General features: G+C 42.2%; 1 protein-coding gene across 2 annotated transcripts; it reads left to right on the forward strand.

Moving 5' to 3' along the window:
- The first annotated feature begins 21495 nt into the window (after window positions 1–21495).
- Window positions 21496–128537, forward strand: LOC124545329 (gastrula zinc finger protein XlCGF7.1-like). 2 transcript variants are annotated; one of them, XM_047124230.1, is made up of 5 exons: window positions 21496–21647; window positions 43835–43914; window positions 107072–107145; window positions 120135–120500; window positions 127871–128537. In XM_047124230.1, the coding sequence occupies exons 1-5, from the start codon at window positions 21603–21605 to the stop codon at window positions 128233–128235; spliced, it is 930 nt and encodes a 309-aa protein (XP_046980186.1). In that variant the 5' UTR covers window positions 21496–21602; the 3' UTR covers window positions 128236–128537. The 2 variants fall into 2 exon arrangements, 1 of the variants encoding a protein (XP_046980186.1); XR_006967604.1 differs by lacking the exons at window positions 120135–120500; window positions 127871–128537 and adding an exon at window positions 109032–109411.
- The last annotated feature ends 159821 nt before the right edge of the window (window positions 128538–288358 follow it).

The following is a 288358-nucleotide window of genomic DNA, read 5'->3' on the forward strand; positions in this document are numbered from 1 at the left end:
AGTTGGTGCCGATACTATTTCTCTGAATTCAAGCCACATCTGGTCAACACTTATACCATTAATTTGGAAGGACTGGAGATTGTCCATCAGGAAGGCGTCAAGTGAATTTTTATCTGCTTTTTTGAATAGATCAATTTTTCGTTTATTTTTGGAAGATTTGGGGATTACGATATTCAATCTCGCTACGACAACCCTGCATTCACTAATCCCTGTATACGTTTTGATGCTCGTTATTAACTCAAGATTATTTGTTGCCAAGAGGTCAAGTGTGTTTTCACAACTGTTTACTATACATGTGGGCTCATGAACTAACTGCTCGAAATAATTTTCAGAGAATGCGTTTAGCACAGTTTTGGATGATGTTTTATGCATACCTCCAGAATTAAACATGTATTTTCCCAACATCAGGGTGTATATGAGCCGGGACAACCGGGAAATCCGTGAAAAACCCGGGAATTTTTTCATCCGGTAGATAACCGGGAAAAACCCGGGAATTCTTCGGAATTGCGGGAATTTTTCATTGTTTTAGCTTTCAGTTAAATTTTTGTAATTTTGACTGGTAATAATTGACTCTCTAGCAAAGAATGTTACTATATCCTGCTACTGGAGAATGATACTGCAGCTATAAAATATAAACAAGGGAAAAAAAATAAAATTTTAGTGGCAAAGGAAATACGCAATTTACACCAACAAAACACCATGCACGCACAAGCATCTTAAAATAGCAAAACTATGCCAAAGGCCATAAGGCGAAGACTATGTAATTCTTCGTAACAATAAACTGCTTGCTATAAGCATGACGTTACAACTGTTCACATTAGGTTCGTTTGACCAGTCGCCAGTGGGCTGATGCCCAATGCGCAGTTGACCTACGTATGAACAGTACCTTCTCCGCTTCCCACTACTTGAAGTGTGGCTGTTCGCTGTATAGGCATTAGCAGCAAGCAGCCAGATGCTAACGAAAAATTCTTTTCTTGTGCACCCTAGCTGCCAGGTTCGCCCATGCGCAGAGTTGTCTGAGTTGTACTGTGGAGGGGATTAGTCTCCACATGACCTGTGTTCACGTTAAGTGATTTCGCTCACATGTCAAACGAAAACAAAACGGATTTCTATCAAGTAAATTAAAATACGTTCACATAATTACAGAGGACAAAAATATATTTTTAGTTTCAGTTTACTGATATTATTTTATTTTAAAGTTATTAGCAGTCAAGCATTAATCGCCTTGCAGAACAATGAAGTTATTTTTGCAAGTTTGCTAAATAAATTTGGCTTTATTAATCTTTCGCCTGAGGCAATCATTTTATTTGAATTGAAGTGTTTCATTCTACGGTATTGGTTAGTTCCATCTGTTCGCTGAATTTCAAGTGCACATTATCTGCTGCCATGTGTGGAATTATGCTGTAATACAGAAATAAAAATGAGATAGTAGAGTACTGGTACTCCAAGAAAATTTACATCCCAAAAACCACACTGAAAAACTTAATATCAGATGGGACCTATTTCATTGTGAATCTGGAAAAAACCAATGTGAACATCAAGCCGAATTATGCATTTTAGCATGGTTTACGAAATTCCGATGCTCTTGGGAGTATCTCTGATGCCCTGTTTCTTTTATATTGTAATGTAAGCTCTCTTATTGCTTTATACATATTTACATGTGGGCTTCCTTCACCTCTGCAGCTGCTAACGCGCGAGAATGCCTGTTTTCTGGCGCTCTCTGGCAACTGGTAAATCGAACCTATTTCTAACAGTCTCCAGGTAGTATTGCGAACGGTGGTCCAAAAAGCGTAACTTTCAAAGTAAATTTCTTTTTACGCAAGATGAATTGTGTTATGTGTGAGAAAATGGGATGGATTTCTAAATCACAAAGCGTTTAAAATTGAGGAGTTTGAGGACCAGCCACTTTTTACGCAAGATGAATTGTGTTATGTGTGAGAAAATGGGATGGATTTCTAAATCACAAAGCGTTTAAAATTGAGCAGTTTGAGGACCAGCCACTTACAAGAATTTCGAGCCAAGACATTTATGTCACAATTTTTAAAATTTACTGGCACATTTGTGCGATGTATGTTAAAGTATAGCACACGCAAAAAAGATCAATATTACATGTGAAAGCTTAGCTTTTCTTGTAGCTATCCTATGTACATTAACATAAACCATTAACTTTTTCTCTTTGTGTGTTAGCGCTATGTAACCAGTGATCTTTCTATTGGCTGACTATAACACATGTCTTATACTCTGAATATCTGCTGTCATCGGCTGACGAGATCACGTGGCATAAGATACTGTTTGATTTGCTTACAAAAGGACATCGCAATCCCGGTTTCAATGCTCGGGAAACTAACGCGCTGTGTTTGGTGCAATTCGAATTTATACTTTCGTAATCCCAAAATATGCAGCGTATGTTGCTGCAAATCAAAGGTCTTTCCAAAACTTTTCTTTTTTTTTCATTAAGTCTCCAAAATTTCTCTCCCCTGTCTTTTTATTCTGGGAACTTCTACGCGAGTGTACAAATGTTAATCATTCAAAGAATTGATACGTTTTACAGGTCCGAGGGAAAATTTACGGAAAATATACTGTCACCTAGCACGGAAAAATTTGATTTTCGCCTGAGAAAAAGCATATTTTTAAAATGCGATATTCGGGAAAAATCAGGGAATAATACGGGAATTTTTTTCATTGTCCCCGTATACACCCTGAACATATCGAGAGTAAATTAAAGTCACCACCAACTATTATCATATGAGCCGGGTAAGTGTTTGAAATCAAACTCCAGTTTTCTTTGAACCTTTCAGCAACTGTATCATCTGAATTGGGAAGTCGGTAAGAGTATCGAATAATTATTTTATTCCAGGTGCCAATAATGACCTCCACCCATACTAACTCACAGGAACTATCTACTTCAATTTCGCGACAAGATAAACTACTTCTAACTGCAACAAACACGCCACCTCCAACCGTGTTTAGCCTATCCTTTCGGAACACTTTTAGGTTCAAATGGTTCAAATGGCTCTGAGCACCATGGGACTTAACATCTGTGGTCATCAGTCCCCTATAACTTAGAACTACTTAAACCTAACTAACCTAAGGACATCACACACATCCATGCCCGAGGCAGGATTCGACCTGCGACCTGAGCGGTCACACGGTTCCAGACTGAAGCGCCTTTAACCGCACGGCCACGCCGGCCGGCATTTTTAGGTTCTTCCCAAAAATTCCAGCTGAGCTTATCTCCGGATTTAGCCAGCTTTCAGTTCCTATAACGATTTGAGCATCAGTGCTTTCTATTAGCGCTTGGAGCTCTGGTACTTTCCCAACACATCTACGACAATGTACAACTGTTGTACCGATTGTTCCTGTATCTACGTTCTTCCTGTGTTCGGCCTGCACACTTTGTGGCTGAAGCCCTTCAGGTGTTTTTCCGAGACCCTCTAACCTAAAAAACCGCCCAGTCCACGCCACACAGCCCCTGCTCCCCTTGTAGCCGCCTCCTGCGTATAGTAGACACCTGATCTATTCAGCAGAACAAGAAACCCAACCACCCTTTGGCGCAAGTCAAGGAATCTGCAACCTACACGGTCGCAGAACCGTCTGAGTCTGTGATTCAGACCCTTCTCTCGGCTCTATACGAGAGGTCCGCAATCGCTCCTGTCGACTATGCTACAAATGGTCCGCTCTGCTTTCATCTTGCAAGCAAGATTGGAACTCTTATCACTTCTGTTAGCCGCTCGAAACCAGAGACAATCTTACAAATTATAGAGTGCAGCAATCAGTCGTCCTTTTTTAGATTTTATTACGCAGACCCAGATTTTGGCAAGTGGCTAGCCATTCTAAATGCGCTATTTCTCGATGCATGTAAGTCCCTATTGTTTGGGCGTCAGTCACATTGTATTGTCATTGTATTGTATACAAGTACTCAATGAAATGTGACTGATGCCCAAACAACAAGTTCTTACATGCATTGAGGATAGAAGGTAGTGCATTGAGAATGGCTAGCCACTAGCCGAAATCTGAATCTGCGTAATAAAATCTAAAAAAGGACGACTGATTGCTGGACTCTACAATTTATAAACGACATAACAGTCACTGAATGCACCCACTTTCTGAATGGAAGGTAACCTGCTGAGGGAATCTCTTCTGATCCAAAACGACACACATCATTGGTAACGACGTGAGCAACCACCTGCAGTTCTGCACCCTATGCTCTTCATGCCATCCGGGAGGACCCATTCCACATCTGGAATGACTCCACATGGTATGCACATGGAATGCACATTGGTTTTCTTTCTCTTCTTGGCAGTCATGTCCCTAAGGGGCCCCATAATGCGCCTAACGTTGGAGCTCCAACTATCAATAATCTCACCCTCTGTGATTGTCAAGATCTTGCGGGCTGAGAGGTTTCCTCTGAAACAGGACAGGCGACAGCCTCTGGCTCAGCGACAGCGTCAGCCGCAGACAGCGCCTGGAACCTGTTTGTCAGACAAACCGGGGAGGCCTTACGTTCGGCTGCCTGAGAGGTATTTCGCAACCTGCTATGCCCGGGGGCGACCTCCCTCTCGAACATAGGTGAGGGCTCAACCTCAGTGCGAGCAGTGACTGGGCTGTCCACCGGTGAAGACCGATCAGAGGACTCGGCCGTACTGGACGTCCATTGGATCCCCACGGCTGGCCCACAACCGTGGTGTCCATTCACTGCAGCCTCAAGCTGTATAACCAAAGCCATCACAGGCTGAAGCTGACAGCGAAGTATCACCAACTCGGCTCGCATCCGCACACAACAATCGCAGTCCCTGTCCACACTAAAGCTTGTGGAAAATTAAACTATGCAGATAGATGGACTATCAGCATGTGCTGCAAAACTCTACTGTAGACCCCGACGACAACGCAAGAACTGTGTCTAATAAATTAGATTAACACGCAGAGATCCAAGTCCTAACTACTGAAGCATTCAGGTGAAACTAAATAATTCGCTCCTGATTAGGAACATGTAACATGTCGCAGAATCGATTTACTTTCCGATGCAAACGAAAACGCGAGAACTGTCGCTTTTAGATATTAAATAAACACGCAGAAACACATGAAAGTAAACTATTAAAGTGCACAGATGATATTATAAAATTCACTCCTGGTTAGGAACTCGTAAAAGTCACAAAATCGGTTACATCTCTGTTGCTACTTGTGTCGTGACTGGCTACTGCTGCCTCAAATATTTAACCATCAGGATTGGAATTGATGGAAGCTGTTCCTGCGACTAGATAGACCAGTCCAAGAAGTGGAAAAAGAAGTTGGATCAGATCAAGGTCAAATCCTTGTCTGGGGCTCAGAAGAGAAATATTCACAGAGAACAAAAAGAAAAGAAGGCAATGTATTACCATCTAAACATAAATGGAAGATCTGTCTCAGAGAGGATGAGGTATACAGAACTCTTCCACGTACAAGGCAGGGAACAAAGTAGTTAGATACATAAAAAGCAGAGACATGAAATAGGGAAACAGACCTATAGCACTGCAGTCTTGGCTTCTAGGATGGTGATTATCCAACAGGGGTATCAATTGGTCAGTATCACCTCACAACAGGAGAACCTAGTTCATATGGCAGTCTTTTGGACTGTGGGGGAAACGCAAGTCTACGTCCTTAATTCAGGAGGGTCGGTCTCGACACAGCTGCTCTAATCTTTGTTTCTCAGTGGCTAGGAATAGGGGATTGGCTTAAGAAGATGGTGCCCAAGATACATCCATGGGAGAAGCCGAAGCAGATGAACTATTGAAGATGGCAAAGATTACAATTTGAGCACTAAAACTTCTTTAGGTTGCTCCTTCACACACTCAGTTTGAGAAAGTATAGGTGCAGAACCAGAGTCTTGACAGAGGGCTGGAGAGTAATCAACCACAAGTTTGTATCTGGTGACCAAATCCTTGAGGTGGAAGATGGTGAAGTATCCCTGAGTGCACTGTGAGAATTGTACCTAAAGCTGTATTTATATTTTTGTAGGTTACTGTCAGGATAATCAAGGATATTGGAAGCTACCATGGCATGCTGGTGACTGAACTGTTGCATATAAACCTGCAACACAGTAAGGGGCCACCGTCGCCTTGGGTTTCGTTCAAGAAAGGAACTGGAACTGATGGTAGGTGATTTATACTAGAAACATAACAAAATCCCAAAACATGCATTATCTCATTAGTGGGATTTATGGCATGGCAGACTTTAGTTCCAAGGACTTAGTGGCCATCAGTGTGAAATAGTGTCAGAAAGGAACCACACGTCAGTCTGCATTAGTCTGAGCTTACCTTCCTTACAAGGACAGTCCTCCTGCTTCCCAAAAAGTAAGGAGACTGAACATCATCTACTCACAGCTGATTGATTGTGATGCTGAAACTTACAACCTGGTGTGGGGAAGCAGTGACACCAACAGCAGAGGTGAAGACCTACTTCAGTATCTGTTCCAGAGCAATTTAGAGATCCTAAATAGGGGTAGAGAACCTACCTTCAGGAATAGAAGAAGAGAAGAAATAACTGACACAACTTTTGATTCCACCTTAATGGGTGTTTATGCCAAAATTACATTATAGCCATCCTTACATGACCACATGTACATTAACTCTGAGGTTGAAATGCGTGCTAAACAGACCATGCCCTGTAATAATCCTAGCAAAATGTACTAGAACTCATGTTTGAAAGCCGTAGACTCATATTTTTCTGAAGTCAAAACTTCAATGAGAAATCCAAGGTATCTTGAGGAAATGGGAGATAAGTGACGTCTGTCGTTATGGTACCATACTCAGAAAACTGTCCGATCACCAACAAATGCATGAACGGGAACAATAATCTGGAATTGCAGTGGAAGAAAATAAGAAAAATGTTCAACTTTGCAAGCGAGAAAGAAAAGTAAAAAATATCAGGAATCACTCACCAAGTATAACCTTGCGATTAAACAATCGAAAATATTATGCTGGAAGACATTCAATGAGGAGGTGGAAGAAACAGCTGCTTGCGCTAGGCTTCATAAAATCCTCACAAGATAACCAACTAATACAGAAGGCACTCTATGGAAGTAGGATGGTGGGTGTAAAAAGGCAGTGCGTGAGATGCTTGGTGTGCTCCTCAACAGTCACTTTCCTCAGTGCACTCTGACAGATAACAGAAACCAAAATTCAGTCACTGGGAGATAGTGGTTTATGGTTATCCAAAGGGAAAATTAGGAATTTGCCACAAAATTTGTTTATTTAAAAAAGAATCCAGCAGGTACTGGGAATTTTCCTACCATTCAAGTCACTAAGCCCAGGTAGAATCTTTCTGGCTCTAGTCCAACAATTCTTCCATTTCCTGAGACTGTCAAGTGGTCTAAATAGTGTAATAAACTAGAATCCAAGGTTTTGTTAAGGAAAGTTCCTGTGATAAGAGCTGGGAGATGAAACTGTGTTCCATCTATGTCACACTATGTTCTGTTGACCAGTAATCCCCTTTTTTGCAGTTTTAAATTTGTCATCGCTGTTGATTTTACATTTGTGTAACAGTTGACAATCATTGTTTCTGGTGAAACTATGGAGAAAATCCTGTGGTCTCCAGTTTTCTGGAAATATGACTGCTGGGCTTTACAATGTATTGCTGGGCTTTACAGTGTATTGCTTCCATTCTTCCAAGAAATAGTTGTATTTCAGATGCCTGTTCAATAGTCAGAACTATCTTGGTAGGCCAAATATAACACCCTCTGACAGAGTTGTTTAGATCTGCTATGTCCATAAATACATCAGCATATTTCCGTTCTGAGTCCAATAAAACTTCTTGAGCCTTTATTTCCACTCATATGTTGATTGTGTACCACTTAGAAGGATATGGATGGATTGTAAAACATCGATGTCGTGTGTTTATGCCTACCACCAGAAACTGTATGGTGAAGTGTAAACTAGCTCGTCAGTACTTACTTCAACAGTAAGTATGTGTTTAAACAAGGCTACATATTTTTCTGTTATAAATATAGTGTGCTGCAATCCTGCAGGAAAGTCCAAATGTAGTATTTAGTAATATTATGCCCATGATAATCCTTTTGCAAATAAAAATAAATGACCATCAATCCCCTCCCTTGTTCGGACCAGAGTACTGTATATCTACAAAATCAAGGACAAGCAGATGAAAAATAATGTTAATGTAATTACCCTAACATACATCCAACATAAACCATGTATACCTGTTTTCCCTTAGCACTAATTTCATATGGTACATTACATGTATGTTTTACTTTCAAAGGTAACTTCTATTTTTCTGGTAATGAACTCATTTAACGGGCGTAACTCTACTGTACTGACATGAAGTACAGATGTCTTTATCGGTATCTGCAGTTTTACATTTATCTGTGAACTCATTTCGACGACCTGACACAGTCCTTGACACTTTGTTAGGAATTATTTTGTTTCACCCTTTGGATTATAAGAGACTGCTGGCGATAACCACTATTCTATACCATACTGCAGTAATTTACTTGCATGTTGCCCAATACATTCCTGATTTTCCAAAGCGCTAGTGTTAAAATGGTTTACTCTCTGTCAAACTTCTCTTAACCATTTTGCAATTTGTTTTGCTGGTTCATATTGCGTCCCTAATTTTGGTTAATCACGTTAAAAGATGACAGCATCTTCCATCCATAGAGCTACGTATGTTGAAAGACCTTTTCCTGTGCAAACTTTTGAATTATATGTGCTCAGTACAAAACATCAATAAGTGTCCCACTCAACATACTAATCATCCACATAACTTTTGATACCATCTGGTGAACTCTTTTCGTTCGTCCATTCACTGGTGGAACAGACTGGTACTTTTCTTCTTGATTTGCAATAAATGGCATAACTGTTTCATCAGATCGAACACAAAGTGTGATGTCTCCTGCCAAGACATTTATAAAATCTGTGTAATACATGTAAAAAACATTTATCTGTGTTCTTATACTTCATTTATGTATGAAATGTTATTAGTTACGTTGATTCTGCATAAAAGAAGTACTCATTTTGCATTTTTATATTTGTATAATATTATTATATTATTTGCAAATAACATCTGATGATAATTAAAAATATAACAAAGATATATATCTAATTGCTTATAAATAGCGAAGGCATAGACATTACTCTCTCTGTCTTCTCGTAGCCATGAATGTTGTAAGAGGCTGTGATGCTCTCTCAAACACTAGTTTTTTGATCGAGAAAGACGCCATTGGACACTGATGTATAAAAAAGGTGTGTACTTTGAATTTTATGTTAATTCTGAATATAGAAATTGTTAAAAATACTTGTAATAGTTTGTAGCTCGCTTGCCCAGTATTTCATCCCACATTTTTAGCCCTTTTCAGCGAATTTAGCACTTGTAGTGACGTAGTGCTGCGCCACGATCGCCGGAGCCGCTACCACGGCAAATTCAGACTATAATTGAATCAAAGCAGTTTTCCCGCAACTAAGTGGTCAGGTAATTGAACATTAAAATTATTTCTTTCAGCTTCTGGGAGACCACAGAGGAGAACTGCAGATTTTCTTATGTCATTTACAGATGGACATGGGCAACTGCTAGTACCGTATTAGTGATATAAATAATTTATGTAAAATAGAGAGTTAAAACTATACTTGTGTGAGATCAAGGACTGCTGCCTTGAAATCTGGTCTGGCTAATAATATTAAAATAATTTTCATTTTTAGTTTCATGCTCTTGTGTTAGCTGTGGCAATCAATAGTGATCAAATATTAAAAAATCCACTGCAGCTTTTATGGTTGGCAAACATTGTATACTGTAACTTCTGTGCGTGTAATAAGAGTAATTTTCAGTACATTTCAGAGACTGAAATGGAGAAAGACATGTTTAGTTTCGCAATCAGTTACAGTAATGATACAGTGTTTCATTTCTAACAAGCCAGATCAGAGTTATGAGAACATAGTTTTACAAATTAACGATCATACATTCGCAGCAGGAAATATTTTAGTGTTGTGCATATCCCCACATAATAGGTCAGAGTTAAAATTTCAACTACAGAAACCAGTAGTGAGAACTGTGTTTTATCTTTTGTGTTTGCAACAATCATGGAGGTTACCTCCATGGCAACGATAACCAACATTTGGTTTCCTTAAAGTGCTATTCAATATAAACTGTATTATAGCCAAAGATCATAAAAGTTCAATCCATGATTTTATTACTACCAATCTAATGAATAACATTCTGTTACATTCAATCAAACTGTATATAAAATCAAAGTGCACAGGGATACGAAACAAAAGGTAATTCCTTGGTCTGTGATTATGCTCTCTGGTATACCAAGTTTTAATAATCAGTTGTTTATCATTGTCTCTGCAACAGTATTAGCTTACTAACTCAGAATTGCGACCATTACTACATATCCCGAAAAATGATCAGGTCATACCATTTGAAATGGTTTTTAGCTTCTCATAATTTCTGCAATTGTATTTCTTGCTGACTTAAATCTGTTCTCTGCACAAAGGGGATGGGGTTTTTGACATATTGCTCTGTAGCACTACATCGTCTTTCCTTGTGTTTGTCAGTTGTCCTCCTACCTTCATCACTTGATAATATATGGCCATGCACTTGTTGTAATAGTTCGCTTCTGATAGTTGTGGGAACCAAGATGTGTGGGAAGTGCTTTGTGGACCTACCCATTAAACCCTTATGGATTACAAACTGAAGTTACATTTTAAACAGTTGACATTCACTGTCACCTACCTGTACCTTTTACCTGATGTCTGTAATCCCACAACTTTTATACTTAGGATGTCTGCATTGGTATGCCTTATTCCTGGCTTGTCAGTCACTTCATAATCAGACTCACTGAGTTTGAGAAGCCATCTTGTTAACCGACTTTCATGTATTTTACGCCTAACAACCACTTCAAGGATGCATGAACTGTTATCACTTTAAATTCCTGATCTTACAAATAACATTGAAAATAAGAAATCCATATATTACTGCCAACATCTCTTTTTTGATTGTTTCATAATTTCGTGCAGCGTTGTTTAGCTGCCTAGATGCCACTAGGTGTTGCTTTCCATTCTAATTCTGACTCAGAATACAACCTAATGCACTGTTACTAGCATCACAGGAAAATATTAATTCCTTCTCTAAATCAGGGAATACTAATACAATTTCCTCTAATTTCTTAAAAGCTTCTTGTCACTCTGCTGTCCATAATAACTTAATTCCCTTGGAAGTAACCAAGTTGTGCAATTTCAGCAAAATCCCTTTACACATTTACAATAATAGTTACATAAACCAAGAAATGATTGCAACTGTTTTGTTATCTGTGGTGTTGCAAAATCACACACAGATGATGTGAAGCAAGGATCTGTCCTCACTCCCTCTTGACTGATAATATGCTTACGTTATTAACTGTTGTTTGAGCAAAATGACACTTCTCTATGCAAAATGTAACCTGAGCTGTTCTCAGTCTGCTGGACACTTCACCCAAACATTTATCATGGTCTTCTAAATTTCTTGAATGAACTAGTATGTCGTTATCTAACAAGCACAAGCGTATGGCAGAAGCATTTTTTATCCAAATGGAATCCTGTGGTACTGACAATGACCTGAAAGTGTTGTCAATGTTGTTTTAGGCCTACCTTCTGGATATACTTCAGTTTGACAATAACCATTTGTAAGATCCAGTGTCAAAAAATAGTTACACTGTTCCAAGTTACATAACATTTCCATGATGTTTGGGATTGGATACGCATCTTTTATACTCCATGCATTTTGGTAATAGTAGTCACAACAGAATCTGAAGTTCTTCATTCCATTGGATGACATTTTTGGTACAGTGACAATAATGGCTGACCAGGGACTATCACAATGTTCGATAATGCTTTCAGTTATCTGTTGAGCTATGAATTCAGTGGCTATGGTAATTTTTGTATTATGTATATCACTTGTACACCTGGACTGCGCCGTTTTGTTATAAGTTTTGCTAGTAACAATCCATCTGAGCTAAACAAGTTTAAGTATTGTAACAATGTTTTGATAACTTCCCGTTCACTGTCTTTGAAGTGACCAACACTGGTGCATAGTGCAGATGCAGTGATGGTTTGCGTGAGACTGTGATCATATGTTGATCTATCAATATCATATTCATTGAGTATCTCTAAAGTTGCTACTATTAATCCCTTTGGGAGACTCATGTCATCTATCCCAAAAATATCCAAGCTTACTGCAACCATAAATTTGCCATTTACACGTCACTTGTAAATTTTCAATATCTGACAATTCATTACGATACACATGAGTATCAACATAATCAATGAAAGATGATGTAAAATCAATGCAAACAATAAAATATTAGCACCTATTATTTCGCATCAGCACACGAATCTTGCACATGCAGACTCATGCAAAGGAAAATTCGAACGTCGTCTAATATACGTAAATAAACATGTAAATTGCGAAAATTGTGGAGCACCAACAAAGCATGCCTTCTGTTTGGAACAGCTAGATATATACATATAAAGTTGTACACTGTGTGTGAAGCAAATATGCAAAACAAGAAGAAAATCAAGTTATTTCAGCAGCCAAACAGTCGCCTCAAGCAGCGAAATATTCACTTGAATCCTGTGATAATGGCCTTGCAGAAGAAGAACTACATAGATAAAGAGACTATTTCAGTGCTTAACATTGTATCTGGTGTAAACAGAGAACAGTCACGTCAGTTTTTCAAGACAATATGTTCTGTCATTCTTACAAAACGTGACACAGCTTTGAAGTCTTTTGCAACAACATTTAAATTTTATTCTGCAAGAACATATCATTGTGTGAAGGTTACATTTGATACTTCATTGCTACATCCCCCAAAATAAATGGTAGTGAAGTGGGGAATACTTTCACAAGTGATGTAGTATGTATGTCCACAGAATGGCACTCATTTAATGGTTAGTGAAGGTAATGAGTAAGCATTTCAAAAATATTTTGTTGCAGTTTTGTGGCAGATTAAAACATCCTGCTGGACCAAGACTCAAAACTGGGAGCTCGAGTCTCAATCTGGCACACAATTTTAATCTGTCAGGAAGTTTCATATCAGTACATACTCTGCTGCAGAGTGAAAATTTCATTTTTCCAGATTTTGTTTCTCAACTTGGTTACTCACATGAGAGACTGATGGTCACTCAATAATCACTTGGTATTACAGTCTCATGCTGTGAGAGTGTCGGAAGTCTTCTTTTCACAGAAATAAAAGTGAATGCAAATATGGTAATCAAATAAACTTTGAAGAATAGCGAACTAGATTTGTGATGAAGTATGCTGGTTAATTAGTTGCAAGTTTTTATTTTTGTGGATGTGAAATAAAGATTTTATTTCACAAAGCACAGGAGAATTGTTTTGTTGCATGCAGTGCTGGCTTGAGACAGGTCAGTTCAATAGAGTAGAGAAGGGATTGATCAACCCTTAGCCCATGAGAGTGAGCGATTCGAACAAGGGACGCTGGGTCTGGCCAGGAACCCTCTGGAGTGCTACTGTTAGCTGGAGCGCACTGGAGAGGGTACAAGCTGTGGAGGTGTTGCGTCTGCAGTATGTTAAAATATAGTAAAAAACGCCATATTCTAATTGATACGTTTCTAGGCATTGTAGTTAGCTCCAGTTTAGGGGTAGAGGTACTGATGGGGCAATAATTGCTCTCATTTTGGCAAACTGAGTGCTTTTCTAGCCCATAGTCAAAACAGCTTTGTACTAGTATGAACAAATACCTCTTGGGGCTTTAAGATGGACAGCAGATAGCAGTATGGTTGTTTTTTGCTATAGTGGAAATGATTTCAATGCATAGGATAAATTTAGTGGTGAGAAATTAATATTTTATGGTCTTTCTTTGTGGTGTGTATTAGGGCACATTTTGGAGCCTTTCACATATGGCACCTTTAGTTCCCATAGGAATTCAGTTTGTGGGAAAATAAGGATAGGAAGTGCTGTAGATTAAGGATAGGAGTTGTGTTGGTGTACATTTTACATAATTATTATGGCGTGTTTCTTCATGTGTTGTGTTCACGCCACATGTCATGCAGTCAGAGTGAGCATGACAGTAGTAACAATATTTTGCTTTTATGATGTTCTTTCGTGTTAAAACATTAAGATAAATTGTCTGAAATGTGTTTTCTGCAAGTTTTTTTAAAATTTCTATGTTGTTTTCTTTGTACAATCACTGATGGCTAGTGCTCACACTTCATGCCATGTGAGTGTGGCTCCTGGCTTATTACATATATGGGATCTATACTTAACCACTCCTCGATCTCATTAGTGCAATTCTTAATGTAACCATTTTATTTTCTCTCGTAAATTTGGCAAATTTTGTGTCCGAGACCGCTATGTTTACGATACTGGACGGTCTGACCACATGTTCAGTCTGTGCTTAGTTTGGATAAATACTCAGTACTTAATTATTTCGATTGATCATGGCCTTCAGCTATGTCTGTCGTGTTAAAACCAGAGGTTTTGCTATAATACTCGTATTTCCGATGAAAGAAACGTCTTTGGATGCTTGCGCTAACTTGCCGAGCTGCAACGGCACAGATCACAGCAGTTGCTGTGGAAATGGACTTTAATTCGGTTTATGAACTAATCAGTTGGACAACGTGTAATTCTTTTGGTCCAGTCCTTGATTTTGATCATAGAAGTCTCAACTTGCAGCCTATTGCGTAGCCTATCTAGTTTCTCGCATTTGTGCTTTGCATAACCAATAGAATAGCGTCTCCTAGAGTAAATTTTATATGCTGAGTCTGATTACATATAAACTTGTTTAAAGGTGAATAAATAACCTGTTCTTTTCTATTTCACTCAAATTAACGAAATTTATTTGATTTGGTGTCAGATAGCATAGTGCTTTAGATGTGAACATACTGCAGTTGCATGTGTGAACTACCAGATTTTAATGTTGTTACTTCAGAGACGCAACTTTCGTCATGACACAAAAACTTCAGCTTGGTTGTACTTCATAGTGCCCATAGAGGTAAAAAAAAGAAGGAGATGACTCTACAGACTTACACTGTAAATTGTTTTGAAGCTGCCAGAGTGCACAGACTCTGCCGCCATCTTAAATAACCCAAAACATTAGCAGACTACTGTTTATGATTGCTTCTTATTCATTATCTCTGTCATGCAACAGTAGTTTTAAACACTATAAATCACAATACTTACATGAATAACAGAGTGTCAGGAAGGCAATTTGGAACGTTTTTCTGATCTTGAATTCGTATTTGCTCTAGTATAATAGTAAGCTAAAGAGAGAGATGGGTAAATACGGTATGTAGAAGAGTCAAGAGGAAGTAATAAGAGTGGGCGATCAAGAACGAAGTGCTCGGATTAAAAAGGGTGTAAGAGAGGGATGTAGTCTTTCCTCCCTACTGTTCAGTCTGTACATAGAAGAAGCAATGACGGAAACAAACAAAAAAAAAAAAAAAAGAAAAAGGCTCGGGATTGGAATTAAAATTCAAAGTGAAAGGATATCAATGATACGATTCGCTGATGACTTTGCTATTCTGAGTGAAAGTGAAGAAGAATCACATGATCTGCTAAGTGGAATGAACAGTCTAATGAGTACAGAATATGGATTGAGAGTAAATCAAAGAAAGACAAAAGTAATGAGAAGTATCAGAAATGAACCAGAGAGAAACTTAATTGACGACAAAGAAGTAAATGAAGTTAAGGAATTCTGCTACCTAGGCAGTAAAATAACCAATGACGGACGGAATAAGGGCATCAAAAGCAGGCTAGCAATCTCAAAAAGGGCTTTCCTGGTCAAGAGAAGACTACTATTATCAAACATTGACCTTAATTTGAGGAACAAATTTCTGAGCATGTATGTCTGGAGTACAGCATTGTATGATAGTGAAACATGGACTGTGGAAAACCGGAACTGAAGAGAAACGAAGCATTTGAGATGTGCTAGAGGCGAATGTCGAAAATTAGCTGGAGTGAGAAGGTAAGGAATGAGGAGGTTCTGTGCAGAATCGGAGAGGAAAGAAACACGTGTAAAACACTGATAAGAAGATGGGACAGAATGATAGGACAACTGTTAAGACATGAGAGAATTACTTCAGTGTACTAGGAGGAGCTGTAGAGGGCAAAACTGTAGAGGAAGACAGAGGTTGGAATACATGCAGCAAATAATTGAGGACATAGTCTGCAAGTGTTATTCTGAGTTGAAGAGATTGGCACGGGAGAGGAATTCTTGGCGGGCTGCATCAAACTAGTCAGAAGGCTGATGACAAAATAAATAAATAAATAAATAAATAAATAAAATAAAAAGGTACATGACACTTGAGGCCTCATTAATGAACCTTGATTTTTTTTTGATACATGCGAAAAGCATGGTTTCATAATCCATTTAATTCCACTTTCTTTGTGTTTGTACCAATGGCAAATGAAATTGGCACCGCGAAAGCAGTGCTTGTTTGCTTAGTAGTACTGCTTCTTGTTGGTTACATTTCCAGCTTTCAGTTCATATGCACAACATTTTTAATGTTCACATTTGCAAAAAGAAAAAAAATAATGCTCTTTGCTAATGCACATGTAAAATGAGAAAAGAAGCAGGGCATGCTGTTGTATCTTGTGCATGTCAGCAAAGTTAACGATTACTGAAATGTCAAAGAAACAGACGTGCATATATGTTTACCTCCATGCAGAATATAGCTCTTGTTTTATTAGATTGCCAGTGCATAAGTTTCACCGTAGTTTACGCATCTCCTCACTCTGATGCCTCTTTCAGTGAGTGACAAATAATAACATTTTACAGGGCAAAAAAACATAATTTTTTAGATGTGTTTCAGCACTGAGCAATACTATAAATGAGATTAAGGGATTGATCTCAAATGGTTAGACCCCTTAAAATGAATATTTTGATTTAACATATATGTAACTCATTTTTACAAACGATAGCCTAACTGGTGTAATGTATAGGCCTACCTTTCCAACGGTAGCCTATTTTCTTCTTTTTCCAGAACATTTCTCGCCTGTGACAGTCAATTTTTCAGGAATAAAAAACATATCACAACTGGAATGTTGAAGGAATAACTATACTGTGAAATGGATAGATTGCTACTCACACACCGAACAGCAGGCAGGCATGACGAAAAGAGTGTTCACATGTGTTTTTGGCCAAAGCCTTCATCACAAAGGACGCAAAGCATTGCACACATTGATACAATCATATGCACATAACTCACACACACAAGACAGCTGTCTCTGGCTATTAAAGCCAGAATCTTTTTTATTTAAAGAGGGAGGAAATATGAACAATGGATAATTACTGGCTCAAGGAATTTAAGGCATGCCATGCAGCATGAACAATCAACACAATGACTTAGCCGTGCATTGTGTGGGGACGAGACAGTGTGGTTAGGATGTCAGTGAGTTTGAGGTCTGGAAGGCAATGAAAAACAGGAAAGAATAAAAGCAAAAAGCGCAACCATGACTCATGTAAACAAAAGATAATATTGCTTGAAGGACTCCACTAATGAATGAAATATGATTCGTTTAAACTTTAGATTACGATCAGATAGATCAGTACAGCTGTAAACGATGCAAGCTGACATTTTGATAAAACAACTACGTATCCACACAATAAAAGCACCAGAAGCTGTTTAGGATATTACCACAAAAACTGAAAGATATTCCCAACAGTCTAAACTGGGCACATGCAAGTCAGAGTTACATTACAGGGAAGTATCACCATGGTGAGCCATGTAAGTATGAATGCGGTGAACATAAAGTTTCCGGTTATATAATGTGGTGGGCGTCGGCTTCAAGTTTTGGCATAATGTCAACTCCCTTCTAATTTTTACCTCCATGGTTGCCCCACATCCCATTCACCACTGTGCCATTCTGAACAGGAGCATTCTGTCACAGTTATCGTGGAGTGATTGCTACTGTGCATCATTTTATTTTAGTGTGTTTTCATTTTATCACTGAAAAAAACGGTCGGTAGGTACACTTTCACAGGCTTGTGGAACAACAAGGACAGCAACCTATATTAGATTTTCTGCAGCAGTGTGTGTGTGTGTGTGTGTGTGTGTGTGTGTGTGTGTGTGTGTTGGTGTGTATGTGTGTGTGTGTGTGTGTGTGTGTGTGTGTGTGTGTGTGTGTGTGTGTGTGTTTGGCGTGGGGAGAAGAAATATTTGCAGACCAGTGACGTATCTTACAAGAATTTTGGCTGAATAAATAAATAAACTTGTTATTTGTAACCGAAAAAGCTACAGGGTGTTTCGCTAAATGCGTTTGCCTCTGTAAGTTACGAAGTAATAGGCGACAGAAATACTTTTTGCGGTAGGTCACCATAAGAACGTTACACTGTCTGCGGAGCTATGAATATAGTTTATTGTGTTATTATCCAAAGAGTTACAGCAAAAGATACAATTTTTAAATGGAACAATAGTCGAACCTATCACGCCCTGGAATCAGTAACACCAGCTGTGTTTACATAAATTTAAATTACATTCCTATCACTTTAAGTTTGAAGCTGCAACCCTTCAAAGTTTCGGGGGCAAATACCACACACACTGTGCATAATGCAATGCGCCTTCTAAATGTGGTGCAGCCGAGTTGTAACGTCACCGGTGTCACGGAGCGAGAAGCTTCGTGGATGCGCTGTTAGACTGCCGACTGTTGCCGCACACGGCCGTATATCCGACAGTTCGAGCCACACAAGCAAACGGGACAATATACCACAGTTACTGACATGGGATGGAGATGGCATATACAAACAACGAGTACGTTTACATGTTGCTGATGCTCGGCGACTGCCGACACGATGCCACTGAAGCAGCCATCATGTACGCCGTGAGATATCCTAGGCGAAGAGCTCCGGCAGCCATTACGTTCTTATATGCCTTTGGGCAACAGGCAGCTTGCTAATGCGCCACAGTAACAGACGATGAACAACAAGAAGTGAGGAGACGGAGGTGCTTGTTTTAGCTGCAGTGCACCACGATCCTCATGTCAGCTCGCGAGCCGTTGCTGGTGTCAGTCTCACATATGTGTGGCTATAGTACACGGCCACAGGTTTCACCCGTACCACCTGTCACTCACCCAGGAGTTGCATGGGAACGATTTCCGTGCGAGAGCTACATTCTGTGAATGGACCATGCTTAATTTCACGCTGGAGTCTTTACAAGGTGTTACGTTCTCTGATGAGTTCACGTTCACAAATTATGGTGCAGTGAATCACCATAATGTGCACTACTGGGCCACAGACAATCCTCGGTGGGTACGACCTGTCGACCGTGAACATAGGTGGTTTATAAATGTATGATGTGGAATCCTTGGGGATGAAATCATCAGTCCACACTACTTCCCAGGTACACTGACAGGTGAGTTATATCGCGCGATTATAGTCGACAGTTTGGGTGGTCTCCTTGAACATGAGCCGGCCGGAGCGGCCGTGCGGTTCTAGGCGCTACAGTCTGGAGCCGAGCGACCGCTCCGGTCGCAGGTTCGAATCCTGCCTCGGGCATGGATGTGTGTGCTGTCCTTAGGTTAGTTAGGTTTAATTAGTTCTAAGTTCTAGGCGACTGATGACCTTAGAAGTTAAGTCGCATAGTGCTCAGAGCCATTTGAACCATCCTTGAGCATGTGTGTTTACACACGAGAAACCATATGTGGATGGAGCATGATGGTCACCCAGCCCATTCTGCATGTGCTGTTGTGGAAGAACTAAACAACAGGTTTGCAGGAAAGTGGTTGGGGCGTTATGGTCCTCATTCATGGTCCTCAAGGTCGCCCAATTTAACACCATTAGATTTCTTTTTGTGGGGATACCTGAAGGATCATGTTTATGTCACTGAGCCCACATCCCCAGATGATCTAAAACGGCTCATCGTGACACTGGCGATGTTACATCTCGTCTGCAGATCCTTTAGAAGGAGCATTGCATTGTGCATTCAACTTCCCTCCGCCAGAACATCCATCACCCATCACACAGCCATCTATTAAGTACAGCGTGTGGTATCTGCCCATGAAACTTTGAAGGGTTGTGGCTCACAAACTAAAAGTGACAAGAACGTAATTTAAATTGATGTATACGGAGTTGGTGTTACTGATTCCAGTGCACGATAGAAACAACTATTGTACCATTTAAAAAATTGTATCTTTTTGCTGTAACTCTTTGGATAAAAACACAATAAACTGTGGTCATAGCTCCACAGACAGTGTAACGTTTCGTATAGTGACCTACCACAATAACTATTTCCGTCGCCTATTACTTCGTAGCTTACACAGGCAAACACATTTAGTGAAACACGCTGTCTACAGGAAATAGCTCGTGAATATGATGTGGCACCTTTTAAAATAAAAATAAATTATTCATAATGCATGTATCAACGAGTACAACAAGATTCTAAAATCTTGAAAGTGTGACGTATTTGCAGATGATATTGCAGATGATACATGCCAGCTGTTGATTAGTTTGGCACTGAGAGGTTAACATAAACATTCTAACTCCATTGGTTTGCCATTATAGATAGCATTTTCGTCCCTGAGTGTTATTTCCTTTATAAATGTGTTCGTGGCACTTAATTTACCCCTTTGCGAAATCTATTTTCAGATCCGACAATTGAGTTTCTTCTTCCTTGTATTTGTCTCTCATCGCAGCTCTGATGCGATAACAACTACTATAACATTCATACCCACCCTTTTAATATCAACTGACACAATGCTGAAAGCTGTGCAGTTACGCAGAATTTGTGGCGTCCTGTGTGAACGATAGCTCACAGTGCAATTACAGTAAGCCACAAGCTACGGCGCATTATTTGCGTCTGAGAACCCGGGTTTAGACTGTGCTATTCATGTTCTCCACGTGTATAGGGTGGTCAGAAACGGTATGAAAAACTCGAAAGTGTGTTGCAGAGAAGGTTATGTTAAGAAATAAATGTTAAGGAACAAATTCGATACGTCGCACCATTTCGACTTAATTAGCATTGAAGTTAGCCAATCAGGCCTTTGCGTGCGCAAAGTCAAACAGCCCGCCAGAGACAGTGTTGCCAAAAGTGTTCTTCGTTTGGTTTTCTACAACCGAATAAGAGACCGATACAAAAATTGGACATGGGACAGTAGTAAGAATAAAACCCCATTCGAAGGCTGAGCAGACTCGTGCGCTATCAGCTACGCTATGAGAACAGCTGACACTAACTGTATCTGGTGCGCCCCTTGAATTTGTGCACACAACGGTCTGACTGACCAACTTCAATGCCAATTAACTTGGAAAGGGCGCAATGTATCGAATTTTTTCTTAACAATTATTTCTCTGCATAACCTACCAACAACACCGTTACAAGTGTTTGAGACCGTTTCTGACCACTCTGTACAACTGCATCTCCCTTTACTCTATCTTCCTTGATTCGCATTTGAATATTTGTGCAAATATATCTGCACAAATTTTCGTTAGACAGGGTACGATTTCCCTGCGCAGACATTTGCTAAAGATGGTGACTGCCGAAGATGATCTAGGAAAACAAATGACGGTAGACAACTCGTGAAACTGATTGGTGAATTTTGCTAAACGTCAACAGAAGTTTTGCTTGTCTGCTGTGACAGCGGCATCACAACAAACGGTTGTGTGCTTGACAGTTAGGAGCAAGAAGATGCCGAATGAGGCCGAGGAAGATATATTTGCAAATTCAGCCAAGGTATCATAGACTTGGTATTTCAGATAAGTGTGTAGCTTTGTGCATGCACGAATGGTTGCGTTCATGACGAAAAAATAATACAAACTCCTAAAACGTTTGTAAAGAAATGTTAGCCGAAAGAAATCTATGGAAGTTATATTTATTTTAGCTGGCATGTTCTGCCTCTTTTTTTTTCTTCTATTTTTCCAATCAACTGATTATGTAGCCGTAACTTTTTCAAATAAACACGCACACCTTACAGAAACTGGACGTGCGTTTTACGGAAAGCTCCACTTATAAGAAAAAACTATTAAAGTTTTCTCAGTTTTATGTGTAACAGGTAATTTTATAGTTCAAAGCAAGTCTCGTGATACCTGTTGAGCAGCTTATAGTTGATGCCGTTCACTTATCGCTCGCTTTGATAATTATTTCCATTACTTGGTTATTGACATTGTACATACATCATTCGGATTTTTTTTCAGTGCGTCAGTTGTACGGAGTTTTGTTTGTATATTCATGCATTTCACCCTCAAGTAATAATCTTCTTGGACAAAGCAACTTGTTGCTTGGCATAAGGGATAGACCAACCTTTTTTAGCTACTATTTTAATTATATTGTGATTTACGAGAATAGTACCTTGCAATAAATGGGATTGTTGTAGAACAGTCATGTGGTTAATTCCAGCCATTTAAGACAGAGATTATATTCTATGTTCAATAATTGCACAATTGAAAATTTTCTGAACGGTGTTTCCATGTTTCCCAGAAACTGAGTGATGACATTGGCTGTAGTTTTTTACTGATTATGGAACATCACTTCTATTCATGATTCCCAAAGATAAAGATGTATAATAAAGTTATAAATTAGTTTTGGCAAATTCACAGGACTTTATCAGGTGTTGACCAGTATATTTATGTGTTATCAGAATTTTTTTATTGCTGTCTTACTATGTTCACTCAAAGCTATCCCTCTTTTCACTTTGCCCTCATTTTTCATTCCTGTAAACAAATAAGATTGAAGCTGAATGGGTAACGTAGAGGGATGAAATAATGAAAGCTCAATATAACACAAGACAATGTATCAAGGTGCATTAGAAATTCTTGGATACCATGTGAGGTATTCAATTTAACTGATGAAATGAGAAAAAAAGCAAAGAAATAGAAATAACCAGAGGAGGAGGCCAACAGGAATATGAGCGCCCTATATCAATAAATTGACAGGTTGACAGAATGTGCAAGATAACAAAACAGGGATGTCTAGAGGAGGAATAGAAAGCTATAGATTCATGCATGGCTGGGAAAGATAAATGCAGTGTATAGGAAAACCAAAGAAACATTAAGAGAGAGATAAGCTGATGTGTAGGTATCAGGAGCAGTTGGCATGCCAGTACTAAACAGAGTGGATCACTGAGAGATGGAAGGAGTATATAAAAGCACTGTACAAATGTGAGGGACTGGAAGACAGTGGTACAAGAAGGGAAGAGGAAATAGATGAAAAGAGATGCAGTGCTCAAGATGGGTGTTGAATTCACAGTACTGCCAGAAACTTTTTCCTTGGTCAAGGGAGTGAAACCTGGTGCAGTCAGCCTTGTTGAGGCCATTGTAGGAGCTGCTTGTATCAGTAGCAGCAGCTCACAGGTGTGGAAAGCTAACAGTGGGAGAGTGGTGTACTGCCCCATATCCGTTCATACTGCAGCTTAATGATGCCATACGGCAGAAGATGACACAGCAGTAAGCCAGTTTCATGGGATTCTTAGGGTATGATCGCAGAGCTACATGTTTTTTTACTGAAAGTATACCATAAACGAGGTATCTGGCATTGATGAAATTGCCTCAGAATTATTCAGATCTTTGGGAGAAATAGGCATGACCAAACTGTTCCTCAGATATGTGGGATATATGACAAAGGAAAAATGCCCTGAGGTTTCGAGAAAAGTATAAGCCCATTCCCAAAAAAGGCAGGTGCTGTCACAATAAATATTAGCAATCCATCAGTTTAATAATTCATAGTTGCAAAATACTAGTACAAATAAATTACAGAAGATAGGAGAGACTCGTGGAAGCTGACCCCTGGGAGATCGTTTTGAGTTCAAGATAAATGTAGGAAGACATGAGCCAATATTACCTCTACAACTTACATCTTAGAAGACATTTTGAAAAATAAAATTATGTTTTTGAAAATTTTGAATGGAATACATTATTTGCAGTTCCAAAGTTATCAGAGATAAAATACAGGGAGCAAAAAGGCTTGTAGAGAAACCAGGCCACAGCTGTAAGAGTTGAATGAAATGAAAGTGAGTTACACACCCTTAACAGAGAGAGAGAGAGAGAGAGAGAGAGAGTGAGAGAGAGAGAGAGAGAGAGAGAGAGAGAGAGTGAGAGAGTGAGAGAGTGTGAGTGTGTGTGTGTGTGTGTGTGTGTGTGTGTGTGTGTGTGTGTGTGAGAGTGTGTGAGAGAGTGTGTGTGTGAGAGTGTGTGTGAGAGTGTGTGTGTGAGAGTGTGTGTGTGTGTGTGTGTGAGAGTGTGTGTGTGTGTGTGTGAGAGTGTGTGAGAGTGTGTGTGTGTGTGTGAGAGTGTGTGTGTGTGTGAGAGTGTGTGTGTGAGAGTGTGTGAGAGTGTGTGTGTGTGTGAGAGTGTGTGTGTGTGTGTGTGAGAGTGTGTGTGTGTGTGAGAGTGTGTGTGTGTGTGTGAGAGTGTGTGTGTGTGTGTGAGAGTGTGTGAGAGTGTGAGAGTGAGTGTGTGAGTGTGTGAGTGTGAGTAGCATGGTGAGCTGCATCAAACCCTTATTCAGACTAAGGACAACAGCATAGTCTTGAATGGTTGTAGGTAGATGTTAAGAAGGCAATATTAGTAAGAACTAATGTGGAAAGATGCTGGCAGTAGGTGGTGTCTTGTATTTTTTTGAAACAAACGTACATGACATGACAGACACAAAAAATGCACGCATTTGATCCTTAATTAATACTGATATTATTGTGCCTGTCTTTTAGGGTAAGAACCATAAATTGTACTTTATCTTTGCAATTCAGATTCTCAACAAATCACTTGTCACCTGTATCCTGTGCTCATGTTCTTATCACTAATCAATATATACATTTGTGTCAGTAGTAGCCTTTTGTCTGTTGATATCGAAATTGGTATAAAATATATGATTATAAAAGATTAGAAACTCAACAGATATGAATATACAACTTAACAAAGATAAGACTTACTAGTAGTTAAGGGTAGAAAAGTCACACCAAACAGAGGAATAGAAAAGAGATCAATTGCAGCTGAAAATGTGGACTGGAAACATACAAATTTTGGATTTTATTTATTTATTTCATAAAACCATTATAGTGTTTTAACAATATCATGGAATATGATTTAGTGCAATGAGTAATCATGACAGGGACAGTGCTGCAGGAGACATTAAATTAAAATTACTTATATCTGGCCGTGATTGTGGAAGGTGGTGGTTGTGACGTATTGTTAGGCAACATCCAGGCATTTGCCTTTAATGTTTTGGGAAAAGAACCAGAAGGCCAGATAATGATTAATGGCCCATAAACAATTCTGAGTCCTTATTGCACAGTAATACATTGTAAATGAAATTAATTTTAGTAATAGCAAACACCAGTTGTTAGATCAGGTCTCAAACTTGATGAACAAACAATGTAAAAATTAAAATAACAGGATACAAGGAAAAAAAGGAAGTAGTAGATTTAGAGGAGATGAGGAGAATGTGTTATGAACTAACCAAATAACAGAAAATACAGCAGTAAAAATTATAAAATGAACATGTGTAAAGATACACTGAAGAAACCACATATTTCTAGCGATCATTGATAGAGGGCCGGAAAGACAGATTTAGAGTGGTACACTTAGGATAGGATGGCAATCACATAAGAGTAATTTGTTTACAACATTTTCCTGGGGTAGCCAGTGTGGTAGGTAGGTCAGGATTATGTCAATAAACTCCTCCTCCTCTTCTTCAGTTAAGTGTATTTTGGCGTGAGTAAAATATGAGCTTTTAACTAATTGGATAGTATCTCCAGATAATAGTTCAGTGTATCAGAAATGTGATGTGTAATGTGATGTGATGTTTAATGAGTTGGTTTTGAGTTTGAAGTTAAATCTTCTACACTCTTTACTCCACTGTCAGTCCTTTCTGAGCCATGCTTAGGCTGAATGGTGGGTAGTGTAAGTCATTTATGCTTCTAGTGTTATATTTTATGAATGATACTTTTGTGTTTTTAAATTGCGAGTTAATTTTTAACACTGTTTTGGCATTCTGTGTTTTTATTGATTTGGGTACTCATTAATAGATCTGAAGGGGCAGATACTTATATTTTTGTGTGTGTGTGGCGCGGGGGTGGGGGGGGGGGGGGGGAGAAGAAGAAGGAAGTTCCAGCATTTGCCTTACAGCCAGTGTAAATCCCACTTAATGTGTGGCTGGGATTGATTTTGGATTTTGTGCTTTAGCGCATTTTTGCCTTCTCTATTACAGCATAAACTACCATGTTTATCCCAACTAGGAGCTCTGTTCTGATCTGATCATCAGCTTCCTCACTAACATTTTGACAAGGGCTTTGATCTGAACTTCAGACTCTTCTGTTCTCGCACTGCCTACTGCCTCTTCAAAAACTTTGGTCTGTTTTCATTTCAGTGCTGACTGGCTTCCTTCCTAGCTGTAGGATTGTCCTTCTCTCCACTCTGTGTTTGGGAGTTCTGGGTGGCCACAGTGAGGGGAGGCCTCTGCCAGCTCACTGCTGGTCTGAACTCAAGGGGGTGCCACACATTCCTAGTGTTACCTCCTCTGTCTTTTGTTCCTGGTGATTTATTTTGAGTCTGCTTGATGTTTTACCTTCTCTTGCGTCTTATTTCCAACATTGTTCTGACCCGAGAAGGCCTTGCAGCCACACCATGTTATGACGTGGATAGCTCTACATTTTTGTGCTTACATTTGTGGATGTCATGATTCTCAGCTCATTTCACACATGTTGTCCGATGGTAGCAGTATTTTTGCCACTGTCCTTCTTGTTGACACTTAAAGCAATGTGATTTCATGTTGAATCCTGCTGGGAGAGGTTCCATCTTAATGTAAAAGCCTACTACACTATCCGGCTTTAAGATTTTTTTGGTAATATACTCTGAATCCATGAACTTTCCATTTTCATCTGAAGTACCTACTTTCAGGATAAACAATGAAGGTCTCTTCTTGTTAGATCAATTTTGGAACTTGTTGTCATGGCTGGTGCCACGAAATGTATTAGGATGACCAAATGTAGCAGGAAGACACCATTGCAGTGGGTGGTTGCCAGGAGGTGCCGTATTAAAACTCAGTGAGAACTTTCCAAATGATTTATTTGTTTCCAATACAGCGCCCCATTCCCCTCGGTGCGCATCACAGGGTCCTGCAATGTTGAGGCCACAGCCCCAGCGACCCAGTGCAATGTGCTGTGTGTCAGCCTTGTACGCGAGTGGAGTGTGTTGTTGTCAGGATGGCAGGAGTTGGCTCAGTGGTCTGTGTCCCTGCCAGCTCAGTGCTGTTCGATGTGAGCCACAGGCAGCACGCTGCGTCCTTCTTCTCACCAGCATGGCTGAAATCGTGGCAACGAACAAGTGCCCGTGATTTGGGGTCCGAATGTGCGGCCCTCGCCTTGGGATGTCTCCAGCATGTGTCGGGAGCCGAGATGACTGCCTGCGGTTGCGAGCCATGGAGTGGCCCGCCGCTGGCGGGCTGGCTACTGACCCCACGTTGACCTCAGGGGCGTCAAACCCACGACCCACTGGGGATGGAACGCTGATGCCCCATCTGCTGATGTGTGTAGCCGGTGGTGTGACACACACTGCCGTCCAGGAGAGCTGCCACACTTGAATAAATGTTGTTAGAAAACAGCACCTATTTATACTCGGCTGTGCGCCTCTGTTTTGCTAACACGCCGCTCGGATCACGTACTCACCACGCCCCAGTTGTGCCAGTGGGCCCCTTCTGCCTGTAGCTTGCGCCATGCGAACTGTTGCGTTTACACTTTTCAGTGGTTCAGTGGCCTATGTGGCTTCCATTCTACTTTGCAACCATTGGTATGTGTAACTCACTGCAATTCGGCCTGCATCTGGCTGTAACTTGTGCTCAGAATATCGCCCAAAACTAACTTTCCCTATCCTAAACTGTGGTGTCGCTACATTATTTCTCTCTTTGGAAAGATGTGGTCCTCGGGTTGACCTTTAACTAGCTCGTAACTTGTTTGGGTTGGCACCTATGGCATATTTCCTTACTACTAGGAAACTTAAATGTGGTCTAGTGCCCTCTTAAAACCATGGCTTGAAACAAAATGTAAAAATTCCTTACTGGACGGCTACTGCCCGATCAACCCCTTACTACTCGTCTCATGCCCTCGGTATCAAATCCACTGGGACTTGGACCACCCTTGGTTCCCTCTTGGAATTAGCTCTCCGCCTGATCAGAAAGAAAACAACACATAACAAAGTTAAGGCTGTGATGACACTTGACACAGAGGTGCTCAAAATGAAAGTTATTTGCCGTTGCCTTTCCCTATACTGATCGACATGTTGTACAAGCTGTTCGTCTGATATGCCCCCCTTTTGCTCTGAAATGAACTTGTTTACGAATCTCAGTAGGCCTGGCTCCAGAGTTTGACTTAATGAGGTCAGATTCTGCCTTGGCAAAAACTCTAAAGTGGCTTCTGGCCAGTACAGCTGTGGCTGCGTAACAATCAACTGTGTGACTCATGAAATTGACCCTGGCAGGTGGAAGGTTGGTCCTATTATGTTACACTTAGATCCATTGGTTAAAATTCCGCTTCCTTCGAGCTCTGCTAGTTTTTCTTCTGCAAATATTCCTCGCTCAAAACAACTTGCTTCTACTACCAAATTCTTGTAGGTGGAGAAGATCCAATGCATCCCGACCTGTTGCAAGCTCAAGTTTGGCTCCATGATGTCCCTTGGACAGTCGATTCCTTTCCCCCTAGCTAAAAATAACTTCATGGTGCACTTGTCCCATATTTGTAGCTTCACAGATTTTCCTCCAACATTCACTATTTTTTATTCAAACTCAACACTGATTGTGTGACTACTTTCATCCTTAGATTTACATTATATGAACTGGTGCAATAAACCCAACTTTCCTGACCCAGCACTATCGATAGCAAAAAATTTAAACAGAAAATTGTACGACTCTGACATCATTCAACTCATATTTATTACGGCTTTGCCGCAAAATTCACTCTGATGAATTTATTTCTCCAGTACTGCGTTGGATTTCTCCTCCAACAACACTCCACTTACGTCAGACGCCACACTTCCCTTTTCAGTGACCTGAGGACAGGGATCACCATCACCCTTCCTCCCTCTGAAGACTGCTGTCCCTAGCAGGCTCACAATACTCGAAAACACGTATAAAATACAATGCCTAGTTACCCTACACAAACCCAATGATACAAGACACGAAAACAAAAAAAAAACTACAAATACTCTACTACTTTCTGTATCGCAAAGGATATGGTATTTCATGCTGTACTCTATCTTCCTGGTTTTCTCTGTGCTTAGCACCTCTCTTCACTCTCTCTCTCTTCCTCTTTCCTTCCTGTGACATGCCTGGAATCACATCTGGGCAACCCTTAAATGGCCGTAACTGCCCAATGTGTACTATCGTCGTTCTAGTTGGCAGCTGAAGATTAACATTAAAGGGTATGGCCCTTGATACCTCATGAGGAATTTCTTCGTTTTCCCTTTTTGCGTGTAGGGGCTGGACAGCATTGCCCATTGCCCCACTCTATACTGTGGTAAACTTCCTTTCCACTTTACTGCATCTTCCTCTCTTTCCAAAGCATTTGTATTCGCCTTTTGTACCTGTTTCCAAATGTTCCAAATTGTCCTTGCAAATTGACATACAGATTCACCGGTCTTTCCTTTCTGTAGCTTCACTAAATCAAACGGTGACTGCATTTTTCACCCGTACACTACCTCATATGGAGACAAACTGGTATTTGTATGGACTTTTGCATTGTATGCGCATACAACATGCTTCAAATACTCGTCCCACTGATGGTGATGAGAATCCACATAAAGTTCAACAATTTACACAGTTCCTTCATTAAATCCGACATGAAGTTGGTCCCTTGGTCAGTAATTATTGACTCCGGTACACCAAACTTCAAAATCCAGTTGTTTAGTAACGCTTGTGCGACCTCTGCTGCCTGTTGATTTGGCATAGCCACCATCTCCATGTACCTGGAAAAATGATCTGTTATTGTGAGAACGAATCTGTTCTCCGATGGTGATTGCCTAAAAGGTCCTAAGACATCAATCCCCAGCAAAGAAAATGGACATGTTGCTTCCGGTAATCGTTGTAGCTGTATCTGTTCCCGACTCAAATCTTCTCTCTGCGCACATGGTATACAATTCTTGTTGTACTGTTCCACATCTACTTTCCTACCTCTCCACCGATATCTCTCTGCCACTCTGCCACCCTCCATGACTGGATGACACGTGATCATGTGCTTCCTTTAAAACCTCATCCCTCAGCTTTGCTGGCACTACTACCCTTGATCCTAACTTCGTTTCCCTGCATAGAAGACCATCATACATATTAAATTGTGGCTGTGTACAATTCAATTTACAATTGTTGTCTGCATCCTGTAATTCTTGCCATACCATTGGGTCATAACCTATGACTTCTACTTTTGCCATCTTCTTTCTTAGTGCATCTACATTACAGTGTTTCTTCCCAGGCTTGTGCACCACCTTGTAGTTCAACCACCACTTCAACGCAGCATGATCCATCACTACCTGAAATCTTTTCCTATATAAATAACATTTAAAATATGTGATTCCATAGATTATGCTAAGCATCTCCCTCTCAGTTGTTGAGTAATTCCTCTCTGCTGCATTCAACTGCCTAGATGCATAGACTACAGGATGTTCTTTCCCATCACTTTCCTGACTAAGAACACACCCCAATGCTTGATTTGATGCATTGCATGCTAGTATAAACTCCTTTTCAAAATCTGGAAACACAAGAACCGGACTTGATGTTAACACTTCAGTTTGTCAAACGCTTTTGTGACAATCTTCTGTCCACTCAGATTTCACACCCTTCCACAACAATTGCGCCAATGGCTGTGCTAAATCTGCAAAATCCTTCATGAACTTTTGTTAGAAACTGCAGCTTCCGATGAATGACTGCACTTCCTTAACTATTTTCAGTTCCTGAAAATCCCTTACATCCTGTACCAACCACAAATCTGTTTGCACTCTGTCCTTATTGATAATATGACCCAAATATTTTACTTCTCCTAATGCAAAATGACACTTCTCCAGGCTCAATGTCAAATGAACTGCTCTTAACCTCACAAAGACTTCAATGTTGCTTCATATTACTTGAAAACACCATAATGTTATCCAAACTGACCAGACACTGCCGTGGTTTCAAACCCCTCAAGACACTGTCTAGCAACCTCTAAAATGATGCTGGAGCGTTTTTCAAACAGAATGGCATTCTAATGTACTGGTAATGGCCTCCAGGAGTAGAGGAAGCAGTTTTTGGATGATCTTCTGGAGTCAACTCCAACTCATGATAACCATTTGTCCATCGTAGAAAAGTACTGGCACTGCCCTAAGTGATCCAAAGTCTCCAATATGTTTGGAATGGGGTATGCGTCCATTACTGTCTTATTATTGAGGTATCAGGAGTCACAACAGAACCTGTATTTCTTAGTTCCGTCTGTAGATTTTTTAGGTACAATGACAATGCCCACTACCCAGCAACTATTACTGTCGGTTGCAAATGCCTCAGTATTCTGTATGGTTTATGGTAAACAGGTGCTTCATTCCCTGTTGGTATCCTATGTTGAAATAATAGAGTTGCTGGTAACGGCCCTTGTGGAAAAAACAAATCCTTAAATCCCCACAATAATACTTCCATATGCTCTCTTTCTCCTCTTTTCAAATGCTTAATTTTGTCATGCAATGCAGTTTTATCAGCAGTTAGTGGTTGATCGCTTTGCCTACCTCTCGAACACCAGTCTTCCTCATCTGGCAAATCCAAATTTGCTACTAAAACTCCTTTTCTCAAATTCACGTCTACAGTGCTAAAATTATCCACATTCAGGGGAACTACTTGGCCATCGTTCCCATCGTGTACGTGTAAAACACTACGTTTCACAAAACAGCCCAGTGAAACCAAAACTTCATTATCCTCCAATGGTTCAATAACGTGTACTGTACCCACAGGTAGATTTGACTCCACCCTTACCCAAATGACTTCCCGGTGCCACTAGACACACACTCATGTGAATTAAGCCTTAATGCTAATGAACGCGGTTCAGTTGGTTTGTCCATTACATTGAGTGCCCCTCATGACAGCTCTGCATTGACAACAGTTTTCCCTAGCTGAAATAACATTCCACCAAGTTCCACATTTCATTGTCCAAGGACAATTTTGGCATGATGTTGATGCAAGAAATCTACTCCTAGGATCATGTCATAGCCCTCGTTTACCCATGGTACTACCTTCATATGCATCAAATCGGACTTTCCCTATGCGAAAGTAAACTGTCATCGACCCGAAAGGCGTGACCTCCTTATCCCCCACTCCATGCAACCTATAACATGGTGGGTCTAACTTCCTTTGTCCCATTATATTCTTAGTAGCCACTGACACTTGCACCCCTCTGTCCAACAAAATCTTAAACTTTTTAATTCCTGTGGATCTTACCACTGTACATTCCACCTCTGCATATGTATTCGTAGTATTGAAATTAAACAGGAGCTCCCTTAGGTGGGTCTTATGCCCCGTCTGCTGTTTAACTATTGTTCACTTCCCCTATCTCCACTTCTCCATCCTCCACGTTGCTGATTTCCACCCCTTCCTTTATTCCACGGTGACAGGGTACATTGCCTCTGCACATGTCCCATACAACCACACTTAAAACATTTTGCACCTGCTGTAAACACTGTTTGCCTCTCACATACCCCTGTTGCCATGTCTATTTCCTCACATTGAATTAACAGCTGAATGGCTGAATACAAATCTTTTGGAGTCCCTTCACGCACTTTCCGTGACATGTGTGCCGGTAACCCTCTCAAAAATACACAAAGTGCCCTTTTCTCAGCCTCCTGCAACAGAACACAATTCGCTTCATTACTCTGACGCAACTCATAAATATACTCATTAATTTCCATTATCTTGTCCGCAAATTTCTCCATCGTCTCCCCTTGTCTCTTTGTCATTGTGCTTAACCTCTCTGTAAAGTACCGAGTGCTATTCTGTTTTTGTACCATTGTAAAAGCCCTTCCTTTAACTGCTTAAACTGTCCTGCCTTCCTTAAGGCCTCAGAACATCTTACATATGTCTTCGCTTCACCCGTCAATCTAATCTTGGCTACATGTAACAATTGTTCATCAGACCAACCATTCATCACAGCTGAAATTTTCAAGTCCTCCACAAATGAATGCACATGCCCAGATACCTTGCCAGGAAATGGAATAATCAAACTTGCGGCAGCTGGGTCAATCTCCAGCACTCTAGGCAACAATGACTGATCTGATGCAGTTTCCCGCTCTCTTCTAGATGCCAAATCACTCCTCAACTGTGTATTGTCCGCTATCAGTTGTGCTACTTTTTCCATCAAAATCCGCACCGCTTCTGGTTCTGACACACCTCACATCTGACTCAGCCATTATGTTGCTGTCATTCCCAGTTAGTCCCGAAACAAAACATTTAAGTACAAGAACAACCTGACTTCCTACAGCTCCACATCATCACACTCAGTATCATCATAAACAAATACAAAACTAATTAAACGCCACGAAAACAATGTTACTTCCTAAACATACTAACACGTACTCTGACAACAAAAAATACTATACCCACGCAAAACATCTACAATGTGGCTTGCCAGGAGCCATACTAAAAAGAAACAAAAAAAAAAAAAGCAAGAAAAGTCTAAGACTCAAAAGAAAACTGGGCAAAACTCACCACATGTTGTGACCGTAATGTAGGCAGTGGGCTCAAACGTTGTACTGGACAAACAACGTCTGCTATTCTGACACCAAATGTCGTGGCTGGTGCCACCAAATGTATCAGGATGACCAAATGTAGTGGGATGACACCAAATGTAGTGGGTGGTTGCCAGCGTGGCTGAGATCACGGCAACGAACAAGTGCCCATGATCTGGGGTCCAAATCTGTGGCCCTCGTGTCGGGATGTCTCCAACGTGTGTCAGGAGCCAAGACGACTGCCTGCTGTAGTGAGCTGTGGAGTGGCCTGCTGGCTGGCTGGGTGGCTGGCTGGCCGGCTGGCTGGCCACGGACACCATGTCGGCCTCAGTGGGTCGAACCAACAACTCGCCGTATTAAAACTTGGCGAGAACTTTCCAAATGATTTATTTGTTTCCACTACAGCGCCCCATTCCCGTCGGTCCACGTCACAGGGTTCCGCAATGCTGAGGCCACCGCCCCAGCGACCCAGTGCAACGTGGTGTGCGTAGGCCTTGTACATCAGCGGAGTGCGTCGTCGTCAGGATGCCAGGAGCTGGCTCAGCAGTCTGCATCCCTGCCGACTAAGCACTGCTCGGTGTGAGCCACAGGCAGCCAGCTGTGTCCTTCTCGCCAGCGTGGCTGAGATCACGGCAACGAACAAGTGCCCATGATCTGGGGTCCAAATCTGTGGCCCTCGTGTCGGGATGTCTCCAACGTGTGTCAGGAGCCAAGACGACTGCCTGCTGTAGTGAGCTGTGGAGTGGCCTGCTGGCTGGCTGGGTGGCTGGCTGGCCGGCTGGCCATGGACACCATGTCGGCCTCAGTGGGTCGAACCAACAACTCGCCATGGTCTGGAATGCTGGCGCCCCATCTACTGTTGTGTGTAGCCGTCGAGGAGAGCTGCCACACTTGAATGAACCTCGTTAGAAAATGGCACCTATTTACACTCGGCTGTGCGCCTCTTGTTTTGCTAATGCGCCACTCCGAGTCACATACTCGCCACACCCCGGTTGCGTCAGTGGGCCCCTTCTGCCTGTAGCTTGCGCCATGTGAACCGCTGCATTTACGCTTTTCAGTGGTTAAACGGCCCTGTGGCCTCCGTTCTCTTCACAACCATTGGTATGCATAACTCACTGCAATCTGGCCCACAACTGGCTGTAACTTGTGCTCAGAATATTGCACAAAACTAACTTTCCCTATCCTAAACTGTGGTGCCACTACATTGTGTTGAATTCGTGGTTGAGCAGTGCTTGCTGAACTGCATTAATACTGAACATTAATATTCTCTCTCGTAAAAGTGCCATCACATTTGGCGTCATCTTGTGTAGTTCTCTCGTGATTGGTACTTCAATCTGGTAGTCCTTCATCAGCTTTTTGTGAATTATAGGTGAATGTATGTAGCTCCAGTACGACTTCATTATGTCGAAGTGGCTTTGAAGCTGTGTATTTCTATCTAGCTGCCCCCCCTCCCCATATATTGAATGTATACTGGTGAGATATCAGTAAAGTATCTGACACAGAATCATCACCTCCCCCAGCGGGCTTGCTGCTCTTTGGCAGGTTCATGCTTGGCTACCATGGGGCCCCAGCCTTTGCAGTAGCTTTTCCCTTTCATGCTGCATGCCTATCCTCTGGCTGTTCCTTTTCCCCTCCTTTGGGGAACACGTCTGAATCCTTTTTGGAAATGATTTCTGCATTTTTGGTAGTCAATATCAGAATACTCTCCACTGTTTTTCATTGCTTTTTTTTGTTCATCATTCACCTTCTCCTACTCTTCCTTTACTTTGGTGTTTCAGCTTCCTCTTATTCTTCTTCCTTCCTGTGTGCTCCTGAATGCCGGCTCATGCCTCTGACAAGTAACAGGTGACTGGGTAACACACAATTCCCAGCCCCGCATTGACAGGTAGGGTTCGCATGTAACTTCTGCTAGAGGCCAGGCCGAGGGAGGGGTGATTAACTGAGCTGCTACCATCCCAAATTGCCAATTGGTTCCTTGTCAGGTGTTCAGGAGATATGATATGAGGTGCTAACAATCACGTAAGGCGGGTGAGACTCCTCTGATGGGAGCCCCCAGTTGTAACGAGTGTGCCATCAGAGATGCTGGCAACTATGGGGGATTTTCTCACAATGTGCCAGTCATTTTGCAGTCAGTGGCTACGAAACATAAACAGAACAAGGCTAACGATTCAAAGATCATCCCAGCTGCACCAAGGTACCCCGCAGTTTCACGTACTGAAGATGGTCAGTCCTTCACTATGGTAAATCCGTTTATTTTTCATAAAGGTTTTGATGCAATTGCTGGCACTGTGAAATCCTGCTCTTGTTTATGCAATGGCACTTTGCTTTTGGAGACTACTTCTGATTCTCGAGCACAACAACTGCTTGCAGCTTCACTTCTCTATGGCTATCCTGTTTGTGCTGAGGCCCATCGAACACTGAATTCTTCCCATGGTGTTATTTACACTAGGCTGCTCGATGATCTGACCGAGGCAGAAATCCAAACGTACCTCTCTGATCGGAGTGTCATGGCTGTCAATTGAGTGATGAAAAAAGTAGATGCCACCTTAGTGACTACATGCACTCTCTTGCTCACTTTGGATAGAATGGTTCTTCCATCAAAGATAAAAGCAGGTTATGAAGTTACCACAGTCCAACCATACATTCCGAACCCGATGCACTGCTACCAGTGTTATCGTTTCAACCATACTAGAACATCTTGTCAACACCCAGCCAAATGTGTAACCAGTGGTAAGGATGGTCATGAGGGTGGTGGTCCACCTCCTTCTCCCTGCTGCATCAGCTGCAGTGATGACCATGCCGCCTCCTCCCACGATTGTCCTATGTATCTCGATGAGTGGGCTGTCAAGGAGATCCGGATGAAGGAAAAAGTGCCTTACCCAGTCGCTCACACATTGGCTAGTTGTAAACCCTTCGCTGTATTATCTGGAACCTGCAGTACTGTTCGTGCTATATCTCAATTCACGAAAGTCCACACAGCACTGTGGTTGTGAAATCACCCAGTCTCATGGTAGTGTCCTTGTCTCCTGCTCCAGCTGTGCAACATGCCTCATGGGGTGAAGTCACCAGCTACACAACTGGTAAGTCAGAAAGGGCAGAAGGAATACTCCTGTGAAGACTTCGTATATCCCTCCAGCCAACCAACACCTGAATCTTCCTCTGCTCATCGGAAAGGCTCGAAGAAGTCAAACAAAGGCAGAAGGTCTTCTCCATCACCGACTCGAAGATCCTCCTCAATGGAGTTGCCACGTGATAGCCCTGCCTGGCTGACATCAGTATCACCAGTACAAAGGACTAACCATTTTTCTGTCCTCCACAGGCTGACAGCAGAAGATTGCCGACACATCTGTAGACCTCATGGAGCAGTATCCTCCACCCTCTGTGCCCTGTAGCAGTGAGTCTTTCAAAGCTGACACTCGGCATTTTTTCTTAGTCATGACTCTCCTCCAATGGATCATTTGTGGCTTTCGATCCAACAAAGAGGATTTACTGCTGCTCTTAGAATCACAGCGCCCACTTGTTCTCTGCCTTTGGGAAACAAAATTGCATCCTCATGACTGCTTTGAGCTCTTGCATTTCTTCCTGGTCCATTTTGACCTTCTTCCTGAGGTTGGTATTCCATCTCATGCAGGAGTCATGCTGCTCTTAGTCAACCCATACCCCTGACTACATGCCTTCCAGCTGTTACAGTTCTCCTTTTCCTTCCTCACTTGGCCTTTTCCCTTTGTACTGTTTGCATCCCTGTCTCATACTATGTCACCAGGGCAGACTTCTTCCAGCTTATTGGGCAGCTGACTCATCCCTTTCCGCTGCTCGGAGACTTTAATGTGCACCATCCCCTTTGGGGTTCTGCCACAACCTGTCTGAGAGGCACCCTCTTGTCGGAACATCTTAATCAACTTAACCTCTTCTGCCTTAACACAGGAGCACCCATGTTCCTTTCAGACTCCATGCACACTTATTCCCATTTGGACCTATCCCTCTGCACTGCCCAGCTTGCCCGTTTAGTGGTCTGTTCTCTCTGACACATACTCGAGTGACCATTTCCCATGTGCTATCCATTTGTTGACTCCTACCCCACCTCTGTGCACAACCAAATGGCAACTTACTAAGGCCGACTGGAGGCTTTATTCCTCCCTGGCAACCTTCAACTAACAACAATTTCAGGGGAATATCTTACAAACATTATCCTTACCACCGCAGAACGCTCCATTCCTCACCCTTCCTCTTTACTGCGCCGTGTCCCGGTCCCTTGGGGGACTGAGATGTGCCATGACACAATTAACGCACAGAGATGTGCTCTCCACTTTTTTAGCTGTTGTCTTATGATGGCAAACTGCATTCATTATAAACAGATGTGTACACAGTGTGTTGTGTTCTTCAGGATAGCAAAAAAGGTCACTGGGTTTCATCTGTTAGTTCTTTTAACAGTTCCACTCCCTCTCCTGCTGTGTGGCCGACCTCCGATGGGTCACTGAGACCAAGATCCATTCCACAGTTTCTGGCCAGACAGTAGCAGATGAAGTCATTGTGGAGTTAGATTTCTCTCTCACTTCATCCCGATCCTCCGCCCCAGGGCCAGACGCCATTCACATTCAGATGTTGGCACTTTCCTCTTGCGGGCAATCACTTTCTGCTTAATACATACAACCAAATCTGGGCAGAGATCACGTTTTCCAGATGCTGGCACGAAGCCACTGTTATATACCTAATCCTTTAAGGACAAACAACTTCAATCTAGCTACCATCCCGTCTCTCACAAGCTGTGTTTTCAATGTGAAGGACCATATGATTCATGCCAGGCTGGTATGGGGGCTCGAGTCTCATACAGTGTGGATATCGAGTGCGGTGTGCTGCAGTTGACCATTTTGTTACTTTGTACACCCATGTCATGAATGGTTTTCTGCGGAAATCCCAGACTGTGGCCATATTTTTCGATTTGGAGAAAGCCTAAGACACATGTTCGAGAACTGGTATCCTCTGTAATCTCTACACGTGGGGCTTCCATGGCCCCCCTGCCCCATTTCCATTAGCAATTTTTAAAAGACAGAGTTTTCAAGGTACGTGTGGGTTTTGCCTTGTGGGACACCTTTATCCTGGAAAATGGTGTCTCTCAGGGTTCCGTCCTAAGTGTTGTCCTATTTGCTGTTGCCATTAAACTCTATAATGGCCTGCCTCCCACCGGGCATCTCTGGCTCTGGCTCCCTTTTCATTGACGATTTTGCCATCTATTACAGTTCTTCATGGACTTGCCTCATTGAACAACACCTTCAGCGATGTCTTGATCATCTTTATTCATGGAGCATTGACAGTGACTTTTGTGTTTTCACCGACAAAACAGTGTGTATAGATTTCTTGTTGTGCAATTGGTTTCTTCCACCGTCTTTACATCTTGGGCATGTTGCTCTTCTGTTAGTTGAAACTACAAAGTTCCTGGGGCTCAAGCTCTATAGAAAACTCTCTTGGCCCTCCCACATGTCTTACCTGGCAGCCCACTGCATGCGGTCCTTCAATTCCTGTGTGTTTTTAATGACACTTCCTGGGGTGCAGATCGAACCACCCTCCTCCATTTGGACCAGTCCCTTTTCCATTAAAAACTAGACTACGGCTGTTTTGTTTATGCACGTGCATGTCCTCTTATGCCATCTCACCATCGTGGCATCCTTTTGGTCACTGGCACATTTTACACTAGCCCAGTTGAGAGTCTGTATGTGGAAGCTTCCAAACTACCACTGTCCTACCACTGTGACTTTCTCCTCACACAATGCATGCCATTTGTCCACCATGCCTGGCCACCCATCCTGTGCCTTCTTCTTAGATGACTCTTTTGATCACCAGTATGTAGTTTGGTTCCGTATGGCTTTTGGTTCTTGCTCTGGCAGCTTAACGTCATGCTACCTGCAACTTTCCTGGTGGGCGTGAACCCTTCACTACCACGGCTTCGTGCAGCAGCCCGTGTTCACTCTGGCCTTCATTCGCTTTCTATGGACACTAATCCAGCCTCGCTCTTATTCTTTTCATTTCATTACATTTGCATGGAATTTTGCATAGTACCTATGTGTACACCAGTGGCTCTTGGACTGACTGTGGTGTCAGGTGTGGCTTCATCATTGGCGCCAACATTTTTTTCGTATTGGCTTCCGGGGCACTGCTCAGTATTTGCAGCAGAGTTCTTCGCTCTGTATCAGGCCATGCAGTACTTCCGGCGACAGAGGCTTTTCAGTTGCGTCATCTGCTCAGACTCTCTGTGCCCTTCAAAGCCTGTGTGTGCTGCACACTGTCCATCCCTTCTCTTAGTGCAACAGATCCAGGAAAGCTGTCACTTGCTTACTTTGATGGAGCCACTGAGATTTTTATGTCAGTTCCTGATCACATCAGTCTGACAGCCGGAAACAAGGTCACTGATGCCACTGTCAAGGCTGCAGTCCTCTTACCTCAGCCTGCTAGTTCTTATATTCCCTATGATGATTTCTATTATGCTGTCTGTCAGCAGGTGGTGTCATTTTGTCATCACCACTGGTCCTCCCTTCATGGGAGCAGACTCCGGGCTATTAAGCCTCTCCCAGTGGCTTGGACGACCTCCTCTCAGCCCTCTCATCATGAGGAGGTCATTCTATGTGAGTTGTGTATTGGACACTGTCTCTTTGGCCATTGCCATTTGTTAAGTGGTGCTGCTCCCGTACCACTTTGTGCACGAGTTGTTGGCCATTTTAGCGAATGACACATGGGCTGTCAATGATGTTTTACTTTTTATCCATCGTAGCAATATGGCTAAGGCCATTTAATTTTTAGTTCTGGACCTCCGTTCCTCTATGGCGGATTTAAAGGCGTTTCTCCTTGTCCTTGTTTTTAGCTGTCTTCTCTTTCATTGATTGGATTTGAGGTGTAGTTGTTTTTAACTCCTCTCTTTGTCTTTGTGTTCTACAATTTTGACATGGACATGTATGGCCGTAGTTGTTTTTGCACCCTAAAACAAAACAAAACAGAATCATACTTGTAAATATTGTGAATTGGGATGTAACCCTCTTCTTGATATGGGAGTTCTTACCTATGCTGTGTGCTTGCTATAACAATTTTCAGCTGCTGTGAAAATGGCAAATACAACATATTTTGTTGACAACATGCCAGACTGGTTCTCAGAAGCACATGAAGATTGCTATCAACAAACTTTTTAGGGCAGTAAATGTACTGTGAGACTGTTATCAGTATGCCCAACCAGTTAAATGGTTGTTTGTAAAAGTTGAGTGGACATGACATATTGTTTGTACTGAATGCATCTGTGAAACACAGTTTTCCTTGGTGTTGAGTAACACAGGATGTGATATCGTAAAAGATTAGTGAATCAAAATAGGAATATTGATCTGCATTTTGACTTTTTCACCAATAAAATAAGAAATTATCCATAATCCAAAAGCTGGAGAACTTTAATTTTTATGAAAATTCATAACATGTGGCTTAAAGTTCAGGTTCTTACACAGGGATATTCAAACAGATGGACCCAGTTTAATTTAATTTTTATTTGTATTAAATACTGCACTAAATCCTAACTGAGGTAGCTACAATTCATGGTTTGTCTTTTAATTCTGTAAGGAGAGACGCTCATTTTGATATGCTTTCACAACAGATAGTTTTGATATTTTTTATAGATATCAGGGACTTGGTTGTTGGATGCTCTATTAATAATTGAGCCACCCATACTTCGGATTATTCAGCAAAGCAAATCCAAATTAGTTTTTGGTCTAATGTCACATCATCTGTTGATGCCCTGCTGATGTACCTGAGTGAGGGTTTTGATTCTGTGTGTCATTGTACAATACTTTAACAGCTAAACTGATGTGCTGGGACATTAGAGTTAAAAACTCGCTCTTATAAAACCGTATCTTGACAACATGAAGCAGAAGGTGCACTTTAATGGTATGAGTTCTGCATTCCTAGACATTTCAGGTGGTATGCCTCAAGCTTCCATGCTGGCGTTCTCACAGTTTATAATGTAAAATTAATAACCTACTTAGTATCATGCCATGTAAATCAGTTCTGTATGCTGATGATACAACTTTCATTGCAACTGGGAATGGCATAGAGGGCCTAAAGGAACAAAGCAAAACTGACCTAAGAATTTCTAGGATCTGGTCTAAAGATAATGAATTAACTGTAAATCGGAATAAAATTGAAAATGTAATTTTTAGTTTATGCAATACAGACAATGATTATGTTTAATACAAAATTGTTGAGGCTTTCGTGGCCACTTGTTGACAAACTGCCTACTGGCTTCTGTCTCGGGTTCTTCGGCCGACATTCATCTAATGATTTTTCTGATGTTTCGCCAGCACGAGTGGCTGGCATTGTCAAAGCTTCACCCTCCATTGCCGGTGGTGAACTGGAGCCGAGCTCGCGGGCGCAGACTATATGTACCTGGCGCGCCAACGTCTGAGGGCTTCTCCGCGGTCATTTCCGGAGTGGTTCTCCTATTGCTACCTGCGACGGTCGTTCGCTGCAGTACGGGAAGCCAGGATCCGTTTACCTTAAGGCTTTCTTCTTTCTTGTTCAAACTGTTCGCGTGTTTTTGTATTTCCACAGCTTCTCTGAACAAGCGCGTGTGATAGTGCTCACGTAATAAAATTCGCCGACACGGAAGTTCTGGCTGTAGCGAACGACCGTAACATGTAACATGGCAACTGACCCTTAACATAGACAAATGTAATGTATTGCGAATACATAGAAAGAAGGATCCTTTATTGTGTGATTATATGATAGCGGAACAAACACTGGTAGCAGTTACTTCTGTAAAATATCTGGGAGTATGCGTACGGAACGATTTGAAGTGGAATGATCATATAAAACTAATTGTTGGTAAGGCGGGTACCAGGTTGAGATTCATTGGGAGAGTGCTTAGAAAATGTAGTCCATCAACAAAGGAGGTGGCTTACAAAACACTCGTTCGACCTATACTTGAGTATTGCTCATCAGTGTGGGATCCGTACCAGGTCGGGTTGACGGAGGAGATAGAGAAGATCCAAAGAAGAGCGGCGCGTTTCGTCACTGGGTTATTTGGTAACCGTGATAGCGTTACGGAGATGTTTAATAAACTAAAGTGGCAGACTCTGCAAGAGAGGCGCTCTGCATCGCGGTGTAGCTTGCTCGCCAGGTTTCGAGAGGGTGCGTTTCTGGATGAGGTATCGAATATATTGCTTCCCCCTACTTATACTTCCCGAGGAGATCACGAATGTAAAATTAGAGAGATTAGAGCGCGCACGGAGGCTTTCAGACAGTCGTTCTTCCCGCGAACCATACGCGACTGGAACAGGAAAGGGAGGTAATGACAGTGGCACGTAAAGTGCCCTCCGCCACACACCGTTGGGTGGCTTGCGGAGTATCAATGTAGATGTAGATGTAGATGTAGATGTAGAACTTAGAGCAGATGTGAGTGAAAACATGATGCTTAACTCTTGTTGTGTATTTTTTCATAGCCAGATAACATACTGCATACTGCTTTGTAGCATTTCCAGTGAGGCAAAAATAGTTTTTGTGTGTTTGTATGTGTAGCCAGAGTTTTCAAAAACAATGTATCCTGTAGGTCACTTTCCAAGAAATTGGGTTTCATGACAGTCTTGTCATTATTTATACTTAGCTGCCTAGTGTGCATTAAAGAAAACCAAGACAGTTAAAAGTTAAGGAAATTATTTCATTGTCACAATACATGTCACAAATAAAAGATTAACCATTCCTTTACAAGACTAAGCATGACTTATTACAGCTATACATACCTTGAAGTACAACTATTCAGTGAATTGTCACCAGAAACACACCTTATTAAAAACCTTCAGAAAAGTTCTACAAACCTGGCTTAAAAAGAAGGCTTTCTATGCCGTAGAGGAAAATTTTGACTACATGAAAGAAGTTCTAAAATTTTAACTTACACTAATTGTATATTTGTATGGAAATCAACTTATTTAACTGTTTTTATTATTATGTGTATGATTATATATTGTTTGATTTGTACAAATTATTAACATCAATAGCATGAAAAATATCCGAAGATAAAAGTAAATAGATAAAATAAAAGATTGAAGGGAAGAGAGAGGATCCATTCACACAGTGATAGATTTCATTTCCATTACCTTGCCTCTCTTTTGAGCATTGAAAACAGTCCATCATATTATGGCATCACTGTAGTGTTCATCCTTTAACTCAGGATATCTTTTTCAGAATGTGTTCGGTGATGACACATCCTGTTGCTACGATCTGCCTCCAGATCTGGAAGACTTGTTGCTTTTTGGCAACAATGTGTAAGTTTAGTTTCTTGTGCCTCTTAATTTTGTAATATATTCATGCATTAATTAAATTATAGAGTTGTTCTGGTTCCCAATTGTTTTTGCTTCTTCTCAGACATTTTTTATATTTGCTACACAATTTCTGTAATTAGCATGTTACTATGTACTTGTTTGTTTTTTACTGCCCATCTTGAATTTTTTGTTTGTCTGGCCATATTGCCTGTTGTTTATATATAATTAGTATTTTGGATCCATCTATGCAGCTACTAAAAATGTGTTTATTTTGTCATATGTGTTTTGTTTCATTGAATTAAAATATCACGATCCACATGAAAACAAATATATAACAATTTTTGTTTCATTGTAACTCTAAAAGCAGATTATTTAATGAGCTGTTGAAGTGTGATTGTTTGACTGCAGTTTTGTCACTATCCTTCTTACAATCACAAATGTCATATGTGTGCAAATCCATAAAATGTCTCTGTTTCGGCACCTCTCTTTGGCTTATTTTCACTTTCACTTGTAGCACTATCTTCACTTCCACATGTTGCCCTTCCCATTTCCTGATTTGATATACTGCTAAATATTATACCATACGGCACATATGTATTGCCCATTGTCGCATTGGTAAAGGGTAAGACTGCTGATTGAAAGGTGTAGAGATTCTATGTACTGTCAGTCCTAGAATTTTTATCTGTCTCTTGTCACTTCTTTCACCTCTGGCAATATTTTTCCATGTAATGAAATTTTCATTCTGCAGCGGAGTGCATGCTGATATGAAACTTCCTGACAGATTGAAACTGTGTGGTGGACTGAGACTCGAACTCGGGACCTTTGCCTTTCATGAGCAAGTGCTCTGTTGACTAAGCTACCCAGTCTTGACTCACAACCTGTCCTCACAGCTTCACTTCCGTTGGTACCTCATCTCCTACCTTCCAAACTTTACAGAAGTTCTCCTGTGAAACTTGCAAGACTAGCACTCTTAGAACAAAGGGTATTGTGGAAACCATGTTTTTAGTAATTTATTTTTTGGTCTCAGATTTTACTTTATACAGTCCTTTGTGTTTTAATTAAGAGTCTGAAATGGGCGATAAAAAAACTGTAGTGAGCGTGGATCAGAAACTGCTTGTTGTAATACAGCTGGATTTTGGGGTAGCGTCCAAAACTGTTGCTTTGGATGTAGGGATTGGAAAAAGTACTGTTTGAGAGTGGAAGAAAAATCAAGCAGAAATTGAAAAGTGATGTGCTTTCCAAGTTAGTTGGAGTGGAATAAAAGTAGGGAAGTCAATGTTGAAAGGTAAGGATAAAGATGTTGAGGAAACTTTACTTTTGTGGCCTGAACATTTAAGAGGAAAAGGCAGTGTAGTTGCAGTGGCAGATAAATGGTCTTTCATTAAGAGCAATACTTTTGTTTCGTTGGCACCCACCTGCAGAAATGGAACTGTAGAGAAATAGCTTGAAGGTTATTTTATGAACCCTTTGCAAGGCATTTAATTGTGAATTGAAGAGTAATCATGTAGATAGAGAGATGTAGATAACAGTTTTCTGAGGAAGGCTCTGTGCCTTCGCATCCTGCCAGTGACAAAGTCACAGATGGAAATATCAAGATATTATTTTTGCCACTAAATGTGATTTCTGTTTGTCAGCTGATGGATTAGGTCATCATTGAAATGCCAAAGAACTATTGCCATTGCCTTCTCAGTTTGTTGATATCAGCAACTGATAGTAATGAAGACTTTGTAGCTGTTCTGAAGAGGATGGACTTGGAAAATTCTTTTAGGCCATGAAGGTGGACATTTTAATTTTGTATCTGCATGTGCAACCAAAGTTGAAGATGGAAATGGAGATATTGTTTTGTTGCTGATTTGGGAGGATGTTGATGCAGTGGATGTTGATGACAGGAGTAATCTCATCCCACATTTGGAAGGGTTCAAGATGATTGAGACAGTGCTGGAGTACATTAGTGAGTAGGAGAAAGCAATGCCAACTGATATCATCTGCTGCATAAGTGTAGGGATATTGCAGCATGGAAGATGGTTAGAGGAGGGAAACAGTAATCTATCAAAGACTTTTTTTAGAACCTCAAACTTGTAAGTTTCATATTTTTTGTGTTAGATCTGGCTTTTCACGTATGTGTTGTCCTATATTCATACTGTACAACACAGATCATTTTGTTTCTTGTAGTAATTTTTGAAAGGTGCAGTATACCTATAAAAACACTTATAACTAGTGTGTATTATGTAAGAAGTTAGAAAAAGTTAATAAAATTGGGTTTTGGTATAAAAAAAAGGGTGTTTTGAATGGTATGGATGGGGTCGGTTGACAGAATAGAACTCTGGCCTAACTGGTTCTTTTGTTGTATGACTTGGTCTTCCACCACAGTAAGTCAGGTAGTAGCGAGTTTACTGTACCTCTGTTACTAAACCTTAGGGACCTGGAAGCATGATCCCTAAAAGCGCTAAATATTTTAAAATGTGTTAGTCACAGTTTGTAGGTGGTAGACTAAAGCTGTCTGCTTTAGTTTTACAGATTCTGTGTATGATCCATAGCTTGATTATGGGGAATGTTGGAAATGAAGCACCTATAGGGAATTTGACTGGACACTGGTGCCTTTAAGATCAGTCTGTCCTATTGATAGCCCCTGTGCTGACTGTGGGGTTGCATCACAGATCATCAGGCTGTCTCCTGATGGTGTGACAAGCCTGTAAAATCATTCCCATATCTTGAATGCCTGCATACCATACTGTTGCTCATCCACCAGCAGAACAATTTTGCAGTAATAGACTGTGGGCAATGAGGCCTTTTGAAATGTGGCTGCTTGTTCTTCAAGGTAAAACAGATCTCCACCTTCTCTTGTAAAGAAGCTCAAAATTATTTTACACTTGGAAAATTTTAAGAAACAGTGCACACGAGATGTATCATTTAAATCATTAATCTATAAAATTTTAGACTGGCATTAAAATTTAAATACAGTATACACTGATTACCTGAAGCAAGTGGCTACTTTCTGCTGATCAAATAAATCTGTTTCTTGGATCATATCTTCAGGATTCACATTCCCAATGAATGCTTTGCTGTTAGTGGAGAACTGAAGGCAGTCATGAAGCCACTGGAGTAGATGAGGTGTCATCACACCAAATAGCTTCTCATCTACTCCAGTCCACCAAGTGCAAGACAAGCATTACAGGCAATGTACCCACCAAAGAAAATGAATCAGCCAATACAAAACACACTACCTCTCCTCCAGCAGCAGAGGAAACATTTGTAATTTTGTTGGTTGCCACACACATGTCTGTATGCATGTTCTGTATCTATATGCAGATGCATGTGTGGGTTCTAGATTGTGCTCATGCACACTTGCTAAATACTCCACTGTTGTGTGATCAGTTTCTACATATAATCATCTGTTATCTTGTTATAGGGATGCATGTGAGGGTGGCAGAATTTGGGGAATCATAATTTGTGTTTACTAACACAATAAGATTTTTTAGTGGATTACATTCTGGTCAAATGAAGAATGTAGCTTAAGTCTGTTTAACTTAGGGCATTGTGGTGTGAAATGTGGTTCCTATCATGGTTCAGATGAATTAGTGCCAAACATACAACAATCACTTATAGTACACCACATTTTTGCATGTTCTGTTTGATAATCGTACAGAAACAGAACACTAAGAAACTGCCATCAGAATTTAGGGCTGCAGAAGTAATGGCTGGCACATGCCCAACTGTCAGTGGTTGCTCAGGGAGTGGAAGGACCGGGCCATGGGAAATTGATCATCATTCATAGTGATTACACAGTTTATTAGACTTCCCAGTGCTGTGGTAAATTGACAAACAGGTTAACAGTTTTAACTATGCAATAACAAAGACCAGCTGCTTCAGCAGAACACTGTTAGTCTGCTTCCCAGTGACACATCAGGAGATAGAGTTCAAACCTGAGCATCGCCCACTTGTCTGGGTGTACTGCAGCTCGGGTAACAAAAGTGCCAGGCACTCCCAGAACACGAATACAAAGATAACTTAAACCATTTTTAACAGGTGTAGATACATGGACCATCTCACATTGTAAAGAAACCAGACAATTTAGTTGCATATTGACGGTTCTTTCATCCTGGGAATAGAGAATCTTAATGAGTTTTGCCTGGTATTGATATCGATACTGGCATGATATTGGTCCCAGGAATTCCAACTCCATCCGAACAGGCCTTGGAAGGCCCAATGATGCTGACCAACCTTCATGTCATCCTAAGCATACAGGCATCACTGGATGAGGATATTGATTGTCATGTGGTGAACTGGTCAGCGCAACGCTCTCTCAGCCGTTGTCCATTTATGAGTCTGGAATCACTACTTGTCAATCAAGTAGCTCCTCAATTTGCCTCGGAAGGGCTCAGTGCACCCCACTTGTGAGCAGTGTTTGGTAGTCCAGTCGGTCACCCATCTAAGTGCTAGCCAAGTCTGACAGTGCTTAACTTCGGTGATATGATGGGAACCTGTGTTACCACAGTGGCAAGGCCATTGGCACAGAATTCAAGGACTGTATCAAAATCCCTGCAATAGTGCTCAGACTGGCCTGAACATACAAAAAGTACACACACACACACACACACACACACACACACACACACACACACACTCACTAACACATGAATACTGCTTACATTTTATGTTTGTATGCAGTAATGTTCATCTGTTACACTTTTGATGGATGATTAATGTAGTGCATGTTCAAATGGCAAAAAGATATTTTGTATATGATATAATTACAGTTTAATTATTTTAGGATTTTATCCTTTACCTATGCTGTGAAACATTGCTTCTTGCAGAATTTCATGATTCTAGGTCAACAGGAAGCACCCTATATGTTTTGATGAGTGAGATTTCGAGTTTCAAAATACGCGACATAAATGGCTGCCTTTTGATTGCATTGACTTACAAGCTTAAAATTTTTACATCACCAATATATGTGACATAAATTTGAACCTAATACATCTACTTCCTGTGAAAAGGGCTTGTACACTCAGACGGATGGACAAAAGACAACAAACCCCCCAGGGGGTCCACAACTCTTTTGTGGACACGTGCGTAGCGAGCACGGGACCCCGAGCTAATGTGGCCCTCCTTCCTTTCCGGGCTGCATACCTTCCCTTTCCGCATCCTTCCCCGTCCCCCATCTTCGCCCCACCCCCCTCACCTCTGGCTCTTTCCTTCCCTTTCTCCCCCTCTGGGAGTATGGTTTGTGCCTACGTCCGGAGACGGACGCTCGAAACTGCTACAAATTCCTTGCTTTCTACACTTGCAAGTCTTCGTCCTTCCTCTGTCCTTCTCTTTTCCTTCCCTCTTCTCTTTGCCCTTTTCTCCGCTGCGGCATTTGAGACCCCTCTTCTTTCCTTTCCCTTTCTCTTTTTTCCTCCCTGTGCGTGTCTGAAGGCCGACCCACGCACTTCCATGCGTAGCCGGTGACGGGGTAACGCGTAATTCCCCGCCCCGGGTAGACAGGTAGGACACGTACGTACCCCCTGGTAACGGCCAAGCCCAGGGAGGGGTGACTACCCGAGCTGATACCTTCCGAAAGTGCCGATTGGTCCCTCCGTCCGTTTGTTGGGAGGTGTGACCTGAGGTGTGAACAATCACCTAAGGCGGGAGTGCCCTCAGTGAGGGCCCCCACAAGGAAGGAGCGCACCATCAGAGACGCCGGTAATCATGGGGGATTCTTCCGCAATGGGTTCCTCACCTTCCACTATGTCTGCTCACAAACGTAAGTTCACTGAGTCTCAGCCACAGACAGTTCTACCATCGTTGCCACAGTTCCTTGTTGTTTCTCGGTCTGACGAAGGTCACGACTTCTCCACGGTCAACCCTTTCATTATTCAGAAAGGTGTCGACGCAATTGCAGGTCCTGTAAAGTCTTGTTCCAGATTACGGAATGGCACCCTGTTGTTAGAAACAGTCAGTGCCCTCCAGGCACAAAAATTGCTGCGTACTTCTCTGCTCCACACCTTCCCTGTCCGGGTGGAACCGCACCGTACCTTAAATTCCTCGCGTGGAGTCGTTTATACACGCTCCCTCGATGGATTGTCTGATGAAGAAATTCAGCACTACCTGTCTGACCAGGGCGTAACGGCTGTTCATAGAGTTATGAAAAGGGTTGACACGAACATCATTCCAACCCGCACTGTCTTCTTGACATTTGATGAAGTTCAACTCCCATCGAAAATCAAAGCAGGCTATGAGATAATTTCCGTTCGCCCTTACGTCCCAAACCCTATGCGTTGCTATCGATGTCAGCGGTTCAGTCACACCAGCCAGTCCTGTTCCAATCCGGCCAAATGTGTTACGTGTGGCAAGGATGCCCATGAGGGTGCTTGTCAACCTCCATCCCCTCGCTGCATCAACTGTATGGATGACCACGCTGCTTCCTCTCGAGATTGCCCCGTTTTTAAGGACGAAAAGCTCATCCAGGAAATAAGAGTGAAGGAAAAGGTGTCGACCTTTGCTGCTCGAAAATTATTCGCCAGTCGTCAGCCCACCGTGCCTCAGACAGGAAAATACAGCACTGTCCTTGCTTCTCCTCGGCCAACAAAGGAGGCGGCCACGCAGACTTGCGACCTCACCTTTAGTGCCACGGTCGTCAGATCGGCCAGCCCGAAGATCGCCCGTTCAACCTCACCACTTTCGCCTGCCCACTCTATGGCTCACCCTTCGTCGGGTTCTGCTAAATCTCGAGCCTAAAAGTCAGACACCAAGACTTCGAAAAAAGAGCATACTTGTGAAGAGTTTTTACGTACCGCAACTTCACAACCATCGGTTCCTCCCTTCATCTAAACATTATACTTCCAAGAAGGGTACAAAGAAACCCAGTTCCTCTCCTTCTGTGCCAAGGCGTGTCCCATCTACAGCACCACCTGGCGGAAATCGCCCTCGGCCATCTTCTGTGTCGCCGAGGCGCACTGCTGGTGGCCGGTCAACTGGCCGATCGCTGGTGGCAGGAGCTGCTCCTGACCAACCTATGGATCAGGATCTTCTGCCTTCGGCTGAATGCCATTCCATGCTGTCGGTCGCAAGCTCTGAGCAGTCGTTGAGTTGACAGCACCCTTGGTCACATTCCTCCATTTTGTGTTCACCCTATGTCCATTATCCACTGGAATATCTGCGGTATTCGAGCCAATCGGGATGAATTGTCGATCCTCCTACGATCCTACTCGCCGGTCATCTTCTGTCCTCAGGAAACAAAGCTGCGTCCCCATGACCGCTTTGTTCTCCCTCATTTTCAGTCCGTCCGATATGATCTCCCCTCTGTTGAAGGCACTCCAGCACATGGAGGACTCATGATTCTTCTCCATGAAACTTTCCATTATTACCCAATCCATTTAAACACTTCCTTCCAAGCTGTCGCTGTCCATCTTTCCCTTTCCGGATACGCGTTCTCTCTTTGTACTGTATACATTCCATCGTCCACATCAATGGCACGAGCTGATCTCCTTCATCTTCTTGGTCAGCTTCCACACCCCTATTTGCTGGTTGGGGACTTCAATGCCCACCACCCGCTTTGGGGATCTCCACATCCTTGTCCACGTGGCTCACTATTGCTAGATGTCTTCCACCAAGCGGATCTAGTTTGCCTCAACACTGGTGTCCCTACATTTTTATCTGCCTCCACGACAAATTTATCTCATTTGGACCTTGCGGTCGGTACTGTTCCGCTAGCTCGGCGCTTCGAATGGTTCGCCCTTGATGATACACACTCGAGTGACCACTTTCCATGTGTCCTTCGACTGCAGCCTCAACTGCCGTACATGCGCCCGCGATGCTGGAAGTTTGCCCAAGCTGATTGGACACTTTTTTCGTCTCTAGCGACATTCGATGACCGTCACTTTCCCAGCGTCGACGATGAGGTCACCCATATTACCGACGTTATTCTTACAGCTGCGGAACATTCAATACCACGCACCTCCGAATTGCCCTGGCGCCCCCCAGTTCCTTGGTGGAACGAGGCATGCCGTGATGCAATATGTGAGCGGCGACGTGCTCTCCGCGTTTTCCGCCACCATCCTACTTTGGCCAACTGTATCCGCTATAAGCAGTTCCGTGCGCGATGCCGTCGTGTCATCCGCGATAGCAAGAAGGCAAGCTGGAAATTCTTTATTAGCTCATTTAACACCTTCACTCCCTCCTCGGAAGTTTGGAGTCGGCTTCGACGGTTCTCAGGTGCGCCTAGTTTCTCCCCGGTCTCTGGGCTCACTGTCGCGCATGATACATTCGTGGACCCCGTCGAAATTTCTAACTCGTTGGGTCAGCACTTTGCTGAGATTTCGAGCTCTTCCAATTACCCGCCAGCGTTTCTCCCGAAGAAATGTGCAGCGGAAGTGCGACCTCTTGCTTTCTCCTCTCAAAATCGCGAAAGCTATAATACAGTTTTCTCCTTGCGGGAACTCCAACATGCACTCTCTTCTTCTCGCTCCTCTGCCCCAGGACCGGATGGTATCCACGTCCAAATGTTGCTGCATTTATCAACCCATAGTCTGCGTTACCTCCTTCACCTTTATAATCGAATTTGGACCGACAGTACTTTTCCCAGACGATGGCGGGAAGCTATCGTCGTTCCTGTTCCGAAACCTGGAAAGGACAAACATCTCCCCTCTAGCTATCGCCCCATTTCTCTCACGAGTAGTGTCTGTAAGGTTTTGGAGCGTATGGTGAGTTACCGTTTAGCGTGGTGGCTGGAATCCCGCAGTCTTTTAACACCTGCCCAATGCGGATTCCGAAAGCATCGTTCTGCAGTTGACCATCTTGTTGCTCTCTCCACTTATATCATGAACAATTTTCTCCGGAAACGCTAAACAGTAGCAATATTTTTTGATCTGGAGAGAGCATACGATACCTGTTGGAGGACAGGCATCCTCCGCACACTGTTCTCTTGGGGCTTTCGAGGTCGGCTACCCCTTTTTCTTCGCGAATTTATGGCAGAGCGCACATTTAGGGTGCGGCTGAACACTACTCTCGCCCGTACTTTCTCCCAAGAAAACGGGGTACCCCAGGGCTCCGTGTTGAGTGTTGTACTGTTTGCCATTGCCATCAATCCAATTATGGATTGTCTCCTTCCTGATGTCTCGGGCTCCCTCTTTGTGGACGATTTTGCGATCTACTACAGCTCTCAATGGACCAGCCTTCTTGAACGACGTCTTCAAGGATGTCTCGATCGCCTCCACTCTTGGAGCATTGAAACCGGCTTCCGTTTCTCTCCCAGTAAGACCGTTTGTGTTAATTTTTGGCGACGTAAGTAGTTTCTTCCGCCCTCCTTACATCTAGGTGCTGTCAACCTTCCATTTTCAGACGTCGCTAAATTCTTGGGTCTTATGTTTGACAGAAAACTGTGCTGGTCCTCCCACGTTTCCTATCTTTCGGCTCTCTGTCTGCGATCCCTTAACACCCTCCGTGTCCTGAATGGTACCTCCTGGGGAGTGGACCGAGTGGTCCTTCTCCGCCTCTATCGCGCCTTAGTGCGCTCGAAATTGGATTATGGAAGCATAGTCTACTCCTCTGCTCGGCCGTCTATTCTTCGGCGTCTCGACTCTATCCACCACCGTGGATTACGTTTAGTGTCTGGAGCATTTTACACTAGCCCTGTGGAAAGCCTTTATGCTGAGACTGCTGAACCTCTGCTGTCCAATCGGCGAGCTGTCCTTCTGAGTCGTTATGCTAGCCATCTGTCTTCCATGCCTGCTAATCCAGCCGACCGCGTTCTCCAGTTTATTAGTACCAGTGAAATGATGTCAGTCATTTGAAGCTTTTTTTTTGGGGACTACCAACCCCTTTCTGTAGTGGATTTTTAAGCTTTCCTTCTGCTTTTAGTTTCTCCAATTTTATGACTTTGTTCCCATTGCTGCTGGTTTTCAATTTCGGTTTTTTACTGTTTCCTAAGTCACGGGCTGGGCGCTAATGACAATAGCAGTTTTGCGCCCTAAAACCAAAACAAAAAAAAAAAAAAGACAACAAAGCCATCCTATAATGGTTCCATTTTTACAGACTAAAGCACAGAACACTAAAAGTAAGCGTGTGTGTGTGTTGTGTGTGTTGTGTGTGTTGTGTGTGCCATGGAGTTAGAACCACTTATCAGGAGATATGACGTTACAAACAATGAAATGCTTGAGAAACTGCTGCATCATGCAAATTACGTTTAAATTTATTACTTCTTTGTTATTAACGCTATTCACAACACATTTTGCTGATAGTATCCACATATGTCACTGAATGTACCTACACAAATATCATTGTACTATACATAGTTCAAGAAAAATGAGGTCATAAACACTAATATACTTTAAAAAATGCCACATTATGCATGAAGTTTAAATACATTTATTCTTTACTACTATGGAACTCCCACAGTCAACTGAAGGAAACACCTGACACCAGGCAGCGCTTTTGACTGCTTTAAAGTGCGAAGCACAAATAGCTGTCGGTGAAAATGGCAGCCATCTATAGAGCTATGAAGAGGTGTTGCCATAGAGACAGTGAAAAAATCACATTGTAGACACTTGCAGCAGCTATGCACAGCATACAGAAACTGTATGGGGTCATGTCTCTTAGTTTGGATACTGTACTTCTAAATTTCTACATTATGCATATTTCTTTGTACAAGGTAATGGTGCAAGACTGCCCGGCAGTCAGTGAACTCCTGACGACGATGGCGGAGGTGGCCATTGAAAGCTCGAGCATTTTATTTGAATTGACGCGGCTGGAAAACCGAGAACGTTTTATTCATGTATGCCGTCGCGAAAGACTCGGAGGACACAACTTAAACATGGCTGACAATAATACTCTGTTCTGAATGTACTAGGTGTCAGTCACACAACATCCCACTTAAACTAGATACCAAGTTCTAACCATTTCTTTCCAGTCCACACACTGCAGCTGATCAACCACATTTTTAATTCGTTCAAAAAACGTGTTCATCGGGTATAGTCTCTTGGCAGGAGCCTTGCCAGTGATAGCTGGCAAGACTTGCATAGAATGTGTGGCTCTTCTCCCATGGCCAGTGATCCCTTCTCTGTCAGCTGCTTCTTACACGACATTCTGTCCACTTGTTGGCTGATGGGGCAGTGCTTATCTGATGTATTTCAGGTGTCTGTGTAATCGGCTGTGCTTCAACACAAATTCAGACTGTTTGTTCATTCCCTAGACAGAAAACCTCTTGCCTTGCCTACTAAAGGTGGACTGCTGGTTCTGACTAATTGGCCCAGTACTGTTCCACTCTGTTGGTTGCATTCTGCCCTTTTGGTCCACATGCCCAGTGTGCTTGCAGAATGTGGGCAGCGAGTGCCAGACTCAGCCGATCACAGTGGTCTCAGAAGATGGCAGACTGTCCTCATCAAGCGAGCATGTCCTGCGGCAAGCTGACTCCCTCCTTGATCACCTGGCACACTAAGAAATCTCTGCACACACTATGTGCACGTTCTAGCAGTAGATGCTCTCGGGTATAGAATCTGTGGAACCCAGGGGAATGCTGTGACATATTGATTCTCACAGCACATTCAGTATCCTCCGCCGTCCCCAAACCCCCGAGATGAGGTTCGCAATTTGCAATGGAGACCACTTCTAATCAGAACCACCGGTTTCAACCTGACACACTTGGTGGTTCTGTCCAGTCTATGCATTCTTGACGAGGAGTGTGACATGGCCTGGTACCTCAAGCATGTGACACATGACCCACCAACTTGAGCACATGGCATGGCATGGCATGGCATGGCACAGCACTATAAAATGGAGTGACAATTTCCCAGACAGCATTTTACCAATTTATATTCATATATGCCTGCTGTATCACACATATTATATTACGTTGTGAGAATGAAGATGCTGCTGTGTTTGTTTATGTTGTTTGTTTCTATGGGCCTATTTTGGTGTGATTGCCATCTTCATGTTACAGCAGGCAGTCTTGTACCAATATACCAATATGACATTGATGCTTCAGTTGACGTTGCACTATTTTATAAGTTTACTCCTGTGATGGTGGAGCTACAGTAGGTGTTAAATTTTTTGTTGGAATGGTTGTCTATGTAATTAAGTCTAATTATAAAATTTTATTTGATAATAATATTTCAACCCACCCCCATGAACCATGGACCTTGCCGTTGGTGGGGAGGCTTGCGTGCCTCAACGATACAGATAGCTGTACCGTAGGTGCAACCACAATGGAGAGGCATCTGTTGAGAGGCCAGACAAACGTGTGGTTCCTGAAGAGAGGCAGCAGCCTTTTCAGTAGTTCCAGGGGCAACAGTCTGGATGACTGACTGACCTGGCCTTGTAACGCTAACCAAAATGGCCTTGCTGTTGTGGTACTGCAAATGGCTGAAAGCAAGGGGAAACTACAGCCGTAATTTTTGCCAAGGGCATGCAGCTTTACTGTATGATTAAATGATGATGACATCCTCTTGGGTAAAATATTCCGTAGGTAAAATAGTCCTCCATTCGGATCTCCAGGCGGGGACTACTCAGGATGTCATTATGAGGAGAAAGAAAACTGGCGTTCCACGGATCGGAGCGTGGAATGTCAGATCCCTTAATCGGGCAGGTAGGTTAGAAAATTTAAAAAGGGAAATGGATAGGTTAAAATTAGATATAGTGGGAATTAGTGAAGTTCGGTGGCAGGAGGAACAAGACTTTTGGGTAGGTGAATACAGGGTTATAAATACAAAATCAAATAGTGGTAATGCAGGAGCAGGTTTAATAATGAATAAAAAAACAGGAGTGCGAGTAAGCTACTACAAACAGCATAGTGAACGCATTATTGTGGCCGAGATAGATACGAAGCCCACACCTACTACAGTAGTAAAAGTTTATATGCCAACTAGCTCTGCAGATAATGAAGATATTGATGAAATGTATGATGTGATAAAAGAAATTATTCAGGTAGTGAAGGGAGATGAAAATTTAAGTCATGGGTGACTGGAACTCAACAGTAGGAAAAGGGAGAGAAGGAAATGTAGTAGGTGAATATGGATTAGGGCTAAGAAACGAAAGAGGAAGCTGCCTGGTAGAATTTTGCACAGAAAATAACTTAATCATAGCTAACACTTGGTTCAAGAATCATGAAAGAAGGTTGTATACATGGAAGAACCCTGGAGATACTAAAAGGTTTCAAACAGATTATATCATGGTAAGACAGAGATTTAGGAACCAGGTTTTAAATTGTAAGACATTTCCAGGGGCAGACGTGGACCCTGACTACAATCTATTGGTTATGAACTGTAGATTAAAACAGAAGAAACTGCAAAAAGGTGGGATTTTAAGGAGATGGGACCTGGACAAACTGAATGAACCAGAGGTTGTACAGTTTCAGGGAGAGCATAAGGGAACAATTGACAGGAATGGGGGAAAGGAATACAGTAGAAGAAGAATGGGTAGCTTTGAGGGATGAAATAGTGAAGGCAGCAGAGGATCAAGTAGGTAAAAAGACGAGGGCTAGTAGAAATCCTTGGGTAACAGAAGAGATAATGCATTTAATTGATGAAAGGAGAAAATACAAAAATGCAGTAAATCAATCAGGCAAAAAGGAATACAAACGTCTCAAAAATGAGATCAACAGGAAGTGCAAAATGGCTAAGCAGGGATGGCTAGAGGACAATTGTAAGGATGTAGAGGCTTATCTCACGAGGGGTAAGATAGATGCTGCCTACAGGAAAATTAAAGAGACCTTTGGAAAAAAGAGAACCACTTGCATGAATATCAAGAGCTCAGATGGAAACCCAGTTCTAAGCAAAGAAGGGAAGCAGAAAGGTGGAAGGAGTATACAGAGGGTCTACACAGGGGCGATGTTCTTGAGGACAATATTATGGAAATGGAAGAGGATGTAGATGAAGATGAAATGGGAGATATGATACTGCGTGAAGAGTTGGACAGAGCACTGAAAGACCTAAGTCGAAACAAGGCCCTGGGAGTAGACAACATTCCATTAGAACTACTGATAGCCTTGGGAGAGCCAGTCCTGACAAAACTCTACCATCTGGTGAGCCCCCCCTGCGGGTCCGGGGTAAGAATAGGCCCGAGGTATTCCTGCCTGTCGTAAGAGGCGACTAAAAGGAGTTTCAACCGTTTCGGCCTTCTATGTGATGGTCCCCCTTGGGGTTTGACCTCCATTTTTCAAAATTCTACAGAAGTACGAGCCTTTTGGGGAAGGACACCTTACATGGTGTACCACTGGTCGTAAGTGCACTAAGACCTTGGCACTCAGCATTGCACCGGCGTTGTAACCATACCCACTATTCCTCAAATTGGGCCTAAACGCCTGATGGGTTGTTCAAGTTACGCCCATAGTGCATCTTCATCTGCACCAGCGATCATGATGGACTTTCCATGGCACCAGAAATCCAGCACGGTAGCCAGCCCGTTGTGGTGGGGTCGTCATGTACCCTCTAGGTTGTAGCCCCCTGACAACACAGGGATCGTACTGCCGATACCTGAGCTGCACCCTCCCCACGTTGGCCAAGGAGTAGATGCCCGTCTCCTTGGGGCATCAGGACTCCCGGCAATGGTCATCCTGCCAGGTGGCCCTTGCTGCGGCTGGGTGGCGCCCGTGGGGAGAGCCCCTGGTCGGAGTGGGTGGTATCGGGGCGGACGTTTCGCAGATGAAACGTCAACACGTATCAGGTCGCTCTGCGGCCGAGTCTTTCAAAAGAAAAGGTACCGTTTCTAGTTCTTGTTCTCCTGCCCTTTCCCCCTTGGCCACTCCATGGGAGGAGGGACAGGCCCGCCGGCTTGGGGCGAAGTACTTCCCCCGCTATTTGGTCTGTTCTCGAACCGATGGGGGGACGTTCGCAACCTCCAAGCCCATGTTCTTTGTTCAGCACATTGAGGACGTCTTCGGGGAAATCGAGGCTCTCAGCAAGATGCGATCAGGGTCCGTTCTTATAAAGACCACCTCCGCCACACAGTCGGCAGCGCTCCATGCGTGCGACCGCCTAGGGTACATCCCAGTATTCATTGTCCCACATCTGGCACTAAATAGGACGCAGGGGGTTATTTTTCATCATGACCTCCTGCTACAATCTGAGGAGGAGCTCAGGGCCAACCTGGAGCGCCGCGGCGTGCATTTCGTCCGGCGAGTCCAGCGCGGCCCCAAAGACCGTCGCATCAACACCGGGGCCTTTATCCTAGCCTTCGAGGGAGACGTTCTCCCGGAGAAGGTAAAGGTGATGTGCTACCGGTGTGACTATGCGCTGTTTTAGGTGTCTGCGCTTTGGGCACATGTCGTCACGGTGTGAGGCTGAGCCCCTTTGTGGCGATTGTGGACGTCCTCTTCGTGAGGAACATACATGCACCCCACCACCTCGGTGCATTAATTGTCCTGGCGTCCACTCACCTAGATCCTCAGAATGCCCCGCCTATCAGAAGGAGAAGAAGATACAAGAAATCAAAACTTTGGATCGGCTCTCTTACTCTGAGGCCAGGAAGAAATATGACCGCCTTCATCCCGTGCCATTGACCACCTCGTTTGCCTCAGTTGTGTCCACTCCTTCTGCGGTATCCTCACCCCTATCCTGTCCCCCCTGCGCCTCCTCCGCCCATCAGGGGGCTCTGCCTCCGCCTCCCAAATCCCTCCCTTCCAAATCCTCCTCCCCCGTGGCCCCCGCCCCCTCTGCCCCAGGGGCCACCCTTCCTCCTCCTCCTCCCCCCTCGCCACCTGAGAAGCGATCCTCTTCTCAGGCGTCCCTTGGGGAAACGTTCCGGACCCCAGCTTCCGAGGTCCGGCGTTCCAAAACGGAGGCCGTACGTGAGGACCTTCTTCGGGTCCAGCCCACCATCCCTGTGCCTCCTCGGCCTTCCAAGAAGGCCTCCAAGAAGAAGTCTCTATCCCCCTCTCCACCCCGGCGCGTTTCGTCTGACGCTTCATCTGTGAGTCGCTGCTCCCGGCCGTCCTCAGTTTCGCCGTGACGCTCTGCTGCCAGGCGCTCCGCCGGCCTTTCGTCGGCAAATGATGCGGCCCCTCCTACACAATCAGGGACAGCGGCCACAGCTGGCGACGAGTCGATGGAACCGGATCCGCCTTCCGTCGGTTGTAGCGTTGTTCCCTCGCAACCTGGCCCTCCGCGGCCGTCGAGGTGACCAGCTCTTCCCCCGTCTCGTTCCCCCAACCTTTTGATTAGCGATGGCGTTGTTTCATTGGAACATAAGAGGTATTCGATCTAATCGGGAGGAATTACAACTGCTCCTCCGCCTGCACTGTCCGCTCGTCCTTGGTCTCCAGGAAACCAAGTTGCGCCCGACTGACCGTATTGCCTTTACCCACTATACCTCGGAGCGGTATGACCTCACCCCTGTGGACGGTATCCCAGCTCATGGTGGGGTCATGTTGCTCGTTCGGGACGATGTCTATTACCATCCCATCCCATTGACCACCCCACTCCAAGCAATAGCTGTCCGCATTACTCTTTCTGCTTTTACCTTTTCAGTTTGTACCATCTACACTCCACCGTCATCTGCCGTTAGTCGGGCTGACATGATGCACCTGATCGTTCAGCTTCCCCCGCCGTTCTTATTGTTCGGCGACTTCAATGCCCATCATCCCCTTTGGGGCTCTCCTGCATCCTGTCAAAGATTCTCACTCTTGGCAGATGTCTTCAACCATCTCAATCTTGTCTGCCTCAATACCGGCACCCCGACTTTCCTCTCGGACTCTACTCATACCTACTCCCACTTGGACCTCTCGATCTGTTCTACCACTCTTGCCCGTCGGTTCGAGTGGTATGTCCTTTCTGACACCTATTCGAGCGACCACTTCCCCTGTGTCGTTCGTCTCCTGCACCACACCCCATCCCCACGTCCTTCGAGCTGGAACTTACTGAAAGCTGACTGGGGACTTTACTCCTCCCTGGCGACCTTTCCGGACCACGATTTTCCCAGTTGTGACAGTCAGGTCGAATACCTCACGGCTGTTATTATCAATGCTGCCGAACGTTCCATTCCTCGTACTACTTCTTCTTCACGTCGCGTTTCCGTCCCCTGGTGGAACGAGGCTTGTAGGGACGCTATCCGTGCTCGACGACGTGCTTTACGCACCTTTCGCCGCCATCCTACGTTGGCGAATTGTATTGAATACAAACGTCTCCGAGCGCAATGCCGTAGAATCATCAAAGACAGCAAAAAAGCTTGTTGGGCCTCTTTCACCGGCTCCTTTAATAGTTTTACTCCCTCTTCCGTTGTTTGGGGTCGCCTGCGCTGGCTGTCGGGCATTAAGGCCCACTCCTCGGTACCTGGCCTGACCTCAGGTAATGAGGTCCTTGTTGATCCTGTGGCTGTCTCCAACGCCTTTGGCCGCTTTTTCGCGGAGGTTTCAAGCTCCGCCCATTACCACCCTGCCTTCCTTCCCAGGAAAGAGGCAGAAGAGGCTCGGCGACCTTCCTTCCAGTCGCTGAATCTGGAAACTTATAATGCCCCCTTTACTATGCGGGAACTCGAACGTGCGCTTGCACTGTCCCGATCCTCTGCTCCGGGGCCAGATGCCATTCACGTTCAGATGCTGGCACACCTTTCTCCGGCGGGCAAAAGCTTCCTTCTTCGTACCTACAATCGCGTCTGGACCGAAGGTCAAGTCCCCAGGCGTTGGCGTGACGCCGTTGTTGTTCCTATACCCAAACCCGGGAAGGATAGACACCTTCCGTCTAGTTACCGCCCCATTTCTCTTACCAGCTGTGTCTGTAAGGTGATGGAGCGCATGGTTAATGCTCGGTTAGTTTGGATTCTGGAATCTCGACGACTATTTACTAATGTCCAATACGGCTTTCGTCGCCGCCGCTCCGCTGTTGACCACCTTGTGACCTTGTCGACATTCATCATGAACAACTTTTTGCGAAGGCGCCAAACGGTAGCCGTGTTCTTCGACTTGGAGAAGGCTTATGATACCTGTTGGAGAGGAGGTATCCTCCGCACTATGCACAGGTGGGGCCTACGCGGTCGCGTGCCCCTTTTTATTGATTCCTTTTTAACGGATCGGAAGTTTAGGGTACGTGTGGGTTCCGTATTGTCCGACGTCTTCCTCCAGGAGAACGGAGTGCCTCAGGGCTCCGTCTTGAGCGTAGCCCTTTTTGCCATCGCGATCAATCCAATTATGGATTGCATTCCACCTAATGTCTCAGGCTCTCTCTTTGTCGATGACTTCGCGATCTGATGACTTCGCGATCTACTGCAGTGCCCAGAGAACATGCCTCCTGGAGCGCTGCCTTCAGCGTTGTCTAGACAGCCTCTACTCATGGAGCGTGGCAAATGGCTTCCGGTTCTCTGAAGAGAAGACAGTTTGTATCAACTTTTGGCGATATAAAGCGTTCCTTCCGCCATCCTTACATCTCGGTCCCGTTGTTCTCCCATTCGTGGACACAACTAAGTTTCTAGGGCTCATGTTGGACAGGAAACTGTGTTGGTCTCCACATGTCTCTTATTTGGCGGCCCGTTGTACACGTTCCCTTAATGTCCTAAGAGTTCTTAGCGGTTCATCTTGGGGAGCGGATCGCACTGTCCTGCTTCGCTTGTATCGGTCCATAGTCCGGTCGAAGCTGGATTATGGGAGCTTCGTCTACTCGTCCGCTCGGCCATCCCTCTTACGCCGGCTCAACTCCATCCACCATCGGGGGATACGTCTTGCGACCGGAGCCTTCTACACTAGTCCTGTCGAGAGTCTTTATGCTGAAGCTGCCGAATTACCATTGACCTACCGGCGCGACGTACTGCTGTGTCGGTATGCCTGCCGGCTGTTGTCTATGCCTGACCACCCCTCTTACAAGTCCTTCTTCGCCGATTCTCTCGACCGTCAGTACGGGTTGTATGTGTCTGCCCTGCTGCCCCACGGAGTCCGCTTCCGTCGCCTGCTTCGACAATTGGTTTTTGCCCTCCCTACCACGTTCAGAGAGGGTGAGAACCCGACACCGCCTTGGCTCGAGGCTCCGGTTCATGTTTCTCTCGACCTCAGCTCACTCCCGAAGGAGGGTACTCCGGCTGCAGTGTATTGCTCACGGTTTGTCGAACTTCGTGCTCGCCTTGCTGGTCACACCTTTATTTACACCGATGGCTCCAAAACTGACGATGGTGTCGGCTGTGCCTTTGTCATCGGGGCCGCCACCTTTAAATACCGGCTCCTCGACCAATGTTCGAGCTTTACGGCCGAGCTTTTTGCTCTCCATCAGGCCGTTCAGTATGCCCGCCGCCACCGCCATTCATCGTACGTACTCTGCTCTGACTCACTCAGTGCTCTTCAGGGCCTTGGAGCTCCCTATCCGGTCCATCCCTTGATTCAACGGATACAGCAGTCCCTCCATTCTTTCGCTGATAATGGTGGTTCTGTCAGCTTTCTGTGGGTTCCCGGACATGTAGGAGTGCCTGGGAATGAGGCTGCGGATGCTGCAGCCAAGACTGCAGTCCTCCTGCCTCGGCCAGCCTCCCACTGTGTCCCGTCATCTGACGTTCGTGGGGATGTATGTAAGAGGCTTGTGTCGTTGTGGTGGGATGCTTGGTCATCCCTCCAAGGAAACAAGCTCCGGGCAGTAAAACCGCTCCCAACTGCTTGGACAACATCCTCCCGACCATCTCGGCGCGAGGAGGTCCTTCTGACCAGGTTGCGGATTGGGCATTGCCGGTTTAGCAACCGCTACCTGCTCTCCGGTGACCCAGCCCCGCAGTGCCCTTGTGGTCAGGCATTAACAGTGCGCCATGTTTTATTGTCGTGTCCCCGTTTTAGTCAATTTCGTGTTGTCCTGTCCCTGCCATCTACTTTACCGGATGTTTTAGCTGATGACGCTCGAGCAGCTGCTCGTATTCTGCGTTTTATAACTTTAACTGGCTTGTCCAAAGACATTTAACCTTTTTACTTATTTTATCTGCATCTCTGTCAGGTCCTTCTGGTGTCCCCCCATCCCCTTGAGTTTTAGCAGATTCCATGTGCTCTAACAGTGACTGGGTGCTAATGACCTCAGTAGTTGAGCGCCCTTAAACCCTACCCAAAAAAAAAAAAAAAAAATCTGGTGAGCAATATGTATGAGACAGGCGAAATTCCCTCAGACTTCAAGAAGAATATAATAATTCCAATCCCAAAGAAAGCAGGTGTTGACAGATGTGAAAATTACCGAACCATCAGTGTAATAAGTCACAGCTGCAAAATACTAATGCGAATTCTTTACAAACAAATGGAAAAACTGGTAGAAGCAGACCTCGGGGAAGATCAGTGTGGATTCCTTAGAAACGTTGGAACATGTGAGGCAATACTGACCCTATGACTTATCTTAGAAGAAAGGCAAACCCACGTTTCTAGCATTTGTAGACTTAGGGAAAGCTTTTGACAATGTTGACTGGAATACTCTCTTTCAAATTCTGAAGGTGGCAGGGGTAAAATACAGGGAGCGAAAAGCTATTTACAATTTGTACAGAAACCAGATGGCAGTTATAAGAGTTGAGGGGCATGAAAGGGAAGCAGTGGTTGGGAAGGGAGTGTGACAGGGTTGTAGCCTCTCCCCGATGTTATTCAATCTCTATATTGAGCAAGCAGTGAAGGAATCAAAAGAAAAATTTGGAGTCGGTATTAAAATCCATGGAGAAGAAATAAAAACTTTGAGGTTCGCCGATGACATAGTAATTCTGTCAGAGACAGCAAAGGACTTGGAAGAGCAGTTGAATGGAATGGATAGTGTCTTGAAAGGAGGATATATAAGATGAACATCAACAAAAGCAAAACGAGGATAATGGAATGTAGTCGAATTAAGTCAGGCGATGCTGAGGGAATTAGATTAAGAAATGAGACACTTAAAGTAGTAAATGAGTTTTGCTATTTGGGGAGCGAAATAACTGATGATGGTCGAAGTAGAGAGGATATAAAATGTAGACTGGCAATGGCAAGGAAAGCATTTCTGAAGAAGAGAAATTTGTTAACATTGAGTATAGATTTAAGTGTCAGGAAGTCGTTTCTGAAAGTATTTGTATGGAGTGTGGCCACATATGGAAGTGAAACATGGACGATAAATAGTTTAGACAAGAAGTGAATAGAAGCTTTTGAAATGTGGTGCTACATAAGAATGCTGAAGATTAAATGGGTAGATCACATAACTAATGAGGAGGTATTGAATAGAATTGAAGAGAAGAGGAGTTTGTGGCACAACTTGACTAGAAGAAGGAATCGGTTGGTAGGACATGTTCTGAGAGATAAAGGGATCCCCAATTTAGTATTGGAGGGCAGCGTGGAGTATAAAAATCGTAGAGGGAGACCAAGAGATGAATACACTAAGCAGGTTCAGAAGGATGTAGGCTGCAGTAGGTACTGGGAGATGAAGAAACTTGCACAGGATAGAGTAGCATGGAGAGTGGCATCAAACCAGTCTCAGGACTGAAGACCACAACAACATTATTTCAACCCCCAGGGGCTGCCCACACAGTACTTCTTCCTTTTCCATGCTTCATGTCCCTCCTGCTACTGTTGTTTCTCCCCTCCCTTGGTAACCACTGAAACTTGTGAAAGTATTGGAAAATTTAGGTGGTTTTAATTTTTGTCTCTCTCTCTCTCTCTCCTTAATTGTTCTGACTGCTCCTGTCATTCCTCTGCTTCAATGTTTGAAGTATTTCTAATTTTCCCTGTGTGTGCCTGAAGGCCGGTTCACATGTTCAATGCATAAAGAGAGACAGGACAATGCATATGTCGTGGCACCAGGGTCGACAGGTGGGGCTCGCACATACCCCCTGGTAAAGACCAGGCACAAGGAGGGGTGATTGCCTTAGCTGTTACTTTCCCAGCTGCTGATTGGTCCCTCTGTCTGGAGTTCAGGAGGTGTGACCTGATGTGTGAACAATCACCTAATGCATGTGTTCTCCCTTCTGTGGAGGACCCCAGAACAAAAGAGTGCACCATCAGAGATGCTGGCAATCATGGGTGATTCACCGATGATAAGTACATCAACACAACTTCTACCTTCTAAACAGAAATAAAATGAGGCCATAGACATGATGAATCTTCCAGTTGTGTCCCACTACCTTGTTGTATCAAACACAGAGGAAGTTCAGAACTTTTCTACAGTGAACACATTCAGCACTCAGAAAGGTGTGGATACATTGCACTCACTTAAGCAATTTTGATTCTCAAGTCAGTTAGTGTCTTAGAAACCCAAAAACTACTAAAAACTATGTTCCTCTATGGGTACCCTATTCATGTACAGACTCATTCAAAACTGAATTCTCCATATGGGGTCACATACGCTCGGTTGCTTCATGGTATGACTGAGTGATATATACAAAATTATCTTTCTGATCAGGGTGTAATCACAGTCCATCAGATTATGAAGAGGGTTGATGCAGAATTTGTGTGTACTCACATCCTTTTCATAAGGTTTCATTGAGTGGAGCTCCCATTGAAGATCAGGGTGAGCTGTCAAGTCGTCATTGTGAGAATATACATACTAAATCCAATGCTTTGCTACCACTGTCAGTGTTATAACCATACTCGCATGTCCTGTAAAAACACAGCCAAATGTGTTACTTACGGAAGGATGTTCACGAGAGAGATTGCCCACCTCCTTCTCTCTGTTATATCAACTGCAATGGCAACCAGGCCACTTTGTCCTGTGAATGCCCTATGTACATTAATGGGGAATCCATTCAGGAGATCTGGGTGAAGGGAAAGGTACATCTCAATGTTGCTCACAAAATATTGGCTAGCCAAGATACCATTATCCGGTGGTTATAGTACCATTGTTGCTATGTCACAACCCATGAAAGCTATGGCCATGAAGACTTGCGACCTCCAGTTCAGTGCTATTGTTGTGAAATTGCCTAGTGCTAATGTGATGTCCTCACATCCATCCACTACAGTTGATCAACACACCAAAAAAACCTTCACCCACTCTGATGAAATCACTTGTGATGCAACCAGAAGAGCAGAAATTTAGAAAGGGAATGTCTGAGTTTACATAAGACAAACACAAAGGTACCAAGAAGTTGAACGAAGACAAACATGGTTCCCCTTCTCCAACTCGAAGGTGCCTACAACAGTGGCAGTGTGCAACACCTCTGTTTGGCCGATTTCCATTTCACTGGTGCAAATCACCAACTGTTTCTCCTCCCTGGAGTCAGCTGATAAACACAGGGAGGTTAGTCATACCTCTGAAGAAATAATGGAACAAGATCCACCAGCTTCAGAACATGGTAGCAGTATGAAGCTGAAATCTGGAACTTGGCAGCCACCAAAGTAATTGCCCCTTATAATAAAAATGTTTCCTCTCATCTGAAATGACTGTTCTCCAAATGAACATTTATGGTATAAAATCCCACAGGACAGACTCACAACTGCTATTGTGATCTCAGTGCCCAGTTGTTTTATACCTCCAAGAAATGAAGATATGACCTCAAGACCGCGTTGACCTCTTACACTTCATTCCATTACATTTTGACCTTCCTTCTCAGACAGGAACTCCAGCTCATGGGATAGTCATGACATCATTTGGGACAACATCCATAGCCAAACCATTTCATTCAACACCCAGCTACAAGCTGTTGCTGTCCTTCTTTCTCCCCCCAGCTACATCTCTTCTCTTTGTAATATCTATATACCTCCATCATCTGATTTCACTAGGGCAGACATAATGCAGCTTACTGCTCAGCTACCTCAACTATTTTTGCTACTCAGTGACTTCAGTGCCCACCATCCCACTTGGAGCTCTGTGTGAACCTGACGGAGAGGCTCTCTCCTGGCAGATATTCTCAGAACCAGATTACTCTCATTTCTCTCAACTCTGGTGAACCCACATTTCTTTCAGATTCCACACATACTTTCTCGTACATAGATGTCTCATTCTGTAATGCACAACTTGTTCACTGTCTAGAGTGGACTTTCCTCTCAGACACTGAACAACCATGTCCTGTGTGTAATTCATCTGCCAACTATTGTCACATCTGTGTGCAAACCCCACTAGCAGCTTTCTTAAGCTGATTGGAGGCTCTGTTCATCGCTGACAACCTTCAACAAACATCATTTCCTCAGCAGTAATGATCAGGTAGAGTACCTTACGAATGTTATCCTTATCACCTCGGAATGTTCCATTGCTTGACCCTCTTCCCTACCATGAAGTGTCCCAGACTGCTGGTGGACTTGAGGAATGCCAAGACACGGTTTGTGTGTGGAGACATGCTCTCAGTGTCTTTGAATGCCATCCCACAAACAATTGTGTACAAAGCATTGTCACATTATCAGAGATAGCAAAAAACTAGTTGGATCTCTTTTACTAATTCTTTTAAGTGCTTTAATTAGTCTTCTGTGTTGTCCGAGGTAACCTATGTCGGATTTCTGCAAGCAAGGTACATCTCCAGATTTCTGGCCTGACAGCAAACGATGTCCTTGTGGACCCTATCAATATTTACAATACCTTGGTCCATACTTTGCAGAGATCTCGAGCTTCACCTATTACTTTCTTACCATCCTACCTCAGAAATGAGTGGAGGCGGCTTGAGAAATATCCTTCTACTTTCAGTATCGTGATTGCTACAATGCCGTTTTTACTATGAGGGACAGGCTCTCACATTATTATGATCCTCCACTCCAGGACTGGATGATATTCACATTCAGATGTTGCAGCAATTGTCTCTTGATGGCAAACATTTTTCTCATTTGTACGTATAATCATGTCTGGATAGTTGGCACCTTTTCCCTAACTGTCACATGAAACCACTGTAATCCCTATACCCATGCTTCATAAGGACAACATTTTCCATCCAGAAATCACCCTGTTTCCCTCACCAACAGTGTCTGAAAGATGATAGAATGCGTGATTGGTGGTTAGCTGGTACGGTGGCCTGAGTTTTGCCATTTGCTAACAAATGCACAGCGTGGATTTCGTAAGCACCGCTTTGCAGTTCATCATCCTGTCAACCCATATTATGAACAATTTTATGTGGAAATGCCAGACCTTAGCTGTGTTTCTTTTATTTGGCTAAGGTTTAAGACATCTGCTGCAGTATGGGCATCCTCTGTACAATTTACACGTGGGGCTTCTGAGGCTGCATGCTCTATTTTTTTTTTTAAAAAAAGACTGGGTTTTTGAGGTACATGTGGGTTCAGTCTTGTCAAATGCTTTTATTCAGGAGAGTGGGTTGTCTCGGGGCTCTGTGCTGTGCACAGCCCTGTTTGCCATAGCAATTATCCCTGTCATGAAATGTCTCCCACCAGGCATCTCAGGCTCTTTCCGTTGATGGCTGTGCAATCTACTGCAGCTCTCACTGATCCTGTTTACTTGAGCAATGACTTAAGCAGTGTCTCAGCCATCTTTACTCATGGAGCATCAACAAAGGCTTCCACTTTTTCACTCAGTAAACTGTCTGTCTGAACTTCTGTCATCGTAAGGAGTTACTTCCGCAGTCCTTAAGCCTCGGTCCCATTTCTCGTCCATTTGTCAAGATCACAAAATTCTTGGGGCTCATGCACGATAGGAAGCTCTGTTGGTCCTTCCACATATCTTACCTGGCAGCACACTGTACCTAATCTCTAAATATCCTACATGTTTAAAACAGTACTTCATGGGGAGTGGATTGGAAAATCTTCTTCTGCTTATACTACCAATCCCTTGGTTGATTAAAAGTGGACTTTGGGTGTCTAGTTTAGTCATTTGCATGACCATCTATTTTACGCCGTCTCAACACAATCCACCATTGAGGCATATGTTTGGCCACTGGAACTTTCTACACCAGTCCAGTTAGTTTCTGTGCAGATGCTACTGTATTACCTCTGTCACATCAATGTGATGTTCTCTTCAGCAGCTACATGTGCCCTCTGTTCTCTATGCCCAACCATCCGTCCTTTGTGTCCTGTTTTGATGACTCCCTTGACTGCCAATGCTGGTAAGCACAATTTCTTTGTTGCTTCCTGGAGTTCGCTTTCATATACTGCCTTGGGAGCTGAACTTCATGTTACCTGCCATGTTCCCAATGTCTGAGAATCCTTCACCACCTTGGCTTCATGCCTAGACTGGTGGCTCTAAGACCAGCTGTGGTGTCGAATGCATCTGTTGTCATTGGCAACAAACATTTTTGAACCGGCTTCTGAAACAGTGCACGATTTTTACTACAGAGCTTTCTGCCCTCTTTCAGGCCATGCAGTACATCCGATGACACAGGCTTCTCAATTGTGTTTTATGTTCAGATTCACTAGTGGTGTTCAGATTCACTAGTGGCGTCCAGAGCCTCTGTGTGCTATACACATTTCACCCCATAGTGCAATGAATCCAAGAATGCCTCCACTCGCTTGCTGATGTTATGTTCGTGTGGGTCCTTGGTCACATGAGAGTTTCGGGGGATGAAGCCGCCGATGCTGCTGCCAAGGCTGCAGTCTGACTAGGTAGGCCTTTTAACTGTTCTGTCCCTTCAGATGATCCCTATGTTGCTGCACACAGGAATATCGTGTCACTTTGATATGACTGCTGGTCTTCTTCATGTGGGAACAAACTCCAGGAAATTAGAACACCTACAAATGGTGTGGATGACTTCCTCTCACCTCTCTCATTGTGAGGAGATACTTGTAGTTAGGCTGCTTATTGGGCATTGTTGTTCCAGACACCATCATTTAAGTGGAGACCCCACACCACTCTGTGCTTACTGCAACCAAGCCTGTCAGTGTGCAGTTTTCTGATGCATTGCTGGTTTTATAACTATTTACGTTTTGATATATGTTTGCAATTGTATTATCAGATATTTTAGCAGATACAGCATGAGCTGTAGCTCGTGTTTTAATTTTTTAAAATGGTGAAGGATATTTAATTTTCATCTGTTTGAGCAACCTCCTCAAAGGTCAAGTGATTATTTTCATCTATCTCTCTATTAGGTCGATTAGGTTCTGAGTATTATTGACTTCAAATCCATTCAGGAATTGACCATTTTAATATGACACAGGCACTTATGATGTCGGCTGTTTTGCACCCTAAAGAAAAAAAAAAGTTTCAAGACAGCTATACTGACAGTTGGTCTCACAACATACTGTAATAACATCCTCATATGACCTTATCAGACTGAGTGTGACCCCTGAAATCCCTAATAAAAAGAAATTCCCCAACCTTAAAAGTGCCAGGATGCTGGTCTTGATTGTACTGTGCCGTTTCTCTCTGTGGACATGTTCTGTATTTAACTTGGCCTTTCTCCATTTGTCCTAAATAGCTTCTGGAGTAACCTTTTCAGGCAATAGATCATTGACCAACCAGAGATTGGACACTGGTGAATTTAAGGAAAAAAAATTAGGGCAGCTGGAGTTGTGTCTTATAAGCTTCATGATTAGTAGTATTGAACACTGAATTCAACCAGTGCATGGAGAGATCACATTAGGTCTGGGTATTGGCATGGAAAATTATCAGCTCTGTGTTTAAGTTGCTGTTAACTCTCTAAGTGGACGGCTGAGGATGATACAGTGTGATGGTGGTATATTATGCTATGTTGGAATAGAAATTTGCAGATCTCCCTTGACACAAATGCTGGAGCATTTATCACTAACCAGTATGTCCGCAGCTCGTGGTCCAGGGGCTAGCATTGCTGTCTCTGGATGATGGGGTCCCGGGTTTGATTCCCAGACGAGTTGGGGATTTTCTCAGCCCGGAGACTGGGTGTTTGTGTTGTTCTCATCATTTCATCATCATCATCATTATCATTTGTAAGAGTGACTAGATTGGATTATGAAAAGAAAATGGACTGTGTACAAATTGGGACTTTGTACGGGTGCCGATGACCGTGCAATTGAGTGCCCCACAAACCGTATATCACCAACAGCAACTAACCAGTATTTCAGGAGGATCAAACAGAGAAAAAATTAGTGTTAAAATTGTGAATGCTGACTCGTGCAGTTGCCTTTCTGCTGGGCACTAACCAGGTAAAACGTGAAAGATGTCCGCCACTACAAATACAAACTCGAGGCCTCACTGAGTATTAATCAGTGGTCCAGCATAATCAATGAATAGCTGGTCCATGGGATGTTCAGTCCAGGTGGACTGGAGAAGCTCCCTATGACCATTAGGATTGGGTTTGGTCATATTGCAAGCCTGACACTTACCTACCAACCTTGATACACTCTTGTGTAAGGACAGCCATAGAGTAGCCTTTTTAATCTTATGGATGGTTTTGTAGAGGACCAGGTGACCCCCTACTACAACCTTCTAGTAGTTTTTGAACACCACTTGAACCAAATCAAGGGGTAGACAAATTTTTAACCTTCTGTCTTGTCATGTATTATAACAGAGCATTCCTGTTTGCAACTCATACCCTAGTACTTCCTCCCATATTGTCACCCTTTGCTTAATCGACCCTAAGTCAGAGCGTTTGTCTTATGGTCTTGAAAATCACCAAAGAGGGAGGGTCAGTTAACACTGGGAATTGACCACACATCTCCCCTGAATTCTGGAGTGGATGGGTTCTTCCCTTTTCTTCGTTAAACATCTGACTAGAGGCACTGCTGAGTCATGTTTGTGACCCCTAATGTGCATGGCAGAAATGCAGAATGCTGAGATTTGTACCACCAAGTGGGTGATCTGGCTGGTCTTGCAAGGACATGCTAAGTATCAAATAAAAGCCTGATTATTCATTTTGAGCATAAATTCCTTGTGTTTCAAGTAGAATTTAAAATTACCGGACACAAAAAGTACAGTGAGAGTCTTCAGTTCAGTGCATACACCACTGGATGATGATCACTCTTCTGCTCCTTCAGCAGTAAAGCCACAACATTGGAATTCAAAGTGTAAGTTTGAACCAGAAATGATTAATTAAAGTCCAGAACCACCAAGGCAGCAGGAATTACTCATTGCTAACTTCAAAGTGTTGAAAGTGGTTTGTTGGCTGTCAGTCCATCTAAATGGCTCAACCTTCTTATGCAGCTGGTTTCAGGGAGCAACAAGTTCTGCAAACTTAGGGATGAACTTCCTAAAGGAGTTGCCCATACTACCAAAGCAGTCTGCACATTTCTTGGTCGTGGGTGGGTGGAAGTCTTAATGACCCATGTGTTAGTGACCAATCTTAATGCCAGTGGCAGATACTAAGTAACCTAAGAAAGAAATTTCCTGGTGAGCCAAATTGACCTTAAAGTGCTTGATGGTAAATATGGTCTCCTGTAACACTGTCAGCACTTGTCACAGGTGTTCAAGGTGTTCTGAGAGCAATCTATTATAGACAACTACATGATCAAGATATTTACAAACAAATTTAAACTTGATATCGCCCAAAACAGAATCCAGGAGCCTGAATAAAACTGCAGCTCTGTTTGATAACCCAAATGGTACTCTATTAGATTCATAGAAAATCCAGTCAGCTGAAAAAGCTGTCACCACTTTGGAGTCTTCCACTAGCAGGATCTGTTAATGTGTCTGATTTAAGCAAGCATGGTAAGTTACTGTACCCCCATGAACCAGATAGAACAACTGTGCAAATTGGGCACAGGGACTGGCTACAGAATGACTTTATAGTTTAAAGCATGGCAGTCCATGATCGGCCTATAGGCTGAATCATTATCCTTAGCCATTAAGAAAATTGAAGAAGTGTACAGTGGAGTGGACAGCCTAATCACCCCATCACGCAACATATTCTTCACAAGGTGACATAGGATTTCCATCTTGGGAGGAGATAATTTGAAAGACGACTGCTGGATGGGAATCTGACCAGAAAGATAAATGCATCACTGTATGTTTATTAGTTAAAACATAGGGAAATTTCTGCAAAACATGAAGCAAACCTTGCATCTCACTGGTCGATGATTGGGCGATGTCAAACACTCTGGACTAGGTATCCACATTATATACATCCGGTAAATTAGAATCTCTGTGCAACCTAAATTTTTGCAGTAGTCAGAACTTAAAATGAAATTTCCTATTGGCATAATCCAAACCTAAGTCAATATTCTGAACAAAATCACAGCCCAATATCAGGTTAGTGCTTAAACCTTTGGCTACCATGAAATTCAAAGGCCAAAAGAAATCACCAATTTTACAAGAGATACTTAATAAACCAACAAAGGGTAGCATCTGACCATTGACTGTCATGCAAGTGTGAGTAATTGAATGAAAGTCAGAAAATTTATACAAAGACCAGTGTCTTAATCATCAATTATAACTTAATAAAGAATCACTACTCCCGGAATCTCGTAAAGCACACAGATTTGTTGTCAAGAGAGGTGCACACAAAGGGAAACTGGTTGTTTGCTGCTACTCTCACCTTATAAACTCTGGGTGAGACACGATAGATGTGACACCTTAACCTCTTATGGTGTTTCTTCCAATCACTGCAGTACTGACGAGCAAAATGTTCCAGCGAGCCGCAATGATAGCAACTCCCCTTCCCTAATGTAACTTTTCTTGCCAGAGTACTTTAAATCATCACCCTTTCAGTTAACTGACTGGAAGTGTCAGCCTGACTACGTCTAAGGTCAGTCTGCCTAACTCCCTTCAATACTGCTGAATACAGTAGGTGGTCCAGATCAGTATATGTATCCAGCCTCTCAGCAAACAAAACCTGCAGACGATCCTCTGATTTCATATCTTGCAAAATGTTGTTGTGTTGGCAACAACTTCAGATTCCAAAAGCTGAATATCGAAGCCCTTGGTCACAGTGTGTATTTCACATATATATTCAATCAAAGTCTCCCTCCTCCATAGAACACAGCAAGAAATGTTGATTGATCAGCTCACTCTTGGCCTTAGCTGACAACCTTTCTCTTAAAATTCTCTTGTGCAACTTGTGTAAGGAGCCACATTCAATCAAAACAACACTAATCATCTCACAAGCGGACCATCAGGTGTGTGAATTGGGATTTTGCTGAATCTTCAGTATATTGTAGAGAGACCTGTTGTCAGTACCTGCTAATCAGCTTCTCATACGATGGTCTCTAGTTTCCGAGAAAATCAATGTTAAAGTTTTATTTAGACCCCCTATACCTGTTATGTTTATATTACTTTGACCAAGTGAGAATAGCACAGCAGCTGAAGTTCATGGCTACCACACTGGCAGTATAGGTTGAAGTCCTGTCTGTGCGCTTTTTTTCCCCCAATCTCATGATACAGAATGTCATTAATTAGATGTCATTCCAGATACATACAAAAGTACTCATCTCTAATTTTGATCTCAAATATGTAATTAATTCTGATCAAAACATCTACCAGTACTAAACATACAGTTGTACGTTAGAGCCCCCATGAAAAAAGGAGCGATAACCATCCCTGTGCAGGAAAAAGATTTGAACAAGATTAGCCATTCCTTTACAGCACAGTGTACTGTTACTGCATCAGGTAAGATATTCCTTTGTTTTCTTGTGCATGCAATCACCACCTGGGAAATTTGACGGGAGTGTTCAAAAAAAGAGTTAATGATGTGACTCATAAATAGAAAATGTAGTTGTGACTTGTATGAATTCAGGAAAATTCATTAAAGTATTGTAAAAGAGTTTTTAAAATGTGCCACTCTTTTTGTGGGTGAGGCTAGAGAAATTTCTTTACATTCCTGATTCGTGGGGAGGGCAGATTGACTCTTTATAGATGAAAGATTATAGATGAAAGAAAAGCATGCAGCTGTTCCATAATAACTAACCCGTTCAAATGTACTCTACTTTGCCAGCCATGTGACGTTTATTTTTTCAAGCAAGTTAAAAGTTTCATGGAAAAAAATTCAGAATGCTCCTGAATTCCTAAACACTAATAGGGAAACCACTGTGAGGAAAGATTCCATCAAAACATATTCTCTAATTCTGCATCGGTTTATTGCACTTGGTTTCACAGGAATGATCAAATACTACTGGTGAGCATCTAATTTGGTCTACGGGAGAACAGTCTTTTTGAATTTAAATGAGCTGTGTTTTCTGGTAAAGCATTTGAAAAATTTGTTTGCCTGCAAGAGAGTAGCTTTCATTAAATGTGCTTGGTGCTCTACAGATCTGTGTTCTGGTTTCTTATGTGACAAGTACCATCTGGAATTCTGTTCTAGCACAGAAAGCAATGCAAGTGGTATTAAGTAAGATGATTCTGTAACATATTCTGTAACAGATAGAATACACACTTGAAGAAAGCTTGCTGTAATGATCACTTTATTAATGATATTAGTATGGCAAGAATCACTACTGTTGATAATTTCACATGATGACATGTATTATTTAATGACATTCTGTTTAATAAAAGTGAAAAAAAAGTACGTTAATAGGCACACATTGCAAATGTGGTAGCCACGAGGCTTATTCGCTATGCTATGCTCACTTAGTTGAAACATGACTTAACATTTCAGGTATAGGGAGGAAGGGGCAGGACAGGGTACGCATAAAACTCCAACAGCCACGTAAAACTTCAACATCTATGTTCCCAGCAGCTAGGGGCTGTCACATAAACAGGTGCTAGCCAGGTACTTAGGTCATATCCCTCTACAACATGCCTAAGACACCTCAGAATCCTTGATTAACAGGCCTGAAGGTCCCCTCATCATCTAAAGTGCCTCTCACAACAGTGATAAGAGGTGAAAAATTACACCTGTGGAAATCTTAAAAATGTCCACATGCCTTTCCAATGTAGCTGAGAACCACGAAAAACTTACCAGCTGTTGTATATTGCTGATGGAAATGTCTTCAGTGCCCCAGAACACAGTTCCAACAGGATTCGATAACTTAGAAAAATGACATGCCATACCAGCACCAACACTCCTGTGTCCAACACTAGGTGAGTCACCCACATTTTCTAATAAATATGAACATTCTTCCTCAAGCCATCCCAGTTTTTGACTTCTCTCTAACATACTGAGTCTCATTTGTAACATAATGACCTTACTCTCTAAACCATTAACAGTTAACTTCTGCTAAGGAACACTAAAGACAAGTCTCAAATCTGTAATGCAGTGTAACCACTGTGCAACTTCTTGTCTATATACCTATGCTTGAGTGGGATTGCTGCCGTCCAAAAATGAAATGGTCTGCTCAGCACTTGAGAGAGAAGCGACAGATTATTAGAGCAGCACTCACCTCACCCTCTTGGACTGGGGTAACCTCCAACAAACGCATAGTTGCCGCATGTAGCTGTGTGCACAGCTCTGCAATGTTTCCCTCTTCCGGCTGTCCGCATGTACGAAGCTCATATTGTAGGTGCTCCAATCCCCAGCACTTCTTTGGCCTGTATGGTACCACTGAACTCACCTGTAAACAGACTAAACAAGAACAATTTGCCAAAGAAAATTTTATCCCAAAATACCACAAAAAATTTCCTTTTTATAAATGAACACTCAAGTAATTAATCAACTAATTAGCCCTTCTCCCAAAAGCAGTCACCTTCTGATATCTTGTTGGCACATGGCCAACCATCAGCTCTTGATTGGGGAATGGAAGGATTGGGAAATGGGAAACTGAACATAATTTGTAGCAGTAACACTCTTCGTTAGACCTCCCAGTGCATCAGTAAATTGACAAACAAGATTTAAACACTACAATAAAAAAACAGCAACTGCTTCAGCAGAACATAACTAACCCACTCCCCAGTTATACATTGGGTCACAGGACTCAAACCAACAAGGTAAATGAGTTACTTGCAGATAAAATTGTACCTCTTTTAAATACCCGTTATTAAGATGATGACACAGAATAAACTAAAAACCCACTCCTTGAAATAACACTATACAAAAGAATTCAAATGATAGGTTTTCCCCCCAGGGGCATTGCTGCCTTTTGGCAGGTTCATGCTTGGCTACCACGTGGCCCCAGCCTATGATGTGTAACAGATGACTAGGTAACGCATAATTCCCAGCCCTGGGTCGACAGACAGGGTTCAACGTATCCCCTGTACCCCTCTGGTACAGGCCAGGTCCAGGGAGGGGTGATTGCCTGAGCTGCTACCGTTTGAAATTGCCGATTGGTTCCTCTGTCAGGTGTTAAGGAGGTGTGACCTGAGGTGGAACAATCACCTAAGGGCCCCCCAGTTGGTAGGAGTGAGCCATCAGAGATGCTGGCAATCATTGGAGATTTTCTCACGATGAGCCAATCGTCTTCATGGTGAATGGCTAGAAAATGTAAATGGAATGAGGCTAACAATTCAAAGGCCCTCCCAGCTGCACCAAGGTTTCTTGCGGTTTCACATATTGGAGACGGTCAGTCCTTCGCTACGGTAAATCTGTTTATTATTCAGAAAGGTTTTGAGGCAATTGCTGGCCTTATGAAATCACGGTCTCGTTTACGCACTGGCACTTTGCTCTTGGAGACTACTTCTGATTCTCAAGCACACTACTACTTGCAGCTTTGCTCCTCCATGGCTACCCTGTTTGTGTTGAGGCCCTTTGAATGCTGAATTTTTCCCATGGTGTTATTTGCACTAGGCTGCTTGATGGTCTGACCGACACAGAAATCCAAACATACCTCTCAGAGCAGGGTGTCATTGCCTTCCATCGGGTGACAAAAAAAGTAGATGCCTCCATAGGCCCGAGGTATTCCTGCCTGTCTTACGGGGTGACTAAAAGGAGATTCACACATTTTCGCCTTTATGTGACGGTCCCCTTTAGGGTTTGACCTCCAGAGCAAGCCAATTGGGGAAGGGGGCCTTACAAGGTGCATCATGTCCATCATGCATTGAGATATTTAGCCCATTTTCTCATTGTCACATTGCAGTCCTGCCCATTCTCCATTTCTTGGGCGAGGACACCTTCCTGGGTGCATTTTTGCGCATGCACTATGCAGTGTCGATTTCTGCGTCGACGATGACCATGGACCTCTTTGCAATGGATATCCCGTACAGAAGCCAGTCCGTTGTGGTGGAGCTGCCATGTACTCTGTTGGTTGTAGCCCCCTGACCACACAGGGATCGCTCTGCTGATGCCTGCGCCGTTAACTCCCAACGTATGCCAAGGGGTAGATGCCCATCCCCCTGGGGCATTGGGACTCCCGGCAAAGGCCATCCTGCCAGATGGCCTATGCTGCGGCTGGGTGGCATCCGTGGGGAGGGCCCCTGGTCGGAGTGGGCGGCATCGGGGGATGACGCTCGATGAAGCGTAGTCCATCATCTCTTGCTGGTGGTGAAACACCAGCAGTCTCTAAGCGATCATGAGCTCAATTGAATGCACAGAAGTATGACCCCAAATCTTTTCCCTCCTTGGCCACACCATGGGAGGAACGTCAGGCTAAGGATGGTAGCGGATCTTATTCGCCCCGGTATCTTGTATGTTCGAGGGCTGATGAGGAATTTTTCATGACGTTGCAGCTACAGTTGTATGTTGAACATTTAGAGGACAAGTTTGGCAAGGTGGAGGGCTTGTCCAAAATGAGATCTGGGTCAGTATTGATCAAAACAGCGTCCTCCGCCCAGTCACGGGAGTTACTCGCTTGTGACACGCAGGGGGTGTTTCTGTAACCATCACGCCCCATAAGAGCTTAAATATGATCCAGGGTATCGTATTTCATAGAGACCGCCTTTTGCAGTTTGACAATGAGCTGCGCCCCAATTTAGAGCGATGAGGTGTACATTTCGTCTGGTGTGTCCACCGGGGTCCGAAGGATAATCAGGTTGCCACTGGTGCCTTCATCTTGGGCTTCGAGGGTGATACGTTGCCCGAGAAGGACTAGGTGATGGTCTGCCGGTGTGATGTAAAGCCCTATATTCCTCCCCCCAATGCGGTGCTTTAAGTGCTGGAAGTTCGGCCGTATGTCTTCCTGCTGTACTTCAAGCATCACATGCCGAGATTGCGGACGCCCATCACATCCCAATACTCCATGTGCCCCGCCTCCCATCTGTGTCAACTGTGGAGAGCACCATTTGCCTTGCTCGCCTGACTGCAGGATTCTCCAGAAAGAAAGAAAAATAATGGAGTACAAGACCCTGGATGGACTGACCTACACTGAGGCTAAGAGAAAATTTGAACGTCTGCATCCTGTGCGTTTGATATCGCCTTACGCTGCTGCTCCAACAGTTGTGGCAGCATCAGCTCTGCCAACCCAGGTCACCTCTCTGAGCTGGAAGACTACACCTGCCCCCTTGATGGTGAGGGGCATTTCCCTCCCTGTTGCTCCTGCACCACCTACTTCGGTCGGGGGAGCAACACCCCCCCCCCCCCCCAACCATGGGGACATCCATCCCCACTTCTCAGTTGGAGAAGCATAAGTCTTCTTCGGCTTCTCTTGCTAGGAATGGGTCCCTTGGGTCACTCCCTTCCCAGGTTTCTTGTAGTGGGAAAGACGACACCCACCAGTGGCTGAAGAGCCCAAAAGCAGCTGGCCGTATGGCTTCACGCTCATCCATAGTCCCAGAGACTAAGCCTGTGAAGTCCTCCCAGCCAGGGAAACCCAAGGAGCAGCGAGAGAAATCCAAAAAGAAAACCCCTAAGACCAAGGAAATTGCGGTGGTACCCACACCACCGCTACCTACAAGCTTTGTGGCTGAGGATGGGGTGGAGATTTTGGTGTCCGCTGACGCCCTAGATCTCACCAGACCCTCAGACACAATGGATATAGACTGCTCAGGCAATAAATTGGTGGCAGCAGGTGACTCTGAGGTGTAAACTGCCCCATTGAATGTTCCTATCCTTCCCAGTCTCACGATGTGATCCTTCAGTGGAATTGCGGTGGTTTTTTCCACCGCCTGGCTGAGCTGCGGCAACTGTTAAGCTTTACACCTGCTATCTGCATTGCCCTCCAGAAAACCTGGTTCCCAGCAATGCGGACCCGTGCCCTCCACGGCTATAAGGTATATTACAGAAACTGTAGGGACTATAATAGTGTCAGGTGGAGTTTGTGTTTGTCCTAAACTCGGTCTGTAGTGAACATGTGCCCCTTCAAATCCCTCTTGAAGCTGTGGTTGTCAAATAAGGATGACACAGGAAATAACTGTCTGCAATGTGCATCTTCCTCCAGATGGTACAGTACCCCTGAATGTATTAGCTGCACTGATTGATCAACTCCCTAAACCTTTGCTACTTCTGGGAGATTTTAATGCCCATAACCCCTTGTGAGGTGGTACCATGCTTACTGGACGAGGCAGAGATGTCGAAACTTTACTGATGCAATTCGACCTCTGCTCCTTAAATACTGGGGCCGACACACATTTAAATGTGGCTCTTGGTAGTTACTTGGCCATTGATTTATGAATTTGCAGCCCAGGACTTCTCCCATCTATCCACTGGAGAGCACATGATGACCTGTGCAGTAGTGACCACTTCCCCATCTTCCTGTCACTGCCCCAGCGTCAGGCACACAGACATCTGCCCAGATGGGCTTTGAACAAGGCAGACTGGGAAACTTTCACCTCTGCTGTCACCGCTCAATCTCCCCTACATGGTAACATCAATGTGATGGTTGAGCAAGTGACTAGCACAGTTGTTTCTGCTGCAGAAAATACGATCCCTCTCTCTTTGGGGTGCCAGAGGCGTAAGGCAGTCCCTTGGTGGTCACTGGAAGTTGCTGAAGCAATTAAGGAGCGTCGGTGAGCTCTACAGCGGCATAAGTGACACCCTTCCCTGGAGCACCTCATAGCCTTTAAATGGCCCCGTGCCCGTGCTCATTACCTTATCAAACAATGGAAGAAGGAGTGTTGGGGGAGATACGTCTCCACCATTGGGTGTCACACGTCACCTTCCCAAGTCTGGGACAAGATCAAACGTCTTTTCGGGTACCAGGCCCCAACAGCTGTCCCTGGTGTTACCATAAATGGTGAGTTATGTACCGACACAAACGCGATTGCTAAACACTTTGCTCGAGCCTCTGTGTCGGAGAATTACCCCTCAGCCTTTTGCACACTCAAACGGTGGCTGGAACGGAATGCCCTCCCATTCACTACACGCTGCAGTGAATCCTATAATGCCCGATTTACAGAGGGGGGAGCTCCTCAGTGCCCTTGCACATTGCCCTGACACAGCTCCTGGGCCTGATTGCATCCACAGCCAGATTATTAAACATCTCTCATCTGACTACAAGTGATGTCTTCTCGTCATCTTCAGCCGGATCTAGTGTGGTGGCATCTTTCCATCGCAATGGTGGGAGAGCGCTATCATTCCGGTGCTCAAACCAGGTAAAAACCCGCTTCATGTGGATAGCTATCTGCCCATCAGCCTCACCAAAGTTCTTTGTAAGCTGCTGGAACGTATGGTATGTCAGCAGTTGCGTTGGGTCTTGAAGTCAAGTGGCTTGCTGGCTCCATGTCACGGCGGCTTCCGCCAGGGTCGCTCTACCACTGATAATCTTGTGTCCATGGAGTCTGCCATCCAAACAGCCTTTTCCAGATGGCAACACCTTATTGCCGTCTTTTTTTTACTTACGTAAAGCATACAACACGACTTGGCGACTTCATATCATTGCCACATTGTATGAGTGGGGTCTCTGGGGACCACTCCCGATTTTTATCCAAAGCTTCCTGTCACTCCGTACTTTCCGTGTCCAAGTTGGTGACCCCCATAGTTCCATCCATATCCAGGAGAATGGAGTCCCACAGGGCTCTGTACTGTGTGTCTCTCTATTTTTAGTGGCCATTAACGGTCTAGCAGCGGCAGTCAGGCCCTACGTCTCACCTTCTCTGTATACAGACGACTTCTGCATTTTGTACTGCTGCTCCAGTACTGTTGTTGCTGAGCGGCGCCTCCAGGGAGCCATCCACAAGGTGCAGTCATGGGCTCTAGCTCACGGCTTCCAGTTTTCAGCCTCGCGTGTCATGCACTTCTGTTGGCGTCACACAGTTCATCCGAAACCCACATTTTACCTTAATGATGATCCACTCTCTGTACAGGAGACACACAGATTCCTAGGACTGGTTTTCGTCACTCGACTGACTTGGCTCCGTCATCCTCGTCAGCTTAAGCGAAAGTGCTGGCAGCACCTCAGTGCCCTCCGTTACCTGAGCAACACCAATTGGGGTGCAGATCGCTGCACACTGCTGCAGCTCTACAGAGCCCTTGTCCAATCCTGAATTGACTATGGGAGTGTGGTTTATGGTTTGGCAGCGCCTTCAGCATTGCATTTACTAGACCCTGTGCACCACTGTGGGGTTTGATGGGTGACAGGAGCTTTTAGGATGAGTCCGGTGACCAGCGTACTGGTGGAGGCTGGTGTCCCTCCACTACAGATCAGATGTGCGCAATTGCTCGCCAGTTATGCAGCACACATTCATAGTTCCCCTGTGCATCCAAATAACCATCTGCTTTTCCCATCCGTGGCAGTCCATCACCTACATTGGCGGCCCAGATCTGGGCTAATGATTATGGTTCGCGTGTGGTCCCTTCTCTCCGAACTGGAGTCCTTCCCCTTACCACCTCTGCTTGCGGCATGTTCACATATGGCTCCATGGTGTGCACCTTGGTCGCAGCTTCGTCTGGATCTTTTGCATGGCCCTAAGTACTCCATTAACCCTGCCGCTCTCCGCTGTCGCTTCCTCTCGATTCTTGACATGTTCCGGGTTCTGAAGTGGTTTACACAAACAGCTCAATGGCTGATGGTCACGTAGGCTTCTCATATGTTCATGGAGGACATGTTGAGCAGCTCTCCTTGCCAGTTGGCTGCAGTGTTTTCGCTGCAGAGCTGGCAGCCATATCTTGTGCTCTTGAGTACATCCGCTCATGCCCTGGCGAGTCATTTCTCCTGTGTACTGACTCACTGAGCAGCCTACAAGCTATCAACCAGTGCTACCCTTGCCACCCTCTGGCAGCGTCCATTCAAGAGTCCATCTATGCTCTGGAACAGTCCCGCCGCTCCGTGGTGTTCGTGTGGACCCCAGGACACGTCGGAATCCCCAGCAACGAACTTGCCGACAGGCTGGCCAAACAGGCGATGCGGAAACTGCTTCTGGAGATAGGCATCTCCGAAGCTGACCTGCGTTCTGTCTTACACCACAGGGTTTTCCGGATTTAGGAGACAGAATGGCATAACAGCATGCATAACAAACTGTGTGTCATTAAGGAGACTATGAAAGTGTGGAAGTCTTCCATGCGGGCCTCTCGCAGGGAATCATTTGTCCTCTGCCGGCTCCGAATTGGCCACACGTGGCTAATGCATGGATACCTACTCAGTCGCCGGGACCCACCTCAGTGTCTCTGTGGCTCCCAAATGACAGTCGTCCACCTCTTGCTGGATTGCCCACTTTTAGCCGCTTTGCGGCAGTTTTTTTAACTTTTCTAGCACCCTGCCTTCGGTGGTGGGCAACAATGCTCCACAGCAGCTTTAGTTTTATGTTTTATCCGTGAGAGTGGGTTTTATGAGTCTATGTAAGTTTTAGCACATGTCCTTTGTCCCTCTGTCTCTCACCGTAGTGCCTTTGGGGTGGAGGTTTTAATGTGTTGCAGAGTGGCTGGCTTTCCCTTTTTTTTTCTCGTGGTTGGCCAGCCACTGTAATCTGCTTTTGTGTTTTACTCTCTTCCGTTTCTAGCATCTCTGTTTTCTTGCCCTCTTTTGTTCCTTTTAGTTTTCATTGCCTCCCCTTTGTTCTTGTGGCTTTTCCTTTCTTTCCGTTTTGTGTTATATGTTTTGTTTGTTTTATTCTCAAACTTGTGGCACTACCAGGTGTACCGGCATGAAATGAGCGATTTTTGTGAAAAGGAAACACTAATTTTGAATTGAAAAGTAAAAACATTTTATTCAGTGTACTGACCATTGCTTTCTATACATTTTGACCACCTTTCTGGCAATTTGTGGACACCACGCCAATATAAATGTTCGTCTCTTGAAGCAAACCAATCAGACACCCAATTTTTGACTTCTTCATAGGAATTGAAGTGTTCCTCGCCAATGCATGTCCCATTGATGAAAACAAATGGTAGTCGGAAGGGGCCAAGTCTGGCAAACACAGCGGTTGGGGTAGCAGCTCCCAGCCAAGTGTTTTGATTGTATCCTGAACCAGTTTTTCTTTGTGTGCAGGTGCATTGTCGTGTAAAAAAATTACTTTGCCATGTCTTCTGGCCCATTCTGGTCTTTCTTTGATCAATGCATAGTTCAGATTGATCATTTGTTGTCTGTAGTGATTCGTATTCACAGTTTCACCAGGTTTTAGAAGCTCATGATACACCACACCTTTCTGATCCCACCTAACACAGAGCATTGTCTTCTTGCTGAATCGATCTGGTCTGATGGTTGTCCCGGATTAACCCATGATTTTCCCCATTTAGGATTCTTAAAATAAATCCATTTTTCATCGCCAGTAACAATTCGGTGCAAAATTGATTTTCTTTCATGTCATTGAACCAAAATTGGTGCAAATGATGAAGGCACACCCAACACCACGGTCAGTCCAAGAGCCATCTGTCTTTTATTCAATTCATGTGGCACTTGGGATCTTTTCCATAGCTTTAAAATGGTCAGAAATTGTTTGTTGTGCAACATTTAGCGTTGCTGCCATTTGCTTCTGACTCGAGGTATCATCTGCATCCAATATGGCTTGTAATTCGGCATCTTTGAACTTTTTTGTTGGTCTTCCACTTTCTTCATTTCTTACATCAAAATCATTATTTCTGAACGGTTGAAACCATCTTTTGCATGTTGCTTCTGATAGAGCATGATCACCATATGCCTCGACAAGCATTCGATGCGACTCTGCAGCACTTTTTTTCGAATGAAAACAAAAAATTAATGCTTTCTGCAAATCACCAATTACTGGTACAAAATTTGACATTGTTAACATGATGAAAACATATGATTTTGTTTGTTCTATGACTTGATGTATACTAAATATCTTAGACAGATGTCATACCAACCAAACAACAACAAAAAAATTTTTTTTTTAAGGCTCGTTCACAACAAATGTTCCCTATCGACACATTTGTATCTTAACGCTCATTTCATACTGGTACACCTGGTATTTTATTAGGAACAAGGGGCCGATGACCTCATGGTTTGGTCCCTTCTCCCGCCTTTAAACCAACCAACCAACCAACCCTGTTCTTCTCAGAATCATGAGTGCTACAATGCTGCCTCTACTATGAGGGAGCAAGATTATGCTCACACTTCATCCTGATCCTCCACCACAAGGCCAGGTGCTGTTCACATTCAGATGTTGCAGCATGTTTCTCTTGTGGGCAAACACTTTCTGCTTAATACATACAACCACATCTGGGAAGAGGGCATGTTTGCCAGACACTGGCGTGAAGCCACTGCTGTACCCATACCTAAGCCCGGTAAGGACCAACACCTTCCTTCTAGCTACCGCCCCATTCCTCTCACCAGCTGTGCTTGCAGGGTGATGGAACATATGATTCGTGCCTGGCTGGTATGGTGGCTCGAGTCTTGCAATTTACTAACCCCTGCACAGTGAGCATTTAGAGTGTGCCGTTCTGCAGTTGACTATCTCGTCACTTTGATCACCCATGTCATGATTGGTTTTCTGCAGAAATCCCAGATTGTGGCTGTGTTTTTCGATTTGGAGAAAGCCTGTAACACCTACGGAAGGACTGGTATCCTCCATACTCTCTACATGGCTGCCTGCACTGTTTCCTTCAAGAATGTTTAAAACACAGAGTTGTCAAAGTAAGTGTGGACTTTGCTTTGTTGGACATCTTTAACCAGGAAAATGCTTTGTCTCATGATCCTGTCACCATTAACCCTATAATGGCCTATCTCCTGCCAGGCATCTCCGGTACCCTTTTTGTTGACGATTCTGCCATCTATCACAGTACTCCACAGACTTGTCTCATTGATTGGGATCCTCAGCAATGTCTCAATCATCTTTACTCGTGGAGCATCGACAATGACTTCCATTTTTCCACTGACAAAACCGTTTGTATGAATTTCTGGTGGGGCTATTGGTTTCTTCCACAAATCTTTACATCTTGGGTGTCTTGCTCTTTTGTTCATTGAAATTACAAAATTCCTGAGGCTCATGCTTGACTGGAAACACTCTTGGTCATCCCTGTGTGTCTTACATGGCAGCCCACTGTATGCAGTCCCTCAGTGTCCTACATGTCCTGAATGGTACTTTCTGGGAAGCAGATCGTACCACCCTTCTCCATTTGCACTGGACCCTTTTTCCGTTTAAAACTAGACTTTGGATGTTCAATTTATGCATATGCACATCTATACCTCTCACGCTGTCTCTATACTATCCACCATCATTGCATATGTTTGGCCACTGGCGCCTTTTACACTAGCCCAATTGAGAGTCTGTGTGCAGAAGCTGCTGAACTGCCGCTGTCCTACCACCATGACTTTCTCCTCAGCTGATTTGCGTACTGTTTGTCTGCCATACGTGGCCACTCAGCCTATGCCTCGTTCTTCGACGACTCCTTTTATCGCCAGTATGGGGTGTGACCCTCTTCTCTGTTACCTCCTGGAGCTTGCTTTGGGCTCTTGCTCTGGCAGCTTAACTTCAAACTACCTGCAACTTTCCTGGTGGTTGCAAACTGTTCACCACTTTGGCTTCGTGCAGCGGCCCGTGTTCACCTTGGCTTTCACTCACTCCTAAGGACACTACTCCAGCCTTGCTCTATCCCCTCCAGTTTCACGAACTTTGTGTGGAACTTTGTGGTAGTACCTTTGCGAACATTGATGGCTCTTGGACTGACCGTGGTGTTGGGTGTGCCTTCATCATTTGCACCAATTTTTTTTTTTTTTTTGTATTTACTTCCAGAACAGTGCTCAGTATTTACAGCAGAGCTCTTAGACCTGTATCAGACCACGCAGTACATCTGGCCCGGTGGCAGAGGCTTTTCAATTGTGCCATCTGCTCAGACTCTCTCAGCACCCTTCAAAGCCTCTGTATGCCGTACACCATCCCTCCCTTAGTGCAACGGTTCCAGGAAAGCTGCTCACTCTTGATGGAGCCATTGTGATGTGTGTGTGGGTTCTCGGTCACGTTGGTCTGACAGGAAATGAGGCGGCTGATGCTGCTGCCGAGGCTGCAGTCCTTGTACCTCAGCCTGCCAGTTCTTACATTCCCTTCCCTCTGACGATATCTGTGTTGAAACTTTCTGGCAGATTAAAACTGTGCCCCAGACCGAGACTCGAACTCGGGACCTTTGCCTTTCGCAGGCAAGTGCTCTACCAACTGAGCTACCCAAGCAAGACTCACACCCCATCCTCACAGCTTTACTTCTGCCAGTACCTCATCTCCTACCTTTCAAACTTTACAAAGCTCTCCTGTGAAGGTCCACAAGAGAGCTTCTGTAAGCTTGGGTAGCTCAGTTGGTAGAGGACTTGCCCGCGAAAGGCAAAGGTCTCGATTTCGAGTCTCGGTCTGGCACACAGTTTTAATCTGCCAGGAGGTAATATCAGCAATCACTCCGCTGCAGAATGAAAATCTCGTTCTGGATATCTGTGTTGCCATCTGTCAGCAGGTGGTGTCACTTTGGCATCACAACTGGTCCTCCTTTGACGGGAACAAGCTCCAGGTTATTAAGCCTCTCCCAGCGGCTTGGACGACCTCCTCTCAGCCCTCTTGCTGTGAGGAGATCATGTTAAGTAGGATGCATATTGGTTACTGTCTTTTTAGCCATCACCATTGATAAGTGGTGCTCTCTCACCACTTTGTGAACATAGTGCTCAGCTTTTGACTGTCCATCACTTCCTGACAGAATGTCCTTTTTTTAACCCTTTATGTCCCCATTTGTGTTTGCTGTGTGAGTTATCGGTCGTTCAGTGAACGATGCACTGGCTGTCGAGCATGTTTTACTTTTTATCTGTTGTAGGAGTATGGCGAAGGCCATTTAATTTTTAGTTCTGGACCTCTGTTACTCTGTGCCATATTTTATAGACCTTTCTCCACGTCCCTGTTTTTAGCTGTCTCCTCTTCCGTCGTTGGGATTGACATGTAGTCATCATTAAGTCCTCTCTTTATCTTCCTATTCTACAGTTTTGACATGGGTGCAAATGACCCCAGTTGTTTTTATGCCCTAAAACAAAACAAACAAATGGCAGGTGTGTTCCAAGTTTACAAGGTAACTTCGCACCTCACGATTAAATGAGTAACCAATAAAAGTTCATTAACATTTGAGACAATTCCACTAATTTCTTAATTCAGGCCAAATTTGCTCACCAACAAGTACAACATAATTAGCAGAACAAGTTATTAATGCCACACAGACTAGGCTCAACATGAGAAAGTCCAGTTAACACACGACATATAATAGCATCACAGTTTTGGTAACCATCAAAAGCTTATTATTAAACATGGAAGCAAGAATAAACTCATAAATAAGTGTTCACCATGAGAGACTGAGCTGCACTACTGATCAAGACGCTACATCTTCTGAACCTTTCAGAATAATATACTGGTTTAACCAAACAGAGCCTAGAGCCACAGCTTAAACATAGCTGACACAATGGTACTCAATTTTGAATGTTAATAGGTGTTGCTCACACAGCATGCCACCAAAACTAGAAGCAGAGTTATAACCATTTTTTCCATTTCACACAATGCAGCTGAGCAACCACAATTTAAATCAGTTCAAAAAATGTGCTCACCTGGTATAGTCTTCTTTAGCATGGACCTTGATGGTAGTAGCAGACTTGCATAGGAATTGTCGCCATACTCCCACAGCCAATGATTTCCTCCTCTGTGAGCTGCTCCCTCCACAAACCTTCTTTCCACAGCTTGGCTGCTGGGACAGTCCTATCCAATGTATTCCGGGTGTTGATGTGATGAGCTGTGGTCCAACACAAACTCAGGCTGCATATCCATTCCACAGCCAGGGAATCTCCTGCCTCTCCTGTTAAAGGCAGACCACTGGTTCTGCACGGTTGGCGTGGTACTTCTCTGGTCTGTCGACTGCACTCAGCCGTCTCATTCCACATGCCCAGTGTGCTCATAGAATGTGGGAAGTGAATCTGAGACTCAGTCGGATGAAGCAGCCTCAGATGATGGCAGACTGCTCTCTTTTAGTGGAAATGCCCTAAAATGAAGATTGAGTTCCTCATTGGTCTCCTGGAACTCTAAGAGACCTCAGCACATACCATGTGCACTTCCTAGTGGTGGACACACATGGAATCTGTTGAAGTCAGGAGTATGCTGTGACATATTGATTTTCATGGTATGCCTGAAGAGTGACCAAAAACATCTAGTAAAGATTGGAACAAAGTTTAAAATGTGCACCTGGAACATAACCCATACAGAAGGTGGTGGGTCATTTTTTTCTGAGCCCTACTTTTAAGAACAATTTTGTAGTAAACCACACATAACTAAACACCTACCACTACTGCTGTGGTGTGCATCTCATTCAAGCACTGCACTGTTCAACAGCTCCAGGCATTTCTACAAGAGGCCACTGACTGTGAGTGGTGCCTCAGATGCCTGTGACAGGAAGCCAGTGGCCCCTAGCAGATGAATACCCTTTATGTTGTTGTGCACTGGCTCTGTCCCATCTCTATTGTATGAATCACTAAATGGTTGTATAGTTTGTTACACTGTCATGCTGTGACTCAAATAAAAAGGTTGTCGATATCTGTTAACCGAGTTTCTTATTGCCTCAGAGTTAAAACAAAAGTGACAACAAGAAGAACTTTTGTGTGCTCAACTTTAGTGACTGTGTTCATGTAACTTCTATATGGAGGCAGTCCTTCAGTCTGTTTTTCATTAGCAGCCACTTTGGAAAAACTCTGTGCAGACTCCACCATCTCCATTGGATCTGCCGCCATTTCTGCCATTGACAGTTGTGCTGAAGATTAGGAAACTTAAGAAAAACAGCTCCACCAGCACTTATTTGCATTTTGGGTGCAAGACCAGAACATTTGTAAGGCTTTGTTTTTGTGGATTTTTCTTTGCATGTGTCAGTTGTCAGCTGACCACCTTGTAGGAACTGACCTCATTTTCCTTTGATGAAATGTGTAGTTTTTTGTCACCAGAAGTGCACTCAAGTTACTGCTGCTCATGCAGAGTTTTACCAGTGCTGCAAGCAACTATTTCAATCATATCAGGCTTGGACACTGGTGTTCCAGGATCTTAAATTGTAAGTACCGCTTTATTGCTAAAAACTCCAGTCAGTCCTATTCTGACTCCATTGTTTGTTACACAATGAGGAAGATTGTCAGAGGGCACTTCAATGTGAAGCTGTGTTGTTGGACAAAGTGTTGGACATGGCTCAATCTTTCAAGGTCTCCCACATGGCAGGCACCGAATCAAAGCATGACAGGATGTTGCCATAGTTGATACTGACCCACAATGGCACATAGCAACAGACTTACCAAGTGACAAGGAATTCCACACGGTGCAAACCAGGAAACGTGGCTGCAGTGGACAAGCCTAGTGGCTGCCACAACAACAAAGACAATGTGCAGCACTTCAGTCATGCCCCTCTGTGCTTGGCTACCACAGGGCCCCAGCCTTTGCAGCATCTTTTCCCTTCTGTGCTGCATGTGTATCCTCTTGCTATTCTTTTTCACCTCCCTTGGGAAACATGTTTGGAGTGTTATTGGGAATGTTCTGCATTGTCTGTCACTGACATAAGAGCAGTCTCTCCACAGTTTTTCATTCCCCTTTCCTTTCTTTTTCTTTCTCTCATTTCTCTGATTTGGCATTTGCGGTTCCCCTTTTTCTTCTTCCTCCCTGTGTGCTCCTGAGGGCCGGCCCACGTGTCTGATGCATTACAGGTGACTGTGTAATGCATAATTTGTAGCCCCAGGTTGACAGGTAGAGTTTCACGTACCCCCTGGTACAGGCCAGGCCCAGGGAGGGGTGATTGCCTGAGCTGCTACCTTACCAAATTGCTGTCAGGTGTTCAGGAGGTGTGACCTGAGGTTTGAACAATCATCTTAGTCGGGTGTGCCCCCTTGTGAAGGGGGACACCAGTTGTAAGGAGCGCGCCATCAGAGGTGCTAGCAATCATGGAGGAGTTTCTCACAATGAGCTAATCAACTTGTCTATGGAACATGAATGGAATGAGCCTAATGATTCAAAGATCCTTCCAACTGCACCATGGTTTCTCATGCTCTCACATACTTAACAGTCAGTCCTTCACAGTGGTAAATCTGTTAATTATTCAGAAAGGTATTGATGCCATTGCTGGTCCTGTGAAATCCTGCTCTCCTGCAGTGAGTCTTCACGGGCTGTCACTTGGCAGCCACTGAGGTGACACCCTTTCATTTCTTAGTCATCATGGTTCTCCTCCAATGGAACGTTCACAGCCTTTGGTCCCACAAAGAGGATGTACAGCTGCTTTTAGTGTCACAGCGTCGCCTTGTACTCCGCTCTCAGGAAACAAAATTGCATCCTCACGACCGCTTTGAGCTTCCACATTTCTTCTTAGTTCATTTTGACCTTCCCCCAGCGGTTGGCATTCCATCTCATGCAGGCGTCATGCTGCTCATATGGGATGACATTCATAGTCAACCCATCTCCCTGACTACCCATCTTCAAGCTGTTTCAGTTCGCCTTTTCCTTCCTCATCTGACTTTTCCTCTCTGTACCATTTATGTCCCTCTGTCGTTTGATGTCAACAGGGCAGACTTCCTTCAGCTTATTGGGCAGCTACCTCCCCTATTTCTTCTACTTGGTGACTTTAATATGCATCATCCCCTTTGGGATTCTCCCAGGACCTGTCAGAGAGGCGCCATCTTGGCTGATAATCAACTCGACCTCTTCTGCCTAAACACTGGAGTACCCTCATTACGTTCTGACTCCTCACACGTCTATTCCCATTTGGACTTATCCTTCTGCATTGGCCAGCTTACCCATCGTCTAGCTCTACATTCCTTATTCAGCTCTACATTCCTTGTGCTTCAAATTTTTGAATTTGTTTTCTGAGAGTTTAGGGTGTGTGACAGTTTCATGGCACATACCAGGTGTAGAAGTACGAAACCGGAATTTTCCAATAGATGGTGCTAGCCATCAGTGTAGGGGCCATGAGACGGTGGGTGCAGTGCCACCTGCTTCTTGTAATGGCTGATAACAAATGTCAACACACAGTAACCCAAGTTTCGTCCATCAGCATCTGTTTCAGACCTGTAAACATGTCATGTCTTGTGCCTTTGGTGGACAGTATTGGTTTTCTGCTATCATTTGAGGAACACAGCTGCAGAATCACATCAAATGCTCCTCAAAGCTTTTGGCAAACATGCTTTTAAGAAAACAGAGTGTTTCAAGTGGTTCAAAAAATTCGAAAGTGGTGATTTTGATGTGAGAAATGACGAGTGCAGAACACCACAGAAAAAGTTTCAAGACAACGAATTGCAGGCCTTATTGGATGAAGATGATACTGAAACTCAACAGGAACTTGCAGAACAATTGAATGTGACACAGAAAGCCGTTTCTATTTAGTTGAAAGCTATGGGAAAGGTGCCGAAAGTGGGAAAATGGGTTCCGCACGAACTGAATAAAAGACAGCAAGCAAATTAAAAGTTCACTTACGAAACGCTGCTCGCCATAAAAAAAAGCCATTTTGCCTTCAAATAGTGTCAGGTGATGATAAATGGATATATTTTGATAATCCTAAGCATTGTAAACCGTGGGTGAATCCAGCTTCCTATTGCAGGTTCCTTGCAAACATTTGTGCAAGTCAAAAACAAGTTACACTCTATGTCTTACTGTGTGACCTTCTGACGTGGTAGACATTTAGTCTTGGTGACAAATGCATCACAGAATTGAATGAGGGCAGTTCTCGCCCACTGCCATGCGGATGACCATGAGCAATCTATCACTTTTGTGTCCAAAAGGTTCAGCACAGCTCAGCAGAACCATTCACAGATAAAAAAAGAAGACCTTGTGATCATTTATGGTATCAGAAAATTTGGAAATTTCATGTATTTTTAGAAGGTACAAAATTCCACTTAGTCACAAATCATAAACCTTTAGTTTCATTGTTACACCCTTCAGTTGCCTTACTTGAGAAAACCACTCATTGCCTTCAGTGTTGGGCCTTACTTTCGTCAAGGTATAATTACGATATCCATTTCCGCGCACATATATGGGCGCATTGTCTCGACTGTACATTTGAGTGTGATCCATGGTTTGATCAGAAAGAACTGTTACCTTTTCAACTGGGCATAGAAGCACTACAGCCTTTTGATTGTCTCCCCATTACCAGCTCCAGGATTGCAAAAATGGTAGCTGCAAACCCAGTGCTTAAACACATTTGTGCATGGTATGACCTGGGTGGCCTGACTGTCTGCTGCTATGGGAATCTGACCCGTTGCAGAAATTATAGACTTTCCGTCATCATCTTTCTCTGTTGGATGGTATCATTCTCTTCTGAACAGAAAAGGCATTCCTCAGGGCTGTGATTCCCAAGCTGAGGGAGGTTCTCACTTTGTGACATCAAGTTCATTGGGAAGCCTTCCATACTAAACAATTGTCACATGGGTGCATCTTCTGGCCTGGTACTGACTGCAAAGTGGAGCACCTGGTCGCAACCTACCACCGGTGTTCCAATTAACAGGCAGCACTATGCACTGTCTTTTCTCCCTTGTCAAGAACCCATGTCACTTTGGGAATGAATCCATGTAGATTGACAAGTCTTGTAGTACAACAGGTGTTTAAAGGAGGTGTTAAAATTATTAAAATATAAACCTGAATGAAAAGTCCAATAGTCCAGTGTAGCTGTAGTTAATTAAGTTGATTAGAAACCCACACAACTAGTTTTGCAACATTTTAGTTGCATCTTCTGGTGTATGTCTGTACACAGAATTTTGTAAATTAATGCTTTGATAATGGGGAAATAAAGTTATCTGAGATATCTTAAATTACTGAATGAATAGACTTACACAAGGAAGAAAATATTACTCATAGAGTTAGGAAACTAGGTATGGATCCCATATGCCACAAAAAGAATGGGCCTATACATACAGGGTGTACATAGTCAGGGAAAACTTTCAATGATTTATTGCACAAGAACTAAACATTGTACAGATGTCATACATATTGCATTTTGAAGAGAAACCCTGAAGTTTTCTTACAAGCATTCAATATGTGAACCACTGATTTCTTTGGACTCCTTATGAATGTCTCTCGTACGTGCTCCACTTTTACTTCACTCACACTTGGACACCTGCTTCTCTTTGCCAAGCACAAGCAACCTGTTGTAATGAATTTGTTGTGCCAGTGGTAAATGGCCTTACTTGTTGGTGGCTTCTTACCGTACTTGCTTCTAAACATCCATTGAACTGCTGTAGCACACTTGTTTTTGTCGAACTCCAACACACGGGAAGCTCGCTTTGCACTGGAACTAACCATGTTTGTGACTAGCGCTGAATATTGGCAAATTACCAAACTATGCTGTGGCGGTATACATGGGAAAAAAACCTTTCAGGGTTTCTCTTCAAAATGGAATATGTATGATATCTGCACACTGTTTGGTTCTTGTGCAATAAATAATTGAAAGTGTTCCTGGACTTTATGTATGCCCTGTATTTAATAAAATAAGGTTTGTAATTTCAAGCCAAAAGGAAGTTACTTACAACTGCTATGCCATATGGTGTAGGGAATTGTTACAGAATGCCGATGTCGCAAAGTAACAATTCTCATGGCTAAGCAAAGTTCTCAGCTCTCGTGGATTAATAAAAACCGTCATCAGTGATGAATATCCAGTATAAAAAATGAAAGAATACAATTAGGAATCAGGAACTGATCCTTGCTTTTTTTTTAAAAAAAAATTGAAGCAGTAATTAAAAGGAAAAAGAGGTAGAGACAGTCCCCACGTAATATGAAACAACTGCCAAAAACGGGACTGATCTGTGTTGAAAATCATGAACAGTTGTCATTTTACCGACTAAAATATGTTCCTGGTAGCCTGTGTCAAGCGAAGACAATGCCGAAACTTCATGCAGATTAAAACTGTGTGCCGGACCGAGACTCGAACTCGGGATCTTTGCATTTCGCGGGCAAGTGCTCTACCAACTGAGCTACCCAAGCACGACTCACACCTCGTCCTCACAGCTTTACTTCTGCCAGTACCTCGCCTCCTACCTTCCAAACTTTACAGAAGCTCTCCTGCGAACCGTACAGAACTAGCACTCCTGAAGGAAAGGATATTGCGGAGACATGGCTTAGCCAAAGCCTGGGGGATGTTTCCAGAATGAGATTTTCACTCTGCAGCAGAGTGTGCGGTCTGGCACACAGTTTTAATCTGCCAGGAAGTTTCATATCAGTGCACACTCCACTGCAGAGTGAAAATCTCGTTCTGGAAAGACAATGCCCCTTGTAAATGTTATCCAGGAACGTATTGGGTTCTGGAATGATTGAAGAATAAAAGTTAGTGCTGAAAACTAATAAAATTAACATGCTGAAATACACTGAAAAATTATTTTTAACATTTTTTATGAGTCACCAGTGATCGAAAGGAAGAAGCTTATGGTGACTGTCTAACTTACTGAAAAGAGACTCACTGATATGTGTTTGTTACCAATATAATAGTAAATGTAGCAGCTAACAAAACAAGCTACGAGGCAGCCTATGGGTTGTCGGATCGTGTGTCATGGCTGCTGTACAGGTACTGAGACAGTTAAGCAAATCAACTGACATCAACACGAAAGATAAGAGAAGTGTGCTGCTAGTATTCTGCTGAGGAATTGCAGTCACCATGTGGACTGCTAGACTCGGCTCTCTGTATTACATAAAAATTGAACCTAGTTGATACTAATTCAATAATTTTCCCCTTATTAACATTATGATATCAGTATTACCCAAGTTCAGTTTTTATGTAATACAGAATTGAACCTGGGTGATACTAATATAATAGTTTTCGTCTTAGTAACATTACTGTATTAGTATCATCCAGCCTCAATTTTCATGTAATACAGAGGACTAAGTTTAATAGTTCATGAATAAAACCTATACAATAATAAATGCTCATGCCCCAACAAATGAAAAAAATTGTCTAACAAAAACAAAGAAAGAGGTAGATAAATTTTGGGACCTTCTAGAACAAACGGTGAACAGAGTAAATAAAAAGAATGTAAAAATCTTATTGGGAGGTTTCAATGCTCAGTTGGGAAAAGAAAGGAAATGTAAAGATATAATTGGAAAATGGAGTCCACATAAATTTGTGAACAAAAACGGTCAAAGACTTGTGGAACTCTGCAGAGAACACAACCTTATATCTAAATCAACATACTTTAAGAGGAAGCCAAGTAAACTTAAAACATGAAACATCCAGACTGGAGGAAGGGGGATTGGCAGCTAGACCATGTCTGTATGGACAAAAATTTTCATAAGGAGATCCACAATGTTAAAGTACTGAGAGGAGTAGACACAGGCTCAGACCATTATGTAGTTAAAATTAAAGCTTAAACTGCTTGGGATTCGCTGATGATCTTGCTCTCCTAATCAGAAGTCATTCAAGAAGTCAGGCAACAAGTGAAATCACTACAAGAAATAGCAGAGAAAGTAGGCCTTAGAATATCATTTGAAAAAACGGAGATTATGCTAACTGATCCACCACTTGCAAACAAAATTATTATAGGAGAACAGGAAATCAAAATTGGTGGTAAATTTAAATATTTAGGCGAAATAATAACATACAATCTAAATGAGAAGCCATCATGACAGAATAGAATAAAAAAACTGAACTACGCAAATTACATTACCAAATCTACATACAACAAAAAAGCCTATCTATAGATGCAAAATTAAAACACTATAAAACAGTTACACAACCAGAAATAACGTATGCAGTTGAAACTATCTTCAAAATAACTAATACAGCAGAAATTGACAGAATACTAAAAATAGAATGAAGAATAATTAGGACATGTATAATAAACAGTATAAAATAAATGGACATTGGAAAATAGAATCAAATATAAGAAAATAGAACCAGTGATGAGCACAATCAGGAAGAAACGCATCTCATTCGTTGGACATCTGATGAGAACTCCAGAAAACAGAATTAGTAAAAAAATAATACGAAAATTGTGGAATAGCAAGAGCGACATTAAATGGATCACAGAAATTAAGGAAGGTATAAAAGAACTCCAAATTACAGTAGATGACCTAAAAAACAAGACAGAGAAAACCAGAATACTGCAAGACCTGCAAACCAGACTACAAATGAAAATCAATAAAAGGAGTACAGGAAGAGTGGTCTCAGATGAAGAAAGAAAGAAAATATCTGAAAGAATGAAGAAATATTGCGCAGACAGAAGAGCAAAACACCTTTCATTTAAGAATAGACTCTAATAATTATATTACCTAAATATCATATTAAGTTATTGTTGAGCCAAATGTATCCCTGTGTAACAACTTGTTTACAACTTTGTGTTTTTGTCTAGAGTGGTCCAATGAAGGCCATAAAATAAATAATAATAAAATAATAATAAGTTCATGTGGTGACCACAATTCCTCAGCAGAGCATTGGGAAAATCCATATCGAAATCACACAAAAGACCAAAGAAGTAATCCTACAGAAAAAGATCTTGAGACATCCTGGTGATACTCAGAATGTGAAAAAGTGCTGGAAGAATGCAAAGACCCTTAGCCTAAGTATAACAGCAGAAAAAAACACTTACCTGAAATTGGGAAACAAGTGATGAAAACCATCAGACATACCAAGAGATAGTACATGAAGGAACAACCATTTAACAAAATTTTCTCAGCTACAACATGTAAGATTTCTAAAGGACTTTTGCAGGAATAATCAGAGGATGTACCCACAATTTTTTTTTTTCCCAGAAAATTCCGTGATCAGTCGGGGAAAACTGTCAGGAACTGATGCAGTGGTTTTGGGAAAGGGAACTTCTCAACTGTCCCAAACTTCATCCCCCTGCCACCCCTCCCCTCCCCTCCCCTCCCCAACCCTCCTTCCAGATGCAATAAGTGAATCTGCACTTACACCCACACCAAATCACCACCACCCTCACAAGAAGATATGCACAGGCATATGCTCAAACTCAAATACAACAGAGCTTCAGGAGAAGATGGTATCACTCAAGAACTGCTGAAAAATCTTGGACAAAATTCCCTCAAAGAATTTACACAAATAATGACAGAGATTTAGCAGACAGAAGAACTTCTTGTAGACAGGAAATACATCCTCATTCACCCATTACGTTAAACCTGAAAAAACTGATGTAAATAACCATAATGGAATGTCTCTTCTTAAAAATGTATACAAATCTCTGTCAGCTTGCTTCTTCCAAAGAGTTCAGATGCTACTCGATAAGAAAAATTGGTGAATTCCAAGTCAGCTTCTGCACTGATTGAAATTGTGCAGAAGAAATATTAAATTTAAAAACAACATTAAAACAGAAAACACTCAGAAACAACCTGATCATATGCTCCTCTGTGAACTTCAAGAAGGGTATTGTGGCGGCAAGGTTTGTTGCCCTACAGAGAATGCTCACTTGCCCTTGGTATCTCCCTCTGCAGTACACAGGCCAGTGCTGGTCAGACCTACAATGTTTCTCATTTTTTTTTTTTAAAAAAAAAGCTGTAAAAATATTAGATGCACTGAATTTGTCAACAGGGTGTAAGATAAATAAAGTTCCATGTCTAAATGAACTATCAAATAAGCAAAAGTCATTGATTGTAAACTCCGATAAATTGCCAATTTCTGGTACAAATTTGTACCACCAAATCCACAGTTTGTTGTTTTTGACATAAGTCATGAAACCAAACAATCTGTACTAAATCATTCACAATTACAGCACAATTACTCACAAGCAGCCAGTTTAATGTTTTCACCCTGTCCAGACACCAAAAATACAAATGGATTTTTTATGGTTGAAATTCTTGCACAGTATACTTTGGAAATGTTCACTTCAGAATACCAGTTCTCCATTGTAATTGAACAGCACATCATGCAGAATTTCTTATTTGAAATAGAAGAATCTGTCATTTGCGTAATCATCATTTATGTTCATTCTTTAACACTTTCTGATACATTTCAATTTGTCTATTTTCATGATTATTCATAATTAATACATTTTTTGAAGCTCAGTACACATCTGAATGCCATGAAGGATAGTAACTCACTCCTCAAGATTCAGATCAAAATCCTGCTCACAGTTTTAATGCACACAAAATATCTTGCTTCTGATTGGCCAAGTCCCAGTGTAACCAATCATGTTTTGATTTAGATCCATACAATCCCATATTTTGTGCCTTGAATTTATGTCATTCCAAAGTTACTTAAGACAAAATTATGTGATCATGAGTTCCAGAAAAATGAATAAAAACAAACTAATCTTGTTACCAACTGTCTCAAGGATTGAACTAGCCATTGTGATTCCAAAATACTGTTAACATTCTATTTCACAATTCACAACTTTCCTTTTGTACATGACTTACAACACAATACAGATCCATGTTCCCATGCTTTAATCCACTCAGTTGCAAAGATTCTTACATCACATAATACCACATTTATTATCCCACTCACTCAGGCAATTAAACAAATGAAATTTGCAATAGTAAACAGAAACCATAATGTCACTAAAACATACAATTATTACATACGATTAAGTTGTTTTTCTATATTGTTGAAATACATTGTCATACTTCTCCATTGACTTTTAGCTAATGCATATGGACTTGTTAGAAAGTTACCTGTGGCAGATCAATTCATGGAGCACACAAATGCATAACAGAAAACAGCTTTCACACTAGCTTTTGAGCATTCAAAAGCTAGTGTGTGTGTTGTTTCCTGTTATATGTTTCTGCACTTGATGCATTGATTCTCTATAGGCAAGTGGTTGCCTTTCCTGTATTTTATATATTGCTCCCTGCAGGAATTTCCATTACTGTTAGAAAGTTATTTATTTATGGAAGTTCTAAATTCTGTGTATTGTATGACTTTGTGTGCATGTCTTGAAAAGTACTGTATATATACGAGGCATCCTCTTTGTTAGCTATTGCATAACAGAATGTTGTACAGAGTTTTATTCCATTTGTTCTATGGTAGATGTGTAATTTAATCTATAATGTATGTAATATTTTGCTGCTTGTAATGTGGTGACACTTCATAACTGGAGCTTCAGGCTAGCTTACATGAGTAACATCTGCTATGCGGAAGGTATGGCTCATTGCATGTATGCTGCTAGCTATCAGTTGATTCTATGAGGGCCATTTTTAAAGTAAGAACCAATTTGCAATGGAGTAAGAGAAATTTTATTATTGAATTAAATTGATCAGAAACTACATTATGTACATTTTTTCACTTTCTAACATAGTCATCATGAACATTTAAACATTTGTAAAGTTGTGGCACCAGCTTTTGGATCTCGGCTTCAATGACCTCTGCCACCTGACCTTTAAACCAGTTGGTAACAGCATTTTTCAGCATATCATCATTTTCCAAACACTTTCCACCAAGAAATTCCTTCAGTTTTGAAAACAGATGTAAGTGTGATGGTGCTAAGTCAGAGCTGTATGGTGGATTATCTGGTAGTTCCCAGTGAAACTAGTCCAGTTGTGTCTTTGTTCTTGCCACTACATGAGACCGAGCATTGTCGTGAAGCAGAATGTTGTCGCTAGAGAGCAGCCCAATCAGTGTTTTTGTGTAGCGCGCCTAAGCTTTTATAATGTTTTACTGTACTTCTCAGCACTTATTGTCATTCCTCTTGTTAAAAAGTTTAACAGAAGAATGCCTTTCCAGTCCCAATAAACTGTGGCCATGATTTCTGTGTTTAATGTCCTTGTTTGGATTTCTGTGGCTTCATTGGGGAGTTTGAATGATGCCACTCACTGGATTGACATTTATCCTCTGGAGTGAAGTACACAACCCATATTTCATCACCAGTCACAGTGTTATGCAAGGACAAATCACCATCCTTGTGATTGCACTCCTAAAACAGACAAAGAATGTGTCATTCGCTTTTGTTTTCTGTGTTTCTGTCAATATTTTCACCAGCCATATTGCACATATCTTTTTGTAGTGAAGTTTGTCAGTAACAGTATGAAAAACTACTGATTTTGTAACTTGTGGGAAATATCTGATGCAACTAGTCTATAGTGAACTGCCTGTTTTGGCAAATTTCCTCATCAGCATTTCATGTCAGGTCTTCATTCCCGACAATAGGCCATCCAGATCATTCTTATCATGAACATTTGTCCTTCCTTCATTAAAAAGCCTACACCATTTACACACATTCACACACTTCCATTAGTCATTACACGTCTACTATAAACTTCAACAATCTGCTGGAGAATTTCACCAGGATGAACTTGTTTTGCATTTAAGAACCAAATAACCGAGCACACATCACAGTTGGTGGGATTATTGATTGATGTGGCAACAAACGAAGCAATATAAACCATGAAACCAACACTGGTAGAGATGTGAAACATAGTGGTGCCGAAGTGAAAGACTGGCCAAGAGTGGCTGACCATGAACAGATGCCACAAGACTGGATGCACGGACACAATGCGCTATCTGTTCTTAGTTTAAAAATTACCCTCATATGTGAGTGGTGTATCTGACTGTGGCGTAGTATGATTCAGTTGATCACCACACCCTCTTTATCATCCTCAAAGAATGAGAATATGACCTGAAAACTGAAATCTCATCGAACATTCACCAACACACACCCATAATAAAATTCCTGGTTGAGGTGTTTGAACCATTTCTAATCAAACCAGTATTCAACAGGATGACAAACTGTGTCCTATCCTCTGTAATCTGGTTCTGGGCAAAATCATCCAAGAGTTAGAAAAAAACTTTAAAAACAAAACTATTGGAAACCCATACAACTTGGAACACACAAAAATGACATCCAGATTTCTTGTCCAGCTTTTGCAGATGACCTGCCAATACTTACAGAAGAGGGGACAGCAATCAAACTGATAGAAACTCTCAACTGTGCTGGATGAGTTACCTCCACATGTTTCCAAAAAAAAAATGAGGTACATATGCTTAAAACATCGGACTCAAAAACTGATAACAAAATGTGGACAAATCAAGGGATTTCCGTACTTCAGGTAGTTAGGCTGAATCCTTGAACCTATGGGGTAGGGGGGTGGCACAGAAAATTCACATACAAAAACATGGGAGTGGATACAGTAAAACCTACATCATCTACCAAAAAAAGTACATAAATACACACAATACCAGGCACTACAACTCAATTATCAAGCGTGAAGCCGCAGAATGCATACACCCCATGGTAAAAGTGATCTGGAATATATCCTCAAAGCAGACTGCAGAGTTCTAAGAACTCAGAGTATTGAAGCAACTTAAATAACAATAAAAGCAAGTCTTCCTCTCCAGATTGTATACTAATTAAATTCATTTCAGAGTAAGCTGATACAGTAGCTCCTTACTTAACTATCATATGCAACCATTCGCTCGATGAAAGATCTGTACCCAAAGACTGGAAAGTTGTATAGGTCACACTAATATTCAAGGAAGATAGTAGGAATAATCCACTAAATTACAAGCCCATATCATTAATGTTTATATGCAGCAGGATTTTGGAACATATATTGTGTTTGAACAGTATGAATTACCTCGAAGAGAATGGTCTATTGGTAAACAGTCAACATGGATTTAGAAAACATCATTCTTCAGAAACACAACTAGCTCTTTACACACACAAAGTGTTGAGTGTTATAGACTAGGGATTTCAAACTGATTCTGTATATCTAGGTTTCCAGAAGGCTTTTGACACTGTACCACACAAGTGGCTTGTAGTGAAATTGCATGCTTGTGGATTATTGTTATGTAACTGGATATGTGATTCCCTGCCAGAGGGGTCACAGTTCATAGTAACTGATAGAAAGTTATTGAGTAAAACAAAAGTGGTATCTGGCGTTACCCAAGGTAGTGTTACAGGCCCTTTGCTGTACCTTATCTATATAAACAATTTAGGAGACAATCTGAGCAACTGTATGGTTTGTTTGCAGATGATGCTGTCATTTATTGTCTAGTAAAGTCATCTTAAGACCAAAACAATTTAGAAAAGATATCTGTATGGTGTGAAAATTGACGGTTGACCCTAAAGAATGAGAAGTGTGAGGATATCACATGAGTGCTAAAAGGAATCCATTAAACTTCTGTTACATGACAAATCAGTCAAATCTAAAGACTGTAAATTCAAATAAATACCTACGAATTACAGTGTCAAACAATTTAAATTGGAAGGAACGCATAGAAAATATTGTGGGGAAAGCTAACCAAAGACTGTGTTTTATTGGCAGGACACATAGAAAATGTAAAAGATCTACTAAAGAGACTGCCTACCCTTTGCTTGTGTGTCCTCTTTTTGGAGTACTGCTGCTTGCTCAGGAATCCGTACCAGGTAGGATTAACAGAGTACATCGAGAAATTTCAATGAACAGCAGCACCTTTTGTATTGTCGCGAAATAGGGGAGAGAGTGTTGCTGACATAATACAGAATTTGAGGTGGACATCATTAAAACAAAGGTGTTTTTCATTGTGGTCGGAATCTCCTCACAAAATTTCAATCAGCAAATTTCTCATCTGAATATGAAAATATTTTGTTGACCCTGACCTACATAGGGAGAAACGATCATCATAATAAAACAAGGGAAATCAGAGCTTGCACAGAAAGATACAGGTGTTCATTTTTTCTACGCCCTGTTTGAGAATGGGATAATAGAGAATTATTGTGAAGGTGGTTTGATGATCCCTCTGCCAGGCAGGCAAGTGTGATTTGCAGAGTATCGATGTAGATGTAGATACTCTGTCACAAAAGAACAGAAGATGAATGCAGACTACAGTTTTGAAAAACAACTGAAAAAGGCACAGAATCTTGTGACAAACCTCAAAAAAAGAAAATTTGAATTTTATGTGCACATCCACTGACTCCCAACAAAACATGCCCACAAAGCTGCAGTGTACATAGAACAACTCAAAACCGTATCTTGGATCCAGCAGGTCAAAAAGGATTTAGAAAAGGCTCATATTAGTTCATGAGACATTTTCAGCAGTAACTCGTACAGCCAAACATTATCAAATACTAAGTACTGCCAGAAAGTAAAGTCAGAAAGCGGACTGAAGGAAAAAATGGAAGACTTGCTCGAACACTCCAAAGATTGAATGGAATGTAATAAATTAGTGCAATTTGATAGTTTCATGTAATTAATTAATTAATTAATCAGTCAATATTCATCCCTCCCTTTTTCCATTTATCCAACCTCCCCCCCCCCCCTCCCCCCCCCCCCCCAAATACCCTTCTTGTCCTGTACATTATTTACTGCTTTGTCGAGTTCCTGTAATCCTAGTATCTCCTTTCTGTATTAATTTTATTTTTGCCAATATATGTGGCTTATGGAGGGCTAAGAGTTCCTAGGAAAATTTGAGTGATGCATGTGTCTGGCATTAGGTGATTCATTCTTCTTTGGAATCTGTTCTTTGCTGTAAACGTCATAAAACATTTCTCATTTTCAGAATGTTGTTGACAGTAGTACAACCTTCAAGATAATAATTTTCCATTTGTAATCTATACTAGCTGAGTACCCAGTGTTGTCTGGATATGTATTTATTCCAGTCTTCTGTAAGTCCATCTCCTTTTTCTCGCTCTTTCTATCAATCTCCACCACACCTCTCTGTCTATCGCCATATCTCTCTCTCACTCACTCACTCACTCACTCACTCTCTCTCTCTCTCTCTCTCTCTCTCTCTCTCTCTCTCTCTCTCTCTCTCTTTCTCTCTCTCTCTCTCTCTCTATCTATCTCAATCTCAATCTGTGCCTCCCCCCTCTAATTCCATCTCCCCCTCCTCTCTTTTCCAATCCCCTGCTCTCCCCTCTCTCTGTCCATCTCTTCCTTTTTCCTATTTTTGTCCATATCCTCCCCTTCCCTTTCCCTGGCCATTTCCTCCTTCCCCTCTGTCTGTTCATCTCCTCTTCCCACATCTTTCTATCTGTCCCTTTCTCCTCCCGTCTCTGGATATCTCTCCTCTTTCATGTTTCTGTCCATTTCCCCCTCCCTTGTCTCTTTGTCCATTTCATCCTCCACCCATCTGTCCCCATTTCCTCATTCTCCCTCAATGCCTGTCAATGTTGTGAATGGAGTTAGTAGCAAAGAAGTAATAAAAAAATTAAAACTTCATGCATGATACAGCAGTGTCTCGCCCATCTTGCTGTTTATGACATCATATCTCTTGAATTATGTTTTGTGCAATGCTATATTTCACACATTCAGTGTTTGACATTGTATCTCCTGAACTAAGAGTTGTAAAATGGTGTAATTTTTCTGGTACATTCAGTGGTATATATGAATACAGACTGCAAAAGTGCCATGAATGCAGTTAGTAGTAAAGAAGTAATAAATTGAAACATTGTGCTTCATGAGATAGTTTTCATGCAAGAACAGTGAAAATGTGGTAAGTGAAAAACTTTTCTTCTTTCAGTTTTTTTTTTTTTTTTTTTTTTTTTTTTTGGGGGGGGGGGGGGGGGGGAGGGGTTGTCATCACCAAGAAAAAGTTTCGTAAAGGATTGAAAGTGTGTGTTAAATTTCTCGGGTATTCTCGCATCATGGGCAACACTGCTTTATCAACCTCATCCCTACACCAGCCTCTTTCATGGGTGGGTGTTTCGTACCCCCGCAGTGATTCTTTCCAGACACTAAATGATGTGTGTACCAAGTTTGGTTGAAATTGGTCCAGTCGTTTGGGAGATGTGGAACATACATACATACATTTTTATAATTTATATGCATTTATTCGAGGTGTGGATTTTTTATCAGCAACAAGTAGATAACATCAAATTTAAGGTTGCCTTTCTCATGTCGGTCTTCACGTAAATTCTTTTGTTTGTGTTTGTATAAGATACCAGTAGCATCTGCTATTTCTCTCGTATTTAACTGATGCCTCATTGTCACAGTCTGGTGGATGTCATTGATAAAGTACAAAATTTTGTTCTCATTGGTCTTCCTGACTGTTCATGTCCATATATTCTCATCCTACGTCATTTGAACTCAAACTGAATTCCTAATGCAGTGTACATAATTTATGATGGCATCATTATACAATACCTTCTTCTCTTCCTGTCTGTTTTCTTTCTGCCAAGATTATGTGACGAAAATATCAGGGGTGTAGGGTTTGGAAAATAAGAGGATTTTTGAAAGAATTTATTAAACTGTAACAAATGATAAAAATGAAAACAAAATAATTAAGAAATAACAAACAGACAAGTAAAGGTACCAAAGAGAGAGAAAATCAGATTAATGGGAAAGGAAGAGGATATGTAAGGATGAGATAAAACTATGTAGCTATATCAGGTGAAGGACTAAAGGTCAGAGCAGTGTGAAGGAAATTGAACTTTTCAGTTCTTATGTAGGTGTATCACATGTATTTAATCATAATTCAGTTTTTATGCTGTGCATTAGCTGTACCACTGTTTTGGACATAAATTTTTACAAAACAATGAAAATATTTTCTGTTCTCATTTTTTCCCCAGGAATCTTCTTGATGAAATTGCCGCACTTGCGCAAATAAGCGAAGAGGAGATAGAAAATTTGGCATCAGGTGGAGGTAAGTGATGCTTAGTAGACAGTCAGAAAATTACTTCATTTAAATAAAAAGCAAAATATCAAAAGAAAGGTCATGGCAGTGGAGGGAAGAGAGAAAAATGCTTCTCTTTGTGCCCTTAGAATTATTTAGGGTCTGTCAAGCTGCAGGAGAAAGAATAGAAGAAAGACATAGGTACAAGAGGATTATAATGGAAAGGTGGTAGTGGTAGATACATTAAGTAGCAAACTGTCTATCATCACAAAGAGAATATGTTTATAAGAATGTGAATGATATGGAGTTAGTGAACAGAGGCATGGCAACAGTTTGGATTTAGACAGAACAACACATTTGCATTCCTTTGGAGTTGAAATCTGAATTACATAGTCTGGTTGGCATGTCTTTTGGAATTTCATTAATTTCATTTCGTTCAATCTTAAACTACTGATAAATGAATTATTGTGCCTGATGTTATTAAACTGACTGTTTAGTCTTCTGATGTAGCTGCATTGATCTGTGATGATGACTGCCTTATTATAGATTTGTATTTGGAGTACTGTGATATGAATTCATTATTGGCTTTAGGATAGGTCCATAGAAAGCAGACGTTTGTTCCAAACAACAATTTCTGCAAAAGGGATTTCTGAAGAACATCTTTTTTACATTTTTCTTACCAAAAACATACATACATTATCCACTGCAGCAAATACTGTGCTCTTATAGTATTTTCTGGGGTTTATGGATTTAATTTTACAAAAATAAACAGAACATGCAGTGAAGAAGTGGGAGACAACTCATGAGACTGAATATTTAAGGTAAACACAAGAAATTACTGCAATGTCCGGAAGAACTTATTTGGTTCCAGTGCAAGAATGTGATAAGCATTTTAAATTTGTATCTTAGACTGATGGGTGTCATTAATGCATCACATTGATTCAGAGACCAAAAGAAGAAATGAGTCAAGCTGAAGACACTGCAGTGAAAATAGTGTGTTGATTGTATGGTCATAAGTTAAATATAATCAATGGAAATATAAAGGTCTGTTTGTTGTCAAACAGGATAAAGAAATATGACATAGCAAAGCATGCAAAAGGAAGCTCAAAAGTTAACAGGGTATTGTGTCTGCCTTTTTGGTAAAACGGGAAGCAAAATGACAGTGCATTATCTTTAGCATTGAAGAAGCTCATGAACCTGTTTGAGCATCCTACTTGTTAGCAGGTGTAATGTTACTGAATGGAGCATACTTAATATTTTAAGAGTAATGTTTATGTCAATGAAATATCAGAAGCTAAAAAATTATGTGACACTGCTGTCATTAGCATGGCCACTTAAAATGAAGGACAGTGATTTTTAATCGAGTTGCGAACCATTGTGTAAACAAAGCTACAATATAATAAGCAACTGGAGCATTTGATTTCAAGAAATGTGCACTCAGTTGCTGTGGAAATACTCCAATATTCCAGTGCTTTAAGGAGAAGTAACTCAACCACTCATGAGCAAGACCATGAATAGGGGTTAAGGTCAGAAGTTGTGACATTTGATATTTCAGAAACTTGATGAAGCTCATGCACATCTGATCAGCCAGGTGATGTAAAAGGACTTTCAGTTCCTTCAGAATATTTTTCTACCAATGATCCAAAAGAAAAGGAGGTGGCAGGATAGTCTTCTGATAGTTGTGGTTTTTCAGGATGGATTCACTGGCCTCACATTTACAAATTTATTTTTTTGAGTAAAAGTCGCACTTGATTTCCCAAGGACTTAATGTTTGCCTAATGTATTAATTACTGAGTTACTCAAATGTTTGTGCAGTGAAATGCTTTGATTACTTCCTGAGTCTGTGTATACTTTGCATTATTTTAGTATACTACTTTCCACAAAATTTTGATTTTTATGTTATTTGTTCTTTACAGGTAAATATCAAAAGCGGTGATGAAAGAATTGAAGAGAAAATTATTGTCAGATTCATTTTGTGTATGAATATGATAAGCAAATTCATAGAAGATGGAAACAAAATTAGGGTAGTGATAGCCCTGCAACAGATGTCTAATTAGAAATAAGCTTTGAAAACTAAGACTATCTCAAATACCTCTACCTTGGAATGTCAGCTTTCATGAAATATGCCTGTTTGGTAAAGTGCAGATCACCAAATTGGAAGAAAAGACAAAAAGTTTAACTTTTTAATGTGTATTCAGCATTAATTACTGATTAATTGGAGTATTGTACAGTATCTTCATCTGTAGTTGCTGTAAAAGTATTGACATCAAGAGAAACAGATTTTTAAGGAAGTAAAACTGAGACTAAGTAAAAGAGGAACATTAATTCTTTAAGATGGATTAAGATCTATTACTGCCAACTATCCACAAAAGGAGGAAAACTGGATTCACCCTGATAATGATCCTTTAGGAAGCAATAACGCAAATTTCTGCTTCTGACATGATCCTGTAGATTCTTAGGGATTATGCAGTGAAAATGACACTGTGTGACTGGCAACTTGATTAGTCAGTTGTTCATTATTACTATTCTAATTTCTTAAAAGGTTACATCACAGTGAAAACTTTCATCCTTTCTGACAATAGGATGATATGGTTGAAATATCACTCCATCACTTGAATTCACTGCTCCAGAACTGAAGCACACTGTCAAAGAATGCCTTTTTATGTGAAAAGTTGATGTCATTGTGAACAATAGCGTTATGCCAGACTAAAAGATATGATTACAAAAACAAACATTGTAACTGATGATTTGTGTGTGTGTGTTTGTGTGTGGCATTCTGTGTCTCAAAAAGACACCTACAATGCAAGATAGGCAGAAAACCACACGTGCAAACGTCATCAAAAATATTCACGAAAACAAATGCACTTGAAAATGAGAATAAATTCTTGATACACATTGTGCTAAGCATGTGATTTCATTGTTTAAATCATAACAGTTTTTTTTTTGAAAAATGAGTTATGCTAGTTGTAGACAGACATGTAAAAATGTCACCAGGAAATACGTTTGTGCTAAGTTCTTGTATATAACTGACTGTACAAACATTTTAGTGTGGAGGAAACATTTGAATGAGAACTTAACTTTTAGTGATGCAACAAGTGAGAATGATGACAACCACTTACTGTGGACTGTGTCAACTGTAGTAAAGATGAAAAATTTTAGCAAAGAGGACTTTTATAAGCACAAGAATTGACATGTCTCCAATTTGTACAGAATGTTGGAAAATGCACTTACTTTGGTTTGTGTGGGTAAAAGTACAGAGCCACAATCCCAGTCAAAACATGTCCATGATGGAATATATTAAAATTTTTCAAAAGAGGGTTCATGAAAGCGTACCTACATTTCAAAGATCTGATGCATAATCTGCAGTATGCCATTAAAGCATGTAACGAGACACTCTGAATGAAACATTGTTTAATGATCCACTTTGTAACACGACGGTGGCTTAGGAAATTTGTCACATTTTACAGTTTAGTGTGCGTAACAAGTCAGAAGTATTTGCAAACCTACTAAATAATTAACAAGTGTCTGAGATCATCCTTGGAAAATCTATCCACAATACTTAGTTTGTATACTTAGTTTGTAGTGCTTCATATGCTCTTGTGAAAGAGTTCACATTAAGGTGATGAGGTTATCTGTGAACGTGTTGAACTAAAAACACTGTGAAGCAGGAACAAGTGGAAATTCACATTTTGGTATAACTTTTATGTAACAGAGATACAAGAAATTCCTGAACTGGTACAAAGACTCACAAGGGTAACTATTCACCAATAAAATATATCAGAGGCATGAAGCATGCTTATAGAAAATATTACTCTAATTTAGATATGACCTTTATGGGCATTTGCAAAGCTTTGAACTTGTTAATAGAATTTGCTTCCAAATGCTTCATTATTCTCCTTCATCTGGAACAATAAAGAATAGGTATATGCATCAGTTACAGCTTTGCATAAATTGACTATGCTAACACCAGCAGAGAAGAAAAAAATAGTACCAAAAAGTGGATGTAATTGTCGTGAGAATTAATAAAGAATGCAGATAATTTGTGTCTAAGGAAGTGACAGAAATAGTAATTAACAAATATAATGCTGCAGAGACACTAAGTTAATAAGCTACCTTCAGACAATTCATAACTTCCACTTGGTGTTAGATCAAAATAGGTACTGTAATATTTAACTTTGATGTATTCCAAAAAAGTTTAAAATGTCGTCGTAGTAAGAAATAGCTCGAATTCAGGCTATCATATTCATTGGACCAGAAGTCACAAGATCCAATACAAACAAATGCTATACTTGCTTCAGAAATATACCCAAAAACTGGTAACTATGAACTGTTTGATGAAAGATTAATATTAACAGTCAACCAACTACTTTCCATAACTAAAGTTCAAAATGTGTCTAGTGAAAAAAGAAATGTGCTATAGTCATTCTCTAAAAATACCAATAACAGAAAAATCATTTGCGGAGTTACAAAAATGCTAAATTAATTGGTGACACAAACACAGTAGTATGAAATGAAATTATTAACTCAAATTGATGATAAAAAATAATTGTGCAACCAGTACAAAGGTTTGATAAAAATAATTATGAAACTTGTACAATAGTTTGAAACAAACATACTCATCTCAGATTTGAGATCAAGACAAAAATGAAAAAGGTTGAATTTGCTAGTAGAAGATATGTGGAATACTAGCTGGCAGAACTTTAAAACCACATTAAATGGTGAATGTATTACATCAGGCTTTGTAAACAGCTGTGAACTTATAAGTGCTACACTCTTCTACATTCAGTGAAAGATAAGTAAAAAAGTGCCAGAATTATATTAAGGTGTGATCAACAAATTCTTGAAAAGTTCTTGGAAGCATTACATTCATTTGTCGTATTAGATCAGAATGCTGTGTGATCACCCCCATTTCATCCAAAATATGGTAAAATGAATGCAGACAACTACAAAGTGTTATTTATATTACCAGCTATCATTTGTTATAAGCAATTAAGTCAATGTGACTTCTGGAAAGAAGTTCATTGTATGATCAAATTATTTTTGCCAAATTTAAATGATGACATACTTCAGAAAGGATCCTAACCAAATTTGATTGGAGAATAAACTGTTTTAATGAACCTATACTGCCAAGCATCTCCTCTGAAGTGAAATTCAGCACTGAAATATGCTATTACTCTAGCTACTAGCACAAAAGATTGATTTGTGCTACTACTCTTCACCTGAAGTCCATTTTTGAAATGACAATGTGTGTGTGACAGAATTCATGGGTCAGTAGTGAAATGCCAAATTAATTACTGAAATGGACTATGTGTAATGGAAGATATGGCTTGCTAATTGACAGCATTGTTTTCGGTGACTGTCGAGCGCTATTGTGATGGGACTATTAGAAAGGGCAAACAGAGGAAGTTGTCTTTCGATTTCCTGTGAAACACACAATTTGAAAAATACATCAGGCTATACACATGAAAAAAATACGTTCAGCCACATGTGCAGATCAAATGAAGTGTGTAGGACAATGAAATTCATCAGCACAAAATTTTAGATGAAGGGACCATTGAAGCTTGCTTTAATAAGGTAAAAAAACTATATAATGTTTTTTAATACCTGCTTATGTTTAACCAAAGTTTGTGAACTATTCTCATAAAGCAATGCTATAAACATCCCAAAAAAAAGATTACACGGTGCTCAATCACAGACAGAGAGGGGGAGAGGGGAACCTGGGCAGGTGTGGTCATTGTGAAAGGAGGCAAGTCAACCTGGTAGCTGTCAAGTATAAAACTGATTGTATTGTCAGTATTGTGGCATGGGACACTAGTTTGATGAAACCACAAGTCACTAATGTGATCCAGCTAATAGGGTAAAACTTAATGATTTCATGGAAAAAATGGATTGACTGTGAGAACATATCCTTTCTTCACCAGTAAATTGATTAATACAGTTTCACAATGAAGCTGCTGTGACACTACAATCCACACTAAAACTTCGTTGAGCCCAATAAGCAGCAAATTGTTTTGTTTACAGATATATTAAAGTGGAAATATCCCTTGTCATTGAAAATTATATCTTTGTAATACCCTTATTATAATTTGTCATGGCTAGTTACTCTATTCTGAGTGGTCCTTTGGTTTCAATTTCTGTATGAAATGAACTTCATACACAAGCAAACGGGGATCTTGCATCAAACACATTGGTCAGTGGCTACTGCCAAATTCACCTGCAGATGAGTGAAAATGAATTGAATTTATTAACGTTGATGAGACAGGATATTACAAGGATACACAGGACTACACACTGTACAGTCTGTTTCTTCAAATTCCTGCATTGGACTGCAAGCAGTTGGCTCATTTGGTACTTCACAGTTAGAATAGTCTCCACAGTCTTGCTATGCTTAGACTGTGTTTTCATTATCCATATGCACTGAACTGTTGTCTACTTCTCCGTGAGAATGGGCATATGACAACACATTCAATGCCTGTCCACTAAAAACCTCATTGAAGACAAATACAGATATTTTTCTGTAAATCATTCTGACCCATTCCCACTAAAATTTCACCCACTTTAAATTGTGTACTTTTTGAAACATTGTAATATTTGCAGACATTTTTCTAAATGTGATGAAACTTGAGCTTGTGTAATAAGTGCTTGAGTGCTTCATATTTGCATATTCAAAGGGTAAACAGGAGTGGAGTAGATATGGTATTGTGGAGGAATTAAGTGAAAATGAGATATTTGTGGGTCAAGTAGGACATTAAATATTTGAGTAAAGAGGCATGAGGAATTGAGGGGGGATAAGGAAATTAGTAGAAGAAAGAGATGGGATATGATGACCTGCCTTCTCAGTCTTTACCATTGTAATCAGCTTCATTACTGCTGATAACTTACAGTATTTATCTAGAGTTTTATGACTCACTTGAACATGGATATGAAAGTTAGAATGGTTTCTTCCTTTGCCATTATATTTTACTTGCTGAATTAGAGATGGCTTTAATATTATCAGTTTTCAGTCTACTTTAAGTTCACAGATTACATTTTTTGCTTCTAGAGTAGAAGTCAGTTTTAACGCTTCAATTTTGTCCAATACATTGATGAATTTTCACAGGTAAAATTTGCCTTTTTTCATGCACTTTTCCCAGTTTTGACTGACGCCAGATTAAGAGCAGTCACAAGATTTAGATATTAATGAAACCACAAGAAAAAGTGAGATGTGTCTTTCCATTAATGCCATGCTCTTCCATACAGTCTGCACATCTGTGTCAAATCTCTCTGTATAAACATCTACCTACTTCAGCATTGTCACTGTGTCACATACTGCCAGTCTTACATAAGACTTTCTACATGTTCTTGCCCACTCATAAACTATACAAACCAACTGACAACAAATTTTTGACACACACTGATCTGTAATGCAGTTCTTAAATTTCTTAAAATCACATGTAATTCACTTAAACCTTGTATCATTTTGTTTCACCATATGATTTAACTTCTTTCCAGCTAGCTATGTGATCTCCTAACCAAGGGCAGGAGATAATTTGTAGGGAGGGGGAGGTGGGGGGGGCTGGACCTGGGGTATGGAGTATTTTTAGTGTATTGAAAGACAAGTGACAACTTGTAAGTAGCCATAAAAAAGTTCCTGTTTCGACCCTGTTAAAAACCTGCATAATACTGACTTTTCAGTTTTTTCCTTGGAAAAAAAGACTTGACTACGTTATATTTTTTCCTTTTCCTGAAAGCTAGGGGAAAAGGGGAGGGGACATCCCCACCTTTCCTCCAAGTATGGGCACTCTTCCTCCTAACATTTATTGCTGAACATAATCTATTTATTTGTAGCAGTATTATTGCAAAATTTGAACAGTGTATTCTATTGTATTCTGTTCAATTTCTGTACTAATGTTAACAGTTGTGGAAAGGATAGATTGCTACTCACTGTAAAAATGATATGCTGTGTTGCAGGCAGTCACAACAATAAGATTGTTACACATTTAGGTTTCGGTGAAGCCTTCATCAAAAGAAAAGACCACGCATGCATTCAGACAAGCAAGCACACCTCACACACATGACCACTATCACTGGCTTTTCAGGGCAGACCAAAACTGAAATGCATCGAACGGAAGCAACAGTCCATAGTGGATCAGGAAAGGAGGAGGGGTAGCAGGGTATAGGTGGGGGAGAAGAGGCAGCAGATGAGCCTACCCTGTGCAGTGTTGGGAAGCTTTGGTGGAGGGAGGATAGGGAAAAAGGGAACGGAAAGGAAAGGAAAGAAGAGGAGCGGAGAAGGGGAAAAGATCAGTGGATGCATTGGCAGAGAGCAGTGAGCAGTAAGGGTGAAGGAACGTAGTTGGGAGGAAGTGATAGGGCAGAAGGGGCAGAAACTGCTGGGTGGAGGGTGTGGGGATAGGAGGTTACCATAGGTTGAGTCCAGGATGATTCTGGGAGTGGAGAATGTGTTGTAAGCATAACTTGCATTTGCTCAGTTTGGAAAGGGTGGTGGTGGAGGGTAGAATCCAGATGACCTGGGTTGAGAAATCAGCCTTTGAACAGGGTGGCCACCATTTATCCTGGCAGATAGCTTGTTAATAGCAACAAACCCAGCAGTGCTGGTACACCATATGGGTGCTTTCGCAGGTGGCCTGGCCTCTGATGGGGATAGGATAAGCCTGTGACGGGACTGGAGTGGGAAGTGCTGGGTGGTTGGATTGGGCAGGTCTTACACCTGGCTCTTCCATAGGGATATGATCTCTGTGGCAAGGGGTTGCGATTTGGAATAGCATACAGATTGACTAGAATGTTGTGGAGGGTAGGTGTATTTGGGTGACGGAACACACCTTCAGGAGGTGTGGGAAGAATCTTGGGTAGACTGTCCCTCATATTAGGGTATGATGATAGATAATCAAAGCCCCAACGAAGGATGAAATTCAGTTGTTCCATTCCAAGATGGTGTTGGGTGACAAGGGGGGCACTATCCTTTCCATAACAGCTGATATTCCAACCTGGAATCTGATCCTTACTAACATCAGATGGGAAAAGCATTCAATAAAAAGTAGTTGCTACAGTTGGACATATTGTTCCGATAACATGCAGATGCTATCACATCATGTAGCTAAATAAACTTTTTGCTTTACTCCAGATTATATTATGAAACTTGACCTCTAATTTTGCACTATATGTTGTTGTTGATATTAATGACTTTAAGTGATAACTGCAATATTTACTGACCTTTGATAAAATCATTTTTCACCATTTGATTTTTGTAATAATGACATTCTTCAAGAAAGGAACTCGTTGGTCCCACCACGGTTGAGATTTCGCACTCTATAATATGTAATAGCTCCGCTTACAAGGTGTGATAAAAAATGGGACTTTTTAGTTTTTTAAAAATATTCTTTATTTATTCATCATCAGCATCAGCTTTGTCCCCTTCAAAGTAATCCCCCTTAGATATTATACACTTTTATCAGCGCTTTTTCCAATCTTCGAAGAACTTCTGAGACTCACTTTTTGTTATAGTGTTCAGCTCTTTCAGTGATTTTGTTTCTATCTCATCAATGGTGCCAAAACAATGTTCTTTCATGATTCTCTGTAGCTACAGGAATAGAAAGGAGCTGCAAGGGGCTATGTCCGGTGAATGTGCTGGCTAAGGCAACAAAATGGTTTTGTTTTTTGCCAAAAAATTACGGACAAGCATTGAGGTGAGAGTGGAAGCATTATCATGATTCAGTTTCCATGAGCGATTTTGCCACAATTCTGGCCATTTTCTTTGGATTGCTGCACACAAATAGCACATAACAGCTTATAACTTTTAGCTGGTATTCCTTACTGACCATAATGTCTAATGCCCAAAACAATAAAAAAAAAAAAAAAAAAATTGTATAAAGCTTGCAAAATTAAAAAATCCGCAATTACTTTGAAATCACACCTCGTATTTTGACCAAATGAAGTAGTGCAGGCATTACACTCTCATTTGGGAGGAATGAAGTTCAAATTATCATCTAGCTATCCAGATTTAAGTTTTCCATTGTGTCCCCTAACTGCAAAAGATGAATGCCATGATGTTGCCTTTGAAAACAACAAAACTGGTTTTCAAAAACTGCATTGTGCTGTACATAGCTGTATCAGAATATTTTATTAGAGACAATTGATTTCAGTCTAGAATCAGACCACCTGCTCAGAGAAACCATCTCAGCTATGTGTATGTGTAAATAGACTAATGGATATCAGATATACATTTTTCCAACACTGGTAGTAGCTGTAGATGTATAATAATACGATCCATTAAACTCGTAGACATTTGTGTGTTTGACACACAAACATCTATGAGGTTAACTGCGCATAACATCACGTATGCACAGGTACTATCAGTGGTGGAATGCTGTATGTCTGGTAACTGTTATCTAGTTATGAAAATATTTAACTGAGATGGTTTTTGGGTTAAATGATGAACTGATCCTAGACTGAAATTGATTGTGTCTAATAAAATATACTGTTACAGGTGTGTATTGCATAACATAGTTCTTAACATTCATTAAAGCTGTGTAACACCACCTTTATGTAAACCTGATTTCCGTGTCCTGAACATAAGAATAATAATAATAAGAAGAGTATGTTTTACTACATAGCTTAAATGTATTTATGTGTTAGCATTATTATTTTATCCACAATGATTGCTTGTGAAGCTTTGGCAGCAGATTAAATTGAAGAAATATGGCGACCACCCACTTATTTGAACTTTATTTATGCCAAGATACATTTTAGTTAAAATTAGCTTCATTCTGATAAATACATATCGCTAGTATTTTGACTGCACTTTAAAATGCTGAAACTGTCTTTCAGTGCAGTAGTTCCTTGTTCCGGTATTTTGTCTTTGACTTTGAAACCCCCCCCCCCCTCCCGCACTCACACATGCACATCTGTATGGAACATTCTTCCAGCTAATTACATCGTTGATGGTGTGTGTGTGTGTGTGTGTGTGTGTGTGTGTGTGTGTGTGTGTGTGTGTGTGAGAGAGTGAGAGAGAGAAAGTTGTGCACAGTACACGGTAACATGGAGGACTCTATGGGAGGGTGAGGTAGAACAGAGAAAGAGGGACATTGTGACTGTGAAGAGGAGGCTCTGAGGTCTGAATGAGTGAAGTTACCAGTTATGGGGCTGGAATGGAGGCGGTGTGGAGAGGGGCTAGTATAGATTAAGGCCAGGTGGATTATAGGATTGAAGGATGTATTGGAATGACCATTCCCATGTATGTACTACAGAGAAGCGGACATTTGGGGGAATGTTACAGATAGACAGATAAAGCATCAAATGAAATCAAGCATACTGTGCCTGGCATCATGTTATGCTCCTGCTTGACAGTGTGCTGTTTCCCTGGATGGTAAATTTTTCTCTTGGTTACAGTTTGGTGGTAGCTATTCATTTGGGTGAAATTGGTTGGTGGTCATACTCAGCTAAAATGCTGTGTGAAATTACAGCAGAACTGGTGTAAGCTATAACTAGTTCCCAGGTGGCCATGCTTCTGATAGGACAGGGTACATCTATGATGGGGCTGGAGTATGATGTTCTGGTAGCGGACATGTGTTGCACCTTCGTCTTTCACAGGGATGCGAAAAGCATTTGGAATTTTGGATGGCTAGGAAGTTTTCCTCTAGAAGACACATGAACAGATTGGCGTAGGAGGGCCTCATGGATTTGTTTGTAATGTTCTCCTTAAAGAAGTAGTAGTTAAGTGTAAGGATGTAGTTTGTTATGTGAATAAGGAGTGAGTTGGTGGATATTAGATTTCTAACCTGGTGATGATTACTTGTGTTCCTTTAAAAGCTTCCATTATTAATGACACTTCATTCAGGGAAGATTCATGCAGTTTCAATGTTGCGATAGACACTTCCTTACATGACACAAAATGGACCAAAATATATCTCCTAGGACTGTTGACGTGTTCTATTTGTACATGTGAATCTACGGTGTCAATTCAAACCCAACAGGTCAGCTACCCACAAGTGAAGTTACTGACTGGGTAGCTTTTTCCTTGGATTACATAGTAAGTGTGCATCCATTACATGAGTTTGATGTTACAGTGGGCAGAAAGCATAATGTTCATTTGGAAAGGTCAGAAAACTAGGTTTCAGCAGTAAATTTATGTAAAAAGACACAATATAAATATGAGACCAAGCTTGTTGGTGGTCTCTCCACTCTCCCCTTGCTGGTTGTGCTATTTCATTTGGTGGTGGTGGTGGTGGTGGTGGTGGTGGTGGTGGTGGTGCACCCCTCCCCCCTGCTTTTTTAGAAATGTTCCAAGTTCATGTTTCTTTACATCAGTCACAGAATTAGTCATTCTCTTTCATAGCTGTAGTAGTGAAATCTCTAACCATGTATTTATTAAAACTAAGTATGTTGTGCATCAACAAGGAGCGGAGATACACAAACTGAACAAAAAATATTGACAGACATGTCTGTATTGCATCCATGACTAATAATCAACAAATGTAGGCAGCTCAGCACATTGTATTAGCTTTAGCAGGAATATTCATTGACTGAGGCTGAACATCTACACCTTTGTCACTGGCTCAATGACAATGACCCTCAGAAATCAGCTGCACACTATGAGCCTTGTGACCCTACTTTTGACTAGCCAGCACCTTACTGTTAGTCTGAACAGGATGCAGTTGAACAGGTATTGTTTACACACATTGGCATACATCCTATAAAAACTGTTTGCTATTGCAGCATGAAATTTTGTTGCACATAATGGAGCCAGCATATTAAATACATAACTGTATGAAGCTAATTAAAGATTAATGAAATCTAAAAGAGTAATGTTCAAATAAGTCACTGTTTGCTGAATTTTTTAATGAAAGTTTGGCATTAACTTTCAACATTCTTGAAATTCAGAGGCTATTTTCCCCATAATTGTATTTTTGGTTATTAAGTGACTCATATCAGTGTAAGTGTGATGTTTTGAGGATTTAAGTCTTCCTAACTCCTCACTTGGAAGATCCACTGTATTTTGATTTGTTGCATATTTGTTTCAGATAAACAGATTTCACCGCTTTCCCAAGCATCTGATACTGGAGACTCGAATGGTGACAATCAGAAACAAAAGCCTGTTCCCTGTCCTTTATGCTCTAGACCTTTTTTAAACAGAAGTAGTTTGACTTATCATATTCGCACTCACCTCGGAGTGCACCCATTCCAGTGCAGATACTGCTCCAAAGGCTTTGTGCGCAGAGATACCATGCTAGTGCATGAGACAGAGCACACAGGCATGAAACCGTTTGTTTGTGATTCGTGCAATAAATCTTTTCCAACCATGGCTGTGCTCAGGAAGCATGCTGCTACACATGCAGGGAAGAAACCTCACACCTGTGATGTTTGCCACAAGAATTTCAGCTCAAGAGGTAATGTTTATTTGTAATTCTGCAACACACTGAATTTTTTTGTATCATATTATTTTGAGCTGCACTGAAAATTGTAATTACTTCATTGAAGTATCAATTAAAATGTTCAGCAAGTTTAGTGTATTTAAATAATGGCGAGTTCTTGAATATTTGACTAAATTGTTTTCATTAGTGTGGCTGTAGCGATTTGACGATGAGAAAGTCTGATAGGTCAGATAGTGATGTTGCTTAGTATTTTAGAAGGTATAGAAATAAAAAGTCACATAAATAAATGATTGAGTAATTAATGAATAGTCACGTTAAAGTTTTACTGTATGATCAATATTTAGCAAATAAAACTGCCTTGTAAACAAATCAGATATGAATTTCAACCACTGTAAGTTGTGGTATTATATTGTTTCTCCCAGAGCAGGAATGCAACACATTTTATGTCTTCTTGGCATTTCTGAGAGACTGTTAAAAGACTTACTGTCTAAATTACAGTAACTTTTATTAGCAATAATTTTTTATCTTGAATATGGATTTCCTTGAGGTCTGCTGCTGCAAAAGAGCAATTTAACCAAGACTAATTGTACTTTCACTGTGTGCATAGCCAAAGTGAAGATGATCCATACCTTGAACTGTTGCTGGTTGTGGATGAAAGTTATTGTGACATAACTAGCCATGTATTTAATAAGCAAGTCAGATATTTAGTAGCAAATCATGATTATGGTATATTCTCATGACACTTGTCACTATTTGACATTTGTACAATAGAAAATGTGTTGATAATCCATTTGAGTTTTAGAATAATTCTGATACACACAAATATTGCACAAGAAGAAGAAGAAGAAGAAGAAGAAGAAGAAATAATGGAGTATTATTCTGCAGTACAGTAAGCAGATTCAGATGGATATATGTTGCAGTAGTTATGCAGGAATGAATATGCAACACAGATTAGACTGTAGGAGAATTGCCAGAAGATGATCCCTCACAACTGGCAGCATTGTTACCAACTTTCAGCTACAAAGCCCAAACAACTTCAGGCAAAAACAGTAGTAATCTGTAGAGCTGTGACAACAATGGTACATTGCCATAAATGCGTACAAAACTGCATTAAGTGATTTGTTAAAATACATGTGATAAGCAGTCATACAAAGCACACTGCAGCTGTCAGAGATCTTCTTGCGTCAACTTGACTATAATATAGAGAGCTTCACCAGACCTCCCTTAGGACTGGAGATATTTAGCATAGAATAAGTGAAGCACACTTTGATGACCTACACACTGAAATTAAATGTCTTGTGTTTAAAGTCCAGATTAAAGTGGTTTATTTTTTACAACTCCTCAAATCCCTACTAACACCATGACTTACCTTAGGAGATAGACTGAAAAAGGGCAAACCTACATTTATGGAATTTGTAGATACAAAGAAGGTTTTGGAACTGTTGACTGGAATACACTATTTGAAATCCTGGAGGTAGCAAGGATAAAAAAGAGCTTGAAAGTTTACGTGCAGTTTACACAGAAGCCAAACTGCAGTTGAGCTGATGGACATCAAAGACGAGCAGTAAATCAGATGGTGTAAGACAGGGTTGCAGCTTCTCCTCAATGTTATTGAATCTGTACACTCAGTAAAAAGTAAACAAAAGCAAGGAGTATTTTGATACTGGGATTAAAGTTCAGAGACATGAAATGAAAGCTTTAAGGTCTGATGATGGCATTGTAATTCTGTCAGACAGCAAAGGATTTTATAGTGCAGTTAAAAATAAAATAGGTAGCATCTTGGTAAGAGGTTATAGATGACTTTCAACAAAAGTAAAACAAGAGTAATGGAATGTGGTCAAATTAAATTAGCTAATGCTGATAGAATTAGATGAGGGATTGAGATACTAAAAGCAGTCAGTAAGTTTTGCTATTCAAATAGCAAAATAACTGTCTGTGGCTAAAGTTAAGAGGATGTGAGATGCAAACTGCTAACAGCAAGAAAAGCAAGCGTCTCTGAAAAAGATAAATTTGTTAAAATTAAGTATAAATTTAAGATTATGGGAGGTATTTGAATGGCATCAAGTCGTGTAATGAAGTAAAATGTGGGCAATAAGCATTTCAGACAAGAAGAGAATAGAGTATTTTCAAATGTGGTATTGCAGAATAATCCTGTAGGTCAGGGGGGTACATTGAGTAATTACGTAATTAATGAAGATTTACTGAATTGAATTTGCAATATGTGTGTGTGTGTGTGTGTGTGTGTGTGTGTGTGTGTGTGGTGGAGGGGGAAATTTGTGGCACAACTTAAGGGGATAGCCCTCTGTGACTGCATGAAAAATAGGTAGTTTTTGTGATTTTTGCTGAGTAAAATAAAAAGTCATGCTAAGTCTAATGATATAGTTTTGTTCTTTAAATTGAAGGTGGAAGGGAAGAAAAGGAATGAACTATTGATGTCAGCTGCCATGAGACATTATGTGGAATCAGTGGTGACGAGTGAAAATTTGTGCCGGACTAGGATTTGAACCTGGGATCGCCTGGTCACTAGGCAGTTGTATTAACCTCTGCATCACCTGGGCACAGAGTTTACTGCAGTTGTACAGACTGTCTCGGCATGCTACCCGGCCAACCCACATTCCCATGTAATGCCACCTATCTGCAGTCTCCGTCTATGTGTTCTGTGCTTGCTACTTTCATATTCCTGCAGGAGGTGGTTGACTGTAATTTTGCATCCACACTGAAGAGGGTGGATTCATTGCCCGTTGAGATGAATCAATTACATGAATGTGCGTAGTGTGTGTGTTCTTCAGACATGTTCGAAGGAACAGACACCGCACACTTGCATAATTTCATTCCTTATACATTTCTCTTTAAGAAGTCACTTTTGTGCGCACATTGGATGCTCCTTGCAACCTCTTCATGAGATGGAAGGATCCCTTGCAGCTGTAAATTTGGTCATCAGTGGAAATTCCCAAACCCTGCTATTTGACATGTAACAAAATGATTTTGTGTAAATAATTTTCAATATGTTTTCTGCCAGCATACATAGTATAGTTGAAAAATATTAAGTTCTAACAAAATGATGATGTGTTGAAATAAATGTGAGTGTCTTTGCCCAAAAAATTGAGATGAAAATGTGCCATGAAACAGACATTTGAAGATATCACAAAATGACTATGTATGCTAATAGAAGATTCAATTTAGAACAAGGGCATCAAATACCAATCATAATCATATGTACCTTTTTCGAGTTATGTTTCCAACCAATTTGAAAAATTTGTTGAAAAATGTGTTGAAAGTTTTTGATTACATTTTTTTGTATTTAAGTTAAACATACCTCTAGTCAGCAATGGCCATACCATACAGCAGTCTTTCTGGATCCAAAATGAATGTTTCCTCCATCTTCTTCATGGCCATGATAGTCCTGTGAGCCTCTTTGGCAGCTTTGGTCATCTGCTGCTCAACTTGAGCGATATGTTTTCCATCCATTTTTGCACAGAAGTTGTAACAATTGGGCCCAATCTGAAGTTTGAGCACATTGATGATTTCCATCATTGAAATTACATGTCAATTACATTTTCCCTCTGTAATTGGTTTTTAGAGAAACTTTTTCACAAATTGCTTTGTAACTCAGTAATGGAGATTCTGGCAAGCTTGTGATGAATACTGCAATAAAATAGACATCCCAGAGAACAGTGTAAGACGATAACAGATTTTTTGAAATTTCCAAGTAAGACTACCTCCTTAACTAAAAGAAGGTATCTGTTGATAGGACACATCATGATGCTCAAGAAATCATAAATATGCAAATGGAGGAAAGTAGAGGGAGACCAAGACTTCAGTATAGTAAGCAGGTTCTAATGGATATATGTTGCTGTAGTTGTGTAGGGATGAATATGTGACACAGAATAGACTACAGGAGAGTTGGCAAAAGATAATCCCTGACAACTGGCAGCATTGTTGCTAGCTTTCAGCTACAAAGCCCAAACAGCTGCAGGCAAAAACAGTAATTATCTATAGATCTGCACCAGCAATGTTGCATTGCCATGGATGTACACAAAACCATATGATGATGTTATTTGTTGAAGTAGATGTGATAAACAGTCACACTAAGCACACTGCAACTGTCAGATATCTTCTTTGGCTGACTTGACTGTAATGTAGAGAGCTGCATCAGACAAGTCGTAGTACTGGAGCTGATGATGATAATGGCAACAGCAAAAACAACAACAATAATAACATATCTTACTCATCTATTGTACCAATGAAGTTTTAATGTGTTGACAATTATTGTAAAAATAATTCACGGAACATGTAAGTAGTAAATTATTGTTAATCTGAATCTGAGTGAATCCCGTAACTTAGTATTAAAGGAATTTAATGTCAAGTTGAAAGAGAATTTTAGAAAACATGGTGTTTCTTTCCCAACTAGAAGAAGATATGTAGGTCATTTATATGGCATGGAAGTGTCCAATCATTGCTAACACATTTTCCTGTACATCCTATCACAAACATATAAACTTACTTTCAGAGGAATGAAATGCAATGTAATTTGCAACTGAAGGCAGTCATAATAGTACATTCATTAGCTACAGATTGTATGGTTGCTCCGAGCAACTGTACTTAACTGAGAGGCAGAATTTTGTGTTTTTGGACATAAATTTATACTCAAAATTTTATCTATACTGATTTTATTTCATGTCCTCTATAACAGGAACATGTCATTGTGTGGAACACTATCAACAAATATAAGAGGAATGGTTAGAGTACATATTGCCACACATCAGCCAGCAGTGTTAGAAGAGAGGTGTCCACAAGTATGTGTAATGTACAGTTGTATTTAACAGGCCAACACTCATAGTTTCTCAGTAATGTTTCTGTCTTGCAGTGTAGCAGTATTTATCACTATATGAATCATTCAATAGATTTGAATGAACTAAGTGATAAATAGAACAACAAATTTTCAAATTGTTCAGTAGCATATTTGTGGCAATCTTAATTTCATGTCATCACTTTTCTCTTTTTATTTTTAACTGGGAAAAGGGAAAGACTCAGTCATGAGAAAGTGATAAAATTAATATTGGGACTTGCTGAGCAATTAATCTGAAACAAACAAACAATACAATACAATACAATACATGACAAAGGAGTTGGGTGTGGGAGGGGGCAGAAACAAAAATCTGCATCAATAATGCACATGTGGCAAATGCTAAAGAACTTAAAATGCTTGATTATTCTCAGTTGGTATGTTTTATTCTATATTTTTTGATTCAACATGTAACAGTACAGCTTGAGAACAATGTAGATAGCACATATATGTTGCACTTGGGAATTATAAATATGAATAGTAAATAAGTAAGATGGTTATTGAGAGGGGAGGGCGGAGAAGGAAGAAAAGGAGGGGGAGGAGGAAGGAAAGGAGGGAGGAGAAATGATGTGTTGTGCATCGCTGCCTAGTCATTGATAAATGGTTCAAGACTGCTGTGTGGTTGGGTTCCTTTGAAATGTAAGCAGCCAGTTGGCTTTGCAGTTTGTAGGGAGTGATGAAAATGTCTAACAGACTGCTACTATTGATGTTGAGGCAACAGCTGCATTTGTAGCTCAGCATCTTGTGTTACATCGATGCAGGCAGAAATTAGAATATAAGCAACTGTTGATTGTGTTTGTTGCTTGGGGTGCACTTGTACCTAAAGTTTACACAGCCTAGTAGATACATGTCTGTTCGGTAATTTCCACTGTACAGGTCATTTAGCCAGCTTTCATCCTGTCCAGCCAAATGGCTGTAGTATGTTTCAGTTGGGCACATACACCTATTTCACAGTTTCTGAATAAAATGTGCCCAGACGTCATCATTTCTCATTGAGGACAGTCTTTTTTCTGTTATAGCATATGCAGGCTGCCAGAAGAGGTACCTTGAAAGGTTTTAGTCACTCTGGTACTAGAACTTTCTTGGTACCACAGGCTCCAGTGTTGGCTGAAATTTTGCTATTTTCCCCTATTGTGAGGGAGGGAATATATCACCAAGGAACCCAACATTGGGTTGTTTTGTGTATTTGCAAACCACTTTGGAGAGCCCTTCTGTACTCTATTTTGGAATAACTTCCAGGTACTAGATTATGGTATCTGCTGTAGGATAACTCTTTCCATACTCTCATTTAAGCCACCCAAGCCGTCTACATTCAGTTGCACTTGTCTGAGCCTGTACACTGTATTGTTGTAAGATGCCCATGATTGTCAAAGTTTGTTATGCATCTATCATGAGTTCTACACTCAGACACTAGAAAGTAGCACAGAAAGACTATCCCAAGGGATGGATCCTATAAAGAGCAGCCTCTTCATTGACCACACAACAATATTACAGTTACCAATAAGTGACCCTGCAGAACCATGTGGATGTGGTGCAAAAGCAGCAGTTATGTGTTTCTGGAAACATGACACCACCTTTACACTGATTATGCACCTGCAGTCCCAAATGATTACACACAACTGTTCATCTCAGGCTGCTCCCCATTATTAACCTGTAAGTGACAGATTTTTCAGTTACTGATAATGCATTACATTTGAGATTATTTACGCGTATGTGCAGTGCAGTAGGGTCAATGTTCAATGCTTGTACCTGGTATGGACATAGGAGAGAAGTTACATTGTTTTGTGGTTAAAAAGTTCAATCAGTCTCTATTGATCACCTTTCAGAAGACAAACTGTGGTACTAACTTTGTTGTATTCCTTGTTTGAGAACTGAATTTTTTAGATTTTTGTTTGGAAAAGTCAAAATCAGCTATTGTGGAAACCATCAGCCAAAAAATTTATTCATTGTATCTGTTTGACAAGTTATTTTCCTAGTATGAAGTACAGAATGGGATTTGTGAGACGAGAGGCACAGGATTTCAGTTACTGTGAATTTTGTATTACTGTATCATGCTTTTAAATGTTTATCCACTTGTATTTATAAAATGATGTACCAACAGACTGACAGCTTCCAACTCTTTCAGCATTAAAAATGAGTAAAATGAAAGGTGAAGATACAACTTCAAGTTTACAATTTCATTTTGTTCCAATACTAGCTTGGATTCTCCTTTGTATCCTAATAGTAGTGATGTCCAGGAATTGTGTGTTTATATTTAATTTCATACTGTATGTTGTTAGACTGCAATAAGCTCCTTGTATTATGTATGTGACATTTATTTATAGGGAATAATTATAATATGGAAAATTTGGGACAGCTTCTACCGGTAAAATTGGAATTAACTGAGCTGTGGAAAGGTCTTTAATTTGTGAGATAAAATATTTTAAATACTTCAGTGATGTCAGTGGACTTCGTCCAGTACAAATTCTGTTGTGCTCTGACAGCTATTTATATAAATTTTATTTCCTTTAAGATTTTACATTAATGTGTGTTATTCCAGGTAACCTGAATCAGCACATGAAAAAACACACGGCTGTTAGGCCATTTTCTTGTCAACAATGCTCAAGAAGTTTCGTATTTAGGGGTGACCTGCACGTACATCTCAAAATGCATGCTGGAATCAGGCCACACAAATGTAACTACTGTTTAAAGACATTCAGCAGCAAAGGTAACCTCAACCAACATCTTAAGATGCATTCGGATTCAACATCTTATGTTTGCACTACATGTTCCAAGGTCTTCACCATAAGATCATGTTTCGAGGAGCATATGAAAGGTCATGCAGCTGTCAAAACTGAAGAAAAATCTATAAAAGATTGTGCTGCTGTGAGTCAAGAGGAACATATAAAAGATAAGACTGAATAAACATTCACATATATTTCCAAAATGTAATTTGTCATTGTTTCGAGATATGGGAGATTTGTGTAAGGCTGACTATTCTGATTGTGAATAACTTGGTGTTATATACTACTTTTCTAAATGTCAGTAGTCTTAGTATATCTGTGAACATTTGGTTGTGATTTAGTGTATAAGCTTGCTTTTATTTAACTACTGCTGTGGAGACCATGACAGTTTTCAAAACTTGATGCCAAATGTATCATGGCAGTATGACAGACTTTCAAGGTAGTGTGGAGTCTAACAAACTGCTTGTTTCTTAAATCAAAATTATTTACTTAATGGGAAGTTATATGGGCTGGGGAAGGGAAAGGGGAAGATGACAGATGTCATCATAAATATGCAGTGTCACTAAATTTTACATCCCCAGTTGCTACATGGCTCTTTTCTTCAGAGATCAGTTATGATGTGTTGTCTCTATCACTATGTATTACTCACTATTCTTTGTGCTTCTTGGTTTCATGTGAACTTAGATTTATTTTATTAAATTTTTGTTCTATATTTTCTAAAATTAAAAACTAAACAAAATTCAAAGTGCCACATTGGAAGGATCTGTCGTGGCAATGTGGCCCTCATTATCCTAAGATGTGCAATATGATCATTTTTGCTCACAAATGGTCTAAAGTAATCCCTAAGATTACTTGCTTTTTTACCATGCACTTCTGCATGGCTTAAAGGCAGAATTCTCTTCAACTTTCCTGACAGATCTTCACGTGAAGCAGCAAAATTTTCATAATGAGTAATTCTGTGGGCTAGTTCCCTATTTCTGATGTCAAGCTTGGGCTAAATGTTAATGCGGAATGAGTTTCCCTGTGAAATTGTCAAACAGGGATGCCCGGTTAAGTTTTCATTAAGAATGAAGTTTGTGGGCAGCCTGATAATCAGGACATATTTTTTGTTTTTGTGTTTAACATGATGTAGTTAAGTTATTTATTACAAACCATCATAAATTTAAGTCACAAAATTTCTGTCTTAGGTTGATGGAGATACAGCACAGCAGCATTACAAAATGCATTTTGCTTCCTTAAATCAGACTAGCAAATACAAAACTGTCTAATTCTTTTCTCTTCGATGTGTCTAATTATACATGTGTACTGTGTCATCAATGTGTGAACAGTACATGTAGGAGCAATGTTTTTTCACTGGTATCATACTACCTTTGTGGTAATGGAATGGGACATTTTGATGTTATGTCACAGCTTATTTTGTGTCCATGGTACTGGTCCATCAGTTGGGATGAATGAAGTGTAAGTATGTAGCTAAATGTATTTAAAATGTGCCTAAATGCTGTCTACTAAAATTCCATAGCACAAAGTATTATTAGGCACACTAGATATGTGTTCTTATGTTTCCTTATCTGTAAAAGAGGTGCTTGATTCCTTTTATTATATTCCATAACTTATTGTGTATATAATATAGATATTATAAACCTATGGTTGTGCAATTTTCTAGGGCTTAGTTCTGTCGGGTAAAAGTGAGGAATTGTGGTTGTTGAGGGGGAAAAACAGAAAAGGGGGGGGGGGGGGAGGGAGGGGGGGAGAGAGAGAGAGAGAGAGAGAGAGAGAGAGAGAGAGAGAGAGAGAGAGAGAGAGTACTATAATGTTATCTTGCCAGAAGATATGTAAACTTTATAAACTGTCTTCCCATGATGTTAAATTTATAAAGCATTCATGAATCTGTGTTCTTGACACTATTTGCTTGACACCTATTCTGGTGAAAGGAGATACTTAATTTCCTTTGGTCAAAACGTCATTTCATTTACAGTGAACATCAAAGGCAGTTTTTTAATCACTTTGATGCTGGAATTAGGAGCACACAGGAGGATAAAACTGTGTTTTGGTGAGTTTTAGTATATAAATGTTACTGTGTATCCACTTCAAATTTTATGACAGTTATTAATGTTGCGGTTTGATAGTTTTAAGTTGGAGTAATGTGTCATTTGAGCAATTGTGAATACATGGATGAGAAAGCCATTCATTCTAGTCATTAGAGTATGACAGTACAAAATATATGGTCTTTGTTTCCTATGTAACTGTAAGAAGCAATGAAAATGTATTTATTTATTTATTTATTTTGTGACCACTGGAGAAACTGCTAAAATGATCAACATAGATTTACTGTGTTGCACAGTTTGTTCTGGAATCTTTTGAGAATGTTGTTCAAAACCTTGATTGGCTACAAAAGTTTATTTACATGGGGTGTTACCTGTATACCAACATTCCTGCATTGAGTGTGTTGATAAACATAATATTAATATTTGTACTTTGGTTGTCCTGGGATCATTTTGTAAAACAATGTGAATGTCAAGTTATCCAGAAACAAACTGAAACAGCATATAACCATTTGATAAAAATAAGTGATGTGTGTTATATATAGTATGCCTAAAAGGTACTATTCATACTACATTCCAAATTATGTCTGGAGCTATAGTAGAATAGTACTCTATGTGATTAACATCTAAATATACTTGACCTCTATACTGACTCAATGAAACTATATTACATGTTTCTGAATGTGGATGTCTTGTCTTCATTACACCGTAGTTAATCTAAGAATTGTGCCCTTATTTACAGAATCTTTTTTAGTTAATTTCAACCATGGAATTTATTTATTTATTTATTTATTGCATTTTAACTATGTGTGTGTTTGTTAGCAAAGTAGTTAATTATTTCATGTGAATAAAAAGAGGAGATAATTTATGTAGTTCTCTGAATTTGTTTCTACAAGACTGTCTTGGGGGCAAAGTTAAAAACTCCTGATGGCGTCCTCCTGCAGCTTCATTAATTTATGTATGTGAATAGGGCTGAATTTGCCTGACACACATGACAGTGAGTGTTAACAATTAACTGTAACCTAACATACCCATAGTTAGCAATGTATCTGCATTTTGTCAAACAATAGAAAATCCAGGATGGAATGTAACAATATTAGAGAGGGAAAGTTGCTACTCACCATATAGTAAAGATGCTGAGTTGCGATAGGTGCAAAAAAAGATTCACACAATTATAGCTTTCGACAATTAAGGCCTTTGTCAGCAATATGCACACATACACACACGCACACGCACACTCCCACAAACGCAACTTGCACACACATCTGAAGTCTCAGACAATTGAAACCACAAGCTGTAATTGTGTAAATCTTTTTGTTACGCCTATCACAACTCAGCATCTCTGCTGTATGGTGAGTAGCAACTTTCCTTCTCTAATATCTGCATTTTGTGTTTTGGTCTCCCTTAGTACATTGGCCCTTCATTTTTGAGCAAATTTTAACATGTGATCGTCATAGTTCATGTGCCTGCCAACCATGCCATACATCTGCAAGCATCTGAGGTGTCACACTAATCTTTAGCTAGACGTTGTGGAGCTACACTGTTTTGTTGATACTTATGTTGTCTTATTTCCTCTTGTAAAAAAGTTATTGTTTTCATTACATCTGATTTCTGTGCCTGCATTTAGGTACAATGCTGATGGTTCTACTACTGAGTCTAGGCTTACTGAAGGCTATATATTATCAGTGCACATTATTATGTAGAGGAGGTTCTCGGAGACACTCAACATTAAATTCTGGAGACAACATTTTCCTGAAAGGTATGAACTTTTCAGTACAGGTGAATTGCTGCAGGTGATGATCCCACATTTCATAAGGGATCTGAAGTTCTTGCTCCTTGGGATTCTGGCGAGTAAAAGGGTTTATTAAGTGTGTGATCAGCCGCTGTTTGCATCTAGGGCGCGCGCCCACACACACACACACACACACACACACACACACACTCTTGTGGCAGTGAACATGTAATTATAATCAGTTGCAGACAGAACTATGGTCAGTGGTATAAATAATATTTGAAACACTAGCGATCATCATTTAGAAATGAAAATGCGTATTGAACCTTTATTTAACACAGTGAGAGGAATGAGAGATAGTTGTTAGCTAGATTATGAAAGTGCTAAGCCCGACACATCACAGTACTGTTCAGAGGTAAGGTTCATGAAGCTATGTGAATAATTCAAAAGTCCAAACAATGTTGCCCATTAAAGTGACTACTGAAAACTTTTACACGTTTCTAAACTGGCTTCCTAAAAAATTTCTGTCATTTCATTGTGACCGACACACTACTCTTCTACAAATACATGCGATCTGACTCCAGACAATTTGTTACTGCAAAATCACAAATTTACATTTAATTTTTTGCTGCTACATGTGTTACACATAAATGAAGACTAAAATTTCACAAGCTTTCGCATGTTGTCATTCGATTTTGCTGGAGTCCTTTTTTTATGTTATTTACATTTTAATCAGTGAGATGGTTAACTTACCATTATTTACTATTGTCTGTCATGACAAAATGTACATGTTTATGGATAGCTGGGGTCATTTTCTGCCTCATGCTGCTACTATGTGTATTGATCTACAGTTTTATTTTGCATTAAAATACATGGTTTAATTCTCAGATTAACACACTGGGTCATAGTTCAGTATGAATTACATAGATAAGAATTCTGAAACTGTATTTTGATGCTGATGTTCAAGTGCTATCTGTGGACTTTTTTAAATTGCTAAAGATGTTTAGAAGTTGTTAATTTTGTAGTAGGTATTTGCAAAACTAAAGTCTTTGAAACCATAAATACAATTCTGTCTACTGAGTGGGTGTTGAGTTTCTTGTCTCGTTTTCATCTTTAATTTGGTGTCATTGCTGATTTTACATATTTTATGACTGTGAACTGTGTGTGGAGTGTGAAATGATTTTGCAGCCTTTCACTCTGTGCCATGCTTGCACCTTACACCCCAAGTGACCCAAAATGGCCAAGCACCTGGGAAAAACCAACTCACAGTAACTCTCCAGCTAACCTATGGTCTTTCTGTTAGCTGGCATACTTCACCGACTCCCATTCTGCCAGTTTCAGATGCTCAGGTGCCATCTGCTAGGTTAACAGACAGCTGCTCTGTGCAAGCTGTGCTCACACTGCTTTTAGCCGTCCTTGTCTGTAATGTCTCAATTACCACCACTTGCTACTCCATGAATGCAGGATGTGGAGTTGCAAGTATCGCCAATGCCCCAATGCTCTTAAAATTCCTGTTGTTTCAGATACCACAGGTGGCTTATTTCAATAAGTAAACACACAGAATTTTCTTATGTGGCAGTAAGTTTTTTTTAACTTGAGAACTATGCTAAATCGTATCCACATAACATTGTTAAAAATGTAGGAAACATTGTTAACAGTGTAGGAAAAGATAGATTGCTCCTTGCCATAAAGGTGACACATTCAATTGGAGACAGAAACAACTAAAAGACACTTACACGTAAGCTTATGGCCATGACCTTTGTCAGAATAAGAAAGAGAAACACATACCATTCATTCACACATTCGCACATCACACACTCCGGACTGCCAACTCCGGCAGCTCAGACTAGAGCTGTTGAAGTTCATTGTGTGTGTGTGTGTGTGTGTGTGTGTGTGTGTGTTTTTCTCTATCTGTTTTTGATCAAGGCTCTGGCTAAAAGCTTACTTGTAAGTGACTTAATCGTATGTGTCAGCAAGTTAACATCACATCTTCACAGTAAGTAGGAATCAGTCTTTTTGTATTTTGTTGATATTCGGACCCGGAGTTTCCATTTTTTAACATTGTGTGTTGATGGACAAAACAAAAAATTCCTGTATCGATATGTTGGGTGTTTAATATTATCTTTTACATAAATACACGAAACTACTGTTTGTGTACACCATCCATCTGCTTGGTCACATGGCCAAAATTGGGACAGTGGTTTTTAAATAAATCGCTTTACAGTAAAGGTGACCATTTCATTTAGAAAGTTTTACATAACTGTGTACCTCAGCTCAGAAAAGTCAACTCGATATAGTTCATTTTTCTAGCTTTATCACTGGTGAATTTTCTGTGAATAAGTACAGAACATCTGCAGTCAATTGGCTAGCACTAGCCCTTAGGTTAGTGGACATTTCATTGTCTATCACAGTGCTTGTATCGACAAAATTTGCTTAAAGTACAATTCAGCACTTATGCATTCTTGTTTTTAAGGTACTTACACATCAGAATATTTTATGAGAGAAAAATTACCTAACATAGACTGCAAATTTACAGCACAATTAAACATTTCCAATTTCAAGCTATGGTAGACCGAGTGCAAAGGTTTTGCAGCAGATATAAAGTTACAATTTTTTTAAGATACTTGTTTAACTAGTGGCTTTTAGACGACTCAGGAAGCTATTGAACAATTGTATTCTTGATTGATATACATCTTTCTTCCACAGGGTACTGTAATAGTACTTTGTATGTGTCATGATTTGATTTTTTACAGTATTCATGCTAGCTTTTGTTCTTGTTCTGAATAAGTACCTTTCTTTTTTTAACTAAGGAATGATTTGCATGATTTGCTGCTGCTTACATGCTTCATTATTCCAACAATTTCTTTGTACGGTGCCACAGTCATATGGAATTGGTTAAATGACAACATATTCATCAGAATGGCTAAGCTATTTATTGTTCTACTGTTGTGTGGTTTTAATATACCATTTCAGCTGGCCATTGCAATACGCATAAGAGACAGAAATTATGTATGCCATACAAATTAATAGATGATAACATTTAATGTATAATGGTTAGAAAACAAAATAGTAATGTAGTTATTATTTGTTCTAGTGTGCTATGTACATATTGCTTGTTAGTGATTCTATTAGATTCTGAATGTATGTGAATGTTTAGATTATGGAACATTGTAATGTCAATTGATTTGCAGAGAAATTACATGTGGCATTTGAATTTCACCAATAAAAGTAATTTTACCTTTGGCTAAGAACAAATATAAGAAGTTGGGGACATCATAGGTGTTGTAACACTCACTTCGTGCCGTTGTGTTTATTGAACATACATAACTTCTATTACAACAACATACACTGTCAGTTAGCTCATGAACTAAACAGTAGTAGTTCATAGAAAATTATTCATTTGACCTTCAAATAGATACAATTATGAAATCATTCCAGAATAGCAGAATAAAGTACAAGCACAGCTTAGCCAGTTAACTCGCACATCATAATTAAAGTTCTGCGTAGGGTAGAAGTGCTGAAAACCAGAAGTTCAGAATTTGTAGCACTGTGTGCACTCATGTGCGGTAAATTGTTGTAGCATTACAGAATACACACCTGTAGGCAGTTGGCTACTTGCAAACTCACAGTGCACTGTTGAGTGGCTTAATCTTTGGCTACCATGGGAGCTCATATGCCCGACCTGCAATATCAGCCTTCTTCTTCCTGCGCAGGACCTGTGCTACATTACACATATCAGTATGTCCATTTCTCCATTTGCATGTCTGGTGGGGTTGCTAAAATAGGTGTCAGACTATACGGGAGAGCTAGGAAAACAATAAACACATTAGTTCACAAAATTAACACAATAGATATTGTACTACACGTTAAATATTTTTCAGTAGGAGCACTTGGTAATTATATTGCGTACTTTGAAAAAGTTCTTATAATGCTAAGTTCATTTTATTGTTCAAACTCTTATCAGGGTCCAGTTTTAGTATCCATAGATTTGAATTTCTTCTAATATAGCCTATTCATTCTTCTCCTTTTCTCAGCAATGTGTAGAATTTGGAAACTACCAGTTTTGTTTGCAGTAATATGTCCTGATTCACAAACTTTGTTCTATTGAACAATTACTACGTTTTTCTTAAATGTATCGCAGTGACCACTTGAAATTGGCATAATGTCAAAATTAACGATTAGTGGAACAATAAACATTGTCATTTTGGTATGTGATCATTTAAACAGTTATTACAATTCTTTTTTGTTTTAAGCTAAAGGCAAAATTTCCCCACAGTATGGTGCCATATCTCGAGCAAATATACACAAGCAAAATACACTTACGTTACTATAGAGAAACTGAAAATCATAGTTCATCTTTAATAATTTTTCATTTAAGAACTGTTGACTGTAACTGATTTCTCTTGTATTCTGTCTGAAAGTATAAAATGTAAAATTAAAAACATTATCAGCCCTCTACATTTTGAATGTAATTTACTTATACAACCAGTTTTGACATTTCACTGTGCCATCGTCTGACCTCCTGATCTACGTGTAAAAGGAACCCAATTTCATGTGCTGTCAAAATAGGGGCCAGCATTAAGTAACTGGTATCCGTAGACTTTCTGTTCCAGCAATGGGATTCCTTATAGAGACCATTTTTGAAAGTGCGTGGTTTATGTTTGCTGAGATTTCTCATTATGTTGTTTTACTTACACCACTCTGAAACTTTTTTATTGGTGTCTTTCGCAAGGAGACTAAGATCCCTTCCATCTTCTCCTTCCATCAGTTAATATTTTTCATCTCCATTAACTATTTCAATAATTTATTTCATCTCATCATACATTGTTTCAGTCTCTCTGTCGTCTATGTCACTATTGGGTGTATAAACTTGTACTAATGTGATGGTATATACTTTGTGTCTGTCGTGGACGGCTATGATGATATCACTATGTTGTTGATAGTAGCTTAATCTCACTTACAGTTAGTGATTCCACACATGGCATCTTTTTTGTGCGATGGTGTTACCTTTGTAGTTTTTAGACTGTTTGAAAGTATATCTTCTCAAAGGATGAGTTTAAAATATGTACTAGTGGCTCTGCAATAAATACTGCACTTCCTCTGATGACACTGTTTCATAGCTCAACATCCTCTGAATATTTATTGACTGATCCTTATTGATTGACCCCTTTATAATAGTAGACAGTCCATAAACTGTTGCAGTATACCCAAATAATGTCCTGCTGTGTCCAAGCAGTAATAACTTGTAAAACCAACTTCCATTCATTAACAAAAAAAATTTACCTTCGTTGGCAACTTAAGAATGCTGCTTCACCAAATTAGTTTTTGTAACTGAGAGCTGAACAAGCTACCTCAATCTGAATTGCAAGGTTAGTCTGTAATTTATGGTACATTACTTATAGTAGAGCCTGACAGCAAAGTTGAATTGGGTTCTGGAGATGCTTAGTGTGCACAGAAATAGCCTGATAGTCAACAAGAGTTACTGTTGCGAGGTAGACTACGCAGGTTGCTCTGTGGTTTACTATTAGTGGCAGTGTAAGTAAGCGGCATGCTGGCAGATCCTAGTCTTCTGTCTAGTATTATCACTGGTGGATTGCTGTTGAATTGCCATGCATTGATTGCTCGCCCTTGCTTCTGCAAGGCTGTCAGCAGAGTGTTTGTATGATTGTCATTTCCAGAAGTGGCCTGTAACATTACATGAACACAACTAGACAGTTTAAATTTTGATAGTGTGACAAAACTCAGCAACCTCATGATGTTTTAATGAATGTGGAACCAGTCATGACACAATAAAAATGTGTCAGTGCAACTGTGGTGGTCATCATTAATCATTAATATTCCAGTGGAAGGCATACATCACATGTGACCTAGTACCAAGCACATCTAATGCAATTGTGCCATTTTCCTTCATTTTGTTTTTCATGTTAACATGAAACTTTTCGGCCAGGGTCAGTTTGCGTGTCTGATTTTATGTTAGCTCCATAAGTAGTGTCATCCAGCTCTGGCCCTTCTGGTCAATAATTTGTTTGTATTCTGTATGGTTTGAGCATCTCCTCCCTAATGACAGCCAGCTAATCCGTATACCACTTTGTCTATTTATCGTTATATTTGTGCTTAGAGCTGCTTGTGATGAGCAGGAGTGCCATAATCCAGTAAATTTTTTCCGGAAACTGTTCAACAGATCCCAGGTTGTATTTTGTACAGAAACTCCCAGCTAATCTGTCAATAAATAAATTAACACATTTATCCTTCTGATGTCTTATCCATCTTACTCCCAACTTGATGGTGATGTGTCTGACTTTTACAGTCATTTATAGCTGAATCTTAAAATTAGAGATTCATGATCTGCTAGGGCTCCACCAGCTAGTCTGCTGTCATATGTACTTCTTGAAAAATTAACTGTAATATTATCCAAGCAAGCATTATTTCCTGTGGGCCTGTAGTTTGTACAATGTGATCTTAAGATATTGAAAAACATTCCTCATTCCTGCAACATGTTCATAAGTGTTTGCCATTTCTAGATAGCGACTTCTGTTTTTCTACATAAGTCTCTAACAGAATAACCTTGAAGAACAAAATGTTCTTCCAGATCGTCCATCAGACAATCTTCATCTCTCTTCTCTCTCTCTCTCTCCCTCTCCCTCTCCCTCTCTCTCTCTCTCTCTCTCTCTCTCTCTCTCTCTCTCTCACTCACTCACTCACTCACTCACACACACACACACACACACACACACACACACACACACACACATCATCCAGTTTCAGCATTGGAAATATGTTCTTTTTGTATTATTTTATTCCTAATGCAGTGAGTATTCATTTGTGTTACAGTAAGATATTTGAATCAACTGTTTTTAAAAGAGTGTAAGTCAAGAAATGCAAATTAGTCAGAAAATGAAGAAAGCTATTTTAGAAGCAAAGTATTTGAAGGCATATAATTCTGAACATCGTAAATGCTAGTTTCAGTGAAGATTTATTGGACTTCACTGTAACTTCTTACTATGCATAATACGTAACAGTGGTTGTTAGGATTTTAAAAAATGGAAAAAATCTGACTTTAAAAAAAAGATTGGCTTTAGAACATGAAGAAACATAATAGGAGACTAGTAATTAACAGTATCACAACATTCTGTTGCACAACAAGTCATTCAGAATCACATTCAAGGAAGAGAACTTTAATCAACGTACAAAATATTGTAGAAGATTAAAAAACATTCATTTAAATTGGAATTCACTATTTTTCAATTGCTGCCTGCAGCATTATTATATGTTGACCATTTGAAAAATTCCTCACAAAATGTCATATGTTTACGTGGAATGTACTGTGTCATCTTCAAGTTTAGCCCATCCGCTTCAAGCCCTGCAACTTTGCCAACTTTTGGTCCATGGACGAGGGCCACGGTTACCTATCCGTTACCTTGCTGCAAGGTATCATTGTTGGTAATGGGTAAATCATATTACCTGCCACCAATGCCGTTCGTTCTGAGGACCAGGAATCATCGTAAAATAAATGAATCAGAATCTGTGTCATTGTGGGTTAAAGGTGCTGACAATTGTAAAAAAAAAAAAAAAAAAAAAAACCCTCATCTGTGACCTTACCCATTATTATAGAAATTAAATAAAATCATTATCTTCCCTCTTCCCTATTCCTTATTTGGCTTGTCATGTTTGTAAACATAGAGCGATAAGAGGTTGCGTAATGACCAAGGTCATCGCTCACACAGAGTATCTCGCATGTGGCTGATGGAATATTGTAATTAATAATTTTTTGGTAAGGAAAATCTCACAGAAGATGCCACGATATTACAAGAGGACAAGTAGTACGCACTTTATAGTCTATAAAGCAATAGACAATATTGCTATTAATACCTCTAACTACGTTGGTGCACAAGTCATCCTGCATGGGCCATCAGTGTTCTGTGGTGGATTCTTAACTTTACCATTACCAACAATGATACCTTGCAGCAAGGTAACGGATGGGCTTCAGGTTCTCTGCATTTGGAACTGTTCTGGAAGAGTATGTTAATACTGATGATGCAGGAACAGATCTTCTCATACATGCCTGAAGAATATGCAGTTTATTTATGTTACTGGTTTCTATTATATTTTCCAATGTATCATGTGAGTAAACAGGATAGGACGTAGTGCTGATTGCAAAGTTAATTCTTTCAGTTCTAGACTTGCTCCTTGTTTCTTCAGAAAATGTGGTTTCTTACAGTCTTTGTCGACCAGTTCTTGAAGTCTAGAATGTGGAATGCCCCTCCTTCTGTTACTAAGAACTTGCCATTTTTGTTGTGCTTTGAATAATGTGTTGTACAAGATGATGGATAATGAAAATTCTGTCATACCAACAAAGCCATTTTCAGATAATCTCAAAATCTTTGTCACAGGGTAAGAAGCTGTGCCCTTGCATATGGTAGTATTGCTGTACTCCTTGGAAACAGCCAGAGTATGCAAGTGATAGTAATAATCTGCACAGAGACTGGTTGTTGTTCTGTCTGGCACATTTGTCACAGAACAATACAAGCTGTGTGATGCTTTTGGGTGCAGGCTTCAGATAGTCAAATAGAAAGGAACAGACTTTATGGGGGCCCTTTTTATCATTTCCTTCATGGTATACATATCATCATCTAGATCCTCTGTCATACCTTGAATGAAAAAAAAAAAAACCATTCAGTACAAATTCCCTTAGATAAAATAGTTTATGTACTGGCAGTTTTGACGCATGGATCTTTTGCATATAATCAAATGATAAGGATAAGATATTACTCTCTTTGTTTGGTTCATCTGGTACTTCATGCCTGAGAGCTAAGTAAAATTTTCAACTTCTGCACTGATGTCTCATCAGTTCTGCAACTGCTGTTCATTTTGCTACATCATTGAGAAATGGAGATCAAAGTTTTAATTTCAGCTCTTCACAGATACAGCAGGTGAACCAAATCAATAAGTGGAACTGTTCCCAATAAAAGAAATGAGTTACTTTACTCTCTGGGTGCTTCTCTAATAACAATTTCTACATTATTTTCACATTTACGTACCCACTAGATAATATACCTTTTCAGCAGTGTAAGGGAATGACTGAATATGTTTGCTTAGTGCATTACAAACTGAAGATTCAAGGATATGTGTAGCTCCCCTACCTCTCCTGTCATCTGGGGGTTTCCCAGAGAATTTAGGCTGTCTTATTCTTTGTATAGGTTTCTCACTAATGTTAAAAAACTGATAGGAAAGCTTCGTTGCAAACCTGTTGACAAAATCTAGCAGAATCTGTCACCACAAGGTTATCGTTTCTGTCTTGGTAGTTTCTGCTAGACCTCTTGAGAATCTGTTAATTCTTGTAGAAATGAGTCTTGCTCATTCTTATTAGGAGAACTGTAAAAGTTTGTAAAAATGTTTAAGCAGATTTCCTCTCAAATTACTGCCAAACATTTCTTCATATATCTGAGGGAAATAAATGAAATTGATTTCAGAATAATGAAAAGGATATTACTCAAAGCTGTTTTATTTTTGTTACTGATGACAACTGAGGTTATGTTTGTGATAACCAAAGAGAATATATTAGGCTATATATGTTTTGTTAATTGTCATGACTGTAATTTCAGTTGCACGGAATTCAACAGAGATGTGCTAAATGAAATGAAAGATTAGTTTATGTGCAAGAGAATTCTGGCTCTTTTTAGCTTCAGTTGGGCTCTCTTCAGTGAAGCTACTTTTATTTTGTTACTGTTGTAACTAGGAGGAGCTCTTCCTCTCCTTATTTTTCTTGTTACATCTTCAGTATCATTTGCAGTACTTCCATCATCTGACATTTTTCAGATAACAACATTTTATAAATAAGCTAGAAATAATTAGACTACCTCCAAAGAATAACAAACAGTTTTTATTCCTATTCAACTGTTTGCATGGGCAGCTGTTCATTTTTAAAGTGATGTACGTCACTGACAACCACGCATTTAAAAATAATTATGAGCTTTGTTTTCCTGTTACCAGCTGACCAACAGCATTACTGGCAACCTTTTAAACACAAATGACAGACCAACTACTGTATTAGCTAGAATGTCGAAAACACTGAAATGGTAAAAATGGTGACTTATGCACCCTTTTAAAAAAGACAGAGTTATTTATGTTTACTATATGCTATCAGTTTTCCTTCCAAGAATTGCTTTCACCATCAATCTCAAGTGCACAAGTTTTATTATCTGTCAAGTCACTGGTTTTTATCATGAAACATGACTTACATTCCTATTGTTATTCAAAGTACTGCTTCAATTGATAGTTTTTTTTTCCATTTGAGTCTTTATTTCATCGACATAGCCAAACACAAAATTCTTACATTCATAGTTTAAATGCATTAAATGCTTGGTATGTAGGTTATGAAGCAGCTTATTTATGTCCAGTACAACGAAATTTGTATCTTGAGAACACAGTTTCTTTATTTTAATGTTCATTTTTCAATTCTGTGTTAACACCATTGGATCTTGCCTATGAGACACTGTAGCAACTACTGAATTTCTTGATTTATTCTCTTCTCGAAAATTCTACAGTCCTTCAACACAAACGTGCTTCATAAGGTGAGCCTTTCATGCAAGCAGTAGTCATTTACTTGGTTATTTTCACTTAAATGACAGCACTTATGACATCTATTAGTCCATGCTACAGATTTCACCATGCTTGTCACTTCTGTGTCATGATTTATCCCTGAAACATGCTAGATGGTTTTCTGCCATGGCTGTCTGTCAGGAAAACTACTCTACTCGTCTCACTTGATGATCCCTGTTTCTTATAATTCTCTCTCTCTCTCTCTCTCTCTCTCTCTCTCTCTCTCTCTCTCTCTCTCTCTCTCTCTCTCTCTGTCTGTCTCTCTCTCCCCCCCCCTCTCCCTCCCTCCCCTGCCCCTCTCTCCTCCCTTTCTTCTTCTTCTTCTTCTTCTTCTTTTTTTCTAAATGACCATTCATTTTCAGTTCATTTATTTTTGCAAGTTCTTAGTCATTTGCACAACCTTTATCACAGTCCCTTGATTGCAAAAAGTCATACATGATTTTATCTGTAAATGGAAGCTTCCCTACAAAACATATACTATGTTCTCTCAGTGATAAGTAGTTCTGACTTTCAATAACTGTTAGTGACGATAGGCATAATTTCTGAAAATGGGAGCTTAGATTACACTCAGAGGACTGATACAGTAAAAATAAATAAATAAAATTCTGCTGTGAGAAGAGACTGATAATTTCAAACAATTTTATGTTGTAACCAAAAGTATCTTTTAAGTTGTATCAGATCCAACTTTTGCTATGGAAAATTTAGATTATGATCAAGAAAGAGCAGTTGATTAAATGCAGATGGAGTGCTTGCGTTTGATCTCAGCTTAATAAGAGGAGTGGATCATTCAACATAATTATACCAAAATATCTCCAATCTACTGAAATTCTTTGGGGAATGTTTCCTCAAATTTTTATATAACCTTACTATTTGTTGTGGATATTGCTTATGATAGTCTGAAATTAGAGGATAATTTTTGTATTGAAAAACTTTGGAATTGAACTATTTTTTAATAAAAAGGTTGTGATATTTAAAAGTACTGTTAGGCAACACTGATTTGTGTGGTAGTGTAACCATTGTATCAGCTGGATGGGCATTATTTGATGTACAGCACTTAGGAAAGATAACCATAAAAACAATTTTTCATTTCATTTACACATAGGAATATAGTACAGAAAGATTATTTGGGATCTACCTGGTACTGGAAGTTTTTCTTTGCATAAAATAAACACTTATCGCTATTTGAACCAAATATTGGCCAGTATCCACAGTTGTTGTGCTGCGCAGTCTAATGTCACTGGAAGCTGTAAATTTTCGCATTGTTCTAGCAGGTGGCAACACCACTTTTGTGTACGTACCATAATCCTCCTATGAATGGCCCTGTTTGGCTGCTCACTTGATTCTTTAAATAGTCCTTGAGAGACATTTAGCTTGCACTTCAATACAGGTATCTTACCATTCATTTCAAATATATGAATGGGTGAAAATCATAGTGGTATAGGTGGCATAGAGTTTATTGTGAGAAAAATGACCTTAAACATTTCAGTGTTTATATAAAGTCACAGGTTATGATACAAAACATTTATACAAAGTTTTACACTTAGAGGACATATATATGATAAGTATTTGAAGGTCCGTGGTATAAGGTGTCGTAATTTAAAATATCCATAAAGTTCACTTGTACCATTATGGTTTCAAAATTTCTTCTAAAATGTCACTTGTATCACTATGTCTTTAAAGAATAAACTCTTTCCTCTTACTTGCTTTCATTCACTTCATCGCTTTTACAGTTGTCAGAGTAGCATTCATCACCACCTGGCTGTGCAGTGTACTGTGGAATGTGTGAAAGATGATGCTGACCTCTGCCACAATCACAAGGGTGACCACAACAACCTGGTTGATTTTCTGGCAAGCTCTGAATCTGTGTTAGACTCCTATAGAAGTTGTGGTACACTGGAGGAATAAACTGTAACAACGACATCAAGTCACCAATTTTTGCTTGCTTTAAACATACTGGTCCGTGTCGAAGTAGGGGAAGCTGTTCAGGTATTGTTCCAGACCTACATGGACCTGCAAGATTTACTTTTCGAAATTGTATGTCTTCAGTCAATGTTTCCTTGATGAAGAAAGCTTTTGGTTCAGCTTTTCTGTGTTGCATCCATCTCAGTGTAACCAGTTATCCTTTTGCTTTTTAAATGTCTATTTTTCTGCTTATGAGAAGTTTTGCAGTTGGTTCTGTAGATAGGAAATCATCTTACTTCATTTCTTTCACATGAAATGTCACCCTGGCATTTTCTACAAGCTTCATCCAATCCTGTGGCACAAATGTAAACTGGATTTTCTTTTTCTTCCTCTCAATGTGAGAAAAGTCAGCATCATTTTCGAGTTAACTATGTCCAGGCACAAGAGACTTATGATCAACAATTTCAATAGAAGTATGAGCAACAATATAGAACCAAAATCGGGCAATTATTTGATTTCTGTTTTGCCCACTGCAACTATCACTGTAGGCAAAACATGTTTAATATCAGATGGCAATGATTTTACATACTTCACTAAGCAAGAAACAATTTCTGAAGGTCCATGTGAGGCAGTATTTTCGGACCACATATACATGAAGGCATGCTCTGTTCTACAGTCATGTATTCCAAGATTAAATGTACAAAGCTGTGTCTTGTAGTAAATAACATTGGTTGTTAGTATTGGAGTTGGCAATGTTTTTTCAAGGTCAAAAGTAAGTACATGTGTTGAGTCTTCTTTTCACTTCTGTATATTTCCTTTCCTTTCTTAGCGGCTCTTGGTTGCTCAACTTTCCTTAGATGAAGCTCTTTCTCCAGCTTTAGATTGTTAATTTCACTGGCATCTACCTCCACTTTTATTAAATTTTCAAATCAGTCACGAGTATTGCAGGTGTCACTCCTTAGCTTATAAAATGATAGATTAAATTCTGAATTGGACACTTTGCGATAATGCAGGCCTTCAATGGCTCACACTTCTTAGTATAAAGCATATACATTTTTGAGATAGATAACTCTGGTGACAGGTATTTCTTGTGAGGATTATGTTTATGAGAATAGTGACTTGTGTAATGAGGAAAGCTTTTTATGTGGTTCCTTACGGTAGTGAGATAATCTTCTAGTACTTTATTTCCAGGAGCATTTTTACCAAGTTGATTAACCGGAGACAGGCCTTTCAGTCTTGGTTTGTATAATGCAGCTGTGGTAAACTGGTGATTGCTTGTAGTCAATGTCTTCAGGAAGAACTCCTTACACACTTGATTACTGTCCAGGATAATGACAGTACTTTGTGTGTTTGACTTCTTACAGTTTTGTTCTGGATGTCCTGGTTTGGCCGTTGAAACACATTTTACTGTGAAGGACGTTTGTTGCCAAGAACCAGTTTTCCAAAACTCTTATTCTGTGAAAGTCATGCATTCATATCGGCAGATATTTTAAAATATGTTAAAATGGCTGGATGGCTCTTGCAGGCATATTTTTCCTGTTGCAGATGTATATTCTTGTGACTTCTGAAGTACCAGATTTCGTAGGCATTTTCTTTTATTCACTTTCCATGACTCCACATTCCTTTTTCTTTTTTTTGAAGCGATGTTTTCTTGAGTTTCTCCACGAGGGGCTTCTACACACGACTTCTCAAATGTGTTATGGATTTTTTATTGCTAGGGTTTTTTTCTGGCTTGCTATGATCTTCGTTTTCATCAGAAGTTGATGCATCTGAATAGAAAAGGAAATATAACATTGAAGCATTGATATAAAGCAAATATCTATATAAAAATCAGTTTCATACATAAAATTCCCAAAATAATATCATCATTTTGGTGAATGTAATTGTGTCAAAGGAAAGCTAACGTACCTCAGAGACATACTGGTACAAGTAACAATATTTTCATGAAAGTATTTTTCACGTAAAACATAATTTTTATTGACAGTGAGGAAAAGTTCTTATGCTAGTTCGATGTGTGCTTATATACTAAAAAACAGTTTAAGACATTTTAATGACCACAAAAGTCATTGAAAATTTCAAAACAAAACCTTACATAGTCATTAAAATGTTACACAAAATGCTTGAACTATAGTTACCTTGAACAGGAACATAGACTTCTTCTGTGACAGAATCATCATCTGATAAATCTTCATCAGTCATTTCCAAATGACACTGAGTACCTTGAAAGGTAGAACTACTCATTTCTGATAGAGATTTCATCAGTAATTGAGAGCCTAAATCACGACTGTTTCGAGCATCTACCATGTTGTTGCTTGTACCGTCCTAACACTGCCTATCAATTGTGATTCGATAAATGTAGTTTCACCACATGCCAATAGATGGGAGATGTTAACAGTAGACACTTGGATCTTTCTGCCACTGACAAGTACTCTTTGTTTCGTGGTCAAAAGTGCACTTACTTCAGTTTTGCTAAAAAAGCCACTTATCACAATATGGTTTTCACCCATTTGTATGTCAGATTAAAGTAGCAATGTCATTTCTAATAGTGAAGAAAAAAAAATTCTACAGGTTCTTGGATTTCCAGTTTCTGTTATAAAATGTTTTCAGAATATTACTTTTGTCAATCCATCCCATAAAATGACTGTAATTGATCACACATAAAGCAGTTGCTACATCATTTTTAGATTCAGCATTCTATTTTCAGCATACATTGATCTTCACTTGTCCATGAGAATTTGACAGCATACAGAGAGTGATTCTCTGTCCAGCCGAAGTATAAAATGCTTTGACTTTTAATTCCCTAACCATAATCACCTCAGTTCACTTCCTTGTGCTGCCAGTGTTGTGGAAAACCCCCATCTGGATTCTATGCTGTCATGTTTGTCACCAGTACTGGTCCACTAGGATTGACATTTTAAGTGCTTTCCTTTCTCACATAATGCAGATGCATTGACAGTTTGCTTGCAGCAAAGCTCTCTACCAGAGTTATCCAAGTTATCCTTGTCTAGGGTACCTAAATTGGCAATCGATAATCCTTTACACAGATCCACTTTGTTAGAGTTTAAATTATCTACCCTCACTGGAACCAAGTAAACTCCATCTATTTCCTGTCATGCATCTACATCCAAAACAATGAGAAATATCCAATTTGTTAGTGTGTTCCAACAACTGTAACACACAACACATTGTTCAGTAGTTCAGTATCCATACTCGCCCAGAGTGATTTTCCAGTATGTCTCGATACTTTATCACATAAATTGTGCATTAGTGAAGGTGTACACAGTTTATTCAGTTCCACCTTCAGCGAACTTTGTGACAATTTATCACTTGCAGCTGTTGTTCCTACTGAATTCAACAGTGTGCTGCAAAAGACCAATTTTTACATTATGCTTATTCAGAAAATCCAGCACTAAGATTGTGTAGTACCACTCACTGACACAGGGTAATACGTACATGCATGTATGAAAGAAGGACACTGTTGGTGATTCACAGTTGTACAAAATACTTCAAAATTTATTTTATGTCTGCATATACTTGACATTCACTGTATTAACATCTACCCAATAGTAAGTACATCCGCACTTACATATGTATTCTGAAGGCTAATGTCTTGTCTATGCAACCATTCTCTTAATCATTGGCTGTTCGTTTCAGTTCCACGTAACTGTCACATCCTGTACTCTTCTCGATTTATTCCAAATATTTCATATTATGCTATCTTCTTCCTTTCTTTCCCAGCAAAATCCTTCCAGGAATGATGATGATGAAGCTGTTGCATCTGATGAGGTATCCAATGAATTTAGTTCTCTTTTTTCCACATCCTGTAATATAATGTTCTCTCTGTGTTGACTTCCCTCAAGGCTTTGAAGTTGGTTTTTTTTTTTTCCACCTAGCTCATTCTTGTCATTTTCTGCCATATCCATATCACAGTAGCTTCAAGTTGACACCTTTCCAATTTACTCAGAGTCTATCTTCCACTGCCATAGAGCAGTGTACACCAAGCAAATGATTTTCTGACATCTGTATTGATATGTTTGCTGGTTAAATTGTTTCCCATAGTCACAAATGTCTGCTTTGCCAATGGTATCCTTCTCTTCATTTGCATTAAGTGTCTATTGATCTCTGTGATTAAACTACTGAGATAACAAAATTATTTCATCTGCTCAATTCATCAATTTTTATACTGGTTTTAATGTCTCCCATATTTTTCCATACTACCATTACTTTTGTTTTCTATTTTTTCCCTTTTAATTTCCATAGTTTAAGTATGTTTGATATTGCTTGCAACAGTCTATTCATTTCTATGTTGGAGTCATGATATCATCAGAAAATCTAATAAAGTGTGTCCTTTCACCATTGGCTTTCATTCCCTTTGTCAAATGTTTTATTGAAGTCAATGAAGATAAGGTAAGTTCCTCCATTCATATCCACCCTTCTCTCCAAAACCATCCATAAGGTCAAAATTGCTTTGCTTGTTCGTTGGCCTTTTCTAAATCCAAATTGTTCTTCTCCATTATACCTATATGCTTTTCCTTTTATCATGCTTTTTAACTGTTATATTAATGAGTATTTTGGAGGCATGTGATAACACTGATAGCATACTGTAATTCATGCAGTCAACTGCCTTTCCTATTTTAGGCATGGTAATTTTTATGCATTGTGTGAAGCCTTCTAGCATGAAATGTCTTTGGTAACAGTCATTTGTTATTTTGAATTATTGGTCTCTCATGTTGTTGCCTAGATTTTTCAGCAATTCTGCAGGAATGTCATCGCCACCAGTTACTTTTCCTTCTTTGAGACTCCAAAGGGCATGTTCAAATTTATGTATCATGAGTGGAGGACATTGCACTTCTCTTTCACACTCGTTGATGTCTTGAATTAGATTACTTTCATTCTTGAAGTCCTTATTGTCCTACAGTTCTTCTATGTATTCTTTCCAACGAGCAAATATCTCACCATGTTCTATGAATAATATTCCCTATTTGTTTTTAACTCCTACTGGATTTGTTCTAGGTGTGTACTGAAGGGCTATGATTTTCTTATGAAACTGGCATTGTTTTCCTGTTTTCTGGTCTTCTTCTATCTCTTTAGCAATGCTTTTTGTCCCTTTCTCTTTTTCTTCTCTTCATTCAATTATGATGTGATTTTTAAATTTTTGTACTCATCTACATTGATTTCTTTCCCGAACTTATTCATTTCCTGAATTCGATTTTGTATTTCTTCTGTCATCCAAGGTTTTCTGGGCTCCAGTTTACTTTTTCCTAAAACTCACTTTGTTGCTTCATTTACTGTGTTGGCTTACTATTTCCATTAGCTACTTTATCAGTTATTTCTGCAAAAGCCATCATTCTTGCTTCCTCTTTCAATCCTTCTTCTCCCAATTTCTTTTTGGCAGATTTCTTGGTTCTTTTAAATGTAATGTTGCACTTGGTTGACATAAATGTATGATCACTACCCGAGTCCGGACTCTGATTGTGTGATATGATTTTATCTGATTCCTGCAGCTTTACCTCATTAGTATATAATCTAACTGAAATCATTTTCTGTCTGGTGTTTCCCATGTGTACCTTTTTTGAGAGGAACTTAAAATAATGTGTTTGTAATACCATACCATTTTGATTGCAGAAACCTACCAAATTTTCACCTCTCACTTGTTTGCCCCCAAGCCAAAATTTCCTACTGTCTTACTGCCTGTATGGGAACCTACTATGGCATTAACATCACACATTATTGAAACAATATCCTCTTCTTTAGCCAGTTTTAATAGTCAGTAGTCTTCATATATAGTCTACACTCCTTTCAAATCGTGAGCTGATGGTGGGAAATACATCTGACTTATCATAAAGTCCACTGGTGTACTACTTACTTTTACCAGCGTTAACTGGCCATTGACATGGTAAGTATCGCAGACATTATTTGACCATTTTCCTTTTATTGCAACTGACACTCCACACTTTCCTTGTTTCTCACCAACATTATAAATTACTCTTAACTTATCGTGGTAGGGATCTCCATTTCTCTCCCATTTCTTCCTCATCTGCTCTTTCACTGCATCCAGTTTTCCCACTTTCAGTAGCATTTGTACATTCCATGCTCCCATATTCATTGTGGTTTAAGAGGAATTACACTTTATGACAACATTAGAAGCTGCCTCACCTCTCATGCAAGATCTTGGCTTCAGACATATGTTATCAGTAGTTAGATCCATCCTCATGAATACTAACGTCCATGGTTGCATTCTACTTGGGATGTCCTCAAGGTCTTTAATGGAGTGATTTCCCATTGTCTTCTCCATTCTGTGCCATTGGCCAAAATGGATTGGTTCATTCACCTTTAGGTGCGATGTCTCACGCTAAGGAAAAAACAGTGCTCTGACCTCAGTTCACTATCCACATTGAAGGAGGCTTTTGGCGACATTGAAGGGCGGGGGGTAGGAGGTGGGGGAGGGGGTGTTACTTATACCTATGGCCATTCATGATCCTATAGTGATGTGAAAATTTGTGCTGGTCCGGAACTCTAACTTGAATTTCCCAGTTTCATTGAGAGGTTGCCTTAAGTACTTTTACTGTCCGTTTATACTCCCCAGAGCTACTTGCACTTCCATATGTCACACTGTCTTCATCCTGGTCAACTAATTTTGTCACCTAATGTTCACAACATTAGTTGGATTATAGGCTTTTAATGCTTACAAGCGAGCCTGCCATATGTCCCACCCAGCACAAATTTTCATATGCCACTGTTGGTAGTAGATTTACACCTAATACAGCTAATGTTGAGGAATTCACAGTTAGCAAATAAATTCCAGAGGTTTTTTTTTTTTTAATCATGTCTGAGCTAAATCTGTAATTAATTAATAGGCTATATATACTAGGTCACAACCGCTATGACCGAGCGAGGTGGCGCAGTGGTTAGACACTGGACTCGCATTCGGAAGGACGACGGTTCAATCCCGTGTCCGGCCATCCTGATTTAGGTTTTCCGTGATTTCCCTAAATCAATCCAGGCAAATGTCGGGATGGTTCCTCTGAAAGGGCACGGCCGACTTCCTTCCCCATCCTTCCCTAATCCGATGAGACCGATGACCACACTGTCTGGTCTCCTTCCCCCAACCAACCAACCAACCAACAACCGCTATGGTCGCAGGTTCGAATCCTGCCTCGGGCATGGATGTTTGTGATGTCCTTAGGTTAGTTAGGTTTAACTAGTTCTAAGTTCTAGGGGACTAATGATCTCAGCAGTTGAGTCCCATAGTGCTCAGAACCATTTGAACTAGGTCACAAATATAACTAAATAATAGTTATACATTCATATATACATTCATGATCTTCACATATCGTAAGTTGTCACTATTGTCTATAGGAGGCTCATATCTGTCTCCAGTGTTGGGCGTGCTTCACTGGAGCGTCATTGGCCAACCACAGGTTTTGGAAAGTGCATGGGGCCAGCAAGGATGGACACGTTAGCAGGTGTGTCATCGTTTGTTTTCCTCCACATTGGCAGGGCTCTTCTTTGGCATATCCCCACTTGAACAGGTTATCCTTTGATCTTCACATTTGACACCCAAGTCTATTTAGACTCTTCCAGACTTTCCATTCCAATAGTGATCCAGCAGGGAGTTTTTCTTTAATGTTCCAACTTTTCAGATTTTATCCAATGTTTGTTTCCACATTGATTCTTCGGTTGTAGATGGACTTTCGTTTAGTGGACATTCAACTTTTATGAAATCTTTCATAGATTTAAGTCTTGCCACCACTGGCTGATGTGCGTACAGGGGATGTTTTCTGTCTTTGCACTGCCTGCTTCATTTGGCCATCGCCAACGTTTTCCATCGGATCTGTGGGAGGGCTATTCCAGAACACATACAAAGTAGATCACGGTTTGTAGGTTTCAGGCATCCCGTAATTAATTGACAAGAGTCATTCAGTGCTGCATCTGCTTCTGGGCGTGTGTCAATCTTCTCCATACATGCATATTCAGCTGGATCAAAGCACAATGCCAGGGTGATGCATGTAGAATTTCAGGATTTGCTCCCCAGTGTGAGTTGGTAAGTTTGCGGATTATACCATTCCATGTGTTGGCTTTCAGCCTAGTTCTTTCTACATGTTACTTGTAAGACAATGTTCCATCTCATTTGATTCCAAGGTAAAATGGGTTTGGGCAGTGTTTAAGGTTAACTGAGTTCCATTCCAATTGTAATTCCCTGATTGCTTTCTTATTGTTCAGATGAAATAAACAAGTCTCCATCTTTGCTGGATTCGGTTGCAGTTGGTCCCCATTGTAATATTCAGTTAGTACTTCTAAGGCATCTGCTAGGTTTCTCTCAATCTGTTTGTTTGATCTGGATTGGCAGGCAATGGCAACATCATCAGCATAGATAAAACTTATTGTTGTTGCTCATTTGTTTACAGATTGAAAAGTAGAGGGGACAAAACACCACCTTGTGGGAGCCCATTTTTCTGGTTCCTCCATCAGTGACCTCACAACTTCAATAAGATGGTAGTTTCCTGTTATTTTGAAAAATTTTCCCAGGAGGATTTTGTGGTTTATTGTGTCATATGCTGCTAATAAGTGGACAAGCACCACACCAGTTTTTTCTCCCTTCTCAAAAGTGTCCTTTGTGATTTTGTTAGGCAGAGGACCTGTCCAGTGCAAGACTTACCAGGTCTGAATCCTGCTTGTTGTGGAATGACTTGGCTTTCTAGTCGTGGTCCTATTTTATTCAAGATAAGACATTCATATAGTTTGAAAGGGCAACACAGCAGTGTTATTCGATGATAGTTCGTGGCTTCATCTCTTGATTTACCTGGCTTTGGGATAGCTACTACCTTGACCTTCAACCATAGCTTAGGTACCGTCTTGTTAGACCAGCAGAAATTATGAAGTTGTAAGAGCCATTCCTTAGCTATGGGCCCTAAGTAATGTATAAATTCATTAATGATATCATTGGGACCTGCGATCTTCCTGGGTTTCAAGAAACTGATTGCAGATTCCAATTCTGTTGATGTGTAGTATGGTTCAGGTGATATTTCAGCCACTTGTGACCTCTTATATGAGGCGACAGTCTTGCTGTTCTTCGCCGCTTTACCATTCAAAATGAGCTGATGTGCGATTTGATTAGGTTTCATGGAAACCTGATCCTTGGGGGCTGTCGGGTTGCTAGACAATTGTTTTATGAGGTTCCAAGCTCTTCTGCTATTGTGCTTCATGTCAAGACTCTCCAACGTGTTTCCAGAACTCTTGTTGGTATTTGCTTATAGTTTCCATCAGCTGATCCCAAAGTTCTATGGTTTCTTTACTGAAAGGGTCCTGGCTGTACTGCTCCAGATATTCGTTACATATTTGTTTCATATCCAGGAATGTGGGCTAATACTTCCATGTGTTCCCGAAAAATTCCTTGTTCCAGTATAGAAACTGAACAATGCTGACTCCAATAATGCCATATCATTGTCGCCTACTCTACATAACCTTTATTGTTAAGGCTTCAGTCTCTTCCTACCTAAGAGGTCCAAAGTTGCTACCGACAGGAGTCCCGTTTTTCCACTAAAAGTGTATGCTCTGTTTCGTTTACTATGTCTGCCAAGCAACACTTCATCTTTCATTTGCTTTTGCAGTATTCTGTCTTACTGGGAATATACTCTGGCTGTTGAGAAATTCCCATTAAGTGAATGCTTACTATGATGCTGTTCACTTTTATTTCTGCTTCGACAGTCCCATGCCTGATGCTCCACCACTCCACTTTCATAACAATCCAGTTGGTGGCATTGTTTCTGAATGTTGTACATTTGTACACACCTAAAACATTTTACTTCTGAAGAAAATACGTTCTGCTTATGCTGTTTTAAGTTGCTATTTCCACCTCCTATAGATGCATAGTGATCTAGATGGCAGCAAACAAATTCTTCAGATTTTACGTCTGTACTCTTGACATATCAGGTGGAAGCCTTCTCAAAAATGCACCAAACACCTTGTGCTCTGCCCCTTGCAGAACAGTTTTCTCCATTTGTTCATTCTCATAGGTCTTTGCACTGATTTTCCTGATTCTACCTAAGAATGCTTTCACCAACTTGTTTCACTTCTGGTGTGTCTCAGTAAGTTGTTCCATGAGGAATCCAGCCTGTTCTGCTTGCGGTAATGCTAATAATCCCTTATTAAGTTGTTCAAATGTGCACACCTTATTCACCCCCCCCCCCCCTCCCATGATATATGATGCACATCTTTGCATCCCCCACATTAACCACATGCAAACATATCTTGTTTGGCCAGTTACCCAGACTAACAGCAGCTTCCATATTGTCAATAAACACTGATGCATCCTCAATTACTTACCCAAAAAAAGAGACACTAGGTGAATTGCAATAGGATCCACAGAAGGAACTGGTATACTGACTGAAGCTTTTGCCTCCATCATTCTGACTTGCCTGAGCTCACTTTCTGCCCTGAAAGTGTTACATGCCTTTGTAATGCAGCATTCTTCCCATGCAGTTTCGCCATCTGTTTCGTCAAAATTTTGACCACCTTCTGCACCATCACTGCCTACGTTTCTGGCATTTGTCCAACCTCTATCTTACAATAAAATTCAATACAATATGCTTAAAGTGCACTACAAAGCAATGACATCTGTCATAAAAAACTTGGACAGAGGTACAAGGGTGTAGCCGCTACGTAGCTCCATTCTATTAATGATAGACTCATTCCTATTCTTAATGTTCAACTTTATTCTGAAGCAATGAGCCAGACATTAACATGGAACATCTAAGACAAAACAAACAAAAAGCAAAGAGTAAATGATTATGTGCACACTAGAGTCTTTGCCACTGCTCCTGTACTGTGCACACGCAACTATTCGTCTGTGTGTTCCCACACAGCTCCCTCCCTGAAGAGCGGAGCTCCAGGAATGTGCAGAAACTTGTACCGGACCCTTCGCCTGTCTCTCGTGCGAATTTCCGGCTGTACTTCCTCCATCTTTGTATCCTCTCGTGGCTTCATCTGGCTCGCTGTCGTAGCAATGAGACTGTGAGCACTGACGCACCATATGCCCATAATATTGCCATGTGTCATTCATAGCTTGCATAGCCTGCATTAAAGTTCGTTCATGTCCTGTTAAGTTACCATATCAGCATCTAACTGGCCGCAGATAGTACCCTCTCAGATTACCCCTAAACTATATCAGGTCCCCAGGTCCCTCTGGTGTCTCAAACTGTACCCACAAATACCAGTGCACGTCAATCCTATACACACATCAGTCCTATACACAACGGCTGTGTGTAAGAACAACACGACAAAGGCCTCAAAATTATAAAGGTCACTCACCATACTTGTAGAGCTCACAGTGAGGTCACAGTCAGTGTGCCCTTCTGACAAATGACAGCAGATGACATTGCAGAAGGTACTTCTGACACCAAATTCACAGGTGATGTATGTGGCCTCCACTATGGTAGAGGAAATGACTATATGAGGGTTAGGAAGTAATGTCTCTTCCTTGACCGATATGTGGGTTAAGAGTGGGGGTTGTGACTGAAAGCAAGTGGAGGACCAGTAGTAGGATATCCCTGGTTGAATTAGATCTTTACTCTAGTTACATACATAGGTATGATCACTGCTAGAAGGAAGGCCATTGACTATGGGGGGATGTAGTGGCTCACAGAGCTCAACAACCAGTCGTCAGCAGGTATGCTACTGACTGCTGCAGGTGACACTGAAACTCCACACTGGGCAGCAGTGTGCCATTTCAGTGTCATCTGCTGCAGTCAGTAGGACACCTGTAACTGGCAGAGACAATGTGTTGCAGCTGATGTAGGATAGTCCCATCTAGAAAGGTGGCCTCCATTGGGACACAATACCTCATGGAAGGATGTGATACTCAAACTGTAGTCCCCCATCATGATCAACGTTGAAGGCATGTGCCCACCCTGGGTGGTGATTGGTGTCGATGGAAGCCTTTGGGAACTTGTGCATTGTGACAGAAAGACTGTGCAGCTCCCATCATGGGCTCTAGCAGGTGTCCTACTAGGTTTGCTGCCAGCAGAGGAAGACTCAGGAGTGTGAAGAAGTTGATTCATGTGCATACAGTCACCAGCACAAGTGGTTGCCAGCCACTACTGGAGATGAGATTCTTGGTTGATGACTTCATCTAGCTGTGCAGTTGGTGGATGGCATCATGTAGACACCCCAAATTGGTCATGTACAAAAAAATTGGTGAGCATCTGATAACGAGATACATCTGAGCACATTTGAGGATGCGGTTCTGATTTGGGTTACATGTATGAGAGTCTTTTTTTGCAGTACTTCTCCAATGTCGGTACCCCCACTTCAAAATAGACAGCAAACTGTAGCAGCCATGTGTCGCCATTTGGTGGCTGTAACTTCATTTGTCTGGCTCTTTTTGTTTAGTCAGCTCTTGAAGGAGACTAGCCTGAGCTATTGTGTCACCCAGCTTCGCCATTCAGAGGTGCTGGCTAGTTCCTTCCACTTTGCCAGCTCTTGTTCTCAGAATACATCTTTCATAGTGAGTGGGCACCACAGTTAATCATCTCTCTTGCTATTACATTATTTGGCTGCATTGGTGTCAGGCATTTTAATGTCCAGAATAGGGCATGGCACAATAATATTCTCTCACAGACCTATAAACATATATTTTATGCAAATTTTGGTACTTCAGCAATTTCACTGAAGCAAAGAAAACATCGGCAAACAGATTATGGTTTCACGAGTTGCAACAGTTGCAGCAAAGTTCACAGTGATCCAGGAAAGATTTCTTTTGTATTTGATTCAGTTTTCAATTAAATTTGTACAACAGGAAACTAACTATGGTTTATGATGACCATCTCCAATACCGAGTAAACACAATTTTCCAACCACATAGTCACCATATGTAAATATGGAAAAGCCGGAAAGTAATAAGCCAAAAATACTTAATCAGTTTTTGTGAAAATGTGAGCTCCACATACAAACTTCAAAACAGGCCTGCTGATTCTATACATCTGAAGAGACTCTCTTCTGATACATTGTGTGGCAGCACATCAGAAGGAGAGAGAAAGAGATAGAGATAGAGGGAGAGAGATCAGTATAATTTTCACTTTGCCATGACCGCAATCAAATTCATACAGGTCTAGATGTTCTGCAGTGGTGAGAACTCCTCCACACCAAATCTGGAATATGGAGTATCAATAGTATAAAGTTTGATAGCTAACTAGACAACTTTAAAACAAGTGTGGTTAACACTCACCTTGATTCTGTGTGGTTCATACCTGGCCATCATGTGTATGGTGCCATACCAGCTTCTGCCCCATCAGTATAAGCTTGTCTTAATCCCATTGGGCCAGTTTTGTAATGAAAATACATATCAGATACAAAAAAAGTTTTTTGATGAGATGGTGGCTAAGCCCAAAACCATTTGAACAAAAAAGTTTTTAATGCAATGAAGAGGTTTTTCTTGAAACAGGGGTACATTCTAGTACATAGAGATTTACCTTTCCTGTTATTTTTCTCTAAAATCACTGCAGGTAAATGCTAAAATTGTTCCTATCAGTAAACTATGGTTGACAGCCCTACTGCCCTTTTCCAATTTTGCTTTTGATCTGTCTCTAATGATCTCATTGTCGGTGGTGCTACAAACCTCAATCATACCTCCTTTTTTTATTCAAGTGTAATTATCCATTTTTGCTTTGTTATTTGAATAAAGAATGTGCAAATACCATAAATTAAAAGGGATTTGTGCTGCATTACTTGAAATACATAAATCAAGATAGCCACACACTAAAGCTTTTTTTTCAAAATGAAACTGTTTTTTTGGGTATTTTGAGAGTCATGGCTATCTTGTTTTGTGTGACTTGTTACATTTTTTTGCTTTTTCCAGATTGTCAAATTGTTTCTGCACAAAATAGGGGGGTTAAAAGTATAGACTGAAAAAGTACAAATTGTAAAAATTAAAATAAATGCAGTTTTTGATTAAAATGTCATGTGGTATTAGCATTTCTCCATGGTCACCTATACTGTGTGTGTTTTCCATGTAGTCATTTGTCATATGTGTCTATTATAAACATAAATGATTGTGTGCAGCTATGTATACTTTATTATGTATAATGCATGTCTGTAAAGCAATGTATTGCTCATATACTAAAATAAATGTTTCATATCTCCATATGTTGTATATTTTTAATGATGGTAATTAGTGTTGCAAGTGAACCATAGAAGCAGACAATTTACTGGATGTTAGCTATTTTTCATTTTTAGTTTATTTCCTCAATGCACTTGTAAGATGCTTTCTTGCAGGAGATCTCTGTACAAATTTACAAAGGAAAAACAACAAAATGTGCAAAATGATTCTTGTAATATGCTATAAATTGTTTTTGGATTAAAGGAGACCACTCATTGAAAAGCAGAAACCTTGAGTTGTAAATAGGCACACACAAAAGAAAGAAAACTGCCTACCTCTTGGAGTTATCCATTCACTAATTAAAATAAAATACATGCATATATATGCCCGTACATGGTACAGCTAGACTAACAGTGGAAATGCTGTTTTTTGGCAAGGGGTCTGGTTGTAGTAGGGGGTAGTATTGGGTGGGGATGAGTAGAGGGAAAGAGGTAGAGGGAGGTGTGAGGCAGGGAGAGGGACTGGGGATGGGTGGCTGGTATCTTTATGGGTGATGGCCAGTTTGCCTTAGAGGAATGTGGGAGGAGGGGTGGCAGGCACGATTCTAACAGCCGGTGGGAAGTGGCACATGCTGAAGGCAACAGGAGATTTGAATTGGGAGGGGGTGATAGGACAGGGGAAAGGGAAACTGTTGGGCATAGGGTGTGGGGTCAGAGGTTTATGTGAGATACAGGTCAGGGCAACTATGGAAGCGAACGATGTGTTGTAAGAATAGCTCCTATCTGTGTAATTCAGGAAGCTGATGGTGGAGGGAAGGATACAGATGTCTCGGATTGTGAAGCAGCCATGAAAATTGAGCATGTTGTGCTACTGTGTGGTCAGCTTTGTTCTTGACAAAAGTTTGGCAGTGGCCATTCGACCTTGTGGAAAGCTGCAGCAGCAGAGTTGGTATAGGACATGGCTGCTTTCACAGGTAGCCTGACCTCTCATGGGGTGGGATAAGCGTGGGAAATGAGTGGAGTAGGATTTTGTAGATGGGTGGATTGGGCAGGTCTTGCTTCTTGCTCTGCCACATGAATATGGTCCATGTGGCCGAAGGTTGGACATGCGAGTGGCATAGAGATGGACTAGGTTGTGTAGGTTGTGTGCATGATGGAACACAACTTTAGGAGGGTTGGGAAGGATCTTGGGTAGGAAGCCACTTACTTCAGGGCAGGACGAGAGATAGTCAAAGTCCTGGCAAAGGATATGGTTCAGTTGTCCCATTCCCGGGCAGTATTGGGTGATGATGGATGCACTCCTTTGTAGCTGATTCTTTGGGGTGGTGAGAGGATGGTGTGTGTGTGAGGATATGGCACAGGAAATCTATTTGTGGACTAGATTTGGGGAGAGTACTGCTTGTCTGTGAAGGTTTTTGTGAGGCCTTTAGCATAATGGGCGAGGGAGTTCTTGTCACTGCAAATACACTGTCCATGGGTGACTTGGCTATATGGAACGATTTTTTTTTGGTATGGAAGGGATGGTAGCTATCGAATTACGGGTTAGTGGGGTTAATGTTGAATGAACTGGCCTGGGAATTTGTAATACCACATTGTGTTTGCCCATACTCCTTTAATGTCTTTCAGAGCATTTAGCACACACACTTAGTAAACAAAATGGTCCAATACATCCAGGACAAACTTTCCTTGTTATGACTCAGTTGAAAGGCATATCATTCTGCAGTATATCATGTAATATGAGAAACCATAGAGGAATGAGTGAATTCATGTTGAAATTGCAAACCTCTGTGAGTAACATGGTTATACAATGTGCAAATTAATTATGCATCTCTCGCACTAGAGGTGTCATGTGCCAATGAGTGACTTAAGTGTCTGGAGATACAAACCATACCAAGTTAAACCTAGTACAAGGTCACTGGAGACATCAGAGAGCAGCATTCAATGTCCAGGAAGGTGGCATGTTACTCACAAGAGGTCTATGATTTCAGCATGAGTTTCCTCATTCCTCTATGGTTTCCCATATTACATGATATGCTGCAGAACGATACATATTTCCACTGACTCATAACAAGGAAAGTTTATCTTGGTTGTATAGGACCATTTTGTTTTCTAAGTGTGTACGATAAATGCTCTGAATGACATTAAAGGAGTTTGGGCACATACAGTGTGGTATTACACATTCCCAGGCCAATTCATTTATAACTGTATCTTCCAATTGACCAAATAAGTTGGTGCAGTGGTTAAGGCAGCATACACACTCTTGCGGTGAGTAGAGTTGAAATCACCGTACCGTTAGCTAGATTTGTGTATTTTGTGACTACCCTAAATTACTTTAGGTTAATGATGAGGTGGTTACTTTGAAAATCACATGGGTGATTTCAGTCACCATTATTCTCCAATTAGAGCTTATGCTCTGTGTGTGATGTCTTTATTGTTGAAGTAACATTAAATCTTAATCTCCTTGCAGCATAATGAATTAGCCCCTTCCCTCATGCAGTACCTTGTTCTGTTGTCTTTTTCCCAAATTCTTTCATGAGTTCGAGTGTGGCACACATTGGGCCCCGAGATATTGCAGCCCATTTTTCCTTCCTGGGCTGCATTTCCTTCACTTTGCGTCTCCCTCTCTGTCCTTGTCCTTCCTCGTCTGCTCCCTCCTTCCCCTCTCTGTGTTCTTACTTATGCCGACCTGGCTATCCACTTGGTTTCCTGTATTCCTTGCAATTTTGTTCACCTTACCTTTTTTCTCTATCATCCTTCCTTTTGGCATTTTTGGTGCCGGTTTGGGGTCTGACCTTCACTTCTAAATTCTCTCTCCATAGTGTGAGCCATTTGGAGAACAACTCCCTCCCCAGTGTCTATGGCATGGATTCCTGTCCCCATGTTCCTTCCCCTCTACCTTCCCTGCCATAGCCCCCTCCTCCCAGCTAGGTTACCAGTACATGTAGTCAGTCCGTGTTTCTATCTGGTTGAGCTCACTGACAACACAGGGATCACACTTTTGGTACCTGAGCTGTTGCCTTCTCATGTATACCTAGGATTGGTTGTTTGTCGCTCTGGAGCATCGGAACTCCTGGCAGTGGCTGCCATGCCAGGTGACCCTTGCTGTGGCTAGGTAGCACCCGTGGGGAGAGCCACTGATCAGAGTGGGTGGCATCAGGGTGAATGCTATGCGCGTGAAGTGCATCAGACTCCAAAAATCTGGTTGTTCTCCTATGGCTCTCTCTTTAGAGTGGTAATGGATCACTGAATGCTGCTGCTTATGACTCTGAGGCCTTCCTTTTCCTGGCTACACCTTGGGAGGAAGGAAAGGCTTGCCGACTTGGGGTGAAGAAGCATTTTCCCCGCTGCCTAGTGTGTATTAGGAAAGAGACACACACACACACACACACACACACACACACACACACACACACACACACACACACACATTCACTGCCAAAACCCCATTATTTTTTTTTGTGGAAAATATCAAAGGCATGCTTGGTGAAGTGGAGTCTCTCAGTAAGACGCGGTCAGGTTCCCTGTTAATCAAAACTCCTTCTCCACCCAATCTGCAACTCTTCATTCTTGTGGTAATCTTGGCAACGTCCTGGTGTCCATTACACCTTGCCAGTCTTTGAATGAGGTCCAGAGAATTATTTTTCATGGGGACCTCATCCTTCAAACTGAGATGAACTTTGGGCTGATCTGGAATGATGGAGGGGGGGGGGGGGGTTCATTTTGTTCGATGTGTGCAAAAATGTTGTCAAAACAACTTTGCTTTTATTCTGGCTTTTGAGGGAGATACCCTCCCAGGCAAGGTCAAGGTTATGTGTTATCAGTGTGGCATGAAGCCTTACATCCTGCCATCCATGAGATGCTTTCAGTGTTTGTGTTTTGGGCACATGTCTTCCAGATGTATGGCAGAAACTCTATGTGGTGACTGTGGACACTCACTCTGTGATGGGACCCCATGTGTTCCACCACCTGTGTGTGTATTTCCATCACTCTCCACACTCGCCATATTGCCTGCATTGTAAGAAAGAAAGAAGATACAAAAGTCCATGCATCATTTATCTTACACTGAGACTCGTCAGAAATTTGACCAACTTCATCCTTTGTCGATGACCTCTTCTTTTGCTTCTGTTATATCCTTTTCCCCTCCTCCATCTTCATTACCCCAGTCCCATCCCTCTCTCCTCTTCCCCTCCCCTGTGGTTCCCACACCCTCCCCTCTGGGTGCTAAGGCCCCCCCCCCCCCAGACGAAGAAGTGCTCCCCTCCCTCATTGCCTGCCAGTGATGGGACCACTCTGTCCCTCTCTGCTACCACAACTTGGCCATGGGACACAGTCTGTGTGCCTCAAGGTTGCCCACTATCTTTCAGTTCCAGATCTTGAGGAATCCTGCTGTCCCCCTGTGCTCTTCCCTCCTCAACCGACAAAGCAGAAGGGGAAGGAGAAACATAAGTGCCAGGACAAGGCATTCCAGATGCTCCAGAGATGGCGTTTCACCCCGCACAACCTGAATTTATGAATGTCATGCCATCGTCTTTGGTGACGGATGGTGACCCAGTGACATGGTTGTCTCCAGCCCGTCCGTCTCCTAATTGGATACTTGCTTTGTGACTATTCAATGGAAATGTAATGAATACTACTGCCACCTCCCAGAATTGAAAGCAACCTGTTTTGCCTTTTACTTGGCAGCTAGTGTCATTCTCCATGAATCTCATTTTACTGATGCTCACTCACCAACCCTTCATGGATTCCATGCTTTGTAGGAACCGGGTCAGCCCTTTGAGGGCTTCCTGTGGCATCTGCACGTTGCTCTATATGGATATTGTTAGTACATGGATCTCACTTTGTACCCTATTGGAAGTGGTTGCTGTTCGGGTCCACGTGGACTCTGCTATCATGATCTGCAATCTCCATCTCTCTCATGACAGGCCACCAGCATCTGCTGCCCTAATTCTCCTCCTCCAGCTGCTCCCACCTCCCTTCCTCCTCCTCCTCCTCCTCCTCAAAGATTTTAATGCATATCATCCTTTGTGGGCAATGCTTCCTCATTGACCAATTTCTCACAGACATGACCTGTGCCTTATTAATGATGGTTCCCCTAATCATTTTAGTGCTGCATATGACATTTTTTGTGCCATTGATCTTTCACTCTCTTTCCCTCCCCATCTTTTACACTGGTCACCAAATGACCACCTCAGTGATAACTTCCTGTTGATTCTCTTGTTTCTTCTCTGCCTCCCACTGACTAGGTTACCTTGCTGTGTTTTCCATCATGCTGAATCACCTCTATATAACTTGCAGGTTGTGTTTCCACCTTTTTGTGAGATTATATTGAAGAACGTAATCCACACTACTGGCATAGCCTTTCCCCACTTGATGGGGCCTGTTCCAGCCAGTTCTTTGGTGGAGCACGGCCATTGCTATCTATGGTCGCCGTCATGCCTTGCAACATCTTAAGCATCACCTGTCCTCCGCTAGTCTTTTACCTTTAAACACCTTCACACCAAAGCCAGTTACAGAGCAAATGGGTGTGTTGGGAACACTTTGTCTTCTCTCTAGATTCTTTTGTCCCTTTATCATGGGTGTGGGCTACACTTAGCGCCTTCCAAGGCTGTCAGTGACAGTCTTCCATTCCGGGCCTTTCCCTTACAGGTGGTTTGTGTACAGATCCATTAGTTCTTGCAGAGCACCTCACATCCCATTTCCTGATGGCATTGGTGTCAGCCTCCTATCCAGCTGCCTTTCTCCTCTGGAAACAATGGGCTGAAGCTTACCACTTACATTTTACCCCTTGTTAGGCAGAATCCTACAGTGAACCTTTTACTGAATGTGAGCTACTTCTGACCCTCTCTTCTTACCACAGTTCAGCTCCTGGCTCTGATTACATCCATAAACAATTGCTTCTACATCTCAGTCCTCCACAATGCCAATATCTTCTCCAGGTGTTGCACTATTTCAGTTCAAAGGCATTTTCCCCTCTCAGTGGAGGGACTGTATTGTGGCTCCCACCCTTAAGTGTGGAAAGGATCCTTTGTCCCTTAATAGTTACTGGCCCATCAGCCTGACCAATGTCCACTGCAAGTTACTAAAATGGATAGTGGCCTGTTTGCTCAATTGGAGTCTTCAATCTCAGAACCTTTTATGTGCTTACCACTGTGGCTTTTGGAAGGGATGATCTCCGATCAATCATGTGCTTTGATTGGAAACCACAGTTCAGCAGACCTTTTATCAGTGCTGTTATCTAGTCGCAGTTCTCTTCGATCATTCCAAGGCCTATGACACATGTTGGTGCCATCATATCCTCCTTATGCTTGATGAGTGGGGTCTTTGGGGCCCCCACCCAATTTTTATTTGCCAGTTGGTACTTTCTTCAGCTCTCCATGGACCAAGGAGAATGGTTGTGGGGCGGCGGGTGGAATAATTGAATAAATGTTTTGTATTTATGCTGTTGTTTGCCGTTCTTAACACTGGCTCTCTAACTACAATATTGGCAACCAGAAAGTGATTAGCAAAATGTGAAGCCTGTAATTAGAATTCCTAGTGCCCACTTCATCTGAGAAATATATTTATAGCTACAGCTTATAGCTCTGAGGAATTAGGAGATTGTCTGGGATTCATAATCAAAAACCATTCTCTCTAAAATGTTCACTACATTCTGAAAGTCACAGACCAAAAAGAATCCACACAATCCAACTACGAGAGCAGTTCAGAGTCTTAATGCGCTGATGCAACTATAACTGTTCATATTAAGTGTTTAAGTGAGTGCTCGCCATAATTTGATGATAATGTTCATCAAACGCCACGCTAATAATGGTAGAACGTGTGTCCTGCAGTGGCGCATGAAAATACAACATACGCAAACTAAAGATAGATCATTAACAACGTCCCAAAATTAACACTTCACTCGAAAACGATTTCATGGTTACGCGTATCCCGAGTAACTTATTACTGCATCCGAGGCTGTTTATATCAATGATACCGACGCAACGCGACTCCTGGCACAGGTGTTGTGCTAATCAGCGTCTGGAGAGAACTGGGGCCTACCCTCTTTCACGCAGATTGCTTACATATAAAGCCGCCGTGTGGATGGCTAAGGGAACGCCTGATCAAATCTGCTCTCCCGACTAGCCACTGGGCTAGTAATGCACCACTTTAAGTTATCGAATAAATCATTGCTTCCTTTGCTGATGGCCGATGAAGCTCTCAATTTAAATGTGCAATCAGCACACAGGTAAATAATCACAAGTCAAATATTTTGGCCGAGATAATTAATTTTATTACGCTACACGCAGTAGACGAGCTCTGAACTTGCCCTTTGGAGATACGCTATAGCTATAGTTTTATAGTTATTCAGTTGAAACTTCTCACATTTTTATGATTATAGCGGGTCTCCCTTCTACTTAAATTTAAACATCCTAGCTTTATTTATTCGCCTACTTAATCTATCTTGCTTCCTTAATTTTTAAGATAAAAACCAGAAAATCATAAATTTCAACTAAAATTTTAATTTGTGAGATCCAGAATACTGTTTCTACTACATTATTACACAAAAGGAATCTAAATATAAATTTTTAAGTTTCTAGCTCTTTTTCTGTTGCGCCAATGATTTTTACAGAAAAACATCCAAATTTGGAAAATGGTTAAAGTTATTGAACTGATATCCAACACCTATTGATTTTGTATTACTCCTGACATGCTAGAAACGTTTCAGGTTATTTACTTCATTTTAAAGTATTGCGCAATATTTATGACGTCAGAGCTAGTTACAGCGGACTAGGCTGGCACACAATGGAAAGACTGATGTGAATTTTATAAGGCGTGAGTATGCTGGTTCCCTACATGGTGTTCCACAGGGCTCTGTTTTAAGTGGTCTTCTTTCTCTAATTGCTATTAATGAACTTGTGGCCTCTGCTCTGTATGTGGATGATTTCTGTATTTGAGCTAGCTACCACTTGGTGGCCTCTGCGGAATGACAGCTCCAGGGTGCTATCCGGCGCACTTCCTCATGGACACTCTTGCATGGTTTGCAGTTCTCTCTCCTTAAGTTGTTGATGTTGCATTTCTGTCACCCTACTATGGCCCATCCTGATCCGGAGCTCTACCTTGATGCTCAACGCCTGACTGTGCTCCCCAAGTTCCCTTTCTTGGGTCTTCTTTTTGACAACAAGCTTACTTGATTGCCCGATATTTCTTCTAAAGGTTTGCATCCTTGCCTACACCTCTTGGGGTGCAGATCATTTGATCCTTCTCCACCTTTACTGGACGTTAGTTTGTCTCATCTGGACTATACTTATCAAGTTTATGGATCAGCTGCCCCTTCCATGCTGTTCCTTCTGGACCCAGATCACCATCATTGTATCTGTTTAGCCTTTGGTGCCTTTTGAACTAGCCCCGTTGATAGTCTTCTAGTTGACACTGGGATCTCTCCACTTTTGATTTGGCGTTCCCATCTCCTGATTCCCTGTGCCATCACTGTCCTCTCTTCTCCTGTTCACCCATTCCGTTCCGCTCTTTTCGCAGCTTTGGGCTGTTGCCTGTCCATTGTTTGTCCTCAGGTGGGTTTACTGGTTGGGTTCTGCCTTGCTCCTCTGCGCTCTGACTTCCATCTCCCTTCCTTCTCCTCTTTCCCATGTACTCTCCCAACCACCCTCCCTTGGTCAGTTCCTTGGCCCCAGATTCAAGTGGATATCTTTTTCTGAGGTGTAAGAGTCTCCATAGCTCCCATGGTGTTTTGTTATTTGTTCCGAAAGCTCTTACAGAATTTCAGGATGCCATTGTTTTTTCCTCTGGTGTCTCTAAATCGACTGATCATGTAGGATATGCCTTCAAATCTTCTGTTGGCATGGATCACAGACTCTTACCTGCCTTATGTAGGGTGTTTACTGCAGTACTAACGGCCATCTGTTGGGCTCTCTGCTTTATTAAACTGTCCTTCCTCACTCGAGTTGTGTTATGTACAAACACAATGAGTGGCTTTCAGCCTATCACTCAATGTTTTAGTTGCCATTCCTTGGGCTCTCTGCTTTATTAAACTGTCCTTCCTCACTCGAGTTGTGTTATGTACAAACACAATGAGTGGCTTTCAGCCTATCACTCAATGTTTTAGTTGCCATTCCTTGGTCTCTGCCATCCATGACCTCCTTGCTGATCTTCGTAATGCTGCTTGTTCAGTTGACTGCATTTGGGTTCCTGGCCACATGGGTATTCCGGGTAATGAACTTACTTCTTGTCTAGCTGATAGGTGGCCACCTAATTTACATTCTCTGCACCCCCTGCTTGGGCATATTTGCAGCTTTATATCAAATTCCTTTTTGCTCAGTTGTGGGCTGACTCTTGGGAGACTACCTCCCCACCTCATGGTCTAATAAACCTTGCGCTGTCAAGGAGATTCCCACCAAATGGCATTCGTCCCTCTGCCACCTTCACACTGACCAGGTTAGGTTGACCCATAGGCTTTTACTCTACAACAAGCGGTCCCCTTTTGTAATTGCAGGGCTCCACTCAAGGTGATTTATATTTTTCTGGACTGGCCCCACCTTTTGGCCCTTTGCACTAAATATACCCTCCCACCTTTCTTGTCTAAGTGGTCAACTGTTGCATGCTTAAGTCTGTCCTCAGTTTTCTTTGTGGAAGTAGTTTGTGCACTCAGGTGTAAATCCTTGAATTTTCTTCCGGAATGTGAGTCCTGTTAGCATAGGCATTGGTTATGGAGGCCTTGACCTTGCCTCAACACTGGCCAGGTTATCCCTGCCTTTCCCATACATTTTGTCTCTGTTGTGCTGTTTTGTTTCTGCTTTTCTTGTGTCTTCTTCCCCTTTTGTTGCCCCCCCCCCCCCCCCCTTTGTATTGTGATGACGGTATGGTATGGTGTGGGTATCAGGACGGTTCAGTGGTGGTGCTGATACCCCACCATATTACTGTTTCTGGGGCACCCCTGCTCTCCCTGTTTACCCCCATCCTTATTCTGTTCTTTCTCCTTCCTGTTGCCCTGAAGTCCCTTTTCCTTCTTTGTTTGCATCTTATCCTTTCTCCTTGACTGAACTGTGGATTACCTCGCTGTTTGGTGCCCCCCTCCCCTCCAATGATCTACAAATTTTTCCCTATAGCTAATGTTGGAAATTGTAATGTTGTGTGCTGAATAAGCCTCCAGTTGATATTAAGTAGAAAATTACAATGCCAACTGAGATAATATGCTTTATCAGTTTCTCCGCAAATTGTAAAATCAAAACTTATCTTACTACCTCTCAAAATGAAATCACTTGCGAGCCAAGTGGCCCTTACTCTGATAACCATCTTGTGCATCACTGTTCTATTTACAGAATATACATATGCCTGTAGTTAGTGTCGGTCCACACTGTTAAATTGCCAGCCAGTCTCTCTTAGAATTCATGCAACCTGAAAGCAATGTGACAAACGTTTTCTTAAGTTATGATATATTGCTATTTTTCATGACTGTGAAGTAATGTCTTGAAATTGTAAAACTACACTGAATATGTTTCTCCAGTATGAGGTACTGGGACATAAACTTGCAGAATATTTGAGGAGATCTCATTTAGAAGCATTGCTTAAGAATGATTGTGTGTCTAAATGTACACCCATTGGTAAACAGCATTCTTAATGACCAGATATGACAAACTTTAGCACACTAAGCAATGGAGAGGACAGTTGCAGTGCTGAAGTTAACTGCATTCACTTAACTGTTTATCGTAATCACATGTTAGAGGCAGAATATGTAACTTATCTGCACTGGCCTTCAAATTCAGAAGGATTCAGTTCTCCAATATGAAATTTTCAGTGAAAGTGGCGCTTTATCACCATTATTTATTTTATCCTGTTTGAAAACCATGTGTTTCTCATTGTACAAATGGCAGATTAAATTCTCCCTGTCACTAAGGCATGATCAATACTTGATGTAGGTGAACACTGATGCCATATTGCCATTTTTATGGCTGTCATTGGTACTCTTCTTCATCTAGATTCCCTCATATTCTGATTGCAGGAAGCTCTTTAGTATTTTTTCATATTATCCCTTAGTGAATGGAATACCATCTTACAGAATGTCGAACAAACTTTGTCTGGAATGAGGACTACCCAACAGATAGAACTCATTATATTTTTCTTACCAGGGGAAACGGTCAGATGAGAAAGGAACTTCTTGTGGAGTGTTATGGGGTTGTCACTGCACATGCATAAATGATTCAACAGATAATGGTTCAAATGGTTCAAATGGCTCTGAGCACTATGGGACTCAACTGCTGAGGTCATTAGTCCCCTAGAACTTAGAACTAGTTAAACCTAACTAACCTAAGGACAACACAAACATCCATGCCCGAGGCAGGATTCGAACCTGCGACAACAGATAATGTTAGAATCTGTATGAGACTGTTTGCGATGTAATAAAGTTATATCAGAATACATGAAAGGCTTGATAATTGATGTAGGGACTGGTAGTTGATCTTCAGAATAAACAAATGTGACAAATTGCTCTAAATATGTAGACTGATCCACTGTTGTTCAATTACTTGATTGGTGATCAATCATTAAAAACATTATAATTACAAAATCTCTAGGAATACATGTCTGGAGTGACCTAAAGTGAAACAATCATTTGAAACTAAAATGGCATGCAGGTAAGAAAGTGGGTTTGTGGTGGCTTGTGCACAGATAGAGGCAGGGAATATTTTTGCAGCTTCGCAGATTGTTCCACAACACCACTCACTCCACCTGTTGCCTGCCAGGGTAACTGGCTATGCTGAAGTAAATATGACATTGTACCAAGGTTTCTGCTTCTGACTTTCCCTAGTTAAATTTATATGCTTGGAAAACTATTTCTGTTACCTGTTAACATAGTAATTGACATGTTTACTTTGCACCATGTGTAAAAAACACTATAATGGTTACACAGCCTCATCATAACTAAACTAACATGAAACTCAACAGTAAATATTGTAATGCACTCCCAAATCACATGTTGCAGGCAGATGTAGGAGAATCATTGTGTTGGTTGAACTGCCATTGCGAACACTGCCAACATGCCCCATCACCAGTCTTCTTAAACACATACCACTATACGTGTAGGCAAATAAGGTGCCAGGCTGTGTTTCATTGGGAGAAGTGCAAGGTAGTACAACTCACTTACAAAGTAGGTTTCATAAAAAGAACCCTCATTCATGCAATTATTGAATACTGTTTGTAAATCTGGAACCCTTATTAGGCAGGATTAATAGATGAAGTACAAAAGATTAATGGATGAGCTAGATTTTTATGACATCTCATTTAGAGCTTAATGATCCAGTGGCATGCACGACAAGGAGTTTACGGTTTGAATTCTTAGAATGTATCTTCAGAGAACAGTAAGCAATATATTACTTCCTCTCCAATACACCTCTTGAAATGACCATGATTATGCAATCAGTGAAGTTGGTGTGTGCCCCAAGGCTTACCAAGAGTTGTTTGTACTAAGTAATAGCAGAGGGAACAAATGATATTGATACCAAAGTACTCTTCATTATACACTATATGGAGGCTTGCAGACTATACACAAAGGTGTAACTATTTCATATCAAACCAATATTTGAAATGACAGAGGAATTGGAAAAATGTGGCATAATGGTTCATGCTTAACAGAATTGTAATTACTGGTACAATTTTTCATTACTCAGTGGTTAATTGGGTGTGTGTGCCAGACAAAAAAGAAAGAAAGAAAGAAAGAGAGAGAGAGAGAGAGAGAGAGAGAGAGAGAGAAAACAACATTCAGGGTTCAATCCTCAGTCTGTATAGGAGATGCATTCTTTGACATTATCACATCTTTCACCTGTGACAATGATTTGCATATGTGAAAAGTTCCTGGTTACACCATGCTTCAGAGACCAGGTTGAACTGTAAATCTCCCTTTGACAATTCAGAGGCTGCTGGAAGAAGGTAAGGGCATACTGCCACCAATAGAACTGCACCTCGTGAAGCACTTTGGTCTTCAAATCAACCTTCAATCTGAGAGAAATGTAAGTTATGCACGAAAAATTGTACATTAGTATTTTTCTAATCGGAGTAACAGGAGAGCCAGAGATAATTGGTTTGCTTTTGAGAAGTTGCTGCTACAATTTGATGCAGCACAGCAGGCTATTTCAAAGTTTCCAAAACAGAAATTTATTTTCAGGAGACAAATTCTAAAACAAGCCTAGTGTATTACAGTTGTTTAAATGAGAAATGTGGTTGTGAATGCAAATGATGGTAGTTATGTGACATGAGCTGCGTGCTTTATGTCTATAAATGATCTTTGCCATGGTGGCTGTAGAGACACATTGACTGCTGTGGGGAAAAGAACTTGCAAAACAAAGTAGCAGTGACACACTCTTCCATTGAAACTGTAAACATCAGTAAAATTGGCACGATTGCTAAATTAGAAAGCTGCTGTAGATGTGATAGATTATTGTGTTAAACTGACAATGCAAATATGTACTTAGATATTATTCATATACCTACATCCAAAGCTGATAAATAAATATATAAAAAATGTATATTGATCTGAATTTGGTTGTCAAAATGTTCATGAAGTATAATGGTAGACTTGATCAGTCATTTCTCAGATCCCACAGATATATCTGCATGTAACTCCTGCAAAACATCGCTAGCTGTGGCTAAAGTTCCATTCAAAAATAGGAAAAAAACTCAGCTTTTTCGTATCAGAGCCTCACTTGAATGATTAAAACAGTTTTCAGAACTCTAAATTTTCTTGGCCTAGTAGCTGTTGTCCACCATTTTGTGAGTGTTGTCAGTTAAATTTAAAGTTAACCACACTTGCAGTCTTACATAAGTCAGCAGACTAAAACTCAACACTCAGCTGAATAATTGTTAATTTTTTATTTGAGTGCATGTTTACTTTTTATGGGGTCGACTGTGTTGCAAAAATGGAGACAAAATAAATTCTGAGAATACTAATAAATCTAAGGGCTTGAATACTGAAAAAAAACACACATCTTCAATTATCAGTTCGGTAGGCTTAATATAGCGAGTGAAGCCAGTGATGCCATAATAATTACTGCAGCCTCATTAGCAGCAAGGGCTGCAATGGAAATGCAGACGGGGAGGTATAATGTGTCAAAAGCTTCAATTATCTGAGTAGGATCATATTATGTGATGGAAGTTCCAAACTAGAAGTCTTAAAAAGAATAACAAAAGTATCTAGCTTCTTCCACCAAGTATGAAATCTAATCTGGGACAAGGAAGTCACTCAAAGAGCCAAACAGACCAGTCATGATGTATAGTCTAGAGGCCTGTGTCCTAAATAAGAGAGTCAAATAAAAGCATGTGAAATGAAGTTCCTTAGGTCAGTTCTACAAAAAACTAGGAGAGACAGAGTCAGGAATGATTATGTAAGGAGAGAGCTGCAGGTGACATTGACTACAGAGGAGAGGATGAGTGTGCTTTGAGATCGAAGTGGTTTGGTCATATGAAGCGAATGCAGCCACCTCAAACTCTATGCCAGTAGTTGGAGATTGAGGTACCAGGAAGAAGACCAATTAGGCGGCCTAGAAACAGATGGACAGACCAGGTTAAGGAAGATCTCTAGACGAGAGGAGTAATGCGGTATGTAGTGGAGAGGGAAAAGCTACACCAGGACAGAAACTCTTGGAGCCATATCGTTCACAAAGTTCCTACCTGGCTCGCTGGAAGGAAATCCTGATGATGATGAAGCAAATAGTGAAATTCTGCATGGTCCGCTGAAGTGCTGGAACATCGATGCTATCGATGACCTCCTGAATGGCTGTTTTCAGCTCAGCAATGGTTTTGGGGTTTTTGCTGTAAACCTTGTCTTTAATATAGCCCCACAAAAAGTAGTTGCATGTGTTTAGATCCAGAGAATATGCCAGCCAATAGAGGACCATGCCAGTGGCCCTAGGGTACTCCAGAGCCAGACTGTGGTCCCCAAAGTGCTCCTCTAGGTCGACAAACACTTTCCTGCTTCGATGGGTCAAGCTCAGTCTTGCATAAAACACATTTTGTCGAAATCAGCATTGCTTTGGATAATGGGGATGCAATCATCTTTCAAAACCTTCATGTACCATTCGGTAGTCATTGTGCCATCAAGGAATATTGCTTGATTATTCTGTAACTAGACATTGCTCACCAAACAGTCACCTGTTGAGGGTGAAGAGACTTCTTGATCATGAAATGCAGATTCTCAGTCCCCCAAATGTCCCAGTTTTTCTTATTGATGATCACATCCAAATGAAAGTGGGCTTCATTGCCAAACCAAGGCATATACACAAACTAATTCCCACTATGCTTCATGGCCAATTGTGGAGTTTGAGTGTCTTAACACAGACCATTATGACAATTTTATTTCATATAGTTTAATAATTATCACCATGCATGTTGTTGCACTGGTTGGGGAATTCCGAACACTGATGAAACCCTGCCTGCAAGTAAACAATAAGTTATCTGTCATACGTAATAGCTTATACAATGATTAAAATGATTCTTGCCCCCAGTAATATTTTTAAAAGTTAGGTGCCTCTGATGCTGATAATGAATTTGCAATGAATTAAGTAGGAACAAAAACCATGTTGGAGGAAAATGGTGATTCGCTTCAGGTGTCATGCAGATATAATTACATATTACACTCAATTTATTTATTCCTTTTGTTGGGTATGCAGTTCAACAATTATGTAACTGAAAAATTTTGCAAAGCATTGCTAATTAATATGATGACTTATGAAGGTCTTCGTCAAAATGTGCTTTGCAGTACTTTGATCAGTGTGAGTCAAACCTTTACCCGAACATTTATTGACTGGTACATACTGCTTCTGATACAATACCAGTTTCAACAGTTGCTCCATAAAGAACATTTTCCAACTTAAACAGATACAAAAAATTATCTTAGGAACACAATTTCTGAAAATACGTACAATGGTGTAGCACTAATGGCTATTAATTGCAGCATATAACTGGATCAACAGTAATCAATACTGACATTGTAGTGTGGCACAATGTCAGTGGCAATGTCAACCATTCTCTGGTATCATGAAATTATGTTCCCCATATCATCATTTACTAAAATAATGAAAAAAATGAGAAAATAAAAAAAAGAGAAATATTAAGAACATTCTTATGCTATACCAGGAAAATGACTACGTGGTTGTTAGAATGTTTGTACTTAAAGTGCCATTAAATACAAAGCACAATGTTTTGTTTGGATAATACAATTGCAGAAATACAGCAGGAATATTTTAACTAGTAGAACTGTAGCCAACAAAAGCATTAACTTTTAAGTTATTAGCAAAAGAATAAAATAACCAAACTCAAGGAAAAAAGTCTTGTAGCATCAGTTTATATTTGTTACATAATTTCATTCTTGAGATCAGATGTAACAGAGTTTACTGTAAAACTCCCTTTGCTGTTGAGAAAGAAATAGCAACATTGTCAGCTGGTCTTTCTCTTTGTTTTGCAACTGATTATTGTGGCTGGTCTTTCAGGCAAAGTACTGCGTGGCATACATCTGCATTACTCATTCCTCTATTAAATACAATGGCATTTTTCCATTCATCTGTTTCAGAGTAACAATTTTTATGTAGCTGTTCAAGATAGATGGGTATGGGACAGTTGGATTACACTGGTATTACAGTTGGAGATTTTATATGCCTGAACTGTTGACAGTGTTTCAGAGCTTCTTTAAAATAAAATAAATTAGACATACGCATTGGATTTATGTGGACTGGATTCATAGATTAAGGTGACTCAACAGTCTTGTGTAAATCTTGCAGAAAAAGGCCTTGATAAACTTTCTTCATTTCACTATAATCGCAAAATCTTTGTCGCAGTTCAAAAAACAATACCCACTCACCAAAACTTTGTTACACCTCTTCAGATCACCCTGAGCAAAATGGAGGAGACATTGATGCATAGCACTTGGAACTCCAGTTATACACACAAAGACCATGTACTTTCTAGCAATGAATGTTTAAAATATTTTCTCCATGATATGACACTTGGAACAAGTCTAGGGATGTGCAACACAGCACTGAGAACATTGGTAACACACACAAATTTGGTATGTTATGACATCTCAACAGACCAGCTAGGGCAAAGACGTGATAATTTGGCCACTAGTCCCCAAGTACTGAGCATTAAAAGTCAACACCATTCGGGATGCTTTGTGGTGACTGCTCTGTTTTAGGTTGATGCCACCTCAGTGACCCCCAAAGTTGTGACACAATAATTGCCTGAAGGAGTGTCGGCATGTTGTCTGTTAATAACAGTAGTTAACATTATGCTGTATGAGCCACAATGACAAACGCTCTGAATACAATTTTTCTGCTACTCATTGCAGTGCATTACAATAGACTTAATTTAATTTAATGTTACTTACTAAAAATAAGTACTGCATTTGAAGATGATCATATCTGTAACACGGATTCATGAATGGATGTTACTTCCCTGTTCGTCCATAGCAGCTGATCGGTAGGCAGTATGACTACTTCATTTGAGCCGCATGTGAACTGTGGCCCACAATTTGATGACCACTGGACTAGATGAATCAGAAGTCATAGACTGCTACTTGAAAAGAAAAAGAAAAAATATATATAGAAGAGCTTTTATATAACTGTGTATTCTCTGTAACATTATTTCCATTCTGGCATATACTTACACAATATATAGCGCATTATGTTGTATCTACAGCATTGTATGAAGCGACTTGTTATGTATGGTCTTGCTATTTACTCTCCTTGTTTAAACTGTCAATTTGTCAAAGCTATCTTCACAAAAAATGGGCATGTTGGAATTCTGTCTACACCTTTTCTGCGCTGCTGTCTGATATAGTATCTTTCACAAATTTGCAGCTAGCAACAACAGTTATTGTGCAATTTATACAAGATGCCTGGTGTTATGGTAATGGGAATTGCCTGTGGTTTATTTCTGCTGTAGAATATTCCTCGACACAGAACTATCCGTAAGAAATCTGTGTGTAATGGACTACCTGAATGCTTATTTATATTATCTGGCCCTAGTATGGAACCCTAAGTTGGCAGTTTGTGATAAAGCAACAACTAACATGGAACATAAAAAAAAATTATGAAATGATAAGGTATATTCTCTTTTGAAATAAGAAAGGCCATTCATTGAAACATTTCACTTATTACAATAGAAACATGAATGGAATATGATGTTCAAAGCAAATGATACAGAAAACCAGATCCAACAAAACTCTTAAAAATCACTATTATATTAGTGGTAATGGTCAGTTGTCACAGTTACATGAAGGGATGGGTTTACGCGAGGCCTCCCTCTCAGTGTATCAATAGTAATAATATCTGAGGCCTCTGTCTTATGTGACAGTGACTCTGAACTACTAAACTGAATGGCTGTGCAACATGCACTATTTGAATAACTGCTGACCCAAGTCAAAAGAAGACACCACTGAGGTTGTAAAATAAAATGGAAAATTCTCTATGTTTCAGAGCTGCGAAGATGCTCACTATAGACTGTTTCCAGGTGTGGGTAAAACTTATCCTCACCGCTCTGAAGAATCTGCAAGTCTGCAACCAGGAGACACGTGCCGAGGCTCAAATGTTGAACTTCGTCTCAATAGCTGCCCATCAACAAAATTCTGTTGCTCAGAGTCCCAAATGACCTTTTCACCTTGTTGTCCCAGAATCAACTCTCTGCTGCGTACACCATGCCATTCCTGAACTGAAAAGAAAAAAAAAAAAAAATCCTCCACACCCATTACGCATTCAAAATCTGCACAGTTTCCCTCCAGGAGACAGACAAAAGTCACTTCCTCAACAGAATGAGTTGCTGCCAAAAGTTATTGCTACCGTGTAGCATCTCTAGCGTTCCATCTGATTCTCAATCATGATGCTTATTATTAACATGTGTGGGAAATCACTTTTCGTGAGAGCCCAACTTTCCAAAAAATATACCGGCTGCATTGGTGTCAAACTGTATGGTGTCCGCCATTGCAGGACTACCTCAGATTCACAGAAGAAAAGTTTTACTACACTGGTAGATAGGCTTCTAAAAGAAATAAAAATAGATAGAGAGAAGGAAAGTCCTCGGCCATCCAGCCCTCTACAGATATTGTTAAAGTTACTCTCCCAATGGATGGGGGCAATTTCAAGGGTACCAGCCCGTCATGTGAGAGGGCCTGAAGTCCTAAAAGGCACTCTGGATACAGTTGTCAGCGTAAGTTGATCCCTGACATTTGCAGTGGGCTGGGCACGGCAGCTTCGTTGGCCTATCACAACCGATACTGTAACGCGATTTTGGAAACATCTCTATGGCAACGCCTCAGAGTTGTCACACTTTTGTACATAGCTACGCTTTGTACAGAATTGGACAGAAGGCAGAGTAGGATTTAACATGTAAATAACTTTGTTAGCTGTGAACAAGTTTTATTGATAGTCAATTTTTAACATATGGAGATTATCTAGGGAAGACAATATCCTTCAAATGACCTCCATTTGCAGCCTCGCAGTCATGCTCTTTTCGTTGCATTGTTCATAACAATGGTTAAGGTCTGAGGGGGCAAAGCCCAAATTTGTGCATGGTATTCTTCTCCAGCTGCTGAAATGTATGTGGTTTGTTCATGTGCACACGTTCCTTAAGATATCATCACAGAAGTGTTTGGGGGCCATAAGATCGAGGGAACGTGGCGGGCAATTGACATGGGCATTTCTTGAAATCATCCGTTGTCGCAGAACAGATGCCTCAGATGGTTTATTGTGGCTCTGGCTGCATAGGGGGGTTGGTTACCCCCTCCTTCTGAAATCACATTTCGGTACGATTTTCTATTGTACAACGTAGAAAAATTATCAGTCATATCTCAATATATCTCACCAATAACTGACAAGCTGTTACTGTTATTAGTTTCGAAGAAGTAACGCCCAATAACTTCACAAACCGTGCGCTTAATAGGGTGCAGTTGGCGCTGATGAATTATCCTTTGATTTACCTTACCCCAAAACTGACATTTCTGTTTGTTGCGAAGCCATTAAGATGAAAATTGGCTTAAAAAATGGTTCAGATGGCTCTGAGCATTATGGGACTTAACTTCTGAGGTCATCAGTTCCCTAGAACTTAGAACTAGTTAAACCTAACTAACCCAAGGACATGACACACATCCATGCCCGAGGCAGGATTCGAACCTGCGACTGTAGCGGTCGCGCGGTTCCAGACTGTAGCGCCTAGAACTGCTCGGCTACTCCGGCCGGCAAAATGATCTTCATATGACATAATAAGCTGATGAATAAATTCATTGCTTTCTCTGGCTAATTCTTGGATGCGAATCGCAAAATTTCGACGCAGTTCATGGTCCACGGGTTTTAGATCCTGGACTTCCACTTCCTGAACTAGCTGTATTTTGTATGGAAACATCTTTAAACCAAGTTTTAAAATTCTCCTTAAGGATGTTTGGAACATCCCTAATTCCCTAGAACGTCTTCTCGTTGATGTTTCTGATTCTTCTTTTACACTGGCCCTAACTCTTTCAACGTTCTCTTCTTTGCGAGCTGAAGGTGATATGCAGTAGGTGGAAGGTTCATCACAGAACTCTTTTCCTCTAAGCGTGTCATTACTTTCTGAATCGTCGTCGCTGAGGGTCCGTGTCTGACTTGAAAATGGTTGTGATAAGCTCTTTGTGTCAGAATAACAGACCTGCCATTTTGAAAATAAAATTGCACTATTTTTTTTTATCCGCTGTTCCTCGGTGTAATTCATCACGCACAATCTCGAAAGCAACCGTTATGACATACGCCTGTAACAAAATACACAGAATAATACATGTTAACTTCTACTCTGCCTGCTGGCCAACTATGTACCTGCAGCCGTTTTCATTTCACAGATGGAAGCTGGCAACAGCGCTACGAACTGTCAAGGATTGTTTTACATCGTCTCGCCTGTAGCATTGGGAGCGATACACCAAGCTGCATTAGCAACAAGCCACAACTGGCCGCTTGGCGACTTCCCCTGGTGTCATTTTGGTCCTTACGCAAACACCCGTGATGTGAAAGCGGCCACCAACTCCATGTGCTCTCTGCCATTTTACCCGCTGCTGGCCACTTTTGCCTTTCCAGAATCTGGCTCATTAAGGCAGCCCTACGGTAGCACTCCAAGGAGTGCGTCTCTGCCTACGTAACGGCAGCACAGAAAGATCACAAAATCTTAGCCAGCAGAAGGAAAGACCCATCACTTCCAATTACTCAGTGCAACTAGATGCTGAGACACGAGTACGCAGTCATTTTCATTCCATCTCATTAAACGTCATAACAATGAAAATGAAAGGGAAGCAAGCCTTCAGACCTTTTCGTCTTTCAGTGTGCTACCCAATCGGTATTTTGGCCTAATCCAGAATGAAATTTTCACTCTGCAACGGAGTGTGCGATGATATGAAACTTTCTGGGAGATTAAAACTGTGTGCCGGACCGAGACTCGAACTCGGGACATGCAGAGTGGGCCGTGCGGGGTGGTAGCTCAGCGCATTCGGTCGGAGGGTTAGGCTACCCTCTGTAATAAAAACATCTGAGTCAATGGCTCAACACTGAACTTGAAAGGGTGTCAGGGGACATCCGCACCGAACAAATGCAACGAACAAAATAAGCCGGCACGGTAGTTGAGCGTGTTCGATCAGAGGAATAGCTGCCCTATGTAATAAAAAAACTGAGTTAATGGATCAACGACGAACTTTGATGTCTTACGACGTCCGCCTCGAGCAGATGCAACGAACGAAAACGAGCAAAATGAGGCCGGCACGGTAGCTCAGCGTGTTCGGTCAGAGGGTTAGATGCCCTGTGTAATAAAAAAACTGGGTTAATGGATCAACGACGAACTTTGATGTCTTGCGACGTCCACCCCGAGCAGATACAACGAACGAAAACGAACAAAATGAGATTTAACAAAAAAAAGGGGGGCGGTATAAGGCGGCTTGTCCTGGTCCGTGTAGTTCCCCCCGTCGGAGGTTCGTTTCCTCCCTCGGGCATGGGTGTGTGTGTTGTCCGTAGCATAAGTTAGATTAAGTAGTGTGTAAGCTTAGGGACCAAGGACCACAGCAGTTTGGTCCCATAAGATCTTACCACAAATTTCCAAATTTTTTTACATGCAGAGTGAAAATTCCATTGTGGAATCATCTCCCAGGCTGTGTGGCTAAGCCATGTCTCCGCGATATCCTTTCTTCCAGGAACGCTAGTTTTGCAAGGTTCGCCGGAGAGCTTCTGCGAAGTTTGGAAGATAGGAGACGAGGTACTGGCGGAAGTAAAGCTGTGACGGCCGGTCGTGAGTCGTGCTTCTGTAGCTCAGCCATTAGAAAACTGCTTGCGAAACTCATAGGTCCAAAGTTCAAGTCTCGGTCCGGCACACAGTTTTAATCTGCTGGGAAGTTTGGTATTTTGGCTGTTTACAGAAATTTTGCTAAGAATTTTACCTCCTAAGTAGTACTGGTAATAAAAGAAATTTGAAACAAAGGGCATATACACTCCTGGAAATGGAAAAAAGAACACATTGACACCGGTGTGTCAGACCCACCATACTTGCTCCGGACACTGCGAGAGGGCTGTACAAGCAATGATCACACGCACGGCACAGCGGACACACCAGGAACCGCGGTGTTGGCCGTCGAATGGCGCTAGCTGCGCAGCATTTGTGCACCGCCGCCGTCAGTGTCAGCCAGTTTGCCGTGGCATACGGAGCTCCATCGCAGTCTTTAACACTGGTAGCATGCCGCGACAGCGTGGACGTGAACCGTATGTGCAGTTGACGGACTTTGAGCGAGGGCGTATAGTGGGCATGCGGGAGGCCGGGTGGACGTACCGCCGAATTGCTCAACACGTGGGGCGTGAGGTCTCCACAGTACATCGATGTTGTCGCCAGTGGTCGGCGGAAGGTGCACGTGCCCGTCGACCTGGGACCGGACCGCAGCGACGCACGGATGCACGCCAAGACCGTAGGACCGCACCGCCACTTCCCAGCAAATTAGGGACACTGTTGCTCCTGGGGTATCGGCGAGGACCATTCGCAACCGTCTCCATGAAGCTGGGCTACGGTCCCGCACACCGTTAGGCCGTCTTCCGCTCACGCCCCAACATCGTGCAGCCCGCCTCCAGTGGTGTCGCGACAGGCGTGAATGGAGGGACGAATGGAGACGTGTCGTCTTCAGCGATGAGAGTCGCTTCTGCCTTGGTGCCAATGATGGTCGTATGCGCGTTTGGCGCCGTGCAGGTGAGCGCCACAATCAGGACTGCATACGACCGAAGCACACAGGGCCAACACGCGGCATCATGGTGTGGGGAGCGATCTCCTACACTGACCGTACACCACTGGTGATCGTCGAGGGGACACTGAATAGTGCACGGTACATCCAAACCGTCATCGAACCCATCGTTCTACCATTCCTAGACCGGCAAGGGAACTTGCTGTTCCAACAGGACAATGCACGTCCGCATGTATCCCGTGCCACCCAACGTGCTCTAGAAGGTGTAAGTCAACTACCCTGGCCAGCAAGATCTCCGGATCTGTCCCCCATTGGGCATGTTTGGGACTGGATGAAGCGTCGTCTCACGCGGTCTGCACGTCCAGCACGAACGCTGGTCCAACTGAGGCGCCAGGTGGAAATGGCATGGCAAGCCGTTCCACAGGACTACATCCAGCATCTCTACGATCGTCTCCATGGGAGAATAGCAGCCTGCATTGCTGCGAAAGGTGGATATACACTGTACTAGTGCCGACATTGTGCATGCTCTGTTGCCTGTGTCTATGTGCCTGTGGTTCTGTCAGTGTGATCATGTGATGTATCTGACCCCAGGAATGTGTCAATAAAGTTTCCCCTTCCTGGGACAATGAATTCACGGTGTTCTTATTTCAGTTTCCAGGAGTGTATTTTGTCAGTAGCGCCGCACACTTCAGGAAACTTTATTGAGGTATTTTACTTGCATACTTCGCAGAGATACATCAAACTTGTAAAAGAATCCAAAAAACACATTCTCTCTTTTGATCAAATCGAGAGAGGTAGCGCAGAGGTTAGCACACTGGCCTCGCGGTCGGGAGGACGACGATTCAAACCCGCGTTCGGCCATCCAGCTGATTTCCGTAAATAGCTTCAGGCAAATGCCGGGATGGTTCTTTTGACAGGGATCGGCCGATTCCCTTCCCCATCCTTCCCTAATCCGAGCTTGCGGTCCGTCTCTAATGACCTCGTTGTTGACGAGATGTTAAGCACTGATCTCCTTCCGATCATACTGCTTTTTTTGTAATGAAAATCTTACTTCTTTATTACTGGTTCCATCAAACTGACAAAGTGTCCGAAGTCCCCTGATGACTTAGGATAAAATTGTTCAAAGTTTCCATCATTTTTTCCGGGGTGGAGGTTGCGGGGTTTGTGGGGGGGGGGGGGGGGGAAGGGGGGGGGGGGGAAGAGAATCATCCGACTTCTGCCTGATTTGATACAGCCCGCCACTAAATTCTCTCCTTTGTCAACCTCTTCTTCATCTCAGGAGTAATGCATCTCAGTTATTTGTTGGATGTATTCCAATCGCTGTCTTCCCTCATAGCTTTTACCCTCTAGTGGTCCCTTATAATACCATGGATGTTATTTCCAGATGTCTTAAGACGTGTTACAACATCCCGTCCCTTTGTCTTGTCAATGTTTTCCATATGTTTCTCTCCGATTCTGTGGAGAACCCCGTCGTTCCTTATCTTCTCAGCGCCTAATTTTCAGCATGCTACTGCAGCACCACACCATAAAGGCTTCGATTATCATCTTTTCTGGCCTTCCAACAGTCCATGATTCACTTCCATACAATGCACTGCTGCTAATGTACATCTTCAGAAATTTCTTAATCAAATTAAGGCCGATGTTTGGTATTAGTAATCTTCTTTTGGTTAGCAATGCTTTCCTTGCCGGCGACAGTCTGCTTTTTATGTCCTTCATGCTTCATCTGTAATGTGCTATCTTGCTTACAAGATAGGAAAGTCCTTTACGACGTCTACCTTATGGTCCCCAGTTTTGATGGAAAGGTTCTTCCTAATGTCATTTCTGATTCTCCTCATTACTTCTGTCTTTCTTAAGTTTTTTTCTGATTCCATATTCCGTTCTCAGCAGATTGCTCATCTCTTCCTGTATGTCCTGTAATTCATCCTCGCATTCGCTGAGGGTAGTTACAGCATGAACGAATTTACGAGGGGGTTTTGATAAGCCTTGTAAAAAAGCAGGAAAAAATGCGTTTCTCCTAAACAACTCATCTTACTTCTCGATATAGCCTCCTTTGAGGGACCTGCACTTAGTCTAGTGACCCTCTAGCTTTTTCTTCCCATTGGAAAAATAGGTACTGTGAAACTCTGTAAAATATTCATTGACTGCAAATATCGTTTCCTCATTTGCGAAACTTTCTTCCAAGCAACCCAAAGTTTCAAGTTAGGGCACAGGAAGAAGTCGCTTGGGGCTACGTCTGGTGAATAGGGTAGACGGGGATTCAATCCCAAGCCCAATTCATGCGCCTTAGCCATTGTTATTGCTGATGTTTTGGCTGGTGCACTGTCCTGGTGAAACAGCACTTTTTTGGATGTCAGCCTTTCACCAGCCATTGTCCATTATTTTGACTGCCGCTTTGACCCTGGGGTGTAAAGATAGATCCAGGTTTCATCAACAGTCACAAATCGGCGCAGAAAGTCTTGCGGATTACGAGTAAACATCGCCAGACTTGTGTTGAAATACTGTGCCGTATTCGCTTCTGGTCGACTGTGAGCAGTCGCGACACCTACATCATAGCCAATTCTCCGTGCAAGATATTACGAACTCGCTCCGTTGCGATACCTACTGTCTGAGCAATCTCATAAATTCGTATTCGTCTGTCTAGCAATACCATACCACGAATTTTGACCATTAGAATTATATTAATACCTTCAGCTGCTGACGGGCATTGATATATATCAAAGGGGACAGGTGAAAATGTGTGCCCCGAACGGGACTCGAACCCGGGATCTCCTGCTTACATGGCAGACGCTCTACCCATCTGAGCCACGGAGGGCACGGAGGATAGTGCGTTTGCAGGGACTATCTCGCGCACGCCTCCCGCGAGACCCACATTCTCACCTTGGGGTGGAGCACTACGAATGTAGTGTGTGGACATACAGGAGACCCCAGGTTCGGGTCCCGGTCGGGGCACACATTTTTACCTGTCCCCGTAGATATATATCAACGCCTGTCAGCAGCTGAAGGTATTAATAGAATTGTAATTTAGTTCTTGACGGCTGCAGGTCATATCCATATAAGTATAATTTTGACAATGGTTTCTTTTGTGGTGACCTCAGTTGGATGACCCGAGCATGCTTTGTCTTCGGTGCTTGTTTGGCCACGTTTAAATTCATTAATCCAAAACTAAATGGTCTTCAGTGATGCCGCAGAGTGTGTGTGAACTTCATTTCTGTTTTGATTTTTACGGCAGTCCGTCCCTCTAAATGGAAATGTTTAATGACAGCTCGAAACACGGGTTTCTCCATTTTCCATCGCAGCCGACACTCTGAGCAATTCAGATGTCTGTCAAGAATGAACTATGCATTGCACATTGTTGAAATTATTTATTTAATCCTTGGAATCATCAAGTCAACCAACCATTAAGGCGCAACAGAAATGCTCCATTCTTTCATGGAAATTTACCAAACTTTCAAGCCACCTTCGTGTGACTGATGTCCAACCAATACGCTATGACTTAATTGCTTGTTTCTCCCACATAGCTTTCGACTTTTTAGCTCTGGCGTCACTCACTGGCGATATTTTCTACGTTTTTTCTCAGTTCAGCTTATGATAAACAACTATGAAAGGCACACATGCAATTATCAGTTCACCTTCCACTTTTATTGATACACGCATGCACACTGGAACATCGCTGTGCACCTACGAACATTCGGCTCCATTCTGTGCTATATTCCGCTGTTGGCACGGCGCGCCGATGTTGGGTACAACATACTAGGTAGCCTGGCTGTGGCAGCCAATAAGACAATGGCGAGTCATTGCAGCCTGCGTCCTAGGAAACTATCATTTCCTGGCTGCTGCAGTCATTTGAACAGGTGTGATTACACAGCAGTCAAGTGGCTCCGTGCAGCCAGTTATGGGCAGGGTGTGCGAAGGAGAACATGTATGGCTACTTGTCGAAGCAGCCAGACATTGTTTGTATCTCAAAACTAAATTCGCAAAGACTTTCGATACGAAGAAATTTTCTAGCAGAATCTAAAGCCGAAACCATTGTTTGCGTTCCGAAACTAAATTCGTTAAGACTTTCGATAAGGAGAAGTTTGTTACTGAAATTTAAAGCTGAAGAGCAGTTTGGGACGAGGGTTATGATGAATTCAGTGATCATAAACTTAAGAGAAGAGGATGGGCGAAAATCACAAATACAGTATGATCAAGGGGGAGAATTTGACTGGAAACGAAAAGATCGACTTCGACATTTGTTTTTTTATCAGTTCATGACAGATGGTCGAAATTTTTACCACATCTTCTTGTGACGATGTTCTCGGGGTACTTTGAAACATTTTTCAACCTCACTATCCGTTATCGAGATCAAGAGCTCCAGATTTACCACACTTTGCACGTAAAATATGCATATAATATCCGATCTGAGGGGTAGTTTTAACTGGCTCAGTGTACTTATGGCAATGTTTCTAGGGTCATCGCAAGGGTTCTGAGGTCACCAGACTATGTTTTAGTCAGCATTTTTTCACCAATAAAACTTTATGATGTGGTGTGTCTGTATAGTCAACATTTCACATCTATACAAATATGCCCAAAGTGGCACTGCAGTGATAAAAAGAATGGACTAAGAAGAGTCTTAACATGCTTACAGAGAACTAAATATACCGTGAAGCAGTAGTCAGGATGCCCAACTCCTTAAACAGATGTCTACAAGATGATCGCTGGTGAGCACCACATGTTATTCTTACAGAATGTTTTTGGGCAATGAAGACCTTCTTTCTTAAAGATGAGTTACCCCAGAACATTATTCCATATGACATTACTGAATGAAAATAAGCAAAATATGTCAACTTACTGATTTCTCTCTCCCCAAAATTTGCTATGATTCTAAGTGCAAATGTGGCTGAACTAAATTGTTTTAGGAGTTCCAAAATGTGTTTTTTTCCAATCTAAATTCTCACCAATATGGACACCTAAGAATTTTGAAGCTTCCATCTTGTGTATTGTTTCATCACGATGTGTTACACTTATCACTGTAGTGGTACCACTAGAGGTGCAGAACTGAATATGATGTGTCTTTGTGAAATTCAGGGTGGGAACATTCTTAGAAAACCAGTCACTGATACTTTTGAGAACTTTGTTCACTACTTCTTCCATTTCTGTATGTATACTGCGACTGATTACAATACTGGCGTCATCCGCAAAAAGAACTGATTCTGATTGTTGTACATTAGACGGTAGTTTATTTACATACAGGGTGTTTCACTAAATGTGTTTGCCTCTCTAAGCTACGAAGTAATAGGTGACGGAAATATTTATTGCGGTAGGTCACCATGAGAAACGTTACGCTTTCTAAGGAGCTATGAACATAATTTATTGTGTTATTATCCAAAGAGTTACAGCAAAAAGATACAATTTTTTAAATGGCACAATAGTTGTTTCTATCATGCACTGGCATCAGTGCATGATCACTTTTAGTTTGTGAGCTACAACCCTTCAAAGTTTCAGGGGCAGATACCACACGCTGTACATAATACACTCCTGGAAATGGAAAAAAGAACACATTGACACCGGTGTGTCAGACCCACCATACTTGCTCCGGACACTGCGAGAGGGCTGTACAAGCAATGATCACACGCACGGCACAGCGGACACACCAGGAACCGCGGTGTTGGCCGTCGAATGGCGCTAGCTGCGCAGCATTTCTGCACCGCCGCCGTCAGTGTCAGCCAGTTTGCCGTGGCATACGGAGCTCCATCGCAGTCTTTAACACTGGTAGCATGCCGCGACAGCGTGGACGTGAACCATATGTGCAGTTGACGGACTTTGAGCGAGGGCGTATAGTGGGCATGCGGGAGGCCGGGTGGACGTACCGCCGAATTGCTCAACACGTGGGGCGTGAGGTCTCCACAGTACATCGATGTTGTCGCCAGTGGTCGGCGGAAGGTGCACGTGCCCGTCGACCTGGGACCGGACCGCAGCGACGCACGGATGCACGCCAAGACCGTAGGACCGCACCGCCACTTCCCAGCAAATTAGGGACACTGTTGCTCCTGGGGTATCGGCGAGGACCATTCGCAACCGTCTCCATGAAGCTGGGCTACGGTCCTGCACACCGTTAGGCCGTCTTCCGCTCACGCCCCAACATCGTGCAGCCCGCCTCCAGTGGTGTCGCGACAGGCGTGAATGGAGGGACGAATGGAGACGTGTCGTCTTCAGCGATGAGAGTCGCTTCTGCCTTGGTGCCAATGATGGTCGTATGCGTGTTTGGCGCCGTGCAGGTGAGCGCCACAATCAGGACTGCATACGACCGAGGCACACAGGGTCAACACCCGGCATCATGGTGTGGGGAGCGATCTCCTACACTGGCCGTACACCACTGGTGATCGTCGAGGGGACACTGAATAGTGCACGGTACATCCAAACCGTCATCGAACCCATCGTTCTACCATTCCTAGACCGGCAAGGGAACTTGCTGTTCCAACAGGACAATGCACGTCCGCATGTATCCCGTGCCACCCAACGTGCTCTAGAAGGTGTAAGTCAACTACCCTGGCCAGAAAGATCTCCGGATCTGTCCCCCATTGAGCATGTTTGGGACTGGATGAAGTGTCGTCTCACGCGGTCTGCACGTCCAGCACGAACGCTGGTCCAACTGAGGCGCCAGGTGGAAATGGCATGGCAAGCCGTTCCACAGGACTACATCCAGCATCTCTACGATCGTCTCCATGGGAGAATAGCAGCCTGCATTGCTGCGAAAGGTGGATATACACTGTGCTAGTGCCGACATTGTGCATGCTCTGTTGCCTGTGTCTATGTACCTGTGGTTCTGTCAGTGTGATCATGTGATGTATCTGACCCCAGGAATGTGTCAATAAAGTTTCCCCTTCCTGGGACAATTAATTCACGGTGTTCTTATTTCAATTTCCAGGAGTGTATATGGCTGGGTGGTGGGTGATAGATGTTCTGGCGGTGGGAAGTTGATTTAAATGAGATGTTCAAATGTGTGTCCATGTTCCTGAATCAACAATCCAATGCGCCTTCTAAAGGATCTGCGGACGAGATGTAACATCGACGGTGTTACGGAGCAACATGCGTCCTCGATGCTCCATTTTTGATCATCTGGGGATGTGGGCTCAGTGACATAAACACGATCCTTTAGATATCCCCCACAAAAAGAAATCTAATGGTGTTAAATCGCACAACCTTGCGGGCCATGAATGAGGACCATGGCGCCCCAACCACCTTCCTGAAAACCTGTTGTTTATTTCTTCCACCACAGCATACAGAGTGGGCTGGGTGACCATCGTGCTGCGTCCACATATGGACTCTCGTGTGTAGACACACATGTTCAAGGAGACCACGCAAACTGTCGACTATAAAGGCGCGATATAATTCACTTGTCAGTGTACCTGGGAAGTATTGTGGACTGATGATTTCATTCCCAAGGATTCCACACCATACATTAATAGAACATTTACGTTAACGGTCGACAAGTTGTACCCACTGAGGATTGTCTGCGGCCCAGTAGTGCACGTAATGGTGATTCACTGCACCATAATTTGTGAACGTGGACTCATCAGAGAACATAACATCTTGTTAAGGCACGAGCGCGAAATTACGCATGGCCCATTCACAGAATGCTACTCTCGCACGGAAATCATTCCCATGCAGCTCCTGGGTCGGTGACAGGCGGTACGGGTGGAACCTGTGGCCGTGTACTATAGGCCACACGGGTGTGAGACTGACACCAGTGACTGCAGCAATGGCTCGTAAGCTGACATGAGGATCGTGGTGTACTGCAGCTAAAACAAACACCTCCATCTCCACACTTCTTGCAGTTCTTCGTCTGTTACTGTGGTGCATTACCAAGCTGCCTGTTTCCCGAAGTCGTTGTTCGGCACGTAAGAATGTAATGGCTGCTGGAGCTCTTCGCCTATGATATCTCACGGCGTACGCCATGGCTGCTTCAGTGGCATTGTGTCTGCATTCGCCGAGCATCAGCAACATGTCAACGTACTCGTTGTTCGTGTATGCCATCTTCAAAAAAATGGTTCAAATGGCTCTGAGCACTATGGGACTCAACTGCTGAGGTCATTAGTCCCCTAGAACTTAGAACTAGTTAAACCTAACTAACCTAAGGACATCACAAACATCCATGCCCGAGGCAGGATTCGAACCTGCGACCGTAGCGGTCTTGCGGTTCCAGACTGCAGCGCCTTTAACCGCATGGCCACTTCGGCCGGCGTATGCCATCTTCATCTGATGTCAGTAACTGTGGTATATTGAGCCCCGTTTGTTTGTGTGGCTCGAACTGTCGGGTATACGGCCGTGTGCGGCGACAGTCGGCAGTCTAACAGCGCATCGAGGAAGCTGGCGACGTTACAACTCGGCCGCACCACATTTAGAAGGAGCATTGCGTTATGCGCAGTGTGTGTGTGTGTGGTATCTGCCCCTGAAACTTTAAGGGTTGTAGCTAGAAGTGATAGGAATGTAATTTAAATGGATGGTTACACAGCTGGTGTTACTGATTCCAGTGCATGATAGAAACAACTGTTGTTCCATTTAAAAATTGTATCTTTTTGCTGTAACTCTTTGGATAATAACACAGTAAATTTATGTTCATAGCTCCGCAGACAGTGTAACGTTTCTCATGGTGATCTACCGCAATAAATATTTCTGTCGTCTATTACTTTGTAACTTACAGAGGCAAACATGTTTAGTGAAACACCCTGCATATGAGAAACATTAGTGGACCTAAGATTGAGCCTTGGGGAGCCCCATACGTGATCTCTCCCCAGTCAGAATTATGTCCCTGGATTCTGTTGGTTGAATTACTTCTAAGTACAACTTTCTGCATTCTTTTGGTTAGATATGACATGATCCATTGGTTGGCTATACCATCAATCCCATGAAACTTCAATTTATCTAGGAGTATACTATGATTCACAGAATCAAATGCCTTGGATAGGTCACAGAAAATACCTACCAGTGCTATTTTGTTATTTAATGCTTGTAATATGTAGTGTGCGAATATGTAAATGGCATTCTCAGTAGAGAAACCCTTCTGAAAGTAATGGTGAAAGAGAGAGGAGACAGTGACAGTTGGAGAGAGAAATGACAGTGAAAGAGAAAGAAAGATGGATGAAGACAACAGCAGTGGGAGCCAAATAGCGAGAAGATGTTGATGGTCAGCAAGAGACAGTGGCAGTAAAAGAGAAAGGGAGATGGATGGGGATAGAAGCACTGGGGGCAAAAGTGAGAGGAGAGAATGGAGCAGAGACCACACAGAGGCTTGCAGTGGTGGACCCTCTGAGACCGGAGAACCCTAACACGAAAGTGCAGGGGAGAGCCCATTTTTGACGGAAATTTTAAACACATGGGTATAGTGGAAAATGTCTGAGCCGCTGGGGTCTGGTGAGGACAGTGGCAATGGGATAGAATGTAAATCAATGGAGAAAAAGGAGATGGTAGGCGAGAAACGTACGTAGACAGTCGAAGTGAGTGGGAGATTCTGAGAATGAAGGCTTAACTACAATGAGGGACTGTGTAAAAGGACTTAGAATTTTCTGTGTTATAAGAGCACGAATATGTTGGCATGCTAAAATTTTTGGTGAAGAAGGCGCAATGGGGATTGAGGCAACTTGTTCCCCATTTTTCTGTCGGAGTATTTTAAAGACGTACATATTCACAATTTTTTGTGCTCCCACATGAGCATTTTTCTGCTGGTTCTACCCAATGCAAATCCGTTTTGTCATTATAGACGATTTTATTTCGTAAAATAATCTGAAACAAATCCCTCCTCTCCCTACAGATCTGGGGTTAATTATAGACCTGAGGTATTCCTGCCTGTTGTATGAGGCGACTGAAAGGAGTCTCACACGTTTCGGCCTTAATGTGATGGTCCCCTGTAGGGTTTCACCTCCGTTTTTCTAAATTTTCCCGAGGAGCAAGCCAATTCGAGAAGGGTGCATTACATCATGTCCATCATGCACTGAGACCTCTCACATCGTTTGTCGACGTGGATCTGTACTTCTGCTCATTCTCCAACTGTTGGGCGGGGTCACCCTCCTGTGTGCATATTTTTCCATCAACTGTGCAGTACCATTTTCTTCGCTGACGATGATAATGGACTTGTTTATTTGGTTGCACCTGATAGCCAGCATGGCAGCCAAACCATTGCGGTGAGGCTGCCATTATCCTGTTTGTTGTAGCCCCTGACTACACGGGGATTGCTCTGCTGATGCCTGCGCCGTTAACTCCTCATGTATGCCAAGGAGTGGATGCCTGTCCACCTGGGGCATTGGGACTCCTGGCAATGGCCATCTTGCCAGGCGGCCTTTGCTGTGGCTGGGTGTCGCCTGTGGGGAGGGCCCCTGGTCAGAGTGGGTGGCATCAAGGTGGATGACATGTGATGAAGTGTACTACATCATCTCTTGCTGGTGGTCCACCACCAGCAGTCTCTAAGCAGTCGAGATCTATCTTCAGTGCTAAGAAATTGTTCCCCTTCCTGGTCACACCATGGGAGGAATGTCAGGCTAGGGATGGCAGTGAAGCTTACTCATCCCGGTACCTCATATGTACAACAGTTGATAGGGAATCTATCATCTCCATGAAGCCTCAGTTTTTTGTGGAGCATTTAGAGGACAAGATTGCGGAGGTTGAGGGCTTGCCCAAAATGCTGTCAGGGTCAGTCTTGATAAAAACGGCATCCTCTGCCCAGTCACGGGCATTACTCACTTCTGAAAAGCTAGGGATGTTCCTGTTGCTATCACAACCCATAAGAGCTAATATGGTCCAGGGTATCATATTTCACAGGGACCTTTTGCAGTCTGACGACGAGTTGTGCGCCAATTTAGAGTGGCGAGGTGCTCATTTCATCCAGCATGTCCCCTGGGGTCTGAGGGATAATCAGGTTGCCACAGGTGCCTTCATCTTGGCCTTTGGGGGTGACAAATTACCCGAGAAGGTCAAGGTGATGGTCTACCGCTGTGATGTGAAGCCATGTATCCTTCCCCCGATGCGGTGCTTTAAGTGCTGGAAGTCTGGCCATATGTTTTCCTGCTGTACTTCCAGTGTCACCTGTTGGGATTGTGGATGTCCTTCACATCCCAATACTCCATGTGCTCTGCCTCCCATATTTGTTAACTGCAGAGAGCACCATTCGCCTTGCTCGCCAGACTGCAGGATTCTCCAGAAAAAATGAAAAATAATGGAATACAAGACACTGGGCCAACTGACCTACACTGAGGCTAGGAGAAAATACGAGAGGCTACATCCTGTGCGTATGACGTCAACTTACACCGCCGCTATGACGATAGTTCTACCATCTTTCGTTCTGCCACATACAGTTGGCTCTCAGAGCTGCCAGACTCCACCTGCCCCCTTTATGGTGGGGGGCACTTAACTCCCTGTTGTTCCTGCACAACCTGCTTTGGGAGCAACACCGCCCCCCCCCCCCCCCCCCCCCAAACCATCGGGGACATCAGTCCCCACTTCTCAGTTGGAGAAGTGTACATCTTCTTCAGCTCCTCTCGCTAGGAAGGGATCCCTTGGGTCACTCCCTTCCCAGGTTCCTACCAGTGGTAAAGCTGACACCCACCAGTTGCTGAAGCAACCACAGGTAGCTGGTTGTACAGCTTTATGGTTACCATCAGTCCCTGAGACTTAATCAGTGAAGCCCTCCCAGCCTGATAAACCTAACGAGCAGTGAGAGAAACAGAAAAAGAAAACGACCCCCAAGAACCAAGGCACTATGGTGGCACCACACCTCCGCTACCTACAAACTCTGCATCTGAGAATGAAGTGGCGATTCTGGCGTCCGCTGAGGACCTAGATTTCGCTGGGCCTTCAGACACAATGGATGTTGATCTCACAGGTATTCATCCGGTGGTAGCAGATGGTGCTGAGGGGTAGACTGCCTCATTGAGAGTCTCATGCCTTTCCAGTCTCACGATGATGTTATCCTCCAGTGGAATTGCGGCCAGTGGAATTGCGGCGGTTTTTTCGACCACCTGGCTGAGCTACGGCAACTGTCAAGCTTTACATCTACTTTCTGGATTGCCCTCCAGGAAACCTGGTTCCTGGCAATTCGGACCCCTGCCCTTCATGGCTACAGGGATATCACAAGAACCGTAGCGAAAATAATAGAGTGTCAGGTGGAGTTTGCGTATATCTCCTGAACTTGGTATGTAGTAAATCTGTACCCCTTCAAACTCCTCATGAAGCTGTGGCTATCAGGATACGGACAGTGCAGGAAATAACTGTCTGGAACATGTATCTCCCTCCAGATGGTGCAGTACCCATGAACGTATTGGCTGCACTGATTGATCAACTCCCTAAACCTTTCCTACTTTTGGGATATCTTAACGCACTGTGCTTACTGGCTGAGGTAGAGATGCCGAAAATTTTCTATCCCACCTCGACCTCTTCTTCTTAAATACAGGTGCCCCCACACATTTCAGTGAGGGACATGGCACATATTCGGCCACTGATCTCTTGGTGTGCCCTCCTGGCATTCACCCATCTATCCACTGGAGAGCTCATGATGATCTGTGTGGTAGTGACCATTTTCTCATCTTCTTGTCACTACCCTGGCGTCATGCCCACGGAAGGTTACCCAGATGGCCTTTAAACAAGGCAGACTGGGTAGCGTTCACCTCTGCTGTCACCGTTGAATCTCCCCCAAATGGTGCCATCGATGTAGTCGTTGAGCAGGTCACTACAACCATCGTTTCTGTGGTGGGAAATGCGATTCCTCGTTCTTTATTGTGCTCCCGGCGAAAGACAGCCCTTGGTGGTCGCCGGAAGTCGCTGAGGCAATTAAAGAGCGTCGACGAGCCCTACAGCGACATAAACAGCACTCTTCCGTAGAATACCTAACAGCCTTAAGTGGCTCAGTGGTCCCGTTTGCCAGCTTATAAAACGACAGAAACAGGAGTGTTGGGCGAGGTACATGTCGACCATTGCCTGCCACACGTCATCTTACCAAGTCTGGATGAAGATCAGACGTCTTTTTTGGTACCAGACCCAAACAGGTGTTCCTGGCGTTAACATGCATGGCGTATTATGTACCGATGGAAACGCGATTACCGAGCACTATGCTCGAGCCTCTGCATCAGAGGATTATCCCCCAGACTTTCGCACCCTCAAATGGCGGATGGAAAGGAAAGTCCTCTCGTTCACTACACGCCACAGTGAACCCTATAATGCCACATTTACAGATTGAGAGCTCTACAACACCCTTGCACGTTGCCCCGACACAGCTCCTGGGCCGGATCCTATCCAAAATGAGATGATTAAACATCTTTCGTCTGACTACAAGCGTCATCTCCTCATCATCTTCAACCAGATCTGGTGCGACGACGTCTTTCCATCGCAATGGTCGGAGAGCACAATGATTCCATTGCTCAAACCCAGTAAGAACCCGCTTGATGTGGACAGCCATCAGTCCATCAGCTTCACCAGCGTCCTTTATAAGCTGCTAGGGCGTATGGTGTGTCGGTGGTTGGGATGGGTTGGGTCCTGGAGTAACGAAGCCTACTGGCTCCATGTCAGGGCGGCTTCAGCCAAGGTCGCTCTACCATTGATAATCTTGTGTCCCTCGAGTCTGCCATTCGAACAGCCTTTTGCAGACGCCAACACCTGGTTGTCATCTTTTTTAACTTGTGTAAAGCATATGACACAACCTAGTGACATCATTTCCTTGCCACATTGTATGAGTGGGGTCTCTGGGGTCTGCTCCCGATTTTTATCAAAAACTTCCTGTCGCTCTGTACTTTCCGTGTCCAAGTAGGTGCCTTCCATAGTTCCTCCCGTATTCAGGAGAATGACGTTCTGTAGGGCTCTGTATTGAGTGTGTGTGTGTTTTTAGTGGATATTAACGGTCTAGCGGCAGCTGTAGGGCCGTCGGTCTCACCTTATCTGTGTGTGGATGACGCCTGCATTTCGTATTGCTTCTCCAGTACTGGTGTTGCTGAGCGGCGCTTACAGGGAGCCATTCACAAGGCGCAGTCATGGGCTCTAGCCCAAGGCTTCCAGTTTTCAACCCCAAAGTCGTGTGTCATGCACTTCTGTCGACGTCATACCGTTCATCCGGAACCAGAACTTTACCTTAATGAAGATCCACTCACTGTAGTGGAGACATATCGATTCTTAGGACTGGTTTTCGACACCTGATTGGCTTGGTTACCTTACCTTCGTTAACTTAAGTGGAAATTCTGGCAGCATCTCAATGCCCTTTGCTGTTTGAGCAACACCAAGTGGGGTGCAGATATCTCTACGCTGCTGCAGCTCTACAGAGACCCTGTTCAATCCAACCTAGACTATGGGAGTCTGGTTTACAGTTCGGTGGTGCCCTCAGCATTGCATTTACTCCACCCAGCGCACCATTGCGGCGTTCACCTAGCGACAGGAGCTATTAGAACGAGTTAGGTGCCCAGTGTCCTGGTGGATGCTGGAGTCCCTCCATTGCAGATCCGATGTGCACAACTGCTCGCCAGTTATGTTGCACACATTCGTAGTTCTCCTGCACATCCAAATTACCGTCTCCTTTTCCAACCAACAGGGGTTCATCTCCTGCATTGGTGGCCCAGGTCAGGGTTTATGATTGCGGTTTTCGTCCAGTCTCTTCTCTCTAAACTGAGTCCTTCCCTTTACCACCTCTCCTCAAGAACCATTCATATACACCTCCATGGTGTGAACCTAGCCCAAAGCTTCACCTGCACCTTTCACATGGCACTAAGGACCCCGTTAACCCTGCAGCTCTTCTTTGTCACTTTCTCTCGATTCTAGACATGTACCGGGGCCATGGAGTAGTTTACACTAACGGCTTGGTTTCTGATGGTCACGTTGGCTTGGTGTATGTTCATGGAGGACATATTGATCAGCACACCTTGCCAGATGGCTGCAGTGTTTTCACTGCAGAGCCGGCGGCCACATCTCGTGTTCTTGAGCACATCTGCTCATGCCCTGCCGAGTCATTTCTCTTGTGTACTGACTTCTTGAGCAGCCTACAAGCTGACGACCAGTACTGACCTCGCCATACTTTGGTAGCAACCATCCAGGAGTCCCTGTGTGCCCTGGAATGGTCTGGTCGTTCAGTGGTGTTTGTGTGGACCCCAGGCCATGTTGGAATCCCAGGAAATGAACTTGCCAACAAGCTGGTGAAACAGGCTACACGAAACCGCTTCTGGAGATCGGCATCCCTGTAACTGACCTATGATCATTGTTACGCTTTAAGGTTTTACAGCTTTGGGAGACGGAATGGCATAATCTCAGTAAACACAACAAACTGCGTGCCATTAAGGAGACTACGAATGTGTCGAAGTCCTCCATTCGGGCCTCTCGCAGAGATTCTGTGGTTCTCTGCCGGCTACGCACTGGCCACACTTGGGCGACCCACGGCTACCTCCTTTGCTTTGAAGACCCGCCTCAGTGTCGGTGGGGCGCCATATTGAGTGGCCCATATTCTGTACACTGCCCTACTTTAACTGCCCTGTGATGAAATCTTAGGTTACTGGACTCGTTGCCGCTAATTTTACTTGGCAAGGCCTCATCGGCTGATATAGTTTTACGTTTTGGTGGGTTTTTATTGTTTGATCTAAGTTTTAGCACATGTCCTTTGTCCCTGTGTGTCCTCCACGCTAGTGCTTTCAGGGTGGAGGTTTCAGTGTGTTGCAGAGTGGCTGGGTGGCTTGTTTTTATTCTTATGCTCAGCCAGCCATGATAACCTGCTTCCTTGTTTCAATCTCTTCTCCTTGTTTCCTGCATCTCTGTGGTTTTATTGTCCCCTTTTGTCCATTTAAGTGCTTGTTGCCCTTCCGTCGTTCGAGTGGTTTTTCCTTTCTTTTGTTTTATATTGTAAGTTTCGTTTGTTTTCTTCTCACACTTGTGGCATTGTTTTATTCGGAGCAAGAGACCAATGACCTAGCAGTTTGGTCCCATCCTCCCCCGCCCCACTTCTAAACCAACCAACCAAATCTCTCTGCTCGTAAGACTTGGGGGAATTTCGAGTTATGGGCCGACATACAGCGTGTCATTAAATTTATAGCCCTCTCTTTCTCACACATAATTATGCAAAACGCAGCTTTCTTTTATAACATAAATTGCAAATGCTTCTCCAACGCTCATTGGGAGATGAAAAATTCTGCATTTATTTACCAGGAGGCCAAACGCGGCTCCTGTAAATTGCTAGCCCGAGACTCTCGGCAATTAAAAATTCTGTCATTGTTTGTTAAACTCCTTTCCACATAAGGTCGCATTAAATTTTCAGACGTACGAAATGCCTCGTCTCGGGAAATGACATACGGCATCGGTACTCCATTGTTTGATGTGGGGCTTTCCTCAGGTATTCGTAAAATTTTAATGACGAGTTATCAAAAATGGTTCAAATGGCTCTGAGCACTATGGGACTCAACATCTGTGGTCATTAGTCCCCTAGAACTTAGAACTACTTAAACCTAACTAACCTAAGGACATAACACGCATCCATGCCCGAGGCAGGATTCGAGCCTGCGACCGTAGCGGTCACACGGTTCCAGACTGACGCGCCTAGAACCGCACGGCCACACCGGCCAGCTGACGAGTTATCCATTGATTGCTTAAATGTAGATGTGTTACTACATTTTTCAAAAGGTAGTCGAATCACTATACAAGTTCTTGTAATAAAAGCACTCCAAGTAGTTTGGAAGGTACTCAAAACAATTTTTAAACAAGCCCTTTGTGTGACATTCCAGAAGTAGAGGATGAATCCATTATATCTTTTTTTTAGCTTTGCGTTTCTTATGAGACGAAAAGTAATTAATTATCTGTTCCACATCCATCTCGCTCGGCTAATCGGTCGCGACTGACCGTCAGTTGCCTATTAAGGCTGGTTGTCTAGTGCGTTACAGCTCCACCACCGTCTAGAGATTTATAGACCTCGGCGCTTGCCCCCTCTTCGAATCTGGATACAGGCTTTTTATTCATTACATAACTTTACCGAGTTTTTAGCTATCATGGTCTGCGACCCCACTAATCTGTATATTTGACTTAGCCTACAGCGACGAGAAATGTTGCAGCTTTACCAACCATTTTATGCCACAGCTGCTGTACCCGGCGTTGTTTTAATACCTGCCACACAAAGCGATTGATCCTCTGTCTTGTTGGTGCTCATAGCGAATGCATGCCGCTTGGGAAGCGACAGGGGACTTACGACCACGGCAGTTAAGTCCCATAGTGATCAGAGCCATTTAGGAAGCGACAATCGCTGTAAATCGGAGGACATACTTAAATCAGTGGGTAACGGATTCGAGGAATGGATACGTCTCCATCTGCGGCATACGCTGTGATGACGGTGGGCTCTATTACGTTCGGCAATAATTTCTTCGCCGCCACCCTTGTTCCGTTGCATATATAACAACAGCAAATAAGTCCACAGCTCGTGGTCTAGTGGCCAACGTTGCTGCCTATGGATCACGTGCTCCCGGGTTGGGGATTTCTCTGCCCCGGGACTGGGTGTTTGTGTTGTCCTCATCATTTCATCATCATCATCATCATCATTCGTGACGTTGGCTAGATTGGGCTGTGTTCAGAATTGGACTGTGTAAAACTTGGGACTTCGTGCAGGAGCTGATGACCGCGCAGTTGAGCGCTCCACAAACCAAACATCATCAGTAACGGCAACTATTCAATAAACAGGAAACTGCAATCGTTTATGTCAAATTCTCGAGCTGTCGCTCATCACGCTGTCTAGTGACGTTTGGTGGTACCATCTCCAAGCTAGGAATTGCCGTTATGACTGGACTACTCTCTTTCAAATTCTGAAGGTGGCAGGGGTCAAATACATGGAACGAAAGGCTACTTACAATTTGTACAGATACTCGATGGCAGTTGCAAGAGTCGAGTGGCATGAAAGGGAAGCAGTGGTTGGGAAGGGAGTGAGACAGGCTTGTAGCCTATCCCCGATGTTATTCAATCTATATATTGAGCAAGCAGTAAAGGAAACAAAAGAAAAATTCGGAGTAGGAGTTAAAATCAATGGAGAAGGAATAAAAACTCTGAGGTTTGCCGATGACATCGTAATTCTGTCAGAGACAGTAAAAAGACAGTGCCTTGAAAGGAGGACATGAGATGAACATCAACAAAAGCAAAACGAGGATAATGGAATGTAGTCGAATTGAATCGCGTGATGCTGAGGGAATTAGATTAGGAAATGAGACACAGTAGTAAATGAGTTTTGCTATTTAGGGAGCAAAATAACTGATGATGGTCGAAGTAGAGAGGATACAAAATGTAGACTGGCAATGACAAGGAAAGCGTTTCTGAAGAAAAGAAATTTGTTAACATCGAGTATAGATTTAAGTGTCAGGAAGTCGTTTCTGAAAGTATTTGAAGGAGTGTAGCCATGTATGGAAGTGAAACATGGACGATAAATAGTTTAGACAAGAGGAGAATAGAAGCTTTCGAAATGTGGTGCTACAGAAGAACGCTGAAGATCAGATGGGTAGATCAAGTAACTAATGAGGAGGTACTGAACCGAATTGGGGAGAAGAGAAAGTTGTGGTACAACTTGATTAGTAGAAGGGATCGGTTGATAGAACATGTTCTGAGGCATCAAGGGATCACCAGTTTAGTATTGGAGGGCAGAGTGGAGGGTAAAAATCGTAGAGTGAGACCAAGAGATGAATACACTAAGCAGATTCATAAGGATTTAGGTTGCAGTAGATACTGAGAGATGGAAAAGCTTGCACAGGATAGAGTAGCATGGAGAGCTGCATCAAACCAGTCTCTGGACTGAAGACCACAACAACAACAACAACAATTTATTCTCACGCTTTGAATTAAAATTAGAATTCCACGACAAACTTCGTTTGGTAGGAATTTATTTTTTCATTAATTTTCTTAATTGGTTCATGTGAATGTAGAAATATGAAGTAAATCGACCAAGTGACAATTATCGAAAAAAACGCATATTAGTTACAAACTACGGCGTGCACACACCTTATTCAACATGTAAACGTCACTACAGATATTCGGATTTAGGTTACATGTTCGATATGCCTGCAATCATTGGCGAAATTCTACGTGACCCGCTAATGTGTTGGAGCATCGATGCTATCGATGACCTCCTGAATGGATGTTTCCAGCTCAGCAATGGTTTTGGGGTTTTTGCTGTACACCTTGTCTTTAACAAAGCCCTGCAAAAAGGAGTCGCATGTGTTCAGATCCGGACAATATTTTGGAAAATCGAAGCCCATGCCAGTGGCATTAGGTACCCCAAAGCCAGAATTAGGTCCCCAGGGCGCTCCTCCAGGACATCAAACACTCTTCTGCTTCAATGGGGTCGAGCTCCGTCCTGCACGAACCACATCTTGTCGAAATCAGCCTCACTTTAGATAATGGTGATGAAATCATCTTCCATGTACTGTTCGACAATCACCGTGCCATCAAGGATTATCGCATCGATTATTCCGTGACTGGACATTGCACACCACATAGTCACCCGTCGAGGGTGAAGAGACTTCTCGATCGCGAAATTCGGATTTTCAGTCCCCCAGATGCACCAATTTGGCTTATTGACGGCCGGAGTGGCCAAGCGGTTCTAGGCGCTACAGTCTGGAACCGCGCGACCGCTACGGTCGCAGGTTCGAATCCTGCCTCGGGCATGGATGTGTGTGATGTCCTTAGGTTAGTTAGGTTTAAGTAGTTCTAAGTTCTAGGGGACTGATGACCTCAGAAGTTAAGTCCCATAGTGATCAGAGCCAGGGGACACCGCCTTAACGTAGCACTGTCCGTGCGGGTGAGGAGGTTTGCATGCTCCGGATCCGGAGGGCTATGCCGGCGGTAGCGTAGCTACCAGCAGGGTCACCCATGCCGGACAGGCCAAAGGGGAGGAGCCAGACAAAGTGTGTCCCACAACGATCTATCGCTCCCCTTTCCTATCCCAAACCTGTCCTCACCATTTCCTTTTCCTGTCATTCCCTGGTATATGTACAAAAGGGCAGAAAGACCTCTATAGGCGTGGAGAAGCCAATCTTTCTACGGGAGAAAACCCTGAAGGAAAAATCCTGGACCTCCAGGTTGGGGGTTGGCGACGGGCTACCAACCCATCCTGGAAAAAATAATCACCGGTACTAGCATCACAGAAGAGCCTCGGATAGGAGTGATCTCTGTAAAACGACCTAAGCAAGAACAAGGACTACAGAAGGAAATACAACTAGGGACCTGGAATGTCAGAAGCCTATACCAACCTGGGGCAGCAAAATGTGCAGTAAGGGAGGCAGATAAGTATCAAATTGATCTATTGGCCCTGCAAGAAACAAGGTGGACAGAAACCGGAGCTACAGAAATGGAAAACTGTGTCATATTCCATGGAGCCTCAGAAACAAACCACTCACTAGGAACTGGTTTTGCAGTGAAGAAATCACTCTGTACCACTCTCATAGATTTTAAATCAATCAACCCCAGAATCTCACTCCTAACCATAGACATGGAAAAACACAAACTCACATATATAAATTGTCATGCCCCAACCGAAGAAAGCGATGACATCAAAAAAGATATTTTCTACGAGGAATTAGAAACGGTTTTAGACAATGTACCAAGTGAACATTACAAAATTATCCTTGGAGATTTTAATGCGAAAATAGGGAAAGAAGCAGCCTTCATGGGGACCATCGGAAAGCACAGTTTACATGATGTGAGCTGTGATAACGGCACTAGGCTGGTTAGCTTTGCGACTGCAAAAGGCTTGTTTATAAGTAGTACTGATTTCGACAGGAAGAGAATATATAAATGAACCTGGGTCTCCAGATGGGAAAACAGTGAACCAAATTGACCACCTAATTGTAGAGAAGAGAATAAAGAAGTGGATACAAAATGTTAGAACGGCAAGAGGTGCGGAATGTGGATCAGACCACTTCCTTGTCAGAGGAAGGATGAAAACAATATGGAGAGCCAGGAAGCACAAAGGAATGCAAAGAGTCACTCGATATGACCATGAGAGTCTGACTGAAGATAATATAAGAACTTTCAAGATAGCACCAACAAACCGTTTTGAGGCTTTGAATGAAGAGGAAGGAGATACTGTGGTAGATCAGAACTGGAAGGCGATTGCAGAGACCATAAAAGAAACAGCCCAAGAAGTAATCCCAAAGCGAACTAGGGGAAAAAGAGGGTGGTTCAATGAGGAGTGTGAGGGAGCTATCAGGGAGAGACAACGGGCCAAACTACTGTGGATACAAAGCAATATGCAAGAAGAAGAAAAATCGAAGTTTGAAGAAACACGATGGCAGACCCAAGCCACATTGAGGAAAGCAAAGAGAAAATATGTTAAAAGTGTCATGGAGGAAGCTGAACAAGACTTTCATGGAAATAGGTATGAAGAACTTTATAGAAAAGTGAAACGCTTTAAAGAAGGGACATACCATCATCACAGATTCATAAAAGATGCCAATGGAAGAATGTTAACAGAAGATAAAAAAATTGGAAGAAGATGGATGGAATACTTCAGAGAATTACTAAACTCTGATGAACCAACCGAAATACTTGAGTTTGATGAACCAGTAACAGTAGACCCAGAATATTCTCCACCCACCATTGAAGAGATAAGGAACCAGATTAAAAACCTTAAGAATGGTAAAAGTCCAGGTGAGGACGGTATTCCTGCTGAACTTCTCAAGGCTGGAGACGAAATCCTCTGTTTCAAAATCCACAAGCTAATCGAGCAAATTTGGGTAAAACATGAAATACCAGAGGAATGGAAGGTAGCTGTGATATGCCCCATGTATAAAAAGAAAGACAAATCCGTATGTGACAACTACAGGGGCATAGCGCTACTCAACACCTGTTATAAGATCTTCTCCAACTGCCTATTAGAACGAATAAAACCTATACAACAGACATAATTGGAGAATACCAAGGAGGTTTCCAGGCAGGGCGATCAACCACGGACTAGATTTTTGTCCTAAAACAGGTCTGTGAAAAAATGTACGAATACGGACGAGAGATACATCTCCTGTTTGTAGACTTCAAGAAGGCTTACGACAGTATACATAGACCTAGCCGGATTAGAACTATGACAGAGTTTGGTATACCAAAGAAGTTGGTCAAACTGGTAGAGGTATGCCTAAATGACACAAAACTTAAGATTAAGGTAGGCAATCAAATGACAGAAAGCTTCCAAGTTGTAACAGGATTACGCCAAGGAGATGGGCTATCACCTGTCCTCTTCAACCTGGCACTTGAGTAGGTAATGCGGGATTTCAACAAAGAAAACATCAAGGGCATTCAAATTGGTAATGAACACATTACATATCTGGCCTATGTAGACGACATTGCACTATTAGCATGCACACAAGATGATCTGAAGAAAAGTATCCAGACCTTGGAGTTCTTGGCAGCTAGGATCGGTCTACAAATTAGCTCTGAAAAGACAGAGTATATGACCATAGGAAGAAAGATCCAGGACTCTCAAGATTTAATTGTGAACAACACCAGGTATAAACATGTGAAAGAGTTCAAATACCTTGGATCATTTTTTACAGAAGTAACATCAACTGAAGCAGAGATAAAAGCACGACTGCAGGCGGGAAACAGATACTATCACTCTCTAGACCCTATATTAAAATGTAGAAGTGTCTCGCAACAACTAAAGCTACGGTTGTATAAGACATTAATAATGCCAGTAGTACTTTATGGTTCTCAAACCTGGAGCACTCGAAAACAAGACCTTAAGCGACTGCTAACATTTGAAAGGAAAGTCCTCAGGAAAATATGTGGACCAGTCAGAGATCAGACTACTGGAGAATGGAGAAGACGCCATAACACTGAATTAGAAGAGCTGTATAAGGAGCCTAACATCTTGGGAGTGATGAGAAGCAAAAGACTGCAATGGGCTGGACATGTTGTTAGAATGGAGGCAACAAGATGGCCCAAAATCACAATGGACTGGATCCCGTCAGGCAGCAGACCAGTGGGAAGACCTAGAAAGAGGTGGATCGATGGAGTGAGAGAAGACCTGTTGCAGCTGGGAGTCACGGAAAACTGGAGACAGATGGCAGAAGACAGAGACGGATGGAGAGCTCTAACTGTGGTGGCGCGCGGTCCTCTGGGCCTGATCGCATGAAGAAGAAGAAGAAGAAGAAGAAGAAGAAGAAGAAGCGATCAGAGCCATTCGAATCATTTTTGGCTTACTGACGAGCACATCCAAATGCAAGTGGGCATCCTCGCTAAACCAAATCATGCATGCGTATACTAATTCCCATCATGCCTCGCGGCCAACCGTGCAGTTTGAACGTCCTAACGCAAACCGTTCAGAAATTACGACGATTTTATTTCATATAGTTCAGTAATTGTCACCCTGTATATCGTGTGTATTAAAAATGTGTAGCCTATGTCCCCCAGATGTTTATTAGGGTATCGTGTAGAAATCTGAAGTATCGGCCAAGTAACTTCAGAGGTTTATGGTAACGGCCTTTCCCTTTCTGTATTATGTACACAAACATATTAGCCAAAACATTATGGCCACCTGCTTAATAGCTTGTTTGTCCGACTTTGGAACGGAATGTGTCACTGGTTCTGAGTATCACGCATCCGACAGTTTGTTGGTAGGTTTTAGGAGGCATGCGGTATTAGATGTGTACACACGGATTATGTAATTAGCGTAAATAACGGGACGCTGACTTGCGTACGCGATGATGACACCCGATAGCGACCCACATGGCTTCCACAGAATTAGGTCGTCCAAACGTCAACGTGAGTTCACTATAATGTTCCTATAACCACTGTAGCACGGTTCTGGTTCCAGGACACGGACAATTGTACTGCTGAAAGGTGGCATCGCCGTCGGAGAAGACATTAAGCAAGAAGGGATGCAGGTGGTTCGCAGCTGTCAGCGTATCTTTGATTACTACCACAGATCTTATGCAAGCGCAGGAGAATGTCTCCCGTAGCGTAATACTGCTCCCAACAGCCTGCGTCCATGGCGCTCTGCACGTTACGAGCCGCCGTTCACCTCGATGACAGCGTATGTAGAGACGACCATCGTCCTAGTGCACCAGAAGAGCCGACACACTTCCATTGATTGACGGTCGAAACCCGATAGTCCTGTGCCTACTGCAGTCGTAATTGACAATGTCGTTAGGTCAACATGTGTATACCTAAGGGTTGTGTGCTGTAGAGGCCTGTATTCGACAATTTATGAAGAACAATGTGCTCCGAAACAGTAGTGCGTGGACCAGCATTATGCTCTTTCGGCAGAGATGCGACAGATCACCATCTATCCTACTTCACAGAACAGACAAGGCTCCGAAGTCTACGTTCTGTGAAGAGTCGTAGACATCCAACCATGTAGCGCCTCGTGGTAATTTCACTATCCTTCTTCCTCTTTCTGTAGACGCTCACGACAGTAGCACCTGAACAGTTGGCAAGGTACGCCTTTTTCAAGATACTCGTTCATGTGCTCTGCGTAATAACAACCTGTCCCTCGTTTAGGTTGTTTATCTCATTGGACTGCCCTGCAGCCCGTATGTTCGCTAGGGTGATGATGCCCTGTCCGCGGCTGCCCCGCTTATGTGCTTTTGTTACCGCGTCGCGCACCTGCAGCCACCAGACGGCACCCAACTTCGCGGTGGGCAGAGGTCATAATGTTTCGGCCTTTCAGTTTATATGTTTTCAGTCGGATTTCGAAATGTTATATAGACAGTGATCTTCCTCTGGTCTTGAAGATATAGTGTGCAGAATTTTATCATCTGTACACAAACAAACAAACAGACAGACGGAAACTCTTCTTTATGTATGTATAGCTCTTGGGTTTTCTTAGTTGTCGCTGTGTTCACCAGAAATTATGCCGATTATTGATACGCATATGGTTTTGGCGCTGATCTGGAATCAAGATGGGCTTCAGAAAAGTGCTGAAATAATACCCTCAACTATTTTCTGTGGCCTTTCGTTCATCTCTACCGATCTACGGAAAGTAGCAAGTTTAACACCCTGGCGCACGGATTCCGTCACCGATTCCGGACACAGACATGGAAGCAGCGTACATGCCAGACATTCGGCTCCAATTTTCATCATGGTGCCCACTCCCATTTTTCGGAATCACAACAGCGGTTTACCATTTGTCTGTGGAAAAAGAAACCCCATGATGGACTGCTGATTCTGCGTTGTTTTACACCAAGGAACTATTGTAGTACGCTCCGAAGAACACAATTATGCTACTTTGTACGAGTGTACATCTTACTTAATCTCAAACACATCAGTCGAAAAAAGAAAATGCCATTTTCCGCGCTAGAATAGAGGGGAAAAGATGTGAAATATCGAGGTCGAAAAAAATGAGCTCTCCAGGATTGGGGCTTACTCAAATTCTATGGGTGCAGTACAGCGCCACACGCGGTCAAAGTTATGAGAAATCTGCATTCCAGTTGGCATGCTGCACAATAACGTGTCACAATGGAGGGGCGATAATTATCTGCACTGATTAGCCAGAATATTATTACTACCTACATAACAGCCGATAGGTCCAGCACGGATAACAGCGGCGACGCGTCGTAGCATGGAATAATGAAGCCTGGACAGTCCGCTGGAGGGTGTTGGCACCACATCTGCACGCGCGCGCGCCCACACACACACACACACACACACACACACAAGTCGCCTAATTCCTATAAATTACGAGGATGTGGGCGATGAGCTCTGAGCCATGTCAATCACATCGCAGGTACGTTCGATCGCGTTCAGTTCTAGCCAGTTTAAGAGAGATGGTGGTGGTGGTGGACGGGGGGGGGGGGGGGGGGGAGTGGGGGTCAGCATATCAAATGGAACTCGCCACTGTGTTCCTCGAATCACTCCATCACATTCCTGGCCTTGTGTCGCAGCACGTTATCTTGTTGAAAAATGGCACTGACATCGGGAAACATGATCGTCATGAAGCAGTGTATGTGCTGTACAACCGGTGTACGATACTCCTTGCCCATCATACTGCCTTGCACAAATTCCACTAGACCCTTGGATGTCCACGTGAATGTTCCCCAGAGCATAATGGAGGCGCCGTCAGCTTCTCCCCGTCCCACAGTACAGGTGTCAAGCAGCTGTTACCCTGGAAGGCGACGGATTCGCGCCCTCCCATCGGCATTATGAAGAACGTATCGGGAATCATCAGAGCATGCTACGCTTTGCCACTGAGCAAACGTCCAGTGCCGATGGTCCCGTGCACATTTCAGTCATAGCTGCCGATATCGTGGTGTTTACATTGGCACATGCATGGGTTGTCGACTGCGAACTCCTTCGTTAGGAGTGTTTGGTGCACCGTGTGTTCAGTTGCACTTGTACTCAACCCAGCATTAAAGTCTGACAAGAGTTCGCCGTATTTCGATTCCTGTCCTGTTTTACCATTCTGACCGGCTTACGACGTCCGACATCTGTACTGAGGGGTGGCCACCCAATACCACGACGTATGGACGTGGTTTAACCTGCATTTCGTCCCGTGTTGAAGACACTCACCACAGCACTCCACAAACACCCGACTAGTTGTGCAGTTTCCGAAATGCGCGTGCCGAGGCTCCCATCACAATCTGTCCTCGGTCAAACTCAGATAGATTGTGCGCCTTCCGCAATCTGCAAACAGACAGCACGCTCACGGATACTACACACATCAAAAAAAGTTTAGCATCACCTCGGTTCCGAGAGTTCCGTATCCTTTACAGAAAACTGGAATAGAGATCAACATAAATATCACTTCCGCCCTTTTGATTGCTCATAAAACCACACATTGCATGTTGTACCAGCATACAAAAAAATGGTTCAAATGGCTCTGAGCACTATGGAACTTAACATCTCAGGACATGAGTGCCCTAGAACTTAGAACTACTTAAACCTAACTAACCTAAGGACATCACACACATCCATGCCCGAGGCAGGATTCGAACCTGCGACTGTAGCGGTCGCGCAGTTCCATACTGATGCGCCTAGAACCGCTCGGCCACACCTTCCGGCTACCTGCATACAGCGAGACCTTCAGAGGTAGTGGTCCAGATTGCTGTACACACCGGTATCTCTAATACCCAGCAGCACTTCCTCTTGCGTTGATGCATACCTGTATTCATTGTGGCATACTATCCACAAGTTCATCAAGGCACTGTTGGCCCAGACTGTCCCATTCCTCAACGGCGGTACGGCGCAGATCCCGGAGATGGGTTCGTGGGTCATGTCGTCCATAAACAGCCCTTTTCAGTCTATCCCAGGCAAGTTCGATAGGGTTCGTGTCTGGAGAACATGCTGGCCACTCTAGTTGAGCTATGTCGTTATCCTGAAGGAAGTCATTAACAAGATGTGTACGATGGAGGCGCGAATTGTCGTCCACGAAGAAGAGTGCATCCCCGATATGCTGCCGATATGGTTGCACTATCGGTCGGAGGATGGCATTCACGTATCGTACAGCCGTTACGGCGCCTTCCATGACCACCAGCGGCGTACCGCGGCCTCACATAATGCCACCCCATCTTGCTGCACTCGCTGTACAGTGTGTCTAAGGCGTTCAGCCTGACCAGGTTGCCTCTAAACACGTCTCTGGCGATTGTCTGGTTGAAGGCAAATGCGACACTGATCGATGAAGAGAAAGTGATTCCAATCCTGAGCGATCCATTCGGCTTGTTTTTGGGCCCATGTGTACCGCGCTGCATGGTGTCATGGTTGCAAAGATGGGCCTCGCACGGACGTCGGGAGTGAAGTTGCGCATCATGGAGCCTATTGCGCCCAGTTGGAGTCCTGTGGCTGCTCGAAAAGCATTATTCAACATGGTGGCTTTGTTGTCAGGGTTCCTCCGAAACATAATCCATAGGTAGCGGTCATCCACTGCACTAGTAGCCCTTGGGCGGCCTGAGCGAGGCATGTCGTCGACAGTTCCTGTCTCTCTGTATCTCCTCTGTATGTACGAACAACATCACTTTGGTTCACTTTAAGACGCCTGGACACTTGTTGAGAGCCCTTACTGACACAAAGTAACAATGCGGACGCGATCGTACCACGATATTCACCGTCTAGGCATGGTTGAACCACAGACAACACGAGCGATGTACCTCCTTCCTGGTGGAATGACTGGAACTGATCGACTGTCTGACCCCCTACGTCCAATAGGCGCTGCTCATGTATGGTTGTTTACATCTTTGGATGGGTTTAGTGACATCTCTGAACAGTCAAAGGGACTGTGTCTGTGATACAATTTCTACAGTCAACTTCTACCTTCAGGCGTTCTGGGAACCGGGGTGATGCAAGACTTTTTTTTGATGTGTGTACATTCACCGTGCGTGTATCTGCCTAGCAGTCATTCCTCGCCACGTGAGGTGGTTTTAAGAGGAGAAATGTATTCGCAGTTCGGTATTTCGTGTATTTCATAACGTTTGTAGTCGCTGCAGAGCCTGTTCCTTCGGACATGCATACATGCATGCATTGTAATTCGGCATAACACAGGCACTGCAGTAGCGTATGGTATCGTATCGTATTAATCATATGAGGATATAATTTCAGATCGTTGAATCAAAAAGGTGGCATTCATATCAAGGTTATCATTCATATTCATATTAATAACATAAAAAGATGTGCTTTACATACACCGTTGAAATTTGCTTACTGTTTAGACATTAAAGTAATAAGCCTTAGGCCGCGCCGGGTAGCCGCGCTGTCTGGGGCGCCTTGTCACGGCGAGCGCGGTTCTCTCCGTTGGAGGTTCGAGTCTTCCATCGGGCGTGTGTGTGTGTGTGTGTGTGTGTGTGTGTGTGTGTGTGTGTGTGTGTGTGTGTTGTCCTTAGCGTAAGTTGTTTTAAGTAGCTTAAATAGTGTGTAAGCTTAGGGGGCGATGACCTCAGCAGTTTTGTCCCATAAGATCTTACCACAAATTTCCAATAAGCTTTAAAAATAGTAAGTAGATAACTAACAATCTGTTGACAAAAAGTAAGTTTTGTGTACTTCTTGTCAATAACAAGTTTTCAGACTGACCGAATCAATTGTATAAAACTAGCAAGTTACGAAACTTGCCTCCTGTGGAAAAAGTATACTGCAGACGTCCATGTAGGGGGTGGCGCTGTTTACTTTATTTAGTGCCAAGACACTCAACTCATTTAGTTTTCATCCTTCTTTCTTTCTGCTCAGGTTCTTTTTGTGCTTTTGAACAACTCTCTACATCTACATCCATACTCCGCAAGCCTCCTAACGGTGTGTGGCGGAGAGTACCTTGAGTACCTCTATCGGTTCTCCCTTCTATTCCAGTCTCGCATTGTTCGTGGAAAGGAGGATTGTCGGTATGCCTCTGTGTGGGCTCTAATCTCTCTGATTTTATCCTCATGGTCTGTTCGCGAGATATACGTGGGAGGGAGCAATATACTGCTTGACTCCTCGGTGAAGGTATGTTCTCGAAACTACAACAAAAGCCCGCACCGAGCTACTGAGCGTCTCTCCTGCAGAGTCTTCCACTGGAGTTTATCTATCATCTCCGTAACGCTTTCGCTATTACTAAATGATCCTGTAACGAAGCGCGCTGCTCTCCGTTGGATCTTCTCTATCTCTTTTATCAACCCAATCTGGTACGGATCCCACACTGCTGAGCAGTATTCAAGCAGTGGGCGAACAAGCGACTAAAATTAGACAAATCGTGATCCTCAGTACTAAATACAACAAACAGCAAGAACTGTTCGCTGCTACAATCTTCACACGTTGGCGCAAGCACGCGATCTTCAAACCGGTCGGCTTGCTAAGCTTTTTAAGTTTCAAACTACTGTCTGAATCTTTAAAGCCTCCGTTGATATTTCCAGATTAGGAGATGAAACGTAAGCTGCAGAAACGTGCCTTGAAACACGGCCTAATAGCCTTAAATCAAAATTACTTAAATCTGTTTTCTTAGTTCTTGTATGCGCAAAATTGTAAGTTATTTTAGAAAAACTCAATATTTCGTACTCTACACAAATTTATACACTTACACCTCTGTCATTACTCTGAGAATCAGGGTAAAGTGTGTGGAAGACGATACTTCTTATAGTACCACACATTAAATTCTGTTCCTGTTTAATTCGCGAATGGAGCGTGTGAATAATAACTTATGCTACTACGCTGCTGGGCCAGCCTGCACGATCTCTGCGGGATAGTTATTTGTGGGGCTGAACACTCGTGGTTTCTGCTCTGAAAGGTGGACCTTGGGATTGTCCAAGTACGTTCTTGAGAGATGTCCGGCGCATTGCTTTGGGTTTTGCCCTTTAAGATGTTTCAACATTTCTGTTACTCTCTCTCACCAGCTAAACAAGCCTGTGATCATCGGCGCCCTCCCTCCTTCTATTGTGTTCCCAAACCGTACAACCACGTCTGACTCGTTGTAAACCTTAAGTATTCTTAAAAAAAATATTTTAGCTTGGAAAGATACCTAACAACTGTAGATTTTCTTTGTTAGCTTAGGACGCCTGTGAAAGCGTCAGGGTAACTGTACGTCTGTTCTACAAAGTCTTATACACCAGTCAGTTATTACATTTGTAGTTTAAACGAAATTTTCATCAACATTAGCTGCGCTGAAAACACAAGAGAAATGTCATGAGAAGTTATTTTTTAAGGCCTTCGTGACAGGTGGTAGACATGGAAAAGGTTGTATTGCTGCGTATGTGTCGAAGAAATACATCATTCTTTAAAACGTTATATTCACACTGTCTGGTCACATTAATACGACCACCTGTCAAAAGCCTGAAAAACCACCTTCTACAGCGCGGACGGCTGCGAAACGTGCAGGAAGAGAGTCAAGAGAGGTTCTGGAAGGTACCACCAGGGATGTACAGCTATGCCGACTCCAGTGCTCTGGCCATCTTTGCTAGGGTTGTCAGTTGGAGATGCATGGCACAAACAGCCCGATCGATGTGGTCACACAGATTCTCCACTGTGTGTGAGAGACTGCAGGGCGCTCTTACTTCTGATTCGGTGTTATGCTGCTTCATATTCTTAGGGAATATGATCTTTACTGCGATTTGACTTCATACATTATGATGAGATGGTGGGCAGTAGTTAATGGCCTTGTTTGTGTGCTCTAGGGAAGGAATGATGGTAAGCTTTACCTGCATTCAAAGGAGTAGGGTGCCAATTTAAACGACTGCAGTAAAAGCTGCGGTGATGGCGGATCCAGCGAAGATCGTTTTTTCTGCGGAACGTGTGGAGACATTTCCGGACGGCCGAGTTCCGCAGTCTCAGTGTGAAGACACATTTAGCTGGCGCCGGATGGGATGCAGGCGCGTCCAGCTGTAGAGACTAGCCCCAAGAAGACGCCACTGCACTGGCCAGCGCATTGTGGACCGGAAATAAAGCAGAGGGAGGAAGTCAACAAAAGAACTGTGAGCGTTTTGCGAATTTCCGTGGGACTGGGCGACTGGCGCCCAGACGTCCAGACTCTGTTTCAAAACATATTTGTGAAAGCACGAGGCTTTTAGCGAGTTTAGGGCTGTTCTTTGGAAACTTTGAAATGGATGCAACAGGGGAGAAAATGGTTCAAATGGCTCTGAGCACTATGGGACTCAACTGCTGAGGTCATTAGTCCCCTAGAACTTAGAACTAGTTAAACCTAACTAACCTAAGGACATCACAAACATCCATGCCCGAGGCAGGATTCGAACCTGCGACCGTAGCGGTCTTGCGGTTCCAGACTGCAGCGCCTTTAACCGCACGGCCAGCAACAGGGGAGATAACAAGCTGTTTATGGAGGGCTGTACTTCCATCCTGAGCATTTTGTTAGCAAAAGGCACAGCAAACGCGTGGGAAAGAGGCTGCAAAGCTGAATCTTTTTTCCTTTTCTCGCAATTAACTTTAAAGTCTCTGATTGGTCAAATCGGTGTTTGCAGAGCAAAGGCCACTCTCCCAGCCAAGAATGCCGGGCTCCAGCTCGTGATTGGCTTGTGCGAAAGTGGGGGGAGTCTAAAATGTAAATGTGTTTTTGGTACCGAGCTGAGAAGGAAGCGAGCAGAAAGGAAGAAGACACTCTTGTACTGGCGCTTTGCTAGTATAGAACTGCAGCTCTCTGCCTAAATAGTGAGACTTGTGTCCTTTGCTAATGTGCCACTTAGAACCTGTGCCAATCACCTTCTGAACCGTCAGAGGTACTGCTTATACCATCACGCTCACAGCTGTCACGCACAGTCGTGGCACGGAGTCAAATTGGTTTGGCAGACCAGCAAACGGGTCCACCTGCACACTGGAATCCACCGGGGTTTCAGAAGCTCATAGGAGAGTACCTGCATTTTAAATCAACCGAACGCGAGACCGCATACTTACATTTTTCGGGAACGCGCCATTGATAACTAATTGCCACCGTCCACAACTTCAGTTGCCGAACGCATCGTGGTGTGCCACCTTGACCAGCAGGAGGGTAAAGTATTCGCTGGTGCGGCGTAGGCTCTAATGTATGTTTCTAAGCATCCTGTTCTTTCGAACTATATTTTTCTTTTTTGAATAGGAGAGTCTATATGCTTGGTGGTGGCGTAGTTTTGTTCCATTGCCCGAAATCACGTGTATGATGTAAGGTAAAGCGATTAGTGTTCTGGTTAGTATCGTGTGTCGATCCCCAGGTGACACACGACCCCATGGTTCAAAAATGGTTCAAATGGCTCTGAGCACTATGGGACTCAACGGCTGAGGTCATTAGTCCCCTAGAACTTAGAACTAGTTAAACCTAACTAACCTAAGGACATCACAAACATCCATGCCCGAGGCAGGATTCGAACCTGCGACCGTAGCGGTCTCGCGGTTCCAGACTGCAGCGTCTTTAACCGCAGGACCCCATGTTAGTGAAAGCGTTTGTTAAATAAGAAAATGTTTGTGTAATGTTTCTTTCGTCATTTTTGCTGTCTTGTGATGTTAAGAATGAATAAATCTAGTGTCATTTAGATCACAACTTCTCCATGAGTTCTGATTAACAGTTCCTTCCCATTTTATTATTACAGTCTAGATTAGAAACAAAAGTAGAGGCTTTTCATTTGGCGTCCCCTGACAGGACCTCTTACTTTATTAACGATAGTCTTTCATGTGTGTGTGTGTGTGGGGGGGGGGGGGGGGGGGGGGGAGCGCAGTGTGTAGTGTGGGCAGATTTTCCCCTGGAGGCCAGGGGATACAGTAAACTTGTCCTCGTTTTCTTCAAACTACGCACGTACACTGCTAGTTGTATGAGACATTGGATTGTCCTGCTGGGAGAGCCATTGTGCCGAGGAAAAATAAACTACATGTAAGGATGGACATGGTCCCGCAGGATAGATGCATACTTCTGTTAATCCATTGTGTTTTCCAGAATGACGAAGTCACCCAGAAAATGCCCTCTGGCCTGGACGCTTTCGACGATAATTGCAGCATGTTCGTTTTCAGACATTTGACTCCGTTCATGTCAGCGGCCATCTGTCCGACAGAGAGAAAACGTGATTCGTCTGAAAAGGCGCCTGTTCCCACTCAGTGGACGTCTTTTTGCGGCACTGGGGTGCAAATTCCAGCCTTAGTCGCCGATGGACAGCAGTCAGCGTGTGTGCGTGAACCAGGCTCCCACTGCAGAGACTCATGCATAGCAAAGTTCGCTGAACGGTCGTCGAGGAGACACTGTGGGTAGCCCCTTGGTTCATCTGAGTGGTCAGCTGCTCAACAGTCAACGTCATTTCGCCCGTACACGTCGTCACAGCCGTCGTTCACGCTTGTCATTAATGGCCTGTGGCACTCCACAGTTACCTCGATGCCGGGGTTGGAGAGTCTTTTTTTTTCCTTTATTGTTATTTTCAAACCTTTACATTAAGGTAGGCCGGTAGCGGCCTATCTACACCTCTCTTCGACCATAGAAAAACATACATTAAACAGGAAGACATAAAAACAAACATACATGGAGGATAAAAGCAGGAGACATACGTATTAATGAAGGAAGGCGTTCATGGACGCATTGGTTGTATAAAAGAGTTCAGCACTATACTCAAACGGAGACACAAAGTTGCTCACGTGAATGTAAGAGCACTGAAGGAGAGACACTGATGAACTCATGGGAAGAGAAACACTAGCACAGTGGTGACGAACTTTGGCACACTAGAACATACTGTTTGCATGAAAAAAGTCAGGGGCCTGCCATAGGGAACAGGGGGGGGGGGATAGGAGAAAGGGGGGGGGGAGGATGCCAGTGTGAAAGAAGGGAGGGGGTATGGGGGGTGTGGAAACCTGGGAAGGGGTAGAGGAGAGGGAGAGGGGAGGAAATGAGGAGGGAGAGAGGGTAAAAAAGGGAGCCCTGGGGGAAAAACACAGGAGGAGGAAGGGGAGGATCAAAGCTGGTAGGAGGGGTAGATGGAGGGGACGAGGGCATCATCAGGGAGGGGGAGTTAACGGAAGCCACCTTTGGCAAGGGTATGGAGTGTGGTAAGATGGAGAGCAGTTGGGATGCAGTAGTATAGGCGCAGCAGAGGGCAGGGGTGGGATAGGATGGAAGAGACAAGCAGATGAGGGGGATCAAGTTTACAGGAGGTGTGAAGGATCTGTATCCATTCAAGGAAGAGGAGGAGGTTGGGGAAAGGAATTTAGTTGTAGAGGATCCACGTGGGGGATGGGAGACGGATGCGATAGGTGAGGCAGAGCGCATGGCGTTCCAGGATTTGAAGGGACTTGTAGAAGGTAGGAAGGGCAGAGATTCAGGCAGAATGAGCATAACAGAGGAGGGGGCGAATGAGGGATTTATAAGTGTGGAGGATGGTGGAGGGGTTCGGACCCCATGTGCGGCCAGAGAGGAGTTTGAGGAGGCGGAATCTGGAGTGTGCCTTGGCTTCGATCGTTCGGAGATGGGGGGGTCCAGGAAAGGCGACGGTCAAGGGTGACACCAAGGTACTTGAGGGTGGGGGTGAGGTTAATAGGACGGCCAAAGATGGTGAGATAAAAATCAAGGAGGCGGAAGGAAGAGGAGGTTTTGCCTACAATGATTGCCTGGTTGGAGAGTGCCATTTTGCAATGCACTATGTAGGTTAACCACAGCGGCATGCGAACAGTTCACAAACTTAGCCATTTCAGAAATGCTTCCACCCATGGCCCGAAAGCAAATGATCATGCCCATCTGCACGTCAGACAAATCATTCCGTTTCGCATTACAACAGCGACTGCACTGTTTTCCGCGTCCCCGCGACAGGGTTTCTATACCTCCCACTGTTAGTGCTGCCATCTGACGTCTGTGGAGCTCTAGTCCTCGTAATGTTCCTCGAAATGTCTGTCTACTGTTTAATTCGTCTGTTAGGGAATGTACAAAGAATGGCCACACTTTCACGGATGTTGAAAGTTTCGTCAGATAGTGCGTCGCATGATCCTTTGATGCTAGCTGTTTCTGAGAGCAACCGAGAGATGTGACGCAGTAATTAGACACTGGACTCGCATTCGGGAGGACAGCGGTTCAAGTCCTCGTCCGCCCATCCCATTTTTCGTGATCTCACCACAATCGCTTGAGGTGAATGCCGGGATTGATCCTTTGAAAAGACGCAGCTTGTTTCCTTCCCCTTCTTTTGCCTGCTCGACTTTGCGCTCCATCTCTAATGATCTTGTCGTCGATAGGACGATAAACCCTGATCTTTCTTCTTTATTTCTGACAGGGTCGTTCCTAACAAATCATATGCAGCAGCAACGTCCACAATCTCACAGGGCAAGATCTTACGTGCTGTAGAAATTCTGTGCCATCAGCTGCTATTTGGTTTTATTTTTGTCCACCCCTGTCTAATTCTTACTTTACTGCTGAGCTACTTGTGCTATTCTTTATTCTTTTGCTTTCGGATAGTAGTTTCGGCTAAACTTTCCCGGAAATGCCGATTCCCTATAGTGTCTCTCCCAGCCAAGATCACCGAGACACTGCGTCTCCCTTCCTATCCCGTTGACTCGCTTATCTCTTCCAAATACAGATATATATTACGTATAAAATCTATAATACATTCACTACAGAGTAGCACCGCACGTAAATTCAGCTTGCAGGAGCTAGAGTTCTGTTTACAAGGAGCACTGTTACAAATGAATGAGGAAAGAAAAGCAAATGAGCTGAAACAACGTGACTAAAAAGAGAAAGTTCTGCTCAGCACTACGGGAGTTTAAGCTATAAGGAAAAACTGGAGTGCAATTGGCGCTATATACACTATGTGATCAAAAGTATCCGGACACCTACTGAAAATAGCTTACAAGTTCGTGACGACCTCAATCGGTGATGCTGTAATTCAGTATGGTGTTGGCCCACTCGTAGCCTTGATGACAGCTTCCATTCTCGCAGGCATACGTTCAAACAGGTGCTGGGAGGTTTTTTTGGGGAATGGCAGCCCATTCTTCACGGAGTGTTGCACTGAGAAGAGGTATCGATATCGGTCGGTGAGGCCTAGCACGAGTTCGGAGTTCCAAAGCATCCCAGAGGTGTTCTATAGGACTCAGGTCAGGCTTTTGTGCAGGCCAGTCCATTACAGGGATGTTATTGTCGTGTAACCACTCCGCCACAGGCCGTGCATTAGGAACAGATGCTCGATCGTGTTGAAAGATGCAATCGCCATCGCCGAATTGCTCTTCAACAGTGGGAACCAAGAAGTGCTTAAAACGTCAATGTAGGCCTGTGCTGTGATAGTGCCACGCAAAACAACAAGGGGTGCAAGCTCCCTCCATGAAAAACACGACCACACCATAACACCACCGCCTCCGAATTTTACTGGTGCCACTACACACGCTGACAGATGACGTTCACCGATCATTCGCCATACCCATACCCTGCCATCGGATCGCCACACTGTGTACCGTGGTTCGTCACTCCACACAACTTTTTCCACTGTTCAATGGTCCAATGTTTACGCTGCTTACACGAAGCGAGGCGTCGTTTGGCTTGTACTGGCGTGATGTGTGGTTTATGAGCAGCCGCTCGACCATGAAATCCAAGTTTTTCTCACCTCCTGCCTAGCTATCATACTGCTTGTAGTGGATCCTGAGGCAGTTTGGAATTCCTGTGTGATGGTCTGGATAGAGTTCTGCCTATTACACATTACGATCCTCTTGCGAGCTAACATTCCAAAGATGTTCGGGCTCACATGCGGTTCCTCTTCGTCGAAACGTCTTGGCTCGAACTCGTCTAGGGGTTGAACCGCACGTGTCGCATTACACGCCCTACATTAGACGCTTGTGGCCCTTTGGTTAAATTGTCTGGCTAATGGCAAGTTTGCGAAACACAGAGTTAACATAACATATAATAACAGAAACAATAATATCGGGAACTAAATTAACCACCCATAAATGATGTAGGCCACACAGTTGCGAATTGATTAGAATAATGTTTATTCAGAAAGCAAACAAAAAGCGAAAGTGGTCGTATTTAGAATTACTATTACACTAGAGCGCATATCCATTTGACACAGTTCGATCATACACAATCTCATCGGGAATTACAAGTTCGATACTCCACCTCGTAAACTATGCGAAAAGTTAAGAGTTCACACCAGGCGCGAGGCTGCTCACCCTGCGATACCAGATAACGCGACATTTTCTAAGTCGTTTCACTTCCTAGCTGGCTAAAGACCGACTGTCCGCTTTCGCGTCTCAATCCGAACTGCCCCTTTGGTGTCTAAACCAGAACTGCCCTCTGCCCGTCTCAGGACGCGTTTCCCGCGCGCCGAACATCTCGCTCACTAGTGCAGTTCCATTTCCTGAAGCCGTCCATCTGATTGGCTACAGCTTATTCTGCATTTCTTTGCATTTTAACATATTTAAATAATCAAAGTTTGACCACTTTCACGTTCTAAATAAAGTAACAATAATATACATTACATAATGAACCTTAAATTCTTTTACATAAAATCAATACAATTTCCTTCATAATTTCGAATGTCACGGCCAATAGCCTTGTACCAGTGTGTTTTCTGATAAGTAAATAAAGAACAAAAGTAACTATTATGCACTAAATTTTACAAAAATATTATATTACCTAATGATTCAATAAGGTGTCATGCGGTCATCGTTCAACGTGTTTTGAGTTAAAGAAAGAATGAGCTGATGCTTAACTGAAAATACTGATAATTTAAAATTACTATACCTTTTAAACAAATAAAGTTACAGAGTTGATATTTACAACGTTTGTCATTTTAAGCCGGCCGGGGTGGCCGAGCGGTTTTAGGTGCTACAGTCTGGAACCACGCGACCGCTGCGGTCGCAGGTTCGAATCATGCCTCGGGCCTGGATGTGTGTGTTGTCCTTAGGTTAATTAGGTTTAAGCAGTTCTAAGTTCTATGGGACTGATGACCTCAGAAGTTAAGTCCCATAGTGCTCAGAGCCATTTGAACCATTTTGTCATTTTAATGATGCGCTTCTGTATGAAGTGTCGATCGTTAAGATCGACCAAACAGTTCAGATTTTAGCATTCACGTCTTTGTTAGAAAACTTGTTAATCTGACTTTAACAGTAAATCCTAAAGTATTATAGATATGATCAAGTTTTATTGGGATCACCATGAAATTTTATGGAGGATGGCAGATTAAAATTACTGTAGCTTCATTCCCTGCACTACCACAGAATTAAATATTTTTCATAAATGTTTCCGCCATATTTAACACTGCTACGTCTCCTTGGCCACAAAAGCCTTCTACTGGGTTTCCGTATGACGAAGGTTCTCGTCTGTCTCACTATCACACTAGCTTAGGTCTCAATAGACAATAGACGCCTGTGAATTTCCCCATTTTGTGGTGAATCTGCGTCCTTTGTGGCATCCGGTCCTGGACGACAGGGTTCGTTTCACAATTCCTGAAGGCTGACTCTTTCGGCCATATACTTAAATGAGAGCAAAATGCTCGTTAACTCACACTCTTGAACTGTGGGCGGTCTCTTTTCAGTCAACAGACGAGGTCGGCCTGTACGCTATTGTGTTATACGTGTCCCTTCACGTTTCCACTTCACTATCACATCGGAAACAGTGGACCTAGCCTAGGGATGTTTATGAGTGTGTAAATCTCGCGTACAGACGTATGACGCAAGTGACACCCAATCACGCGACCACGTTCGAAGTCCGTGAGTTCCGCGGAGAGCCCCACTCTGCTCTCTCACGATGTCTAATGACTACTGAGGTCGCTGATATGCTTCAAAATGGCTCCGAGCACTATGGGACTTAACTTCTGAGGTCATCAGTCCCCTATAACTAACCTAAGGATATTACACACATCCATGCCCGAGGCAGGATTCGAACCTGCGACCGTAGCGGTCGCGCGGTTCCAGACTGTAGCGCCTAGACCCGCTCGGCCACTCCGGCTGGCTGATATGGAGTACCTGGCAGCAGGTGGCAGCACAATGCACCTATTATGAAAAACGTATGTTTTTGGGAGGGTGTCCGGATACTTTTGATCACAAAGTGTACATATGTGTAAGCACTGCGTTTTGCCGATGTTAAGTAACGTAATTTTACATTAAAGCAAAATGAAAATCTCTTATAGAAGGCCAGTAATAAATGGAATAATTCTAGAGATATTCGTTAAATATATAATTTCCTGTATAACAGTTTGTAACGACAATTATACGTATAACAAATTTTTTTCTTTATGAATTTAGATAAATTAATAATAGCAATGTGTTGAATTTCTTTTTCGATTCTTTTCGTGTCATGTTAAAGAAACTGTGTGTAACTTTTGAAACGAATATTATTATTTCTGTTAGATTTCAAATAATGTGGTAATCAAAGGGAAGTGTATTTAGTGTTAAAACTATTGTAAGATGTGAAAATTGTAATTTATACACTTGGTCCATACGTAGGTAATGCGTTAGGATATGTGTAGTAGAAAACCTGTGGTGAATACCCTACCTGTAGGGGAGCGGGAAAAGGTGGAGGCAGGCGAGGCGGGAAAAGGCACACTAGCGCGGTTCTGCACAACGGGCTCGGTAACACAGTCGGAGGCGAGCAACAGTCGGAAGTACACGTACTGTACCGAGGAGGCTACCCAGGAAAAGTGGATTCCATTGAGCCTCGGATGAACCGATTCCGACGACTACTTGGCATGGCTATATTCTGAGGCACAAAATTGGAAAAATTACGACGCTAAGAAGATGGAAAGTGCCGATGTTGTGTGAGCCTTAGCCGTGCTTGTATGTGTGCCGTGCTGCCCGCTATCTCGCTGCCCGCCATCCGCCGCACCGACTTGCACAGGTCAAACATTTATTTCATCTTTAGAAGTGTATCTGTGTGGACCAGTGTCGAAACTGTTTCTAATGGTTCAATAATAATGTGACTTTTACCAAAATTGCTTTAGCCATGACTTATCCTGATCACTGACCTAGACAGGATCCTTACCTCGTATTGTGCAATCCGAGTATCCTAAACTGAAAGTTTAATGTTTGTGTTAATGAAAATTATCAGCAGATTAATCTATGCCATAAAGGAATCTATAGTTCTGTGTGCTGTTGCAAATATTGGTAAAGAACAAAAGAGTTTTTGTTGGATTGAGTTAGCGATGTTAATTAATTAATTTGAGACAGAAATAATGACAGTTAAATTATTCAGAAGTAAGACAAAAGAGTAGTTATCCAGAGATTGATAATTTTGTGTGTTAATTTGCCTTCAGTACTAGATAGTTTCAGTATAACGACTATAACAGTTTCAGGGCCCCCCCCCTTTGCTCTTGTCCATTCATTCAAACCTTGATGTGTACTGATCAGATTTGACCAGTAAAGCTAAATTTTATATTAATCCTAAATGTATTAGTGTTTTTCCATTATTCATAGTGGTATTGTGTGTGTACTTTTAAGATTGTCGACGCTAGGGCAATCTATGCCCGATTTCAGTCTGCTCAACACACAAAATGCAGTTCGTAGTAATCATTACTGTGTGGTGTTGTGTAAATGTAGCTCGTCCAAATTAGTACCAAAAAGAGAAAACTTTAGTTCAGTGGATTTTTTGGGTTCCAAACTTTGCCATATAACGCATCATTACTACGTGTTGCTATGCTTGTACATGCACCCACTTGTACAAGGAAAAACTCACTAATTGCCTAAGTAGGCTGGCGACCGAATTGTTAGTTATAGGTAGCATCTACTGTGTGTACTTCGTGTCCATGCGAAAGAATAATTATACTGTACATTTGCTTGATGCATCACTGTAGTTATTGACTGAAGATAAGTCCGATTTTGCTTCTATTAGGTACACGCGGTCAACTAATGTACTAAAATCCTTGTTTATAAGGTGAAGCCCGTGAACTTATTACAGTACAGGCTTTATATAGCTAACCTACGTCCGAGCAGGGCGGTAGTGTTACAAGTTCTATTACAAAATATTACTTCTGTTACAATAAAGTGGAGGAAAGATTTAAATGGATAAAGTTACATCACAACATAAAAAATGAGAACCTTCTGCTTAAGTATACGGAGGCTTACAGAGAAAAAATGTAAACCATGTTACAACATACATTTTTTTTAATATACAAACTTTAGGAACATGTGCTGAAAAGGTCACGAGAAATGAAACCCTGTGATATGAAATGTAATTTGGAAATTTGTGGTAAGTTCATATGGGACCAAACTGCTGCGGTTATCGGTCCCTAGGCTTGCACACTACTTAATCCAACTTAAACTAACTTACGCTAAGGACAACATCCACACACCCATGCTCGAGGGGGAACTCGAGCCTCCGACGGGGGGGAGCCGCGCGAACCGTGGCAAGGCGTCCCAGACTACACGGCTACCCCGCGTGGCCGATATGAAATGTAAAAAGCTAAACAGTACAGAGAGAGAATTTTGAGGAAAGTGGCACATTCGCCGATGTTAGCGGCAATCGGTAAACACGTGTTACATGACCGTGAGCAGCGGTTTAAATTCATCAAAATGGCTCTGAGCACTATGGGATTTAACATCTATGGTCATCAGTCCCCTAGAACTTAGAACTACTTAAACCTAACTAACCTAAGGACAGCACACAACACCCAGCCACCACGAGGCAGAGAAAATCCCTGACCCCGCCGGGAATCGAACTCGAAAACCCGGGCGTGGGAAGCGAGAACGCTACCGCACGACCACGAGATGCGGGCTTAAATTCATCAAGGAAGTGCTTACTCGCGAATGCCAACTGATCGTTGAAAATGTTATCATCTGTCTTAGCAAGATGTTTACAAATTTCAAGTTTTTCTAATAAATCTCATTTCCAGCCTTTTATTTCCTAATTAAAATTACGGTTTCTTGTTATTTCCTCGGCCGGCCGAAGTGGCCGTGCGGTTAAAGGCGCTGCAGTCTGGAACCGCAAGACCGCTACGGTCGCAGGTTCGAATCCTGCCTCGGGCATGGATGTTTGTGATGTCCTTAGGTTAGTTAGGTTTAACTAGTTCTAAGTTCTAGGGGACTAATGACCTCAGCAGTTGAGTCCCATAGTGCTCAGAGCCATTTTGTTATCTCCTCGGAGAATCGTCTGAAATCAAGAGAGTTCAGCAAAAGAAGAATTATGAACATTTCCCCCTTTCCTACCCAACAGGTGCTCCTTATATCTGACTTTAAATAGTTCTACTAGTCTGCCCTATATAATAGCTAGGTCAATCTTTACAGACGATTTTATAGACGACTGAACTTGTGAAAGGATCTTGTTCAGCTGTTTATGTACGTATTAATTTTGTCTTCAAAATAATGCCAGTAGAGAAGGCAACTGTACAACCGTATTTTATAATCAGAAGACGGTCAATCCTGTTGTATGTATTACCTAAATATGGTATCGAAATGAACTTGCCATTCCGCATTCATTACTCTTTAGTTTGTTGTCACCCAGTGATGAAAATGTTTTATTTGCCCTTTTGTTAATGAGTATCTGGTCGACTAGGTCTTGTTCAGAACCATTATTGCTGGCAATAGTCTTAATCAAAGTAATTTCTTTCTGAAAATCGTATGGGAAAAGTGGCTTTGTTAAAGCACAATTTAATGCTAAATGAAAAAACGCAGCTTTATGAGCCTGTGGATGGAAAGAATCTGATGGAATAATATTATCAGAGTAGATTGTCTTACGATGAATACCGAAAGTGACAGGCCATTCTGTATGCGTAAGGAAGGAAATTTAGGTCACCGTACTCATTTTGAATTTCTTTAGTTAATTTTATTTTCTCGTGGAAGCCGTTAAAGATGTTTTATGAATCTAATTCTTGTCACTTCTATCAAATCCAAAAATTAAGTCGTCTACATAACGCACATAAAACCCTATTTTACTCGCTAACTCTGTCTTGGTTTTGAAGAAGCCGTCTTAAAGGGAATTAATGAAAATGCCAGATGAAATACCAGCTAAGAGAGTTCCCATCGCAAGGCCAAAGGGCTGAACATACAATTTACCATTAAAATAATTTTATTTGAATACTAGTTTTAAGAACATCACTGGTTCTGTAATTAGCATCTCAGTCAACTTTTTGTGCAGTAATAGGTTCTTCGCACCAATTTCAAGTATCGCCTCAATAGGAACGTTCGTCAACAGGATCGTAATATCGAAGGACAACAATCTAGTACGAGAAGTGCATTTGGGAATTTTAATTTTACTAATCAGATTTTGTCTATTTTTAACGGAAAAATTTCTGTCAAAAGAAACAAAATTCCTTGAGTTTATCTTGTAAACTTAGCTAACTTGTGGTGAGCACTCACAATACTATTTACGATCGGTCGGTTCGGATACTCGTTCTCGTGAAGCTTATACTGGGTTATTAAAACTGGAGCCTTTTGATTCATGTTCAATAATCGTTTTTTCTGACCTTTTCGGAAAAAGTTTTCAGTATTATCTAAACAGTTCCGAATTTCTTTTTGCACGTTAGCGTTGGGATCTGTACTAATTTTGATGATGCCGTTTTTCTCAAAGAATTGTAACGTTTTGTCTACACTCATTTTTATAGGCAACGACAACCGTACTGCCTTCATCGGCTTTAGTTATTAAAGCTTCAGTGTTTTTCAATTTAATATTATTAAACGCATTTTTTTCTTTAGTGTGAATGCTCCTTACAGCTGCCATTTCTTATGTACACTCCTGGAAATGGAAAAAAGAACACATTGACACCGGTGTGCCAGACCCACCATACTTGCTCCGGACACTGCGAGAGGGCTGTACAAGCAATGATCACACGCACGGCACAGCGGACACACTAGGAACCGCGGTGTTCGCCGTTGAATGGCGCTAGCTGCGCAGCATTTGTGCACCGCCGCCGTCAGTGTCAGCCAGTTTGCCGTGGCATACGGAGCTCCATCGCAGTCTTTAACACTGGTAGCATGCCGCGACAGCGTGGACGTGAACCGTATGTGCAGTTGACGGACTTTGAGCGAGGGTGTATAGTGGGCATGCGGGAGGCCGGGTGGACGTACCGCCGAATTGCTCAACACGTGGGGCGTGAGGTCTCCACAGTACATCGATGTTGTCGCTAGTGGTCGGCGGAAGGTGCACGTGCCCGTCGACCTGGGACCGGACCGCAGCGACGCACGGATGCACGCCAAGACCGTAGGATCCTACGCAGTGCCGTAGGGGACCGCACCGCCACTTCCCAGCAAATTAGGGACACTGTTGCTCCTGGGGTATAGGCGAGGACCATTCGCAACCGTCTCCATGAAGCTGGGCTACGGTCCCGCACACCGTTAGGCCGTCTTCCGCTCACGCCCCAACATCGTGCAGCCTGCCTCCAGTGGTGTCGCGACAGGCGTGAATGGAGGGACGAATGGACACGTGTCTTCTTCAGCGATGAGAGTCGCTTCTGCCTTGGTTGCAATGATGGTCGTATGCGTGTTTGGCGCCGTGCAGGTGAGCGCCACAATCAGGACTGCATACGACCGAGGCACACAGGGCCAACACCAGGCATCATGGTGTGGGGAGCGATCTCCTACACTGGCCGTACACCACTGGTGGTCGTCGAGGGGACACTGAATAGTGCACGGTACATCCAAACCGTCATCGAACCCATCGTTCTACCATTCCTAGACCGGCAAGGGAACTTGCTGTTCCAACAGGACAATGCACGTCCGCATGTATCCCGTGCCACCCAACGTGCTCTAGAAGGTGTAAGTCAACTACCCTGGCCAGCAAGATCTCCGGATCTGTCCCCCATTGAGCATATTTGGGACTGGATAAAGCGTCGTCTCACGCGGTCTGCACGTCCAGCACGAACGCTGGTCCAACTGAGGCGCCAGGTGGAAATGGCATGGCAAGCCGTTCCACAGGACTACATCCAGCATCTCTACGATCGTCTCCATGGGAGAATAGCAGCCTGCATTGCTGGGAAAGATGGATATACACTGTACTAGTGCCGACATTGTGGATGCTCTGTTGCCTGTGTCTATGTGCCTGTGGTTCTGTCAGTGTGATCATGTGATGTATCTGACCCCAGGAATGTGTCAATAAAGTTTCCCCTTCCTGGGACAATGAATTCACGGTGTTCTTATTTCAATTTCCAGGAGTGTATGATACTTTACATTCATGAGCTATCCTAACTTGTTGGACGTTATCTACCTTAGCACTGTCTAGACCAATTTTAAGGTGAACCACAAAGTCGTATATTACTGAAGAATCATTAATCCTAACCTTTATGTGAAATTAGGCCTTCTTCCTTAGCAAAGTTTTATTTTGTACTCATTTACAAATTGATACTGTGTTCTGTTATTTACTGTAAATTTGTCGTTATTTATTGGTATCCTGTTCTTGAGTTTTGATGATTTCTTTTCGTGTACGATTTCAATTTCACATTTACGATTATACAAGCAATCGTTGATACCTTCCAGATAACATCAATTTCACAATTAAAATTTTCTTTAAAAACTTAATTTAAAATAAAATATAAATCGTAAACTTCTGCATTCAACCTATCTCTCTTTTTATACAGCTGTACTGTTCTGTCAGCTAAAATTTGTTGACTAATTTTTTCTTAAATGAAGGCGTGTTCTCACACTGCTTAGTTTTAATAAAAGCTTTCACATAGTCTGGCATCAGGTTAAAATTTTTGCATTGCTTATTAACATCAATGGCAATACTAGTTTTTAAAATTTTAAAACTAATGTCCATATTCTTGGCGACAGCCTTCGATACCTGGACGGACACATATTTCAAAATCTTAAACAAGGCTTTGATTCACAACTGTACTACTTTGAAGTGGTTGAAAAAGTCAGTCAACCAGTTGTACATCAAAGATTTATTGAGCCCTTCACCTATGTGTCGAAATTTATAAAAATATCTTCTTCAAAAGGAGTGGACTCCAAAAATGTATATAAACGGTTACAAACTATTTTTACATACGAAAGAAAATGTTGAAAAAAAAAAGATAAATATTTGTGAAGTAAGCGTACTCACTTGTTGCATCATATGGTGGTAAATTACATTAGCGGAAGCAGAGCGGCTCTTGTCGTATATAAAACTGACATGAAAACCAGAAACATCACATGCCATGGCTTAAGACAGCAGCCCGATTACATTCGGCGTACGTCAGAATAAATGCACTAATGTGATCACCCACTGATAAAAGTTCCTGTCTACATAAAATTATAACAATATTATATATTTGCGTAACGTAAGTATTCACCATGCCATTGACAAAGGCCAACTGCTCAAAGGTACAGGCTCAAGCGATAAGGAAAAATTGGGATTCAAAGGGCGCAAAATATACGAGTGTAAGAATTTCGCCTTGATTGTGTTAAGTAACATCATTTCACATTGAAATAAAATGAAAATTTGTTCTACAAGGCTACTAATAATGCAATAAATTTACAGAATCAACCGTCCAATCTTATGTTTACGAATACAAAGTAACAGCAAATGTGTTTGGGTAGGATAAACGGATTTACTGATTTCACTGTGTGTCTTAAAACCTTAAAGACACTGTTTTGCCCCATTCGATAGTTTTTATTTATATTTGCCCTGTTCTCTAGGAAACCTTCTTACCTCAGTGAGAGAATTATTTTCGGAGGTTCACGTCAGTGATAGAATTAAGTATCGCAATCTTATGTTTTTGAATACAAACTAACATAGTATTTATTTGGCTAGGATGTTCATATTTACGATTTTGTCCATATTTATGTTTTTTGCTAGGAAAAACGAATTTATTAAGTTCGCTTTGAGATTTGGATGCTTACTCATTACATTTTGATATCGTTTTGTTTACGGACAAAAAGTGCCTAGTAAACGGTCGAGTTTTTCTGAATACACCAGAACAGCTAAAAAAACTGAGGACTATGTGCTCTCAAGAACCCAATGAACATTTTGAGACGAGGCTTGGTGTGGCTCGAGAACATTAGGCTTCAACTCGTTGTTTGGAGAAATTCCTCCAAAAGTGAGGCGCAACATAAATCTCATCAAGAGTGTCACGCATTATCTCACTCCTCAGGACCCTACACTCACACAGGCTTGAAGTCACTTCTTACTAACGTAACGTCTCAGAAGAGGAAATTTTGGCAGGAAGTAGAGCACGTGAGTGAGCTTTTATATCCCGAATATTGCTTATTCCTAACGGAAACGCTATAAACGTGTACAATTCCTGGTGAGTTTAAATTATACCAAGACTATAAACAAAGCGCAGGGCCAGAGACTGTGTTTTGCAGGCGTGGATCTTAAGCCGGCTTTACACACTCATCTAATGTGTCGCCACAGCTTGTGGCTTTCTGTAGTGGCATCGTAAGCTACCGTTCACACAGGACGCCACACATTCTACGTAATTGGTGTCAACTGATAACGTATGGGAGGATTTGATTTTATAACGCAGGTTATCGCATTAGAGCTGAGACAAAAGTTAAATACCAGGAAGACGAAACTCAAATGTTGGATCTGAAGATAGATTTCGCAAAAGGGATAAATCAGGTGCAACAAACACATTTATAAAAGAAGTAACACTCGGAGACGAAAATGTCGTTTGCAATGCAAGCCAAGGAGAGTAGAATATCTATTTTAACCTCCTTGTGGCAAACTAACCAATACCTGACATTTAAATATAATCTACAGACATGCAACAGTTCCCAGATTTTAGAATCTTATTTTATTCGTCGATACAGGCATTTAGAATAATTAATTTTTAGTTTAATTGGTACCACATCACACTCGTGAGTTACTTCATATGTATTATCCACAATCTATGCAATGCTTAGTCTCACACATCACGAATTTATACGACTCGCTTTTTTCGTTAGATATATTAAGTTTGTTTATTTATTTATTCGTCCAAAAATCTTTTAAGATTATGGAATATGTCATTGGTTTGCAAATGTTGTCGCTTCCCCCCCCCCCCCCCCCCCCCCACCGCACCACACACACATACACACACTGCTGCAGAAATTCAAACATAGGCTGCTGTTCGTGTAGATCTAGAAGCTGCGAAAGTGTCCCTCACGACAGCTTTTTTCACCAATAAAATGAAAACACACTAAAATTGAACAGAGTGCAGCAGTAATTACTCCACGATAACCGCGACAGAATGCTCATGTTTCGAAATGCTGCCTCCGGGTAGCAGTGGTGGGAGGGAAGTGAAGCTACAAAGTAAAATCAAGCTGAAGTTTTTGTGGCATCACAAAAGTTGCGTCGCTGAAGTTGCGACACTAAAAAGTAGTGGTTCACACATGTAACTGCATCGCCACTGCTGTCTGCCGCTAGCTGTGGAGACACTTTTGGTGGCTGTGTGAACCTGGTTTTAGTTTCGGTTGCTTTTCGCACGGCCCGCTCTACATCGCTCTCTCCCGTGTTAGTGAAACAAACAAGCTCTTCATTCATGTCCCCAATCATACTACAGGGTATTTTTATCGAAAGAAGATATAGAGTTGGGTTTAGTGTTATTTTGCATGGAAACACATCAAGTTTTTTTTTTTTACCTTAAACTAAAGATGTATATGACTTCCGTTGGTTATCCTGCACACATCCCATCGGAAGTCAGTTTCTTCCCAACCTCGCTGTAGCATTGCGGGTGTAACTTACTCAGTGGCGGCGTAAATTCTTGTTTTACGTTCAGGTAGAGAAGCCGGCTCAGGAGGTACAAACACGATATACTTGATGAATCCTCATTAAAAAAAAAATCGAGTGGTGTCAGGTCTGGGGAGCGTGGGGGCCATCATCACGGCCAATCAATTGACCTGGAAAGGGGTCACCGAGAAATTCCCGGACGTCAGCCACGTAGTGGAGTGGTGCACCATCTTGCAAGAAGTAAACATTTCGTTCTTCGTCACCCTCATCGATCTGTGGTACAAAAATTGTTGTAACGTTGTCTCACTCGCTCAAAGGCGTCGTCAGATGTGCTTGGACGACCTGATGATATCCCACATCTTACCGAGCATCCTGTTTCTATAAAGCATTTATGCCACTCATAAATTGGGGGCCTAGTAGGAGGATCTTTAGCGTAGTTGACACGAAAATTACGCTGAACTGTTGTCGCCGACTTCGATGCTTCAAACCAAAACACACAGTGAAGGCAGCCATCTTTAGCGCAACTGCCGCTAGGGCTGTTACGGTGCGCTTCGGCGCTAGCGAACTACGCGAGATAAAACTTGATGTATTTCCCTACAAATTGACACTACAATCAAAGTTGTAAAGTCATTTTTGAAACACCCTGTACTTCAGAGGAAGCTTTATAAGTAAAAAACAAATGCACGTGCTCGAAGTCTTGGAGGCAGCTAAACCTGGGCAAGGACGGGTTTCAAAAATGGCTCTGAGCACTATGGGACTCAACTGCTGAGGTCATTAGTCCCCTAGAACTTAGAACTAGTTAAACCTAACTAACCTAAGGACATCACAAACATCCATGCCCGAGGCAGGATTCGAACCTGCGACCGTAGCGGTCTTGCGGTTCCAGACTGCAGCGCCTTTAACCGCACGGCCACTTCGGCCGGCGGACGGGTTTCTCAGCTAGTGTAAAATGAGTAGAATACCTGGTTAGCTGTAAGAGAGGGCCTGATAGTCCTAATATTTTCGTTTCAAAGAAATCAATCAATCAATAAATAAATATGATTACATGGGCGCCGCGAGAATCTGAACGTCGCTGTTTGAGCCTTCTGCATCTCGTGAACGAAAAGAGCGAGTTCAGTTTCACAAGAGCACAGTTTCCTGAATCTATTGCGATTTCCGCAGAGGAGATGTACCGCCTCCAGGAAAGACAGCGTATTCTTCCACAATTTGTATTCCGCTGGCGCTCGCTTATACAGAAAAGATTTCTAACGGTCGTGGCGAGCCGTTCGACCGCAGCCGAGTGTAACGGCAGCATCTGGGCGTTAATTTTCTTAACGCTGCCCAAGTTTTCCAGCAGCTCTCGGACAGCGCGAGAGTTTCCAATGTAAAAGTTAACCGCCGCCGTTCCGTGAATGGTAATGGCGCCGGCACGCCCCGCCGCGGTCCTTAAGGCAGGCCGGGACCAGGGGTTGTGGGAGTGTTGGTGGGGGGGACATTATTATGGCACACCCCCGGCTACCTCTACCGCCGCTGCCGGGGTGGTTTTTCACATTCACTGGAGTGGAGGCTGGGGGAGGGTGATTGGAATGAGGTGGGGGTGGGCGGCAGGAGCGGCGGCCGCAGTTTACTGCTGGGCGTGAGGGCCGTAGCTCGTGTGGGGTTGGTCGCCTGGCCCTGGCCGGAGAACAACCGAACCAAGAATAGCCTACGGTTTCCGTTCACCCGTTGAGCTGTGTATAACTGGGCTATCTTAAAAACCCACTAGACAAAATAGCACTCTCCAAACTCAAAGACACACAGGTCACTTGGACAGTTCTGGATGGTGCAGAATAGGTATCAGGCGGTCATGTAACTACTGACGTGGCAGTGAAGTCATGTGTGTACACCACCTTATAAGAAGTATGTGGACGCTTATTACTGGACATAAATCTGGAATGTGTCCACCCTTCGCCTTTATGACGGCTTGAACCCTGCTCGGCACACTTTCAAGGAGGTGTCTGAATGTTTGTGGAGAAATGGCAGCCCATTCTTCTTCAAGAGCCGAAAGCGAGAAGGTACTGGTGTTGGACGCTTGGATCTGGAGCGAAGTCGACGTTCTAAGTCATACCAAAGGGGTTTCATTTGATTCAGGCCTGGGCAGGTCAGTCTACATCTACATCTACATTTATACTCCACAAGCCACCCAACCCTGTGTGGCGGAGGGCACTTTACGTGCCACTGTCATTACCTCCCTTTCCTGTTCCAATCGCGTATGGTTCGCGTGAAGAACGACTACCGGAAAGCCTCCATCAACGCTCGATTCTCTCTAATTTTACATTCGTGATCTCCTCGGGAGGTATAAGTTGGGGGAAGCAATATATTCGATACCTCATCCAGAAACGCACCCTCTCGAAACCTGGACAGCAAGCTATACCGCGATGCAGAGTGCCTCTCTTGCAGAGTCTGCCACTTGAGTTTGCTATACATCTCCGTGACGCTATCACGCTTACCAAATAACCCTGTGACGAAACACGCCGCTCTTCTTTGGATCTTCTCTATCTCCTCTGCCAATCCGACCTGGTACGGATCCCACACTGATGAGCAATACTCAAGTATAGATTGAACGAGTGTTTTGTAAGCCACGTCCTTTGTTGATGGACTACATTTTCTAAGGACTCTCCCAATGAATCTCAACCTGGCACCCGTCTTACCAACAAGTAATTATATATGATCATTCCACTTCTGATCGTTCCGTACGCATACTCCCAGATATTTTACAGAAGTAACTGCTACCAGTGTTTGTTCCGCTACCATATAATCATATAGTAAAGGATCATTCTTTCTATGTATTCGTAATACATTACATTTGTCTATGTTAATCCGCTGCAGATCTTTCTGCATTCCGCTGCAATTTTCTAATGCTGCAACGTCTCTGTATACTACAGCATCATCCGCGAAAAGCCGCATGGAACTTCCGACACTATCTACTAGGTCATATATATATATATATATATATATATATATATATATATATATATATATATATATCGTGAAAAGCAAAGGTCCCATAACACTCCCCTGCGGCACGCCAGAGGTTACTTTAACGTCTGTAGACGTCTCTCCATTGAGAACAACAAGCTGTGTTCTGTTTGCTAAAAACTCTTCAATCCAGCCACACAGCTGGTCTGATATTCCGTAGGCTCTTACTATGTTTATCAGGCGACAGTGAGTGCGGAACCGTATCGAACGCCTTCCAGAAGTCAAGGAAAATTGCATCTACCTGGGAGCCTGTACCTAATATTTTCTGGGTCTCATGATTAAATAAAGCGAGTTGGGCCTCACACGATCGCTGTTTCCGGAATCCATGTTGATTCCTACAGAGTAGATTCTGGGTTTCCAGAAATGACATGATACGCGAGAAAAAAACCATCTTCTAAAATTCTACAACAGATCGATGTCAGAGATATAGGCCTATAGTTTTTCACATCTGCTCGACGACCCTTCTTGAAAACTGGAACTACCTGTGCTCTTTTCCAATCATTTGGAACCTTCCGCTCCTCTGGAGACTTGCGGTACACGGCTGTTAGAAGGGGGGCAAGTTCTTTCGCGTACTCTGTGTAGAATCGAACTGGTATCCCGTCAGGTCCAGTGGACTTTCCTCTGTTGAGTGATTTCAGTTGCTTTTCTATTCCTTGGACACTTATTTCTATGTCAGCCATTTTTTCGTTCGTGCGAGTCTGTTTGAGGAATGTTGCCATTGCCTTATGACAGGGTGCATTGTCTGCTGATACACTTATCATCTCCGATCTGCTCCTCTACTGCCCGCTGTACACACCGCTGTAAAATGCGTTATCCTTTTGCATTTAGCGTTTTCTTAAGAGCAAATAGGTGGCCATAGCCTAACCACGAAAATACCTCCATACTGCAACACCACACTTCACCGCTGGCAATGCACGTGATGCCAGGTAATATTCTCTAGGAATTCGTCACACTCAAACCTTTCTATCCGATTGCCACAGTGTATAGCATGATTCATCACTCCAAATTACTCTTTCCAATCATCCACTGTCCACTTACGTCACTCTTTACGCCATCCCAACTGTCACTTAGCATTAAATGCGGAAATGTGTGGCTTATGAGACGTTGGTCAACCATTGTTCCCCATTATTTTTAACTCTCTAGACGCAGTCATTGCGGTAGCTGCACTGCTGTAGCACTCGAGAGTGATTCCTTTCGCTGATTTCGTGTGATTTTTTTACAACCGCCCTCTGCTGTGCTCGACAGCCCCTGTCTATCAGTACATGAGCTCTGTCTGGTTTTTATTTAGCTTTGGTTATTCCTTTTCATTTCCACTTCACCGTCACGTCCCCAGTAGTCGACTGGGCAGCTTTAGAGGGTACGATTTTACGGTTCAGACGGTTCTGTCAATTCGAATGCTAGCCGAAAGTTGGGAAATCGTGAGTCTTTAATAACCGAGTATTAAATTAGTTATCGGTAAATTTCCATGCTTCCTGTTGGCCGCTTCTCTTGGGCACATTATGCTCCGGCCGTTACAATAACACTGCGTCAATTAGGCTGTTTGGTGGCCTGGCATTCGTACTTCAGGTATAGTGACGTTTTCACCTTGTGGGTCTTTGCGGTCATCTGTTGAAATTTTATCACTAGTCCACACCTGCGACTCCCAGTACTCCTGTACATTTCCCGCGTCTGCTATCCTCTGCAATTTTGGATCTCTCATGCCGTAACCATATGATTTAAGCGGTTATTACAATTCGAATGCCATCCGAATGTTGGGAAACCGCGTATCTTTAAAGACCCAGTGTTATATTAGTTGTATGTGTAGACCCGAGGATGCGTTTAAATCATCGAGAAGCTGGTCGTGTATGCCCCTGTAATAAAGGAAATATAAACAGCTAATGAGGCTGCCAGAAATTTTTTAGAAGACTGTAATAGTTGTTGTTGTGGTCTTCAGTCCTGAGACTGGTTTGATGCAGCTCTCCATGCTACTCTATCCTGTGCAAGCTTCTTCATCTCCAGTACTTACTGCAGCCTACATCCTTCTGAATCTGCTTAGTGTATTCATCCCTTGGTCTCTCTCTACGATTTTTACCCTCCACGCTGCCCTCCAATGCTAAATTTGTGATCCCTTGATGCCTCAGAACATGTCCTACTAACCGGTCCCCTCTTTTTGTCAAGTTGTGCCACAAACTCCTCTTCTCCCCAATTCTATTCAATACTTCATCATTAGTTATGTGATCTACCCGTCTAATCATTGGCATTCTTCTGTAGCACCACATTTCGAAATCTTCTATTCTCTTCTTGTCCAAACTAGTTATCGTCCATGTTTCATTTCCATACTTGGCTACACTCCATACAAATACGTTCAGAAACGACTTCCTGACACTTAAGTCTATATGCGATGTCAATAAATTTCTCTTCGTCAGAAACGCTTTTCTTGCCACTGACAGTCTACATTTTAAATCCTCTCTACTTCGACCACCATCAGTTATTTTGCTCCCCAAATAGCAAAACTCCTTTACTACTTTAATCCTCTCATTTCCTAATCTAATTTCCTCGGCATCACCCGAATTAAGTCGACTACATCCCATTATCCTCGTTTTGCTTTTATTTATGTTCAACTTATATCCTCCTTTCAAGACACTGTCCATTCCGTTCAACTGCTCTTCCAAGTCCTTTGCTGTCTCTGACTGAATTACAGTGTCATCGGCGAGCCTGAAGCTTTTGGTTCTTCTCCATGGTTTTTAATACCTACTCCGAATTTTTCTTTTGTTTCCTTTACTGCTGTCTCAATATACCGATTGAATAACATCGGGGATAGGCTACAACTCTGTCTCACTCCCTTCCCAACCACTGCTTCCCTTTCATGTCCCTCGACTCTTATAACTACCATCTGGTTTCTGTACAAATTGTAAATAGCTTTCCGCTCCCTGTATTTTATCCCTACCACCTTCAGAATTTGAAAGAGAGTATTCCAGTCAACATTGTAAAAAGCTTTCTCTAAGTCTACAAATGCTGGAAACGTAGGTTTGCCTTTCCTTAATCTATTTTCTAAGATAAGTCGTAGGGTCAGTATTGCCTCGTGTGTTCCAATATTTCTATGGAGTCCAAACTGATGTTCTCCGAGGTCGGCTTCTACCAGTTTTTCCATTCGTCTGTAAAGAATTCGCGTTAGTATTTTGCACCCATGACTTATTAATCTGATAATTCGATAATTTTCACATCTGTCAACACCTGCTTTCTTTGGGATTGGAATTATTATACCTGATGGATTTATTAGTCAGATGACGTCCAACGACTGGTCCACGTTCAAAGTCACTGAACATCCCTGATCCACACATGCTGTTGCTACTGCTTCTCTACTGCAGCACAATATTTCCTGCCTCCTTTTACACTTGCGGGTCCGCCTCTTGTGACAACTAGTGGCGAATTCCTCATTACACAAGGGTATCAGGATACTTTTGATCTGATGATGTATGTGCTAGCCAGTTGTATGGCAATAATCACATTGAGACGAGACCCACATGGAGAACTGACAGAATGATAGAAAGAGCTCTTGTGTTTACCGAGTTGTCGGTGCATCAACACGGACTGCGGCTGATTGCGTTTCCCCAGTGTCTACAATGAGTGGATTTCCCCTCGCATCCATGTGACATTATGTAAAACAGTGGTCGTAAAAAGATACTGCAGACAAGGAGCAGAGACAAGTGTCGCACCTTGTCATTGAGAACTGGTATCGAACTTGTCATGAATAGCTGCCCACAGTGAGTGGAAGTTCATCTAAACCAGTTTCCAAGCGAACATTGCAAAGGGAACTACACGCAATGAACATTCGGAGTTGGGTACCTCATAAAAGGCTGCAGTTCAGAGCAGCACATTAAGCTGCATGTATTTAGTGGGCCAAGCAACACAGACTGGACAATAGCTGGTGGGAGGCGTGAAGTGTGAGCCGACAAGTCGTGATTTTGCCAGATTTTTTTTTTATGAGATAAGGCGTCAAGGGCACCGATGGCGAAACGTGGCGTTCAACCCACTGTGTGTTGAGGGTGTAGTTAGGGTTGGTCGGAATTGGTTTTGTGACCTTTTCTTATTATGGCTTGGAAGTAATGTGAACATCAACTAGGCCGCTTCCTCCAACATTCTCTGTGGACAAATATTGTTATTTCTTCTGTATCTTCACAATGAATATTCTGTAAAAATATCCTATCTTCCAAGATGACAACAGTCTTGTTCACAGTATTGATGGCATACATACCTGGTTGGGCAAACACTCAGGCACCCTATTGGACATCGACTGGCCCGCTAAACCACCTAATCTTAATCCCCATCATACCATAGTCCTGTCGAGAATGGCTAGCACTTGGATGGGTTGCTGTCCGGGCCTGGCGAGTGCTGTTGGTAAGTGGGGTGCACTCTGCCCTTATGAGGCCAACTGAGAAATGGTAGCACCAGTCACGAAAACCGACAACATCCAGGAGAGCGTTGCACTGCCCACATGCCCCTCCATATCCGCATCCAATGACCCCTATCAGCTGAGGATGACACGGCAGTCGGTCTTTACCGTTAGGCCTTCCGAGGCGTGTTCTGTCGGATTTAGTTTAGTTATGTTTGGAACAGTCAGTACTAGTACTGTGCGCTAGGGATACACGAAACGAGCTTTATCGTAGATCACTGGACCACCGAAGGGTGCCTAACGTATGGAAGAAAGTACTGGTCATTCTCGTTTCCAAGAATGCTCATAGGGCAGATGCACATAATTATAGTCCTATATCGTTGACGTCAATCTGTTGTAGAAATATGGATCATGTTTTATTCTCAAGAATTATGACGTTTTTGGAGAACGGAAATCTGCTGTATAAAAATCAAAGTGGATTCCACAAAGAGAGAGCTCTTGCGAAACTCAGCCTACTATGTTCCTACATCAGATCCTTAGCGTTGTAGATAAAGGCGTTCAGGTTGCTGCCGTATTCCTTGACTTCAGGAAGCCATCTGATACCACCCGAACTGACGTTTAGCCAAAAAAATAATACCGAGCTTACCGCCCAGATTTGCGCCCAGATTCAAGACTTCCTTGCACATAGAACTCAACACGCCGCTCTGAACGGAACATAATCGACTAATGTAAAAGTAATTTCCGGTGTACGCAAAGGAAGTGTGGTAGGACCGTCACTGGAATGAACTTTTCACTCTTCGGCGGAGTGTGTGCTGATACGAAACTTCCTGGCAAATTAAAATTGTGTGCCGGACCGAATGTCGCACTCGGGACCTCTGCCCTTTGCGGGCAAGTTCTCTACCGATTGCTGTGCCCAAGTGTAGGAGATGAGGCACTGAAGGAAGTAATGCTGTGAGGACGGGTCGTGAGCCGTGTTCTAGCAGCTCAGTCGGTAGAGAACTTGTCCGGGGAAGGAAAACATCTCTAGTTCGAGACTCGGTCCGAGACACAGTTTCAGGACAGTTACTGTTTACGATGTATGTTACTGTTTACGATGTATGTAAATGATTTAATAGAAAGCGTCGGAAGTTCTTTAAGATTTTTCGCAGACGATGCGGTTGTCTAGAAGAAAATAGGAATGCCAGAAGACATTACTGATTTGCCGAATGACCTGCAGAGAACTGATGAAAGGTGCAAGATCTGGCAGTTGACTCTGAACTTAAATAAATGTAACATATTGCACATACAGGGGAAAAGAAATACGCTACTGTACAACTACACTTTCGATGACAATAGTATCTGCCGTAAAATATGTAGTAGTACTATCCAAAACGCGGACCGAAATTCATGGGAAGAATCTTAAGGAATTGTAGCTCATTCGCCAAAGGAAGCGGCTTACGAGGCGCTTGTTCGACCGATTCTTGAATATTGGTCGTCAGTCTGGGAGTCTTTCCAGGGAGGATTGACAGAAAAGGTAGAGAAGTGCCATCGAAGAGCGACGCGTTTCGTCGCAGGTTAGTTTAGTCGGCGCGAGAGCGTTACAGAGATACTCAGTAAAGTCCAGTAGCAGGCGTTACGAGAGAAGTATTGTGCATCACGGAGAGATTTTCTATTGAAATTCCGAGTGAGCACTTTCCGGGAAGAGCCGGACAACACATTACTTCCTCCCACAAATATCTCACGAAATGAGCATGACGAGAAAATTCGGCAAAATGAAGCTAATATAGAGGCATACCGGAAAATATTTTTCCTGCGCGCCATTCGTGAGTGGAACGGGGATGGAGTATTAGTCAGTAGTACCAAAAGTGCGCCCACCCGGGAGGCCGAGCCGTTCTAGGCGCTACAGTCTGGAACCGCGCGACCGCTGCGGTCGCAGGTTCGAATCCTGCCTCGGGCATGGATGCGTGTGATGTCCTTAGGTCAGTTTGGTTTAAGTAGTTCTAAGTTCTAGGGGACTGATGACCTCAGAAGTTAAGTCCCATAGTGCTCAGAGCCATTTGAACCAAAAGTACTCTCCGTCACATATCGTTAAGTGGCTTGCGGAGTATGATGTAGATGTAGAGGTTGGGTTGTTTTAAACAGAATGATCCTGTTTTTAGAAACTTTGAGGCTCCAATCGCCATATGGGTACAATGATATAGTTTCCTTTGGGTATTTTTTCTTGTCTGTCACTGTTACTGTGGAGCTGCGGTTCAGTAACACTTTATGATTACCCCTCCGCAACCCTCTCCGCCCACCTGTAAGTGCTTTTGTGTATTTGTATCAATGGAATATTTTTAATTTTTTTTTTTTACATCTTTCATTCACAACTAGTGAGAACAGACAGAGATGTGGAAATTCGTTCAAACATCCATGCATTTATTGAGGTTATTTCTAGTTTGAGCATTTGTCTAGAAATCTTGGTCCGACTAGGCACTGTATCTTAATTTATTTCTAGGACAATGCGGCCTATTGATCCAGACGAACATTAAAATTGTGTGTGCGTGTGTGTGTGTGTGTGTGTGTGTGTGTGTGTGTGTGGGTGGGTGGGCGGGTGGGTGGGTGTGGGCGCGCGCGCGCGCGTGTGTGTGCATATGTATGTGTTGAGCAGGTGTATCTGTAGTGACGAAGTTTTTACAGACACGTGCAGCTAATGTTCTTGCAGTTAGAATCAAAAGCGTGCGACGATGTGACCGTTGCCCGGTAACAGTTGGCAGTCACCGTCTGGACGACGTGACCGTTGCCCGGTAACAGTTGGCAGTCACCGTCTGGACGACGTGACCGTTGCCCGGTAACAGTTGGCAGTCACCGTCTGGACGACGTGACCGTTGCCCGGTAACAGTTGGCAGTCGCCATGTGGACATCACGGCACACGATAGACGCGGCGTGTCTTTGCACATCTGTGCCATGGGACTGTCATGGCGTGCCGGAGCAAGTGAGTTCCGCAGGGCACGCCCACTCACGTATCTACGTCTATGCTCTGCGAACTACTGAAGTGCATGGAAGAGAGGTACGTCCCACTGTAACAGTTATTAGGGATTTTTCCGGTATCATTCACATGTTGAAAGCGGGAGGAATGATAGTGTTCTGTCTCTGTAATTAATCAAATTTTGTTCTCATGATCTCTATGTCAGCGACACGTGTTGTAGTATTTTCCTAAAGTCTTCATTGAAAGCCGGTTGTTGAAACTCTGTTAGTAGTCTTTCTCGTGATAGTTTGCTCAGTCTTCAAGATCCTGCCAGTTCAGTTCTTTAAACATCTCCGTGACACTCTCCCACAGGTCAAACAAACCTGTGACCATTCGTGCTGCTCTTCTCTGCATATTTTCAGTATACCCTGCTAGTCCTATTTGGTACGGGGTCCCACACACTTGAGAAGTATTCTAGAATTGGTACGAGTGACTTGTAAGCAATCTACTTGTAGACTGATCGCGTTTCCCCAGTATTCTACCAATAAACCGAAGACTGCTGTCTGCTCTACCCACGACTGAACCTATGCAATCGTTCCATTTCATGTCCCTACTACGTGTTATACCCAGCTATTTGTATGAGTTTACATGCATAGAATATTAAGTTTTTTCGTTTTGCGAAGTGCGTAATGTTACATTTATGAACATTTAAAGCAAGTTTCCAATCTTTGCACCTCTTTTAAATCAGTATCTGACTGAACATTTGTGCAGCTTTGTTCAGACTGTACTTCACTGTAGATAACTGCATCCTCTGCGAATAGTCTGAGGTTACTATTAATATTGCCTGTAAGATCATTTAGGCCAACGGTCTTGCCGCAGTGGTAACCGAAGTTAAGCGCTGTTGGGCTGGGCTAGAACTTGGATTGGTGACCATCCGGTCTGCCGAGCGCTGTTGGCAAACGGGGTGCACTCAGCCCTTATGAGGCAAACTGAGGAACTACCTGACTAAGAAGTAGAGGCTCCGGTCTCGTAAACCGGCATACGGCCGGGAGAGCGGTATGCCGACCACGTTCCCCTCCATATCCGCATCTAAGGGCTGAGGATGAGACGGTGGCCGGTCGGTACCGTTGGACCTTCATGGTCTGTTCGGTCAGAGTTTAGTTTTTTTTAGTCAGGTCATTTATATACAATATGAATATCAAGGGAACCAACACATTTCCCTGGGGTACACCCGAAGTTATTTCTACATCCATCGATGACTCTCCATCCATGACAGGGAATCAGTGATCATAAGGCCGTTGCAGCATCCCTGAATATGGAAGTTAATAGGAATATAAAAAAAGGGAGGAAGGTTTATCTGTTTAGCAAGAGTAATAGGAGGCAGATTTCAGACTACCTAACAGATCAAAACGAAAATTTCTGTTCCGACACTGACAATGTTGAGTGTTTATGGAAAAAGTTCAAGGCAATCGCAAAATGCGTTTTAGACAGGTATGTGCCGAGTAAAACTGTGAGGGACGGGAAAAACCCACCGTGGTACAACAACAAAGTTAGGAAACTACTGCGAAAGCAAAGAGAGCTTCACTCCAAGTTTAAACGCAGCCAAAACCTCTCAGACAAACAGAAGCTAAACGATGTCAAAGTTGGCGTAAGGAGGGCTATGCGTGAAGCGTTCAGTGAATTCGAAAGTAAAATTCTATGTACCGACTTGACAGAAAATCCTAGGAAGTTCTGGTCTTACGTTAAATCAGTAAGTGGCTCGACACAGCATATCCAGACACTCCGGGATGATGATGGCATTGAAACAGAGGATGACACGCGTAAAGCTGAAATACTAAACACCTTTTTCCAAAGCTGTTTCACAGAGGAAGACCGCACTGCAGTTCCTTCTCTAAATCCTCGCACAAACGAAAAAATGGCTGACATCGAAATAAGTGTCCAAGGAATAGAAAAGCAACTGGAATCATTCAATAGAGGAAAATCCACTGGACCTGACGGGATACCAATTCGATTCTACACAGAGTACGCGAAAGAACTTGCCCCCCTTCTAACAGCCGTGTACCGCAAGTCTCTAGAGGAACGGAGGGTTCCAAATGATTGGAAAAGAGCACAGGTAGTCCCCGTCTTCAAGAAGGGTCGTCGAGCAGATGCGCAAAACTATAGACCTATATCTCTGACGTCGATCTGTTGTAGAATTTTAGAACATGTTTTTTGCTCGAGTATCATGTCGTTTTTGGAAACCCGGAATCTACTACGTAGGAATCAACATGGATTCCGGAAACAGCGATCGTGTGAGACCCAACTCGCTTTATTTGTTCATGAGACCCAGAAAATATTAGATAAGGCTCCCAGGTAGATGCAATTTTCCTTGACTTCCGGAAAGCGTTCGATACAGTTCCGCACTGTCGCCTGATAAACAAAGTAAGAGCCTACGGAATATCAGACCAGCTGTGTGGCTGGATTGAAGAGTTTTTAGCAAACAGAACACAGTATGTTGTTATCAATGGAGAGACGTCTACAGACGTTAAAGTAACCTCTGGCGTGCCACAGGGGAGTGTTATGGGACCATTGCTTTTCACAATATATATAAATGACCTAGTAGATAGTGTCGGAAGTTCCATGCGGCTTTTCGAGGATGATGCTGTAGTATACAGAGAAGTTGCAGCATTAGAAAATTGTAGCGAAATGCAGGAAGATCTGCAGCGGATAGGCACTTGGTTCATGGAGTGGCAGCTGTCCCTTAACATAGACAAATGTAATGTATTGCGAATACATAGAAAGAAGGATCCTTTATTGTATGATTATATGATAGCGGAACAAACACTGGTAGCAGATACTTCTGTAAAATATCTGGGAGTATGCGTGCGGAACGATTTGAAGTGGAATGATCATATAAAATTAATTGTTGGTAAGGCGGGTACCAGGTTGAGATTCATTGGGAGAGTGCTTAGAAAATGTAGTCCATCAACAAAGGACGTTGATTACAAAACACTCGTTCGACCTATAGTTGAGTATTGCTCATCAGTGTGGGATCCGTACCAGATCGGTTTGACGGAGGAGATAGAGAAGATCCAAAGAAGAGCGGCGTGTTTCGTCACAGGGTTATTTGGTAAGCGTGATAGCGTTACGGAGATGTATAGCAAACTCAAGTGGTAGACTCTGCAAGAGAGGCACTCTGCATCGCGGTATAGCTTGCTGTCCAGGTTTCGAGAGGGTGCGTTTCTGGATGAAGTATCAAATATATTGCTTCCCCCAACTTATACCTCCCGAGGAGATCACGAATGTAAAATTAGAGAGAATCGAGCGTTGATGGAAGCTTTCCGGTAGTCGTTCTTCACGCGAACCATACGCGATTGGAACAGGAAAGGGAGGTAATGACAGTGGCACGTAAAGTGCCCTCCGCCACACACCGTTGGGTGGCTTGCGGAGTATAAATGTAGATGTAGATAACATGCAGCGTCCTCTCTACCAATAAATCCTCAATCCAGTCACATATTTCGCCTGATAAACCATACGATTTTACTTTTAATAATAAGCGTAGGTGTGGTTCTGACAAGGCCTCAGACACGGCCAACCGATTCAGCTCAAATTTGGCAGGTCGCTTGTGTACAATCTAAAACGAAGGACGCTAAGATATTTTGACTCAACTCCATCCCCCCCCCCCCCCCCTCCGTTTTGAAAAATCACTCCTAAAGGTTATGACGAGCAATCGATTCAATATTGGCGGGATCGATAGATAATTGTAAATAAAGCACTTTTCATCAGTAGGTATGGGGTCGACAGATGCACACTTTTCCTGAAATCGAGGAAAGAAACTTTTACAACTGCCGCAACCCACATGGGATACGCTTTTCAGGCAAAGCGCCGACAGCGAAACGGTCAAGGCTCGTCAAACTCAGCGTGGTCGCTCAGAGGTTGAATGGGTATCCTGGGACATCCGCACCGAACAAATGCAACTAACAACATCGAACCAAAAAAAAAAAAAGTAACTAGCTGGGAGCCGGAGAACCCGTGTTCGAATCTCGAGGAAACTGTACGGTTTTAGTTTTTTTAAATTGTAGTTTTTCGTTCAAATGGCTCTAACCACTATGGTACTTGACATCTAAGGTCATCAGTCCCATAGACTTAGAACTACTTAAAGCTAACTAACCTAAGGACGTCACACACATCGACGCCCGAGACAGGATTCGAACCTGCGACCGTAGCAACAGCGCGGTTACGAAGTGAAGAACCTTGAACCACTCGGTCACAGCGGCCGGCTGTAGTTTTTCGTATCAGAATTCGTAGGGATAGGAGGGTTAATAAGGTATGCATCTCTACATTAATAATAATAGTAATAAGGTAGGCAAACAGATTTCCCAAACGACGTGAATTAGTAAAGAACTAAACATTTAAACCTTGTCACACGAAAGAACTCCAAGTAAGAGTGTTACGAATTCCTCACGTGGGACCACAAATAGCCAACCGCGCGATGGTAGTTTACAGCGAGACACGGGACAGAATGCACGAGGGGGAGTTATGTTCTACCGATTGCCTGTTCGTCATATCATAGTGGTGAACTTCGAATAGTGAGTCTGTCCTTATAGAAGTCAATGGGAAAGAGTTGTTTCCCGTCATTAGGCTTCCGCGAACCTCGTGGATACATATAATAATTTTTCATCGTTGATCCGCCGAATAAATGAAATATATTTTGTGAAAGGATACATTAATCTTCCGTAAATAACACATGACTAATATTGTTTGTATATTGTAGTAATTAGCTTTTCTGTTTATGCCGTAGTAACTAGTTATTGTTTGTTGTGTCATATCTTTCAGATGCATAATCTGAATAGTGAATGATGTAAACCCTTCGACCAGCGCTGAAATACATAGTTGGGAGGCTGTCATAGGCGACGGCAAGCATGAAGTTACCAACGCTGAGTTTTGGTTTGTAAAAGTGTTGCACTACCGGAAGCAGGCAGTTCTGTTTCTCGACGTTCCAGATTGATAGGAGCCGCAATCGTCGAGCAATTTTTGGAGCCGGCGAACGAAATGACTTATGTTGATACTTAATAACTATACCATGAAGGCGAAGCAGAATGTGATCGATGGAAAATACCACGACTAGTGAACGGCAAAATGTTCATAACATTTTGGAAATGTCCACGTCCCAAGCAGTCTGTGCTTCATCTGTTCCCGATGAGTATTAGGAACGGGCTACTAAACGATTGAACTACGGCGCCTTACCCCTTGAAGTAAAAGTAAAGGCAGTAGCGTTAACCAGGAATCATCCAAATTTCAACCTACAAACACTGCAAAAGAATGGAGCAACAACAGCTCTGACAAGGAAGAAGGACCTAAAGCTGTGGGAAAATGATATCGTTAAAGGAGGGACAAGATACGACAAATACCAGGCGATAAATAAGTGGACATAAGACCTATTTGACGAGTCTGGTAGTTGTAACGAGAATGTAAGAACGAGAATACTCCAGGGTCGGGCTGCAGGTGCAGCGCTTCAATATACGACCAACAAGGATTTTACGGTTGCTGCATCATTATCTTGGGCAAGGAATTTCAAATCGGAATATAAAATTCGTCAACGGCACGTCATTAAATACATCTCCCACAAGGAGGTAGAAAGTATAGCAGATAAACAGAAAGTGGCGGCTCTATTCAGCACGCAAACGGCGTCACTTGTGACCAGTTTTAATTGTAATTATGTGATCAACACTGATCAATCAGGATGCGAGTATCGGTTGAACATTAGACGCACGTTATCGCATAAGGGACAAATACGAACGCTTGTCGCAGCTGGTAGTAAAAAAACAAACACATTCGTACCAGGCGCAATATGCCATCACAACCTCTTGGAAAGTGTTGCATAAGGTTTTCCTGCACTTACAAAAAAACGAATGTTACTTTTAGTCCTCTGTTTATAGAAGAGGTCAATTGCTTAACCGACTCGTTGAAATATGTTTACGTTACTTGCTCCAAATCCGGGAAATTGACGAATGCGATTTACAGAATACTTCTCGAGAATGTTTTAAAACCCTACGTTGCTGATAAAAAGTTTTGTCTAATATTGGATTCCTGGGGTGGACCGACGTGCACGGTAAAAGTAATACCGCCAAACAGCATACCTGTGTGCCAGCCGTGTGATGTTTATTTCTATCGCACAGGTTAAAAACTTTATTATGAGGCTTCAGAATTGCAGTGTGCTTCTGGAAATCCAGCGGGAATTGCACAACCGCACGGATGCAATAACTATTCACAGCATAATTCATACCTAACTTTCAGCACAGATTTTTTCGTATGCGTGGTACACATCAAAATTAATTCCCGAAAAAGACGTATTTTTAAATATAAACCAAGTTTGTTTCCCGTTGCTCTTCGGAAGGAACAGTGTAACTATCGAAAGATTGCATTCATTAGATGCTCTTCGTACTGCGAGTATATTTGTTTCGAAAGTTTATATGACAAGTACCATCCATCTAGTTGTTCGAAGAAAAGTGAGGACATGTAACAGTGACTGGAAGAGCCATTGTAAAGTGACCAGGAGTAACATTTTAGTTGTTCGCTATCCCAATAGGTTTGAGAAATTTAATTGCCTACCTTTTTTATTATTCTTTATCGATTTACTTACCTTATTAACCCTCCTATCCGTATCAATTGAGGTATGGAAAAATACGAACGAGAAGAATAACATCCGCTAGGTTTCCTCGAGATTCGAACCCGGGTTCTCCGCTTCGCACCCCGTTACCTTGGCTGTTGCGCTATCGGCGACAAGGCGTAAATGTTTAATTCTCTATTAATTCACGTCGTTTGGGAAATTAGTTTGCCTACCTTATTACTATTATTATTCCGTGTTGAGTTGCGTACCTTATTAACCCTTCTATCCTTACGAGTTCTGATACGAAAAACTACAGTTTAGAAAAATGAAGGCCGGCCGAAGTGGCCGCGCGGTTCTGGCGCTGCAGTCTGGAACCGCGAGACCGCTACGGTCGCAGGTTCGAATCCTGCCTCGGGCATAGATGTGTGTGATGTCCTTAGGTTAGTTAGGTTTAACTAGTTCTAAGTTCTAGGGGACTAATGACCTCAGCAGTTGAGTCCCATAGTGCTCAGAGCCATCTGAACCAGAAAAATGAAAATTGTACAGTTTCCTCGAGATTCGAAAACGGGTTCTGCGCTTCCCAACTAGTTACTTTAGTTACTTCGGCCGTTGCGCTATTTTTTTTACCACTGTACAATTTTTTTTACACACAGACCATTGCACTACTGTTTTCTTTTTTTTACGTGTGAGTGCCAGGCAGATGGCGGCAGAGAGTGCAAGGGTCAGAAATTCTGAGGCTTGGCCACGATGCCGCCCCCATATCGGTCACCCGCCTACATTTATTGTAATATATTTTTATTTTTATTTTATTGACTTCGAGAAGACTTTCAGCACCAGGTAGGCGGAGGTAAAGAGGGCAGGGGTCGAAGATCCGAGGCCTGGCCACAATGCCTCCTCCATACCTGTCACTGAGTTGCTCCATTATTCCCATGTATTCCATGTTTGTTTCCATATGTGTCTTAAATTGTAAAATAAAACTTAAGTAGTAATTAAGGTAAGATAAATTACAGATTGCCGCTTCCAATGGCGTCTGTTCCTTATACAACATAACTCATAACAGGCAAAAGGGTGACGGAAAAATACATAACGAACATTCATTCATAAACAGATTCACAATTTCAGTTATTATGCAGTAGATGCATATGAGGTCTGTAAGGAAGCCACATATTTTTCAAAAAATGAAAGAAATTTCGGAGCTGGAGGGGTTTTGCCAAATTAGAACAGTTCTCATTTTAGAAGAGCATAAAAGAAGATTGCAGGAATTAAAAAAAAGAGAAAGAATAGTGTTCTGCTTCTAGTAACTAAAGCTGTCCACCTCTTTGTAGCCCACACAAAGCAAGAGATAAAAAATTTTGAAACCATTCCTTACATTTGTTATTCTTCTGCAACTTAAAATATTCTTCTGCAATATAAAGCATGTACTCTTCTAAGTTCGAAGCTTTATTTGTTAACACGCAAAACACAAACTGTCCCAGAAGCCACGAATAACTGCTATTCTTTGCGGACGGGTAACATTTCCAGTCGGGTTGTAAAGCTTCAGTTATCGATTATGACTTTCTGCGGTTCTGTTGATGTGCTAGTTTCTTCCTAGTTCAGTTTCAAATACTGATTCTATGTTCACATAAGAACATGTGCGCTACAGTTTCTACAAGCTGACATTTGTTGCAGTATGGAGATGGTCTCAATTTGATTTTCCATAATCGTTCCGCTGTGGGTATGGTTTCGTTTACAACATCGTACCATACGGCACTGACCATAGTTGGTAGAACTTTATTGTTGATATTTTTCCAGACGTTCATACAGTTTTTAGTAGGATATTTTTTACCTTAATTGGGTTGTGAAGACGATGTCTGGTAATATAATCATAGACGGTTCTAGTGTTGGTTTGTGCTGGTGGAAGTCTTATATAGCCCCAATCGACATAGTACTTTCGGACGTAATCCAGGCTGGCATCTACATGTGCTACATTAACAGGAGCGTTCCTATCCCCAGGATCCAACGAGAGGAACAGAAGTTTCGTAATGGCTGTCTTAGTGGCATGCAGTAGTTAAAAAGCACGAGTTAGAAACAGTGCGTCACATCTAGATTAACGTCTTTAATTCCAAGTCCTCCGTTTTGCCTCTGCAAAGTCGCCGTGTGGAAGAATACTTTGAAGATATTTTGTTTCCACACATACCAACACCATACCGCAGCTAGTATTTTATGTGCGGTGACCTGCGGTATCGGTAAGACTGCTGTGACATGATATATTTTGCTAAGTATGTATGTATTTATAAACGGAACTTTCTGCAGTCGGTCTAATGATCGCTTGTCATGGTCCTTCGACAAGGCTCTGATGACATTTAGTTTCCGCTCCAACTGTTCGTAGCCATGAGCTTGGGATTCGCCCTTAACCACAACCCGAGTTGGAGTCTCTCTTCAGTTACATCTAACCAGTACATCCTTCTATTCAGGAGACGAGTAAAAATGTTAAAGTCAGCGTTGAGTAAGGTGAGTGTTCTTAATTTTTTTTTTTTTTTTTTTTTTTTTTTTAAGGAATGAGTACAGTCATTCCCTCCGTAAATATAGGATGGTACGCCTGGTTAGTTACTAATCCATTGTACATATCTGTGAACTCATTCCCTACTACATCCCATTTGCATACATAAAATTCGACTGGGAGCCCATCGGGATCTGCTGACCAGTTAATTATTTTTATTTCGTCCTGAGTTATATGTTCGATTAGACATGCATTATCCTCCTCACGTATTCCCTCCATAACGTTTGCTAATAGTTCTTCACCTTCCAGTGTATCTATTTCCGTTCCACCGTAGAGATCCCTATAATACTTCACTAAATTTTGTTTTATGGTGTTCTGAGTAGTATACTCTCACCGTCCGCCAGCGCGGATGTTATTCTCTGTTTCCCTCTATGTGTCTCCCTTATCACATGGTATAACGACATACGAGTATTGGAACAACACCGATTGTGCCCCAAAGTACCGTTATCCAAGATGGCGGTCGTGACGTCACACACACACACACACCTCCTGTGACGTCAATCAAGATGACGGATTTTGGCGGGAAGTTTGAATTTTGGCGGGGAGAAGGTCAATTGGGCTACCTCCACTAACCTAACTCCTCCACAAAAAAAAAAAAAAAACGGCGCCAAGTTCAAATTCCAACAGGATAATGTGTCACTTCCCCTGTTATCTCTACTAAGCAAGCAAAATGGCGGAAAAAAGTACTTGTTTTTATTATTTAACCAATTTCAAGCAGGTAAGAAAAGTTGTTCACTATATTTTCAAGTACCTAGTTTCCACTAATTTTCAAGGTCCAGACCGCTACCTCTTCCTAGGAACCGGCGCCGAGTTTGAATTCTGGCAGTAAAGAAAGGTCATTTCCGCTTTCGCTACCAACTTAAGAAAACTGTTGCAAACGAAGCTCACCACCACTAACCGAAGCGTCCAGGGCACAACCTCTTCCTAGGGGTTGCTGGTAAAAGAACTCAGCCCGCACTAGGCTGATGGAGAGAGGAAGGAGTGTACTTTATTTATTTGGGGGCAGTTTATTTAAGGATGGAGTATGTGTATCACAGAACACACGCTCTGACGTGCCCCACATCATACAGACCTGCGAACTACTCCTACATAACTCATCTATAGACAGACATACAGAAAGCAGAGCGAACACTCTCCGAATGTGGAGGTCACTGGATACAGTCAAGTGCTGTGCTATATTACACCTCCCAATCAGTGCCTTTGGTCTTGGTGTTGGCAGCTGCGCGACCGCTACGGTCGCAGGTTCGAATCCTGCCTCGGGCATGGATGTATGTGATGTCCTTAGGTTAGTTAGGTTTAAGTAGTTCTAAGTTCTAGGGGACTGATGACCTCAGACGTTAAGTCCCATAGTGCTCAGAGCCATTTGAACCATTTTTTGGTTGGCAGCTGAGCAACATTTACAATCACTTTTAGAACATAGAACGAGATGGATAGATCTGACCTAAAATCGACAGAATTGCGAAAAATGTCAAGGGAATAGGTATATATTGTCCGAATATAGGCTCAAATGCGGTGAAATTGAGGAAGTACTTTGCTGTCTACTGATTCCCGCCGAACAGTTTGTATATGTGACCAAGCATGCGGCAATAGGAGGAATCCGCGAAAATGTGGACATCGAAACGAATGAAGTAAGGGAGGCAGTCATTTTTTTCCCATTGAGGCAGAATTGTACTGTATGTCTATTGAGGTACCAGTGATACACACGAGTTGACTACTGTATTTGATGCTTTTTGGGATGACAGAGAACTATTCATTTCTAAACTTACTTCCAGCTGCGTTAAAGGATAACAGAGAGTGGACTGGGCGATCGATTGAGATGGAGTCGTAACGAGGTACGATTTAATGGCTGCCAGATTCATTCTAGAGAAGGATAAGTTGACGGAGATAAATTTTTTTTCAAGTGTTCTGTCTGGATGCATCAGTCACGTGACATAGCTCGCGTTCTACTCGTATACATCTACGTGTTCTGTATCTGTTTTAAAGCAATGTATACTTGTGATCGTTAACGGTAAACCTGTCTGTCATCAGAGGACTTCCACCTCATGTGTGAAGAAACTTGACACACTCCTCTAAACGAGTTTTGATATATGCGATCGCCCCTGTCGCATCTCGTGTGTGTAAAATCTGGACTTCAGCGTCATAACTAAGTTATCGGTATGAGCTTGTGACTCGCTAAAATCCCTGTGTACACATTTGCCTGACATATGTTGTGTTTACAAAGTTAGTGGCGGAATGACATGTAATTTTCACATGTCGGACGATGCTGCTATGCGTTTATCTGTTTCCTTGTAGGATGTATCCACTGCTACTAACTATCATTTTATATGGCTTGTTGCAGGTATAGTATAATTTCTGAACTGTGATCGAATGTGAAAAGCGGACTATACATCTCTGCAAAGCTATATTGTGCTCGTATGATGCAAAGGAAATGTTTTACGGAAGTAGTTTTTTCGTTTTACGATTCGATAAGATAGTTCAGCGTAGACAAAATGTGAAGAAGGATGTATGTACAATAGGCCAGAAAGGTAATCGATCTAACATTATACCCCGTTTTTAAGTGCAGAATGTTGTAGTCTTATGAGTGCGTGTGTTTATGTTCTCTCTCTCTTACCAATGCCTTACACGTACAGATCCTAGACTCTAGAACAATAATTTAGAGTTGAGAATACTCTGTGGCTGACTTAGAAATATGTAGAGCGCTGTCTTGTATATTTTGATGATTTAAGTGTTCCAGAATTAATTCTGAATGGGCGTGCTGAGTAGTCATCTATCCATGTTCACAATGATACTCGCCAAGTAGAGAATAGATGGTTTAGCTATGATAGTGAAATTGAGGAAACATGCTGTCACATTATTGGCCAGTGTTGAAGTTAGTTCAAAATTGTTCGCGCTATCAAGTTTCATGTTTATTATTAGAGTACATGGATGGTGTCTTTTACATCGCGTCCTTGAATTGGTACCGAGCGAGGTGGCGCAGTGCTTAGCACACTGGACTCGCATTCGGGAGGACGACGGTTCAATCCCGCGTCCGGCCATCCTGATTTAGGTTTTCCGTGATTTCCCTAGATGACTTCAGGCAAATGCCGGGATGGTTCCTTCCAAAGGGCACGGCCGATTTCCTTCCCCATCCTTCCCTAATCCGAGCTTGTGCTCCGTCTCTAATGACCTCGTTGTCGATGGGACGTTAAACACTAATCTCCTCCTCCTGAATTGGTTAGCAGATAATGATTGACTGATATGGCTTGCTTGAGTTAGGGGAAAAGTTTTCGTGGATGGACGGCAACTTCCGGGGTTTGCTAGCAGCGAAACAGTGATCGCGTACATGAGTTCAATATGAGGAATGAGTGAAAATGGAACGCGGAGCCATCATCTATTTCGTCACTGTGGCATATGAGTTTAAATGTAGAGGTCGTCGATCACTTTCGGACGGCAGTTTGGAAACTCTTCACAACGCTGCCAAACTCTTCTAGTTTCCTTATGCTGTAAGTGTGTTTTATTTAAAAATGATCGATTCTTATGCTATCCGCCGTAAGAATATTATTTACACGTTGCGATGTCTAGTTTTCTGTGAGAGGTCGTGGATCAGAGCGTCTTAATGTGAGTTTAGAGTGTGACACAGATCTCGAAGTTGTGCCGGAAAACGAAATCTTTGACAGTGTACAAAAGCGTGTTAAGAAACAATTTGAATCAGGACCAGAGGGAGCGTCTCATACGATAATTCGCTTAGAGTATAGGTGATGAAAATTTAAAGTGGTCTATGCGGTGCCTGTATATTTAATAGAATCGTGTAATAGACACAGCAGGAGTAGCAGTAGCAGTTTGAGGTGAGAGCCGGTGAGAAGGGGCTATACCGCTAGGAATGCTTCGATGGCAGCACGATACGCTGTTCTGGGAATATTGTGAAATCTGTTTCTTCGCGCTAGAAGCCGACCGAAGTTATGAGTCATTGCGCCCTCGTCGGTGCCTTGGTGAATCCTAATTCGTATGAGCTTTTATAGCTCGTAATTTTTATCTCTTGGGCTGACTGATCTGAATGGACGTGGATCTGCCGTACTTGTATCTAGTTTGGGGCTTAGCATATTGCGCGCATTTCCACCGAATGGTCAAAAGACGGTCCTATTGCAGTAAATCAGCTAGATCTGTTTCTACAGGGGCTGCAGAAGGTGTTGGATATGTCTTTCTCCGACTTCTGCTCAGTTCGGACTTAAATTGGAACGAGCACTTGTGGAAAGCTGTAGAAATAGGTGCGACTTCAAGATGTGTAGGGTATGATTAAAACCAGGTTGTAATTTTACTGTAGCAGACAGGTTCGAGGAAGGTGACTCGTTTAGAGATATGAGAGTGCGTGAAATATGATTGACTTGTGGACGCAATTTCTAACGTATAGCGTAACGTTAGAGATCTGAGAAGTTAGTGTATATTTTTCTTCTTACGACCTCAATCAGCACATCATCTACTACTACTGTCTGTCATCGTCTATAACTCAGTGGATGTATTGCGGAACCTCTGATATGGTCTTGAGACAGAATGCGTTGCAAAAACTAATCAGTTATCTAGTTGGGTGAAGTGTGATGGAGTCGCAAACACCGCGTACATACCACGTTCCTTAGCCGAATCACTTTCAAAGTTCAGTGATTTTATTCCTAGGCTGGATCGTTGGCTGATAATATGTATTCCTACGATCTCCGTCACGGTATTTGTCCGGAAACACCACCTCATTCAGAGGTATTGTCGTACGTCGATTCATAAATCGGTTATAGGTTTTGACATGGATACTTGGGTGTACCTGTAGAACGAAGAGCGCTTGTGAGAGTAGCATGCAGTAGTTGTTGGGATCGGGATTTTTTCTTTAACATCTGCTCGATTACGTCTATGACACGGTGGTACGACTCGCAGGAAGAACGTAAGAGACATGCACACTGGTCGCTGATTTTCGGTCGGTATTATTTGGTATCGTATGTATCCAGTTATTGACAAGGTAATAATATAATTAGTGCTGGTTGCGTGATGTGATCGCATTTGAGCATCAGGTTTATAAAGTATATGTGTTTGTGTAAATGAAATGTCTATGTGCTCTTGTAGGGAAGGTAAGTATTTGACTTGGAGTACCGTGATAGCGAAGGGAAGAGTATGTCCATGCCCAGTACATCCGCTTTGCTTCAGGCTGATTTGCGGAGGCTGGGTTGTGTAGGGTTTACTCAGGAGCATTTCCTACTTCTCTCTGGGGGGTAGGTTTGCGTGTAAGATATTTATTTGCTTGCGTGTCTTGGGGTGGGCGGGCACGAATTATCTCCGGTCTTTGGTGCAGCTTCCGTCTTATTTCGGATTATTTACATTATCGTTCCAGCATGGTAATGGGTCGCGCATAGTGTTCCCTTGGCTGATGCGGCGCTCCAAGGTTTCGTATCAGGGGATTGGCGGAAGTTCCAGCCCTGGTGTAGAATCTTCGTGCTATCTGTTGATGTCGTTGTGGCACTTCCAGTTCATCTGCGGCTTCATGGATGTACCGATGCGGGAACTGTGGGGGAACGTGGAAAACACGACGAAGTACCTTACTTTGTAGCGATTGAAGGCGCTGAAGATGTGTCTTTGCCGTGTTGCCCCATACCTCGCAGGCGTAGTCAAAAATGGGGCGGATGTGCATTCTGAATATCAGTAGACCGTTTGCTATCGAGAGGTCCGATCCTTCGTTTATGAAGGGGTAAAGTGCCCCTATCCTTTGAGACACTTTGGCGCGTATGTCGTCGACGTGGACCTTCCATGTAAGCTGCTTGTCTGTAGTCACTCCGAGGTATTTAACGGAGTCCTTCCACTGCAGCTCGGTTCCATAGAGTCGAAGGTTCCGAAGATGACGAAGCCGGCGAGGGCCAGGTCGCCTCTTGGTGAAGATGATAGTTTGCGTCTTCTGCGGATTAAACCGGATACGCCACTTCGCCGCCCAGTCTTCTAAGTCATAGCAGGCACTCTGCTGGCGTGGGACAAGTACTTCGAGCCATTTTTCCCTGGTGTAAAGCATTGTGTCATCAGCGTAAATGGCTTTTTCTACGCGTGGTGGTGAAGGGAGGTCCGAGGTGAAGACGGAGTAAAGGACCGGCCCAAGCACCGAACCCTGTGCCGTGGAAAGCGCATCACCGACTCTGACTGCGAAGTTGCGTTGTCTGAGGTAGGCAGCAACGAGTTTGACGTATGCCCTGGAGAATCCTAATGCGTGGAGCTTCCAAACGAGGCCCTGGTGCACACGCTATCAAATGCCTTTGTCACATCGAGAAGAACAGCACCACAGAACTCTCCGTTGTTGAAGGCCGTTGTGATGTATTCTGTCGCCCGAAGAATTTGCTGTGTTGTGGAGTGTTCTGATAGGAAGCCAAATTGCTCCGGAGGCAGGATTCGGCGGTGGTCCCGTATAAATGATTCGGTCGACTGCTTCTGCACGTTTGGTGCCTTATTTAGTAGAGGAAAGATCGATTGTGGTGTGTTGGATACACGTTTTCCTGTTCTCTAGAAGTGGAAAAGACCCTAGTTGGTCTGTAAAGAATATTGATCATCTGGAATCTGTTAGATGACCGACTTCAGTATTCGAGAGTGCGAATATCATTTTACTGTATTTGTTTCTAGTTAGTCAATGGTTTATAACACGCTACACCTCGCTAAAGTTTGGTGTTTGTGGAGAAATAATTTACAGTCTGTATCTTGTGCATTATGTTGCGTTAGCGATCGGGAAGCTAGTGCTGTGTTCTTTATGTCGAGAAGTACGGCGAAAATTGTATAATATTATGGCGAAAATACGGGTGTTCTTGTAATCGACGAGTCTGGAGATGTCTGTAGAAATGCGATCAAGAAAGCGGAAACAGTAACGAGTTTGTGCCTGTCGTTTCACATCAGTTCTGAGAGTGACCTCGGTTCGCTGATGTAAAGGGGATGATTTGGTATGGTGGGGGATATGAATTGCATGTTTACTAGATCGAGACGGTACTCGGTAATATATTCCCTAGTTGGAGATCGGTTTGACTCTCCAATATTCTTGCGAATATTGCTTGTATTTGATGATTTGTAGACAACTTTGCGATGTTTAGTTGTCGGTGCAAAATGGTGATCAGTGTAAAAGAGTTTATTACTACTGAGTGTAGCGTCTGTAGAAAGAAAGAACAGATTGGGGGTGAATAGATTGAGGGAACTGTCGGTGCAATTTAGCAATCCTTGGAAAATAATGACAGAAAGCCCCAGAAAGAAAAGGTGGATGGTGCTTCGATACAGACGGCGTTAGTAATTCGACTGGTAAATTCGAATACAGCCAATGAGAATGCTCGATTGGTTATGGTGGGATATAGGAGCGGTGAAAACATTTGCGTAGGTTGAGAGCAGGAGGGCTATCACATTACGTCCGAGAGGAAGACTGGATTCGGCGATATTTTGGTAAACCGGATCTGTTAGGGTAGGAATTTCGGCGCATACAAGCTGAGACAACAAGAAAGCGAGCGTTAACTATTTCTGGGGCACTATAAAATTACAAAGAGCTGGACTTGGCTGATATTTTTTTTTCACAAAGCCATGTGACGTAAGAATAACATTCAGAATGTTTTGGATGGCGATGTGTCAGTCACGCTGGGGCGGGTACGTGCGGTTGAATGCGTGTGTCAACACGCTCTGTGCTATTCTGCCTTCAATGGTAAAGACAAGTGGCGCCTGGAGATGCCTCGAATATGAGATTGGTGTGCACACGCTTTGTAATGCTATGACAGTAAAACGGTTACTGTATAGAGGCACGTAGCTTTCACCGGTGTTCGACGACGCCGGCTCGGGGACTGTGATGGAGTGTGCGAGACCCGAGCTGTGGCTGCCTCACTTCGCAGTGGTATGTAGCTATGTGCAGTGAAGCGTCAGCCAAACGTCACTTATGGTCCATTAGAATCTCTAAGGCGAAAGCAGGTTCTGCTATTGTGGAATGGAATTCTGCAGCGTCTTCATTGGACCGCAGCTAGAGTGATGGTAGCAAGGAACACCCCATGCGTGGTGTTCTGCTTGGAGTGCACGCTATGTAAACAAGCCGCCGCTCCTGTCCAGTCGCGTCATCAGCACTGGCTACAAACAACTTTCGCCTGCTTTCGGGGGCAGCTCGTGGCTGCGCCCCACCCGATCACGTCAGCACGTCTGTCTAGGTGAACACGTATTTGTATAGGAATTTCTCAGAAATGAAATATGAATGAGATGCCGCCACTTGCGGGATGTGGGCGGGGGCCTGTGCATGGTTTGACAGTTGACGGCCGAGTCGACCGTACATGCGATTGCGTCGTCATTGGTGTCTAGCGGATAGGAATTTCTCATGTGTTACGTATAAATGGGGGTGCTGCTACCTCATGCTTGCGGAAGCCGAGCAGGGGCTGTGCGCAGTCTGACATATGACAAATGCGTCACTTATCGCTACATCCTGTGTACTTTACTGGTCAGGGGCCGGAGGACTGTGCTTGCACACATAGATTGCATTATTTCGCGAGCGTCTCTGTAGGCCCTGCTATGCGCTATTTGGACAGTTTACGAGTACTGAGCGTGTCTACACATCAGTGTGAAGAATTATTTAGGAGCAGTTTGCTATTGTGTACTGAAATTATGAGTTGGTTGCGTGTCTGTGGGCTGTGCATCATGACTCCAGCCACATCAGGGTGGATGTTTTGTATCAGTGTGATAGATATACTCTATGCTTAAATAAGTTGTTAGAAAATAAATAGAGTCCACTCCATCCTTACTCTCCGCAGCAGCCCAGAGCAGGCTGAGTCGTTTTCCCATCATTTTCCCTCACCATCTTGGATTACGGCATGAAAAGTACGACAGCATCCTCTGCTGGTGGTACTGAGAACTAGACCTCGTGGAGAACACACTGTTTGCCGCCATCATGGATAACTGTACTAGCGTCATCAGCTGGTGTCATGGAGGCGTCCGCTGGTGGCAACGAAATGTACTAAGACAGTTGGAGTCTGGAGCTCGTGGTGAACCCACTAGGTGGCGCCATCTTAGATTACGGTACTTGCGTCATCACCTGACGTCACTACAGTGTCCTCTAGTGGAATCAATATGAACTAATTCATTTGGGCTCTGGAGTCAGTGGCGAATACACTTGGTGATGGTGTTGCCTCTAATTCTTTAAATAAAGGCTGGTGAATGATTTCGACAGTTGACGATTACCAAGCAGAGTCTTTTAGATGGATTATTATTTTGACAATTTATGAGTTGTTTGGCTATCTGGACATAAATGCATTGCATTATTTACGACCGAGCGAGGTGGCTAAGTGGTTAGCACACTGGACTCGCATTCGGGTGGACGACGGTTCAATCCCGCGTCCGGCCATCCTGATTTCGGTTTTCCGTGATTTCCCTAAATCGCTCCAGGCAGATGCCGGGATGGTTCCGTTGAAAGGGCACGGCTCACTTCCTTCCCCATCCTTCCCTAATCCAATGAGACCCATGACCTCGCAGTTTGGTCTCTTAATCCAAACAACCCAACCCATTATTTACGAATGATTCGCATGTCTGTGGGCAGTGCAATGCGTTATTTTTGACGGTTTACAATTATCAAGTGTGTGTGTAGGGCGTTATATATGAGTTACGTAGGAGTAGTTTGCAGGTCTGTATGATGTGGGGCATGTCAGAGCGTGTGTTCTGTGATACATACACTCCATCCCTAAATAAATTGCCCCCAAATAAATAAAGTACACTCCTTCCTCTCTCCATCAACCTAGTGTGGGTTGAGTCCTTTTACCAGCAACCCATAGGAAGAGGTTGTGTCCTGGAGGCTTAGGTTAGTGGTAGTGAGCTTCGTTTGCAACAGTTTTCTTAGGTTGGTAGCGAAAGCGGAAGTGACGTTTCTTTACTGCCAGAATTCAAACTTGGCGCCGGTTCCTAGGAAGAGGTGGCGGTCTGGACCTAGAAAATTAGTTAAAACTAGGTAGTTGGAAGTATAGTGAACACCTTTTCTTACCTGCTTGAAATTGGTTAAATAATAAGGACAAGTACTTTTTTCCACCATTTTCCATGCTTAGTAGAGATAACAGGGGTATGACGCATTATCCTGTTGGAAATTGAAGTTTTTTGGAGAGGGGTTGGGTTAGTGGAGGTAGCCCAACTGACCTTCTCCCTGCCAAAATTCAAACTTCCCGCCAAAATCCCTCATCTTGATCGACATCACTGGGAGTGTGTCTGTGACGTCACAGTCGCCATCTTGATTGCCGTCACTAGCTGGGGGGTGTCTGTGACGTCACGGCCGCCATCTTGGATAACGGTACTTTGGGGCACAATCAGTGTTGTTCCAATACTCGTATGTTGCTGCATAAGATCCTCCTTGCCTCGAGTTTGCGTACACACCCTGCCCAGATGCTGCCGGGCTAGGGCCATTATTTTCGACTTAAAGCGTTGTAGTTTGATTACGTTAGCTGAAAGATCATCTGGTTGTTGATAAAGGTCTCGCAAACAAGAGAAGTAAAATTCCACAGTTTGTTTGCGCCAATATGCTTGGGAGTTTGCATACTGTATAATACATTTACGAAGTACAGGTTTTACATATTCGATCCACCAAATAATCCGCTCCCGATACCTCGTTTGGGAACGTAAGCATTTTTGCCAAGACTGTTTAATCTGCTGCTTAAGTTCAACATCTTGCAATAGTGAGACGTTAAGGTGCCATACCCCACGGCCACGAAAGGTTGTTTGTTGGATATATCTGAATGAAATATGGTATGAACAGTGGTCAGAGAAGTTTATAAGCCATATCGCACAATCATCAATCTTGCGCATGAATTCTTTAGTATCATAGATTCCATCTAACATGCTTGCTGACATGGTACTGACGTAAGTACACTCCTGGAAATTGAAATAAGAACACTGTGAATTCATTGTCCCAGGAAGGGGAAACTTTATTGACACATTCCTGGGGTCAGATACATCACATGATCACACTGACAGAACCACAGGCACATAGACACAGGCAACAGAGCATGCACAATGTCGGCACTAGTACAGTGTATATCCACCTTTCGCAGCAATGCAGGCTGCTATTCTCCCATGGGGACGATCGTAGAGATGCTGGATGTAGTCCTGTGGAACGGCTTGCCATGCCATTTCCACCTGGCGCCTCAGTTGGACCAGCGTTCGTGCTGGACGTGAAGACCGCGTGAGACGACGCTTCATCCAGTCCCAAACATGCTCAATGGGGGACAGATCCGGAGATCTTGCTGGCCAGGGTAGTTGACTTACACCTTCTAGAGCACGTTGGGTGGCACGGGATACATGCGGACGTGCATTGTCCTGTTGGAACAGCAAGTTCCCTTGCCGGTCTAGGAATGGTAGAACGATGGGTTCGATGACGGTTTGGATGTACCGTGCACTATTCAGTGTCCCCTCGACGATCACCAGTGGTGTACGGCCAGTGTAGGAGATCGCTCCCCACACCATGATGCCGGGTGTTGGCCCTGTGTGCCTCGGTCGTATGCAGTCCTGATTGTGGCGCTCACCTGCACGGCGCCAAACACGCATACGACCATAATTGGCACCAAGGCAGAAGCGACTCTCATCGCTGAAGACGACACGTCTCCATTCGTCCCTCCATTCACGCCTGTCGCGACACCACTGGAGGCGGGCTGCACGATGTTGGGGCGTGAGCAGAAGACGGCCTAACGGTGTGCGGGACCGTAGCCCAGCTTCATGGAGACGGTTGCGAATGGTCCTCGCCGATATCCCAGGAGCAACAGTGTCCCTAATTTGCTGGGAAGTGGCGGTGCGGTCCCCTACGGCGCTGCGTAGGATCCTACGGTCTTGGCGTGCATCCGTGCGTCGCTGCGGTCCGGTCCCAGGTCGACGGGCACGTGCACCTTCCGCCGACCACTGGCGACAACATCGATGTACTGTGGAGACCTCACGCCCCACGTGTTGAGCAATTCGGCGGTACGTCCACCCGGCCTCCCGCATGCCCACTATACGCCCTCGCTCAAAGTCCGTCAACTGCACATACGGTTCACGTCCACGCTGTCGCGGCATGCTACCAGTGTTAAAGACTGCGATGGAGCTCCGTATGCCACGGCAAACTGTCTGACACTGACGGCGGCGGTGCACAAATGCTGCGCAACTAGCGCCATTCGACGGCCAACACCGCGGTTCCTGGTGTGTCCGCTGTGCCGTGCATGTGATCATTGCTTGTACAGCCCTCTCGCAGTGTCCGGAGCAAGTATGGTGGGTCTGACACACCGGTGTCAATGTGTTCTTTTTTCCATTTCCAGGAGTGTATATCCGGTATGGTGGGGATTCAAGTAAGTCTAGGTGTCTTGCAGTTATAATTCTGCCACTAATGTTTGTAGCTCGCAACAAGCGTTAAAATTGGGTGTCTGATCTTCACGGAGGAACACACAGTTAAAACCTCCGGCAAGCATGGCGGCTGCCCCAACGTTCTTTAACAGTTCAACTACCCAATTCCGATAAAAGTTACTTCTGTGTCGTCTTTCATTAGTCCCAGATGACGCATATACGTTACTTAAAATGGTGTCATCAAGTTGAACAGTTTACCCCGACCAGTCTCTAAAATCGCTTGAGCTCGACAAGCAATACTCTCTTTGAATAAAACCGCTGTTCCTCCTCCATTTTCGATGTTGATGATGGCTTCATAACCTGTTATGTCCGCTACTCTAGGTGTTAGAACCTCTTGACCTCTTGTAACATGGCAACTTCTATGGCAGCGTCATAAAGATAATCTTTAAAACATTGTAACTTTTCCGCCGAACTTATCCGAGAGACATTAACTGTAGCCAGCTTGTCAGTCTGCATAAAACTGTTTACTACTGCTCCGTATCTTCCGACCAAAGCGTGTTCGGAACTGGAAGAGACCCGGAAGATGCTTTCACGGTTGTATTCATGTGATTGTCTAACTCCATCAGAACGTCTTCATTCCGAATGGGAGCCTTTAGTCTCATTGCATCAGCCACCGCCGTTTCCCCTGTCTGAGATTTCTTAAGGATATCCCTTGTGCGTGTTCGTTTCCTTTCTAATTCCTGTGTCTCTTCCTGACTTCGTATTTTAGGGGGCCGTTTCGTTTGGTTAGAAGACTTTTTTGAATTGTCCTTACTTAATAGTGGGTGATCAGACCGGTCGCTGACTGGTGATTTGGGTTTCCTGTCCTCGTCAACTAGCGTGTCACTACCTACTGGTGACACTGGAACATCATCTTTAGTGGTGCCTCTGGATGTGTAACAGGCATAGTAATTTCTTTGTCATGTGTCTTGCTACAGTCTGAGGTCTGGGAATTAGTCTCTCCTGGAGAGGCCTGATTCGAGAAGTTTGGCAGGTTAATCGTTGAACCCTGTTCAGTTGTCAGTACGCTACGTGCAGCTGAATCCTGATTTCCTTAATTTTCTCCCTGATATGATATGTCAGGGTCCTGCCCATTCCTGGTTTCCTGTGATGCGGCTGACAAAGTCTCCGCATACGACAGTTTCTGTTGATGTCGCACTTCGCCCGCGGAGGTGAATGCCTGGTTTTCCCTCCGTAAAAATTTGACCTTGCCTTAAGATGATCCGTGGATCCGCATACTACGCAGGTACTTGGTTGGCCAGGCTCTGAAGCCTTGAACCATAATTTACGACGGGATATGCTTATGAAGATCACTTCTAACATTTGGCACACCACTGCCAACATTGAAATGTTTATTGCCCGTCCATTTCTCACCAGTAACCTGCAAAACCGTTCCATAAGGCGTTAACGCTTGTTTGATCAGATCGAACTGCAGTTCAAACGGGAGTTTTAATATGCGCACGGATCGCAAACCTAAATCAGCGTAGCTGATCGCAATTCAACTAGATTTAACACTGGAATGAAGAAAGTTCACGAAACCACCTGTTTTTGTCATAATCCGGGTACAAGCTTCAACGTCTCGCACTTTAACATACACTGCATTACCAAGGAAATCATATGACAACCCGTGAACGTCATCATCTTGTAAACCATCTTTTCGAACAACCAGTCGCCGATTTCATCAACTTTCGGCCTGTCATATCCAAACAGGAACGAAAATTTTAACGTAGACTTCCTAGTCTGACCTTCCATAGCTGGATGGCTATGTTGTACTACAGGCCACAGCGACACAAGGCCGACGACTGCCACAATCGCGGCGAGCTTCGCACGAGGCGGCGACTAGGCCAGCACTGCGCTATCGCCACTCTCCCCGAAAAGCGTTTACCATGTGTGTAAATGGTTCAAATGGCTCTGAGCACTATGGGACTTAACTTCTGAGGTCATCAGTCCCTTAAGACTTAGAACTACTTAAACCTGACTAACCTAAGGACATCACACAGACCCATGCCCGAGGCAGGATTCGAACCTGCGACCGTAGCGGTCGCGCGGTTCCAGACTGTAGCGCCTAGAACCGTTCGGCCACACCGGCCGGCGATCCATCCTCACCTGTGCCGTCTGATCGCTCACCATTACTTCCGCTGTCTGTCTCGCCAGCATTGTCTGTGGAGCCATTCGTCGCTTCTGCTCCTTGACACCTACACTCTGGTCGCTGCAAGTACTCTTTATGCATCGCTCTGGATATTCTGTCTGCACAATCGTTGAAATCTGTCCACAAGGTCTGGTTTCTAAGTGACCGTGTTATGTCGCTGTGAGAGACTGCTGGTCGTCTTACCCGCGACCAGGCGTCGCAGTACAGAATTGTGTGTGCTGGGGTCCCTCCCTCTCCACAGGCACAATCAGCCACATGACCCAGATTTACCCGCAGGAAATGCGAGGGGTGTGACCCGCCGTCGATGAAGAAATGAACGGTGGCCCGACTGAGATCGACACGTTTCACAGTTGCTTGGGATTGCAATAGTAACAAAAACATCAATGTAGTATATGAAGTAATTTATTACTTTGTTACGTACACATAACAGGAAAAACTTAAGCCGTCTCTTTATAATCTTCGCAAATCTCTCAGTGACTGCATTAATCTCAATAACAGTATAGTATTGTATATGCAAGACCAGTGAGTCGTTCTTCTCCCATGGGTGTTCTAAGCCAGTCTTGAGGCGACGGAGGGTTGCAAACAATACGTTCTACCACTTGTATTCTGCTGTCGCTAAAATAACTGGTAGCATGGTTAAATGTTTAGAATCGTGTAAGTGCATTGTTGCACGTCTCAATATGGAGAAGAGAGATTGGAATTAAAGGAGAACCTCAGTATGGCGTTTCCATGTAGCCACATATGGTTGTAATCCGTGCTCTACAAATAAAATAGAAGTATCGTGAAGCTGCTTGGACACCTCCGCTGTTTATTGCACAATTAAAATGTCTTCTTTACCGTTGTACGATACAGAAAACCTCTTACCCTGAAAAGACTCATCGTATCTGGGGAAATTCCCTCCTTCAGATCCGATATGACGTTCTCTAATAAGGTTATGTGTAAGGTTCTTCGAAAGTATTCTTCGGTGGACTGAGCAGTCGCGCGATTATCTCAGTATATCCGTCGAGAAAATGTACCTGGTGCTTTCCACATCCAATTCCTCAGCGACTTTTTGAGCTTCAAATAACAGCCGAAACACTAAATCTACATCTTGTCGCCTCTAGTCTGGGACGCTTATTGTGTCCTTCATAGCATGCATAGCCTAGTTTAAGTCTACAGTCGTTGAGCGAAGAAAAAGACTGAGTGGCGAAGTTATTAATGATGAATAAGAAAAATAAACATGAAAGGCTGAAGAAAATAACAAAGATAATAATTTGTGTCCTAATAGAAAAGAACAAGAAAAGACAAAGAATAAATAAAATAAAGAGGATGAATTCAGGACTGCGTAAAGCATGTCGAAAGCGTTGGGTATCGGACGTCGTTGTACTGTCGCACCACAGCGAAATCTTATAGAGGGCATTCCATATCTGCAGCAAATTGTCGTCTTGAAACTTCACATGTCCGTCATGTCTCTACACCCAACGCGTCTCATAGATTCCCTGCAATGCTATTCTGCCAAGCTCTTCTGTAGGGACTGTGTGTCTTTTTTCAGAGGCATTAGCATATACCAGGATTTTCTCCATTGTTGCCGATGAGTTTCGAATTTGCGAGACAATTGTGCAGTGAATGATTGCCATAAGGGCAATGTTCTACGCGAATGACTGTATTGGTAAGCTCCTGAAAGGCATCGTTTGAATCAGAAACAGTAACTGAACAGCTCTCAGTGCCAATTCCAACATACATCTTCAGATCAATATTAAATTTCTTGCAGAGACCGGTAACTACACGAGAAAGAGTGAATCCACTTAAATGACGCGCTTCATTTGCATCTTGCGGGGAGAATATTCTCAAAAGCATTACAAAATAGAATAAAATATCTCCTTCCAATTCCTTTATGAAGGTAACACACAGATAAACTGAGCTCTTCAATGCGAAAAATATCGGTGGTATCGTCAAACAGAATAAAAAAAAAATTTGCTTCTCTAACTCTGGATAAAATATTGTTTTGAATTTCGTCTTTTCATATGTCAGTGAGTTGATTTTGCGTAGTTTTGCTTGTGTATGTCGCATTCGAAGAGTTGTTTTCTAAATATCGACGTGGATTTTAATCACTCGAATTAACTCTGAAGCGCAAAATATGTATGAAAGTCTCAACATTGCAGGTCACAACTGTGGTGTCACCTCCAGACACCACACTTGCTAGGTGGTAGCTTTAAATCGGCCGCGGTCCATTAGTACATGTCGGACCCGCGTGTCGCCACTGTCAGTGATCGCAGACCGACCGCCACCACACGGCAGGTCTCGAGAGACTTACTAGCACTCGCCCCAGTTGTACGGACGACTTAGCTAGCGATGCAACACTGACGAAGCCTCGTTTATTTGCAGAGAAGATAGTTAGAATAGCCTTCAGCTAAGTCAATGGCTATGACCTAGCAAGGCGCCATAGCAATTGATAGTTATCTTATGAAGCATGTCTCATCAAGAACGATGTATACAAATGATGGATTAAAGTTAAGTATTCCAGAAGCTACGCACTTTTCTTTATAGCATTCATTACGTATCCTGTTTCAGACCTCACGCCATCCTGCGTGAGCTTATAGCGTGCATTTCGGTCTCCTCAAACCACACTGTGTCGGCACTTCTGTCGACAGATCAACAACATTATCTGTCTCATCAGGAGCACCAGTTTTTGTGTTATTTCTTTGGCACAAACCCCCGCCATCTCTGTGGCCAATCAAAGAAATGTTTTGACGGCTACAGAAGATTACGCTGCTGATAACTGTCCGCAAGCGCTGTCGGTGGGCGTCTCTTTGTAGACAAAACTGATTAGCGACGTCAAGTTCAAAACTGTGGAGAATGCTCTTGCCAGCGTGAACAGTTCGTTGATGATGTTTGTTTCGTTGATGAATCAAAAGGTTTCCTCAGAGGAGTATTCGTCTGAAAACCACCGCTAGAGCTTACACTGAAAAGAAGAGCAGTAATCGTATTTGTAGTAAAGCCATTCAACTTCTAGTGACAGTACGAGCCAGTGAAATTCCTTCAGATGTGAGCTCTGAGCCGGCCGCTGTGACCGAGCGATCCTAGGCGCTTCAGTCTGGAACCGCGCGAAGGCTACGGTCGCAGGTTCGAATCCTGCCTCGGGCATGGATGTGTGTGATGTCCTTAGGTTAGTTAGGTTTAAGTAGTTCTAAGTTCTAGGGGACTGATGACCTCAGATGTTAAGTCCCATAGTGCTCAGAGCAATTTGAACCATTTTGTGAACTCTGAGCGTACTTTCCTGGCTTTTCCTATTTCTTGATAACAACAAAATAAGGGAATTCGTAAACGGAAGGAGGTGTCCAGAGTCGCTCTAGCAGCTTATCCTTGTAAGGAACTCCTTGAGCACGAGGTCGTAAGTTAAGTTCTTAGAGAGTCTCGTTTTAAAGTGTTAGTAAAAGCTCTCCTAGACTGAAGATGATAGATCGACCAAGGAAAAATTTTGCTAGATTCCAAGATGTAAGTACAGGCCAAACAAAACAACAGAAAATAAAAAAATTACAGAACTACACTCCACTGGCTGGCTTTCTCGCTGCCAAGTGAACTCAGAGATCTCTCACTTTACAAGAATTACTATCGTGTTTACAGTTCGTTAGGGCGAACCGGACCCCCCACCAAAAATTTGAAGGGAATGGAGAGGCTATTCGAGATCTGGCCCATTAATGAATCGCAGATCTGTTCAGCTTAATATCAAGTAAGCTAATAGTGTGGCAAGTGCCACCCCAGTTAGGAGTAAACAGGAGAGGCTTTGGAGCAATGTTGCCAGATGCAAAAAAAAAGAAGATTAAATCGGAAGTTTAGTAAGAAAACATTGAAAATTTACGGAAGAACCCTTATTTTATAATTATGATGTAAAATGCTTCATTAATGCTGTAACATATATTAAAAGGAGAAAAATAAAATTTGTAAAATTACTGTATGAACTTACCCAATATCTCTGAGGCGCTCGTCCATCAGAAGGTAGTAGATATCCACTATTAAACACCACGTCGTTTACGACGATTTCACACTATTACACAACTATTTTGGCTATATTTCATAATAAAAAGCTTTGAAAATAAACTTCGTTCCATTTTGATCTTTCTCCACAATGTTGAATCTATTTATCTTTCTCTCCTTGTACATTTTTGTAAATTTCACTATTTATTAATCTGATGTATTAAACACATAACATTGAAATCGTAAGAGGCATCAGTTTTTGTTAACCTCTTGGAATTCAGAAGCCCTGAAATTGTTGCAACTGATCAGTCGATTCCTTGTCTTGGCTTTCATTCTATTCACTACAGAAAACAGTCTTTCAACGCTAGCCGATGAACATGGCATTCACAAAAGTGAAATACTAAATTTGAATAATTCTGGAAACATTGGTTCTCCGACACCTTTCTTTATATCTCGAACTGCAATGCAGAACACTATTGGAACTGTGGTTACAAAGATAATATCAGCATTTCGCTGGTTTCTCTACTCTGTGTCTAGCTGTTGTAATTCGTCTTCTCCAATTAAATTTGGAAACTCTGATTCAGTTCGAAACAGATTTATTCCTTCATTTTCAGGGTCAAGAGCATCGAAGTCCTTCTACAGATTGTCATCAGAATAAAATCTCTTGTGTATTTGTTCAACGGCTTCGGTATAGAAGTACAAGCATCGTTGCTTGAAATATTTCAGTTCCTGAGGGCTTAGGTTTTGGATTTTGGCTACTGTGAGAGGATTTTGAGCGCCAAAATAAATATCATTCAATAGGTAAAAATTACAGGGATTTGTATACTGCACATTCTCCACGGGTTTCTTAGAAAGGTTTTCATGTTTTATGAAGCAGGCCAAAATTGTTCTCACGTACTAGTTACATCTCATTAAATAACATGAACATGTGGTGATTCGCTCTGCATCTTCAAATAGAAATCATTGAATAAGAATAGGATGAAAGCCAGAAGTTGAAGAAACAGTTTCGTAGCTGAGCTGCAATACCGTTTCACAGGTAAGAAATTGTTCGCTCAAGATGGCATCGATAAATATGGCTTTAGGGCCTCGAATTTGTCCAGAGGTCGAGCAAAAACCATGTTTAAAGAAATCCAGCGTGTTTTACACGGATGTATTTTTGCGAGGTTTCAGGTTTACGAAATCTTGAAATTTCCTCAGCTCATCCACACGCTCAGGACTTGACTGAAAATAGCTTACGAGATCTTAGGTTCCCCTAAAGAGTTTGAGGCATGCATAGCAATCACAAAGCGCAAATGAATAACATTGTATTTCATTGTGGAAAGATGTGGTATGTCCTTCTTCTGCAATATCCATTATGAATGGTGGGTCCTCATCATTACATTTACATCTTATGCAGCAAAACCTGTCACGTTTCTTTTGTATCGTATTTCTTGGCCATTAAAAAATGTAAAAAAAAAAAAAAACGTTCATATGGAGTACTGCTTGTAGAATCACTCGGAGGAGTAAGTCCAAGGAACTCATGATTGATTTTACCACTTGTCATTATGCGAACTACCACACATAAATGTTTTATACAGCCGTTGTCAGGTGGACTCCTCTACAATAAGGGAAAATGTGTTACTTTTGAGAAGTTCGGCGAGTTGAGTCAGACCTTCCTTCCCAGTTACATTATTTACAATGGCTATTAATTTTATATTCCTGCACTGCATACGCCTTGCACCTGTTAATTTACGCGTTTTCGCAGTAGTTCTACAATTTCCCACCTGTTAATTTACGCGTTTTCGCAGTAGTTCTACGATTTTCCAGATGTGTTTTCACTGTGATATATCTTGTAAGATCATGCTTCCCAGTTGTCATAGACAGCAGACAATATCACAAATACTACTGGGCATGAAGCGCCCTCTTCCCAAATGGTTAAGATTCATGGTTGCTTATAGCTCATGTGTCGACAATTTAGAAATAGGTAACTGATGAAGCTACATATAGGACTATTACCTCTGACATTTTGCTGTGATATTATAAAATGTGTAATGAATTCAGCTGTGTACGCGTGCTGCTCTCGCACGGCGCGGCGTGCAACTAACACAATATTGCGTGGCGTCGGCGACAGATGGCGGGACAACACGCTTCCTTATGCTGTACACCCAGTGCACATAAAGCGCTATAAGGGGGAAATCTGCTTTTCGGGTTGTCACCATTAAGTGGAATGTACTCGTACATGATGTATCTGAAATTACAAGATGACTCATTTATGACCTTCCATCATCATACGTTAGTGCAATCCTAGAAACTTCAATTGCAATAACCAATTACACATATGTTAAATTCCGGCACTACTTTCATTCAGTCCGCAAACGATACCTCCCTCCCAGTTTATTCAACCAGTCCAGTACGATGGTGTTGTTGTATCTCCTGTATTTCCCCTATTCATCTTTCGAAACAGGTATGTGATCCAACGGCTCTCACCTGAAAGTCAACGGGAACCACTGTTGCAATGTAACGGCAAGCATTGCCCCAGAGTATGACAATGCCATGATGATAAAATTACCCTGTGCTTTGGTTAAGAGAACAACACCTACAGCATGTGGAGAAATTGGCTACGCTACCGTAAGGAAGTGGCTGAATAGAAAGTTGAAAGATTTCTGTGATGATATTATGGGAAAAGTGTCATCACAGCATTAGTACGACAAATATTTAAATCATTTCGGCGATTTCTTTGTGAAGTGCATCTAAACGCTTCAAGTAAAAGTTTTTTTCTTATTACACACAATATCATGTTATATTGAAAAGGGCTCTCGCGTGACAGTACTGATAAGTGGAAAAGTAAGGGTGCGCAGCACACTATGGCGTATATGTTTACTGACAAGGGAACCTCCCAATCGCACCCCCCCACAGATTTAGTTATAAGCTGGCACTGTAAATAGGCCTTGAAAAACTGAACACAGATCAATCGAGAAAACAGGAAGAAGTTGTGTGGAACTATGAAAAAAAGAAGCAAAATATACAAACTGAGTACTCCATGCGCAAGATAGACAACATCAATGATGACATGAGCTCCAGAGCGCTGTGGTCCCGTGGTTAGCGTGAGCAGTTGCGGAACGGAAGGTCCTTGGTTCAAGTCTTCATTCTAGTAAAAAATTTACTTTCTTTATTTTCGCAAAGTTATGATCTGTCCGTTCGTTCATTGACGTCTCTGTTCACTGTAATAAATTTAGTGTCTGTGTTTTGCGACCGCACCGCAAAACCGTGCGATTAGTAGACGAAAGGACGTGCCTCTCCAATGGGAACCGAAAACATTTGATCGCAAGGTCATAGGTCAACCGATTCCTACACAGGAAAACACGTCTGATATATTCTATACGACATTGGTGACGGCATGTGCGTCACATGACAGGAATATGTTGTCGACCCACCTAACTTGTACACTTGGCGAATGGGTAAAACGATCCTTCTGCCTTGCCCAATTTAGGTTTTCTTGTGGATGTGATAACCACTCCCAAAAAAAGTGATGAAAACACAAGAGTTTGTCACATAAACAGCAAAAAATTAATGCAACAGGTTAACAGTCGCACAGGTTTCTCTGTGCTTTGTTAAAACGTATGTTTTTAACGTTTTCAAATTTTTCCGCGTGTAGACCGTCAAATCCTGCGTATGTCCATCGCACGGACGGACGGACGGATAATAATTGTCTGAAAATAAAAAATTAACCCCTTACTGCATGATTTTTTTTATTTTTCTGAAAAAAATGTTACGTGTTATGTTCGATGTTCTGATTTCATAAAAATGCTTAAAAAATTCTAAATCTTATGTAGGGGCAGTTATGTTAGAATTAAGGGTTTGTGCTATATATGGGACAGCATGCAGTAACGACTAATACCATGTGATACCAGTTTTGGGATTGATGATGCACAATGTGGAAAATACACAGTAAGATACGTACATGAACTAGCAGAACTGTATTTATGTAAAACAATTACACTTTCTATTCATTACAATACACACATTTTGAGGAAATAACACACATTCTGTTTCCATTTTTCTCTATTCATTATGAAACTTGATGAAGCAATTTGAGCCCCAGCCGACATGGCGGAGATGTTGTGTGTACAAGTCAGTAGTGTTCCTGCGAAAAACGAAAATAATATCGGTAAAAGTACAGTGTGTGTGAATTGTAAGGTCGAAATTATTAAGTTAAATGAGTGTATTTCTAGCCTTCAGCAAATCGTCAGTGTATTGAGTAGTGAGATGTCAGAACTTCAAAAAGAAATAAGTGAGTCATTAGTCAAACAAACGGCCAGTTCTCTTCCGCAAAAAAACTCTAACGAATGGACAAATATGCAGTATAAAAACAGAAGTGTGAATACGAAAGCATCACCAGGGAGTAAAATCACCAAGCAGTTGGCTGTTAAAAACAAATTTCAAGTTCTTTCCGTGCGTGAAGATGCGGATTTAGGCCTAACATCGGTAAGGGAACATGAACTTTTGAACAAACTTTGTAATCAGTATGGTGATACAGGCTCTGAGTTCAGCATTAACGCAAACAATGAAGGTGCGAAATTGAGCATGCCATCTATTGTACATAATAATGGGACATCTATTGCACGTAGTAATGAGAAAGACACTATCAATCAAAACGTACAACAGTGCAAAGACGAAAGTAATGTATTATTTTTAACGGACAGTCACGGCAGAAAAATGACGAGACTATTCAAAGAAAACACGAAATACGACGCAACAGGTTTTGTGAAGCCAGGAGCAACAGCAAAAAACATTATTGGTGTTGATTTACAAGACAAAATGTCGGTAAAAAATGACTATGTCGTGTGTATAGCGGGTGCAAATGATGTTGCGAAAAACGAAGCAAATAACTTTCTCACTGAACTAAAGAAATTCCTGGAACGCAGTAAACAAAAAAATACGATAGTTGCAACATTACCACACAGATATGATCTAATGTATCACTCGTGCGTAAATAAAGAAATTCGTAAAACTAACATTAAAATAAAACAGATGTGTTCTTTGTTTGGAAAATGTAGCGTCCTTGATATAGGCAAATTGGGCAGATGCCAGCATACCAAGCACGGAATGCATCTAAATTATGAAAGAAAAAACTTTGTATGTGAAATGATAAAAGAAATCATTGCGAACAGAGAGAGAGCGAACAGAAAAATTCCATGTACCGGTATGGGACCAGTCTCAGCAAAAGAAAAAGAAGCATCCTCAAAAGCAGCAGAATCGTCAGTGGCGGAACCAACAGTTAAAACAATACATTCAGCGATAACTATTGCCCGTCCTACACGCAACAGAAAACAAACTCAGCGTTTTTTATGGTAACACGAGAGATGAGAATTCAAAGTTGCGTGAAGCATCTCTCTCGTGTGTTCAGTATGAGTTTTCCACACCCCAAGCAATACTATCAACTAATGTACTGAAAAAAGCCACTCCTAGCAAACATCACACAAATGCAGAGGTGAGAAAAAATCAAACTTTGTCTTTATTCCACCAAAATATATGTAGCCTCAAGAATAAAATATACCAGTTGCTAATAAATTTAAAAGACGAGTGTGAAAGTGAGCCTGATATACTGTGTTTCTCAGAACATCACGTTATGCATGGGATCCACATGATACAGATTGAGAACTTTAGTTTAGCTACTCATTACTGTAGATCTGTTATGGAAAAAGGTGGTGTCGCAATATTTATAAAAAATAATATAGTGTATAAATCCCTAGATTTAAGCAAATACTGTGATGAACAACATTTTGAGGTGTGTGGCATTGAGTTAACAGCAGATAGTGCAACTGTTATTGTTCTGGCTGTTTACAGGGCACCTGCTGGAAATCTAAATGTATTTCTAAGACAAACTGGATCACTTCTGGCCCACCTATGTGGGAAAACTAAATCTATCATTGTTATGGGTGACTTCAATGTGGACCTTTTAACAGAAAATGGAAACAAGACAGATTTTGAACATTTAATGTACTGTTACAATTTAGTACCAGTGGTGGACACTCCAACTAGAGTAACTGCCAGCTCTAGCACTTTAATAGATAATGTATTTGTAGATAAGGATATTTGCAATAATTTAATCATGAAAAATATTAGAAATGGGGTCTCTGATCATGAAGGGCAATTTCTCACTCTGAACCAAATGAATGTACAAAGAAATGAAAATTTCATTTGGAAAACATTTAGGATTATAAACAGACACACCACTGAAACCTTTAATCAGCAATTACGGCCTGTGGACTGGTCTCCTGTATGTGCTACAGTTGATGTTAATTCAGAATTTAATATATTTATCAATGAAGTTACAAGCCTTTTTGAAGAAGCATTTCCTAAAAAATCAGTGAGAGAAAACCTGTTCAAATCTGGAAACAAGCCTGGATTACTAAAGGCATCAAAATCTCTTGTAAAACAAGAAGAGAACTATATGCTCCAGCCAGGAGTTCAAATGATAACAGTAGGATTACACACTATAAAATCTTCAATAAAGTTCTGAATAAGACAATTCAGGCAGCAAAGAACATGTGCTTGAAGGCAGAAATTGACAACTCGAGCAATAAAGTAAAAACTATCTGGAAATTTGTAAAGAAGGAAACGGGGAAAAATGCAGTTTGTAGTGAAAATATGCAAATCAGAAGTGAGAGTAATCTTGTTAGCGATCCAAAAACAGTTGCAGACACATTCAACTACAATTTTTTAACAGTAACAGAAAAAATAGGTTTACAAGGGTCCACGAAGCAAGCCATCAATCTTTTGAAAGCTAGAGTACCTGGTTTAGTGCGACACATGAAGGTAAAAACAGTCACTGTTCAAGAAATTGAAACAGTTATTAAATCCCTGAAAAGTAAAAACTCTGCTGGAATTGACAACATTTCTAACAAATTATTAAAATTATTAAAAGAATTTTGTTGTTTTGTACATAATTAAGTACACTTTGGGAAAATAACGAAATAATGTGTAAGCTTTCACAACTCCCTATTTCGCATTTTTGGGTGAGTGGGAATTTTCGTGCACTCGATTTTTTCGGACAAATGTACGAGACTCCTCACAGAGATACTAGTTCATGAATGTACTTCAGAGCTGAAAATCAGGTATTCTTATGCCGCACTCACGCAACAACTAGTGCTAACTGTGCGCTTCCTTGTTAAATGTTCGCTTGTAGTCACGATTATTTGATTTCGTCACTCTCTCAATCAAAGGATCTGTTGTCGGAGGTCCTACTTCCTTTGCGCCTAACTTTTCCTGGCAATTTACTTTTCTGTTCCCAGCGGAGTGTGCTCTGATATGAAACTTCCTGGCCGATTAAAGCCGTGTGCCGGACCGAGACTAGAACTCGGTTCCTTTGCCTTTCGCAGGCAAGTGCTCTATTGACTGAGCTACCCAAGCACGACTCATGACCCGTCCTCACAGCTTTACTTTTCTGTTAACATTTAAAGTTTACATACACTGCACACGAAAGCTGATTCCCACACAGTAAACAACCAACTTCAAACACAAAGGGCCGTTTCTGAAAATGGCTAAACTCAAGTAGTAATGTCTACCAACATGATCACGCGACTAGAATACAAATGAGGCGCTGAGATCTATAAGGGCTTAAAGCACATCGCCGTCGATCCCACACTTAAGTGAATATCAGAGGCATCGCAGCACAGATAAACCTGACTCACCACCAAATCAACTGATTTCAGTAGCATGAATAAATGCTACAATATCACAATGGATGGTGATGCGCTTTAGGCCCTTGTGGTTCTCAGCGCCTCAAATGGATTACTGTATGATAAAAGTCATAACTTAATATACTATAACTCATTCAGAAATCCACAAAACAGGTCTACTGTCAATGCAACTTTAACACATACTGATGTCATCTAACTTTACCACAGCATACATTGAGGCAATTAGCACATTTGAGGAGTGTGCTAACATCTAGCTGGATTTATGCCGATCGAACGGGGATAAACATCTGCCGCTGTATGCTACCACCTGGTGGTACTGACGTAAACTTCTAATTGAGTGGCAAGGGCTGGTTATGCACATCGTGAACTGTGCACGTTGTTTATCAAATGCGTATCTATTTGGCCCGTAAGGCAATTACATCACGCGAGTTGCGCTTGCGCAAAAGCTCTTTAACACGGGCACACCTGCAGGTGTGCTCACGACCCTGATGCCAAGTTCCATGGAGTCTAGAGGAGCAGTAGCGCGCTAGATTTAAGTTCCGCATCTTTCACTTTGCAGCATCTGCGTTACGTTTAACAGCACTCAAAGAAAAATAACCAATAAATACGCAAGGTGTCGAAATTTAGGGTGTTCACCTGCTCTTGTGCCCTTACACGGTGTGCGGACATTTGCCACGCCGGACATTTGCCACGGTTTTACCTGCTCCGAATGGTTGGGTCCCTTGTCTCCCCCTCCTCTTCCTCATCGCTGTCGCGCAGTAAAGGTATTTACTGAGCCTTTCCTCTGGTTTACTTAACATAGGACCAGAATTTCTTTGGATTTTCTCCCACATTTCTAGAGAGACTTTCGTTGCGAAAACTATTAAATGCATCCCGCACTGAAATCCGCACCAAATTTCGAGTCTCAGTAAAACTTCACCAATCTTGGAGATTTTGCGTTCGTCTAAATTATACGTGCCTTTTTCGGTGCTCCTGTAGCAGCTTTCTGTCGTGTTTTGTGTACCATGGGAGATCAGTTCCGTCTCACGAGTGCTGTTGATACTATTTCTTTGAACTTAGTCCGCATATGGTCTTCACTTGCATAGTTTGGAAGGATTGGAGGCTGTCTCTTAGAAAGACGTCAACCGAATTTTTAGCTGCTTTTATAAATAGATATATTTCGCGTTTAGTTTTGGTGAATTTCTTTGTTACGGAATTGAGCCTCGCTACGACTGTGTGTTCACTAATCCCTGTATCCGTCGTGATGCTCAAGATTATTTGTGGCTAAGAGGTCAAGTGTGTTTTCGTAACCATTTACAATTTGAATGGCCTCGTGAAATAATTGTTCAAAATAATTTTTAAAAAATCATTTACAAGAATTACGGAAGTTGTTTTCTATCTACAATAGGTCTGAAAATGTATTTTTGTCAACATACAGATGGTAGATTGAAGTCACTGCCAACTATAATTGTATGAGTAGCGTACCTATTTGTGATGAGACTGACTCAAGTCTTCTTTGAATTGTTCAGCAACTGTTTCATCTGAGACCGGGGGTCGGTAAAAGGAGCCAGTTATTGATTTATTCCGATAGTCGAATATAACCTCAGCCCATACTAAGTCACAAGAACTATCTGCTTCAATGTCGCTTGTGAGCTGAAACACACATTACATTATTTTTCCTTAAGTTGCTCTTCTTGTTTCTGTTGTAGTGCAGATCATCACAATTACGGCTTTTTCCTCCAAAACCTAGGATGCTTTCTCTGTAAATACCAGAGCTAAAAAATGTAGAACAACAACGTACGTTACAATCATAGCATTCTGTATTATTTCATTTCCTTATTTCTAACGTCGACTTTAGATGACAATTCAATCATAGATGTTCTTATCTGTATTTAGTGAACGTATTTTCAGTCATGTTTTGAACATTTTCCCGCTACACTTTATTAACTAATGTTTCGTCGCAAGGGATATCGGATTTTAGAGAACAAATTAATATCGAGTGTGTCGTTCTTCTTTTCAAAGATTCACATTTCCATTTCTTCTTTTCTTATTGTCGATTGGGCATGCAGTTGTAGTAATTAAAGTAGACACAAGTGCAATGATCAAAGAGAAATGATTAGCGTACATTCGCATTCTCCTTACATCGTTCTTTTCTTGTTGCTCCCCTGCCGATGGACTGTTTCTATCGCAATTAGTAAGCGTGAAAGGAAGCTACGTACAGACAGAGGGATCTATATTTATACTTGGCAGAACTAATTACATATTGACATAATCGTTGGTATTGTTCTCGTTTCCCAAAAGTTATAAATATTTCGATTACGGAAAAGAAGCTCTGTATTTCGCCAAGATGTCGAAGAAGAAGGTCCCTTATGTACTGGTTGTATCGTGTAAGATGCGGAGACGGCGGTTTGAAAGTGGACAGAAGAAGTACAAGGAAGGGCGTCCCTTACCTGAGGGATCGCTGCTCAAGCTACCTGGCGATGGGGCAAGCGTGGCAAATGTCCGGCATTCCTTACACAGCAGCCGCCACTGACCACAGTCGATTATGACATTTCCGAGTGGCTTTCCTTTCATGTGCGACAGGACATTTCATTGTGATCTCAAATTACTCGTTGGTTTCCTACTTCTCGGTTCTTCACATACCTTATTGCACAGCGGCCTCTCGCTCTTCAGTTTATCCATAGATTTGTGTGTAGCAGACTGACCTCTGCTGAGAATTAGTCCGATTTCTTAGAAACATCTGCACTGCATAACCGTTTTTTCAGTTAAATTACATTTGGCAATAGGTTCCTCCCTTCACATACTAAAGAGAAATCCCATATGTCACAACAGTCTCACAACACAGTTAAAATCAGATGAGGATCAGGCACTTAACTCACAAGGGAACCTCCCCATCGCACCCCCCTCAGATTTAGTTATACGTTGGCGCAGTGGATAGGCCTTGAGAAACTGAACACAGATCAATCGAGAAAACAGGAAGAAGTTGTGTGGAACTATGAAAAAAATAAGCAAAATATACAAACTGAGTAGTCGATGTGTAAGATAGGCAACATCAAGGATGACGTGATCTCAGGAGCGCCGTGGTCCCGTGGTTAGCGTGAACAGCTCTGGAACAAGAGGTCCTTGGTTCAAGTCATCCCTCGAGTGAAAAGTTTAACCCCTTACCGCATAATGAGACAGATATGGCACATACCACTTTTCTCTTTGTCAATCTCATATCTGAGAATATGTTACGGAAACAAAGAAAGCTTCATCATAGGTTTAAGAGTAGTCGAATCATAGCTGATAAGGAAAAGCTGAACGAAGCGAAAAAGAGCGTAAAGAGAGCAATGAGAGAAGCATTCAACGAATTCGAACATAAAACATTGGCAAACAATCTAAACAAGAACCCTAAAAAGTTTTGGTCATATGTAAAATCGGTAAGCGGATCTAAATCCCCTATTCAGTCACTCGTTGACCACGATGGCACCGAAACAGAGGACGACCGAAGAAAGGCAGAAATACTGAATTCAGTGTTCCGAAACTGTTTCACTGCGGAAAATCGTAACACGGTCCCTGACTTCAGCCGTCGCACGGACGCCAAAATGGAAAATATTGAAATAAACGATATCGGAATTGAAAAACAACTGCTATCACTTAGTAGCGGAAAAGCATCCGGACCAGACGAGATACCCTTAAGATTCTACAGTGATTATGCTAAAGAACTTGCCCCCTTTCTATCAGCAATTTATCGTAGATCGCTGGAAGAACGTAAAGTACCTAGCGACTGGAAGAAAGCGCAGGTCGTTCCCATTTTCAAGAAGGGTCATAAATCAGATGCGAATAATTATAGGCCTATTTCGCTTACGTCAATCTGTTGTAGAATAATGGAACATGTTTTGTGTTCTCGTATTATGACGTTCTTAGATAATACAAATCTCCTTCATCATAACCAACATGGATTCCGCAAACAGAGATCATGTGAAACTCAGCTCGCCCTATTTGCCCAAGAAATTCACAGTGCCGTAGACACTGGCGAGCAGATTGATGCCGTATTCCTGGACTTCAGGAAGGCATTTGATACGGTTCCGCACTTACGTTTAGTGAAAAAAATACGAGCTTACGGAATATCGGACCAGGTTTGTGATTGGATTCAGGATTTCCTAGAAGAAAGAACACAACATGTCATTCTTAACGGTTCAAAATCTGCAGATGTAGAGGTAATTTCGGGAGTACCGCAGGGAAGCGTGATAGGACCTTTATTGTTTACAATATACATAAATGACTTAGTTGACAACATCGGTAGCTCCGTGAGGCTATTTGCAGATGACACGGTTGTCTACAAGAAAGTAGCAACATCAGAAGACTCGTACGTACTCCAGGAGGATCTGCAGAGGATTAATGCATGGTGCGACAGCTGGCAGCTTTCCCTAAACGTAGATAAATGTAATATAATGCGCATACACAGGGGCAGAAATCCATTCCAGTACGATTATGCCATAGGTGGTAAATCATTGGAAGCGGTAACGACCGTAAAATACTTAGGAGTTACTATCCGGAGCGATCTGAAGCGGAATGATCACACAAAACAAATAGTGGGAAAAGCAGGCGCCAGGTTGAGATTCATAGGAAGAATTCTAAGAAAATGTGACTCATCGACGAAAGAAGTAGCTTACAAAACGCTTGTTCGTCCGATTCTTGAGTATTGCTCATCAGTATGGGACCCTTACCAGGTTGGATTAATAGAAGAGATAGACATGATCCAGCGAAAAGCAGCGCGATTCGTCATGGGGACATTTAGTCAGCGCGAGAGCGTTACGGAGATGCTGAACAAGCTCCAGTGGCGGACACTTCAAGAAAGGCGTTACGCAATACGGAGAGGTTTATTATCGAAATTACGAGAGAGCACATTCCGGGAAGAGATGGGCAACATATTACTACAGCCCACATATATCTCGCGTAATGATCACAACGAAAAGATCCGAGAAATTAGAGCAAATACGGAGACTTACAAGCAGTCGTTCTTCCCACGCACAATTCGTGAATGGAAGAGGGAAGGGGGGATCAGATAGTGGTACAATAAGTACCCTCCGCCACACACCGTAAGGTGGCTCGCGGAGTATAGATGTAGATGTAGATGTTTCCAAACTGCATGTTGGGACAGATATGGCACACAGTCAAGAGCAGCTGTGCAAGTAGTGTATGCCATCTGCTGGGAGAGTAAGGAATTACGTGTTATGAATCTTTGCTTTGGGTTGCTAGCTGTTTATATCCAAGTTTGGTCACACAAACAGTTGCAATCAGGTACAGTAAACGATTGATTTCAGTGTTTATATTATTTGCAGAAGAAAAAGGACATCTGTGGACAGTTATAAAGAGGTAAGTTTATATATTTGTTCATTAGAATACATATAATACTGAAAAATAGGTCTGTGACGGATATGGCACAACATGCAGTCCGGTCCAATCGAGTACGTGGTTGCATTTTACCTAAGGAGGCAGCAATGAAGATGAATGGTCGAGGCAGCATGGAGGAAAAGATAGCAACAGTAGACGGTTCCAACTGTCAGTAGTCTCCTGGTTTGATAATAAGTAGTCAACACTTTGTCAACTTACGTTGGATGCAAACCAGAAGGCGAGATCAAGAGGCTTTTCAGGGAGGAAAAAGAATATAAAATGGTACCTTGTCCACACTCAGTAATGATCTACAATGACTACATGGGGGCTGTCGATCTATTAGATTCTATGCTAGGATATTATAGAATTCAAATCAGATCAAAGAAATGGTACTTGAAGATATTCTTTCATCTAGTTGACTTGGCTTGTGTGAACAGCTGGTTGTTATGGAGAAGAAGAAATACGGACTACATGCCCCTTGTTGATTTCAAGGTCGCAGTTGCAGAGGCCCTCTGTAAAATTGGGAAATCCTTATCCAAGAAACGTGGTAGGCCAAGCAATGAAATACAAAAACAGCTTGACTGCAAGAAGAAGAGAGGCCCTACAGCAGATCTTCCACAGCGTCAGGTGCGACTGGATGGGATACATCACATGCCTATCTGGCTGGAAAACCGTGGTCGTTGCGAGTATCCAGAATGCAAGGGAAAATCCTATATAGCGTGTATGAAGTGCAGTACAACATTGTGCTTGAATAAGGAGAGATTTATTTATTTATTTATCTCTTGTTCCGGTGATCCATGTTGTGACAGTATCACAGGATATGGAACGTGTCAATTTTACAAGCTTTTGGCCAGAATGTATGGTAATACATAAAACAAAACAAAAACAGTAAACAGTAACTTAGGTCCCACTACAAAAAAAAATACATTTTAGAAGTAGATAGAGATCACAAAACAAAAAACAGTAAACAGTAACTTAGGTCCCACTACAAAAATACATTTTAGAGAGAGATAAAGATTACAAAATAATAAGTGTTACAGAGAAATAAATATTGCAAAATATATGTTTACAATAAAAATATTCGGTATTACAAATACAAATTTGGGCATACATTTGCAATTTACAATACAAGAGATGTTAAACACTGTAGTTCAGGAACTCTTCTAACGTATAAAATGATCCTTGCAATAGGATCTGCCTTAAGGTTTTTTTAAACAGGAGATCATCATCTACCAAATACTTAATTCTTGAAGGGAGGGCATTAAAAATCTTACAGCCACTGAAATTGACTCCTTTCTGCACCATACTTAGATTTGGCTATTCATAGTGGATATCATGTTTCCTTCTAGTATTGTGATGTGATATGCGCTATTCAGCTTAAAGATGGGGTTTTCTTTCCTTACGAAGCACATCAATGAGAATATATATTGCGCAGTGGGTGTAAGTATTTCAAGCTTCTTAAAAATATTCCTGCATGTGGCTCTAGGATGGACTCCACACATGATCCTTATGGCTCTTTTTTGTACACACAGTACTTTTCTAGCCAGTGGCTGATTTCCCCAAAATATAATTCCAAATGCCATAATTGTATGAAAGTAACCATAATACGCTGACTTCATGGTTTCCATATTTCTATAAGAAGAAACAATGCACAGATCCACGATGTGGTTGGACCAATTCAGTTTGCTATCAATATGCAAGCCTAGGTATTTTGAGGAAGTTACCCTGGTTATTGTCTGCTCACCTACCTTTACAAATATTTCCTCAGCTTTGGATGTTTTGTGGAACTGAATGTAGTTTGTTTTACAATAATTTAAAATAAGACCATTAATGTTGAACCAGTTCACCATTTCATTTAAAATCTTATTTGCCGTTACCTCAAGCTTATCTTCCGAATTATTAATAAGTAGTGTAGTGTCATCCGCGAAAATGGTGAATCTACACTATTCTGTAGAGAGAGGAAGATCATTTATAAATATAATAAAAAGTAGGGGGCCCATAACTGAGCCCTGCGGCACTCCACATGTAATGGTACCCCATTCTGAAGATATTGGGACACCACCTTGACTATCTACTACAACTTTTTGTTTTCTGTTTGACATATATGATTCGAGCCAATTCCCTGCTGCACCACTTATACCGAGATGTGCAGCTTTTTGTAAAAGAATTTGGTGATTTACACAGTCAAATGCTTTTGTTAGGTCACAAAATATGCCGATCACTTTCAGTTTTTTGTTGATAGATTCCAAGAGTTTGCCAGTAAATGCAAATATTGCATCTTCTGTTGACAAACCTTTCTGAAATCCAAACTGACTTTTGCTGAAGCTATTGTGTTCACTGAGATGCTTAAATATCCTGGCATGCATTAGTTTCTCTAAAACTTTTGAAAAGCTAGTCAGTAGTGATATTGGCCTATAGTTAGCAGTATCCGTCTTATCCCCCTTCTTATACAGTGGTTTTACAACTGCATACTTAAGCCTCTCAGGAACTATTCCTTGCTTAAGTGACGCATCAAAAATGTGGCAAAGGACTTTACTTACATGGCTTTACTTACATGGCTTTTGTCGTATAAGTTATGCGTCTTATTATTATTATTATTTCTTTACTTTCTCAGACGTTAAGTCTGGTTAAAAATGGGAAGTGACGCGGACCTTGATCAAGCGTCACTTCCTTTTAACTGTACGGTATATGTTATATTGCATTTAGGAACTTTCGGGTAATTGAACACGTATCAATAATTACGGATTTCTGTAATTGTATATATAAGTTTGGATGTAGCTGTATTGTATTGATGTACTGGTGGATATTGTGTGGTATGACTCCTGTAGTTGATAGTATAATTGGTATAATGTCAACTTTATCCTGATGCCACATGTCCTTGACTTCCTCAGCCGGTTGGATGTATTTTTCAATTTTTCTCCTGTTTTCTTTTGTATATTTGTTGTATTGGGTATGGATATTTCGATTAGTTGTGTTAATTTCTTCTTTTTATTGGTGAGTATGATGTCAGGTTTGTTATGTGGTGTTGTTTTATCTGTTATAATGGTTCTGTTCCAGTATAATTTGTATTCATCATTCTCCAGTACATTTTGTGGTGCATACTTGTATGTGGGAACGTGTTGTTTTATAAGTTTATGTTGTAAGGCAAGCTGTTGATGTATTATTTTTGCTACATTGTCATGTCTTCTGGGGTATTCTGTATTTGCTAGTATTGTACATCCACTTGTGATGTGATCTACTGTTTCTATTTGTTGTTTGCAAAGTCTGCATTTATCTGTTGTGGTATTGGGATCTTTAATAATATGCTTGCTGTAATATCTGGTGTTTATTGTTTGATCCTGTATTGCAATCATGAATCCTTCCATCTCACTGTATATATTGCCTTTTCTTAGCCATGTGTTGGATGCGTCTTGATCGATGTGTGGCTGTGTTAGATGATACAGGTGCTTGCCATGTAGTGTTTTCTTTTTCCAATTTACTTTCTTCGTATCTGTTGATGTTACGTGATCTAAAGGGTTGTAGAGGTGGTTATGAAATTGCAGTGGTGTAGCCGATGTATTTATATGAGTGATTGCTTTGTGTATTTTGCTAGTTTCTGCTCGTTCTAGAAAGAATTTTCTTAAGTTGTCTACCTGTCCATAATGTAGGTTTTTTATGTCGATGAATCCCCTTCCTCCTTCCTTTCTGCTTAATGTGAATCTTTCTGTTGCTGAATGTATGTGATGTATTGTATATTTGTGGCATTGTGAACGTGTAAGTGTATTGAGTGCTTCTAGGTCTGTGTTACTCCATTTCACTACTCCAAATGAGTAGGTCAATATTGGTATAGCATAAGTATTTATAGCTTTTGTCTTGTTTCTTGCTGTCAATTCTGTTTTCAGTATTTTTGTTAGCCTTTGTCTATATTTTTCTTTTAGTTCTTCTTTAATATTTGTATTATCTATTCCTATTTTTTGTCTGTATCCTAGATATTTATAGGCATCTGTTTTTTCCATCGCTTCTATGGAGTCACTGTGGTTATTCAATATGTAATCTTCTTGTTTAGTGTGTTTTCCCTTGACTATGCTATTTTTCTTACATTTGTCTGTTCCAAAAGCCATATTTATATCATTGCTGAATACTTCTGTTATCTTTAGTAATTGGCTGAGTTGTTGATTGGTTGCTGCCAGTAGTTTTAGATCATCCATGTATAGCAAATGTGTGATTTTGTGTGGGTATGTTCCAGTAATATTATATCCATAATTTGTATTATTTAGCATGTTGGATAGTGGGTTCAGAGCAAGACAGAACCAGAAAGGACTTAATGAGTCCCCTTGGTATATTCCACGCTTAATCTGTATTGGATGTGATGTGATATTATCTGAATTTGTTTGGATATTAAGTGTGGTTTTCCAGTTTTTCATTACTATGTTTAGAAACTGTATCAATTTAGGATCTACTTTGTATATTTCCAATATCTGTAGTAACCATGAGTGGGGTACACTATCAAAGGCTTTTTGGTAATCAACGTATGCGTAGTGTAGCGACCTTTGTTTAGTTTTAGCTTGATATGTCACCTCTGTATCTATTATCAGTTGCTCTTTACATCCTCGTGCTCCTTTGCAGCAGCCTTTTTGTTCTTCATTTATAATTTTGTTCTGTGTTGTATGTGTCATTAATTTCTGTGTAATGACTGAAGTTAATATTTTGTATATTGTTGGTAGGCATGTTATGGGGCGATATTTAGCTGGGTTTGCTGTGTCTGCTTGATCTTTAGGTTTCAGATAGGTTATTCCATGTGCAAGTGTATCAGGGAATGTGTATGGGTCTGCAATGTAACTGTTAAATAATTTAGTTAGATGTGAATGTGTTGAGGTGAACTTCTTTAGCCAGTAATTTGCTATTTTATCATTTCCAGGGGCTTTCCAATTATGTGTAGAATTAATTGCTCGGGTGACTTCATGTTGCAAAATTATCACTTCAGGCATTTGTGGTATCATCTTGTATGTGTCTGTTTCTGCTTGTATCCACCGTGCATGCCTGTTATGTTGTACCGGGTTTGACCATATGTTGCTCCAGAAGTGTTCCATGTCTGTTATGTTTGGTGGATTGTCTATTTTAATGTGTGTGTTATCTATTGTTTGGTAAAATCTCTTTTGGTTTGTGTTGAATGTTTGGTTTTGTTTCCTTCTATTTTCACTTTTTTTGTATCTTCTAAGTCGTTTGGCCAATGCTTTTAATTTCTGCTTCTTTTCATCTAATTGCTCTATTGCTTCTTGTTGTGAGATTTTATCTAACCTTTTTCGTTTTTTGTCTGATATTTCATTTCTTATAAATTGCGTTAGCTGTCCGATGTCTTTTCTCAGTTTTTCTATTCTTATCTGTAGCCTGTGTTGCCATGCTGGTTTTGTGGGTTTCTTCTGTGTGTTGGTTTGTTCTAATCTCTGCCTAGTGTGTATATTTAGTGTAGTGAGTGCTCCTATATAAACCAGTAGTTGTAACTCTTCCATAGTTGTATTTTCGTTTATTTTGTTGTGTATGATTGTGTTGATAGTTTTTATTGTTGTTTCGACTTGTGGGTTATTTGGCGGTCTATGCAAGAATGGTCTGATGTCTGTATTTGTGTCTTTGTATTCTGTATATGTCAGCTGAAATTTCTCTTCTATATCTAACACGTGTGTCTCTTAGTGTTCTATTTGTGCTTGTTCTGGTGGCTGTCTTGAGATTTCGTTTTCCTCTGATTGTTTAATTGATGCGTGTTGGTATTTGTTTGTTTGCTCTGGGATGTTTGAGTCCATTACTGTATTTTCTTCTTCTTCTGATTGCACATTATTTTGTTCCAGTATTTGTTGTACTTGTTGTTTGATGTTTTCTAATTCTGACTGGGGTATCCTGTTATTTTTTATTATTACACGGATCTGATCAACTAGTCGTTGTTCTGTTAAAAATTTTAATTCCGGGTATCTGGTAATAAATGTTGTGTATACTTGTGATCTGTATCCAGTTGTGTTGGTTCCTAGGTTTGTTGCTTGGTAATAACAGAACGTGAGGTGTCGATTAACTTCATCTGACCATCTCATCCTCTGTCTTTGTTTTCCTTCTAGGGTGGTTGCAGGAAGCATATCCTGCAAAACACCTCTATTTGGATTTAAATCATTTTCCAGTTGGCTAGCAGTGTCGTTACCATTGTGGGCGGGCATAGGGTTCAAGCGTCGTCCCCGACCATGACGGCGCTTGTCCGAGGCTTCTTTAGTTCTGTCCTGAACCAAGTAATCACACTAAAAGGGGGGTTAGCCCTATTAGTGGTTTGTTCTTTTCGTCGCCTTTTACGACTGGCAGAACATACCGGAGGCCTATTCTTTTCCCGGGCCTCCACGGGATTTATTATTATTATTATTATTACCATTGGGTATAGTATAAACTTGTTGATAACCAGAACTGTTACGGAGCAGATGTTATTAACTTCACTTTCACAGAGTTACCTGAATCTGAACACCCAGAATATATTCTCACTAACCGCCACTGACAGCTTTTATTGCAGGTATAGAAGGAAAGTGCATTTTTCCTGGAACATTTCATAGCTAAAATATTGCAACCTGGACGATTAGGGGTTATATGACTACCCGGTAAATGTTACCTAAATTCACAATAGGATTCACAGTCTTAGTTACATTTTATTTGTACAGATAACCGATTTCGGCTTTACAGACATCATCAGATCTATAAGAGGAAAAGGAGTAAGTGTATATCAAGATTTGTGAAACGTGAACCTTCTGTACACACACACACACACACACACACACACACACACGCACACACACACACACACACACACACACACATGAAGAAAAGCGTACCCTACACGAAGGACGTGTAGTAATTACCTGAAACAACAACGTATGTGATCCCTAAGTAATGAGTAACAGTCATAAATCTTGTCACTGGTGGAGGGGGCGGTGATAGATCTTAAAAAGCGGATGTTTGCTCGAATAATTAATGATCGAAGACTTAGTAATATGCCCTGCCGGAAAAAAAATGTAAGACCC

Source organism: Schistocerca americana, chromosome 8 (assembly GCF_021461395.2).
Source record: "Schistocerca americana isolate TAMUIC-IGC-003095 chromosome 8, iqSchAmer2.1, whole genome shotgun sequence".
Taxonomy (NCBI): Eukaryota; Metazoa; Arthropoda; class Insecta; order Orthoptera; family Acrididae; genus Schistocerca; species Schistocerca americana.

What these genes read in the sequence shown, in the direction of transcription:
- LOC124545329 (XM_047124230.1), top strand. Translation starts at nt 21,603, where the DNA reads ATGCCGAATGAGGCCGAGGAAGATATATTTGCAAATTCAGCCAAG. An exon ending in AAATTTGGCATCAGGTGGAG is followed by an intron (nt 107,146 to 120,134) that starts GTAAGTGATGCT and finishes TATTTGTTTCAG; the next exon opens with ATAAACAGATTTCACCGCTT. An exon ending in CAAGAATTTCAGCTCAAGAG is followed by an intron (nt 120,501 to 127,870) that starts GTAATGTTTATT and finishes GTGTTATTCCAG; the next exon opens with GTAACCTGAATCAGCACATG.